Raw genomic sequence first — 288,358 nt, 5'->3', positions numbered from 1 at the left:
ACAGTTCACCACCGTGTTAGAGCACACAGGCCACAGTGTTTGTACTTTGCACTTCTTAGAATTAGCATGTGCAAATAATGAGGAAATCCTACACATGTCTTTGAAACAGCTGGTACGACGGAGATTATCTGAGACTTTACTGATTCTTCTATGAAATGATCCAGCACTGACCCTTGTGCCATGGCTTGAAGGAATTATCATTTTAGGTAATGACTGCTTATTGTTATGTTATTATTCTTATCTATTGAGCATGGAGTGTTTATTTTATTTGTATTTTTTTATTTTTTTTGTCCTGTTAAAAATTAAACGATTTTGTGTGTTTTGAAAACCAACCACTGCGTGTTTTGACTTTATTATTGAAATACAATAACCATGGTTAATAAAACGCAAAAGCCTTTACAAATTATTTCACTACAACAAAGAATGAAATGATCATAATGAATATCACGTTTGTTTGGAACGTTATAATTAGCAGGTGGACTGTTTTAAATCAAGACTGTTAACCTGGAAACTGGTCTTATTTTTTCTTTGGTTATATTTAGACTCAAAATATGTCTGATTGTAAAATTAAGGTTGCATCCAAAAAGTACACACTAATCAGAGGATGTTAAACTGTGACATCGAATGATGTTGATAAAGTTTTATTAACAAGATTTCCACTCAAAATTTTGTAGGCTGTAGCTCAGGAGCTAGCACGGTCAATTCCATAATTAGATCTACTGATTGGATGGTGGTAAATGGAACCTGGGGATTCAATTCCTGGGTGCCTCAGTCTGCATGCTAAAGTATCTTTGGGAAAGATACTGAACCCCAAGTTGTTGATGAGGCATGTTTTATAAAGTGCTTTGAGTGCTAAAGTAGAAACGGGCCATTTACCATTTACTCACTGATCAGTAACAAACTGTATAAAAAAAATAACTTGAGTGTTACAAGCTAACTAAATGTAAAATGTAGTTGACTCCAGTTATCATATAAATATATATGATGGTACGTTTTTAAAAAAAAGTTTATTTAACCATTCATTTTACGTTTTATTATTGGTGATTATTATTTATTTTGATAATTATCTCCGGCTGTTACTCTTAAATTGAGTCATATCATGTGCAGTTGCCACCAATCAAATGAAAATATAAAACACTATACCTGTATCCCACTAATCAGTGTTTTTGAAGGCCCGACACTGTGATTCCTGTTTCATTCCTTCTGTGCCACAGAATGTTGTTGTTACTGATAAATGGGTAACAGTCACACTTCATTATCTTGGACACCTACGCTGTAGTGTGTTTCCATTCATTTATGCAACAGTGTCTGAAATGGTTGATCTGATATCCTCGTGTTGGTGTTGTTCCCAGATCATCATACTAAATGTTGTTCCAGGATCAACATTGCAAGTGACCAATCAGAATGTTGTGACGTCATACTTTTGCGACTTCGGGAAAAACCGGCGTAAAACAAAAAACTGTACTTAAACTGCGTGAAACCGCCTCTGTCCGCCGATCAACAGACCCTGACCCTAACCCTAACCGTAACCCTTTAATAAACAGTAAGCAGAATTGATATTGTCCTTGCCTCATTGGAATTTCATAAATGCACGAATGGAATAACGTCACAACAATGTGATTGGTCACTTGCAATGTTGAACCTGGAACAACATTTTCATGATGGTCTGGGAACAACACCGACACGAGGATATCAGATCATCCGTCTGAAATAATCAGCTGGCACAAACAAACCAAACAATAAATAAACACCAAACTTTGGACAGGCAGAACACTTCACCTTCTACAGCTTTTTGAATGCTGTCCATATGTATTTAGGATTGGCGTGTGCTTAATGATGATGTCATGTTCAATGGGCTTCAGCTGAGTTCTGAGCAGACAGACTGCTCCTGCATTTATCTTTGTGCTTCCAGTGACACGGTCAGTGAATGGCAGCCATGCATAATCAATCCATCATTCGGTAAATTAAGTACTCTACTTCTTCCTAAGGGGAATTGGTATTGCAGCAGTGTAACAGACACTGAAGAACCCGTATGTTTGATGGATCTACTCTGTTTCTTTTTCTACCACACATTCATCTTTTTCATCAGGGGACTTTGACACAGGTAGAAATTCTTCATTACAGAACTCTAAAGGTTCAGTTTTGGAATATCACAAGACTAATTAGTGACAAATATGAGTTACTAAAGGTTGTATCTATGAAAATCTTCATCTAACCCCGCTGTTAGGTGATATGTTTGTGTTCCTCAAGCTTGAGTCCTCTACCAGGAGGTCCTGCACTGTAAGAAAATACATACATATTCAATAATCATCCAAACATCCAGAAATCCTGGACTGAAAGACAGCACAAAGGCACTAATCATGGCAGCACAGGAACAAGCTCTGAGCACAAGATCCATAGAGGCTGGGGTCTATCACACCAGGCAAGACCCCAGGTGCAGGCTGTGTAAAGATGCCCCTGAGACAATCCAGCACATAACAGCAGGGTGCAAGATGCTAGCAGGCAGGGCATACATGGAACGCCATAACCAAGTGGCCGGCATAGTGTACAGGAACATCTGTGCCGAGTATAACCTGGAAGTCCTGCGGTCAAAATGGGAGATGCCCCCAAGGGTGGTGGAGAATGACCGAGCTAAGATCCTGTGGGACTTCCAGATACAGACGGACAAAATGGTGGTGGCTAACCAACCGGACATAGTGGTGGTAGACAAACAGAAGAAGACGGCCGTAGTGATAGCGGTTCCAAATGACAGCAACATCAGGAACACCTTTTATAATTATGTATATATGTATATAATTACCCTAACCCTAATGGAAAAACAAGGTTCAAAATAAAATTGAAATATCGCAGACAGGTACAATTACACACATCTGCTGTAAACATGTCAATATTCCAGTGAGAAGAATTATAATTCGTTGTCCTTATGTCAATCAGGCAATTTGGTATTTAGGAACTGGTCCTCAAACTTCAGTGTTTCAGGTTGAGCTATCTGGGAAAACAAAAGTGAACATTTAACAAAAGCAAAGTTTAGTTGTGTGTAAAATATATATATTGTAAGGTTGTAGGCAAAGGAACAGGTCAAACCAGGACGACAGGGCCAGCCCACTGCAGTAAGCCCACTCATGACTTTCACAGTGTCAGCCTTTCAAGCTCCACCAAGTTCTGAGTGTCCTACAACATTAAGCTGTAATCAGTGTCATTATATAAACTGTATATAGTTAGCATATCACATCACTATACATGACAAAGGACATGTGGCTCCTAGCAGAGTATTAAAACCAACTAAAATAAAACCAATAGGTTTGATCATGTCACTGCTGGCATGTCTTCACAAAATAAATGAAACAAAAACACTTTGAGTATTTCTCTAATTTAGAAATTTACAGAGATATTTTGTTTTTGTGCAACCTGGACTTTATTTTTGTTTATCTGGTGATTGTGCATAATGATTCTGTATCTGACCTGTACAGACTACAAAGTGCGTCATCAGAGTCCCTCTAAGGTGATTCAAACTTTGTTTCCTCAGAGGCTGCATGAAATTCAAGGACACTGATACTGTGATGCATGTGTCTCATTTCTCTCTCTTCTGATCTGATGAGCACAATTAACAAGAGATTATGTTGAAATGGATATCCATGTGTGATTAAGCTAATAATAAAACAGCATAAATTTAATGAGACATGAAGAAAAGTATCTTCATGTAGTTACTGATAAATCATGTTAAAGTACAAGAGAAATGTAAGGAAATTATTTTAAAGTTTAAACTTTATTTTAGGCCGTGCTGCAGTGAGGTCACAGAGGGAGGATGATAGGGTGTGGCTGGACATCAGGTGATTCTCTGCTCATTTTTCTTGTGCTGCATCACTGCGGCCACAGCACCAGTCCGTCTGTCGATCTCCGGCTCCCTTCTCCCATCACTCGTGAACAAGACCCCGAGATACTTGAACTCCTCCACTTGGGGCAGGAACTCATCCCCGACCCGGAGTGGGCACTCCACCCTTTTCCGGCTGAGAACCATGGCCTCAGATTTGGAGGTGCTGGTCCTCATTCCCGCTGCTTCACACTCGGCTGCGAACCATTCCAGTGCGAGCTGGAGGCCCTCACCCGATGAAGCCAACAGAACCACATCATCCGTGAAAAGCACAGATGAGATTCTGAGGCCACCAAAGCGAAAGCCCTCCGCCACTTGGCTGCGCCTAGAAATCCTGTCCATAAAAATTATGAACAGAACCGGAGACAAAGGGCAGCCCTGGCGGAGCCCATCACCCACCAGGAATGAGTCCGACTTATTGCCGGCAATGCGAACCAAGCTCTTGCAACGGTTGTATAGGGATTGAATGGCCCGTAGCAATGGGCCAGACACCCCATACTCCTGCAGCATCTCCCACAGGACACCCCGAGGGACACGGTCGAATGCCTTCTCCAAGTCCACAAAACACATGTAGACTGGTTGGGCAAACTCCCATGCACCCTCAAGTATCCTGGAGAGGATAAAGAGCTGGTCCAGTGTTCCGCGACCAGGACGAAAACCGCATTGTTCCTCCTGTATCCGAGGTTCGACTAGCGGACGAACTCTCCTTTCCAGCACCCTGGCATAGACTTTCCCAGGGAGGCTGAGGAGTGTGATCCCCCTGTAGTTGGAACACACCCTCCGGTCTTCCTTCTTAAAGATGGGGACCACCACCCCGGTCTGCCAGTCCAGGGGTACTGCCCCTGATCTGGTAAATGGTAAATGGCCTGTATTTATATAGCGCTTTACTAGTCCCTAAGGACCCCAAAGCGCTTTACATATCCAGTCATCCACCCATTCACACACACATTCACACATGCAACATTGCAGAGGCGTGTCAACCAGGATAGCCCTACAACGTCCAGAGCCTTCAGGAACTCGGAGCGGACCTCATCAACACCAGGGGCTCTGCCACCAAGGAGTTATTTAACTGCCTCAGTGACCTCGCCCCCGGAAATTGGCGGGTCATCCCCCTCATCCCCAGACTCTGCTTCCTCCTCGGAAGACATGTCAGAGGGATTAAGGAGGTCCTCGAAGTATTCCTTCCACCGCCTGACAATTTTCTCAGTCGACGTCAGCAGCGCTCCGCCAGCACTATACACAGTGCAGGTAGAGCACCGCTTTCCCCTCCTGAGACGCCTGACGGTTTGCCAGAATCTCTTCGAGGCAGTCCGAAAGTCTTTTTCCATGGCCTCTCCGAACTCCTCCCACACCCGAGTTTTTGCTTCAGCCACTGCCCGAGCCGCATTCCGCTTGGCCTGTCGGTACCTGTCAGCTGCCTCCGAAGTCCCACAGGCTAACCAAGCCCGATAGAACTCCTTCAGCCTGGTGGCTCCCTTCACCTCTGGTGTCCACCATTTGGTTTGGGGGTTACCACCATGGCAGGCACCACCCACCTTGCGGCTGCAGCTCAATGCAGCAGCTTCGGCAATGGAGGTGCTGAACATGGTCCATTCGGACTCAATGTCCACAGTCTCCCTCGGAATGCTGTTGAAGCTCTGCCGGAGGTGTGCGTTGAAGATCTCACGGACTGGGGCCTCTGCTAGACGTTCCCAGCACACCCTCACTACGCATTTAGGTGCACCAGGTCTGTTCAGCGTCCTCCCCCGCCACCTGATCCAACTCACCACCAGGTGATGATCAGTTGACAGCTCAGCCCCTCTCTTTACCTGAGTGTCCAGAACATATAGTCGCAGGTCTGGTGATCAGGGAGGCTGTTCCTCCCAATCATGCCTCTCCAGGTCTCGCTGTCGTTACCCACGTGAGCATTGAAGTCTCCCAGTAGGACAACAGAGTCTCCAGGCGGAGCACCTTCCAACACCCCACCCAGCGACTCTAAGAAGGCTGGGTACTCTGAACTGCCACTCGGCGCATAAGCACAGATGACAGTCAGGACCCATTCCCCGACCCGAAGGCGCAGGGAACAAACCCTCTCGTCTACTGGGAAGAACCCCAACGTACAGGCAGCAAGCCGAGGGGATATTAGAATACCCACCCCAGCCCACCGCCTCTCACCAGGGGCAACTCCAGACTGAGACAGAGTCTCCTTCCCCACCAGAGAGGTGACATTCCATGTCCCAATTGCCAGTCTTGGTAGCCGGGGATCAGTCCGCCAGGGCCTCCGCTTCTGGCCGCCGCCCGGCACACAATGCACCCGACCCCTATGGTGCCTCCTGCGGGTGGTGGACCTGCGGGAGGTTGGGCCCATGTCCCCTTTTCGGGTTGTGCCCACCAGACACTCACTCTCAGGCACCCTCCCCGCGCCTGGCTCCAGGACAGGCCCCGGTAACCCATCCTGGGCAGGGTGAACTGTTCCTTTGATGGCCTTCTCATAGGGGCTTTCTGAATCGCTCTTTGTCTGGTCCGTCACCCAGGACCAATTTGCCATGGGAGACCCTACCAAGTGGCCGAAGCCCCTGGAGAACATAGCCCCTGGGGTCCCTGGGACACACAAACCCCTCCACCATGATAAGGTAGCAATTTGCGGAGACGCTGCGTAATAGCCAGTTCACAAAAAGCCAGTTCACACCTTCTTGTATTGGAAGTGCCTGGTCGAGAGCCAACAACCTTGTAAACCTTCCCTTTCACTCCTGTTGCTATCCTGCCATAAATCACCCTGACACAGCCCACACTCTGTGACACAGAGTTTATGTCACACTACTTGGGCTGGTTTTACCTGCGTTCAGTTGCTGTGGTGTTGCCAGCCACCTCCAGCTCTTCCTTTCATATTATCTCTGACTTAATCAAATGTCATATCTGTTGTCACCTTAGATCATACACATAACTAAAGGTGGAATGATTAGTTATTTGACAAGATTTGTTTTTACTGTTTTGACCACCTTTACTGTTTTTGATCCCTCCACTGCAAACATGTCATGGTCTCATTTATATACAACAGACAACTGGATATAATTGTATAAGCTGAACCATCAGCTGACGTGTCCTTGCATTCAGCTGATCTCCCAAGACTGCATGACTGAACTAATGTTATATTGTTACAAGTTACAAGCTTTAAGCTACAAATAGTATCTCTCAGAGAGATGGGAGAAAATGTGAAGAGCCCAAAACAACCTAAGATGCTTGAACATGTTGAAAATAAAAAGTCAGAGCTACTTGATACACAGTTTTCCAAAAAAATCCAGTTGGCATAATGGTGCTATATTATATGTACTATATTTAACCCTTAACCCTAATATTGGTGGTGTTTGTGATACCTGCAGAACACCACTAAGGTATATCCACACAATTTCCTCACACTTTGAATTAACATGTGCTGTAAATGGATGACCTCTCATACTCCTTCAGAGCTCTTCCACCACGGGAGGGCTCGTCTCTGCTCTCTCTCCATGAAAGAAAGAGAGAGCTGCTCTTATTAGCATTGGCATCCCTGGGTGGCTCTGTGTGATAGAGATGGATGGTCCTCCTGTGGCAAGTATACGCACGCACGCACGCACACACACACACACACACACACACACACACTATACAATATATCTAGTGCAGTCATGCTGGTCTTTATCTCTTACAGACAAACACACAAACACACTGGTCTGAGAAAACACTATAATGCTAAACCGTTGGGAGATGAGCACCTCTGCATCTTTTGTGTGATTTTGGGTGAATCTAGATTGACACATTTGGAGAAAATTTGTCCCCTGACATGTAGAGGAAATGCCAAAAAATCAACACACATTTGAATTCACCTCACAGGGCATTGCAAATGAGCACAGCCACTGGATGTTCAGTGTCTTGTCCAGAAACTGTTTCCCTTTTGACACTTTTACAGTTATGCAGTTTGGCTGGGTCAACTGCCCAGACAGACAAATTATCAGCAGACTGAGTAGTGAGTGTGTCTCTGAGACTGGCTGGTGCAGGGATTATACCCTGGGAAATGACAGGCTGATGTTCAGAGTGTGGCCTGAATTTCAGAGGAAAAGAATTTATATATATAAGTTAAAAGCCACTTGTTCCATCTTGTCTTTGTTTGGAGTCTTTAAAGAATAAAACAAACTGGTGTGATGTGCTGCATTTGCTGGTCCCTGGGGTTCCTTATCAGATTCTGGGAGGGCTGTGATGTTTGATGTCTGGCATGGTGGTGCAGTGGAAGCTTTATGTGTCAGATCTCCTGGTCGAGTGGGGACTTCCTGTGTTGAGTTTGCATGTTTTAACTGTACCTTTGTGGGTGTCTTCCAACTTCCTCCCACAGTCCAACGGATGCAAATTAAGCCAATGTGTGAATCAACGGGTATATCCCAAAAGGTGGATTCTGTTAATCTGGACGTTTTCAGTGCAAGAAATGTTTCATCACTCATCCAGGTGACTTCTTCAGTCTCACCTGACTGCAGGTTTCCAACCTTATAAACAGCACATTTGCACAATGACCGAAACTAGCACCACTGAAGGAACAATGGTTTCAGTCATTAACATTACTATAACATTATAATATATATAATATAATATATAATAATATATTATATATAATATGTATAAGACTGAGCTCATTTTAAATACTTAATATTGTGTTTAATGTCCAGCATCAGATTCTGTAATCATGCTGTAGTGGCTGTCCTGGGAGAATCACTGAAAGGTCTAGTATGTTAAAATAGTAATAGCAAAAAAATCATCTCAATTAAAAGGCTTGAGCAGTGTGTGACATGGTTAACTGCTAATATCTACATAGGAGATTAAAAATATTAATGAAAAATGAAGATGAAGTGTTGGCAAAATAGCTTAAACATATTAGATTCGCTCATTCTCATAGATGCTAATCTGAAAGTGCTGCTGAGCCTGCACCTAGTCAACCCGCCTGTTTTATTACAACAGACACAGTCTGAGCTGTAGTCCCCTCCATCACTGTCATGGATTTCCTTACTAATGTACTAAAGGACTTATTAACAACTTTTTTACACTCCATCTTCTCTACATGACACATGTTGGCCAAGATGAAACTTACCCGTTACAGTTCTGAATCACTTAAGGTCAGTTACTTGCTATTGCTAGCTCTGTTTCCATACAAGGTGAAGGTTGTAACTGATCTCAGGGCAGTGAAAGCAGCGCAGCTTGCCTCCTATGTTGCTCGCCCATCAGATTGTGGCCAGAATAGTGGTTTACCCACAATGCCCGTGCACAAACCACCAGCCTCTCAGCTTTCCCAGCTGCAGTCATTGTTAACAGGAGACAGACCCGCCCTCAGACACAGAGAGAGCTACACAATGACTATATAAAAGATGAGGCTACCCTTCCTCCCATTGTACAAACTTAGAGCCAAAACTTCCTGTTTGTTAAATTATTAGGTACATTAGTATGGCGTTATTTTTGTGCCACTATTCTGAGCACACGTAAAACAAATTTGAGCGCACGTGAAAAAAGTTTGCAGGTACAAGTGTTGTATTTTGAGGAGAAGTTTATTTTGAGCAAAGAAAAGCTGAATTTGAGTGAACAAAATTAATTCCTGTGTGCAAAAACTGTATTTCAGTGTTTGCTGTTATCCACACTCACACACAATAACAGCCCCTCTCACTCAGTTTTTGCATTTGCGCAGCTCCGAAAACGTCAGAGCACTTATGCAAATATGTGATGTCTTGATGAATCGAGCAGGTATTTGAAGTTTACACAGAAACATTCTCACATGAAAATATCTTAAAAGTTTATTTTGTGACCCAGAAAGAGTAATATTTCAAACCCCGCCACTCTGTGTTCCTCCACCACTGCCTCGTTTGAGTTTTGGACGAAATGGATTCTGGGATATTGCATTTCATCATTTTGAGCTGATTGGAGACCAGAACAGCCAATCAGAAAGAGTTGAGCGTGCACGGGCAGAAATGTTGAGAGCGCGAACAACACTTTGCGAGCGAGCGCAAGTGCAAAAACTGAGCGAGAGGGGCTGCTGTTGTGTGTGTGTGTGGATAATAGCAAACACTGAAATACATTTTTTGCACGCAGGAATGAATTTTGTTCACTCAAATTCAGCTTTTATTCGCTCAAAATACATTTCTCCTCAAAATACAACACTTGCACCTGCAAACTTTTTTTACGTGCGCTCAAATTTTTTTTTACGTGCGCTCAGAATAGTGGCACAAAAATAACGCCATACATTAGCCTCTAGCATATGCACTGTGTTAAACATAATGATGCTCTATTCAGTCCTGCAGAAAATTATACACATTTTGCATAAATATGTAGGAATGACTCTAAATAAACTCAAACAGCACACACTATTAGAAAAACACTGACACAATTCTAGATGAGTTTTTAGTTCAACATGCAAGAAAAAATGTTTGACCTTTATCAAGTTCTATTTACTGCTGTCAGAGAAATGTCATGTTTTCTTCATGCAGCGGACGACATTCAGTTACAGAAGCAGGTCTGAGATCAGAAGCCAACACTAAACTGAGCTACTGTTTATTTTCCTTTATGAATGGAACTGAACTGAATTGAACCAAACCTTTGTTCAGACCTCTTCAGTTAGTTGGACCTCATTAGATAGAGGGGTAAAGACTCCACAAGGCCCAGTATAGGTTTCAGATTTCAGTGGCTCACACTCTGGTTTCAAACACACTCTACAATAAACCTTCACTAACTAGTGGATTATGTGGTGGCCATTTCAATCCTTTCTATACAGTCTGTGGTCAAAGTAAGCTCACGTTCAACTGAACTACAGCTAAATGAATCAGTGGGTCATTATACTGTGAGTGATGTTGTGCATAAGTGAGATCATCATCTTCATCAACAAACAATGACCCAATGCACTGATAATGAATTTGGTTTCAACAAATCACATTAAGTATGAAAGAAAAAAGAATAAAACTTCTTATATCTTGACAGATCACCATCACGTGTCTGGTAGAGATTTTTTCTGGCTTCTTTAAGTCAGACTCTGTTAGGCTCTCAAGGCCACCGTAAACCCAACCCCAACTTTGTGGCTCTGGCCTGCTCTGCATCATAGGCCAAAGCAATATCATTATTCCTCTTCAGGATAATAAATAAGGTGTCACTATCCATTGGCCCACACTGTTCACAGCACAGCAGCACAGACCACACTCTGTCTCAATAGCCGCTGATGTAAAACAGGGTTACAGGGTAAGTGTTTTTTTCTTCCCTCCCATCTGTCTCCTTCTGGCTTTCTTCTGTTGAGTCACCTGACAGAAAGTTCACTCACTGAAGCCTCTTGGTAATGTCTTCTTAGTTACATCGAGGCTGATATTTTCTTCTTATTAAAAATCCAATATGCCTTTCACTGTGGTCCTCCCTCAGCATGACATATGCGATGGAGTTTGTTTGATTTGAAATTTATGGTAGAATTAATCAATGTGACGTTTCCTGTCTATTGGAGGAACCTGGCTGAATTGATTCCAGCACTGTACTTTACCTCACTTTCACTCATCCATTTAGAAAAGCTTTCATCAGTGTGCACTCGACAAAAGTAGTGGCCCACCTAGACATTTACCTGTAAGAACTACTCTCCACTGGAGACCAGTGCCATTGAGCTGTTGGTACACAGTTTCTATAATTATGTCGATGCTAGAGGAGGTTTGGAGCTCTGCAGTTATTGAGTCAGCGGAGTGTTGGAGTCTTACACACAATGCCCGGCCCACTCAGCAGCCCTGCTCTGTAACTTTACATCGGCTGCCACTTTGTGGCTGAGTTGCTGTGATTCCTAAACACTTCCACTTTGCAACAAGACCAGTTGATCAATATCAGGAAAGCAGAACATTTCTCAAACTGAATTGTTGCAAGGGTGCATCCTATGCAGCACTGCAGCTGGGGTGAGAGGGGATTTTTTAATACATATAAAATTCCCCACTTGCCCTGAGGGCGGTATTTATGCTTCAAGTTTGGGCTCTCTTTCAGAGTTCTGGGAGCTTCAGGATCCTGTGCAGTATCTTTCCTGTTCCTACGACTGCGCTCTTCTGGACAGAGATTTCTGATATTTGGCCAGGGCCTGCTGGAGCCACTTGCCCAGCTTGGGGATCACTCCCAGTGTTCCCCACAGAGGAGCTCTTCTCTGAGCCCTTGGTATGTCTCCAGCTTCTTATGTTCCTTTTTCCTGATGTTGCTGTCACTCAGTTAAGCTACACATATGACTATGGCTGTCTCCTGCTTGTCCACCACCATTTTCTCCGTCTGTATCTGGAAGTCCCACAGGATCTTAGCTCGGTCATTCTCCACCACCCTGGGGGGCGTCTCCCATTTTGACCCCGGGACTTCCAGGTTATACTCCGCACAAATGTTCCTGTACACTATGCCGGCCACTTGGTTATGGTGCTCCATGTATGCCCTGCCTGTTAGAATCTTGCACTCTGCTGTTATATGCTGGATTGTCTCAGGGGCATCTTTACACAGCCTGCATCTGGGGTCTTGCCTGGTGTGATAGACCCCAGCCTGTATGGATCTTGTGTTTCAAACTTGTTCCTGTGCTGCCATGATTAGTGCCTCTGTGCTGTCTTTCAGTCCAGCTTTTTTAAGCCATTGGTGGGATTACTGGATGTCAGCCACTGGTTTTTCTCTTTGCTCCTCTTTTTTCTTGGGTTTCTACTACCTGAGATGTTCACTATGCACATGGTCTATTATCGCCATCTTGTTAATGTACTCATGGGGATGGTCATTGTCTCATGCTGGATGGGGGTTATGGCACTCACTAGTCCCCGGCCTCCTTCTTTTTGCTTAGCATACAACCTCAGAGTGCTGGATTTACCATGCATGGCAAGGAGCTTCCTTGTCTTGATGTCAGTGGCTTCTATCTCCTATCCATCTTCATCCGCTTTATCCGAGGCTGGGTCGCGGGGGCAGAAGCCTAAGCAGAGAGGCCCAGACCTCCCTTTCCCCAGCCACCTCCTCCAGCTTATCCGGGGGAACACTTAGGCTTTCCCAGGCCAGCCGAGAGATATAATCTCTCCAGCATGTCCTGGGTCTGCTCTGGGGCCTCCTCCCGGTGGGACATGCCCAGAAAACCTCACCCAGGAGGCATCCTTGTCAGATGCCCGAACCACCTCAGCTGGCTCCTTTCGATGTGGAGCAGCAGCGGCTCTACTCTGAGCCCCTCCCGGATGGCCGAACTTCTCACCCTATCTCTAAGGGAGAGGCCAGCCACCCTTCGGGGGAAGCTCATTTCTGCCGCTTGTATCCGCGATCTCGTTCTTTCGGTCACTACCCACAGCTCGTGGCCATAGGTAGGGTAGGGACGTAGATCAACCGGTAAATTGAGACCTTCGCTTTTACACTCAGCTCCCTCTTCACCACGACGGACCGGTGCAGCGTCCGCATCACTGCAGGTGCAGCACCAGTCCGTCTGTTGATCTCCCGCTCCCTTCTCCCATCACTCGTGAACAAGACCCCGAGATACTTGAACTCCTCCACTTGGGGCAGGAACTCATCCCCGACCCGGAGTGGGCACTCCACCCTTTTCCGGCTGAGAACCATGGCCTCAGATTTGGAGGTGCTGATCCTCATTCCCGCTGCTTCACACTCGGCTGCGAACCGTTCCAGTGCGAGCTGGAGGCCATCACCCAATGAAGCCAACAGAACCACATCATCCGCAAAAAGCAGAGACGAGATTCTGAGGCCACCAAAGTGAAAGCCCCCCGCCACTTGGCTGCACCTAGAAATCCTGTCCATAAAAATTATGAACAGAATCGGTGACAAAGGGCAGCCCTGGCGGAGCCCATCACCCACCGGGAACGAGTCCGCCTTATTGCCGGCAATGCGAACCAAGCTCCTGCAACGGTTGTATAGGGATCGAATGGCCCGTAGCAGTGGGCCAGACACCCCATACTCCTGCAGCACCTCCCACAGGACATCCCGAGGGACACGGTCGAATGCCTTCTCCAAGTCCACAAAACACATGTAGACTGGTTGGGCAAACTCCCATGCATCCTCAAGTATCCTTGAGAGGATGAAGAGCTGGTCCAGTGTTCCATGACCAGGACGAAAACCGCATTGTTCCTCCTGTATCTGAGGTTCGACTAGTGGACGAACTCTCCTTTCCAGCACCCTGGCATAGACTTTCCCAGGGGTACTGCCCCTGATCTCCACGCAACATTGTAGAGACGTGTCAACCAGGATAGCCCCACAACGTCCAGAGCCTTCAGGAACTCGGAGCGGACCTCATCAACACCAGGGGCTCTGCCACCAAGGAGTTGTTTAACTGCCTCAGTGACCTCGCCCCCGGAAATTGGCGGGTCATTCCCCTCATCCCCAGACTCTGCTTCCTCCTCGGAAGACGTGTCAGTGGGATTAAGGAGGTCCTCGAAGTATTCCTTCCACCGCCTGACAATTTTCTCAGTCGATGTCAGCAGCGCACCGCCAGCGCTATACACAGTGCAGGTAGAGCACCACTTTCCCCTCCTGAGACGCCTGACGGTTTGCCAGAATCTCTTTGAGGCAGTCCGAAAGTCTTTTTCCATGGCCTCTCCGAACTCCTCCCACACCCGAGTTTTTGCTTCAGCCACTGCCCGAGCCGCATTCCGCTTGGCCTATCGATACCTGTCGGCTGCCTCCGGAGTCCCACAGGCTAACCAAGCCCGATAGGACTCCTTCTTCAGCCTGGTGGCTCCCTTCACCTCTGGTGTCCACCATTTGGTTCGTGGATTACCACCATGGCAGGCACCAACCACACTTGCGGCCGCAGCTCAATGCAGCAGCTTCGGCAATGGAGACGCTGAACATAGTCCATTCGGACTCAATGTCCCCAGCCTCCCTCGGAATGCTGTTGAAGCTCTGCCGGAGGTGTGCGTTGAAGATCTCGCGGACTGGGGCCTCTGCTAGATGTTCCCAGCACACCCTCACTACGCGTTTAGGTGCACCAGGTCTGTTCAGCGTCCTTCCCCGCCACCTGATCCAACTCACCACCAGGTGGTGATCAGTTGACAGCTCAGCCCCTCTCTTTACTCGAGTGTCCAGAACATATGGTCACAGGTCTGGTGATACGATTACAAAAACGATCATCGACCTGCGGCCTAGAGCGTCCTGGTGCCACGTGCACTTATGGACACTCTTATGTTCGAACAAGGTGTTCGTTATGGCCAAACTGTGATTTTCACAGAAGTCCAATAACAAAACACCGCTCGGGTTCAGATCAGGGAGGCCGTTCCTCCCAATCACGCCCCTCCAGGTCACGCTGTTGTTACCCACGTGAGCATTGAAGTCTCCCAGCAGGACAACAGAATCTCCAGGTGGAGCACCTTCCAGCCACCCCCCCCCAGTGACTCTAAGAAGGCTGGCTACTCTGAACTGCCACTCGGCGCATAAGCGCAGATGACAGTCAGGACCCGTTCCCCGACCCTAAGGCGCAGGGAACAAACCCTCTCATCCACCGGGAAAAACCCCAATGTACCGGCAGCAAGCCGAGGGGATATTAGAATACCCAGCCCAGCCTGCCACCTCTCACCAGGGGCAACTCCAGACTGAGACAGAGTCCAGCCCCTTTCCAGGAGACTGGTTCCAGAGCCCAAGCCATGCGTAGAGGTGAGCCCGACTATATCTAGCCAGTACCTCTCAACCTCACGCAATAACTCAGGCTCCTTCCCCACCAGAGAGGTGACATTCCATGTCCCTATTGCCAGTCTTAGCAGCTGGGGATCAGTCCGCCAGGTCCTCCGCTCCTGGCCACCACCCGGCACACAATGCACGCACGATCTGATATCGTCGTGTTGGTGTTATTCCCAGATCAACATAGTAAATGTTGTTCCAGGATCAACATTGCAAGTGACCAATCAGAATGTTGTGACGTCATACTTTTGCGACTTCGGGAAAAAACGCTGTAAAACTAAAAACTATACTTAAGCTGCGAGAAACCGCCTCTGTCCGCCGATCAACGGACCCTGACCCTGACCCTTTAATAAACGCTAAGCAGAATTAATATTGTCCTTGCAACATTGGAATTTCATAAATGCACAAATGGCTTGGCGCGTCAAAGAATAACATCACAACAATGTGATTGGTCACTTGCAATGTTGATTCTGGAACAACATTTTCATGATGGTCTGGGAACAACACCAACACGACGATATCAGATCATCCCACAATGCACCCGACCCCTGTGGCGCCTCCTGCGGGTGGTGGGCCTGCGGGAGGATGGGCCCATGTCTCCTTTTCGGGCTGTGCCCGGCCGGGCTCTATGGACTAAGGCCCGGCCACCAGACGCTCGCCCTCGGGCACCCTCTCCGGGCCTGGTTCCAGGGCGGGGCCCCGGTAACCCTATTCCGGGCAGGGTAAATTGTTCCCTTGATGTTCTCTTCATAAGGGTCTTCTGAATCACTCTTTGTCTGGTCCCTCACCCAGGACCAATTTGCCATGGGAGACCCTACCAGGCGGCAAAAGCCCCCAGACAACAAAGCCCCTGGGATCCCTGGGACACACAAACCCCTCCACAGCGATAAGGTAGCGATTCACGGAGAGGGCTTCTATCTCCACATTTGGCCAATTTATAATCCCAGCAGGGTATCTGATTATTGGCAGGGCATAGGTATTGATTGCCCCAAATCTTGTTCTTCCAAATCTTGTATCCTCCGCAGGACTTGCCTGACTCTATCCAGGTATTTGGTGGTTGCAGTTTTTCTAGCGGCCTCTTCATGATTCCCATTTGCCTGTGGGCTCACAAGGTACTTGTAGCTGTGCTTGATGTCTGCAATATTGCCTTCTGGTAGTATATTCCCCTCAGTTCTGACTACTTTCCCTCTCTTTGTTACCATCCAACTACACTTCTCCAGTCCGAATGACGTTCCAATGTTGCTGTAGATCCTAGTGGTGTGGATCGGTTAATCGATGATTCACTCTTGGCATACAGGTTGATGTCATCCATGTGGAGGAGGTTGCTGACGATTGCTCCATTCTGTCGTTGGTATCTGTAGCCAGTCTTGCCAATGATCTCACTGAGGGAGTTCAGGCCCATGCAGGACAGCAGTGGGGACAGAGCATCTCCTTGGTAGATGCTGCACTTGATGGTGACTTCTGCAATTGGCTTGAAGTTGGCCTTTAGTGTTGTTTGTGTCATGTCCATTGAATTCCTGATTAAGGGTCTTGGGGTCCCGTTAATCTTGTACAGTTCTAGACATTTCTACACAGCAGCCCTGACATCTAGCATGTATAACACGTCTCTTAGCTTTTCAGTTGCACAATTTTTGCCATTTCTTCCACACTACATTCTGCTCTACAAGCTGCGTGAGTGCACAGCAAAGGTAGGGGAGGGAACAGCTATGTTAAGAGATTTGATTGGGCAATACAGTGTCAGTAATGAAAGTAATTGAATGGACTGCTTTCAGAGATTATAGGGCTGGTGCACAGCCAGTACTTCAATTGACCCATCGACCCAAAAGTCTGTCAGCCCCCCAGTCAAATTCCTGATATGCCACATTAACAGTCTGGCTCTGGCTAAAAATAGGGATTGGAATTGAGTTTCCAGTAGGTCAATTCCTTGGAATTGTTAGTTTGCCTTTCAAAGTCACTTGTACTTGTGCTACAATCAGCTGATTTTAGATCATGTTTCAGGAAAATAGTGGCTGGTGTTTATCTTTGCTTTGTGCTGTCGCCTTTGTGTTCATACATTTTTTTTCTTCTTTTGTCTGTCCCGTTTGGTCCTTTATCCATCAAAATTGTTGTCTGAAGGCCAACAAAGATGCCCAACGGTTTTAGTTTACAAAGTGGATCATCACGGCTGTGCCATATCTGTCCATTTGATCGACCTTTGTTGTTATTATTTTATTTTATTTTATTTTATTTTATTTTATTTTATTTTATTTTATTTTATTTTATTTTATTTGTGAGGAAGATCATATATGTGCCCCTCGTGCGCATCCATCAGCCAGCATGCAGCCTGTTACAGCTGCTCCTGCTTTTTCGCTTTAGTTTAACTGTTTTCTTACTTATTTCTTTGTCCTTTTCTTTGTAATTAGAGTGCCCGTCTGTTTTAATAGCTTACCTTTCATTCATGTGGATTGAGAGAGTTTTGTTCTGCTTGTGGCCGCGGAACTGTTACTTTTATTGTGTAAAAGCCCCTACACACCGCACAGGTTGTTTACTTCAGAGATCAGCTGATTGCCCTGATGTCGGCTAGCTTATTGGTCAGATCTGGAGGAAAACACGCAGGATGCAGAGGTGGAGAACAGAAAAGGAAAAGGAAGGAGACGGTGAGACAGCAGAGCCTCAAAGAGAGAAGGAGGTACAAACCATGTCTGCTGCCTATTATAACGGGGAACGTTCGGTTGCTAGCAAACAAGATGGGTGAACTAACAGCACTAGCATGGAGTCAGAGGGAATACCGGGAGTGTAGCTTGATTGGTTCATCAAATTACGCATGCACCAGGATATTCCAGAAGACAACGCATCCGTGGAAGGCTTCCGCACTGTTCGGGCTGATAGGGACAGCGCCGCTAGCAGTAAGAAGAAAGGAGGGGGGCTTGTTGTTCTTGTTAACAACTGGTGGTGTAACCCTGCCTACATAACAATCAAAGAAAGGATTTGCTGCCCGGACATTGAACTGTATGCTGTTGGACTCAGGCTGTATTATTTACTCAGGGAGTTCACCCATGTGATCCTGGTGGCTGTTTATGTTCCTCCCTCTGCTAACCCCACAGCTGCATGTGACACTATCAGCACCCAAGTGCCTTCACTGTGATCTTGGGTGACTTTAACCATGTCACCTTGGACAATACACTACCAACATTCACACAGTATGTGGTCTATCCCACCAGGGGGGAAAGAATCCTAGACCTACTGTATGCTAATGTCCTGCGCTATGTGCCGATTGTGAGGAGGGAACCTGTGATGACGACAAGCATTAGGAGGTGGTCAGATGAGGCCTTAGCAGAACTACAGGGCTGGTTTGAGTTGACTGACTGGGAGACACACTGAGGACATCAACTGGCTTACTGAGTCAATTACTGACTACATAAATGCACTGATTCCATTGTTTCAGCTCAGACTGTTCATTGTTACCCAAATAACAAGCCGTGGGTGACTAAGGACATCAAAGCTCTCCTCAATGACAAGAAGAGGGCTTTCAGAGGGGGCAATAAAGAGGAGGTGAGAACGGTACAGGTGTTACTAAAGGACAAGATCAGAGAGGCTAAGGACAATTACAGGAGGAATCTGGAGTGGAAACTACAGCAGATCAGCATGAGAGAGGTGTGGAGTGGAACGAAGACCCCTGTTTCAATCCAGGGGGTCAACGTGGACATTGTGGAGGACTACAAATACCTTGGAGTACACATAGACAATAAACTGGACTGGGTTAAAAACACCACTACACTCTACGGGAAGGGCCAGAGTCGTCTCTATTTTCTGAGGCGCCTGAGGTCCTTCAACATCTGTCGGACAATGCTCAGGATTTTCTATGAGTCTGTTGTGGTCAGTGCTATCCTCTATGCTGTTGCATACTGGGGCAGAAGGTTAGGGTTGCAGATGCCAACAGACTCAATAAACTGATCTGTAAGGCCAGTAATGTTGTGGGGATGGAGCTGGACTCCTTAAGGTGGTGTCTGAGATAAGGACAATCCTGGATAATACTTCCCACCCACTCGATGACATGCTGGCCAGTCACAGGAGCACACTCAGTGAGAGACTGAGATTACCCAAACGCACCACAGAGGAAGTAATTCCTGCCCGTGACCATCCCCCTGTACAACTACTCCATCTAACACACTGTAAACACTGTAATAGTTACACCCATTTGCACACACTCTACAGTAAAAAAGCAAATCACAAAGTTCACAGGTTAGAGTCAAATGTTAATCATATTGTCATGGTCCTGGGTCGGTGACCCAGCGCTTTTGGTTTGTTATCATTTTCTAGATGATTGTTTAAGTTCTGTGTTATTTTCGATCTGCCTCTGAGTCTGCGTCTGTATCTGTCTGTCTATGGTGTCTCCCCATCTGTTTGTGAATCTGTCTGTTTAGTTCAATGTCTTGTCTGGTTCCATGTATCTGAGTTTCCTGTTTTATTGTGAAGGTCCGTGTCATATGTGAGTGTGATCAGTTTACGTTTCCCCTGTCCCGTCAGCCCAGATTCCTCCCAGCTGTGTTGCCCTCCTGTCTCTCATCCCCGATTACTGGTGTGTGTATTTAAGCCCTGTGTGTTCTCCTGCCTGTTGCCGGTTCGTCTGTGTTCCTCCGTGTCAGTCTGTATTACTCTGTGTCAGTCTGTGTTTCCACCGTGTCTTCTCCCTGCTGTTCATCGTCATCCTCCTCTGCTCGTTTTCATTCAGGTTTGTGCTCTGTAGTTTAGTTGTTTCCCAGTTTAGTTTAGTTCGAGCCCCGTTTGCTGTTTGTCCACATTCTTTTGTGTTCAATAAATCACCTTCACTCCTCTACGACTGCCTGCGCTTGGATCCTCATTTATTCCACACGGCTCGCCTCGGCAGCCGTGACAGTACGAACCGGCCACTATGGACCCAGCAGCAGTCAACCCGCCCGAGGAGCTCCGGGAGGACATTATTTACTCGGTGGACAGATTAATTAACTTATGGCTCGAGCATGAGGGGAGAGAATTCCGCCAAGGCATAGCTGTTCGGCTACAGCGCTTAGTTTCTGGTCTCCCCTGGTTGCTCAGCTCACTTCACCCGCTCACACAGAATTTCGTTCTGAACGAGCTTCATCTTCTCCCCCCTGCTACCACCCACTCTGCAACTCATGCTTCACTCCCTGACCCAACGGAGAGTGTCCTGCCCGGCCCGTCGGTCCAGCCTTCAAATGGGAAACGGCACTCACGCCGTCGACGCCCCTCGCCACAGTCGGACCCCAGGATATCAGAGCGGCCGACTGTGGTGAGTAAAAAGGATAATGGCTCCAATCTGAACTGTAAGACTTTTTCTTCTGGGGTTGTTCGGGGTGTGTCAGTGGGAGCTAATTCACAAAGCTTACCTACCTTCGTGATAACTGATCTCTCCCAGGTTGGCATTTTTAAGACTTCAGCGAAAGCAAAGGGCTGTTGTTCTTCTGAACCTGTTAAACCCATGTCAGCTAACCCAGGGTCTGCTAAAACTGTGGCATATATCCCAGAGACAATTAACACCAGCTCTGATTATACCTGGACTGTTTATTCTTTTGAACTGCAACCGGAAGCTCAGTTAGCCGCCCGGCCTCAAGCTCAGTTAGCCGCCCGGCCTCAAGCTCAGTTAGCCGCCCGGCCTCAAGCTCAGTTAGCCGCCCGGCCTCAAGCTCAGTTAGCCGCCCGGCCTCAAGCTCAGTTAGCCGCCCGGCCTCAAGCATTGTTTCAGTCACCCTCAGTTCAGCCTCCTGTTCAGCAGCCACTAGCCCTGCACCCTGTGTCACTTGCTACTCCGGTACAACAAGCCCAGTCAAATCAATCTAAAAGGAACTGGGTTTCATCCGTTTGTTCTAAGCAGAGCGTCAAACCTAATGATAATGTCAACATTCCTCAAAGGCTGGCCAGTTCTGAGACTGAGATGCACTCCAGGGCCTCCCCAGAGGCTGGGTTTCAGCCCCCATCAGACTCTGGACCCCTGGAGTTTAAGAAGCCAGCTGAGGACTGCACAGAGCTGTCGCTGTCTGAGCAGGGTCAATGCTCTGCGCAGCTGCAGGCCGCTATGTGTTTGCCAGAGGCCCGTGTGCCTGCTGGTCCTGTTGCGTTCCTGCCAGAGGCCCGTGTGCCTGCTGGTCCTGTTGCGTTCCTGCCAGAGGCCCGTGTGCCTGCTGGTCCTGTTGCGTTCCTGCCAGAGGTCTCCGCACCTGCTGGTTCTGTTGCGTTCCTGCCAGAGGTCTCCGCACCTGCTGGTTCTGTTCTGTGGGTGCCAGGGGCTCCAGTGCCCACTGGTTCTGAGACTGTTTTTGCTGGGGGGCCCGAGGAGCCCGTCCAGCCATCTGCCTCGTCAGCTGGGGGGCCCGAGGAGCCCATCCAGCCACCAGCTGCTCCACCAGCAGCCTCATCCACGCTTGCAGCAGCAGTTTCATCCATGCCACCACCTGCTGCAGCGCCTCCGTCTGCATCCTCCATGCCGTTGCCTGGCCCGGCCTCTGCTGCATCCTCCACGCCGTCGCCTGGTCCGGATTCAGCATCCTCAGCGTCGCCTGGTCCAGCGCATGCTTCGGCTTCATCCGCTTCACCTGGTCCAGCCACTGCTTCATCCTCGCCTGGTCCAGCCTCCGTGTCTTCATCCTCGCCTGGTCCAGCCTCCGTGTCTTCATCCTCGCCTGGTCCAGCCTCCGTGTCTTCATCAGCTGCTTTGCCTGGTCCAGCCTCAGCATCCTCATCAGCTGCTTTGCCTGGTCCAGCCTCAGCATCCTCATCAGCTGCTTTGCCTGGTCCAGCTTCTGCGTCTTCATCGTCTGGTCCAGCCTCTGCGTCTTCAGCGTCTGGTCCGGCCTCTGCGTCTTCAGCGTCTGGTCCGGCCTCTGCGTCTTCAGCGTCTGGTCCGGCCTCTGCGTCTTCAGCGTCTGGTCCGGCCTCCGCTTCACCTGGGGCTGCAGGGGCCACGCAGCCTTCAGGTCCCCTACTACCACCTCCACATCGTCGGTCATCTGCCTGGCCGCCTGTTGGGCATCTCCGCCGCCGTGGACGCCCTCCTGAACGCCGCCACTGCCTTCCACGTGGCCGGCCTCCGGACTTGTTTCCACGCCGCTGTTGCCGTCCGCACGGTCGGCCCCCAGAACTGTTTCCACGCCGCTGCCTACTGCGTGGCCGGCATCGGGACCGGCCCCGCTGCCGTTTGCATGGTCGGCCTCCTGAACTTGACCATCTGGGCCTTTTGGACTCTGTCCCTCCGTCCTGGGCCCCCTCCGCCCACCCTGGTCGGGTGTTTTTCTTTTTTGGTTTTGGTCCGTTTTTGTGTTTCTGCTGGGCTCTCTGGAGCCAGCCCTTGAGGGGGGGGTACTGTCATGGTCCTGGGTCGGTGACCCAGCGCTTTTGGTTTGTTATCATTTTCTAGATGATTGTTTAAGTTCTGTGTTATTTTCGATCTGCCTCTGAGTCTGCGTCTGTATCTGTCTGTCTATGGTGTCTCCCCATCTGTTTGTGAATCTGTCTGTTTAGTTCAATGTCTTGTCTGGTTCCATGTATCTGAGTTTCCTGTTTTATTGTGAAGGTCCGTGTCATATGTGAGTGTGATCAGTTTACGTTTCCCCTGTCCCGTCAGCCCAGATTCCTCCCAGCTGTGTTGCCCTCCTGTCTCTCATCCCCGATTACTGGTGTGTGTATTTAAGCCCTGTGTGTTCTCCTGCCTGTTGCCGGTTCGTCTGTGTTCCTCCGTGTCAGTCTGTATTACTCTGTGTCAGTCTGTGTTTCCACCGTGTCTTCTCCCTGCTGTTCATCGTCATCCTCCTCTGCTCGTTTTCATTCAGGTTTGTGCTCTGTAGTTTAGTTGTTTCCCAGTTTAGTTTAGTTCGAGCCCCGTTTGCTGTTTGTCCACATTCTTTTGTGTTCAATAAATCACCTTCACTCCTCTACGACTGCCTGCGCTTGGATCCTCATTTATTCCACACGGCTCGCCTCGGCAGCCGTGACACATATAAATTCCATATATATTGGTGTGTGGGATTGTAGCCTATAGGTTTATTACATTGAATGGTAATTAGGAGACAATGCGGTTCATTTTACAGAGGTAATTAAGTAACTACAGTATTCTCTGTAATATGAGTAATAATTAATTAATTTTTTGGAGAAATGAAGCCAGCACTGATCACAACAAAGAGGGGAAACACCTCCAACATGCACAAACCTTTGATCACACGGCATGCAATTAGTTTGAACAAATGTAATGTCTTAACAGTGGTGGTGACTCTCAAAGCAGAGCCAACGAGAACACAGTGAGAATCGATAAGTGATACTGATAATGGAATCAATATAACTAAATTCTTATCAATTCTCATCCCTAGCTATAACTATTAATGAATTGTCTTTTTTTTTTTTTTTTTTTTTTCTTTTCTTTTTTTTCTTTTTGCCTGTCCCGTTTGGCTCTTTTGCCATCAGAATTGTTGTCTAAAGGCAAAGAAAGATGCCCAACGGATTTACTTTACCAAACTGACCATCCCAGCCTTGCCGTAATGGTCCATTTGATTCACCTTTTATTGTTTATTTTATTTTCACTTACTGAATACGGGACAGACTTGACTGGGGGAAAGAAGGGGAGAAAGAAAGAGGGAAAGAGAAACAGCTGAGAAGAGGGACGGGGGAGAAGGGCAAAAGACAAAAACCAACAGAACGGGCAGAGAAAAAAAAATGCATATATCAATCACCTGGATCACCTGCTGAGAAAGAAAAAAGAAAGCAAGCAGAAGAGAACAAGAGTAATAGAATAAACAACATCACAATGATATATGGGAATATGACAGTAAATACTAAATGTTAAACATTATTGTGCAGCACATAAGATCAACAGAACACAGTGTGCTTTGAGGTAGGAGCCAAAAAGGGTGTAGTTTGTGGGTGTGATCACCCGTGTGTACACCTGTGAGCATGGACGCGCTTGTTTTTTGTTTTTTAAAAGGTTCCTTCATGTAATGATCTGCTAGAGGGTGTGGGGGGGCCACAGCCCCATCCTCCAGGGCATGAAGCAGGTATGGAGGAGATCAAAACTCCAGACATCCAGAGGCCCCCAGAACACAAGAGACCAAGGAAGACCAACAGAGGGGCAGCCGCGCCACTGTCCCAGAAAGAGCTGAGGAGAGTCCCAGATGAGGGCTCACTCAGCAGCCGCGGAGCAGAAGCCAGGGGGAGTTGCAGTGACGCGCCCGTGAGCTCCGCCAGCAGCCAGCTGCGCCTGAGTGACCGAGCCCCAGGCCGAGAGGCCGGGGGCACCCCACCTCCGAAGTGGCCCGAGCGAGCCCCAGGCTCCAGGCCCCGATAAGCGGCCACCAAGGAGTGAGCCGGTGTGTACCTGGACGCCCATCCCCGGACACAAAGAACCACCAACGCACCGATGTCTGAGGGGGTCCGCCACTGGCAGGGGAAGTGGTGGTAGGGGGAGATAGGCCTCCAAACCTTGGAGGGCCTGAGATGTCCCCAGAGAGGTGGCGCCTGACACCCAACCTGACATATAGACACAGACAGATACAAACATCCATTCCCACCCTCATGCTCTCATATGCACTTACTCCACACTCAACCAACGTGGAGACAGACATAAAGAGACGTTGTACACACGATCACACTCCCCAAGCGTACTCTACAAACCGGGTCTAGGTGCCCTTGCCCCTGGAGGGGGGAACTGCACCCAGACCCAGGTGGTGTTACCCTTTTCCCTGCGGTGGGGGGAGGCAGACCGCCCCGACTCCGCAGCAGCAGGAAGGCTCCACACTCCAGACCGCAGTCGGACGGCCAACTCCTCCTCCTAGCCCCCCCCCCCCCCCCCGCTCCAGCAGGTCGCAGAGAACGGGGGTGAGAGAAGACTCCAAACCTCCCTCCACCCGCTCATTGTAATGTTGATGCATGTGTGTTCTAAGGTGCAATTAAAACCCAGGAGGGCTTGGAGCTACCTGCCAGAGAGCAGCAGGTAAGCGCATGGTCCCTCCTGCTAGCCCTCAATGTCTACGTGTATTTAAAATTGAGAGGTGGGCAACGATGCCAGGGGTGGGGTGTACACCCTGATGGTACTTTGGACTCCGTGTATCGTGCCCACCCCCAAGATCCTATATGTATGTGTAATGAGAGTGTGAGTAATGTGAATGTCTAAGTTGTGGGATAAAATTGAGGCAGAGGCAGCCAGAAGGGGACAGAGGGGGGGTAGCCTCCTCTGCACCCTGGTGACATACCCCTACTCCAAGGCCCTGCATGTGTGGGTGGTTGTGGTGGAGCGGGAAGAGGGAGGCAGCTGGAGATGGGGAGGGAAGGAAGGGAGGGGCAAGTGACCCCTCCCTGGGGCCAGCTCCCCCGCTGACCCCAGTAGGCACCCCCATACTCCGCGACCCGCCAGGGAAAGGGGGCCCAGGCCCATCCAGACCGGGCCCAGTGCAGCAGCGCCGCCCGGCCCCACAGAGCCCGGGACAGTCCACCCAACCCCACCACAGAGAAAACTGCACCCACCCCACCATCCACTCATCTTCCAGACTACATAAGACAATAAACACCCAGGCTGAGATCTTCCTCCACCTCTCCTGTATCTCCCCCTCCTGCAGAGGGAGCTCCTGAGGAGAGGAAAGCTCCTGCAAGATGTGACAATCTCCCCCACCAGTTGAAGAGCCCCCCAGGTGGCTCGACGCACCGGCGGCACCCTGCTCCAGGGCTGGGCCCCCATGCACCCACCCGCCCACAACCCCGGCAACACACCAACCAGGACCCAAGCCCCCGAGGCCCGGTCCGGGTCCCAGCCCAGAGACGGAGCGCCCCCAGAACCTCACGCCCATCCCAGACCCACCCAGGGCCAGCCAGGCTACCAGGTCAGTAACCCACGTCCGTCAGCACAGACCCTCCCCTAGCCCCGCTGCACGCAGCTGCGAGGAAACAGTCACCGGAGAGCCAACAGAGCCCCTAACCGGACATGACCGCTACCCCGGGTTGAGCCCCCCAAGGAAGATGCCTCCGGGGAACCCCCCGACGCCCTAAGCCTGTCCCTTCCCCCACACCAATCACAACAGTGAAGGCGGGACCAAACTATGACCCCCCACCCCCACTAGGTGATGGAGCTGATCAAAGGAGCCCAGAGCAATTGATCTGATGTGGTGGCAGAGGCTGTATCAAGACTAATGTAATCTAATAGATAATTTCTATATTGGTTAGAATTAAGATTGTTTTTATTTTTCCAGTTCATGAGGACAGTTTTCTTGGCTATGCATAGGGCAGTGAAAACCATATGGGCTATATTCTTTTCTGAAGTGACATTATCTAAGCTGCCCAACAAACACACTAAGGGGGAAGTTGGAATGTTACATTTCAGACACTTCGATAAGTCTTCACATATCTCGCGCCAAAACTTCTGAACTGGTGGACAGAACCAAAGAGCATGGATATAATTGTCCGGTGAATTGGTTTGGCAGTGTGAGCAGTTGTTGGTAGACGTAAAGCCCATCTTGAACATCCGATGACCTGTATAGTGCACTCTATGTAGTATTTTGTATTGAATTAATTGAAGACTGGGATTTCTAATTAGATGAAAGGTTTTTAAGCAAATCTGAGACCAGAAGTTTAGGTCTAAGTTAACTGATAAATCCGCTTCCCATTTTGCAATAGGAAGTGATATTGATTCATCTGTTTTAGAAAGCATTCTGTATATTTTGGATAGTAATTTGGGGGGTTTAAGAGTAAGAAATTGAACCACACTTGGTGGTGTTTGTAGTTCAACTTGACCCGGTTTAAATTTCTTTTTTACTATGGATTTAATTTGTTGATATTCTAAAAATCTTTTCTTGTTGATCCCATATTGTGTAACTAGTCCGTCAAATGAAATAAATTCTGTTCCTTCTAGTATATGTTCTAAATATTTGATTCCTTTATCACTCCAATCTGAAAAGTTTATCATATTATTGTTTTGTAATATGTCAGGGTTGTTCCAGATAGGTGTACGTTTGCATGGGATTAATGAAGACGCCGTCAATTTTAGAAACTCCCACCATGCTGTCAGAGAAGAGCTGATGTTGATGCTTTTAAAGCATTCATGTCATTGGATGTTTGAGCTGATAAATGGTAGGTCTGAGATCTCTAGATTATTGCAAAGTGCTTGTTCTACATCTAGCCAAGGTTCATCTAAGAGGGTATGTTTTAGCCATCCTGAGATAAACTGAAGCCTGTTGGCTAAGAAGTAGTGCTGAAAGTTAGGCAGTTCTAGTCCTCCTTTATCCTTTATCTTTTGTAGTGTTTTTAAGCTTATACGTGGGGGTTTATCTTTCCAAAGGAATTTGGACATACATGAATCTAGAGATCTGAACCAATCTTGTGGCGGTTTAGTTGGGATCATTGAGAATAAATAATTTATTTTTGGTAAGACCATCATTTTTATAGCGGCAACCCTTCCCATGAGTGATATGGGTAGACATTTCCATCTAGCCAGATCATCTTCTACCTTCTTTAAAAGTGGGATATGGTTTAATTTAGTTAGATCTGCAAGCTTGGGAGAAACATTAATACCTAAATATTTTATATTTCCCGATTGCAGTGGTGTAGAAGAGGAATTATGGAAGGAGCAATTAATCGGTAGGACTGTAGATTTTGACCAGTTAATTGAGTAATCTGATATTCTTGCAAAAGAGTTTATCAATTCAATCACCCCAGAGATATTGGTTTGTGAATTTTGGAGAAAGAGTAACACATCATCCGCATAAAGGCTGATTTTATGTTCCACGTTCTTGCATTTTATGCCCTTAATTACTGAATTCTGTCTAATTGCTGCTGCTAGTGGTTCAATAAAAATTGCAAATAGTGAAGGGGAGAGTGGGCATCCCTGCCTGGTGCCCCTCAAGAGACAGAAGCTGGAGGATGTCTGGTCATTTGTTCTAACACAAGCTGTTGGGGAATTATATAATATTTTTAACCAGTTTATGAAAGAGGATCCAAAACCAAATTTGTGTAAAGTTGCAAATAGAAATTTCCAGTTAACTCTGTCAAATGCTTTTTCTGCGTCTAAAGAGAATATTGTAGTTTCTAGGTTTTTACTGTATGAGTAGTCTATCAAATTAAGTAATCTACGTGTATTTGTTGATGAGTGCCTACCTTTTATGAAACCAGTTTGGTCAGGATGAATTAAGAGGGGGGTTATTTTCTCCAGTCTCTTTGAGAGAGCTTTGCAGATTATTTTAAGGTCTACATTTATAAGGGATATTGGACGATAGCTTGAGGGATATACAGGGTCTTTGCCTGGTTTTAGCAGGAGATTAATGTTTGCAGAATTCATATTTGATGGAAGTCTGCCCTTTTCTTTAATTTCCAACAACATTCTGTAGAAAACTGGTGCTAGAATCGACCAGAATTCTTTGTAGAATTCTGCAGGAAAGCCATCTGGACCTGGAGCCTTATTATTGGGCATACTTATCAGGGCTTCCTGGAGTTCACCTGGTGTCAGTGGTGAATCCAGTGCCATTGCTTGAGTGTCTAATAATTTTGGAAGAGTTATGTTGTCCAAAAACTGATCAATTTCTTTTTTAGATGGGTTTATTTGTGGTGAATACAACGTTTTATAGAAATCCCTGAAAATGTTGTTTATTTGTATCGGTTCATATAATGTGTTCCCAGATGAATCTTGAACAGCACATATAGTTGTTTTTTCTTTATTTATTTTTAGCTGGTTTGCTAGAAATTGACCGGATTTATTACCATGTTCATAATTTTGTAGGCGTAGTCTTTGTACTAAGAATTTTGTTTTTTTTTATCAATTATCTCATTTAATTCTAGTTTTGTTTTGCGTATTTTGTTCAATGTTTCCTGATCTTGGTGGGACGCGTAGGCTTCTTCTAGTGATTTGATGTTTTTTTCTAATTCCTGAATATTTTTGTTTTCTTTTTTCTTTTTATGTGATGAGAAAGAAATTATTTTACCTCTCATCACAGCTTTCCCTACTATTAATGAATTGTCAAAAGCTCAAAGCTTCGACTGTGTCTCATTTTCTGCACTAAATTCTGCTGCCAATTTGTGATTTTAGCCTATAAATCATAAATTACTCATAACATAACATAATGCACTGTCACTCTATTCTGAAGTAGGTTTGGCTATATTTTGCAGTGTTTTTTCCATTTTCTTGCAGCCACTTACATGCTACCTTAAGGTGACTAAATGATACATTTCTAAAGACCCAGCAATATCAACAGTTTCACCCAATACTGCCTGGCAAAGCACCTGCAGCTGTGCCCAAAGTCATTCATACTGTGTGTGCTTGAGCTTTTGAAAAAGCAATGAGTATATGATGTAAAGAGCCATGTGATCTGTCCTTCCTCTAGCATCTGCAGAGCATTTCAGTAAACTGGCTGAGTATTAGAGTTTGTCTGATTCAGCACGTTAACTATTTAGAGGATGAAAGGGAGAAATACTGAGAAGAAATTTATCGTTTTTAAAGGGAGTGTAGATTTTAGTAATTAAAAAAAGGAAACGCCTGAAAGGGGAGAAAAAACTCACCATTAATAAGATATTTTGCCAAATGAAGATAGTGAATTAATTAAAAATATGTAAATAAACTTCTAAATTTATAAAGAAGCAGAAACTACAAAATATCCTACAAGGAGAGGCCTTTGGGGATTATAGGACATTTAAAAAGGGACAACAATGAATTTTTCACTTTTCAGAAGAGAAGGTGATGACTTTTATCAAATGCTAGCAAAAATGAGAAAATCTGGGGGCAAAAAACAGGCCATTTATAATTTGAACCAGGTGAAGGAGAACTGGCGAGGGAAATTGTGAAGCTGTATCTACCGAAAGATAACTAGTACCTAGCTCGCAGGTAGGCTAAATTCTTGTGGTCTATCCACACAGTAAATGGATCTTCGGCAACTCCTACCAATGTCTCTATTTCTCAAAAGCTAGCTTTATAGCTAGCAATAGCAAGCACACATTTCTCAGAGGCATCAAACTCAACAATGAACTGTTAATGCAGGTCTGGTTGTATCAAGAAAGGTGCTGACATAAATCTCCTTTTCAGGCCCTGAAACACTACCTTCAGTAGAAACTGGTAAAGCCAAGCGCTGGAGCAACTTCAGGGTTGTAGGGGTTAGTCAGCTGCAGCTTTTACCTTTTACATATCAGTCTTCACCTGCCGACTCTCAAACACATATCCCAGCCAGGTTACAGATTTTACATGTAACTCAAAGTTTTCCATTTGGTAGTTTTGCCAGTTTGTCGATCTGTATTTGGACGTATACTCAAACAGTGACTTGGTGTTCTTTTTGTGGTAGAGTATCCCTTCCTGTTCCTGTTCGAACACACAGTGGTGTTTTTGTGTAGCTTATCTGCGTAGCAATTTAATTAAATTAAAACTTTAATTAAAACCTTATAGATATAACTTCTTATTTCATAGTGTAGTCTTCATGTGCTTCATCCAAGCACTCTCTTGGATACTCTTGGAGGGGACACTCTCTAGCTGTCCTGAGCAGCTGGGGAAACAGGATGGCTGGGTGACGGCGAGGAGGAAGTCTTAAACAGAAGTCCCAGGTACACCACCAACCTGTTCATATATCTAACCATTTTTCCCCACTCGGCGACACACCCGCCGGGGGTCCAACTCTGGTAATTGGTGATTCTGTTCTCAGACATGTGAAGCTAGAGACACCAGCAACCATAGTCAGTTGTCTTCCAGGGTCCAGAGCAGGCGACATTGAAGGAAATTTAAAACTGCTGTCTAAGGGTAAACGTAAATTCAGTAAAATTATAATTCTTGTCGGCAGTAATGACACCCGGTTAGGCCAGTCGGAGGTCACCATAATCAATATTGAAGGAGTGACATGTTTAGCCGCATGTTCTCCTTAAATTGCTGTCTGTCTGAGTGGTCTCCAAAAAACAGTGTGGGCTTTATAGATAATTGGGAACCTTTTGGAGGAAACCTGGTCTTGTTAGGAGAGATGGCATCCATCCCACTTTGGATGGAGCAGCTCTCATTTCTAGGAATATGGACAAATTTATTAAACCCCCCAAAATATGACTATCCAGAGTTGGGACCAGGAAGCAGAGTTGCAGTCTTACACGCCTCTCTGCAGCTTCTCTCCTCCTGCTACCCCCCCAAAACTCATCTCCACAGAGACTGTGTCAGCTCCCAAACAGACAATAAACTATCAGAATCCTTGATGCGCAGGCCGACGGTGTTTCTTCTTCACTCACTATGTGTTAACAGACCTCTCTGCATTGAATCATATCTGTTATTAACCTCTGTCTCTCTTCCACAGCATGTCTTTATCCTGTCTTCCTTCTCTCACCCCAACCGGTCGCAGCAGATGGCCCCGCCCCTCCCTGAGCCTGGTTCTGCTGGAGGTTTCTTCCTGTTAAAAGGGAGTTTTTCCTTCCCACTGTCTCCAAAGTGCTTGCTCATAGGGGGTCATATGATTGTTGGGTTTTCTCTGTATCTATTAATGTAGGGTCGACCTTACAATATAACGCAGACCCTACCTTGTATCAAGGCAACTGTTGTTGTGATTTGTTGTGATTTGGTGCCGTATAAATAAAAGTGAACTGAACTGAATTGATTGCTCATTCTCTCAGGTCATTCTCAACTACTTTTGACCTTGGGACTTGGGGTCTACCACACCAGGCAAGACCCCAGGTGCAGACTGTGTAAAGATGCCCCTGAGATATTCCAGCACATAACAGCACGCTTCAAGATGCTAACAGGAATGCTATAACTAAGTGGCTGGCATAGTATACAACAACATATGTGCCAAGTATGGCCTTGAAGTCCCGCGGTCAAAATGGGATTCCACTAAGATCCTGTGGAACTTCCAGATAAACATTGACAAACTTCTGATGACTAACCAGTGGTGGGCAAGCAGAGGAAGAAGACTTAGTCACATATGTATCTATATCAACTGACAGGAACATCAGGAAGAAGGAACATTAGAAGCTTGAGAAATTCCAAGGTTTGATAAAGGAACTAGAGAAGATGCAGAGTATGAAAGCAACAGTGGCCCCTGTGGTACTCGGTGCACTCAGTGCAATGATTTCCAAACTGGGTGAATGGCTCCAGCAGATCCCAGGGATGACATCTGAGATCTTTGTCCAGAAGAGCACAGTCCTAGGAACACCAAAAATACTGTGCAGGATAAATACAGCCTATTTTTATGTCGCTGTTGTAAAGCTTGTGACTATAGGTCTTTGCGACAATGTTGCATTACAATGCCCTGGTTACTGCTAATGTACTGTTTTAATCAGGGTGCAGACCTCTTCACTGAGACACTGATTATTGGTAATAACTTACAGATTACCAATAGATCAGTGTTATAGAGTGCCACTGGTCAAATATTTGTGGTGCAACAACAAAAGTTTATCTACTACTTATTTAAGCTACAGATGTCAATAAAAGCAATCAGTTAAGTGGTCTTATGTTTTATGACGGATCTGCTTACTGGGAAACAGAGCCTTTGTAAGGATGCTTCTGCTTATTCTGAGACAGTGTGAGCATATCAAAGGCGAGTATGGGCTTACCAGAGTGAATGAATATTGCTGTTTAACACTATTATGGACCACTTCAGTCACTTGACATTGCTGGTCATTGGCATGTCAACTTTCTTTTGTCAGTATGTGCGCCACCCCCTGACAGACGTATGCAGCAAAGAACCACATATCTACACACACATACACACCTCCTCCTTGCTCCTTGTGGGCAGGCATGATTTATATACTCTGAGGTGAAGGAGATAACAAAGTAGTGTGAAGAATAGAGCTCTGTTCACAACCACTCCCTGTTCCCCATCCTTAGTATATATACTGTTAGAGGGCAGTAAAACGCTCCGTTCTCTTTCTCTTTATTTCACTTTATCTTTATCACCATCGCTATCCCTCAGTACTAGACCCTCTGCAGTTAAATGTCTTTCTTTCTGTCTGTCTGTTTTTCTTGCACTAATTTTTTTTTTGCAGAGAAGATGAATAAGTCCCCCAGAGGGATCACCTTAAAACTCACCAGAAGCCCTATATATCACTCATTTGACCTCACTGCAGGGATTTTTCTATTCAGTATTTATGTAAAATGCAGAGAAACAACTTGTTCTCACTCTATCACAGAGCTCAGACAAACACATTAATGTACTGTACTGGGTGAAACAACGTATGCTACTCTTATTTTGTTCCCATTGTAAATTCAAATCTATATACAGCCAGTGCTGTTAAAACCAAAATGTGTTGTATGTTGAAGTATGTATGTTCTTCAGGGATCATGAATATGCTCACCAAGTTAGGGGTGGCTGTAGCTCAGGAGGTAGAGCAGGTCACCTACTGATCAGAAGGTTGGTGGTTCAATCCCTGACTCCTCCAGTCTGCATGCCAGACACTAACCCAACTTGCTCTCCGATGTGTGAATGTACTTAGAAAGCAGTGCTTGTGTGACTGGGTGAATGTAGATAGAGTGCTATGAGTACTCTGGGAGAGTAGAGAAGTGCTATATAAGAATCAGTCCATTCACCAAATGGGCATGAGACTGATGGCACAAGAAAAGATCATGGAGTATCTAAATCAGAGAACCTTTAGGCCAGGTTACATACTTGTCTCTCCAAACAAGCAAACTACAATTGTAGATTGACATGGAGAGAAACACTCAAGGAGCTTACTTGGTCAGTAATTACAAAGAGAAACTATAAGAACTAAAAGGCTCAAGACACTAAGGAAAGAACCAAACATGATATGTTACAGTAAACAAAAATCTCGTCATGAAATTTGTATCATTCATCATCCCACTTAAGTGTTTAAAATGTCAATTTTATTTTGAGTGAGCTTTTGGGTGTAGACTTTGGCCATAGCGCATTTGCTTTTTTGTAGTTCAGCTGCTCTAAACAATTTCCAACAGTTTCTTCTACGATTGACTCCATCAAGAGAGAAGAGAGACTGTGGCTTTGAAGGGGGCGGGGGTGTGGTCTCTGGCTCTGCTGCAGTGAAGTGCAGTACCATTTCTGCAGAGAGTGTGGCGCAGGTGCTGTTTCAGGTCATCTGCCGAGTCGGCATCCTGAAAGAGATACTGACTGATCAGGGCACGTTGTTCATGTGTCGCACACTAAAAGAACTGTACAAATTATTCTGCATTAAATCTATTCGGACCAGCGTCTACCACCCTCGGCCGGATAAGACTTTAATGTCCATGATTCGTAAATTCATGAGGACGAACACAATGGGATGGGTATCGTTTAGGTTTTATCCGATACCGGTGCCAAATCGGTACTTTTGAAACGGTGCCGGTGCTCAAACGGTGCTCAAACCGGTGCTTAAAGAATGGAGAACACAACATTGGTCCAAAAACCTCTCATATTCAGCTGGTTTTATGTAAAAAGATAACAATGTTAGCCTTTTCTGCAGCTATGGGGCATATATGGTATCACTCTTGGCTGGAAGCAGTGCTTAAACAATGGAAAAAACACAAACTTTGTCCAAAAACCTCTCATGTTCAGCTGTTTCCCTCTTTTTCTTTGGTCATTTTAGCCTTTTTGGCCAGGGTGAAGGGAGTATCTGCCATCAAACAAGGAGACAGCCGCATGTAGCTATGATGATGTTTGCTAGTTCACCTTACCTGCATTAATGTAATAACGTGGTTAGCCTACTCAACGTAAATTACACATGAACAACATTAAGCTACTCACGCAGAGAAGAACGGCTGCTGCTGCATCATCATCCTCATCATTTCTGCTACACTGGCAGGGCTAGGGGCCAGGACTCTCCTCTTTGGGTTTTTGGGGGATGTTGCTAACTCCGGGTCTGATAACAGGCACCACATCCGCAGTAGATGTGCACGGTGTGAGGTCTCGCAGCAAGCTATCAAATACGGCGCATTTCTCGGCTTTTAAAAAAAACGCTATGCGTCGCCAGGTGTTTCATCGGATTTGAGGTGTTACCTCCTTTGACAGTATCACAGTATCAGCTTAAAGCACTTGTTGCTGCTGAGTTTGCATCTTTTGCTGTGAAGTACAGCCAGACTTTTGACCGCTTCGCCTTGGACATTTTTAATCTGTAGCTCTGCTCTAAAAGAACTACGTACCCGGCCCCGCCTACTATCCTCGGAAATGTAAAACGATTGGCTAGAAGTGTATCACAGCTCAGGAAAAAAAAGCACCGAAATAAAGCACCGAAATGTGCGCTGCTTTTCGGTCTGGTTACTACCGTTTATGTCAGAACCGGTGCCATCATGGCACCGGATACCGGTACCCATCCCTAGTCAGTACGGCATGGACCTGAGAGCAAAGCTGAAAATGCTTCTCTGGAGAGCCTGGTTTAGGAAAGAGAGTTGTGTTTGGAGGTGCCATATTCATGCCTACCCCATGCCCCGGGTCCACGAGCTCCTTGACCGGTTAGGCACCACTCAATTTTCACGACGCTGAATTTAACCAAGGACTACTGACAGATTCAGACTCCAAGAAAAAAACAGCCTTCTCTGCTCTGTACGGTTTAACCAATTCGTCACACTTCCGTTTGGCTTGTTCGGAGCTGCATATGCATGTGCATGTGCAGCGCGTGACTGACGGGGTTGGCTGTGCAGTGTCACAGCCAACCCGAAGAAGTGTGCGGTTGGATGGAGGGAGGTACAGAATCTCGGGTACCACTTGGGGGGTGGACAGGTGCGCCCACAGGTGGAGAAGACAGGAGCTGTTGCATCCTGCCCGTGTCCCAGAATAAAAAGGAGGTGAGGCTGGCTGGTTACTATCTCAAAGGGCAGTGCCAAGGTAGGGCAGCTGCTGTCATTTAGTAATCATGAGCTCCCCTTTTTCAGTGACACTGGAACCTGAGGGGAGAGAGGAGTATGGAGTGGGGAAGCAGGTGGAAGCTGACTGACCCGACATCAAAAAAAAAAAAAAAAAAAGAAAACTGTCACCTGAACACTGCGTGGGTCCCGACCACTTCACAATATGCATTACTTATTTTATACTGTGAATTATTCTAATCCAAGAATATAAATAGAGTTCAGTCCCTAAAGAGTTTGTAAAAGTAGACTTTATTTATTTTTATCTTTATATATCTTTATGAATTTTTCTGTCTTTAGTACTTTTGATTCAGACTTTTTTGATCCAAAGTTTGGACTGACTCTCAGTAAAAATGTTCACTTTGAGTCTAAATTAAAATTCAAAATTACTGTCTTTAAGCAGTTTTGAATGTATAATTTCCAACTGTTACTCTGCCCTGACACACTGATGAAAAACACAGAGCATGTACAAAGGTTATAAAACCTTTAATGCAACAGTTATTGCTTAGCTTGTTGTTCAGTGAGCTGCTGGTGCTGTTCACTCACATGTTTAAAGTGAATATAGATGTTTTACCCTTTCATGCATGAATTATAACAACCTTAATCAGGATTTTTTCTTAAGTATTTTTATTCATCTTTAGGCATGAAAAAAGACTTTTGAACTTAACATGTACTCTTCAAAGAGTTTTTACATGTCCACTTGAATTTGACAAACGAATAAATAATATACACTATGTGTTGTGTTTATGTGCAAGTAACCATCAACACTGACACAAATACAAGACAGCAGCCTTTGAAATTTGTGTGAACCCCCCACTGCTCTTGTGTGCCTTTATAGCCTTTGGAGAGAGTGGAAGGAGTCCGAAAAGATCTTCCTGCTACATACAAGCTTGAACTAAGGGGTTGCATAACGGGTCACTACAAGTAAGAAGGTTTTTGAATTCTAAATCACAAATTTTAAGTCAACAGAATGTGATGTACAGAATGATCACCCTCACAGGAAAGAATTAACAATGAATCAAATGACATTTGGAGATATTGTACCATTTGTAACACATTATTGAAATAGTAATTATATTTTAATAAAAATTGCATCATTTATTAAACTTTTTGTACATGTAATTCAGAATTTATTGCTTCATTGTTTGTGATTAAACATCGAAGGACCTTTCTTTGTAACGTGGGTGGTGAAAAGGGGCTAATAGCTGCTTCACTTCAATACAAATGCTCTCTACATGTGTACAGCCAATAAATGCAAGGGACTCCTCAGATGCAAGCAGTTTGAGTACTAAGAGGATCATTGGATTCTCTTTACTGTGCAGTGTCAGAAGAATCGTGTAAAGCAATCAAAATTCAAACGGACAGATTACGTGGAATTAAATCCTGTTACTTTAAAATACAGGTCAAGTTTGGGTACATCTGCTTATTCATGGATATTTCTGTATTTAATGTAAATATATTATAAAACACTATGAAACTAACACACAAACTGTAAAGCAATGTAATAATTGTTACATTGTTACAGTCACTGCTCAGCATTTACTTTAAGTAATACATCATAAAGCAGAAATAGAAACATTTATTTTTGAAAATAAGAGCTAAACTGTAAAATGTATTGTAAACATGTCGATAAATTATAAAAACAAATGTTCAATTCAATTCAATTTTATTTATATAGCGCCAAATCACAACAAAAGTCGCCTCAAGGCGCTTCATAGATACAGAGAAAAACCCAACAATCATATGACTAAAATAACTTACATTTGGAACCCCTGGCCTCTGAGACAGGTTTTAGAAAACATCGTTTCTCTACTCAGAACGGCACTTTTTTCAGTAAGTTTTATGTTAAGAAACTGAGGACCAGTGTTGGTCAAGTTACTTGAAAAAAGTAATCAGTAACTAATTACTGATTACTTCCCCAAAAAAGTAATCCCATTACTTAACTGATTACTTATTTTCAAAAGTAATTAATTACTTAGTTACTTAGTTACTTTTTAAAAACACGATTTACAACCTGAAGAGGTGATAAAGCGATAGATCTCTCAGCCCAATTCTACTTTTTCTGCATAATCCATCATACAAAATGTAATCAAATGGAAAAGTCTCTTTTTAAAACTTGTTTTATCAGTTTTAATCTTTTAACTTTATGCATCAAGCAAAAATTTAATTATATGCAACATTCTCTGACTGGAAGAAATTAGTTTAACATTTAAACCTATTTTCTGCAGATTACAGCACATAATTTTTTTTTTTTGTGTTTACACTCAGTCTTTCAAATAGATGCAAGTAAAACACAGCAGAAAATAAATAAAGTCAAAGACTCAGCGGTCCTGTTGGATCTATTTTCACCTGTAAAGCAGGAGTGGGGTAGGCGGAGGTTTACCCTGGTGCAGGTGTGCCGCGGTCAGTGGAAGAATCCGCGAGTTTCTGTGTGAGTTTCCCATTACGTCGTAGCTACTCGGTGCTTGTTGGAAGTTTAGGGTTTTTTCGCTGTAAAAAGAAGTTTTCTTCCCACGCACAGCGGACACTAATGTTTTTGTCACTTTTTATGGAATCAAACTCAAAGTAAGGTCAGTACTTCCACGCTTTAAACGCTGCACGCTCATACTCTCTCCCACACTCCATATGTGATCCAATGTTGATCTGCACACAGCTGTTGTCACTAACGGCGCACTCGCTTACGTCACTGTCGTGAGACATTCTCGCAAAAAACTCACGGTTTTAGTAACGCAGTAACGCAGCGTTCCTACGGGAAAGTAACGGTAATCTAATTACCGTTTTTGCAATAGTAATCCCTTACTTTACTCCCTTACTTTACAGTAACGCGTTACTGCCCATCTCTGCTGAGGACATACAGTCCACTTTCCCTCTCTGTGTCTCTTGAGCAGTCAATGGTTCCCTGCTGTTTGGCTGCATAGAAACAGAAAGATCCACCTGTTAATCCCATCAGCATGTCCGTGGGGAAAACAGGTTGTTATATGCAATAAAAGAATTTGGAGGCTCCAAGGAAGAGATGCTACACCTTTCGGAGACCTTTTTATCTTCACGTCATCGACCTGACTTGCCTTCTTTTTTGTTCCTGCAGACATGTAGATGTCAGGATTCCCTATTGTGTGTGAAACATAGCTCTGTGTGTGGTATGATGTGCATGTATTAACCTGTTAGGATGTACTTGGGAAAACAGACACTATTTTATTGAATAAAGTAGCCCTGTAACGACTGTGTTTAGTCTGTTCCTTCCCATTCCATGCAAGGCCACCAGGGTTGGCTGGAAGACTGTTTACAGGGCGAAGGACACTGCCTCAGCTGAACTCTGGACACGCACACACATACATATACACTGATATGCACACACTCATCCCCCCTCCCTTTCCAAACGCCTTCGACGCTTATTCCTTTCCGATGCTGACGGTGGATCAAGGAGACCAGCGCACAGGCTGCAGTACTGTCTAATTCGGCTGTCTCTCACCCTTTACCCCCCCTGTTACTTGTCATGTGTTTCTTTGGTGTATTAAGAGTGTTTTCATGTGCAGAGGTGTTTTTTTCTGTTCTCAAACTGATCTCCCTGTTGGAGCTCAGTCTGGGGGAGTTATTTTTTTCTCCTTATCTTTCCTCATGTGGTGCATTTTCCATTGTTATACCTCTCTGACCTGTCTTCCCCATGTGATGTTTTGTGTAATGTATGTATGGTCAGAGGGTAAGATGGCGCCGCCATTGCGTGCAATAGGTCGGCAGCCTTATGAAATTTCCTCTTGTGGGACTAATAAAGGTATATCAAGTATAACTACTGTAAGACCGCAACCAACAAACCAACCCGATGAGGTCATGTCCTGTACTGGCACAATGTCAATAAACATGCTATAAAAAATTTAACTTTAAGCACTAAATGTCATAGCAGCAGGGGTGTGGAGTTATGAGATGCAGGTACTGGCTTTTATGCGATGAGTGAGCTTTAATTACACGTAGTGAAAATACAGACAGGAGCAGAGGTGGTGAGGACAGGAACTAAGAAATAACCTAAACTGGGAAAATCTAACAAATGAATCTGAAACCTAAACTCACAGGATGACATGCAGTGAGAAACACTGGATGACTCACAGAGGAAAACAGGAAGCTATGCGGAAATACAGAAGCACCAGTGATGAGCACAAGAGACTACACACTATCAATACACACAGGAGGGAGGACGCAATCTGAATACACTGACATCAGACACGGACCTACAAAGTGTTTAAGGTGAGATAAAGGCCATCGAGTGCCACAACAATCTTATTAGCAGGCGTGTCAGCTGGCAAGATAACAGGAGAAACGAATCACTGTAAGGCTCCAGTGCAACATTACTTTTTTTACATTATTAGTCAGTTACTTTTCAAAAAATATGAATAGACATTTGTAGATGATTGGTAGCTGCTATTTTAGAAAAATTAATATGTTCTAACTTGTTCATAAGCCTTTAGTAAACCTTGAAGTTGGCCATAAAACTCTGTTAGTAAATGGTTAACAAATAACTTGAAAGTCAGTCATAAACCGAATGATTATTATTAATAATAATAATAATAATAATAATAATAATAATAATAATAATAATGATAATAATAATAATGATAATAATAATAATGGATTGCATTTATATAGCGCTTTTCAAGGCACCCAAAGCGCTTTACAATGCCACTATTCATTCACTCTCACATTCACACACTGGTGGAGGCAGCTATGGTATGTATGTAACTGTCATGTAATATGATAACATCTAGTGATCTATTAATCGCTTTCCTTATGTGCTTATTTACATTTTACCTGCTTCCCTTAAGCCATATTATTAGAAGGCATAACATATCTGTAACCCTAGTCATGACTCTTGACAGCTTGGTGAGGTTTATGATGATTTTTTTTTTTACAAAAGAGCATATTTGTCTTGCACGGTTGTAGCATCTCCGACTAGACAGCTTCCCAGCCGACATCACACAGTCACTGAAAAAGGGGGGAGATGTGATTACTCAACGAGGTGCAGCAGCCCACCAGCCTCCCTAGCACTGCCCCTCGAGCCTGGCGCACCACCCCTCCCTGAGCGTGAGGCATATTGACTGCCTTGAATTTAAAGGGCTGTAAAGTCAAATACAACCTGGTGATCGGGCATTGGCATCCTTCATGTGGTGGAGTCACTGCAGTGGGGCGTGGTCTGAGCAGAGGGTGATGAGTGTTCGAGGAGGTAATTCTGAAGGGAAATGAGCTCACGAATACCACCTGGCAGTGTTCTGCCCACTGGACTAGATCTGGGGCACCCTTTCAGGTAAAATCAGTCAAGGGGCTGGTTAGGTCCTGGCCTGGCTTTTTATAGCAGATAACCTTAAAAATATTCTGCCGTAGATCAAAAACTGAAGAAAACCATGTTGAAGTGAAGCAGAGCAAAGTTACAGAGGTTTGATTACAGACACAACTACGAGTTTTGTAATTTGGCAGAATTTAAAAAGTTTACATTTCTTCGGTATTGAACAGCAGACATTAGGCTTCCTTGTTGGAGGTCATTCTCTATTCTATTGTTTATGCACATATGTTTTCAAAGTACTTATACCACATTTAAAAGTAAGATTGTTTTGGCTTTTTATTATTAGAGTTACAGTCATACATATTTTCAGAAGCTTGTATTTAATCTGTATAAGAAACAGTCATATTAAGCAGCTTGCAAATTACACATTTATTGAGAAAATTACATATTTTTATTGTAAGATCATGAGGGAGGAAACTATATGGTTCTCCAAAAGAGAAAAATAAAGAAAAACTCCATATTATGGAGTTGACAAGGTGCTGACGGTGGTGACACAAATCTGACGGTGGTGACACACTAGTAGAAAACAAGATATTATTTCTTTCAAAATGACCATTAAACCTTAACAACCTTTGTAATATCACAAGACACATCATAACAATTCTGTTTTTGCACATGTCAAGTTCTACATCTTAATAGTTCACCAGCAAGTAGCCGCCTACTGCTCCTTGATTCCTAAAGTTCTCTGTGGTTGTGTGTTTAGACGCTGCTGGACTTTCTCTCCTTTTGTTTCTGTGCTTGTTTCCAAAACCTTTCAGATCACTGATGTTCTTTGTTTTTCCCTCTTTCACTCTATTTCTCCATCTTTCCCTTTATGAGAAACTCTTTCTTCAACTCAGGCTGGATGTTAATTGTTTCTCTCCTTCTTTTTTGATACTCCCTGTTCCTTCTCTTTCGTTCCTCTACTGACAGGTTCCTCTTTGCTATTCTAGCCTGAAATGTACCATTTTGTAATTACTATAATTTTTCTGAACCTTATGCTTTTTCACAGATTAAGGATGAATATTCACAACACAATTATGCTTTAAGGCAGCGGTCCCCAATCTTTTTTGCGCCACGGACCGGTTTATGCCCGACAATATTTTCACGGACCGGCCTTTAAGGTGTCGTGGATAAATACAACAAAATAAAACCAGTACCGGTACCGAAAAAAAGAAGATTTATTCATAACACACGTGAAAAGACCCAGGAAAACAGAGTCAACGATAAAAACGATAACAAAATAACGCTGAAAACCGATAAAAACCCTTTTTGTACTTTTAAAAATATCTGACGGTGTTGACAAAAACTCTGGACACGATTTTAATCACTTAAAAAATATTTAAAAATAAATTTTCAATTGCATATTTTGATATTATATAAAGTATTAACTTAAATACTTAATGAACAGAGCCATGATGTTTAATTTAACATTACTTTTAATTTTTTTTTCTGTATTTTAATATTATCACACCTGCTTCTGGACAATGGATTTTTAAGGTACTGGTAATGTATTGTACCACTTAAAATAAATATATATGTATAAAAAATGCTAAATCATACTTTTGTTGTATAAACATTGCCTTGGTTTGTCTTTTAGGCAGTTGGGTAACACTTGTATGCATATTTTTAACCACAAAATTGGGTTCTATCTGCCGGACATGTTTTGTCCCTTATCTCGAGAATCACTGAATAAACAGGTTTTTTTGATGTTAAACTGATAACCAAAAACTGACAATGTTTTTTAAACCCTACCATGGTTTTTTGTGTCTGTAATCAAACCATGGCAAATTGGTCCTGGGTCCTGGGTGAGGGACCAGACAAAGAGCAAATCAAACAGACAAAAAGCGATTCAGAAAGCCCCTATGAGAAGACCATCAAAGGAACAGTTCACCCTTCCCGGGATAGGGTTACTGGAGCCTGCCCTGGAGCCAGGGGAGGGTGCCTGAGAGTGAGTGTCTGGCACAACCCGAAAAAGGGACATCTTCCTGCAGGTCCACCAACCGCAGGAGGCACCGTAGGGGTCGGGTGCATTGTCATCACCAGTGTGTGAATGTGTGTGTGAATGGGTGGATGACTGGATATGTAAAGCGCTTTGGGGTCCTTAGGGACTAGTAAAGCGCTATATAAATACAGGCCATTTACCATTTACCATTGTGTGCCGGGCGGTGGCCAGGAGCGGAGGTCCTGGTGGACTGATCCCCAGCTACCAAGACTGGCAATTGGGACATGAAATGTCACCTCTCTGGTGGGGAAGGAGCCTGAGTTAGTGCGTGAGGTTGAGAGGTACCGGCTAGATATAGTTGGGCTCATCTTGATGCACGACTTGGGCTCTGGAACCAGTCTCCTGGAGAGGGACTGGAATCCGTCTCAGTCTGGAGTTGCTCCTGGTGAGAGGTGGTGGGCTGGGATGGGTATCCTGGTATCCCCTCGGCTTTCTGCCTGTATGTTGGGGTTTCTCCCAGTGGATGAGAGGGTTTCTTCCCTTCGCCTCCGGCTCGGGGAACGGGTCCTGACCGTCGTTTGTGCGTATGCGCTGTGTGGTGGTTCAGAGTACCCAGCCTTCTTGGAGTCCCTAGGTGGGGTACTGGAGGGTGCTCCGCCTGGGGACCCTGTTGTCCTACTGGGAGACTTCAATGCTCACGTGGGTAACGACAGCGAGACCTGGAGGGGCGTGATTGGGAGGAACGGCCTCCCGGATCTGAACCCCAGCGGTGTTTCGTTATTGGACTTCTATGTAAACCACAGTTTGTACATAACGAACACCGTGTTCAAACATGAGAGTGTCCACAAGTCCATGGGGCACCAGGACGCTCTAGGCCGCAGGTTGATGACTGATTTTGTAATCGTATCACCAGACCTTTGGCCATATATTCTGGTGAAGGGAGCCACCAAGCTGAAGAAGGAGTCCTATCGGCCTTGGTTAGCCTGTGGGACTCCGGGGGCAGCTGATAGGTACCGACAGGCCAAGCGGAACGTGGCTAGGGCAGTGGCTTAAGCAAAAACTCGGGTGTGGGAGGAGTTCGGAGGGGCCATCAAAAAAGACTTTCGGACTGCCTCGAAGAGATTCTGGCAAACCGTCAGGGGTCTCAGGAGGGGAAAGCGGTGCTCTACCTGCACTGTGTATAGTGCGGGTGGAATGCTGCTGACTTCAACTGAGAAAATTGTCAGCATGTGTCCACTGGCACCAGGGTGCTGGAGAGGACAGTCCGTCCGTTAGTCGGACCTCAGATACAGGAGGAACAATGCGGTTTTCGTGCTGGTCGTGGAACACTGGATCAGCTCTTTATCCTCTCCAGGATACTTGAGGGCGCATGTTTGTCCAACCAGTCTACATGTGTTTTGTGGACTTGGAGAAGGCATTCGACCGTGTCCCTTGGGGGGTCCTGTGGGGAGTTCTCTGGGAGTATGCGGTGTCTGGCCCATTGCTATGGGCCATTCGATCCCTATACAACCGTTGCAAGAGATTGGCCCACCTAGCTGGCAATAAGTCGGATTCGTTCCTGGTGGGTGATGGGCTCAGTCAGGGCTGCCCTAAAAAACTGAGCCATGAACTCAGGGCGTGGGATAAGGATCGAACTGTGACTCCTCGTTCACTTTGTGGTAGTCGACACAGAACCACATAGACCCATGCTTCTTTACCACACGAACTATGGGGCTACACCAAGCGCTGTGCGACTCTTCTACTAGACCCATTTTCAGCATTTCAGCCAATTCTCTCTGAGCAGTTTGTATCTTATGCTCAGCTAACCTGTAGGGCCATGAACCCAGCATCACACCACCCAGTGTGCTCTATGAGATTGGTATGGCTGGGCAGGGGGGGAGAACACATCTGAAAACTGCTGTTGCAATGCAGCAGCATCTGCTCTTTAGGCCTGTGTGATGGTCATCACAATGGAGGGAGGTGGGAATTGCCGATTGCACCTCCAGCACCAACTCATGTCTTTCATTAAACATGCTCACCAGAAAAACGGTTTCAGCCTCTTCCCATGCTTTAAGGAGGTTGAGGTTATATACCTGTGTGGATCCTCCCCTGTCCGACTGTACCACTTCATAGTCTACGTCCCCCACTCGCAGTGTGACCACGAAGGGACACTCGAACAAGTGAGTAACACAAGCACACTATCTCCCAGTGAAAACTGCCTAACCCCTCTGTTGTACAGGCACTGCTGACGTTCCTGGGCCTGGAACAAATTTTCTCGTGACAATCTCCCCAAAGTGTGCAGCTTTGCCCTCAGGCCCAGAACATATTGACTCTCATTTTTAGCTGGGCTTGAACATGGCCTGGAGCACCTCCCACACTGTAAACAACAGAGGGTCTAACTAGTGATCACAATTGCGTTCAGCTGGTGCCCACCAAAGCCTGGCGTATACCTCCATTGCACCTTAGTGGAATGCTGTACATCCCTTCTGGATTGGGGGAGGGTGACCTGAGACACCTGAGACACTCCTGTCCACTAAGGTGCAATGGAGGTATACGCCAGGCTTTGGTGGGCACCAGCTGAACGCAACGTTACAGTATAATGTACCTTGATGGGACGTTTGTTGTGATTGGGCACTATGGAAATAAGAATAAATTAAATAAGAATTAAACTGAAATGTTTAAGAAGTCAGCAGTAAATGATAAGTATCTGACTTGTTTGTTGATATATTTACCAATTAAGGGTACAAAATGATCAAGATCATTTTACATTTTTGAGCAAATTATATTAAATGTATAATTGATCTAAAATGTCAAAGAACATTTTTAAACTGTGCTCATCAGCCACTTGGGTTTTGTGTCAAGTGTGTGAGACGTTCCAGGAAAGCCCCTGAAATGCAAATAAATGGCAGCTAAAAACTTCATGTGTGTCCCTGAAGTTTGTAGCTGTCATTTACTTGTCTGGACTAACAAGTGCAGCAGGAAAAAGGTGCTTGTTCCTGACCTGTTATAGAATATTTATAAATGTGGAGTAAATCACTTACAAAGCGTTCTTGATTCCATAATGTAAAGAGTAAATCATTCATTCCATACAAACATGTAACTCTAGCATTCATTGATGTTCTTCCCCCGTTACAGGTCACTAAACTGAAATTGTGTTACATTCTTTACTCTTGTTTTTATGTGGAATGAACTCAAATAAACCTTTTGGTTAATCACTTGGGACAGCTAGGAAAGAATTTGTATGACATTTAGCTGTTTTTATGAACAGTAATAACACTATGGAATCACATTGTGGTCGTAAATATTTTGCACTTCAGACTGCAGGATTTTCTTCCTTTCAGCTGATTGGTTAATGTCATGTCAATCACAAATTTAACAATCCAATCAGAGAACAGATGGGTTTGGCTGCCGGAGGACACTTTGCTGAGCGTCAGGTCCTGGAAGGTTTTGGAGATGGAGGAGCGACAGCACTTCTGCGGCGCAGTGTGACTCACAGCACTGGTCCTGGGTCAGCCCTGACTTTGTGTTAAAGTAATACTAAAGTAATAATGGTATTTCTGATCACTGGTATACCACAACTAAGGCGACCTGACTATATTTCCTAATGAAGCAATAAAGTTTGGCACGAAGTGGTGCTCATGATCTTATTAAAATTGATGGAACTTTGAAAGCAAAAAAATACTGTCAGATTTTGATCAACCATATAAAACCATCTGAAAACATCTTTCCACATGGCACCGACTTTTCACTATGACAAGAATCCCAAAGAAACTGCCAATGTGTTAAAACCATAACAGGAAAAATCCACAATGGAAAACTATCGGTCGTGGATTGGCCTGTCCAGAGCCTCAACATAACTGAAGCTCTGTGGGTTCATTGTGACAGACAATAGAACAAAAGCCTGTCAACACAGTGAAACACTATCCCAGCTTACAAAGGGCAAGTCTGGTATACCCAGAAGAGTTCTCCAGTCTGTCACAGTTTACAACCAGTCACATTAAATTCATTTAGGTTAATTTAGTTAATGTTTCAAAATATATTGTGAAATATTATGAAATTATATTTGATTAATTTTGAAAGTGCAGAGCCAAACAAATGATTTAATATGATTTTGAAAAGTTTGATTGCGTGTTTTTTATCCCTCAGTTTTCATAGAATTAGCATTGTTTGTTTTTGTATTGAAAAATAAAAGGAACAAGATTGTCGGCAAATGACAAGAAATTTCAATACTTAAATGTGTTTGAGCAGATTTAGCTTTAAAGGTGTTTACAGATAGTTTGCAAATGTAAAACTTGCTTCAAGGACTTTGAAGAAAACATGTTTAATGTAAGGAAAGAAAATAGTGGAGATAAAATCACTTGTTTTGTTGACGTCTTCATCGAGGTTGTAATCAGATAGTGACATCATTCTACTTCTTCTTTGCAACCACAAGAGGTCACTTGCTCAAAAAACTGTAGTCCTGCTGTTTTCAGAGCTTGAAAAAACTGCTTTCAGGAAAGCTGTGGACGGCCCATTCAGCTCCATTTCACTGTGTTGCAGAAAGAAAAGGGAAGACCTTCAGTAGAGTTAAAAAGAACATCTGGGAACCTTTGTAGGACACAGTGTGATGAACTGAAATGTGGAACATCTAATACAAGAGCTTTGATGTCATTTAGTGTGAATGAAAAACAATAAGGTAAGCAGCATATGTTTCCCTGAGTAACTTTATCCAGGTGGAAAGCAGGTGCTTGACTGTGTGTGTGTGTGTGTGTGTGTGTGTGTGTGTGTGTGTGTGTGTGTGTGTGTGTGTGTGTGTGTGTGTGGAGGCGGTTACACAGGGAGATTGTCCATGTCATGCCTACCTCTGTTTATTCAAATCTATTCATCTAACAATAAGGCTTTTGCGGGCAGGTCTTCCCACAGTTGAAATGATTAGAACTTGCTGTTCAACTCATTTTTGGATGGTTTGCTTTTTATTTCTGATAATGTCAAAGTCATTTTATCCTTGTAGTAAGATGAAGAAAGTAAATTATAAACAGTGGGTCTGTTTGCTGCACTGACAGTGTTGGATGTCCTTCATGAGTCTTAACAGGAACACACATTTTGTTAAACGTGTGTTTTCTCTCACCAAATATATGTACTACCCAATAATCTGAAGCATGTTATTATACAGGTGATGAATTAATTTCCCTCAGTGAGCACTGCAAAAGATAATAAAGGTGAAACATTTTATGAGGTGTCCGCGGGCATTTCAGCACCTTGGATAGCAGCACTGTTAGCCTGCTGCTGACAGGCTCCTCCTCTAATAAAGCTTCTCTTTAGTGAAGATCTTCTTATCTCAGCTACAGAGAAAGGCCACAATAAAGGGAGTTATTAAAAAAAGGTAATTTAAAGAAAACTTTTTTTGTCACATATTCTTCAATTATGGTTAAAACAAAAACAATGTAATGCATAATCAGTCAGGTTATCAGTAATATCGATTACACTGTAAACACAGCACAAATCAATGGCTGAGTGCAGCTACACCTTACATCATGCTCTTCTCCACATGTGAAGCCCGAAAGATCTGGTATGCTGCTGACCCACGGTGATAAAGTGAAGCACCACACCTCCTGACAAAGCCTATTACCAGCCTAAAGCGCAAAAGACCATATTTAGAGGTGTGTGAGTGCGAAAGAGCGGGCCGTTATTAACCAGTATGCCTTTAAATGGCGTGTACTGGTGCTGAGGAGAGGGCGGACCTGGGTGGCGCGCGCGTGTGCGCCTTTCGCCTGCAGCCGCTGCAAGTGGCACCGAGCTAACAGCGGCTTTTGTGCCCATGATGCACCGTGGTCGTCGCACCTGTAAGGAAGGATAAAGCTGTCACTGTACCGTCTCTACATCAGCACCACCGGCGCCGGAAACACTGCTGCTTAAAAAAAAAAAACACAAGTCTGGACTAGAAGAGGAAAAAAGATCTCTGTGGAGTTGGATTTTAGCAGTTGGATACTCTTGGCTGTCTGTTTAACTAAGGTCAGTAACGTCGTCTGTGTAGTCTAGTCTGTCCATATCATTTATCCACGTATGACTTGAACTGAGACAGGAGCATGTTCCAGGGAAAATATGGGGAAGAGGCGGATCGAGTTTCCACTCCTGACGGACAGGTACCACGGGACTAGCCACTTTTACGGGAGTTTCCCCTTCACTCACAATTTTTACGCACCGAAACGGCGAATGTGCCGAGTCTCCTTGAAGGAAAAGTCGCGTCTGAGGGGCTGAAAATGAGAATTTCTGCCATGTTGTCTTCTAAATTGGTCTGATGGAACAGACGCACAGTGACTGGCGGGTGTAGAATTACACCCCCCTCCGCTCTCTCGGTGTTTACAACAGAAATGCTCAATTTTCGTTTCATTATATTTCACACATACACAAATAAACATGCTCGTGTTGAATATGAAAAACGGGGCTTTGAGGGAAACCTGCAGAACTCGTTTTTAAAATGATGAATAATAGATGAGGTGAACGCCAGGTGTCCAGTGTCCGCGCATTGTTCTTGTCTGCAGCTTTTATGCTGGAATGTCAAACACACTGCGACGCCCTTTAGGCCCCACAAACCCAGCCTACAATCTTTACATTTAGCTTCATGTCATTTCGTGTCATTTGAGCAGTTTGATTCATGACCTTCCGGAGATGGACAGCGCGCGGCGGCAGGCTGCACGCTTCCTCGCCATGAAATAACCACCACATTCCTCAATCATCCCCCATTTTTCTGATTTTTTTTAAGCTAAGCGCAACTCAACGGAATTCTTTAAAAGCCTTCACATTACTCTATCAAGATCAATAATAGCCGGTTCAGTTTTAGCATTTGCTTGGAAAACGAACGTGCTCCGCTGAAATGGAGCATAGCGATTATATGTGAGGAAAATTTCATTTCCGTAAAAGGAGTTTTTGGATTTTGGTTTTTCCCCTGTGGATCAAATGGCGTCCGCAGTAACAGCAGGGAGGTTTGCTGACTGCTCCTCTCAGCAAACTGCCTTTCATGGCGCACAATAAGCTTACAACTTTTTTTCATCTGCATCACTCCACATTTGCTGAAGGGGCCTGTTTTAACTGGGCCCGATTATAAGATCAACTCGAATTCATTTAACAACAACAACAAAATAAATAAATAAATAAATAAAATGTCATTTTAATTGGACAGTGTTTTCCCCCTTTTACACCATTTTTTTTACACTGCGGCAAATGCAGGATGTCTCATTTACATCAAATCTGACTGTTTTCCACAGGACAAAAACAAAAGGCCCCGCGCTTGTATAAGAATCCACCGTCTGCCGCAAAATAACAATCAAGGCCTCGATCTGACGCCGTCTAACATCAGCTCTACTTCGAACCCATGAACAAGAGTGAAAATGAGTTCAGGCGGATGGCAATTAGATATTTTTTTCTTCGCCGCTGCAGTGCATATTTCGATGTGTCGGATTTGTAGAGTTAATAGGATTAGATTTTTTTTGTGCTTTTATGCACGGGGAATTCCTAATCTGGATTTTTTAACGCTTCTGTGGATGGGCGTAACCCAAACCTAGAGAATGCGTCTGTTTCCCCTGCAAAGGGCCCAATGATGTCTCATCACCTACACTTTAAATGGCTAATATTCTCCGAGGCTGACAGTTCTAGGAAGAAAAAAAAATCTTTCGTTTGATTATTTTTAAATATTTCTCGGCAGGTTGTGTTAAATCTGATTGTAAATGTGTGTTCATTATTAACATGTGATCCAGTGTTGGGTTGATATATACTGAAAAACGCCTCAGAATACGACGCGTGTTTGATGCAGAAATATAAAACACCCCTTTAATTTTCCTTCATCCTAATTTAAGGTTAGGGTGGTGGTGGTAGTGTGGAGGGTGGGGGTGATTCGGGTAATTTGGCTGTCCCTTTTCCCCCGTGGTTGGCAGCCGATTAACTACGCTGACAAATCAAGTGTAAAAAGCCAAGGGCTCTCAAGGTACCACTAATCCCACTGGGCGGGGAGAGTCAAATAATACGCAGCATTCTGGAGAATGCTCTTTTCTTTAGTTTGGTCGTTTTCTGCATTTTTTCGTTGTGAGTGTGTCATAGTTGGGCCATAAAAAATCTCAATTTTGTGAACAACTGATCATTTAAAATTGTATGTGTCAGCCTGAAAATACAAGTTATTTCTGATGAAGGTTTTAGGCTTAATGATGGGCAATTCAATAACCGAGTTTTTGGATAACATGAGAAATATAAGGTGATTAAAATACCTTCAATCAAATGAAAAAAGTCCTCAGCTATTAGGCTGTCTGGTGTTACGTAAACGGGTGGTGGCGGTGTGTGTGTGGCTGAGAGGTGTATATCCGTGCTTTGGCTGTCGCGTGCACGTGCAGTCGTTTATTCTTTTTATTCGAACGTGCACACTCGTGATTAGACTTATGGAGTGTATGCTGTACGCGTGCGCTCGCGTGTTGCGTGTACTGCCGTTGGTAAAGTATAGGCGTCTGTGGTGTCGTTGAGCACACGTGCACGAGGCTGTGGGAGTTTGTGGGGTGCTGGGTGCTCTCTGACTGGGTGATGTAATGCCGTGAAGGGTGCTGCAGCAGAAATCACGGAGCCCAGGGAAGGCGTGTCCTGCCTGCTGAGAAGCTGGATAACAACACGGTGCCCACGCGCAACCGCTGCCAAATACACCCCCCTCCCGCTCTCTCCCTTCCTTTGCTCCACAAACACACACACACACCGTCCCTCAGCTTAGCTTTCTTTTATGTTGCTGTTATTTAATTTAATGAACTTGTAGTTTATTTAAAAACGAACAATCTGCAGTAATAAAATATGGAAGCTTTTAACAGGTCAGCAAAGAAAATGAGACTGAACGTTGACTCATTTCATGCTGAAGGTTTTAGGGTCAGAATTTAATAATGAATATATTTGGTTTCCACGACGTTTCTCTGTTGATACGTTGAATTGTTTGATAATTGTATGAATAAAAATATAAAACAAAAAACAAATAAACAAACAAACAAACAAACAAAAAAACCCCAAAACCCAACAATGTTTTCAGTCAAACAAATTACAATTTCCACCTTAAAAAGATGAAATGATTTATTTTAGTCGACTTCTAATAGAGATTCTGCACATTTTGCCAGTACCTTGGTACATATGATGGATTGTTAGGTTGTCGTCATATGAGATTTTCATGGCATGATTTTCATGTCTGTTAGAATTATCAAAAAACATTATTACTGTCTAAAAAAGCTGAACAATGATCATTTGACCATCTCTTAATCTCATCTGTAATTTCATGTTTCATTTCATGCCAAAGGAATAAACACACGAGTACAGAGAAGCAAAGAGACGTTCTATTGAGGAACAAATACACGCTATCTCAGCGGCTTGTCCAGAGGTTTCAGGACATCACAGCACATCGTCACATCCAGTCTGTGTAGAAGAACTGAGCCCAAATGCATTTGCCTAAAATGGTGGATCAGTGCTGCTCTGTGTACCAGGAAAGGTCTGTTACAGACTTGGAGTATGTGTTTGCAGTGTGATGAAGAATAGTGTTAGGGTGTTTTGTGAAATGCATGAGTGGGAATGGATGAGGTGGAACATCCCTCCCTCCTCCATCTCTGTTTCCACTCATCTTTCCTTCTGCTGTCTCTCCTCCTCCTCCTCGCCACTGTCAGCATGCATGTGCTGCTCAAATGATTTTGTACCACTGCAGCAATAAAGCCAGCAAAGAAAATGGCACTTCTTTGAATCCGCTGTGAGAGGCAAAATGGCCAGTGTCTCTGTACGTATCTGGAGGCTTTACTCTCAGTGAGATAAGCGCGTCCCAAAAATCTGTAGCCTGAGATATTATCGTTAAGCTATGGAGGACATTTTGTCTCTGCATCTGGACAGCATTACCGCATGCGTGTGTGTTTTTGTGCAACGGGTTACGCTTGTGATCAGGGCACCTGCTGTAAAATTACTGGCAAGTAGCATCAATTTAAACACAAGAGGCCAGCCGATTGGTCGCTTTCATCTGCATTTGCACACACACACACACACACACACACACACACACACACACACACACACACGCTTCACTCCAGTCCGTGTGGCTCTTAATAGGATTCAGTGTGCTGCTGCCTTTTGTCAGTGAGTGTATGTGGACTCGTCCCTGTGGGGTTCGTCAAAGGAGCCTTTTACCGAGAACAATGATCCATGCCGTTTAGCCTTTTAACCCCCAACACTTCTCACACAGCAACAAAAGACACACACGTGTGCACACGCGTCGTGCAGAGTGTACACATCCTGAAACCAAAACTGCAGACTTGCATCCTCAATTTCTTACTGCCTAATACTGCGATGCCCATGTGGGGCTGATAATGCAAATTACGACTACAACCACAGAACATTTAAAAATCAAGATTTTACTCATTTGAACATTCATAGAAGATTTCAAAGGATTTGAACTATACCTGCAGCCTGTGCTGCTAGCTGGAAGTTCCTGTTTTCAGTAAATCAGCTAAACATTATGTTCTCACCATCCTGCAGGTCTTTTAAAAAATGTAATTAATTTTTTGGGATGCGTATTAAAGTGATGCAAAATGTTTTGTAGATGATGGCTGCTACTCGAGTAATATAAAATGCACATTCTTAACATCCTTAATATCCGAGTAAATGAAATGATAAAGTTTGCTTCTAAATGCAACATTTAATAATCATCTTTGGCATTAATGAAGAAGAGAAGTGTTTCCAAGAGTGGAGCAGCTGATAATTGAGGGGTTCAGCATAGCACAGTGAGATAGTGCAGGTGTACTAATTGAAAGGCTGGTATTTTAAATCCTGGCTGCCCTAGTCGGCATGCTGAAGTACCCTTGGGCAATTTACTGAACCCTGAACTGATCCCGACGGATTCGTTGGAGTATGAATGCACGCTGTGTGCATTCACTTAGATGTGTGAATGAAACATGTTCTATAAAGTGGTCTGAGTGAAAGGTGCTCTAAAAGAACCAGCCCACTGTAGACATTGTGTGTGCTGATAGAGTCATATGACACAATCATCACACAACACGTAAAAGTCTTACGAGGATCGTTTTGGAGGTTCAGTGATATGATGATGCAAACATCCGTGGCTGTCTCTGCTCTGGTTTCGTTTTGAATTCTGTTATTTCTGCTAAACAGACACTGCAGAGACTCTCTCCGTCAAAAATGGCTTAATTTATGTCAGTAATGCCAGTTTGGCCTTTTTTGGCTGCTTTACTTTACTGGGTTACATCAAGTTGTATTACCATGGTAACCCAAGCAAACAACCAAGTAATGATCAACAACATAAAACAAAATGTTATGTGTGTCCGTGTAAAACAATATATTAAAATATTTCTTGATTTCACTTCTCAGTTTATACTTGAAAAGTGTCCAGCGATATTAACACGACTGCACTGCATGTTTATACTGGTGTGTTCACAGAGGTGAGCATTCCTGTGCAAATGGTTTGCATAACTCGTACCACTGGGCACATACTGAGGCTGTATGAGTAGTTGACACAGTTTAGCCCAGAAAACAATTTGCAGTGACATCTGGTTAAGACTTCATAATTAATCATGATCCACAGTATAACGAGCCCACATTTCAAAAGAGCTGAAAAATGAGTGGTGAAGATTTTTCACCCAAACAGTTGTCACATGACATCTCGCCAGAGCTCCCACCCCGAGACACAGCAAAGGATTCGGGTGGTGTTTCAATAAACTCACCGAGAGTGTAAATATTCAAAGGGCTGATCTACGGTTTCATTTTTAAAAAGATGATTTATTCTTATTGTAGACCGTGTACAGAAGAAGCTTTGTGAAATACTCTGGTCGGCCGATCTTCATACATTTAATAATAATTATCACATACAACAACAAAATACATCAGTACTGTGTGTTCAAATAAAAAACCCACATCATTGCTGTAAGTGTCACTATTACATTTATGTTAGAAGACTGTTTTAGATCAAAGTCATGAAGGTAACATTTTTGTATAATTTTTGTCAGTTTGTGACACCAAATTAAAAGTCTTTAAACGTAAAGTTGTCATGTGAAAATGTATCAAAGTCCTTCATCATGATCAACTATGAAGTTTAACTGATCCTAATGCTGTGCATGAAAAAAAAGAGCTTAATTTTAGTTATGTCTTATTTATAATGGGGTTTTACACACACACACACACACACACACACACACACACACACACACACACACACACACACACACACACACACGCTGAGAGAGAAAATGCAGCAGTAATAATTCTACGTAGTAATATTGTACACAAATATATATTAGAAACATTGTATGCACGACAGAATATGTATTGGAAACATTGCCAGTTCCAACACTAATATTAATTTCTAATATTAATGACTTTTCGGTGCAGGCCTGTAACAATGCCTGCTAAATATTACCCTGATTATTATATAACAGGGAGCAGTGCGCATGAACAGAACAGAAAAAGTCGAACTTCATGTTGATCATTCAAAGATATTGTTTTCAGTTATCACTCAGGAGTGGAGGACGTACTTGTTGCAGTGGAGATATGGATTATTATTATGTTTACATGCCTCCTCCACGCTCAGGTTGGCCTGCGTTCTTTGATTTTATAATTTCGCTGTAATTTATCCGCCCTTACCCGTGTTCACAATTTCATGGCTCCATGTCGGAATATGTCGGGAAACTTTGAATTCTAGAAAGATTTATTTTACTGCGATGGTGAGAAAAACTGGTTGCTGTAGATCACAGTGGGACATGACCTGCTGGTGAATTAAATGTACAGCTGTATACATTTCCTCGTCTGATTCATTATGTGCACAAAAACTACTCAGATTACTTTAGTAAGGCACCAATTTTTTTTAAAATTTTTTTTTACACATTTTAGTATTTAGTAAATTTTAGGGAAATTTCACTGATCCAAACAGTTAAAGGAACCCTGTTTATTCAGAGTGTAGCATTAAGTCAACTAAACTTCTGTGATCTTGCTCCGATCAGTTACAGTGCATCCAGAAAGTATTCCAAAATGGATTCAATTCATTTTCACCTTAAATTCTACACACAATGACCCATAATTACAAAGTGAAAAATGTTTGAATGAAATTCTTGCAAATGTATTAAAAATTAAAAGGAATAAAAATGTACATAAATATTCAGTCTCTGTCCTGACACTCAGAATTGGAAGTGGAGGATGAAAGTAAGAAGCAGGGTCTTGAAATTGACAAAGGACTCCCAGACCACGAGAAACAAAATTCTCTATCCTACTATTGCTGTTTCCCTACTAGGGTGAAACCTCCTCAAAAAACCCAGGTGAGTAGTAGAAGTTTAGGCCCAGCAGGAACTGTGAGACTAGTCAGGGTCAAGAGAAAGATGAATGCAGGAATTTACAGAGACATCCTTAATGTTAACCACTCTGTTAATGTCCTTAAGATGCAAGACCAGAGCCCAGACTTGAACCTGATTGAACATCTCTGGAGAGATATGAAAATGGCTGTGCACCGGTGCTCACCATGCAACCTGGTGGAGCAATCGAGCTTCTGCAAAGATGAGTGGGACAAACTTCCCAAGCTTCTAGCATCACACTCATGAAGGCTGGAATTGCTGTCAGAGGTGGTTCAACATAATATTTAGCAAAAGCTGTGAATACTTATGTACGTGTTACATTTTTGTTCTTTATTTTTAATACATTTACAGGAATTTAAGCTGTTTTTTCATCTTCTCATTAAGGGCTATAATGCAAAGAATTATGAGGTGAAAACAAATTGAATCCACTTTGGAATAAGGCTGTGACGGGACAAAATGTGAATACTTTCCAGATGCACTGCAGGTAACAGGTGTTGCTAATCACTTTGAGGTGCCTTGGTGTTAATGAGACAACAGAGGAGCAACAAAGAGACAGCCACAAAACAAGAATGGTTTTACAGGCGGGGGCCTCTTACAACAGGATTAAGATCGGTAGAGCCGTATATATCAGTGCCATATATATCAGAATCAGCAGGTCTACCACAGGTTCACCTTAAGCACATGTGACAGACACGGAGAAAGAAGGTTGTGCTGCCTGTAACTTTTTTTAGCATGACCGGTTTGGTGGCCATATGATGGTCTGAGCGATATAACCATAGAGGGACGCTCAGACCTCTTCAGGTTACACAGAGGCACCTGATCGGTATCGGGATGATAGACAGATCGTCAGACTTGACACATTGTCGGGGTTCTTCTTTATGCAGTGGCTGGTCTCATGTGGACTTCCTAGAGGATCAAGGACTCCATTGCCTGACCTGAAGCCAAAAAACATCTCTGGTTCATTATGTTTCGGTCCATCTGGCCCTGCCAGGTTGCATCTCAGACTGTCCAGGAGCTCAGTAAAGCCCTGGTCCAGATCTGGGAGGAGTTCCCCAGGACACCATCCTGCTCAATGTTGTCAGGCATGCATAAAAGCACATGAGGACCATACAAATTACTGGGTACTATTTTGAGTTGCTGCAATGACATTTCAGACTAGCCTCCTGTGTTTCTTTTCCACTTTTCATTTCCATCCCTGCCCTGATGTGGCATCTTTTAGTTGCTACCCAGTCCATATCAGTACAGATAGCCAGTTTTTCCCCAAGTGTTCCTTTATTATTTTTTATTTTTAGCAGTGTGGTGTAGAAAATATAACTCCACCAATTTTGAACACTTCCTCTGCAGCACTGGCTGAAATGAAGCCCCGAACCATAACAGAGCCTCCACCGGGGCTTACACATTGCTGTACACACTCACTTTTGTGCTGCTTTTCTGACAGTTTCACCTACAAATTTCAATACTTGTGTTCATCATACTGTAAGTCCAGTTGCCACAGATGTTTGTAGACGAGTGCTTGTGTAATTTGGCATAGATCACTTTTTTTCTTCCTTAAGATCGGCTCCATGACAGCTACGTGAGACCTTTCTAACGGCGCTCCAGTGAACACAAGCCGGATGAACTGAGGGTCCAGGAGCAAGTCTTAGCCTCTGTGTCTTTAAATGTTTCGCTGTTTCTTAAAGACATGGTTTTCAGATATTATCTGCTGTGTGTAGTTTTTTAGGCCTGACACTTCTTCTTTTGTCCTCCAGGTGTCCAGTTTCCTTCAATTCTTAAAGGTCAGATGTGTTCTGAGATATGTCAAGTTATTGGTGCAAAAAGACCATTCGATGCTTATCTTTGTGTTGTGTTTGTTATTTGTTTTTTATAGATTAGACTAAAGACGATGTAGTTTAAAATGAGTTCTTTTCTATGCTGTCCTCTCTTGAGTTTGGTGCTTTTTGATGCTTGAGTGCTTCATAGGTTAGTGTTGGGAAGCTTAACTAAAAACAAAAGCAAACAGCTCTGAAAATGGACCGGATTGAAAATGAGTGAAAAGCAGCTATGATGAAAAACTATTGAACCTCAGGCTCACTGTAAGCTCGTTGTTCTTTGTCCTTGGACGTGAATAAATCAAGAAATAAGTAAAGCAACGAGAGGTGTCTCAAGATGTTTGGATAGTACTGTGGAAGGACTTGACAGTTCATACAGAAAGCATAAATATAATTTTTTGGAATATAAAAGACCGAGTGTACAACTTGTCTGTATTAAAAAATATATAAACTGAGATTTTATTAAATAAAATAGTATTTAGCTAGTGGATCCGTGCCTGCTTGTGTTTTTTCTGTGCTTCTTTTTATTCAGCTGAAAGCTGAAGCTGAAAGCTGTCTCTCCAGGCTGGTCATCAGATAAAGGCAGTGCGCCTGGCTGACTGATAGTCATGCACTGCCATGAGAATAATGAGACTAATTTCCCTAGCAGATGACCGATAACTCCCAACAACCTTTGTGGAGGAGGGAAAAATGCAGTGATTTCACAGGCACTGTTATTCAGGATTGTTTTCTGCAGCGTGCAGGTTAGAAAGAAAAGGTTGAATGTATTTAATTCAATTCAATTCAATTTTATTTATATAGCGCCAAATCACAACAAAAGTCGCCTCAAGGCGCTTCATAGATACAGAGAAAAACCCAACAATCATATGACCCCTATGAGCAGCACTTTGGCGACAGTGGGAAGGAAAAACTCCCTTTTAACAGGAAGAAACCTCTGGCAGAACCAGGCTCAGGGAGGGGCGGGGCCATCTGCTGCGACCGGTTGGGGTGAGAGAAGGAAGACAGGATAAAGACATGCTGTGGAAGAGAGACAGAGGTTAATAACAGATATGATTCAATGCAGAGAGGTCTGTTAATACATAGTGAGTGAGAAAGGTGACTGGAAAGGAAAAACTCAATGCATCATGGGAATCCCCCGGCAGCCTACATCTATTGCAGCATAACAAAGGGAGGATTCAGGGTCACCTGGTCCAGCCCTAACTATATGCTTTAGAAAAAAGGAAAGTTTTAAGCCTAATCTTAAAAGTAGAGATAGTGTCTGTCTCCTGAATCCAAACTGGAAGCTGGTTCCACAGAAGAGGGGCCTGAAAACTGAAGGCTCTCCCTCCCATTCTACTTTTAAATACTCTAGGAACAACAAGTAGGCCTGCAGAGCGAGAGCGGAGCGCTCTAATAGGGTGATATGGTACTACAAGGTCATTAAGATAAGATGGGGCCTGATTATTTAAGACCTTAAGACCTTAAGATTTAGTGGACCATTCACAGCTGAGTGTGTAACCTGGTTTTTCCCTCTGATTATCTCTGCACATCTCTGAATATGAAATAAAGATGATGAAATTCTAATAAACAAAACTGCATTTTTTACAACAAGTGTTTTCCTAGCTGCTATGTGCACAGATGCATTTTAGTGCTCCACTTTGTGTCTGTGTCTGCCACTGAAACTGCATCCATGTGAACAGCCTGGAACAGAGCTGCAGTGGTCTAGCATGTGTGCTGCATAGTGGACTCATTGTAACCATGTGCCTTCTGTTTTGTGACAGGGATGTAACTGCAAAAGGCCAGCGGCTCCCCTGCCAGCTCCACATCCCAGCAGACAAAATGAAGGAGGAAATTCCACTCACATGACCTCGCACCACAAGTCTCCATCTTCGTCCGGTCTGAAGAGCAGGGCGACGTCTTAAAGGTCTCCTCCTTCTGTCAGCTTGCTCGGTAACATTTAAAAGGACAACAATCACTGCCCTGCAACACCTGGACAATTTACCTTACGACTGTTAACTACAACGACTGTTCTCCTGCTATTGCCCTTTCCCTCTTTTAAAGACATATTTTTTTATAATAAATGTTTATCCAAATATATCTATATTGAAGATTGAACTGTGGAACCCTGAAACTGAGTCCAGTCCCTGAGATTTGAATCTAACCGAATTCTCGTCAGACATTTTTTTGGATTAAGAAATTATTTACAGCTATGGATCTTGTAGGTTTTTCTATCAGGCTGCATGTGTTCCTCAGCACATGCCTGGGACTGGAGTTTTTAGGTACACCAGGTCAGTGGGCACGCTACCTCCGCTGGGATGCCAGCACCCGCGGTGACCTCAGCTTCCAGTTTAAGACAGAGGCCTCAGACGCACTGTTGCTGTACTTTGACGATGGAGGTTACTGTGACTTTCTACAGCTCTCAGTGGCGGAGGGACTACTGCGGCTGCGCTTCAGCATCGACTGTGCTGAGACCACTGTTGTGTCAGACAGACGGGTAGATGACAGCAGCTGGCACTTTGCCACCCTGAGCAGGTACAACCTGCGCACAGTGCTCGTGCTGGACGGCCAAGCCAAAGCAGGCGAGGTAAAGCCTCAGCGTCAGTTCATGAAAATAGTCAGCGACCTGTTCCTAGGTGGAGTGCCTCAGGATATCCGCAGCGGTGCACTTACACTGCCTACAGTGCGAAACATGCAGCCCTTCAGTGGCACAATCGCAGACCTCAAATACGGCATCTCACAGCCCCTGTTCCTAGGAAGCCTTAACGTGCCGCTGGAGTCGGAAGGATGGTGCACCGTGAACCCGTGTGAGAATGGTGGGATGTGCACAGTGGTGGACGGAGAACCGGTTTGTGACTGCTCCAAAACAGAATACAAGGGCCGCTTCTGCAGCGAAGGTAAAACACCTAGAAATCCTGCTGCTATTGATCCTGAAGGATTTAGACAGGACTAAAACTGCTAAAAAGTTTAAACTTGGCGTGTCAGCCTCTCAGTATCCTGGCGGTTGGTAGCGACGTCTTCCAGGGTATAGTTATGTTCCCCTTTTCTACTGTAATGAGACTTTATTTGAAAGATCTTCTGACATCTTCTGTTTCTGAAACAGCGTTTGTGTTAGCATGTGGCTAATAAGCAGTGTAACCCCGCCTATATTCTTACTCCTACGTGGTTTCGCTCTAAGAGGCAAAGCTGAACTAGCTCAAATAAGAATGGGCTTTAGCTGGGACAGTATATAGCCGACTTTAGTGAAAATAACTTCATAATAAGAATGTTAAAACATTGTCCTTTTGCACATAACTTGGCTTTTTTCCCTCCGCTGTCACAGCAGGAATCTGGGCGAGCGTGTGGATGTGTTTTTGTATGATTACACCATAAAATCAGAATCTAATCCAGCCACAGTTAGTGAAGTCCAGGTTAATGACATCGGCCCTGCAGGCAGTGATAAGGATGCCTTTCCAGAGAACGGGCCCCCCCGAGTCCCTTTTCTTTACCCAATCACACGATGGCAGGTGCTTTATATCACATCCTTTTGTGCTGACAATTTTGCTGGAGCTGTGTTTCAATTGCTTTACAGATGTGTGTAGCCAGGGTGAAATTGATTTCTATTTAAAGAAACCTCCTTTACTTATTTCCTCCCTACAGGCCAAATAAAAGGCACGTTGATTGACTTTACATAGAAACTTCTTGTCATTTGATAAATCCTGAGCTCCGAAAATTCGCTTCTTTCTCTGTGAACAGTACCACTGGTACATGAAATAGATCCCAGCACCTCTCCTTTTATGTGCGCTGAAAACTCTTTCCATGAATTTAATTATTCACAATCAATACACATTTGTCCAAACCACCATCCTTCAGCTACTAAGTAGACACAATAATCTGACTCCTTATAAGATAATCAATACCACTTAGATGAAAAAGTCCCTGGACTCTTTTTTTGTTTAATTAATTTAGATCAGATGTCATTTAAATACATTTATTCTTCTCTTTTCCTCCGTGTTTCGTAGACTTTGGCGTGCTTCTCTTAACCTTTCACAAATATAGAATTTCCATCCCATTTGGGCTGATGCCACATCCCCAGCACACAGACAAAGGCCAGGGAATCTGGAGTTTAAAGATTAGACTCTTTTAATCTGTCTTCGAGGTAGGAGGAGGTATGAGGGCTTTCCTTTTTCTCTCTGTCTTGGTGGTAGCTCAGCTGCTTTGCCTTTGTACAGCTGATTGAAGGAAGGCATTTAACTCACATGGAGGGAAGAAGTGTTTGTGCATTGATTCGTGTCTTTTGGTTGCTTTTGAGAACTGGAGAAGACTGCCTAACGTTTAACATCATGTGCAGAGTGGAGGACTGTCTGCTTGAGAGGGGAAGCCACACTTTCTGTATACTGACCTGTCTGCTCCCAGAGCCAGTCCAATATATAAGAACATTTTGTTATCCTGCTATCAGACCTGTTATTTGCCTTCATCCTTTACTATTTAGAAGATTTATAACAATTCTAAATGGGACATTTGGGCAGGGATCTTTCAGAATTTAGTTTAGTTTCCATTTAGTTTCTTGTTTTTTGTCTTAAAGCCTGATTCTTTGGGATGCGTTTGCTGACGTTTCCTACAATATGGTTTTTACATGAATAGAATGAAACCTATAAAGACATGTCTGTAGTCTCAGCTCAGGGAAGCATTTGTCCAAGTTTGTTCTGTCTTTAGACTGATGGATTAAAAAAATGATGGTAACTTAAGATAATGAATATGATAAAGGTGACGTCAGAAGATTATATTGCTGTAAGAGAGAGAGCCCACTTTTGAATCTGTTACCATCTAACCATCTGTCAAAACTGGCACAGTTTCAGGAAACAGAAGCAGATAAACACAGGTACAAGTTTCTCTAGTTTTTTTTTACTCAGAATATTTTTATTGAACAATTGTGGATAAAGTTAACAAAACAAGAGAGAAAAAGACGAAGGGAAACATAAAAACAGGCTACACTGAATACAAAACAGAACTTCTCACGTTGGAACATAAAAAACATACAATTAACAAAGTGTTTCTCTAGTTTTTAAAACACATGAAGGTGGTGTAATAGGTGGTGTAATAGGTGAAGTAGTAGGTGGTGTAATATGTGGTGTTATAGGTGGTGTAATAGGTGGTGTAATAGGTGGTGTAATATGTCGTGTTATAGGTGGTGTAATAGGTGAAGTAGTAGGTGGTGTAATATGTCGTGTTATAGGTGGTGTAATAGGTGAAGTAGTAGGTGGTGTAATATGTGGTGTTATAGGTGGTGTAATAGGTGGTGTAATAGGTGAAGTAGTAGGTGGTGTAATATGTCGTGTTATAGGTGGTGTAATAGGTGAAGTAGTAGGTGGTGTAATATGTGGTGTTATAGGTGGTGTAATAGGTGGTGTAATAGGTGAAGTAGTAGGTGGTGTAATATGTGGTGTTATAGGTGGTGTAATAGGTGAAGTAGTAGGTGGTGTAATATGTGGTGTTATAGGTGGTGTAATAGGTGAAGTAGTAGGTGGTGTAATAGGTGAATTAATAGGTGAAGTAATAGGTGGTGTAATAGGTGAAGTAATAGGTGGTGTAATAGGTGGTGTTATAGGTGAAGTAGTAGGTGGTGTAGTAGGTGAATTAATAGGGGAAGTAATAGGGGAAGTAATAGGTGAAGTAATAGGTGGTGTAATATGTGGTGTAATAGGTGGTATAATAGGTGAAGTAATAGGTGGTGTAATAGGTGGTGTAATATGTGGTGTAATAGGTGGTGTAATATGTGGTGTAATAGGTGGTGTAATAGGTGGTGTAATAGGTGGTGTAATAGGTGGTGTAATAGTGGGCAGGCAGGTGGGTTTACTTCTAGATGGGCCCAACATAACTGTTACTCTCTTTGTTAAGCCTGTTATTGTTGCATTATTATACGCAGACCACTTGTGTATTGGTGGCTTGCATCTCCTTTATAAATAAACTGAGGACTTTGCTATTTGGGAGAGTAGAGCTGCTACTCCTCCACATATTCTCTGTATGTATTGAATGTAATATTAACATGCTCAGCACTTTTATGGATTTGTATTCTCAGAAGTATGATGAATGGACTATAGAATAAATCCTTGGGACTAGTAGTCACCCATTATCAGTCATGTGGTGTGTGTACTGGTTAAAGTGGACTGTTTATGTATATCTTTGAGTGCGCAGAGTAGAAAAGCGCTTTATAAATACAGGTCCATTTACTGTTTACCTCAGCCTTATGTAATATATTCTGATGCAGTGTTTCCGAAATAATGACACCGATGTCTGAACAGCTAATGTGAAGCCAAAAGCTCAGGCTGCTCTGACACATAATGTGCAATGCAAGCAAACAGAAATAATAATAATTAAAAAATGTACGTTAAAAGATTATCATTAATTTAAAGATAAACGACACACACACACACACACACACACACACACACACACACACCTAACAACCTTTTATCTATTGACCCTTGTAGTTTGATAGGCTGCTTTCTCCCGACCTTGATTTGGAGCCTCCATGCTGGGACCCATTCCCATTGTTGATTTATGTCTGGCTCTCCCTCCTTTGCCGATCCGCCTGGCTGCCTTCTGCAGAGCAGTGATAGGTGAGGGATGCAGGGGCCTCTTCCAAACCAGAGAGAATTTAGATTAATTTTTGTTAAGGCATAAATGACATGCTTAATGAGGCTGGCTGGTATGGATTGGTCGATTGGCTGCTTTCTGAATACATTATGGAGAGAAACTGATATCTTACTGAAAGTAAACAAATACAGCTTTTAGCATATATTCTAAATTTATTCTTCTAAAACACGTGTAAATTATTTAGAGATAATGACCAATGTGATTAAAAAATGCAACTAAAAAGAATCTTACAATATAAATATCAGAAACCAATCTTTGTCAAGTTTCTTGTTTTTTTTTGGCCTTTTCCAGCTTTTATCAGACAGATCAGTGAAGCAACAACAGGAAAGCAGGGCAGATATGTGGCAAAGGGTCACAGGTCAGACTTGAACTCAGGCCGGCCGCTTTCAGCCATATGGCATGTAGGCGCCGGCTCAATGCACTGAGCTAACCCGCTCCCCCCGCTCCTCTTCACTTTCATTTGTGCTTTAGCCTTTCATTCTCACTCTACTCTGTCTTTGTGAATTATGCATCATCTCAAGCAGAAGGAGACTCAAAGCAGGAGAGATGTACTGTAGTAGTTAGCAGCCAGTTTACTCACAAACAATAAAGTGAATATCTATGAACAAGTGCCATGTGCAAAACATACAAGCCATCAGGTATGCAAGGAATACCACTTTGCACTTCGGAAGGTAATATAATTGTGACAAACATGTCTGTGGTCACATTTGCTAGTTTTAGCAGCTGACAGAGCAGGTGATCTGCTGTCTCCACTTCTGCCAGTGAGGTTTAAGAGCTGGATATGCCTACTTATCAACTTTACTAGCTCTTTCCACTTTTTCCAGCATATTGGGAACAGTAAGCTAATAGGATACATTAGATAGATACATGGTCGTTGTTTAAGTCTTCAATAAAAATTCTTAAAATTCAATATTAGTTTTTCGGCATGTCTGTTTAGGTTTGGCAGAAGATAAGCTGATTCTTTGCTGTGACAAAAAACCGACATCTGATCGATGGTACTTTATTTAGAAGCATGTGCACTTGGTTTTAAACTCATTAAAACAAAGATGCACCTTTGTGTGTTAAAAGTATCTGAGGAATGTGCGATGCAGTAAAACAGCGCTAATTGTTTAACCACTTTAAGTCAACCAGGTTACTGAGAAACCAGTAACTCAGAGGTCGTGCCACATTTTAGCCACATACCAAACAAGCGTTGTTTGAGAAACTAAAAGAAGCAGGTAACAGTGATTTCATTATACTGAGCTACCAGCTGTACTGAACCTGGACATGAGCAGGTAGCTTCTGCTGCACGGCTCAGCTGTGTGTTCATATGAACATGAACCATGGCGGCTGGTGGAAACTTAGTTCTTTAGGTCCCTGAATGGTGAATGTGTGTGTAGATAAGTGGTCAGTGTATTGGTTTACCTTTTGTGTTTCTAATTTGCAGAAAAAAAAATCAGTTAGCCAACAATGATGATAGAAAGTAGGTTTTGAATGCCTCATTAATCACTGCGCTCTCACACTTTTTCCTGTACATCATGAATCATCCCTTTAAGTAATCCACTTTCAGCTCTAATCCTCTCCTATCCTCACGTCACCTTTCGGGTACTGAATTAAAAGCAGCACAACCTTACTGGTAGCTGTGTATCCACTGATGAATAAACAGATTTGTCAAAGTCCTCGTGAATCACCTCAAAGTGTTTAGTAAGTAATTTGTAAAAAGCAATTTCTGAGGTGAGCTGGAGAAAACAGAGTGTTCAAAGGTTCCTGATTCGGTAGTTGTATTGAATTAAATGCTACGAGGCTCCCAGTGGACATCTGTGAGTGTTTGACTGGTTTGTTGACTGGAACCTTCATCAAAAATGTATGTGTTCACATCTTTCTCTGTGTCTCTCCTTTGCTGCAGACACACACACACACACACATGCACATACACACACACATACACACACACACATGCACACACACACACACATGCACACATACACACACACACACACAGGTGCACACACATGCACACACACACACACACACACACACATGCGCGCGCACACACACACATACACACACATACATGCACACACACACACACACACACACACAGGTGCACACACATGCACACACACACACACACACACACACACACAGTTGTTGAATTTTACTTGAAATAGTCTTTCGGCACTTGGAAAGTTGGATCACCTGATGCTACTGTAGCACATTTTCTAACCCCCTATCTTGTACCACTGATAGTGGTCTACAGTCCAGAACAATCTACTTTGTGAGAGAATTTGTATGTTTGTCTGATGTTAAACTAACAAATTGTGCTCCTGAAGCCAGTTATTTCATCAAGTTTGGGCTGCTGACACCTTTTTTGGTACGCTAACTGCTAGCGCTAACAGCTCCCACAGTTTGTGCTCGCTGCAACATGTTTTGCATTTAGATGGTAACGTAATGTTAAAGTGCTTCGTGGTATGCAGTGGTATTGAAATGAAGTTTGCCTCCGATCGGTCCTGGCAAAGCGACCGTGGCTCAGGGGGTTGGGAATCGCATCTGTAACCGGAAGGTCGCCGGTTCGATCCCTGGGCTCTCTGTCCTGGTCGTTGTGTCCCTGGGCAAGACACTTTACCCTACTTGCCTACTGGTGTTGGCCAGAGGGGCCGATGGCGCGATATGGCAGCCTCGCTTCTGTCAGTCTGCCCCAGGGCAGCTGTGGCTACGACTGTAGCTGCCTCCACCAGTGTATGAATGTGAGAGTGAATGAATAGTGGTATTGTAACGCGCTTTGGGTGCCTTGAAAAGCGCTATATAAATCCAATCTATTATTATAAAGTGCTTTCTTCTGATTCTTTGTAGCTCTGATGTGTAATCGGTATACCAGGAAATCGTATATACACTATACACTACCATTTTAGAACACCCCAATTATCCAGTTTTTTATTGAAAACATTTTATTTTTTATTTTTTATTTTAATATCTCATTCACTTACAATGAAAGCATAGTACAAATAACCTATAGACCTTCTAAACTTTTGACTCATCAAAGTAGCCCCTTTGGCAGATATAACAGCTGAACACACCTGTGGCTTCTGTCTACAACAGAAATCAGATATTCTCCCATATCTGTAGCAGAAGTTCCCATAAATGTGGACCTTGTAGGTTGCTTTGGTTTCACTCTTCTGTCCAGTTCATCCCAAACCAGCTCGATGGGGTTTACGTCTGGAGACTGTGCTGGACACTCCATGTTTTCAAGCTCACCATCTTTATTCCTGAGGTAGTTCTGGCACAGCTTCAACTTATGTTTGGGGTCATTATCTTGCTTCATCATGAGGCAAGATAATGGTCGGGTTCATGCCCCGACCTAGTTGGCACCATACCAGAGGGTGCTGCATGAATGCTGTGGTAGCTGTTTTGGTTCATGGTGCCTCCCACTCTACAAGTCGCCGACCCTGGATCCAGCAAACAGCCCCAGACCATCACACTTCCTCCTCCATGTTTGACAGGTGATGACACACACTGTGGAACCATCCTTTCACCTACTCGACGACAAAGATCCTGTGTGATGAACTGAAGATTTCACATTTGATCCATCGGTCCATAATACCTTCTTCCAGTCTTCAGCAGTCCAGTGTCGGTGTTTCATGGCACAGACAAGCCTCTTTGTCTTGCCTGGCTTTCTCGCTGCAACTCATCCTGTCAAACCTGCAGCTTGAAGTCTTCTCTTCACAGCTGAAACAGACTTTCTTACTACGAGCACAGTTAAGCTGCTTGAAGCTGTTGTCCTGTGAGCCGCCATCACATGACCTGATTCAGTCGTGTCTCTGGGTCTGTCAGACTCTTCCTGTCACAGTTTGTTTCATAGTGCAGAAGGAAACTGGACTCACTGACACCTTGACTTTCTTTGCAGTCTCTCTGTAGGACAGACCTACATTTATAAGAGTTATGATGGTCCGTCTCTTCCATTGTTAATTGCCTTTTTCTCACCCTGTTTGTACCAACACACTGCTTTCTGCAGCACAGTACTGTTCAGCTGATGCTGACGAGGGTACCACAGTGTGTCCAACACTGCTTTATGCAGACAGACGGGGCTGTAAGTAATCCAGAAAGGTTGGAACACCTGTAGGAATTAGTAGCACCAGCTTCCAAGGCTTGAAAGCTGGTGATACCTGGTGATCCTTCTCCCAGGTGAGGGAGCCAATGAAGCATGTGGATGGCAGGATGTTTTCTGGTTCGGCCGTTTCATCCTCTGAGGCAAAGTCAAAATATCCAAAAAGCAGTGACCATGGAGCCTGATGAGAATTCAATCATTTAGATCATAGGTGTCAAACTCTGGCCCGCGGGCCAAATTTGGCCCGCAGCCTAATTACATTTGGCCCGCGAAGCCATACCAAATTACTATTAGAGCTGGCCTACTGGTATTATACAGCTAATATATATATTGTTTAGTATTAAGCTTTGCTTGTTCCATATTCAGTTTTTCAGCAAAACTTGTTTGAGTCCATAAGAAAAGATTCATTCTTATATCTGGAGGAAGATTTTTTTTTTTCAATAAATATTAACGTTAGCCCACGACTTTGTTCCAGTTTTGAATTTTGGCCCACTGTGTATTTGAGTTTGACACCCCTGATTTAGATATTTCTGAACAGACTAAACGACAAATGGGTGTTTGGGTGTTGCCACAAACAATGTTGCTACTCCTCTAATGCTAACTTTACAGCTTGCGGCTCCCATTTTCTGACATTACAATGGCACTCATCAACAGTTAGATGACAGGAAAAAAAGAGCAAGGCTATAGTTTACTTTCTAGAGTGGACCGTTGGGAGAGGGGTGTACCAACACCAGAGGTAGAGGCGTCAACTTCAGTAATAAAATTTGCAAATCCTAGGAAGCGCTGAAACTGCTTCTGAGTCGTGAGGGTGTGCCAGTTCACGGCTGCTTTGACTTACTCCAGATTGGTCTTCATTTGCCCACCCTCAAATACAAAACCAAGTAAGGTGACCCATGGGACTCACATTTCTCTGCTTTAACATATAACGAGTTCTCCAGTAGACTCTGTAGCACATGCCACAAATGGACATGGTGTTTCTTCAGACTTCTGGAAAAGTTTAGGATATTGTAGAGATATACAAACATTAAGAGATAAGGGAAATCACAGCATTAGTGGCTAAAACACTGCAGGGTGCTTGTGAGTCCAAAGGGCATAGAAACTTAAAATACTTACAATTTGTAAGGTTTGTGAAAACAGTGGCCCTTTGAAGTTATTAGAAAGCTGAACTTTCAGAGGGAGTTGATTTTTTTTTTTATTGTAATTTGGTCCGAAATGTGGTAATTGATGCATGGCCTGAGACTGTTGTCTTTCTAAGCGACAAAGAAGAATCCTGCAACCACAGGAGAAGAGGATGGTATGTACTCAAGGTGATAGAAGTTACATAATCTGCTGTAGGCAACAGAGTACAAGAAGGAGATCTATGGAAGAATCCTAGGTGGTGGGAGAGAGTGTTTTATCTTTACTGAAGACTGTTGGAGAACATGATATGCTTGTGATACCAAGGATAGGTGGGCTGCTCTGGATTCTGACTAGCAGGTGGAACAGCAGACTGGAGACAATGTGATGAACAAAACAGGCTGCAAAATCTAAAAGATTGCATGCTCATGGTGATTGCTGGAAATAACATGGAGGAGTCTGGTGGTTACTGTAGCGATAATGTGACCATCTATTGAAGATGCTGTAATGGGAGTGTATGGGTGTGTGTTCTTCTGTGGGTACCCTCCATGTCTGAGTGGATGTGTGCTGTATGTTGATATATGTCTGTCTTGTATGGGTGTGTCTGTGTTTGAATTGGGAACAGGACCATGCGTTTCTGCAGAATTTCCTGAGGAAGCTGGTCATTGAAACTGAAGTCTGTCCTGTCAGTTTCTGGTCATGTCTCTTAACCAGTTCTCTTCATCTAAGTTTAGCTGTGTACACATTACAATGCTACTTTCAAAAGAACGTTATTTGGATTTCAGTATATTACAAGACTTTTACAGTTGAGCTTTAGTCATTAAACATGAGGCAAAGGATCAAATGTGACAATCAGAACTTTCAAAAGTAAGTTAAAGAACTATTAATACTACTAATGTAATATAGTAGATAAGAGGAGAAATACACACAAGGTTATTTTGGTCTCCTAACCACATGGAGACAGTCCACCAAATCATCAAGCAACTAAAGCAGTTATTCAGTACAGATGCAATCAGACTGCTGCTCCACACACCTGGACAAGAAGCAAACTGTTAAGAGAGCTGGTTTTCAAATTTGTGCAAACCCTCTCTTTATTGTGCAGGTTCAACACAGGTCATCAGTTCCAAGACTACGGTGCACCTGGAAAATATCCACAGCACTTCACTTGCTCCACATTTTGTCATGTTACAACTTTATTCCAAAATGGACTTTGGGGTGGCTGTGGCTCAGGTGGTCGAGCAGATCAGCTGCTGATCGGAAGGTTGGTGGTTCGATCCTTGGCTTCCCCAGTCTGCATGCCGAATATCCTTGGGCAAGATACTAACCCTGAGTTGCCCTCCGATGCGTTCATCGTGTGAATGTAGTTCAGTTTGCACTTGTGTTTAGAAGTGCTTGTGTGAATGAGGCATGTTGTATAGAGTGCTTTGAGTACTCCAGGAGAGTAGCAAAGCACTATATAAGAATCAGTCCATTTACCATTAAATTAAAAAAGTTAAACAAACAGTTTTTAAACATAATAAACCAAAAATTATAACATGTACATAATTATTCACAGCCTTTGCTTAGTACTTTGTTGAAGCACCTTTAGAGATTTACAATTGCAGCCTGAAGTCTTTATGAGTATGATGCTACAAGCCAGGCACACCTATTGTCTCAAAATATTCTTTGCTGAACCTCTCAGGCTCCACCAGGTATGATGTGGAGCATCTGTGTCATTTTCAGATCTCTCCAGTGTTCAACTGGGTTCAAGTCTGGGCTCCAGCTGGGCCATGCAGAAACACTCAGTGAGGTCCCAAACCCATTTCTTTCTTATCTTGGCTGTGTGCTTGGGGTTGTGGTCCTGTGGGAAGATAAACCTTTGCCCCGCCAGAGCGCTCAGACCAGGTCATCATCAAGGATGCCTCTGTACGCTGCTGCATTGAACCTTTGACTCTGAATAGTCTCTCAGATCCTGCTCCTGAAAGTCTTCCCCACAGCATGATACTGCCACCCTCATGCTTTACTTCTGAAGGCTGTTAACTGTTACCATTCATATTAAAGAATATGTTTTATTTAAAATGTCCCACAGTATTTTAAGTGTGGTACAAAGTATCCATGAAACGCATCTTGGTTTTCTTTTTCTTTCTTCTTTGTTCAGCAGTTATTGCTTTCTACCCAACTTCATTATCAGTCTATTTTCTCACCTGGTTCTCACTGCATATGCACATTTGATAACAGCATAACACACTGCTTAGTTATGTGAAATAACCAGTAATAACCAATAATCAGTGAACATACTCAAACAGGGGCTACAGGGGCTGTCAAAGTACGGAGGCATCCGTGATGATGACCTGGTCTGACCACTACCACTACAAGTCCATCGCTGCTTGTTTCTTTTCCTTCTCTCCTTCACTATCGTCCTCTGTCACTCAAAAGGTAAAATGAACAGGGAAACAGATTTACAGTCCAATAAGGTTTATAGCAATATTCTAATATTGAATAAGGGCTGTTGGACAATAGCTAATGTCCATCTAACTTAGAGCTGGGCGATATGAGATTTTTTCATATCACGACATGTTTTTTTCATTTCAGGCGATAACGATATCTATCACGATATGAGCCAAATAACTATATTTGTAAGATTTAAATGTGCCGTTGCTCACAAGTAAAATGTGAAATAATCAGCAGCTTGTTTATATTTAAATATTTATTTCCCATAATAAGTTCAACAGGGTAGATGTACTTAAGGAACATGAGACTTTTTCAGATAAATAAAGGCAAATATTGCAAACTACACAAAAGGCAGCCGCTAAAGCGTTTAAGTTTCAAAATAGAACAAACGAAACAGACTAAACTGTCAATTCCACTTAGAAACAAAATATTAATTCTAAAAATAAATCTTATTTTGTTTTACAGAAGAACAGACAAAACTGACTAACTTTTGTCAATATCAAATAAACTGAGAACTAAAAGGAAATTCTCAATCTCTCCTTGTTGTATAGCTGAGCTTTTCAAACACTTTTAACAGTTACTTTAGTCTGACAAAAGCCGAATGACGAATTAGCGCTTCCAGTCAGAGACTGAGGCTACGTCCACACGTACACGGGTATTTTTGAAAACGGAGATTTTCCGTTTTCGTTTTAAAAAATAATCCCGTCCACACATAAAGGCAGAAATGAAGGAAAACGCTGCTATGAACATGCCAAAGCAGCAGGTGGCGCTAGATTCCTAACCGTGCAGAAATGTTGGCCAATCAGAAGTCTAGAAGCCTCGGTGGGAAAAAGTAAACAAAGCTGGGGCATAGAAGCAGAACCGAGTCGTATGTGTGGAGGGACAGTAACTGTGTGTATATGTAAGCATTTAAACACTGCAGAGAGTAGAATTAACAGTATTGTAGAAATTCATTTCACCGAAACAATAACGTGGCGCACAGTGTGACGCATGCACCAGTTTATTGTATTTCCAGACTTGCTTTCGGCACAATTTACAGTGCACGCTACTCTGTTTTTTGTCAGACTTGAAATAGCCGAAATACCTTCACACTACGGAGCTTCTATGGCTCTTCCGTTCGACAATCTCTCCGGCATTGGAACCATCATCTGTTTTCTCTCCGGTCACGCTCGGTTGATTTTTCTAGTCGGCACACTCATTTCCTCCATTACCCGCTGGCTGCTTCCCAAACAAACACACGTGCGGCTTGGCACTTGTGCTGTATGTAACAAGTCACGCGACGTGACGCTGCGGCTGTGATTGGTTCGGCTCTGCGCTACTTAATTTGGATTGGCTGACCTTTTTTTTTTTTTTTTTTTTTAAGAGGACAAGAGCGGCGAGGTCTATCGCGATAGCTTAATTTCTCTATCGAGTAAAAGTTATATCGCGATACATATCGTTATCGTTCTATCGCCCAGCTCTAATCTAACTGTACTGTAAACAATCACCTAAGCCCAGTTTGACCACATTAAGAAACTGTAACAAACGAAGACAATAAAGTACATCAGTTCCTTGGCCAGCAGACTGAAGGTTAAAGTTACAGTTAAAGTTGGCTAATGTTAGCTAACGTTTTAACACTGTTTAGAGAGCAAGTCTACATAAACAGACACTTCTAAGTCATATGAATGACTCTGCGTTTTTGCACTTTTGCTTGCTAGTGTTTCAGGTAATGTTTGTTTTCAATCTGCATCACTGATTTCTGTCATGAAATGAACCTTTGACTTTCTTTCTACTGCACCAACACATCTTATTTACTAATGATAAGCCTGCACACAATGCCTCTTAGTGAGTGATTTTATTTATATAGTGCCAAATCACAACAACAGTCACCTCAAGGCACTTTATATCAAGACATTAAAACTTTGTTTTATTCTAACTTTTACTGTCTTCAGTAGACAAGCTGTCAAAATGTAACATTAGAAAACAATGTCAGAAAATGATACTGAAATTCATTGCTATTGCCATTGTTAGCTGGAGCACTTCATAAAGGGGTTTAAAACCTACCAATGGTTCCTCCGACTTTCTTTGTCTTCTTCTGAGAGTCACGTCATTCCCTCTGTGAATGATTCTGCCAGTTCTCCGAAGGCTGTGCTCTGCTTCACTGAATTACAGAAAGCTTGAAACTCTTTGTGGAGAATTTCAAGTAGTGACAGACATGCATCAAAACTGGATCGTTTTTTTATCTATCGACTCCAGAACGTCCACCATAACGTTGGAAATGAAAACTAACCAGTCAAATGTTGGTAATCACTGGTGTGCCATCATATTCAATACTGCCGAGACTTTCATTGAAATATGTCGTTATTACAGCTTGTTGTGTACACACACACACACACACACACACACACACACACACACACACACACACACACACACACACACACACTTCCTCCCCCTGATTACCACTGGATCAGCTTGTTTGTCATTTGAGCACAGTTGACAGTCTTCACTTTAAACTGAATTAATATGTAATGTATATCAGATTGACTTCCATCTGCCTGCGTTCGTGTTAACTCCCTAACATGCCCAATTTGTCCATGCTAAGAGGATTTAATGGATCGCAAGTCAGTCACACCATTGCTTCATTTCTGTGAGTGGCCCAAACGAATACAGGAAGATATTCTTCACTGATCTAAGAGCAGAATTGGTTTTTAACCAAGAACATTGTATCTTTTGCTGCTAACTAAACCTATGAGCTGCTCCAGAATAAACTCACTAGTCTGTTTTTGCAAAATATCTTTGCATTCGTGACAGCTAGAATTTGTCATAACTCACTTGCATGACTTTTTTCTTTCTCTTTTTTTGTTTTTACCATTTTACCTTTTTAATATATTTTATATATTGTATTTGATAAATAAGAATTGACTCATCTGTCAGTAATAATGGATAAGAGCTAAAGTTTGGGTCAAATATTTAATTAAATGTAACCTAATTGAGTGTATTTAATTAGGTTAACATAACAACACTGCTTTACTTGTCTATAGTCTTTTACTTTTTCAAAATGCAGATAATAAAAAAATCAATCAAACTAGTTTATATATCTGTGATTAGGGCTGGGCCATATTATACCGTTCACGGTAATACCGGTATAATGTTAGGCAACGATAGGAAAATGAAATATCGCGATAGAATGGGAGTAAAACGCGCATGCGCAGTGCCTTTGTTTTCATACGCACATGGCCGATTGTTGAGTGAAACAGATGAACCAGAATTGGTTTGTAAAAATGGTGCAACTTCCGTGATGTGGAACTGGTTTGGTGTTTGTCCGTCAGATACACAACAAAGCACATTTTTTTGCAGAACATGCAAGCAGCCGTTGTCATTGTCATATTTGTCGGACTAAGATGCTCTTAAATCTGGGAGTAATCTGGGTCCTAAACTCCGTATGCTTCAGGTCAAACAACACTGCAGCATCACTTAGAGTTAAAAACTGTCTAAATTCTTTCATCTTTAATAAAACGATCAGCATTGCTGCTTTACCAGGTGTAACTATAAAGTTTAACTTCCAGGCATCCATGAAAACAAAAGTTATTACATTTAACGGAGTTAGAAGTTAGCAGGAAGCTAGCGGAAGTTAGCTCGCTAGTTTCGCTAGTTACCTAAGCATGATATAGCATGTTCTGACTGAGAGATTTCTGAAAAAAATCAAACGTACAGCTCTGCTATCACTTCCAACATAAATGAAGACAGGAAACTAAACAGCAGTGACGTTTGTAGGGTTACTGAAGTTGGGCTAGCTGGTATATAATGATGTGCTACGTGATCGCTAGCGACACAGCTATGTTAGCATAACATAAACAGGGAAGCTGGAGGACGAACACTAACACTTTTCCACTTATAAAAGTTAACGTGAAGGTTCCTGATGGTTAGAGACAAATGCAATCGCATGGCAGGATGCTGTAAACGGACCAAACTTCAGTCAGGAGAACAACTGAGATAATCCATCCACAATACGAGGTTAGTCATTAATATACTGCAACAACATGGGAATAGAACAGCTGCCAGAGAATTCAACATTAATGAATCAATGGTACAGAAGTGGAGGAAGCAAGAAGAATGAGTTTAATAAAGTTTGATTTATCTGACTGCTTTGTTTCGCTTAATGTGCCTTATAATCCCGTGCACCTTATGGTCCAAAAAATGCGTACTGCACACTGCAGTTTAATGTTGCAAAGCACCTCTTTTTAACTTCAGTGGATATTATACATGGTTATGCTCAGGATATGTCAGCACATTTCTACTGGAAATGCCTTTTGGTTAAACTTTCAGCAAGGAATTTGCATTTGCACTGTTAAATTTTTATAAAGCTTTAATGTACATAAAAACCAGCTTCTTGTTTAAGTGAAAATAAATGGAAGGTTGTCTTTTTGCGCTAGTAATGTTGTGGAGTTGTATTTTGTCTCGCATCAATTATATCGTCGGTTATATCGTTATCGCAAATTTTCAAATATATATCGTGATAAATATTTTTGGCCATATCGCCCTGCTCTATCTGTGATTGGTTCAGAAAATGTTTTTGATTAAATTGGGCCTGTTAGAAAACCTGATTAAAAAACATAAAGTGAATTAACACTAATTCAAATATCATCCCATTTTGCTTTTGAGACTACCATATTTCTCAAGACAATGGTGTGGCAGATCACATTTCAATATTTCCCTAGTTACCTGTAAATCACCGGTGTCAACAAAAGTTAGATAGCTGTTCTGTTCAGTCTTATAATGCCAGTTTACAACAACAGCTGTCTCAAAGCAAGCCTTACTATATTAGAAAAGCCCAATGATCAGATGATCTCTTATGAGCAAGCACTTGGGAGAATTGATAAGTTAATAGAAGAATTTCAGTTTAACAGGAAGAGACCAAACATAGCTGCAGTAGAGACAAAAGGGAATGACTTGCAATAGTAACAAAGAGCAACAGCTACCTAAATTGTACTTTATGTACAGAAGTCCGTTATCTTGCAGCAGTATTAATTCATGACTGCATACAAATCTGGATACTGTGGCTCTTCTGAAAAAGAAAGCAACCAGTCAGAGACATTTGACTCCCTGGTACAACCCACAAATATGAGCCTTCAAGTAAAGAACTCATAAGTTGGAGAGGAAATGACACCTTGCTAATTTAGAAGATCTTCATTTGGCCTGGATAAATAATTGCTCTATAAGAAAAAAAAAGGGTCTTTGTAAAGCTAGGACATCTTACCATATGTAAGAAAGAGGAAAATGGGAACCTGCCAGGTTGTCAGCCTTGTACCCAGGCTAACAGAGAGTTTGAGCTCTGTTGAGCTATTGCTTTAGCTTTGACTAGTGATGACTTCACTCATTTCTTTAAAAGTCGCCTGTAGTGGTCGCTGATGTTTGCTAGTACTGTTACCCTCCTATCCTTATTTACTTATTTTCATTCATTTTCTCCTTTAAATCATCAATAAGTCTAATTCCTACAATTCATTAATGTTTCAGTTTTAAATATGATCAGTTTATCTTTATTAAAACAGACCTGTTTTACGATTGCGGCAATTAATTATTTACTTAAAAAAGCTTTTACTGTCATAGCAAATTATTGTATAGACCAATTTCTATGCTTCATTTTATTAACAAAATATTGTAAGAATAGTTCAAAAATAGCTGGACAAGTGTATGCAAAGAACTTGTTTATTTGCGGAGTTTCAGTCAGGATTCAGACTATAGTGCAGAAACAGCACGAGTGAATGTTACCAATTATCTTTACATTGCCTCAGAAAGTGGACTTATTCGATTCAGTTTAATTCAATTCAGTGTTATTTTATATAGTGCCTTGAGGCAACTTATTGTGCTACACCTCAGTGCATCATTTGATATTCTTGACAATAATATTTTATTATATAGATTAGAGCACACAATTGGTATCAAAGGAACTGTGCTGTAATGGTGTGACTCGACTCTATCTGACAGACTTCCATTTGTTGTTAATGTAAATGAGGAATCTTCTTAGTTATGGGGTTCCGTTACTTACACTACACCAATGCCAAGTAGCTGGTGGACCTAATATCAGACCACAGCAACCTTTCTGAACAGGCAGACATCCAAGACTGGCTTTCCAGTATGAGGAGTTGGACACCACCAAGCCCTGACATGATTCACGCCTACTGGCTGAAGAAGCTGACTGCACTCCATCGTACATATGAACCAGCTAATAACCAGCCAGTCAATGAGAGATACCCAGAATGGCTAACCGAAGGCTGGGCAGTCCTGACACCCAAGGACCCCCAGAAGGGACCGGTCCCCTCCAACTACCGACCAATAACCCGCCTCAGCACCACGTGGAAGCTCCTGTCAGGCATCATAGCGGCTAAGATGAACATGGCTCAATAGATGAGAAAGGAATTTGCAAGAATACCAGAGGCAGAAAACACCAGCTACTGGTAGATGGAGCAGTCACCCGAGACTGCAAGACTAGGCTGACCAACCTGTGCACCACCTGGATTGACTACAAGAAGGCCTATGACTCAATGCCCCACACCTGGATCCTGGAAGGCCTAGACCTATGCAACATCAACAGGACTTCATCAGGAACTCAGTGGGGGTGTTTCTCTTCTCTTCTCTTCTTTTTTTTTTTTTTTTTTTTTTTTTTTTTTTAAATGACATCAGAAACAGCAGTATGCGACATTACGTGATGGCAGAGCTTCAGTTCATCCTTTGTCATTTTTTTTTTTTTTTTTTTTTAATAAATAGGACAGGGGGAATGAATGAGAGAGAGAGGGGGAGAGAAAGAAAGAAAACCCAAGGGGAGAAGAGACGGTGAGAAGGGGGGGGAAGAGAGACAAAAAAAAAAAAAAACTCCTGGGTCACCTGTATGGAGAAAAAAACAAACAAACAAACAAACAAACAAACAAACAAACAAACAAACAGAGGAGACAGCAAACAACAAAGAGCAACATAATAATAGAGAAAGCAAAGCACCATCACAATAAACTAGCTAGTCATAGATATCAGTATTTACTAAGTAATAAACGATATTGTGCAGCACGCAAGATAGACAGCGCACAGTGTGCTTTGAGGCAGCAGCCAAGAAAGCTTTAGTCCGCGTCTGTGAATACCCATGTGTGCATACCTGTGTGGATCAGCATGCTTGCATTCCAAAGGTTTTTCCATGTAATGATCTGCTAGGGAGTGTGGGGGGGCCACAGCCCCGTCCTCCAGGGTGTGAAGCGGGTATGGAGGAGATCAAAACTCCAGACATCCAGAGGCCCCCAGAACACAAGAGACCATGGAAGACCAACAGAGGGGCAGCCGCGCCACTGTCCCAGTAAGATCTGAGGAGAGTCCCAGATGAGGGCTCACTCAGCAGCCGCGGAGCAGAAGCCAGGGGGGGTTGCAGTGACGCGCCCGTGAGCTCCGCCGGCCCCCAGCTGCGCCTGAGTGACCGAGCCCTAGGCCGAGAGGCCGGGGGCACCCCACCTCCAAAGGGGCCCGAGCGAGCCCCAGGCCCCAGGCCCCGACAAGCGGCCGCCAAGGAGTGAGCCGGTGTGTACCCGGACGCCCACCCCCAGACACAAAGAACCACCAACACACCGACACCTGAGGGAGTCCGCCACCGGCAGGGGAAGTGGTGGTGGGTGGAGATAGGCCTCCAAACCTTGGAGGGCCTGAGGTGTCCCCAGAGAGGTGGCGTCTGATACCCAACCTGACATATAGACACAGACATACAGGCACACACAGACACAAACATCCATTCCCACCCTCATGCTCTCATATGCACTCACTCCACACTCAACCAACGTGGAGACAGACATAAAGAGACGCTGTACACACAATCACACTCCCCAAGCGTACTCTACAAACCGGGTCTAGGTACCCTTGCCCCTGGAGGGGGGAATTGCACCCAGACCCAGGTGGTGTTACCCTTTTCCCTGCGGTGGGGAGAGGCAGACCACCCCGACTCCGCAGCAGCAGGGAGGCCCCACACCCCAGACCGCAGTCGGACGGCCAACTCCTCCTACTAGCCCCCCCGCTCCAGCAGGCCGCAGAGAATGGGGGTGGGAGAAGACTCCAAACCTCCCTCCACCCGCTCATTGTAGTGTTGATGCATATGTGTTCTAAGGTGCAATTAAAACCCAGGAGGGCATGGAGCTACCTGCCAAGGAGCAGCAGGTAAGCGCATGGTCCCTCCTGCTAGCCCTCAATGACTAAGTGTATTTAAAATTGAGAGGTGGGCAACGACGTCAGGGGTGAGGTATACACCCTGATGGTGATTTGGACTCCGTGATTGTGCCCACCCCCAAGATCCTATATGTATGTGTAATGAGAGTGTGAATAATGTGAATGTCTAAGTTGTGGGATAAAATTGAGGCAGAGGCAGCCAGAAGGGGACGGGGGGGGGGGGGGGGGTAGCCTCCTCCGCACCCTGGTGACATACCCCCACTCCAAGGCCCTGCATGTGTGGGTGGTTGTGGAGGAGCGGGAAGAGGGAGGCAGCTGGAGATGGGGAGGGAAGGAAGGGAGGGGCAGGTAACCCCTCCCTGGGGCCAGCTCCCCCGCTGACCCCAGTAGGCACTCCCACCCTCCGCGACCCGCCAGGGAAGGGGGGCCCAGGCCCATCAGACCGGGGCCCAGTGCAGTAGCGCCCCCCGGCTCCACAGAGCCCTGGACAGTCCACCCAACCCCACCACAGAGAAAACTGCACCCACCCCACCAACCACACATCTTCCAGACTACATAAGACGGTAAACGCCCAGGCTGAGATCTTCCTCCACCTCTCCTGTATCTCCCCCTCCTGCAGAGAGTTCCTGAGAGAAGAAAGCTCCTGCCAGATGTGACCATCCCCCCCACCAGTTGAAGAGCCCCCCAGGCGGCTCGATGCACCGGCGGCACCCTGCTCCAGGGCCGGGCCCCCATGCACCCACCCGCCCACAACCCCGGCAACACACCAACCAGGACCCGAGCCCCCGAGGCCCGGCCCGGGCCCCCGCCCAGAGACGGAGCACCCCCAGAACCTCACGCCCATCCCGGACCCACCCAGGGGCAGCCAGGTTGCCAGGTCAGTAACCCACGTCCGTCAGCACAGACCCTCCCCTAGCCCCGCTGCACGCAGCCGCGAGGAAACAGTCACCTGAGAGCCAACAGAGCCCTCAACCGGACGTGACCGCTACCCCGGGTTGAGCCCCCCAAGGAAGATGCCTCCGGGGAACCCCCCGACGCCCTAAGCCTGTCCCTACCCCCTCACCAATCACAACAGTGAAGGCGGGACCAAACTATGACCCCCCACCCCCACTAGGTGATGGAGCTGATAAAAGGGGCCCAGAGCAATTGATCTGATGTGGTGGCAGAGGCTGTGTCAAGACTAATGTAATCTAATAGATAATTTCTATATTGGTTAGAATTAAGATTATTTTTATTTTTCCAGTTCATGAGGACTGTTTTCTTGGCTATGCATAGGGCAGTGAAGATCATATGGGCTATATTCTTTTCTGAAGTGACATTATCTAAGCTGCCCAACAAACACACTAAGGGGGAGGTTGGAATGTTACATTTCAGACATTTTGATAAGTCTTCACATATCTCGCGCCAAAACTTTTGCACTGGTGGACAGAACCAAAGAGCGTGGATGTAATTGTCTGGTGTATTGCCTTGACAGTGTGAGCAGTTGTTGGAAGATGTAAAGCCCATCTTAAACATCCGATGACCTGTATAGTGCACTCTATGAAGTATTTTGTATTGTATTAATTGCAGACTGGGATTTTTAATTAATTTAAAAGTTTTTAAGCAAATCTGAGACCAGAAGTTTTGGTCTAGGTTGACTGATAAATCTGCTTCCCACTTTGCAGTAGGAAGGGATATTGATTCATCTAATTTAGAAAGTGTTCTGTATATTTTAGATAATTTGGGGGATTTAAGAGTAAGAAAATGTGCCGCACTTAGTGGTGTTTGTAATTCAACTTGACTGAGGTTAAATTTCTTTTTTACTATGGATTTAATTTGTTGATATTCTAAAAACCTTGTCTTGTTGATCCCATATTGTTCAACTAGTCTGTCAAATGGAATAAATTCTGTTCCCTCTAATATATGTTCTAAGTATTTAATTCCTTTACAACTCCATTCTGGGAAATTAATCATATTATTGTTTTGTAATATGTCAGGGTTATTCCAGATAGGTGTACGTTTGCATGGGATTAATGAAGACTCCGTTATTTTTAGAAACTCCCACCATGCTGTTAGAGAAAAGCTGATGTTGATACTTTTAAAGCATTCATGTCTTTTGATGTTTGAGCTAATAAATGGTAGGTCTGAAATCTCTAGATCCTTGCATAGTGCCTGTTCAACATCTAGCCAGGGCTCAACTAAGAAGGTATGTTTTAACCATTCTGAGATGAACTGAAGCCTGTTGGCTAAGAAGTATTGGTGAAAATTAGGCAGATCTAATCCTCCTCTATCCTTGGTTCTTTGTAGCGTTTTTAAGCTGATACGCGGGGGTTTATCTTTCCAAAGGAATTTGGAAATATATGAATCCAGAGATCTGAACCAATCTTGTGATGGTTTGTTAGGGATCATCAAAAATAAGTAATTTATTTTTGGCAAGATCATCATTTTTATAGTGGCGACCCTTCCCATGAGTGATATGGGTAAAGATTTCCATCTAGTCAGATCGCCTTCTACTTTCTTTAGAAGTGGGATGTGGTTTAGTTTAGTTAAGTCTGAAAGCTTAGGAGAGATATTAATACCTAAATATTTAATATTTCCGGATTGCAGTGGGGCAGAGGAAGAATTATGGAAGGAGCAGTTAATGGGGAGAACTGTAGATTTTGGCCAGTTAATTGAATAATCTGAAACTCTTGAAAACCAGTTTATTAAAGTAATTACCTCAGAGAGGTTGGTTTGTGTGTTTTGCAGAAAAAGCAACACATCATCCGCATAGAGACTGATTTTATGTTCTATGTTCTTACATTTTATGCCCTTAATTGTTGTAGCCTGTCTAAATGCTGCTGCTAGAGGTTCGATAAAAATTGCAAAAAGTGAGGGGGAGAGTGGGCATCCCTGTCTGGTGCCCCTCAGGAGACAGAAGCTGGAGGATGTCTGGTCATTTGTTCTGATACGAGCTGTTGGGGAATTGTATAATATTCTTATCCAGTTTATGAAAGAGTTTCCAAAACCAAATTTGTGTAAAGTTGCGAATAAAAATTTCCAATTAACTCTGTCAAATGCTTTTTCTGCATCTAGAGATAATATTATGGCTTCGATGTTTTTATCGTATGAGTAGTCTATTAAATTAAGTAATCTACGAGTGTTTGTTGAGGAGTGCCGACCTTTTATGAAACCAGTTTGGTCAGGATGAATTAGGAGGGGGGTCATTTTCTCTAATCTCTTTGAGAGAGCTTTGCAGATTATTTTAAGTGAATGTTACCAATTATCTTTACATTGCCTCAGAAAGTGGACTTATTCGATTCAGTTTAATTCAATTCAGTGTTATTTTATATAGTGCCTTGAGGCAACTTATTGTGCTACACCTCAGTGCATCATTTGATATTCTTGACAATAATATTTTATTATATAGATTAGAGCACACAATTGGTATCAAAGGAACTGTGCTGTAATGGTGTGACTCGACTCTATCTGACAGACTTCCATTTGTTGTTAATGTAAATGAGGAATCTTCTTAGTTATGGGGTTCCGTTACTTACACTACACCAATGCCAAGTAGCTGGTGGACCTAATATCAGACCACAGCAACCTTTCTGAACAGGCAGACATCCAAGACTGGCTTTCCAGTATGAGGAGTTGGACACCACCAAGCCCTGACATGATTCACGCCTACTGGCTGAAGAAGCTGACTGCACTCCATCGTACATATGAACCAGCTAATAACCAGCCAGTCAATGAGAGATACCCAGAATGGCTAACCGAAGGCTGGGCAGTCCTGACACCCAAGGACCCCCAGAAGGGACCGGTCCCCTCCAACTACCGACCAATAACCCGCCTCAGCACCACGTGGAAGCTCCTGTCAGGCATCATAGCGGCTAAGATGAACATGGCTCAATAGATGAGAAAGGAATTTGCAAGAATACCAGAGGCAGAAAACACCAGCTACTGGTAGATGGAGCAGTCACCCGAGACTGCAAGACTAGGCTGACCAACCTGTGCACCACCTGGATTGACTACAAGAAGGCCTATGACTCAATGCCCCACACCTGGATCCTGGAAGGCCTAGACCTATGCAACATCAACAGGACTTCATCAGGAACTCAGTGGGGGTGTTTCTCTTCTCTTCTTGTCCTTAGCGGGTGACCAGCGGTGGTGGTCTGCCGCGCAACCAGTACGCTGCTGTAGGTGCCGCAGGTTCTCTTGCTTGACCAACGATTATCTTCCACGCTTTTCGATCTAGGGCGATGGTTCTTGCCTGCTCGAGGTCAAGTCGAAGGGCCTTCAAATCATCCGGGATTTGTTTCATCCATGTCTTCTTTGGTGCATTTCGATGCACCCTCCAATCGGTGGGGCGGGTCAACCAGAGTAGGCCATGGGGGTAGCGGCTCGGGTCCATTCGACAAATGTGGCCAAACCAACGAAATCGGCGGCGCTGGATTAGGTGGCCGATCGTTGGTTGGTGAGGTAGATGTCATTCGAATGACGGTCGCGAAGGGAAACGCCGAGAATGCATCTAAGGCAATGCATTTGGAAAACTTCGAGCTTGCTCAGGTTGTGTTTGAGCATTGTCCACGTCTCTGCGGCGTAAAGTAGAATGGGCATGATCAGGGTTCGGTAAAGGCGGATCTTTGTCGCCAATGAGATGTTGTTCTTCTTCCAGATGCACCAGAGCAGGGAAGCGAATGCTGCCGCCACCTGCCCAATTCTGGAGCGTCTCTCCACTGATGATGCCACTTTCTTCTCCTCGACGAGGGACCCCAGATATTGAAATTGTTGGACTTGTTTGATCTGCACACCGTCGAGATGGATGATCGTTGGTAAGCCGTCGGTGGTCAGGACTTTGGTCTTCTCGGCATTAACCTTGAAGCCGTACAGTTTGGAGTGCACTCCAGTGGGGGTGTGGCGTACAACACTAGAGGCCAACCTCAAGCCCATAGCACAAGTCACCATCAAGTGAGGGATCTACCAAGGAGACGCTCTGTCCCCACTGCTGTTCTGCATAGGCCTGAATCCCCTCAGTGAGATCATTGACAAGACTGGCTACGGATACCAACTACAGAATGGATCAGTTGTCAGCAGTGTTGGGACTAACTAAACTAAACTAAATTATGATAGGACCCTAAAAAAATTACTATGTACAATAATGGATTTCTATACATTTTACATCAGATGAAAACATTTGTTGCAAGATTCAGATAATTATTTGTTAAAAGTGAGACATTTTAAATGAGAATAAGAATGAAAAGTATTTCTTTGTGCCCCCCTTTCCCTTTTAATGCCCTACCTGCCCCCTGGCAAAACTTTCCTAGACCCGCCCCTGCACAGTTACCAGCTGTCAGCTACATTAAAAAAAAGGATCCTGGTGTTATTTGTCTCTCAGAAACAGTTCATAACTTCAACCCATTCATGTCACCTAAAAGGTAAACCTGTTTCTCCATCACCTGTTCAGCTCTGATGATTCAGTAAGGACATCTCCTGGTTTCATCTTCATGTTTCCCTCTCACCACATATCCAAACCGACATCATGACCAGCAGCTTTACAGCTGTGGCTCCAGCAAACATCAGCTGATACTAGAAATTAATATTAAATAAATTCTAACAACAGCTGATCAAGCTTAAACGTGCTGCTGTTGTTTAGCGCGACATCCGCTGGTTTCCTCTTTCTGGCGCAAAGTGGACGATAAATAAACAAGAGAGAAAAGCCGATCAGCTGATCACTGATCAGTTTCATGATTGAAGTAGAAACAGGAGAGGGAGGGGGAGAGGATGAGAAAAGAAGAGGCAGCTGTGCAGCAAAGACAATAATTCCAGCTTTGTGTCTTTTTCATTGTAGCTGAAGTCCGGGACAAACTGTTCCTTTTCACCTCAACACGAAACGCGTAATATTTTCTTTTCGATTCTGTTTTTTACTGGACGGTTGGAAACTCTACTAACTAACCTTATAAATAAAATAAGACAAAACAAGTTCAACATCATTAACATCATAGCACCCGCCCAGCTGTATATAAACTCCGTCATGCTAGCTAGTACGCAGTACGAGTTATTGTAACTGACTGTAAAAACTCAGCATAACGAGAATAAACTCCACCTAAACTTGGTTTATATCTGACCCAGAGAGACTGCAGGTCATAACTTCTTACCTGAAGTTCAGTTCACCGCCTCGGGTCTCTGCTCCTCCTGCATTTCATCCACCTGCCAGCGTGTTGCACCTGCTGCCCTCCACCACTTGCTAATGTTACTGAATCTGTGGAAGCCCCGCCATAGCCACCACCAAACAACTGAGTTATTTTTACACATCTCCCAGCATCTGGCCAATCCACCACCTTTCATTGTTTATACCGTTACGGGAAAAAAACGAAAAAAAGAAAAATTGCCGATGGCCAGTCCAGCTATGCCTATTTGGGATTAATGACATACTGAAAAATGAAGCAGTACATGTGATGCTTTTGAGATGCTATAGCATGGAGGATCACAATCTGCTGGTACTTTTCTGCGTTTATCATTTTGACAAGATCCTCAGCACCACTGGTTGAAATGTAGTCCCAGTCTATGTGTGAAGTTTGCATTTTCAAAGTTTCAACTGAACACATGGAAAGATATTTCATGCTGTTGTGACAGGCTCCCAGGAACAACAATAGCAGAGAAATACAATCTAAAATTTGTTCTTTGCTAACTTGTTCTTTATAGATTCCACAATTATTCATTTCTTGAATTAAGTGATTTACAGGTTAACTGGATTAAGAAGCAAGCAAACAAACAATGTTCCACCTAAAATTGGTTTCCAGTGGCTTTAAATCACTGATTTTGTTGGGTTTCTCTCCAAGCCTGTGTTCAAGGTAAATAAATATTAGTTGCAATGATAATTTGTACTGCTTTTAACAGCATACAGTATGAGTTCTGTGTAGCAAACTAAGTTATACAGAGATCTATTTTTTTGTTGCCATCATTGTCTTAGTGGATTATTTTGCTAATGTAAGTAAATTTGTATGTAAAAAATAGATTGAAACTCATATAGAAGCTCAGTTTTCTTGCATCTGTGACAAAAGCTCAAATAGCTCCATATTTCCACATTTGTATCTGTGGATATGCAAACATGCAGTTGTGATCACAAGTTCACATCCAATCATCATCATCTAACCCACGCAGGGTCAAAGGTGCATATACAGGCTCAAATAAATAAAGTGTGTAAAATCTCACTGCAGTCAGCTGAATTCTGCATTATTATTTTATACTCGGATAAAGCGGATGAGGATGGATGGATGGATGGATGTTTTATAACATGACAAGGCCAAGGCCTGTTAAACGTTTTGTTAGTGATCATGATTGACTTCTTTCTGTCAGCATAATTTGTTTGGCAGCACTCTTCTGATTGGCCTGAAGATCCAAGAGCTAAGAAAGAGAACTGTGGTCAGTTATCCAACCAGAGTTTTGTCACAAGCTTGTTGATACAAACGTATCCTGTTAAGGTTCAACTTGCTAAGGGACATTTCACCAAATATTCATGGGGATTAATGTAGACATGTAGATCCTGTATTTATACTGAGGTTGGGGATTGCACCTAATACTTAAATAAAGATCTGTTCTGTACAGTTACTCCACCCTGAAAGATGCCCATAATGAGTCTCAGACCACAACCGTAGATCTTTGACATTAGGGCCTTTCTGGCTTTAACATTTGACATTTTTATTTTTTCTTTGCATGTCTTCGTGCTGTAGTAACAGTATACTATTACAGAATAAATGAGGTAATGTGACTTCAATGCAGGATAAGGGGAAATGCACACATGCGTGAGAACAAATGCCTTTTTGTGCTGAACATTTCTCTTTGTATTTCCTGTCGTGATTGTGGTTCAAAGTGCTGCTGCTTTAAGTGCTACTTGCTGAAACATTCTGCATTGTAAAGAACATGCAAAAGGCTGAGTGTACTGCCAGCCCTCTGTATGAACTATGTGTGTAATTATTTGCATGATAGTCAGCATGCAAGAAACAAGTGTGTTTCTAATACTACCTTTGCTTGTTTTCTTTGTCTCCTTTTTTTTGCTCTAGAAATCAACAGCAACAACATGCCAGGTGAGTGTTTTTAGTGAATAATGTCAGATGGAAGCAGATATTCAGACAAGTGCAAACAGACTTGGTGATGACAATGTGAAGCTACTGTTCCAGCTTAATGAAATGTTCCTGTCTGTGCTTTAACATAATTCACATTGCATTCCCTGAAATGGGATATTTCTTTTACAAAGGAGGGACAAATGACTAAGACTATTACTATGACACTATGTGTTAATTATTCAACCATGTGCAGATATTAGGTTTATCTTTCAGTTACAAATGTCCATAATATTTCTGTTTATTCCTTCAGAAATCTGATTTTCAACACAGATTATAGGATCCTGCCTCTTGGGCTGTCTCATCATACCAGTAGTTACAGATTACTTACCTCTAACAAGTTCTATAGAGATATTTAAGTATCTGATTGAAAACAAAGAATTTATTAAACTAGAGCATTGCATTAATTCTCATTATTTTACTGTCTTTGCACAAAAGTGATGAAATTCAGTTCTTGTGGACTAAAACTTCACAGGACATTCATGGTGTGTCAAATGCTTGGACAGCTCACGAGCTGGCCTTCAGGAAATCATATTTAAAATATTATATATTCTGTCACAATTCATTTTAAAGCAGCTATAATACTAAAAAAAGACTAAACCAAAAAATAGAACTGGACAATAACCAGAAACAGAAAAACAGACATGTCACTCCCATCAACTGGATGTTTAAATAAGCAGCTGTGTGTTAGCGTGACAGGGACATAAACTAATAAACTGAAGACATTTCAATAATGTGTTTATAATTTGTGTTTGCTGCCTCAAACAGCCAAAGAGCAAAGAGCAGAAATCGCATTTTTATGTCTGTACAGCAGGTCAGTTGAGTTCTGCTACACAAACGTAAAAAGCACACATGAGCTTTTTATGTGTTATACTCGTTACGAGGAAGCCTCCTGCTCAGGCACAGGAAGCTTTGTGGCACCTGTGTGATCTGATGTTATGCTTTCACTATGAGTAAAAGCATGAATCATCACAATACCAGAGGGTATTGAAACTAAGTGTTCTCTTTGCTGAAATATTCTCTCTCTTTCCTCTCTTTTATACCTTTCCTATTTTCTTAAGGCCTTGCACATATGATGGCAGAGCAAGGTATGCCTCTCTTTATGTCTTTGCTACAAGTCTATCTTTGGTTGTGACTCTGTTGTGCTGTGCTGTGGTTGTTTTTGATGGTGTTGTTCAATACACGATGTTATTTTATTTCCCCTCTCTCCTTCTTTTTACTGTCCTAAGAAAACTGTAACAAACAAAGCTTGTTTTTTTCCTGAAATGTGTTGTCCTGGAGAGACTGTAGCTACAGTGGGCAGCATCAGACGTAGTCTGTAGAGTGTTTCTGGAAATCGGGCAGAGCCAAGCGTTACAGGGTGGAAGTTGAAGGAGGAAGTTCAGAGATGAAGTGAGACAGAAACAGCCAAGGAGGTGTATGATTTATACTGTGGACAGAGGAAAGAAGACAAGGACAATTGTCTTTTGGTGGAATGAGGATGCACAGGACAGAAAAGGCATTTCCCAAAGGAAGGAGTGGGAAAGGCAAAGAAAAAGGCTTTTATTGGTTTGTATGTAAAACGTGACACTAAGGAGAAAGATGGATTGGCAGTGATTGAGCTAGAAACAATGTGAAACAGGGCAGGGTGATTAGTGATAGAGATGGACACGGGTGTTCACTGCGCACACTAAAAAAAAAGGAATAGAGATGGAAATGTAGTAACAAGTTACAGGTGTGGTACGAAGATGGGAGGAGTACTCTGAGAAGCAGATAAATGAAGAAAGATGAGAGAGAGATTAGGATGGATGGAGGAAAGTTAGTGATTCAGAAAGTGCAGAGAATTAATAAGGAGGAAGTGAGCAGCTTTAAAAAGGGATTGAGAGTGAAAGGCACTTGGTCCACATCACACACTGGTGCAGGTGTGTAGATGTCTAGGAGAGAGGAGCTGTGCCGGTACTGATGGCTACAGAGGGAGTGGAACCATACCATGAAGCTATGAGAAAGAGTTTTTAAAGTGACCCGATGATCAGTGAGCAGCAGAACGAGAATTACAAATGTGATGCTTGCTCTGAGAATGTTGATGGAGAAGTATAGAGAAGGTCAGAAGGGCTGCACTATTTCTATCTGGAGAAAACGTGTCGTAATGTCAAGAGAGACACACTGAGATGTCTAGTGAGAGTAGGAAGACCGGAGAGGTGAAAGTATGCAGTGGAAAGAAGAGGAATGAATGTCAGTAGAAACGGGACAAAATGCATGAGTATGAATGAAAGGGTAAATTAGTGAAACAGCTCTGCATGGTCATGTAATATATATTGTAAGTTTATTTTCATGCATGCATCTCTACTTTTAGATATTATACAAATTTCCTCATTTTCCTGATGAGTGTTCTATCCGCCCCTTTTCCCAGAAGTCCTCTATTTGAGTAGTTACTGCTCGTGGCTTTCATGTGTTTGAGATGTACAGTTACATCAAAGATGGTGCTGTGCATTATTGAATTCTATGACATGATATGGTTGGTGTCTGCTATAATTTGGACTAAATTTCCCTCTTCTTCTTCTCCCCTCTCTGGGCACTCTTGGCTGTGGATTCTGTGCTGTCTCCGCCTCCCCTGCTCTTCTAGCTAAAAGCAAAGGTACAGCTTTTTCAAAATCTTTCCTTTTCCACCTCTATGAAAAGCGACGGTTGCTCTGTGAGTGTTTAAGAGCAGTGCAGTGTTATGTGTTTGATGTTTTAAAGGTGTGTATTTGTCTGTATTCACTTCTCTTGTGTAATGGCTTTTCACAGAGAGTGCTTGGAGTAAGCAAGTAATTAAGCCAACTTTAATTGAAGAAGGAAAAAAACACACTGTGTTGCTTTCTGCTTGTTTATAAAAGCGTGCATGTGTTTTATAATTTGATCTGAGTTGTATACAGTACACCTGTGCAGAAGCTGCACATGTTAAAAGAACAAGCGTCACTGTGGGGCAGTTTACAGAACAACCAGGAGAAAATAAAGGATCTTCTCCTGGCTGATGGAACCAGTGACAGAGCAGGTTGTCCTTAAACAATGCTCAAAATGTAACCAGTGTGTTGTGGTCTGAGAACAATGTAGGTGCATTTAGTTTATTTATGTTACTGATAATTCATCTTATCAAGCAAAATCATGCAAACAGACCACTGATACAGAACAGCAGATCATTTAAGCTTTCCAGTAATTTAGTTTTTAGATAGATGCTGTTGATGTTCAATACCCGATTCTGCATCTCTTAATATAAACGTGCTCCAGAGAAGGGAAACTGCTGTTGGTGACCTTTTGGGCAGATTTCTGCAGCGCCGTCTTGTCAGCCTCAGAGCAGTTGCCATAACAGACAATTATAGAAGAAGTCAGAACACTCTCCACCAGAACACGGTACCCCAAGATCAGCTACTTCAGCCTCCTCATGAAAAACAGTCATTGATCAGCTTCCTTCATAATACTGGCTGAATTCGTGGCCCATGTGAGGTTGCTCTTCCACCTCTTTCCTGTACGTAGAGATCAGAGATCAGACCAACAACAGCCATCTACAAACTTCAGAATATGATTGCCTGGATACTTTGCTGAGTAATCACGTGAGAAGTGTACACAGTAGAGGCCACCATACACACCGTTGTGGAGAGCTGGCTTTAAGTTTGATGGTGGAGGATGGCCTGCATGTCAAGACGTCCAGCACCCAGTTACACACAGTAACAGCTTATTGGTTAGTGTCTGTGGAATGATGGTATTAAATACAGAGTCAGAGTTCAGAAAGAGCAGGCTGACACATGCATGAGAGCAGAGTGGATGACAGACTGGTTCTTCCTGTATGCATGCTGCTGTGGACCCACACTGATGTCAACTGACTCCTGAATGGGGCCAAAAGCAGCCATTCCAGCCACTTCATGATAAGTGGGGTGAAAGCCACCAGGCAATAGTTACTCATGGCTTTCTCAGCTGGGTCTTTGGGCACTGGGAAAACAATGGACCAAAGCCAGAGAGAGAGAGATGTTAAAATTGTCAACACCATGGTGAGTTCCTGAGCACACAGTCTTAAAACCCAGTGATGCTCTTTATTTCCTTCCACATGCTTCAAGGGCCACTGGTGAAAAAATGACCATGTATATTTTGGGCATAGGTTGCCTTTCCCAGTTTAATATCTGCATCCAATTCCCTCCCTGCTCTTCTCAGTGCCACTGGATCTTCAGATGCAAATGCTGAGCCCTGTATCCTTCAGAGATCTCACCTCCACATTTAGCCAGGGTTTCTGATTAGGAGAGATGATTATAACCTTTGTGTTACACATTGCACTTGCTGATGTATCCACAATCTGAGCAAGCAAAAGACTTTAAAGTCCACCCCGCCATCCAGTGGCGTGTCTAGAAAATTTTTGTTGGGGGGGCCAGGTAGGGGCACAGATTTGGAGAAGGGTGGCAGATGTAATTGGCAGATAATGTTTTAAAAAAAAATTCTACCAACCGTTAACCATAATTCAATAATCCTATAAACCTAATAACCGAATGCGCTTTTAACTCTTATTAGAATGAGATTTTAACCACTACGGTGCAAAGTTTTTAGATACTGCGTTGATAAAGTACAAGAGATACAATCAGTCAGTGTTTATTCAGCATTCAAGGACATCAATATTTGCATAGTATTTTTACTGACATGTAGTGCACATATGTTTTGGGCAAAAACATTTTTGAATAATAAAATACAAACATTTGTAACAAACAATTGACAAATTAGCCAATGCAAAACTTTATCTGCCTGTTAAAAAAAGAAGATAATCTTCTCACAATCTGGTGTTTGATTTTGAAACAGGAAAAAAGTGGAGAAACAACTGAAAAGACTAAGATTTGAATAAAACCTGAAAGCAAGTAAATACTTTCTATGCTGCCTTATGGTCAACTTTGGTAATATTGATCAAGAACAACACTGGCTGATGATGAAATACAGTCAGCTGGCATGGTGACACTGCCAGTATTAACCTGCAGGGCTGGACTGGGACAGAAAATCGGGCATTTTGACTAGAGACCGGCCCACCAGGTATTAAAACCATAAAGACTTTGAATGAAAACAAACCCTGTGGTGACAGTGATGCACAGTCTTGTTGGTATATGTATGATTTCTATACATTTTACGTCAGATAAAAACTTTGGTTGTAAGATTCAGATAATTATTTTTTAAAAGCGAAACATTTTAAATGAGAATAAGAAAGAAAAGTATTTCTTTGTGCCCCCCTCTCCCTGTTAATGCCCTACCTGGCCCCCTGGCAACACTTTGCTAGACCCGCCCCTGCACAGTTACCAGCTGTCAGCTACTTAGAAAAGGATCCTGGTGTTATTTATCTCTCAGAAACAGTTCATAACTTCAACTCATCCATGTCACCTAAAAGGTAAACCTGTTTCTCCATCACCTGTTCAGCTCTGATGATTCAGTAAGGACATCTCCTGGTTTCATCTTCATGTTTCCCTCTCACCACATATCCAAACCGACATCATGACCAGCAGCTTTACAGCTGTGGCTCCAGCAAACATCAGCTGATACTAGAAATTAATATGAAATAAATTCTAACAGCAGCTGATCAAGCTTAAACGTGCTGCTGTTGTTTAACGCGACATCCGCTGGTTTCCTCTTTCTGGCCCAAAGTGGGCGATAAATAAACAAGAGAGAAAAGCCGATCAGCTGATCATTGATCAGTTTCATGATTGAAGTAGCAACAGGAGAGGCAGGGGGAGAGAATGAAAGAAGAAGAGGCAGCTGTGCAGCGTAACGACAGAATAAATCCAGCTTTGTGTCTTTTTTTCATTATAGCGAAAGTCCGGGACAAACTGCGTCTCTTCTCAGCTCAATACGAAACGTGTAATATTTTCTCTGAATGAGGGACCATTCCATTTTTTTAAGGAGCCGTTGGCAACTCTACTAACTAACCTTATGAATAAAATAAAGTTCACTATCAGTAACATCATAGCACCCACCCAGCTGTATAAAAACTCCGTCAAGCTGGCTAGAACACAGTACGAGTTATTGCAACTGAGGGTAAAAAGTCAGCACGACGAAAATAAACTCCACCTAAACTTAGTTTATATCTGACCCAGATAGACTGCAGCTCATAACTTCTTACCTGAAGTTCAGTTCACCTGACACTCGGACTGGTGGCTGCCTCGGGGCTCTCCTCCTGCCTCCCCTTCCCTCATCCACCTGCTGGCCTCTGTGGATGCCCCGCCATAGCCACCACCAAACAACGGAGTTATTTTTACACATCGACCTGCATCTGGCCAATCCACCACCTCTCATTGTTCATGCCATTACAAAAAAAATAAAAAATAAGTCAAATAAGCCCGATGGCCAGTCCAGCTATGTTAACCTGCAACCAAATCTGCAGCTCCATACAGCAATGTTACGACTTAGATTATATCTTATAACGCATAACTCTTATGTTAGCTGCCCTCAGTAGCATACTGTCTGAAATATTCCAATAATTCTTTTAAGTGTTATTTTAAGTGTTATTTTTTCCTTGGTATTCTAATTTCACCGAAGTTTACTAAACTCAACAAACTTAATATTACTTACCGGGACATTTATTCTGTCCTCATTTTCTTTCACCGAAAAATTGTTTCCTGCAGTGCCGTCTTTCGCGCTTGGCTCTCCTACCTTTGCTAACGTGATGCACATAGCGCAGAAGCCGGTGCTGCATTCACTTACACTCGGATATCTGAGCTTCACCGTGAAAACATAATCAGACATTTGATATTTGATTGAATTTTATTGTTTTGCCTTTGGGGTGGCACCTGGGGTGGCCAGTCTGGTTGGGGGGGTGGCCTGTGCCCCCCCAGGCCACCCCGCTGGACACGCCACTGCCGCCATCATGAATTGCTGCCTCTCTGAAAACCTGCCAATTGGTCTACTCAGAATAGTCCTGGAAGCATCCTTCTAAGCTCATCACGTGAGCTAGGATAATTTTCAAGCCCTCCAAGTAATGGCCCATGGTGCTGAAGGAAGGGAAGTTGAATTGGCTGATTTTAGGGACGGTCATCTCATCCATCATTGAGCAACCAGTCAAGAGTTTGGGTAAGCCTGAAAGAATCCAGAAGCTAAATCAAGAACTTGGAAAGTGGCTTACCAAGGTCAACAAATCTGGCCTGTCTGGTAGATTTAAAACTCGGATCCACCAGCATTCCATCCTGTCCAGAGTCCAGCAATCACTGCTGGACTTTGCAGTCCCAATAAAACCTGTTGAGTCTTTGGAAAGAAATACTTCCCAGGGCGATCGTGGCTCAAGAGTTGGGAGGTCGCCTTGTAATCGGAAGGTTGCCGGTTTGATCCCCGGCTTGGACACTCTCGGTCGTTGTGTCCTTGGGCAAGACACTTCACCCATTGCCTACTGGTGGTGGTCAGAGGGCCCGGTGGCGCCAGTGTCCGGCAGCCTCGCCTCTGTCAGTGCGACAAAGGGTGGCTGTGGCTACAATGTAGCTGCCATCACCAGTGTGTGAATATGGGTGGATGGCTGGATATGTAAAGCGCTTTGGGGTCCTTAGGGACTAGTAAAGCGCTATATAAATACAGGCCATTTACCATAAGGGCTAGCAGTTTTTTTCTTTTAACATTGGACTGTTAAAATACATTTTCTACTTTCAGCTTCATCACATCTTTAATATGTGTGATTGTAAATGTGCTACTGAAATTCTAGATAGTATAGAGTGTACTGGATTTATAAAGCAGAAAGCCTCCCGTCTGTTATAATTTTATAAAGTATTAATTGAACTTAAAAAGACTTGTTCCACTGCATGTACAGTTGGTGCCACTCTATGTTTGATGATCACATAATACTTCAGCATGCCAATTCATTTGGAAATTTAAGAGCTGCAGTAGGTGTTGGTACAAAGTCTTCAGTGCAAAAAGATTGTCGGGTGTTTGTCCTGAGAAGCTGTGATTGGCTGGATCTCGCTGTGTACACCTGTGATGGCTTCCCCCATTCACAGAAAAAGCTTGTGTAAGCTCCTGGAGATTCCTCTTCCCTCACCACCTGTGCGGTTTTTCTTGTTACTGTGTCTAATCCTTGAGCAAGATGTAGACATTATTAGGTATCACACACATACACAGGCTCCCTGTTGTCTCGTGTTAGGCAGACAAGAGGCTCCGTTCTGGCTCCATTTGCATGGCAGCTCACTGGTGGCAGAATAGCAGAGCAAGAAAGGAATAATAAAATTTGGTGCGTCTGCAGTTGTGGAGTCACATTTCTTGATGTTTTGGGCTGACATAAAGCGATTCTGTCCTCATCTTGTTCAGATATCTGGTCAGACTCTTTTTGTCTTTTTATTATTTCCATGGTCAGTCACCCTCTCTGCTCTACTTATCTGTCTTTGCTTTCTTACTCTGCATCTTTTTACTCCTCTTTTATTGTCTTTCCTTCACTGCCTGCCCCTCTTTCTTTGGCTCATCAGTTTTTGTTAGCTTCGTTCTCTGTTTGTATTTTTTCTTTTATTGCATTTTTGTATACCTTCTGCTCATTTACATAAGCCTATGCGTTGTGATGAAGCAGTTAAGAGAGTGTGTGCAAAAATGCACACTGGCAATAAAGCTGTCGCAATCGTAGCTGAAACTAGTTTGTAATGTGAACAGTTCTGAGTTGTAAAGTCTTTCCTGAGATAAAACCGTATTCAGTTTTGTTGCCTGTGAGGATGCACTTTTCTGTTTTCACTGGTGTTTATGACGATGAGTGAACAATATCACTACCATGCATGTTATCTTGCTGTTGCTTCAGACATCACTTGATTCATACAAACAGTAAAAAATCTCTCTGATAGATACTACATGAGCCTATAGCTTGTTTGTAAAGATACTGCAATATCAACCTAAAGTATCCAAAGTATCAACCTAATATACAATTAAACCGAAATGTTAAAGCAGTTTCGATAGAGTGCAGTTTGTGAAAACAATACTGAGACATATCCATAATATTGTCTTTCTCTAATAAGTAGTTCAGCTGCTCTGCTGTTACTCTTTTTCCAAAACCTTTGACACAGAATTCTAGACTGGTCTGTAACTATTCGACAGAGGTGCGTCTACTGTGGTTTCTTTGGCCCAACAGCAGCTTGTTTGAGCTGGAAACTGAGCAATAATCCTTTCCATGATACAGTGGCCAACACAGTCAAACACAGTCAAACACAGTCAAACACACTAATTAAAAACAAAAGTAGGAAGGACATCGAGGGGGCTTGAATTTGGGGGACATTATTGAGACAGTGATGGAGAAATACTAATGTCAGTGACCTAATTTACAAATTGTTCAAAAACTCATTGTACTCAGACCTGGTGCATGTGGAATATTGGAAGAGACAATATTGTTGCATCAGGTGAGGAGGCCACCCATAAATGTTCTAACTTGTGACAATATCTCATAAAATGACAAATATTTATCCAAGGACAAACATGTTACCATTGGACAATATTTTGTTTCAGAGTTGCTCCTGTACCTGAATAGATTGAAAGTCAAAGGATGAAAGAAAAGTGTCATGAAATGTGGGGATTATTATATGTGCAGGGCCAGAAACATGTTGCTGAAAGTTAAAATACTCTGTGATAATGATGAGATCAGCAGCTGTCCTACAAGAGTCCATCAATCAAGAGTTCGTCAATATGAAGGTTAAAATCTCCCAGTGTTACATCCATCTAATGATAAATGACAAAGGTCATTAAATTCAGTTAAAAAAGAGTCCAGCAATGCCAGCAGGTAATAGATTAAAATAAAAGGTTTTCGGAGAACCGACCTTAATCGTCTGTAACTCAAATGAAGAAAACCGGTTTGAGTTCATCAGGCAGCAAGTCCTCTGCTATGACTCAAAAGACACGACGTTCCATTGACGGAGCAGCCAGAGAAGTGAATATAATCTATATGTTGCTGCCACGTCTGAGTCAGCAACATCAACTCTACAGAGTCCTTAATAAAGAGATTATTTAGAATAAATAATGTAAACCTTAAACAGGGCAAACTGGATTGGTGACCATTGATTGGGACATTCAGCAGCTCACTGGAATTCAACACCTGTACACATCTGCGAACCTGCATTGACTCCTAAAACAGATAAAACGATCACTGATGAGAGGACATCGCTGCCACCAGTGAAACAGACCCAGATGACCATTCTGCCATCGAGCCGTGGACCCAGAGCCACAGACAGCAGGGCAGTGTGCCTGCCAAGTGACAGGAGAGGAACTGGCCACAGGCGCTGGGAGTCTCCCCACAGCCAAGAAGCTAGCCTCCAATGCTGCCTGTTTCACCTCGATAATAACTCTGTGTGTTGTGTACAGTATCAAACACTCCACTAAGGAACACAGAACGGAGGAAAGGCTTTGCTGTAGTTGCTCCAGCTGTCACATTAGCTGTCCAATGAATCCGTAATGTACGTCGATCATGAATTCAAACAGCATACAAAAGAAAAACATAACGCTGCAAATGGCGATGGCCGGCAATAAAAAACTACACCAGCAGCGGCAACCAAACATGGGTGCCACCTTGAAGAAAGCCCATCAATACAGATATTCAAGTACACACATTGATCCAGTGCTGAGTAAAATTGGCCTCTAAAATAAATCTGAAAATCCTGTGAAGCTGTTAGATCAGGTCATGGACACAGCGATGTGGGAGTGGGGGATGCTTGGACATTTGGGTTTTCTGTGCTTGACTGAGTTCTGGTAAGTGTGCCAGACTCTGAGGCTAGCCAATAATATCAATGCATCAATGACAGCAGGTAGATGATGAGTAGGCCTATGAGTGTATCCAGGAATCAGGGTGAAATATGCTGTTAGTTCACCCTGGAAAGCAGTTATTTTATTGGCTTAGTTAAAGTCGTAACAACAAAGCAGCAATATTACAGCTTGCACTTCTAAAACATTTATATCAGTTACTTGGTGTTGGATCAGTGTTAGTCCCAGTTTTATTTATTTTATCCATGTCAGTATTCATTTCAAAATTCAGCACTGTGAGATGTATTTTTGTACTGATGTTCTGTAACACTGGTAGCACTGCAGACCTGCTTTTAACAACTCGCAGAATCATCTGCTGAAACCAAAAAAATGATCCCTCGCATATTTTGATTATAGATTATAGATTTATTACTGCAGATAACACGATAACCCTCATCTCTGTGAATTTAAGAAAAAGCGTCTTTGTTTGTTTTTAAATGAATTTGAAAAGAATACACAAAAGCATTTTGGGAGACTAATCACTGCAGCGATGTACAGAGACATCTTTGATCTAAACCTGCTTCAGAGCGCTCTGGACCTTCGACAGGTTTGTCTTTAAAGAGGACAATGACCCGAAGCACGCGGTGAAGATAACAAATGATTAACTTCAGGATCATGTGAACATCCTTGAGTGGTCAGAGCCCAGACCTGAACCCAATGGAACTCCTCTGAAGAGATCTGAAAATGGCTGTGCACTGACGTTTTCCATCCAAGCTGATGGAGCTTCTGAGGTTCTGCAAAGAAGAAACTTTGTCTAGTGTCATACTCAAAAAGACTGTAACTGCTGCCAAAGGGGCTTCAACAAAGTATTGAGCAAAAGCTGTGAATACACATGTACATGTTACAATTCATTTTATTTTTTTCCACTCTTACTTTGGTGTTTCGTTTGTACCTGGGTTGATGCAGATACAGGCAGAACATTCAAACTTCATACAGAAAGTTTCCATCAGGCTGGTGAGTTCAAACCCAGGCCGTCTTTGGAGGAAGGTGGAGAACGATGTTTACATGTTCCATGTTCTCCCCTTGCCTTCGTGGGTTCTTTCCAGGTTATTCCGAAAGGTTTAAAATGACCAAAATGTGTGAATGGTTGACTGTTATCTTTGTGACAGACTGGCAGCAGATGTGACAGGCTCTAGGACCCAGAGATCTTATGTGCCATTCTACTTATTTGCTATTTGTTATATGTTTGTTGTTTTTAATGTAATTTTTAAATGATGTAACAAATAATTTCCCAAATCAAATCACTTTTATTGTCACATCACATGTGCAGGTACATTGGTACAGTACATGCGAGTGAAATTTTTGTGTGCGAGCTTCACAAGCAACAGAGTTGTGCAAAAATACAATAACGTAAAACAAGCAAAATATAAGAATGGCTACATCTGAAAGTAATAAATATATGTACAATATATAATAGTATATGCATTACTGCATGTGTATACTAAATATTTTTCTACGTGTGTGTGTACACATATTTTACAAATTAAATAGAGTAAACAATAAATAAAATATATAAAATATACAGAGTGAGACATGTGCAAAACAGTGGCGTTACTGTACAGTATGGAGTGCATAATGTTAAAGTTCCAGTAGTGAAGCTGAGGTGTCTATGACGTGTTCAGCAGTCTGATGGCCTGGTGGAAGAAGCTGTCTCTCAGTCTGCTGGTACGGGACCGGATGCTGCAGAACCTCCTTCCTGATGGAAGCAGTCTGAACAGTTTATGGCTGGGGTGACTGGAGTCCTTGATGATCCTCCCCGCTTTCCTCAGGCAGCGCTTCCTGTAGATGTCTTGGAGGGAGGGAAGCTCACCTCCAATTATCCGTTCAGAGCACCGCACTACTCGCTGGAGAGCTTTGCAGTTGTAGGCGGTGCTGTTGCCATACCAGGTGGTGATGCATCCAGTGAGGATGCTCTCAATGGCACAGTGATAGAAGGTCCTGAGGATGCGGGGGCTCATGCCAAATCTTTTCAGTCTCCTGAGAAAGAAGAGGCGCTGCTGCGCCTTCTTCACTGTTTTGTTTGTGTGTACTGACCACGTAAGATCCTCAGCCAGATGTACACCAAGGAACCGGAAGCTGCTCACTCTCTCCACAGCAGCGCCGTTGATGGTGATGGGGGTGTGTACTTCTCTGCACCTCCGGAAGTCCACTATCAACTCCTTTGTCTTTGCGACGTTGAGGGTGAGATGGTTGTCTTGACACCAGTGGGTCAGGGCGCTGACCTCCTCCCTGTAAGCTGTCTCATCACTGTTGGTGATAAGACCCACCACTGTAGTGTCGTCCGCAAACTTCACAATGATGTTGGAGTTGTTAGTGGCTGTGCAGTCGTAGGTGTAGAGTGAGTACAGGAGAGGGCTCAGTACACACCCCTGTGGAGCACCAGTGTTCAGTGTGACGGGGGATGAGGTGATGCTGCCCAGTCTGACCACTTGGCGTCTGTCAGACAGGAAGCTAAGGATCCAGCTGCAGAGGGAGCTGCTCGGTCCTAGATCCTGCAGTTTCCTGTCCAGCTTCGAGGGAACGATGGTATTGAATGCTGAGCTGTAATCTACAAACAGCATTCTCACATACGTGTCTCTCTTCTCCAGGTGTGACAGGGCAGTATGTAGTGTCAGGGCTATGGCATCATCAGTGGACCTGTTGTGGCAGTATGCAAACTGTAGAGGGTCCAGTGAGTCGGGTAGTGCAGAGCAGATGAAGTCCCTGACCAGCTTCTCGAAGCATTTGCTTACGATGGGGGTCAGGGCTACAGGTCGCCAGTCGTTCAATGAGGAGATGGTGGAGGATTTGGGTACAGGGACGATGGTGGCCATTTTGAAGCAGGCTGGGACTACAGACAGAGAGAGGGAAAGGTTGAAGATGTGCGTGAACACTCCAGCCAGCTGAGCCGCGCATGACTTGAGGACGCGGCCGGGAATCCCGTCCGGACCAGTAGCTTTGCGTGCGTTCACCTTCCTGAAGCACCTCCGCACATCCTCCTCAGACACAGTGTGCGCACTGACGTCATCCGCGGTGCGCACACTGTCCGGTCTCGTGGTGTTCGCTGTGTCGAATCTAGCGTAGAATACGTTTAGATCCTCACACAGAGAGGCCGTGGTCTGCGGTGTGCTGAGATGAAAAAGCGCATCTCATCTTATTACCCTGTGATCTTATATGTTACCACATTTTGAAAAGTCACACGCACCATACAATGAATAATACGTTTTCTAGGAACTGCACGACTTGCCGTGTGATTCATACTGGCGAGCTACTCACAGCCAAGCTGTTCATGCAGGGCCATACTGTGCCATGTACCTTACTGGCACAGGTCACGTGTCAACAAACAGCAGTGGCAACAAAAATAGAGGCAAAACACACACTGAGAGAGAGAGAACACAAACACTGACAAAGCTTAATTCTCTTGGGTTCTCTGGTACCAGCCCACACAATTTACCTGCAAAACTAAGGCAAAATGCAGAAGCAGCGTATGAAAGTGCACCCCATCATTCAACAGTTTAACTTTAGTGCTCTCTTGTTGTGCAGTTTTGGTCATATAATTGTTACAGTGTTGCTTCAGTGTTCCATTGAGGTTTGTGGACATTTGTTTATGAGCAGTTCTTTCATTTCCTGTCAGAACGGCTGATATCTTCACTGTTATCACTGTGAAATTGCAACACTTGTTGTTCTTGTTTTGTTGTAAATTTGCTGATGTGCTTGGGATTATTGTCCTGTTGCATTTCCCTGTTTGGAGCACACTTTAGTGTTTAGACAGATAGCCTTACATATTAATCTAAAATACTTTGGCATGCAGAAGAGATCATGGATTCAATGACTGCAGCACGCCTGGGCCTGTGGCTGCAAAACAAAGCCAAACATTATCCTTCCACCACTGACAGTCGGTATGAGGTATTTATGCTGACATGCTGTCGTTGTGTGGCGCTGTGCATCGTTGCCAAACATCTCCACTTTGTTTGTTAAGTCATTTCAGATGCGATGAACTATGCATAACTTTGTATTAAGATGTGCTAAGTGTTGGGGTGTGTATTAAGATATTTATTGAGACCCTAACGGCCTGACCTTTTGGTGAATGTGATGGGACATGCGTTCCTGGGAATAATGGTAATTGTCTTAAATGTTTTCCACTTTGAATAATTATTCTCACTGTAGACTTCAGATTGTTTACAAATGACCTCGTAAACATTCACAGACTGAAGGGCAGCTTGCTGATGTCATCCTTTCTTGGCACTGATTAGCTGATCATCAGTTAATCAGGTGCATTTTGGCTTATTTTGGCTAAATAAACAATGACACAGTGCAATATGTCCAGGCTGACTAAAACCTTATTTTTACCGTGTCAAATGTGTGTGTGTGTGTGTGTGTGTGTGTGTGTGTGTGTGTGTGTGTGTGTGTGCGTGTGTGTGTGTGTGTGTGAGAGAGAGAGAAATATTTGAAACATTGGTTCACGAAGGCTTCATTTAATAAACATATTACCCTTCGTGGTTTTGTGCCTGCCGCCCTCTGGAAGGTGCTACTGAGCAATAAGCACCTAGAACAGCTTTTAACTAAACACCATTAAATCTGTCTCATAACTTTGTGCCCTGCTGGGACACTGCCTTGTAATCCCTGTGTGCTTATATAGTAACTAATACTCGTTCTCTCTTACTTTATCCAACTAAAAAATATATAAATGTAAGAATATAAAAATACAAAGGGTCTTTAGCCTTTAATAAAGCAGCTTGTAATGACTGTTGTGAATGGGAACTATACAGGTAAAGTTGAACTGAAGTTTTTTTTTCATTGGTGAAGAAAAGGTAAGATTATTTTTCAAATCAAAATCACTTTCAGTTGATGAAGGTGTTCTCTGAAAGCTCTTCAAGGCTCTGCACTGACTGCAAACTGCAAACACTTGAAGCTGGTGTCAACCATACAACATCAAGGTCTCTTTTGTTTTTGCATATGATGAATTTGAAATAATGCAAACAAATGCAGATGTTTTTTTTAAATTGAATATTTCAACCTAATTGTTTCAGTGTATTTGAGACAAGACGCTGCCATATGAGTTCTAAAGCAGTCTATAACTTACAGCTTGCTATTGTTCTGATAACACTATTAAGAGTAGAGTATGAAAATCAGGAATTGTCTAACAGTTTTTTATTTAGCTGCAGAATGCATCTGCAAACAGTGAAGCAGAACACTGACACTGTCCCACAGACCACACAGTGGATTGCAACCCATTAAGATTTCAGTCCCAGTAGTCCATTTGCCGTAAAGCAAACATTTTTCTGCTGCAGAGCACAACCTAGACAACATTTCAAAGAGGAGGTTATGGGGGTGGGTGAATGAAACATGCTTCAGGGGAAGAAAAACATAGTGTCGATCTGGGAAACGATTAAATCCAGATTCCTACCAACAACATTTCTCACCCCCCCAGAGGGGACTGACACGAGCAGCAGCTCAGGAAGAGAAATTGAGTGAGAGAAAGATGGAGGAGGAAAGAGAGAGATTATGAACGAGAATGTGCTAGTTATCGTAATTAAATGCAAGTGGATTTTATGCTCCTCCTATTGATTTCTGCCAGGGGCTTTGTGTGTATTTCAAAGGGAAAGTCTGCTCTGTAATGCTGGTTCAGAAGCATTTTCCTTTTTTTTGCTTTTTGCTCATGGCTGATGAGACTATTGCACTCAACAAACTAGCGAGACATTAATTAAAAAGTGCAACCAAGGTAAGCTCTAAGAAACAATGTGCAGATGTCAGACTCAATTTGGCTTATACTTTAGGTACAGAGTTTGATAGAACAAAAAAACATGTGATATGCATGGAAAGATAGAATAGTGCACATTTGGAAAGATATCTGTTTGCATGGATGCTTTTTATTGTGTGTGTGCACCCACCGCAGTTTGCCAGTAGAGATACCACCCCAGTTTCAGGAGTCAGGCCGCAGGTTGCAGATAAAAGCTGATATATTCTTCCCGGCTTCCCTTTCCTTCCATGTGTCATCCCTCCAGTTTTGATTTTGGAAGGTTAATGTTAACATATTTGTCAAGCTCACTGTGCCCCAGGCAGCACTGCTTAAGTACTTCTTTTGCAGTTTAAGTGACCTGCTTTCTGGCATCGCCTTTTTCCCATTACTGGGAATAGCATTTCATTTAGATGGCATCAATCATCTTTCTCACCCCCCCGGTCCCCCTTTCTTTGCCTTTTTTTTTTCATCTGTTTTAAAAAAATATATTTACTGCACTCTCTTTTTGCTTTCATAACCTGGCAATTATGGTTTATGCCTCTTATTTTAATATATAGGGGGGGAAATAACACTTGAATTCACTAGGCGCTATTAACATGAAGTTCTAGCCAGACGTTGGTAAAAACCCGTTCAATCCACACATGTGAAGAAATTAAACCCTAGATGTTAATAAACTAAGTTTTGTGTAATAATAATGTAGTAATAAATTACAGGGAAAACTTATTGAACACACTTACTGAAATTTAATGCTTCATATAAAAGCCTTTGATGATTATGACGCCTCCTCCACAGAAACAGTTTCAGCTGGATTCAGGTCAGGTGATTGGTTGGGCCATTCTAGGAGTTTATTTTCTTGTTTCCTTGGCCGTGTGTTTAGGACGATTTACTTGTGACCTGTAGGGTGTCCTGGTGCCACGTGCACCTTTATGTTTGAAGTTGGTGTTTGTTAGGGACGGACTGTGGTTGACACTGAAGTCCAATCACACTGGGACACCACTGGGTTCAGATTGTGCAGGCTTTTCCTCTGAGTCACACATTTCTAGGTTTAATGAGCATTGACTGGGTCCTGCCCACCGAGCTTGGGTAGGGTGAAGTGGTTCCTCATCTTTCCTTACTTCATAGGGTCACCTGACTCATTCTTCCTTATCCAGGATCAATTTTCCTTGAGGGACCAAACCAGCATACCTCCTTAGATCACTGGGAGACACAAATCCCTCCTTTGCAATAAGTTGGTGATATATATATATATATATATATATATATATATATATATATATATATATATATATATATATATATATATATATATATATATATAGACCCAGTGTAGACCCTCTAAACTAAGTTTGAGGGATGTGATCTTTCAAGAAATGCAGACCAAACTGTTGTTGTTTGTTTACTTACACAGCATGTCTTGTAGAATTAACTGGAGTCACCAGCAACAGCATAGTGCAGTCATATCTCAAGTCTAATAACAGAAGACAGGAAATGATCAGTAAAGAAACAACTTCCCCAAACCAAAGCACAAATAAAACAATAAGTAAAACAGGCTGGTCTAAAGAATGATTAAAGTTCAGCCTGATTAATATAAATGTCACTGACAGTTGTTAATATATTGGAAAACCAAAATACTTACCACTGAGTTGATGTCTTTCTGTCCAACAGCAGGAGTGCTCCCGAGCAGAGGGAGAAAAAACAGAACATTTTTCAGAAACTGATTTGATCCTTAATGGCTGTGCAATCATTGTAACATGGAGTTTGCTTATGTTGTTAAATAAAGGCTAGATTTGACATTAATAGATGCCACAGATGTTCAAAAGCTGCCACAAAGCATGAAAAAAATGGACGTCTCCGAAAACGTCTGAGCATTTTTGCAAATATGTGATGTCTTGATAAATCGAGCAGATATTTGAACTTTACACAGCTACATTCTCGCCTGAAAATATCTTAAAAGTTTATTTTGTGACCCAGAAAAAGTAATACGTTTTTTAGCCGCGCTCCTCCGCCATTGCCGCGCTTACAAGTACACACAGGCTCCGACAACCGGTGACAAATGCGATCCTCCTTTTCCCCAGACTACCCTTTCTGGGTCACAAAATAACCTTTTAAGATATTTTCAGGCGAGAATAGCTGTGTAATGCTCAAATATCTACTTAATTTATCAAAATATCACATATTTGCAAAAGTGCTTCCACGTTTTCGGAGAGCTCTGTTATCCACCAGCGCGATAGCTGACCGGGAGGTCAAGGCTTGATAGAGTCCAGGAGCACAGCTAACTCCTGGCTTATTGTATTCAACCCCCCTGCACTCTTTTGCTACTCAGGTCAAACACGATATATATAATTAGTTAGTTAGTTAGTTAGTTATGGCTATGGATTGAAAATACCCCCCACACCCCACCACACCCCTAACGGCTGCACCTCCCGAAGAATTTTGTCTGGGCTCTTATCTCACTTTTTTATTTCAAACAATCAACAGAAAATTTCACAGACATAGTTTTATGTAAGGTTTAAATCTAACTATGAAACAAATGACACTCCATAAAGACCCCGGGCTTCTGACAAAATGACCCGGGCTTAAGCCCAGTAAGCCCCCCCCCCCCCCCCCCCCCCCCCGCTCTGCCGATGGTTGACTCCAAATCTCCCGAACACTATGTCGATCTGAGAAAGCAAGACCGAGACAGCGAGACCAAGACGAGACTGAGGGATCCGAGACCAAGACCAAGTATAAGTGGTCTCGAGACATCCAACTCTACTAAGTCCCCTACTGTACACTGTGTACACACATGACTGTGTTAGTACCCACCCAGACAACGTAGTCAGATAAGTCAAACTTTACTCTTTTAAGTAAAGTTTGACTTTACTTTGAGGTGGTTTGGGCATCAGATTAGAATAAGCTAATTATATGAGATGATGCTCATAATATGTTAACTGTTGTTGTATTTATATAGAGCTTCTAATACTTCTAATACTTTTTCAGTACAAGCCACATTCATATAGATTCTGTGCACTTTTATGCATTTATTTATGCATTGAGGTAATTTGGGGTTCAGTGATTTGCCAAGCAACCCTGTGACATGCAGACAACAGCAACTAAGCCAGCAAGCAGCAGTGTTCTGATTTTACAGCCCATTTTACATCTTTAGGTGCACCACTCGAAGAATCACTCTAATCTGCTCACGTGACATTAACAGCAAAAATCTTAAAAGTCATCACTCTTGTGGTCAGCCTCAGTAAGAGCTCTGGTCATGAGGTCATGAGTTTTTAAAATATACCAAGAAAAATAATATGAAAGTTTCAGATTTTAACAAGGCTCAGTAGTGAAAGTTGAACACTGAACTGGTGCAGCTCAGGAAGTAGTGCTGCTCAGCTACCACTGGAAGTCTGTCAGTCGGTACCTACTCTACTTTACACGTTGAACTATTCTTGGGCAAGAAATGGAACACCAAATTTATGTGTCCACACACTAAGTGCATATATGTGAGGTATACAGCTGTGTTTTAAACATAATGTAATGTTCTCTGTTTTCTGAAAAATTACCACTGAGTCACACTGGCCATTTGTTCTATTCTATTCTATTTTGGATCTTTTTATTTAATCCTACAATGGCCCAATGTTTAAATGCAACTTAAGAAAACACCAGTAAATAGAAAAAGACTGCAGAAAGAAACAAAACATAATGTAAGGTGAATAAAACACAAGGGGAGTAAAAATTTCTTAAAACAGCTGTAAAAGTGACAGAAACCAAAACAGTCAAAGTATTTCGAGGTGCAAAGTCACATGTGTTTTGATTGCATGATTCATGTAACGCTGCCGATGTTTGCTTTTAGCCATTTACCGTTAGCTTGTCACTTCCACACTGTTCTGTCACATTATTGAAAATACTCTGTTTTTTGTGAGGTTTTTGTGAACGTTTGCTGTGTTTTTTTCTGTTTCCTGTTCAACTTCTGTCGTTGTTGGTTTTTGTTTGTCTAATACCCATTGTCTTTATTCAGCTTCCATTGTGTTTTGTGTGTTTTTGGAGCATTTTTCTATTTGCTGGTGTTTTCCTAAGTTGCAGTGCATTTGAACTCTCTGGGCCGCTGTGTGATCCAGACTACTACATGACATCCTATTTGGGAAAACCAAGCAGATGTAGTTTTACTATCTCAATTTCTTTACACTGACATTTCCACTGTTTTGTTGAGTGTCTGTGAAGGTTCTCAGTCATCCAGGTCATCGTAGTCAAAGGAGCTTGCAAATAAAAGCGTCTGGACTTCTTTAAGTTGCTTGAAGACGTTTCACCTCTCATCCGAGAAGCTTCTTCAGTTCTAAGGTCAAATGGTGGGGAGTCCCAGATGCCCACAGTGGACCTCATCACAGCCACAGAATCCGCCATACGGATTAATAAATGATCACAGACAGAAGCAGAGCAAATCAGGATGAAAGTCTCAGCCACCCTCTCCAGTGCCAAAGTCCCTCCGTCCAACCTCACAATACAAGAAAAGAAGGCCGTCGCTTCCCTGAGCAAAGACCACAACATCACTGTTTTACCAGCTGATAAGGGAAGATGCACCGTGGTCCTAAACACTACAGATAACCATACAAAGATCACTACTCTCCTCAGTGACAACAATACCTACGAAGCCTTAAAGCAAGACCCCACAAGCAGCTACAAAAAGAAAGTTATAGCTTGCCTTCAAGACTTTGAAAAGGACAAAATCACTGACCGCCTTACATATCACCGCCTTTACCCAGGGGATGCCATACCCTGCATCTATGGACTTCCTAAAATCCACAAGGAAGCTGTCCCACTCAGACCCATAGTCAGCAGCATAAACTCAGCTACTTATAACATTGCAAAACACCTTGCTACCATCCTTGCTCCTCTCGTGGGGAGCACCCCACACCACATCAAGAACTCCACCGACTTCACTGACAAGGTCCAGAAACTTCCCCTGGATCCAGATGAAACCATGGTGTCCTTTGATGTAGTCTCTCTCTTCACTTGCATACCCACCACGGAGGCCGTGGAGACGGTCAGAAAACGACTACAAGAAGACAGCTCCTTGGAGGACAGGACCAACTTCACACCCGATCAGATCTGCACACTGTTAGACCTCTGCCTCACCACTACATATTTCAAGTACAACGAAGGCTTCTACAGACAAAAACATGGCTGTGCCATGGGCTCCCCGTGTCACCTATTGTAGCCAACCTTTACATGGAGGAAGTGGAAAGGAAGGCTCTTGGCTCTTTCAAAGGAAGAGTACCCAGCCACTGGTACAGATATGTGGACGACACCTGGGTCAAAATCAAGACACAAGAAGTGGAATCCTTCACTGCGCACATTAACGCTGTGGATAAAAACATCAAGTTCACCAGGAAGACACAAAGGACAACTGTTTGCCTTTCCTGGACTGTGCTGTGCACATCGAAGAGAACGGCAAACTCAACATCGAAGTTTATCGGAAGCCCACACACACGGACCAGTACCTCCTCTTTGCTTTGACTCCCATCACCCTTTGGAACACAAACTTGGAGTAATTAGGACCCTACACCACCGGGCAGAACATGTTCCCTCTAAGCCTGAAGGGAAAAAGAAGGAACACACACATGTAAAGGAAGCACTCAAAACTAAATGGGCGTTCTTAAAGTCAGCAAAGAGGCACAGAAAAGAAGACCAGACACCAGCGAGGGAGGATAAGAAGGACAGACGCAACAACATTGTCATCCCCTATGTAGCCGGTGTATCAGAGAAACTCAGGAGAGTTTTCTCCAAGCACAACATCCCAGTGTATTTCAGACCCAGCAACACGCTCAGACAGAAACTGGTTCACCTGAAAGACAAAACGCCAAAACACAGACTTAACAATGTGGTGTATGCTGTACAGTGCAGCGAGGAATGCCCAGACCTCTACATTGGAGAGACCAAACAGCCACTTCACAAGCGCATGGCACAACACAGAAGAGCCACCTCCACAGGACAAGACTCAGCAGTCCATCTGCATCTTAAGGACAAAGGTCACTCTTTCGAGGATGCCAATGTTCACATTTTGGACAGAGAGGACAGATGGTTTGAAAGAGGAGTGAAAGAAGCATCTATGTCCACTGTGAGCGACCATCTTTGAACAGAGGCGGTGGTTTACGACACCAACTCTCTGCCATCTATAATCCAGTTTTGAGATCCCTCCCCAGACGCCTTAACGCCCACTCACATCCTGGGCCATCTGACCTCAGGAATTCGCATGATAAGGTGGGGCCAGGTTTCACAATGAACACACCCAAAACTCTGGCTGATTGGGACCCACACCCAGTTTCACACCTTGGCTCAGGCGGTTAGAGGATCATCAAGGGGTCCTTTTGTCCCTCTGTGGGGGGTCACTCCCACTAGGTTTATATCTGGGACTCTCCACCATTTGACCTTAGAACTGAGGAAGCTTCTCGGATGAGAGGTGAAACGTCTTCAAGTAACTTAAAGAAGTCCAGACGCTTTTCTTTGCAAGCTCCTTTGACTGTTTTATTGAGTGTACTACACTTGAAGTGTGTGTTTGTGTGTGTTTACTCTGACACACGTCATATTATGTATGCTGACGGTATGCCCTCAGGCTGCATGTAGCTGTCCAACCTGATTCTTTGATTCCAGTCAAATCTAAAAAAATGTTGGTCTGATAGTACAGTTTACCAAGAAATAAACATCCAGTAGTTTCTGAATGTGGACATTATTATTTATTTATCTTAAATGTAATTGTTTAAACTGAATGTTTATTTTTTTAAGTGTATTTATTGTGTGTTCTACAGAAATGTTAACCGTTGGGAGATTTGGACTTTGGTTTAACCATCAGATATAGGTCATGGATCTCAGAGACAAAAGCTGAGCATATTTTTGTCAGGACCGCATTAAAAAGACTTTAAATTTGGTGGTATTGTTTGTTTACACATAGATTTGCCATCCATTTTTGTTTAACCAATTCAGAATGAAAATATTGCTGTTAACTTTAAAGTTGTTGAGTCATTCAGTGCAATGTCACCCAAGCTAATCCAAGGGTTGGCAGCTGACAGTCATGGTAGATTTTGGACCTAATGCCAAGACTGCCCTGACAACCGAAGACGCAAGTATCCAGTATCTGTTTTACCTGCAATATTATTTCTCTTACTTCCCCCCCAACAAAAGCCATGAAAAAGGTCTGGCCTGGTCTTCATGTTCCATTTAATACAAGATACTTTACAGGTTTTAGTGAAGTTGTGTTGCCTTTTTTAAGACAGAGAGATAAATAGGCAGATGGAGAGCGAGAAAGAGGAAACTTTACATATTACATATGAGTACATAAATCTAGGCAGGTTGATACACTGAATATTCGTTTTTTCATCATTGCCCCATCATTGATGCATTCAAGGTTCAAGGTTCAGATGTGAAGCTGTCTTTGTGCTACAGAGGAGGAAGAAATATTAAAGATAAACCGAGTTTAATCTTCTGGCTGTTAGTTTAAATACAACTTTTCAACACGCAAACACTTTCTGTAAAGTTTGGCAGTCAGTCTTTCTGCTACAGGTCCAATGACAGTCATTTACAGGAAAGTAAAAAGTGTGTAACAATTTTACTCTGGAGATAAAAAGTGTAAGAAAGAGAGGACAGAAGAGGAACATGAGAGCTTCTTTTCTAAAGTAAAGGCTACTCAAAGTGGCATTACGTAATCTAGAAATTTAACGCTTACGTGTAAATCCTTACTCATTTTATATTTTTTATATGATGTTGGATTTGATGTGATAATTCATAATAATCCCGTAATACATTAATAATAATCCCATCATAATAATGTTATAAGTTTATACTGGACTGGGTGGGTTTAAACGGGAGTAAACTGGGTAGCTTACAATGATTCATTTAACAGTGATAAACTACCGTATATTCCACACTATAAGGCGCACTTAAAATTCTGAAGTTTTCTCAGAAATCGACAGTGCGCCTTATGTATGAATTCCGGTTGTGCTTACTGACCTGGAACCGATTTTACGTGCTACACGGCGCGCAGAAATCTGTCAAAAATGTTGTAGTACGACTTTGGTAAGCTATGAAGTCGCACCGCTTGATGGATTGTTGGAGCATTACGGCTACCGTAGTCAGGAGCCTCATGCTGTCCACACAGACAATATTAACTTGTAAATGATTCACTAACAATGTTGTCAACACAAAGTTCTTTATTTAGAGCACATTTCTAAGGAAAGATAAGTTACTGAAAAAGTGCTTGTGCTTAAAGTGCGTTGGCACTCTTTGGCAGTATTGTAGACAATGTTAAACTTAATCATCACATCGGCTCCTCTGACGACCTGCTTGCCGCTGAAAGGCAGTGTTAGAGGGGACACTTGGGCAGTTATCGCAGCATATAATGTGTTTCCTGGATACACTGTGCTTTTTCAGCATTCAGAGGTTGATGGCTCCGTGTCAGAGCTGGCTATGAATTTCAGACAGATCAGGCCTTAACTTAACAAAAAATGTATCAATAGTTCTTTTCATCTTTTCTTATTACCCACAGCTACATCCCCTCTGTCAGGCCTAGGCTGCTCATGAGGGCTGGGCATCATCACTGATTTCTATAATCCATTCGTCTCCGATTCACAAGGTCCTGATTCGATTCAGTTTTGCCTGAGACAGTCAGAAATATTATAATTCTGATCATTTATCAGAACTGATACATGTGAGACTTTAACAGAGGTGTGAGCATCACAGTAGAGGCCTTTGTGTCAAAGTAACTGAGGATAAAACAGAAAAACATGAAGGAGATTTTCCTGGCCTGGATTTTTATAGCAGAGAAACTTAAAAATATTCTGCAATATTGCATAATTTGAAAAAGTTTAAATTTCTTCAGTATTGAACAGCAGAAATAAGTCTTTCTTGTCTGAGGTCATTTAAGTAAAGTAAAAAAAAAGACAGCGGTCGACAGCGCTGTAAACAACGGTAGACTGATGGGTAATGGTCAGAGGGCCCGGTGGCGCCTGTGTCCGGCAACCTCGCCTCTGTCAGTGCGCCCCAGGGCGGCTGTGGCTACAATGTAGCTTGCCATCGCCAGTGTGTGAATGTGTGTGTGGATGGGTGAATGACTGAATGTAGTGTAAAGCGCTTTGGGGTCCTATGGACTAGAAAAGCGCTATACAAATGCAGGCCATTTAATAAGTGAATGAGTAATGCAGAAAACAGAGATTTGAGATGGGAAGCTGAGAGACAGCTGTGCATGAAGTGTGATTTTATTGTGGTGGAAGCAAAACAGCAAAAGTAAGAGTGAATTAATGACGACATTTAACAAATGTGAATCGTAGTTTGGATCTTCTTTTGCTGCTGGTTCAGGCAATTTTGGTTGGAGAGAGATAAAACCTGCAGCTCAGAATCTAGCATAAAAAAGACACAAACGCAAAGCACGGACCCGCCGTCGCATTAGTGAGCTGTCGGCTTTCAGCCCCAACGGTGTGTCCGTGTACGGGCCGTCGGGTGAGAAAGCAGAGACAGAGAAATTTGAGACCAAATTGGTCTCTCTCTAGAGCCCTGTACTAATAAGTATACACTAATATATAATATTTATTAGTGTTGTCAAACAATTCAAATGTTTAATCAGATTCACCACAGGGTTACTGTAGATTAATTTTGATTAATCACGATTAAATATTCATTTTTATTCTATATTAATCGCATTATATTGCATGAGTAAACAGACTTGAGAAAACAGTTAAAATATGTGTATTGAACATCTTGCACATTCATGTTAACAAAAAACTCTGTAAACATTTATCCACTCTGTCTGTCACTCTGGGGAGGCACTTCAAGTCCTTGAAACGAGGAACCAAAGCTGTGTAAAGTGCATGTTTTCAACAATATTAACAGGTCTGCAGTTTGTTGCAATCCCTTTGGCAACTGTGTCAGTCAATATGTCCAAGCTAGACTTACTGCGTCCCCGATGCTCCGTGAGTGGTTTGTCCAAGCTGTGTGAGACGTTAGCCAAAGTGTTAGCAGCCTAACGTGTGCTTCACGTCAATGTGATATTTTTAGCTGGTTGTGCTTCAGTGAAAAGAAAATTCCTTGTTGCACAATGTGCATAATACTTTTATTTGTTTGTTTATTTGTTATTTTTTAATACTCAAATTTCCCATCGAGAGAGCCAAAGTGCGTTTATCATTTTCCATATTGAGTTGATTGATTCAGCCATTAGCACACGTGCGAAGGTAACTCTACTTGGACAAACTGCCCGAAATGTGTTGACAGAAACATTTCGGGGATTTTGAATCATTCTGCACTCCAGATGCGTTAATTGCATTAAAGATTTTAATCACGTGACCGTGATGGCGGATTCATTTGCGTTAACGTGTTAATTTTGACAGCACTAATGAAAACAGACCTTATGGTCCAAAAAATACAGTGTATTGCAGTAGTCCTATTAGGCTGTAGTATTTAGTGTTTTTTCTTAGTTTAGGTAATAGATAACAGTGCAGACGATAAAAGAGAGAGGGTTCCCCCACCCGTCAATTCCTACTTTAACTAATTGTCAGCCTTGTGATAGAGGAGGATGCTGGGGAAACTGGAGACCAACTTTGGCAACTTTCTGTAAAAGGTTAATGATATGCTGGTGTATCTCTGAAGATACAATAAAGTAAAAGTGTATCAATTTGGCCAAAAAGCCAAGCAACAATATTACAAACCTGAATGTGGCCATTCTGCTCTGTGCAAGAACTATATGGTCTCACAGCGGATGTCCAAATTATGATGTTAAAACAAGTCATCTGAGAACCAGTTTTAGGTTGTGTAAAAAGATAAGAAAACACTGTCTGTGTGTGTTTCTTTCACACACTGTTTCTTTCTCTTCTTTCAATGTAATTGCTTTCTAATGTTTCCATGTGTCCCATTAAAGTCCAATTAGTATATTTTGTTCAACTTCATATTTATTGTAGACGCTACACAACTTACCAAGATGCAACGAAACTCGTCTCCTCATTACCATCGTCCCACTGTGCATGACGGTGTCAGCCATTGTCACTACCACACAACCCCACTTTATTGTCCTGTCATTATTCAGTCCTCAGTGAGCCTCTGTGGACTCTATCAGTGGCTTCATCTTGTGTTAAAGGCTGCAGTGAGGGAGCAGTGACAGGATCCAGTGTTCTATAGATATTATCTTCATGTCACAATGCTTGCAAGCATAACTTGACATTTGTGTGTTTGCGTGTGGCAAAAGTGTCTGGGGTTTGCTTCCTGTGTTGACTTTGTTGTTCCAAGTGTGTACATACACAAAAATATTATGAAACAGAGTGTTAACTGATTGGAGCAAGCTTTGACTAAGTTTGTACGTGTTGAGCTATTCCCACATGTACAGCAGTGTTAGTGTCATGTTTAAAAAAGTCCATTGATTCTAGTCTGAGTTCATTATTGTTGTATCTCACTGTAGTTAACCACAAAACAACAGCTGTCTGCTGTCAATACTGCTGCCTGTTATTTCCACTTCAGTAGCACACCATCCAACAGTGATTGAAGAGGTTGAGATCATTTACAGTTATGACTCTATACACTGAACTACTATTGATTCTCAAACCTATTAAAATCCTTATTCTATTTTTGAAAACACTATCATATGTATGACAGCATAGTAACACACATGATAGTAGAGTAATAATTTGATGCATACAAGGTCTTGAATAATCAGGCCCCATCTTATCTTAATGACCTTATAGTACCATATCACCCCACTGAATCATACCTGTTATTAACCTCTGTCTCCCACAGCATGTCTTTATCCTGTCTTCCTTCTCTCACCCCAACCAATCACAGCAGATGGCCCCGCCCCTCCCTGAGCCCGGTTCTGCTGGAGGTTTCTTCCTGTTAAAAGGGAGTTTTTCCTTCCCACTGTCACCAAAGTGCTGCTGATAAGGGCTCATCTGATTGTTGGGTTTTTCTCTGTATGTAATATTGTAGGATCTACCTTACAATATAAAGCACCTATAAATGATAATAACAATAATAATAATATAAATAGGTAATAATCACATAGTAAATTAATATAACCAATGGTATAGATAAGTAATAATAGCAAGGAATTTATTTTGCACGGTTACAAGAAAAGTGACTGAATATAAATATTTTGAGAGCATTTTACAAATAAGTAAATGCAGTTAATAGAAAAAGCAGTGCTTGTATGCTCAGGTATAGTTAATAAAGTACATAAGAACCAATCCATTTACCACATTATTACTCTGTTGCCTCACACTTCCTGGTTCCAACTCATTCTGTAGAAAATGATGTCTCATTGGTTTTTCCGTCATATTACCCAAAAGTTTATTTTGGTTGTTGGTCTTTCCTGCAGGCGTCGTCATTATGTGAAGAAGCGACAACAACAAAACAAACAAATACTGTTGGAAAGAATCATTGATGGTGATTTGTTGTGGTAATGGTGTACGTTTACTGAGTGTACAGGTTTTGATGAACACTTTACTGGACAACATTTAATCATGATAAAGTGTGTTTTCATGGATTCGCGTGCGATGTGTGCAGAGTAGATTACTGCAGTGGACCCTGCTATCTTTATCAACCAGATGCTCGCTGTGACACACTATTCACATGACAATTCAAAGAGAGAGAGCGCTGTTATCTCTTTCTGTCCAGATCCTACACTCTCACCTCCCCCACCCCACTCCCTCCACTCCTGGTGCCCCTTCACATTTATTCCTTTCTGTCCCCACCCCCCACCCTCGTTAATGCATGATTGCTTTCCTATTCATCTTTAGGCTTGAAACCCTTTGCCTGTTAAAACTGCTCCTTTTATTTAATTTTAAACAAGTTAAAAAAAAAGGCCACTGAGACAAGTGTAAAGTATTTATAACAAAGGTAACCGTTAGTCCAGCAAGTTTTAAAAATGGCAAAACTAATACTAGATTTCTTTCTTTGAAATATTATCTATTTTATCCTGTTAAAGCTAAACAAACCCCACTCTGAACTGTAAGCTTGCAGATAGCAGGACAATGATGGAAACGAGAGTAAAACAAAGTCAAAAAATGATCAAACAATGATGTGAAAGGACCACATGGAGCACAGGTAATGAAACTGTCAGATGAGTGACATTAAGCTCAGCAGTCAAAGAACTGAGGAAGCAGAAGAACAGATCGGCGAGGTGGAAAACGGTGTGCAAACAACTTGGTTCACATTTAAAAAATGCTTAATGGTCCAAATGCAGCACACGCTGACCAAAGAGGAAGGTCAAAGAGAGATTTTCTTCTTTTTTCTATTAGAATATACAACATGCTGTAAAACGAGGAGGGAGACTTAGTGAACACGCTGAGAGAGAGTATGTTTAATTCTGATTGGCTCACAGAGCAAATATCATACTGACCAAAGTTACGCACCAACACAGACAGGATGATAAGATAAATGTCAAAAGCCGAGTTTTCTTTTGGGGAGCCTGTCTTCTGGAAAGATTTGTGGTTTGGATCAGGTGAGACATGAAGTGACTGACAGACAGGATCAGACAGACAGGAGGACCACTGAGGAGGAGGAGGCCTGTTCCAAGGCCAGCAGTCTGGGACTTTACCTGGTCTTAGAAAACAACAGATACGTCATGTCTTCTTTTTTATTTGTCCTTGTGATGAACAGAAAATAGAAAATTGTTTTACAAAATAGATATTGTATAATCCTATACATACAGCACAAACAAACAGTTAAAAATAGAGCATGTGATCTTTTGTGTGCTCACTGGCCTGCTTATTCTACTCTGGGGATTTGGACATGATGTTTTCTTGGATATCTTGATAATGTTCATCCATTTCTTTGTTTATCCAGTTCAAGGTTGTGATCTGAGACTTTTCAGCTGTCACAGGGTGAGAGAGAGGGCACACTCAGGTTCCCAGTCTATCACAGGGACACATAGGAGCAGACAACAGTTCACACTTACATTCACACATTTGGCCAATTTAGAATCACCCATTAAACTATATTGCACGGACTATGGTAGTAAGAGAGAATATCTGGACTAAACCCATGCAGGCACAGGGAGAACATACTGCACAGTGCTGTGGTGGTTAGCACTGCTGCCTCACAGCAAGCAAGTTATGGGTTTGAACCAACTGGTTGTGTGTGGCCTTTCAGGCTTTATTTTCTTGCATTTTTAAAGATCCTGTGTTTCTGTGCTCATTACCCACAAGCTGAAAATTGCTTCCAAGCTACTTATGTGTGCTTTCTTTTTCATGGTTCTTTGGCCAATGAATCCCATAATCACTTCCCTTTGCAGTAAGAGCAGGTGTTGGCATACCCTGCAATAATGTCCTTTTGGACACAAAGTGAAATGCACTTTACAGAAACTCAGCTGTTTGCCCAGCTTTTCTGCATTCAGATGATTTACCTCCTGCTGGCTATTAAAAAGAATGAAGGCTTAAGGCAGAAATGCCGCATCACTGTGGATGCTGCCCCAGTCCATCTGTCAGTCTCATGCAGAAGCTCCCCTCACTTCTGTACGGGACACCGAGATAGTTAAACTCCTCCACTTGGGGCAATAACTACTCCAAGACTTGGAGTGAGCACTTCATCATTGTCTCAGACTCATACTGCTTCACACGTGGGTGTGATCTGGGCCAGACCAAGCTGAAGGTGAAGCCAACAGAACCAAATTATCTACAAAAAGGTAACCACCTGGCTATGCCTACAAGTTCTGTTCATAGAATTGGTGATGAAGGGCAGTCCTGGCAGAGTCCAGCACCCACCAGAAACAAGTCTAACTTAGCTAACATAGCCTAACTTCTACCCAGGGGCCAAATGACCCATAACATCGGTTAACCTTCCACAGGGTACCCTGAGGGTTGAATGCCTTTTTCAAGTCCACAAAATACATGTACACTGGTTTGGCTACCTCCTATGCACCCTCAAATATCCTGGTGAGGATAAAGGGCTGGTTTGGTGTTCTGCGGAGAGTCACATTGTTCCTCCAGTATCTGAGGGTTTTCTCTGTGTTCTCTGTATTGTTGTAGGCTCTTTACCTTACAATATAAAGCACCTTGAGGAAACTGTGATTTGACCCTATATAAATCAAATTGAATTAATTATCATTTAATTATAAATGTATGATAGTAACACACTGACATTTTTTTCAAACCAGTATTTAACAAAACTGCTTGGTTTTGTTCTGCATTTCAGTTTTGTGTTGAAATTTACTTTTCGGTGGCGTGAAGCTCCGACGTGAGGCGAGCTGTTGTGTTGTAGGGGGAGGAGGAGGGGCAGATAGCGATGTGATTATTAGCCTTCCTTGGGGGCTTTTGTCTGGGCCCCATGAGAGAAAGAGGTTAATGCCACTTAGCCTCAGGAAGGCTTGCAGAGGCCCATTGTGGGTGTTTGTGTGAGTGCACATGAGTGTGTGTGTGTGTGTGTGTGTGTGTGTGTGTGTGTGTGTGTGTGTGTGTGTGTGTGTGTGTGTGTGTGTGTATGGCTCTGAGAGTGATAATGCGATATGCTTCTCTGTGGCGAGCCAAAATCACTTACTGTTTTTGTCAAGTCGCACACACACACACACACACACACACACACACACACACACACACACACACACAGGCCTGCATGTGTGTTTTAAATAACAGCGTAAAATAGAGAAGGTTTGTGTTTATCAAACATCCTTGAAAGAGTAGTTGTCAAACAGCTAACAGATCATCTGCAGAGGTTTATTTGAAGAGTTTCAGTCAGGTTTCAGAGCTCATCACAGCACAGAAACAGCTTTAGTGAAGGTTACAAATGATCTTCTTATGGCCTCTGACAGTGGACTTCAGTGCAGCGCAATATCTCATTATCTATATCATTCTTCTTCTTCTTCTTCTTCTTCTTATTATTATTTAATCATATGTAATGATGAGAGGGCCTAAGTCAACAGTGAGGTGCACTATATAGTATAGAAACAGCTATTTTATTTGTACATTTAAAGTTACCAAAATGTGTTTTTCTCAGTGTGGTCTTTTTGTTCTGGGTGTTGCCGTGTATGGAAGAGATTACACATAAGCCTTTAGACAACTCGGGTTTGGGTTAATAGATACAGATAGTATAGCATATCTATTAAATCTGTTACTGAAACTCCATAATTCCCAGAAGTTCCACATGCCTGAGGATCTTTTTATTGAATTCAACACCGCAGTCCAGTCTGCAGTCTGCTCATCCAACTCTGCATGGTGTGAACCACCAAAGAAGAGCAGACTCGAAAGGACAGCGAGCTCTACAGAAAAACAAACATTGGTGCCCACTTGCCCATGATTCAGGATTTGTAAAAACTGAGCGTCAGGAATCGAGCAGGCAACATCGCTGCGGACCCATCACAGACGTCACGGCGATGAACACTTCAGATCTTCACATGCAGACATTCACAGAGTGTCTGTAGTGCTGTATCAGAGCATATATACATGAACTTATATTACTAAAAGGTGAACCAGCGTTTATTTATTATAAATCAATAAATTTGTCACACAATCTAAAACATTCAGTTAAAAATTGCAAGTATTGACATATTGCTGTAGTGAGATGATACAATATTTCTAATTATTTATTCTTTTAATTCAGAATAATCGTGACATTAGTTTACAAATTACTTTATTTAAAAGTCTGATTCATCCATCACGACCCAGACAGGCTGCCTGTTGCTGTTCACAGAGGCTGCAGTCCTCAGCTGAAGCTCGCAGGCATCTCATAATCCTGACTGGACTGTCTTTTCATTAGGTCAGAGTGAGCATGGAGTATTAGACCTGCCACATCTCATTGTTGCAGATTGCCTGGAGACAGTGTGTGGAATTGCCACCTTACAAGTGTCCTTCAGGAATGAGTTTAGGTTTTTGATTAATCTGGCCCTTGTGTCATCCGTCCCTCTCAAAATGCAATTATGTCTTTTAGTTAAAGGACAAACTGTCCATCAGCCGAGCATGATAACAAATATGAGAAAAATGATGAGTGGCAGTGGAAGAGGAGCGAGTGTATTGGGAAGATATGTTCGTTGTATTTAGGAGACAGAAAGGAATTCAGAAACAAGACTAAAGAAGAAGCGACCCAAAAAAGAAAACGAGGAGGCCGAATAAACTGTTTCAGTTTCAGTGTTCAGGGTTTTCAAATCTAAACCAGTGTTGCTACTGTAATGTTCACATCACCCAGCATCGAGAGAATTCCAGAACATGTGTGTTTTTAGAATATATACATCGGCTTCCTTCTGCCTTGCACCTCTGATCATTTGTCAATTTGAAATCTGACACAATTGGAAATAAAAGCTAGTGCTCAATGCTGTTTTAAGCACCTTGGACAGATCGGCTGACACAGGGTGACATCTCGAATCACCAGTTAACCTGACCCCACTAACTGCACTGGGGTCAGGAAAAGAAAGGGCTTTTCAGTAAATATGAAACATGTTCAACAATGACTTTTGTTCTTTCTGGTGTGGACGAAAATGGTTTGTTTGTGTTCCAGAACAATGACCAAAAACAACTAAATCAAATCTGATTCTGCATTGAACTAGCTCTTGTTCTCGTCCTTTATTCCTTACTCCCTGTAATAATCCCCCAACAAAACCACCCTCACCAGTGCCCCCTTTCCCCCCAACACTCCTGTTACCTTGGTGACCATCAGCTGAAAAATGGCAACCGTGGCCCTTCATTAGGTATCAACACAGGCTCCGACAGCCCAGATAATAGCCAATAAGAAGCTGTGCGTGATTGTGTGTTTGGGCGGGGGTGGGGGTGGGTAGGGATGCGGCATTATGCTGGGCAGTAAATGAAAAGCCTGCAGGGACGAAGTCAACCTTGTTGTCATGCTTCAGTAAATTGTGTGTGTGTGTCTGCGTGTGTGTGTTTGTAAGCGTGGCTGGAGTCATCCTTCACTTCACTTATGTGGGAAGATATGCACATGCAGTTTTACACACGTGTATGCCTCATCTACACACCGACACTGTGAGGAAGGACTCACAGAGACAAAGGCCCATGAAGACTAGTCACAAGTCAAAGCTTTGTTTGTCAAACATGCTCAACCTCGCTGTCAGCAGTTGTTAACATCACCAGTTACTACAATAATATATTAAAAAAAATACAGAAAGAAAGGTTAAAATTTGGCAAAATAAATATAAAAAGAGCAAAATCAAAATGTAGACTAATGATAAAAGAAATAAAATGAGAGAAGTTGAAAATATGAAAATCTGTTTTAGTGTCGTTTTAGTTATAATGAATATATAGCAATGCTATTATAAATTTACTGTGGAATTAATAGATCACTGCACTTTAATAAATAGTTACTTTAAACAATAATAAAGTCATCATTAATAATATTTAATCCCACATATTAATATTTTAGCCTACAGAAAGTAGATGGCGAATAAAGTCGAATGGCATAACCTGCCACTTCAGTGTTGTTTCTGCTGATCTCTGGAGTTCTGTAATCTTACACTGGTTCACTTTTTTAAACTTGGTACTGTTAAACTAAGGCACCAGCGCCTGCCCTTGGAACCTTCAACCATCATGCATGCACATTTTAGTTTATTTTATTTTATTTTACTCAATTGAATTCTCTTAAAATCTTAAAGAGCCCACTATAATCACTCTTTAGATCTTGAAATACATCATGGAAACTAAACAGTCATTAGCATTCCTTCTTTTTCTAATCACTTTATAATAACATTGAAATCTGCAGGAATGAAATACACAGCAGTGAGAGTACATTTCATTACAGTAGATGTCTTTTGTTATGTGCTGTAACTACATTTAAAGACATAATTCCTCCACTGTTGCTCTCTTCATTACCACGTACCAACACAGTGCAGAGCAGCTACCTAAACTCTTGTGAGTTGATCATCTCAGTAATAGTGTTACATCCTCACTGAAACAATCTTGGATACTGTGGCTCCTCCTCCTCTGAAGAAAGCCTCAAACTGAAGTACTTGAATCCTTGGTATAACTTTTAAACACTCACCTTAAAGCAGATCATCTGTAGGCTTGAAAGAAAATTGCATCTCACTAATTTATTTAGGAAAAAGAGTTTGCTTTATAAAAAACCTAAAAGGCTGTACAGACATGACTCAGTGTTCTGCTTAGATAAATAGGCTTTTTTTTAAAATTTTGTGCAAGGTTGATGAGCTATGTGCAAGTCATTTTCCACATTTTAATATTTTTAATAATAATGTTATGACGTTTGTTCCCTTTACATTAACCTGAAACTAAATACAAATAAAACAAATGTTAACTTTTGGAAATAAATTTAAACTTGCATTTTTTTTTACTGCTTAAACATTTTTATTTTTAATATTAATTATTGGCAGTGTTGGCAAATATAACTTAGACTTAGTCATTATTCAAACAAAGTGTAGCCGACTGAAATACGTCTCTATGCTGAGAGTACTGAAATCTGTCAGCACCTGCAACAGTCATAGGGACTGTGCAAAATGCATGCAGAGGAACATGTTTCTGTTTATGTGGGTTATACTGAGCGTGCATTATTATTACAAAATAAATAGTGTGTAGAAAAACAAATACATTTCCCAGGGAGCCTCTTGCACATTTTTTTGACATAAAAGACTCATCAGTGGCGCTGGTTCAGTGTCAGGAGTGTGGGTACAGGGAGATGGGAGTGAGCTGGAGGTTTGGTCTGTTTGGATTGGCACCAGGTCGGCAGATACATACACTACCTGTCAAAGGTTTGGACTCAGCTTCTCATTTAATGGTTTTTCTTTATTTTTACTACTTTCAACACTGTAGATACTTATGACATCAAATATATGAAGCAAGATATATGGAACTATGTAGCAAAGAAAAAAATGATAAATAACTCTAAATACGTTTTATATTTTAGATTCCCTCCTTGCTTTGTGGACACTGCTGCAAACCCTTGGCCTTCTCTCAGTGTGCTTCATGATATGGTCACCTGACATGGTTCCCAGAGTATTTAAAAGTAGAATGGGAGGCAGAGCCTTCAGTTTTCAGGCCCCTCTTCTGTGGAACCAGCTTCCAGTTTGGATTCACTATCTCTACTTTCAAGATTAGGCTTCAAACTTTCCTTTTTGCTAAAGCATATAGTTAGGGCTGGACCAGGTGACCCTGAATCCTCCCTTAGTTATGCTGCAATAGTCTGCTACCTTATGGCACTGAGTATTTCTTCTTCACTATATGGTGTTTATATATAATCAGTTATTATCAATCCCTTTTATCCTGTGTTCCTTCCATCAGCCTCCAACCAGTCGCAGCAGATGGCCCCGCCCCTCCCTAAGCCTGGTTCTGCTGGAGGCTTCTTCCTTTTCAAAATGAATTTTCTTTCCCACTGTCACCAAGTGCTTGCTCGTAGGGACTCATTTGATTTGGTTTGAATTTAGTTTTCCTTCCCCCCCCAAAAATTGTTATAACTGTTATAATATTTGTCATTAAGGTTTGTTTGTTTTTATTATCACGTTTCCTTCTAGATAGAAAAACAAAATTAACAAAGCTTTGAGTCTGGTGGAAGCTCCCTTTTTCCCATTACATATCATTCCGTCCCCAAAAAGCATCCCTTTAAAGGTTGGAGTTTGTACTGTGGACTTCTTAGAATAAGTATGCCATAGTAATTTTGGATATAAGCAAAAACAATTTTTTCTTTTATTTTTTTATTATTATTTTTTTTATTTTAAAACAGCTTTTGGAGAAAGGTGATTTCTGAGACTTGGCTGATTTATATGTGAAAGGACCCAAAGGTGAATTGCTCCTTGGGACTAAAAAACAAGAAAAAAGTCCAAAACTTAAAGGAGCAGACTGACGCAGGAGGAACAGTCAGAGGGCAGGCTGAAGAGGGAAAGCAGAAGAAGAGAAGAAGACAAACCTTGACCCTGCAGAGGCTTCGCTGGAGGCTGGCGACCATGACAGGACATCTTGGGATGAACTTCATACATGGCATTTTGATGCCATGTATGAATTAAGTTTGCCCTTAATCTCACAGTATATAGAGAAACCATCCAACCAGTGTAAAGCCAACACAGATGTGCTTCTGGGTACGATGGCAATTTTGTAACAAGGGCACTTATCCGGTCTTTAAGTCTGACCGAGAGAAGCAGACAGTGATCACTGCCTGTTTTTAGGGGCTTGTTGAGATTAAATAGAACAAGATACAAAGCATTAAAACATGCTAAAAACACATCAGCCTTATTAAATGCAGAGTAGTTTGGGCCCGGAAGCAGGTTTCATCACGTCATCACTTAAAGACCGGATAGTAAATAAACTGATTCTTATATAGAGCATTCAAAGTGCTTTATACAATATATGTCATTGACATATTCACACCCACTCACACTTTTGTTTTCTACCTAACATTCACACATAACTTGGAGTTTCTTGCCTAAAAATATTAGGCATGCAGGCTGGAGGAGCCAGGGAACCAGGAAACGTCCGATTCCCTTCAGCCCATCTGAGCCAGCACCACCCCTCTGCGTTTATGAAGGAGTCCCAGGGGAGTGCCAGGAGCTTTGATGTACTACAATATGGTTATTATTAGGGCTGAATGAGTGGGAAATATGCTCCACAATTAGTGGTCTATTTCCAGTAGGCTGCTTGCCCTTCCGGGTCATTCTGCATATTATTTTATAGAATATTATCACCATTTCCTGTTGTCGCATAATGCAGGCCATATGTTTGCCACTCAGCTTCTTATTATAATATTAATCTCTTCGATTTTTGCCATACAGTCGCTCTAATTTTCTCTCTTTTTTAAGTGAACATCAGTTACAAAGTGATGTTTAATCTTTAGCCACATGTGTTTTCTGTGTGTGTAAATATTGAAGACCCTATTGTCTGAGCAGCTCAGCCTCCACTCTCTGGACACCACCAAAATGGCAGTACTGACTTCTTTTTGTTGTTGAGCTAATGCCTGACAGGCTCCATCCCCCCTTCCTGTCGCTTCGGTGTTTCAGTCCCACAATGCTGTTTGGTTCAGACATCCCAACGCACCACTGGTCAAGCTAACAAACAAATGGAAACCCACCAGCATGCTGAAATTACTGATGGTTATCTCCAAACCCTTCCCCCTTCATCGTCACAAACTCCCCTTCAGTCTATTCTGTTTTGCCTCCTTCAGCCATCCTGCACCAATCAGCCTCCCCTCAGATAAGCTTTTTCAGCTCAGAGGGATGAGGATTTTCTCGCCTATTTTTTTTATTTATTTATTCCCACCCCTATTGCTATTATTCTGTCATTCACATCCACTGTTGGTGATCCTGCTCCAGTTAGTGAAGAAGTCAGCAGTAAAAGTCATATAGCAGTTATTGTATAATATGTTGTGATATAATTAATGCCTATCTGGTGTGTTTTTAGCTTGTTTGTCAAAGAAAATGCACAAACAACTAAAAATCTAAAATTAGACTTATAACACTTTCCTTTCTGTCTAACCAAGTGTCTTCTATGCTCTTTGGCCTTACTGTTATTCTGCCATTCCACTTGGGTTACCAAATATGTGAAATTTTCTTTGTGTGAAAGTTGACAGCACAGATACACACAACATAAAACATACAGAGAGGATTTAGCCACCTACTGGCTTTGGACTCCATGTCAGACTGCATTATAAAGTCTCAACATCTGGGTCACCACAAGTCAGAGATCACAGTGCTGACTTTTCCAATTAGTAGGCAACCCTTTGGAGATACATTTGCTATGAAATGCGATACTATCCATACAATCCAAACACTTTTTTTAAACTATGCTTTAAACACATCTCCAATTGCAAAAAAAGCTGCAACACTGGGTAAAAACTAAATAAAAACAGAATGCAATGATTGGCAAATCTCTAAACTGTCATGTATGGTGCTGTGTGGCAGGCAGGACGAGGACCCAAATGCAGGACTCATAAACAATAGAGGAAGCAGCCTTAATGTGCTAGAGCCGAACTCAAATACAGGATATAAGAACACAACACCTAAAAACTAGGAACCAAGAAACTATGAACTAATAAACTAGAAAACTAGAAGCTAGGAGTTGTGATGGACACGAGGTACAGTGAAAAATCAAACAGCAAATGGGACAACACAACAACAGACAGAGGGAAACACAGCTGGGACTAATCAGACACAATGAGTCAGGGAGCAAAACCAAAGCAAACAAGGAGAGAAAGGCTGACTAAATATAGAAGATAAACACTGAGGGAGGGAGAACCAAGATCACTATGAACCAAATCACAATAGTTATTCAAAAACAAGCAAACGCATTCAAAAACTGAGGTCTAGCAGGACAAGCACAGAGATGAGTCCACTGTCAGAGGCCATAAGAAGATCATTTGTAACCTTCACTAAAGCTGTTTCTGTGCTGTGCTGAGCTCTGAAACCTGACTGAAACTCTTCAAATAAGCCTCTGCAGATATTTATCCTTAGCCAGCAGCTTTAAATTTGCCTCAGTGTTACCTGCTCTTGCCGTTAGACGACAATTGACTATGGTTGCTGGTGTCTCTAGCTTCACATGTCTCAGAACAGAATTGCCAGTTACCAGAGTTTGATCCACAGTGGGTATGTCACCGCGTGGGGCGAGACAGTTAGGCACTTGAATGGGTTGGTGGTGAACTGGAGGCATCTTTTTAGGCCTGCGCTTACTCCTCACTGTCAAGTATCATTACTGCTAAAGGAGGCAGAGGAATAACTAAACACCTGACACAAAGAGCAGGAAAATGCAGGGTGGACAGGTGAAGAGGCCATGCTGCTAGTTTTGATCACATTAGTCCGGAGAGAATGTCTGCCTCTTTATAAAACCAACTGGATGAATTTGTCTCTCTCTGGTCCCCATTGATCAATTCCATTACTTAGTGAGAGGAGTCAGCTGTAGTCTTGTTTCCCTATTTGCCTTACAGGTGGGTGGGGATGGTCTCTGGGACTACTGGTATATGGCGGCCCCCTGGGGGCTGGAGAGCTGTGGTTGCTGTTTTGGAGTGTCTGTATATCTGCCTTGGTTGGTCACCGTGGAGGATGTGGGGTCTGGGGTTTTTGTGGTGGCAGGTGGCCTCATCCTGGTGGAGGCAGGTGCTGGGCCTGGTCTCTGACTGAGTCCCTCCTTGTGCGACCCCCCTGACCACCTTGGCATGTCGGGTGGGTCGACCCATGTTAGGATGTCTGTGCCTCCAGGGCTTGTTGGGTGGGGTGGGGCATTCAGGTGAGCGAGCAACCATTTTTTGGTGCAGCTTGTCTGACACACAAAACAGTTTATATCATCCCTTTACTGTATGTGTCTGTTATAGCTGAGTGGTGTTGTGATGCAGTGTGCAGATCAGGCCCCTCTTCTGTGGAACCAGCTTCCAGTTTGGATTCAGGAGACAGACACTATCTCTACTTTCAAGATTAGGCTTCAAACTTTCCTTTTTGCTAAAGCATATAGTTAGGGCTGGACCAGGTGACCCTGAATCCTCCCTTAGTTATGCTGCAATAGACGTAGGCTGCCGGGGGATTCCCATGATGCATTGGGTTTTTCCTTTCCAGTCGCCTTTCTCACTCACTATGTGTTAACAGACCTCTCTGCATTGAATCATATCTGTTATTAACCTCTGTCTCTCTTCCACAGCATGTCTTTATCCTGTCTTCCTTCTCTCACCCCAACCAATCACAGCAGATGGCCCCGCCCCTCCCTGAGCCTGGTTCTGCTGGAGGTTTCTTCCTGTTAAAAGGGAGTTTTTCCTTCCCACTGTCGCCAAAGTGCTTGCTCATAGGGGGTCATATGATTGTTGGGGTTTTCTCTGCATGATTTATTGTAGGGTCTACCTAAATTGAATTGAATTGCAGATGAGTCTTTGGACTCATTTGCACACTCCAGTATCCTCTATGTGGTGGGGGTGGTGGGTGCTGCTGCAGACTTGGTGGCATTCCAGGGCATTGCCATTGTAGGCCCTAGACTTCCTATCCTGGTTCAGGTTCAAGGTTCAAGGTTCTTTATTTGTCACATGCATAGTTATACAAGTATAACACACAGTGAAATGTAGCCTGACACGCTCCTCGACATGTGCAAAAATTGGGGGGGGGGGGGGGGGGGGGTGTAGAGGAAGAACATTATATATATATATATATATATATATATATATATATATATATATATATATATATATATATATATATATATATATATATACATACATATAGTATATACACTGGGTGAATGTGCAGTAGTAGCAGCAAGCAGGTGAATTCTGTACATTAATATGAATAGATATCTGACTATTTTACAGGATAGACAATATAAACATATTTAAAATTAAAGGAATTGAAATGTACATTGTGCCTTGGTTTAGTGTCTGGAAGAGTCCTGTCTCAGTCAATTATAGATGATGTGAGAGGGCGGGTGTGTGTGTTTAGGGCACGGATGGCTTGGGGATAGAAGCTCCTCTTGAGTCTCTCTGTCCTTGCCCGGAAGATGCGGAACCTTCTACCAGATTGCAGAAGTTGGAACAGTTTGTTGCCAGGATGGGACGGGTCCTTCGGTATCTGCGCTGCTCTAGTCCGGCATCTCCTGGTGTAGGTGTCCTGAAGCGGGGGGAGAGCAATCCTGCAGCAGCGTTCTGCTGTACGGATCACTCTCTGGAGAGCTTTTTAGTCCTTCACACAGCTGTTCCCAAACCACGATGTCATGTTCTGTGTGAGGATGCTCTCCACAGTGCCTGTATAGAAAATCCTGAGGATCTTTGGAGAGACCCTGAACTTCCTCAGTTGTCGTAGGTGATACAGGCGCTGCCTAGCCTTTTTGGTCTGGACCTGAATGTGGGCAGCCCATGTCAGGTCTGAGGAGATGTGGACACCAAGATACTTGAAGGACTGCACCCTCTCCACTGGAGCTCCATTGATGATGATGGGCTTGTAGTCTCTGTGCTGACCCCTTCTGAAGTCCACCACCAGCTCCTTGGTCTTGCTGACGTTCAGCTGGAGGTGGTTGTCCTGGCACCACGATGCCAGATTCTTCACTTCATCCATGTAGGCCGCCTCATCGTTGTTGGAGATGGCACCCAACACCACTGTGTCGTCAGCAAACTTCACAATGGTGTTGGAGCCGTGGGTGGCCACACAGTCTGAAGTGTAGAGGGAATAGAGCAGTGGTGAGAGGACACATCCCTGAGGTGCTCCTGTGTTGATGGTGATGCTGTTGGAGAAGCACCTGCCCACCCTCACCACCTGAGTTCTGCCAGTGAGGAAGTCCAACACCCATGCACACAGACGGCTGTTAAGTCCCAGATCCCTCAGCTTTGTGAACAGTCTGCAGGGCACTATTGTGTTAAACGCTGAACTGTAATCAACAAACAGCATTCGCACATAGTTACCCTGTTTCTTGTCCACGTGGCTGAGAGTGGTGTGTAGGACGTGGGCGATGGCATCCTCTGTGGATCTGTTGGATCTGTAGGCGAACTGCAGCGGATCTGTGGTGTCTGGGATGGAGGAGGAGATGATGTTCTTCAGCAGCCTCTCAAACACCTTCATTACTACCGAGGTCAGTGCAACTGGCCGGTAATCGTTCAGGGATGAGGGTTTGCTGTTCTTGGGCACAGGGATGATGGTGGATCTTTTGAAGCATGTGGGGACCACAGACTTCGCCAGGGACTCGTTGAAGATGTAAGTGAACACACCTGCTAGCTGGTCAGCACAGCAGCGCAGCAGACGGCCGGTGATGCCGTCTGGCCCCGCCGCTTTCCTTGTGTTCACTCTCCTCAGTGCCGCTCGGACGTCATGCTCCGCAATGCTGGTCACCGGTCTCTCGCTGATGACGTCACTGTCCTCGGTAGTCAGGCGGTAGATAGCATTAGCCGCCTGGCTAACCTCGAAACGGGCGTAGAACCGATTCAGCTCGTTGGTGAATGCAGAGTCGGCGTTGATCGGCGCAGTGTCCCTGGCTTTGTAGTCCGTAATGGTGCGTAGTCCTGTGGCCTGGTGTAGGGAATGGGGGTGCCTACTGAGCCAGTTGTTTGCTAGCTCGCTCCTTCCGGAAGTAGACCTGTACGTCCCGGTCTTACACGTTATATTGTGTAAGGCCATTCGTGTGCCGGGTGGTTCTTGGGCCCCTGGGACCCTGTTCTTGACTTGTACCAGTTTTTAGATGTGTCCTTGATCCAACACAGCTGATTTAAATGGCTAAATTACCTAACAACATGTTTTATAGTTCTCCAGAGGCCTGGGAATGAACTAATCATGTGATTCAGGTGTGTAGACCCAGGGTGAGATCTAAAACCTGCAGGACACCGGCCCTCGAGGCCTGGAGTTGGAGACCCCTGATTTACAGCTTTGTGGTAACTGACTTCTTTAACTGATCTTAATGGAGAACTTTATTGTCATGTATGTGCTCAGTGTTTGAAGGGAGAGTCCATGAACAGTCTGAATGCCTTTTTAGTTATCGTTGTGAGATTGTGCCTTTGGCTCACCATGTGAGGCAGTTTGCAGGCTAAGCTGGTAGCCAATTTGGCAGTAAAAAAATCTGAGTGATGAGGTCTATCTTCTAAATGTAAATGTTAGTGAAAGTCACCACTATGAGATCTCTCACCTCTGACAGAGCTTCAACAGCATTCAGAGGAAGACTGGGGACACTGGGTCTGAATGGACCATGTTCAGCTGCAACTAAAGATTATTTTTGTAGTAGAATAATCTTCTTGTTTTTAATTAGTCGATTAGTCAACAGTTACTTTAATAACTCTTATCTCCACCATCTGTGTGCAAACCTGCTGTTCTAGGGTCCAGTACCCAACCGGCTCTAAGTTCTAATAGTATTTAAACAAAAAAACTACCTAAACTAAAAATGCCTTCTGTCCAGAAGTTTAAATAAAGCTTGAAACTAAAATAAAAGTTTTTATATTTCCAGTCAGTTTACATATGATTTAGTTCATGAATTTATGTAGTGGACATGCTCCGGAGTGAGAGGTTTACTGTTCAGAATAAACAGTAATATTAATGTGAGAAACAAAACTAGGAGACAGTGTAGCCCCTCCTGTTCACTGGTTTACTATGTATTTCACTCATTAGCTAACAAAGATGAAAGTGTTAGCTTAGCAAGCATCATCCATGAGAAGTTTCTGACAGCTAAGCTAACATAAACATTACCGTACAAACATTGACATAAACGAGGTACCAACACGACACACTAACTTAAATTAAAACCTACCCATTCAGCGTTGATATCACAGCATCCACACTAGTGGCAGGTGGGCAGCATTTACACATGAATGTGATAACTTGAGAATGAGGCAATGTGGGATTTTGAAATCAATACCATAGGGGGATCTACTAAAAGTCTTGTAAGAGTTGAAGGGCTCATTGGAGGTGGTCATCAGGGGTGGTCATCAGGAGTGTCTCGTTGCCCTCGCCCTCACCACCTAAGGGGTACCTTCCTCTGCCACTCCGCCTCCAGCCATGCCACCTGAGTGTCTTCACTGCCATCTTTGACCTCCTGTCAAAAGTGTCTTCCTCTCTATTAACGTTGACCCTCGCAGTTGCCACCTGAGTTGCACCATTGTCTCTGTCAACATTTGCCTTGGCTCCATGGTTGACCCCGAGAACTGTTTTTCCCCGTCAGTCCCCTTAATCGCTACGTGGCCTCAATTTTGCCCCTTGGCCAGGCCAACCCTCTGGACTGGTTTTCTGTTCTATTTGGACTCTGTTTCTTTGGTTCTGTTGATGTTAATCTGAAAATGTTGGTTGAGCTTATACCTCTGTATGAAACTGGAGATCCTGTCACAGATCGCTGTGTGACAGGCAGAGGCAGGAGTTGGACTCAAATGGAGGACTCACAGACAAGGGGAGTAAACTGAAAGAGGCAGCTTTATTGGCAGTTCAAAACTCAAGTACTAGATACAAAAAAACATAACCTAAAATGGGAAAACTACAAGCTAGAAGCTGGGAGTTATGAGGAAACTGAGGAGCACAGTGAAACTACATAGCAACGAGGGACGACGTGACAACAAGCAGAGGAAGACAGAGGACTAAACACACAGAGGATAACCAGAGAATGGGAAACGGAGGAAACACAGCTGGAACTAATCAGACTAACGGGACAGGAAAATAACTGAACATAATGCACACAGGATATGAGACTATCAAAATAAAACAGGAAACAAACAGAAACACACTAAGACATGGACTGAATGAATGCAGGGAACAGACAGAAGGAGAGATACGTGTGGGAAACAGATGAATAAACATAGAGACAGAACCTGGTAACTACATGGTAACTACACAGGGAGGCATGAATGACTAAAATGAACAATAACCTAAGAACTAGAAACTAAACTCAAGCTAAATGCCACATGAGAGCACAAGAAACAGAAACACTGGGTCATAGACTCAGTACCACAACAGTATCATCAATACTTTCCTTGTGCTGAATTAGTTATTAAAAGAAAAAACTTTAAAAAAACGTATCGGTTAAGACGATAAATCACAGAGTAAATTGCTTGTACTGTGTACTGCATGTTTACAATAAATGTAAGTGATATCAAAGCAGTGGAAGCAGAGCTATTGGCAACGTTTCTAGCACGCCGATCTCCTGTCAGTCTCCCATTGAAAACTAGAAGACTGTCCACAATGCACTTAAGCAAGCATTCTGAAAAAGCTGCTCTCCTCCGCGCCAAAGTTTGTTAATGGTTCATGGACACGCTCATGAAACTGACTGAGCACATCCTGGACATTGAGTGCATCAGCACTGAAGCCCCTCAGCACTGTGCACGTTCTCCTCTCCTCTGTATTCAAGCATTGTTTTCAATGAACTGCATGCTTAGAAAAATGCTTTGTCTCACTCCCATTTCTTCTTGTTGCATGTTGAAGCTCAACTTGGAACCTTAAGGTCCAACGATGCAAAATATGATGTTTTGCCATTTTTTCAAGTGTTCTTAAACTTTTGATCGGGACTGTATCACCAGTATTTTTTTGTTTTACACCAAGCCAATTTTGTGGTGACACAACACATTAGTAAATCTATCCCAAAATGCTTTTAAAAAAATTCCTTATTAACAGATTACAGGTGGCTCATACTTCCTTTGTCATGTTTGCATGTTTCACTGTCTAACCTATTATTATTATTGTTGTTGTTGTTATTTTGATGATGATGATGATGAAATCAGTGTGCATATGGTTTCTAAACAACACCCCCAATGAAATAGATGAAACCTGTACTCGTGCAGCTCCTTGCATTGGAGTCCTGTGGTTATATTGTTTGATCAAAGTGTCCAGCATTCTTGCTTTAGAGACAGAAAGTTAATTGCAGATAACACCTTACATGTGTTATCCCTCAGCTGTCCAGTTCCTTTTCTTCGGTTCCTCTCAGCACCTGGTTTTGCAGGTTTTGCTTTTTGCTCTGTCATGTCCGATATTTTTGAAGGGTCATATTTATACAGTTATCACATTGATATTCCTTTTATTCACCTAAGAGTATCTCTTGGTTTAACTGACCTATCTTAATTTATTCAACCTGTTTTTTTCTTTCTTTTCTTTTATATTCACCCAATTGCTCAGTAAGCAAAAAAGAAAGAAAGAAAAAAAATCCTGTAAATACAAATATGATATGATAAAGTGTAAAGATATTATTATATTATATCTTTATTATATAATACAGTGGGGCAAAAAAGTATTTAGTCAGCCACCGATTGTGCAAGTTCCCCCACCTAAAATGATGACAGAGGTCAGTAATTTGCACCAGAGGTACACTTCAACTGTGAGAGACAGAATGTGAAAGAAAAATCCATGAATCCACATGGTAGGATTTGTAAAGAATTTATTCGTAAATCAGGGTGGAAAATAAGTATTTGGTCAATAACAAAAATACAACTCAATACTTTGTAACATAACCTTTGTTGGCAATAACAGAGGTCAAACGTTTACTATAGGTCTTTACCAGGTTTGCACACACAGTAGCTGGTATTTTGGCCCATTCCTCCATGCAGATCTTCGAGAGCAGTGATGTTTTGGGGCTGTCGCCGAGCAACACGGACTTTCAACTCCCGCCACAGATTTTCTATGGGGTTGAGGTCTGGAGACTGGCTAGGCCACTCCAGGACTTTCAAATGCTTCTTACGGAGCCACTCCTTTGTTGCCCGGGCGGTGTGTTTTGGATCATTGTCATGTTGGAAGACCCAGCCTCGTTTCATCTTCAAAGTTCTCACTGATGGAAGGAGGTTTTGGCTCAAAATCTCACGATACATGGCCCCATTCATTCTGTCCTTAACACGGATCAGTCGTCCTGTCCCCTTGGCAGAAAAACAGCCCCATAGCATGATGTTTCCACCCCCATGCTTCACAGTAGGTATGGTGTTCTTGGGATGCAACTCAGTATTCTTCTTCCTCCAAACACGACGAGTTGAGTTTATACCAAAAAGTTCTACTTTGGTTTCATCTGACCACATGACATTCTCCCAATCCTCTGCTGTATCATCCATGTGCTCTCTGGCAAACTTCAGACGGGCCTGGACATGCACTGGCTTCAGCAGCGGAACACGTCTGGCACTGCGGGATTTGATTCCCTGCCGTTGTAGTGTGTTACTGATGGTGACCTTTGTTACTTTGGTCCCAGCTCTCTGCAGGTCATTCACCAGGTCCCCCCGTGTGGTTCTGGGATCTTTGCTCACCGTTCTCATGATCATTTTGACCCCACGGGATGAGATCTTGCGTGGAGCCCCAGATCGAGGGAGATTATCAGTGGTCTTGTATGTCTTCCATTTTCTGATGATTGCTCCCACAGTTGATTTTCTCACACCAAGCTGCTTGCCTATTGTAGATTCACTCTTCCCAGTCTGGTGCAGGTCTACAATACTTTTCCTGGTGTCCTTCGAAAGCTCTTTGGTCTTGGCCATGGCGGAGTTTGGAGTCTGACTGTTTGAGGCTGTGGACAGGTGTCTTTGATACAGATGATGAGTTCAAACAGGTGCCATTCATACAGGTAACGAGTGGGGGACAGAAAAGCTTCTTACAGAAGACGTTACAGGTCTGTGAGAGCCAGAGATTTTCCTTGTTTGAGGTGACCAAATACTTATTTTCCACCCTGATTTACCAATAAATTCTTTACAAATCCTACCATGTGGATTCATGGATTGTTTTTTCACATTCTGTCTCTCACAGTTGAAGTGTACCTCTGGTGCAAATTACTGACCTCTGTCATCATTTTAAGTGGGGGAACTTGCACAATCGGTGGCTGACTAAATACTTTTTTGCCCCACTGTATATATATTCATTATATTATATGTTATATAATGTAAAAAAGATTAAGATGTTAACCTTTATTGAAACATATTCTTCACTACAATCTTTTTTTCTTACTATAGCAAGAGAAGAGAATGTGGCGACTTTCCGTGGCTCAGAGTACTTCTGCTACGATCTCTCCCAGAACCCAATCCAGAGCAGTAGCGATGAAATTACACTCTCCTTTAAGACGTGGCAGCGGAATGGCCTTATTCTTCACACCGGCAAGTCAGCTGACTATGTCAATCTGGCGCTAAAGGACGGAGCTGTCTCCCTCGTTATCAACTTGGGCTCTGGAGCCTTTGAAGCCATTGTGGAGCCGGTCAATGGGAAGTTTAATGACAACTCGTGGCACGATGTCAAAGTGACCCGCAACCTCCGGCAGGTAAGGCATACAGGTGTACTTTAAGATATGAACATGTCAGTGTTTTGGTCAGGATTATTCAACAGCAGCTGAATATACCTTGTAGAACATAAGGACGACAGCACACTGACAGCTGCAAACGGGCTGTTAGTTATCCTGCTGACTGCCACTAGGAAGCAACAAAGCTACTTATGAGTTTAAGTCATGAATGCATCTGTGGGTAGTTTTTACACTCATCCCTGATTCTGTCCTTTGCCACTTTTATCAACGGATATACTTTGTATGAACAAAGCCTCTGTTCAGTCATATAAACTTGTCTTACCCACCCCATCTTTCTGCAAAGCAAACAGGCATTGGATATGGTGTGATAAACAAACTCCATTGTATGGTAGATATCATTCTTATTATCGTCTTTTTGGTTTGCTGTGTACTTCGATCTTTCCTCTTTTCTGCCTTTTGTACCCTTAGATAGCACTCCTCTAAAAACAAGGGAGCAGGTTCATTTTGCTCTTCTGATCTAGGCTTTCTTTGGCTCCTTTGCTCACTTCTTCATTTTCCTTTTAGTCTCTTCTTCCTTTTGTTTTAAATTAACTTGTTTTTCATTTTTGAATTTCTTGTTAACCTCTTAACATCAACCTGATTAAGACTAGGCTGACATCGACCCGTTTATGTTGAATGTTCACCTATGTGGTATAATAACCAAATGGCAAATCTTGTAACAGAAAAACTGTAAGGAAAGATATAAGCTGAAACAGAGACTAATCCACATTACAACTCAGATAATAGTTTACTGTATACTGTTTATATCCCGTAAAATTATATGGAAAATATGAAATAGAGCAGGATGCAGGAGCATAATAGATAAGTACCCGTTGCAGTAAGAGTACTGGCTTTGAGGTAATTACACACTGATTGTACAGACTTGTAAATACGAGAAAATGAGTCTTCAAAGAAAATATATCTCTCTGGAAACAACACTACCTGAGCTGGACGTGAGCTTTAGCATGCTAAAGAAGCAGCTGGAGGGTTGCCTAATCTAATACTATTTTCTTCAACTTCGGCACAAATGTTCTCCTTTGATGGTCGAAGATCAACGTGACCTTTGAAAACACATTTTTGATCATATCTTAAGAATTCTTCTGCTAATTATGAAATAAGCTCAAAAAGAATCACAGATGATGATATTTTGGATTTACAAAGTCAAACTCCAGGTTCATTGGTTTTCCTTTCATATATTACATGCTTTGGCAGTTGAGTTATTGGCATGCAAGACATGCAGCTGGAAGATTTAAGTGTAGAGTTCTCTGGTAACATCTTTTTAAACCATAAATCTTACCAGTAGAACCAGAGGTCCTCACAGCAATATTACTTTATTCCTTATTATTACAATATTACTACATTTTCCCATGTCCTGCGATGTGGCCTGCACTCTTTGATTCTGTGCGCTCAGCATTTCTTTCCTGTTGGTTGGTTGGTTTCATCTGCTCTTGGTTGCCACAATATCCTCATTATTTTCTTTTCTATATTTATTATATATATTTACATGCAACAGAAAATCAAATCATCTGCTTGCTTGATTACTAGTTACATATGAATATTAATGCATGTTTTTGTTGCTTGAAGCTAAATCCAGTCAGTTAACATATTGTTTTACTATTTTACACAGACAGCAAACTTAGCACAAAAAGTGATTGATCAATTATTTCTTTGTTGTAACAGTGCTTCTTGGCAAACCTTAAACTGTTGATAAGCCTGTTTAAATGGTGCCACATTTGTAGGGAAATTTGATTTGTGGGTTGAGCAGCAGAGTTGAGTATCTGAGCTGCACCCGAGAAAATCTTCTCTGCCAATGCCAAGCAGCTTTGTGCTATTGACTCTTGGTTGGTGTCATCGGATGATTGAAGTCTGAAGAAACAAGACATGTTGGGAATTTAACAGTCGATCCATTTGACAAACAGGGCCGCAGTATCATGTGGAAGAACCATACATAGCCACTGGTTACAGATGTTATCTCGCTATCTCCCTGCATTGAAGTTGCCTCCCCTCCAATGATGACAAGCCTTTATTATCAGTGAGGGAGATGACGTCCGACACATCACACTGCCTCCGCTAAAAGCAGTTATCTATTATCAGTGCAACAATCACCATATGATCCAACTGCTGTAGACAGAATCTGGACTCATTGCTGCACATAATGTTCCTCCACATGTGCAGGTTCCATAGTACATCCATATGTACATAGTACACAGTAAAGGACAGTCATGGCTGCTCTAGAGTCTGGAGATTGACTGTTCAGTCTCTCACAAATTTTAATGGGTAGAGAGCCACCAGCCATATCATCCTGCAAACCTCGGCTCAAACCACTTTCTTCCTGTGTTATCATTTTGGCACACCTCTGACATCCTCTGCTATATGAATCTTGGCTTTCGATACACTAGCTTGATGATGCCCTGTGGCACTGGCCCTCAGTCAGATGTGAGCAGATATCAACTGATCACTAGGTCCATGCTCATAGGTGCTCCTAATCGAGTGCCCATCAGGCATTGGATTGTCAGCTCTGCACCTGGGGTAACAGAAGCTCAGCACAAGAGTCAGTCACAGAATAAGCTGTTTGGCCTTGGCAGAGAAGATTTGGCAAGTTTGTCTTGTGCTAATCCACATTCTCAACTCTGATGCTCAATCCACAAATGAATCCACAAATCTAGTGATATAAGAAACATCGTTTCAACAAAGAAATATTCAATCAAACAGAAATTTACTAACTGAAAAAAAGAGAGAAATCAAATGGTCTGGCACAATTTTCTCATCATCTGTCTCATGTCATCAGTAACACAGATAAACCAGGTCTGGCATTTATAATTAAACACCTGAGTGTGCTCTCAAATAGCAGCAACCGCTCTATCTTACACTCAAAACAAAACAATTCTGCCTCACCTTGCTTTTACTCCTTTTTGCCAGGTGACAATATCAGTGGATGGGATTCTGACAACTACAGGCTACACCCAGGAAGATTACACCATGCTGGGCTCCGATGACTTCTTCTATGTGGGTGGGAGCCCCAGCACAGCTGACCTGCCTGGTTCTCCAGTTAGCAACAACTTCATGGGCTGTCTCAAGGAGGTAAATACCTCGCTTACAGTTCAGTTTGATTACTATGCAAATACATTATTTAAAGCTGGACATCAGAAGAATGCAATTTTTAAAGACCTTAAACCTCAGTTTTGGCTTTTTGGACTGTTTATTGGATTCCATGTTCACATAATAATTAATTTCTATTTTGTTTTTTAGACTAAAGATTAGATTTCAGGGATCATTGAGTTTCATGACAAAAGAGACCAACAACATGTAGTCGTAGTTCTTAAATCTGAATGCTGTTGGAAGAAGCAGACGTAGTTTTGAAGCTTTACTTTCATGTTATTTACATTTAGTTAAAGTCAGTTAGTTACAGATTGGATATATTTGACCTACAGAGAGCAGAGCACTGAAGTTCTGTCACTAAATGAAATAGCAGTAGCACTTTTAAGGAGCACACTTAATTGACTGCTATATTAGCCATAATTCTGATGACATCATTTCCTGCTTTTAATTAAGTCCAGTCTTCTTAAATGTGTTTGCATTGCAAGACCAGTGTGTACAAAATGCACTTTAACACATATTTCTTTTTAATTTTTTTTACATTTAGGAATTTTTGTATTAAGAGTCTTTTTAAAGGTTGTAATAAATCAAAATCTTGCTTCCAGTTTGCTTTCATTTCACCAGGGGGACGAACATCTACATCTACTCCTGTTTCCCTCTGTGTAAGCAACAAATCTTGTTTATAAACAGGATAACTGCTTTTATTTCAAATATAAAGTTCAAGACAGAGAGAGCATCACCGCTACTTTTAGAAGGTGTTTTCTTGCATTTGCACAACATCTCTAAGTGAGAAATATCCTGCCTGAGAGTGATGCTGAAAAACTAGTTTATGCAAGTGTTACTCCTTGGCTGGAGTATCGTCATTCATTATTATCAGCTTAACTAAAAGCTCCCCCCAACCCCCTTTTTCGTTTAACAGTTAGTTTCGCAGACCTTCAGCTGGTTCCTCGGCTTTTAAAAGTAGAATGGGAGGCAGAGCCTTCAGCTTTCAGGTCCTTCTTCTATCTCTACTTTTAAGATTAAATTTGAAACTTTCCTTTTTGGTAAAGCATAGTTAGGGCTGGATCAGTTCTGGTAAGCCGAGGCTGCCTGGAGTTCCCGTGATGCACTGAGTGTTTTTTTTTCTTCAGTCATCTCAATTCACATTCTCTCACTTCCACAGCGTGTCTTTTGTACTGTCTCCCTCCCTCACCCTGCAGCCCCTGCCTGAGTCTGACTGTGCTGTGGTAAAAAGGAGTTTTTCCTTCTCACTGTTGCCAAATTCTTGCACAAAGGCAGTTGTCTGATTGTTGCCGTGTTCTCTGTGTTACTGTGGGGTCTTCACCTTACAACAAGGTTTCTCGAGGGAAACGTTGTTGTGATTTGGTACTATATAAAAAATGATTAAATTGTAGATTACTGGTACATTTTGCAGAATAGACAGAAAAACTGACACAAGAGCTTTGAATGGATGAACCAGTTTCAGTGATTTTAAACCAATTTTAAGGATGTAAATGCTGATTCGTTGATTTAATCAATACAGAAAAAAATACAGTGGACATGTGCTACACACACACACACACACACACACACACACACACACACACACACACACACACACACGTATTTGTCACATACACTTGCAAATATTGTTTGCTTAAGGTGATGTCATACCACAGCACTAACTGGAGGAAGAGTAATATGGCAGTGGGGGCTTGGCTTTCTCTGTCAGTGTTCACCAACTACACACAAACCATACACACACACACACACACACACACACACACACAGAATACACATATGTCTGCAAGGAGAAGGGGGTGGGGGATGGGGGGGCACAGTAGTTATTTAATCCCCTTCTGGCCTACTTCCTGCTCTGTGTCACGCTGGTCATGTTTGCAGTTCTCTGTACTAACCACTCTCGACAAGTACACACAGGGACAGACAGACACACACATTCACAAATAAACCAAATCATCAAAACCTTTATTCTCCATCAGAAAACACAGGATCAAAGCATAAGGTAACAACAGCAGAACACAGCCCGCAGGATTACAGTGTAAAGGACGTCCTCAGGTCGTCACATCAAACTGCCTCAGACATCGGGTCACAGACACAAAGATGATGCTTCAGTGGCCATCACTGTAATGGTTTGGCTCACTGGCCACTAACATGGAACAGGATGCACTCGATATGTAGGTATGAAGCCTCATGTTACACTAATAATAATAATAAATACCTTGGAAAGTCATAATTCAGCTCTACCTCCTTGAGCAGTCTGTCTGTGCTGACTGTTGGTGTGATACCAACTGATTATACAGTAATGGAAATATAATTATGAATGATTAATTAATGATTATGAAATTAATTATGAATACTACAGTAAATTTCTGCTATTATGTCTACTTATATTTTGCATACTAGTTCTTTTAAATTATTTTGAAGCCTTATGTTGTCTGCTGTGATTGTGATTGCAGCCCAACTCTCTGTGAATGGTTCTCATGGCCACTGATCAGTGGTCTTACTAGCTTTACAAGGCTTTACTAGCAATATAGATCAGTGCTTTTTGTGTGTGTTTGAAGTCAGTGCTGAGACATGTACACAGATGTGTCAGTGCTTTTTTATTGAGTGGCAGGAGAGCTTAAACATTTAACCACTGTTTATGTTCACTGTTGCCATCTTGAATTGTTAACTCAGTGTGGCTGCATATAGCTTTATAAATCAAGTTTTACATGTAAACGATGTGGGATGCACAAGGAGCAAATAGTTTTAACTACAGTACGTTTCTGTATTAGGGATGTAGGCAATTTCTGTTAACTCACTTAACTGCGAGTTAACAGAAATTGGATGCACACACAATATAAGGTATATATGTTGCAGCCATAAGTGCATTTTGTGTGTGTGTATTTTATAGGGTTAGTCAGAAAGAAAAATAACATTACATACCTTAGACAATAATACGGCTTTTCAGTGTAACCATACGTCGACCACAGTGTACAGACATCAGTATAAGAGTGGAGTGGATAAGCATCAGTTATGTCTTCAGTGCAAACTAAAGCAACCTCTTTATTAGGATATATGGTCGACTCTTAAGTCATAAAGTGCTCATGATACTAAGCACACAATACTCTGAACACAAAGCTGAAGCTGTTTTTAACATGATTTGAAGAATTTTATGAAACAGGCAGATCAGCAGTTTAACCAAAAGCAGTTAGCACTGTGTGGTTGATTTATCTTTGAGCATCTCTGCCTGAGGTTTGCTACTATTTCCCTTTTCTGTACATCCACAGGACGTGCAGGAACATTAACTACTTCCAGTTTTGATTTAGGGTGGGAAACACTGGTACGGTCCACAATCATTTGGTGGAGTTTCTTTGCTAATGTGAGCGTTGTATTGGTCAACAGCAAGTTTCTTTTGTAAGCTGTAGTCAGGGGCCATGTTTTGCAAAGGCTTTAGCTGAAGGACCAGATTTGCGCACCACTTGAACCGACTCTAAACATGAACACTATGGCTTTTGAGAAGAATAGCTGTTAAAGGTGATCAGAACAAATGGAATGGTCAACAAATAGTGTAACTCCTGCAGTAACGGATCAAGAGCTGTAACTGGCACAACTAAAATATACTCCAAGCTATGTTTTGCTCTATAACCTTTGCTGGTAGAATCATTTTACATTGTCTCTTCATATATTTCTTTACATTTCCGTGTGTACTCCCACACGGAAATGCAAGGTCCCACAGACCCATAGGTCCATTCACTACCTAGAGAGACAAGAAAACGTTGTTCCTGTGATATTATACATGAGAGTAACGGACAAATATCACAGTCTTAGTTTCCAAGAACATAAGAAGTGTCCAGTTGCAGACAGGGATATGTACCTGCATGTGCACAAAAGAAACATCTGAGCACATGCAACTACCTTTTTACCTCATCTTTCCCTTATATTTAAAATATTTAAATATTACTTGAAAGCAGCCACTCTGCACATTGTTCAGCTTTCCCACTGTACGAAGAACCGAAAACTTAGAAGTGGAGCCTGAGGAGTCGGTGCTGGCCGTTTAAGCTGATGGTGCCAAAAAGTGATCATCTGCCTAAAAATGATTTCTGGTTTTTGCCAAAAAGTTTTTGCCTTTATTTTATTAGTGATGTGTCGGTCGCGAAACGAAATGGCTTTTAGAGCCGACTCTTTGAAGTGAACGACGTGAGCCGGATCCTTATTGGGAGCCGTGTTTTTTTTTCTTCTTTCTCTCACCCTCTCTCACTTTTTTCCCACTTCACTCCGCACGCAAGCCTTGTGCTTTGCGCTACACTCGCAGTAGTACAGGAACAGACCGGGGGGGGAGAGAAAGAGAGCCAGGGATTAGAAAGGTATAGTAATCATCCACAAGTATTTTTAGTTGCAGATGATAAAGGATTCAGAAAGTTTATTCATGCAGGTCCATATGACAGAGAATGTGCATCTTCTGTTTGTTTTCATATTTTTTCATATTCATATTTAATTGTGTTGTGGTTTGCAGCATTTTGTGTTGTTTCACTTTAAATTTGTGTAAAAGGAAAGAAACTGAAAATTTAAATAGTTAAAAGTTGAAATGTAAACAGTTGTTTTTTGTATTATATGATTTATTTATTACATTTTATGTGGAGTGAATAAATAAAAGTATATTTACGGTGGCCCCTAGAGACAAAGCACGTACAAGCTCCGAAGAAGTGCTCCAGGGTGCTAGGGGGCAGTGTTGAGCTTTTGTTACCTAGTGGCTACACAAGCCAGCAAGTACCAACGACCGGATTTGGTGTGTGGTAGTAACAGGTAAATGAACATTTTTTTTTTAATTATTTCAATATATGTGAGTGTTTGTGTATAAATACACGAACAATACACATATGCTTTCAATTGTGTAATTTAAGTGATCTAGGTAGCTCTGTTTTGAAAGTTCAATCAATCAATCAATCAATCAATCAATCAATCAATCAAAGCTTTATTTGTCACATGCAGGTTGGGACCCCCCACCCGACCTTACACACATAACACAGACATCACATGGGATTACAAGTCGGAGATCGGTAGCGTTGCAGAAAAACACTGAAAGGTACATAACAACGGGAAGGTACAAGAGGAAAAAAAAAGAGACCTCCACTCATGCTGTGCTTCCATGGCAGGACAGCACGAGAACAGGAAACAAAAAAACTCATCTGCACAAAAAAAGCACACACCATAGCACAATAAACACAGACAAGCAACAAGGGAAAGTGTTCCAGTGTGTACATCTGATCTGGGACCGCTGCAATCTTTTGACTGCGCATCCAACTGACCCGATGTCCACATCATGGGGGAGGTAAGCGTTGGAGGTGGCGTTGGATCCGGGGTAGGGAGGGTGATGCGTCAGTGAGTGCTTATCAGTATCAGTAGTGTGTGTGTGCGTGTCCATAGTTCAGCTGAGACAGTGTCCTTCGCCCTGCCAGGCTAAGTAAACAGTCTTCCAGCCAACCCAGGTGGCCTTGCATGGAATGGGAAGAACAGACTCAACACAGTCGTTATCAGTTCAGTTCATGCTAGAAATGTGTTTTGGAGTTTGTACGTGTTTTGTCTCTAGGGGCCATCGCATATATTTATATATAAACATATATAAATAAAAACACTTTTTTTTTACATTAGTAATTCATTTTGTGCATAATTTTATATTGTTGTTAATAATAAATTAATTAAAGCAACAAAACAACCTTTAGAGCTGGTTGGGGGCCAAAAGAGCCGGCTCTCTAAAATGAGCTGGAAATCCCATCACTATATTTTATTTAAATGACTTGTTGTCTTACAACCTGTGAAACACTTGTCAAACATATCTTTCGTGAAAGCCTCTGTAGCATTTTAAGTTATTTTAAGCCAGAAACATCATTCCTGCTATAATGCAGAAGCTGTAAATACTTTGTTGGCGAAAAGGCTTTTATATAGCTTTTATTTATATCGGTAACAAAGTGTAATTAAAAATGTCTTTTCCAAGAGAGATCTGGCCAAGAGGACAGCAGAAATTACAACAAACAACGCATTACATTTCTATAAAAATACTTTAAGTAGCTAAAAAGAACTGGATTGAGTGTAATGTAGGTAAAACAACAAAAACACTTTCAAAACAGGTCATTTCTTTATTATATATATATATAATCATTTCATACATCCTGTTGACTACAGTTTATCAGAATCAGAATGCTTAGTTAATCCCAGAAGAAATGATGTGGTCACAGTTGCTCCCAGACAGCAACAACAGACCCTAAACTAAATTGAATATTACAATATATAAAAATGTTACAAATGATAACAAAATAGCTCTAATAAATCCAAATGGCTCTAATTATAAATATCCCAGTATATTACACAAAATTAAATAGATAAGATTGACAATGAGGTGTCCTTTTTATCACATTAACTGTAATTTTCTCTGTAGAGGATGTGCAGATATTAACAGTGTAACCATTGTAGCGTGTACTTGTACTTTAACTGGATGAATTGTACAGAGAGAAGGTCACAGGCAGGAATCATTTCCTGTGTCGTTCAGTGGTACATTCCTCAATGAATGTGCCCTGTACCAACACAGAGCAGAGCAGCTATCTGAACGCTGCTCCAACAGAGGTCGATTATCTTGTTAATAATTTCTCCTCCTCACTACGTACGACTCTGGATACTGTAGCTCCTGTGAAAACTAAGGTCTCTAATCAGAAGTACCTGACTCCGTGGTATAATTCTCCATCACGTAGCCTAAAGCAGACGACTCGTAATCTGGAGAGGAAATGGCGTGTCACAAATTTAGAGGATCATCATTTAGCCTGGAGAAATAGTTTGCTGCTTTATAAGAAAGCCCTCCACTAAGCCAGAACATCTTACTGTTCATCACTGATTGAAGTAAATAAGAACAACCCCAGGTTTCTCTTCAGCTCTGTAGCCATGCTGACAAACAGTCAGAGCTCTGTTGAGCCAACAATCCCTTTAACGTTAACTAGTAATGACTTCATGAACTTCTTCACAAATAAAATTCTTATCATTAGAGGAAAAATTACCAATAATCATCCCACAGATGTAATATTATCTACAGCTACTCTTAGTACCATTGATGTTAAGTTAGACTCTTTTTCTCCAATTGATCTTTCTGAGTTAACTTCAATAATTACTTCCTCCAAACCATCAACGTGTCTTTTAGACCCCATTCCTACAAAACTGCTCAAAGAAGTCCTGCCATTAATTAATTCTTCGATCTTAAATATGATCAACCTATCTCTAATGATCGGCTATGTACCACAGGCCTTCAAGCTGGCTGTAGTTAAACCTTTACTCAAAAAGCATCTCTAGACCCAGCAGTCTTAGCTAATTATAGGCCAATCTCCAACCTTCCTTTCATATCAAAAATCCTTGAAAGAGTAGTTGTCAAACAGCTAACAGATCATCTGCAGAGGAATGGCTTATTGAAGAGTTTCAGTCAGGTTTCAGAGCTCATCACAGCACAGAAACAGCTTTAGTGAAGGTTACAAATGATCTTCTTATGGCCTCTGACAGTGGACTCATCTCTGTGCTTGTCCTGCTAGACCTCAGTGCAGCGTTCGATACTGTCGACCATAATATCCTATTAGAGCGATTAGAACATGCTGTAGGTATTACAGGTACTGTGCTGCAGTGGTTTGTATCATATCTATCTAATAGACTCCAGTTTGTGCATGTAAATGGAGAGTCCTCTTCACACACTGAGGTTAATTATGGAGTTCCACAGGGTTCAGTGCTAGGACCAATTCTGTTTACATTATACATGCTTCCCTTAGGCAGCATCATTAGAAGACATAGCATACATTTACACTGCTATGCTGATGACACCCAGCTCTATCTGTCCATGAAGCCAGATAACACACACCAATGAGTTAAACTGCAGGAATGTCTTAAAGACATAAAGACCTGGATGGCCGCTAACTTTCTGCTTCTTAATTCAGATCAAACTGAGGTTATTGTACTCGGCCCTGAAAAGCTTAGAAATATGGTATCTAACCAGATTCTTACTCTGGATGGCATTACCTTGGCCTCCAGTAACGCTGTGAGGAACCTTGGAGTCATGTTTGACCAGGACATGTCCTTCAATGCACATATTAAACAAATATGTAAGACTGCGTTCTTCCATTTGTGCAACATCTCTAAAGTTAGAAATATCCTGTCTCAGAGTGACGCTGAAAAACTAGTTCATGCATTTATTACTTCCAGGCTGGACGACTGTAATTCATTATTATCAGGAAGTCCAAAAAACTCACTGAAAAGCCTTCAGCTGATCCAAAATGCTGCAGCAAGAGTCCTGACAGGGACTAGAAAGAGAGAGCAGATTTCTCCTGTTTTGGCTTCCCTTCATTGGCTTCCTGTTAAATCCAGGATTGAATTCAAAATCCTGCTCCTCACATACAAGGTCTTAAATAATCAGGCCCCATCTTATCTTAATGACCTTGTAGTACCATATCACCCTATTAGAGCACTTCACTCTCGCTCTGCAGGCCTACTTGTTGTTCCTAGAGTATTTAAAAGTAGAATGGGAGGCAGAGCCTTCAGTTTTCAGGCCCCTCTTCTGTGGAACCAGCTTCCAGTTTGGATTCAGGAGACAGACACTATCTCTACTTTCAAGATTAGGCTTCAAACTTTCCTTTTTGCTAAAGCATATAGTTAGGGCTGGACCAGGTGACCCTGAATCCTCCCTTAGTTATGCTGCAATAGACGTAGGCTGCCGGGGGATTCCCATGATGCATTGAGTTTTTCCTTTCCAGTCACCTTTCTCACTCACTATGTGTTAACAGACCTCTCTGCATTGAATCATATCTGTTATTAACCTCTGTCTCTCTTCCACAGCGTGTCTTTATCCAGTCTTCCTTCTCTCACCCCAACCAATCACGGCAGATGGCCCCGCCCCTCCCTCAGCCTGGTTCTGCTGGAGGTTTCTTCCTGTTAAAAGGGAGTTTTTCCTTCCCACTGTCGCCAAAGTGCTGCTCATAGGGGGTCATATGATTGTTGGGTTTTTCTCTGTATCTATGAAGCGCCTTGAGGCGACTTTTGTTGTGATTTGGCGCTATATAAATTAAATTGAATTGAATTGAACTACAGGAAAGACATAAAGTCACATGCATTCTGTATTCTGCCCACCTCTTAATCACAGACCCACCCACATATCTGTAGTACCCACCAGCTCTCCCTCTGTCTGCTGTCCAGCACCTTCTTGTCCTCCACTCCTTGCCATTAATGCTAATTTGCCTGTTCCCGATGCTCTTGTCCTCGCCATCCACTGAGCAGCATTATGGATAAATGCTTTGTTACCATGGCACCAGGTACTGGTTGCCTGTGGTAGCTCCTGCAACTGGGGGGACTATTATTTTTATGCCTTTTATAAGCCAGCAATTACAAAGAAAGCCTACATCTCAAAACCTACAAAATACATAATGGCCTACAATAACACATAATTGCTATAATTGTCGTTGTCATTACACCTCCTCAACCACTCACACGGAGGCTTCTGGCTTTCCCGTGTACTGTAGCCAAGAAAGAAACACAAAGGATGAGCTCACAGACTGAGCACTGAATGGGATCAGCAATGACAGTATTTTCCAGTGGAAATATGTCTTTGTTACTCTAATTAATCACGTTATAACAGCTATATTACACATTGATATTATATTTATTATATTCTTTCTGAACTTAAGTTTTTTTCCCTAATTTTATGTAGTTTAAAATAATAATTTTGTCTTTAATAATTGTAGACAATTCTCTACTGTGAGTGAGAGCAAGCCAGATAATGCAGTAAATTAATCTGGTGTTGTCATCGAGTGTGGATGGAGCGGACTTGAACGCAGATCTCCTTTGCAATGAGACAGTAAATTTATTTACAGTGCAAAAACAATGACAGTTCAGTGTGAAATCCTTAGGCCGTGGCTCCCCGTGGTCATTTCTCCCGACTCCCGATAGTGCTGTATGGCGATGTGAAAAAAGGCGACACTCTGCACTTGTGCATTAATTCCCCGCTCGTGGTTCAGCTCCTGTGTTTTCCTCTCCACCTCCAGGTGCAAAAGACAACAAAGGAGAGAGAAGGTAACCAAAAGGGCATCTGAAAGAGCACACGATCTTCTTACCTGTACTAACGAGCTTAGTCTAATGATCCAGCGCTGACTGAAGCCTGGTCACGGCGTTAAATACATAGATGTCAAAGGTTCCAAAGCTAACCAGAGATGGATAACACTGGTTGCAACTTTTTGAACAATTCGTGGGTCGTCTTTGGTCGAATTCATTGCAGATTATTTCAGGAGGAAATGTTGGATATCAGAATCAAAAATACTTTATCAATCCTGAAGGAAATTGTGGGTTACAGCAGGCAGCATGCTGGTTGGTGCATGTGCAGTAACAAAGGAAAAGGATATCTTAATCATATGAACTGCAGTGGTAGAATTTATAAAAGGGAAGTTATTACAAACTTTTCAGGATGTACTACAGTTGGTGATGTGCATGATTCATGGATCCAAATCGCCCTTATTTACCTTCTTGGTGCAGCCCTTCAGTTCATCCTCTGCCTGGAGGATGCCACTTTGATTTGCTGCCCCTCACAAATGTTAGAATATCAGGGGTTTCGAGTTTCAAGGGAAGTTTAAATTCACCTCTCCCTGAATTCTTACAGAAAAAAGTCTAATCTTTTGGAGACGATACCCAAAAAGCAGCCCAATCGCCGATCTAGCACTTTTTTAGCAGCACTTGGAATACCATGAGGGATGTCCTGTGGTGTGTGCCATCTGTTGGCATCTTGGGTCATGTGGGTTGCAGAGCGAGGCCTCCATATACTGATATTGTTCCAGTGTACCCCACTGATGCTCTATTAAATTGAGTCCTGGGTGATTTGTACTATTTTTGATTTTTTCTCAGCTCTTCTGGCTTTTGTATCGGCATTGTAGTTCTTAGGGATATGGGAGGATGTTCTTGGTTTGGAACCAAGGTTAGTTATACACACCAAGAACATGTTTACTTAAATCCACCGTACTTTCTTATATTTACGTGCTGTGATGCAGTGGGACTCCTTCTCTCCCTCCTGTTTAAGATTTCTGTGACTGCAGTAAAAATGATCCCAGCTGAACTGGACTGAAATAAAACTTTTTTTTTCATTAATTCACCAAGTAGTGCATACAAAACAAAACAAAACAAAACAAAACAAAACAAAACAAAACAAAACAAAACAAAACAAAACAAAACAAAACAAAACAAAACAAAACAAAAGCAGTACAGACAGGCAGAGCTGCTGATTTACTAAATAACCAGCAAAAGCAAAAAACATATGGGTTACACATGTGGCTTATATGTTAGGTTACATTGTTTTCAACTCTTGGCAGTTATTTCCTGGTTTGTTTGTTTGTTTGTTTGTCTGTTTGTTTGGGGGGTTTTTTTAGGCCGGGGTGGGGTGGGGGGTCCCAATATTCCTTGTTTTAGTTAAACCCTGTTTCCCTAATGCTGTGGCATCAGCTCAGTTGTAGAGTTGTAGAATATATTTGAATGAAATGTTCAAATTGTTTTCTTATGTATTGATGATTGTTGTGTGAGGTCTAGCCATTGTGATGTGCTGATCTTTGTCCTGTTTTTCCAGTTGGGCAGTATTGTTCTTGGTGATAGTCAGGGACACAAGCAGGGCTGTTTTGATCTGCATTATGTTTAGTTCTTCCAGATTGCGAGGTAAACAGACAGAGGGGTATATCAGGTCTTTTTCCCATTTGTTGATTGGCGTGTGAGATGCATTATCATTAGAGAATATTAGTTTATTTAGCTTCGAGAGTGTGTTTGTGTCTGCGCTGTTTTGTTGATGCTGTCCAGTAGTGGTAGTTGTCTTAGCTGAGTGTCATTGATACTCATTTTTGCTTTGATGGAGTGTTTTAGTAGGTTATACTGAAGAAACTGTTTCCTGTCAATGAGCTGTTGAAGTGTTAAGAAATGATTCTAATCACAAATGTGGCAGAGGTGTGTGATGCCTTTTTCTTTCCATTTAATGCCTGCCAGGGGTCATTCATTTGCACTGAAGGGTTGTTCCATATGGGTGTTTGAGTTCTTTTTGATTTTGCTCGTCTTCCACCAGGCTGTCAGAGTTGTGGCTATTGGCGGGCTTTTAAAGCAGTTGTAATGTCTAATTGTATTGTTGATGAATGGTAGATTTTGGATTAATATGTCTTTACAATCAGATTGTTCGATGTCCAGCCATGGATGAAGGTGATGGGTTGAATGCATCCATTTGATGAGGTGTTGTAGTTGGTTGACTAAGTAGTGGTGGAGATTTGGTGCATCTAGGGCTCCTTAGAGTTTTGACTGGTGTAATGTTAGTTTTATTATTTATTATTTATTTATTTTAGTTTTTTTGTTTTTTGTTTTTTCTTTCTTTTTTTTTTTGCCTGTCCCGTTTGGCTCTTTTGCATCAGAATTATTGTCTAAAGGTGACGAAAGATGCCCAACGGATTTACTTTACCAAATGGACCATCCCAGCCTTGCCGTAATGGTCTATTTGATTCACCTTTTATTGTTTATTTTATTTTCACTTGCTAAATACGGGTAAAGACTTGACTGGGGAAAAGAAAGGGGAGAAAGAAAGAGGGAAAGAGAAACAGTGGGGAAGAGGGACGGGGATAAAGGGCAAAAAACAAAAAAACAAACAAAACAAACAGACAAAAAATACATCTATCAATCACCTGGATCACGTGTTGAGAAAGAAAAAGCAAGCCCCAGGCTCCAGGCCCCGATAAGCGGCCGCCAAGGAGTGAGCCGGTGTGTACCTGGACGCCCATCCCTGGACACAAAGAACCACCAACGCACCGATGTCTGAGGGGGTCCGCCACTGGCAGGGGAAGTGGTGGTGGGGGGAGATAGGCCTCCAAACCTTAGAGGCCCTGAGATGTCCCCAGAGAGGTGGCGTCTGATACCCAACCTGGCATATAGACACAGACATACAGGCACACACAGACACAAACATCCATTCCCACCCTCATGCTCTCATATGCAATTACTCCACACTCAACCAACGTGGAGACAGACATAAAGAGACGCTGTACACACGATCACACTCCCCAAGCGTACTCTACAAACCGGGTCTAGGTACCCTTGCCCCTGGAGGGGGGAATTGCACCCAGACCCAGGTGGTGTTACCCTTTTCCCTGCGGTGGGGAGAAGCAGACCGCCCCGACTCCGCAGCAGCAGGGAGGCCCCACACTCCAGACCGCAGTCGGACGGCCAACTCCTCCTCCCAGCCCCCCGCTCCAGCAGGCCGCAGAGAACGGGGGTGAGAGAAGACTCCATTGGATAAATGAGTGTTTCTTGCTTCTTCTGCATTCTGAGAAGATCGTTGTTTTATGGTTACTTTGGTGAGAGAGATGTACGAGGTTGAAAAGTCTAAGTGTATTATTTAAAGAATGTCTGTTCGGTCTGGGTGAATGGGAGAGGAGATAACTGATTCAATGCGGGTTGTTAGAGCTTTGCTGATTATTGTGACGTCCGTGTTAATTAAGGAAATAGCTCTGTAACTGGAGCAGTGAATAGGGTCTGAAATTAGTGCTGTATTCACATGATATGGAATGAACTGGTTATTTTTAATTTCATCTGGCATTTTAACAAAAAGCGGAGACAGAAATTTCAGGGGGACATCCATCAGGAGCTTTATTGTTTGACAATTTTTGCTCTCTCATCTTCTGTGGATGTCAGTGGGGAGTCTCAGATGTCTGCCTCTTCCTTTGACAGTGACAGTAATGTGATGTTATTGATAAACTTGTCTGTTTATTTGAAATCATATATATCATCATATCTTTATATATTTCATAATGAAATTGTCTGAAGGTGTTATTTATGATGTAAGAGTCGTTGGTGATGTTTCCTGTCCAGTCTTTAATTGCTGTAATGAGAAATGAGAAACTTGTACTGTTTAAGACTCGTCATTGTGTTTAGATTGCAGTCTCTGTAAGATAAATTGTGTATTTTTTTTTTTATTAATGATGCTGTCGAGTTGAAGTTCTGTAATTTCTTTCAGTGTTTGTTTTGTGGGATTTGTGGCATATAAATTGTGTAGTTTTTTCTTCTTCTGTGGCACAAATATAACGGTGTAGAGAAAGAGTTGAGCGCGCACGGGCAGAAATGTTGAGAGCGCGAGCAACACATTGCGAGCGAGCGCAAATGCAAAAACTGAGCAAGAGGGGCTGCTGTTGTGTGTGTGTGTGTGGATAATAGCAAACACTGAAATACATTTTTTGCACGCAGCAACGAGTTTTTAGTTTTTTAATTTCAAATTTAGCTTTTCTTTGCTCAAAATAAATTTCTCCTCAAAATGCAACACTTGCACCTGCAAATTGTTTTTACATGCGCTCAGAATAGTGGCACAAAAATAACGCCATAGGTATCTCACTTTTTCTTTGAGTACTGTCCTGTACTTCATCACTATTCCACAGAGTCTCCTTGTGGAAATGCCAAACATCTGTTTCATCCTAGATGCAATCTAGTGAGGCAGTTACCCTCACCAGATTATATCAAGTACAAATTAAGATGTCATGTCACACACAATTGTGAATTTATTGGATGTAAACCTAAAAAAAGTTTAGATGATTCAGTTTGTTTGAAGGTGTACTTACAGTCTATTTGACAGGAGTTTCATGTATTTAAAAAATAGTGTAAAACTTACTGTAAGATTACAGGGTTTTATTTACAGTGAGTCTGTCATTATTGCAGCGGTCACTTCCCAAGGTTAGCACAAAGCTTGTGCTCCTACCAAAAAGATTTAAGCAGCTGGGCCTTTCCAACCTTTCCAGTATACCTTTGCATCATTGCTGCTTTGTTGTAAGCTTCTGAAAGCATACATAATGTTTTACTGTGAATTGTTTTCTTTTTTCTTGGAGAAAATTGTGTTACTTCCAATCTTGTGGTATTTCTTAGTGAATGATACCAGAAAATTGTGGTAGCTATATTAGCGGGCAATCTAAAAGGTAAATTAAATATTGTGTTATGTTGTTTTTTCTCAGACACTGATAAGTGTGTGTGTGCATACATGTGTAATGATGTGCACGGTGGAAGTCTGGTGGAGGGGATACTGCATTGATGGTTTCCTTTCATCTAACCATTGTCTAACATTTTTCATTATTTTCTCTCTGTCAAACTAAAACATACTCAAGCATTTTTATATATGCTTGTGTGTATATTATGTATTTATCACATGTCTGATATGATTAGGTATTCCTCGGTCTGCTATCAGTGTCTGCTTATGCTTCATTCTCGCGTTAACCTGCAGCCTGCATCTGCAGTGTTGATAAAGCTCTCTTTATATTTTCAAATGCCTTTTTGGTATTATTGTTCAGAGGTGGCAGGACCTGAAAGTAATTTGTCAAATCCTCAGCTACGCCTTCCATCCTTATCCCCTTCTCCCCGTTACACCCCCCTTCTCCTCTACCTACATGATCACATTTTTCACCAGCAAGGGTGCAACAGGAGAGGAAACATTAACCACATTAAGAACTTGTTCACATATATGTGTGTGCAAGATACCTTTTTGGATGCGCTGAGAGGCATCATCAGTGATGTAACCTGGGCTCAATGGGGTGTGTTGGGTCTTTCAACATAAGACAGTCTCGCCCAGACAACCCAGCTAAGGTTGATCAGACCCCAGCCTGCGTCCCAGCAGCAGCCACCCATGGACCAGCCCTCTTTATCCACAATCACCTTGTGGCTTTCTCTGCGCCTTCACATACAGACCAGATGGCCCTCTTCCTAGCCACTCCTGTTAGGTCCAGTTGGTTTAGGACTTTGCAGAGTGAGCATCATGCAAAGGCTCTGCAGCCCACCTGTATTCGCTCATATTACGCCTTCCAGCCCCTTCCCAGAACTTCTCTACCAGCTCCTGGTACTTGGCGCATTTCCTTTCATTTGACTCTTCCATATGCTCCTTCCAGGACATGGTGAGTTTGAGGACAATAAGCTGTTTTGTTGCCTCTGAGACAATAATTATGTCTGGCCAAAGTGATGTTTCAGTGATGTGCTGAGGGAACTTCAACTGCTTCCTTAGGTCAGCTTGCAGCTGGCAGTCTGAGGCTGTATAGAGCAGACCTGACCGTATTCTTTGCTGCTGACAGGTCTCCTCTCCAGCTTTAACAAATGCAATTCTTGTCTTTTGGCCAATATGGTGTTTGCCAGGAGTGATGGTGTTGCTTATGCTTTCTGAAACCGCCTTCAGCACCTGGTCACGGTGCCAGCGGTAGCGACTTTCTGCAGGGACTTTGTACTTTCAGCTACTCGTGTTGCAAGGATCCCGTTCCAGAGCATGGCTGACATGCTGGTGTTTCACTATTGACACAGACATGGAGGTTGACTGGGATTGGTAAGGCATCATATGCAGCCTGAACAAGGAAATGGACAGAGGTCTGCCTCAGTGATGTTTGTCCAGGTTACCTTTTGCTGTAAGATGTTCTCCCACTTTGCCTCAGCCCCACTGTCTTACTTAATCGGACCTCTTCCTGAATTAGCTGGTGTCTCTCCTTCCCTCGGGCCTTCCCCATTTGGGTCTTTGGGAAAATACCCAAGCCAGCTGTCCCGGTGGCCAGCGTCCCCACCAGCTCCTTCTGCCTGAGGTATGACTCTGCCACCTCCACTCCTCTCTCTCCTCTCCACTTCCTCTCTGTTCTCACCTCAATACCCGCTGCTGACACTTTCTGGTCCCTGGAGTCCCAATACTGAAGGACTTCTCTAGTGCATGCCACCTTAAATTCTTCTGTGAGACTACTAAATGGGAGCTGCAAGGTGTTACTGGTTCCATAAAGCGCTGCACTGCAGTGGGGGAAGCCCAACCATTTGTGCAGAAAGCTATTAATTCTCCTCCCGAGGGACTCCACAGTTGACACTGGAACTGAGTAAACAAGCAGAGGCCACAGGACATGCGGTCGGATAGAGTGCTGGTAAAGCCAGGCCTTGAATCTACTGGCAGGCCTGACTTGTCAACCTTAGTGAGCCAGCTATCCAGTTCTTTGGTGGACTTCTGGATGGTGGTGGAGTTGTTCAGAGATGTGTCGAAAAGCTTCCCCAAACTCTTCACTGGAAGACATGATTGTGAGGTGCAACCAGTTATTCTCCCTTTTTCCAGCCGATGGCAGTTGGATGTTACTTCCCCAGAAGTGACCCTCAGTCTGAAATTGTCACAATAATCCAGGGCGAGGTCTTGATTTTACCAGGGACATGGTGGCGGTGTAGTGCAAGATCAACCAACCTGTGTGGAATTGATCCATATGCGTTGGCCAAATCCAGCCACAGTCATCCCTGTTCTCCCGGGTTTCTCTAATGAGCTGTGTGCTCTAAGCAGCCAGGTACTCCAGGAATGTCACCTGTCTGCACTGAGGGATCGATGTAATTGCTCTTGTGGAGAAACTCCGTGAGCCTCCGGGAAACAATGCTAAAAAAAACTCCAATATGTGCTCAAAACATGTGGCATATACTGGTTTTCTTACCAATACTGAACAAACACTTTTTTAAAGGTTTGTTCATCTTTAAACTCAGTGATCATGAATACAGACGTATATATTAATTCAATTCAATTCAATTTTATTTATATAGCACCAAATCACAACAACAGTCTCCTTAAGGTGCTTTACATTGTACAGTAGATCCTACAATAATAGATACAGAGAAAAACCCAACAATCATATGACCCCCTATGAGCAGCACTTTGGCGACAGTGGGAAGGAAAAACTCCCTTTTAACAGGAAGAAACCTCCAGCAGAACCAGGCTCAGGGAGGGGCGGGGCCATCTGCTGCGGCCATATTATACCTGCTAACTAGAGCTAAGAAATTAGTTTGTGAAATGCAATCAGTTTCATTCACCAAAACTGGAGCATAGATGTCCTGGATGGGCTGCAAAATGTTTGTGAGAATATTTGTATTTATTTTGTTTAAAGGTGTCTATTTAGGTATTCAAGATGAACGAAAATGTAATGTCAAGGGAAGAAGGCCTAACTATGAATTTAACCTTAGACAAGTAATCTGGTGGATGGAAAAACAGTCCTATAAATAACAGTAACTTTGCTGTCTTTCTTTTCATTAGAAAATGATGCACAGTTTTGATACATTTTCAGGTTTCATAAACAATGTAACACAATTTAAATGCTTTGTATTGGTTTAAAAAAAACAAACAGTCTCTTTTCTGTTAGTGGGCTACAATAATAAAGTGCTTCAAAGCTTTTTTCGTAATAATAAAAAGAGTAAAGATGAAACACCATCACAACAGTAAGGCACTGACGCAGCAATGCAGGTTTTGTTCGTATTTATGTGAAAATGCTGCAAGTTTTCTTAGTCTCAGGGGACAAATTTTCACTTGGCCTTTTCTTTCATGTTGTCAGTGAGCTTGAAGGGACTACTATTTTTATTGAAGCTTTTATTTTGGAGTGAATGATCGACCTGTTCAGCGGCTCTAGGTATTTATGCTCAGTCTGAGTGGGAGAAGAAATGGCTGCTTCTTGCTGAGAGATGGGGGGATGAGGTAGCTCGGGTGAGTAAGGGGAGGATGGATATAACAAAAAGAGGAGGAAAGGCAACAAATGAAAAGAGAGACAGACTGTTTTCTATCTAGTCCCTCTGCACCTTAAGGGACAACTTGATATACTCTAATGTCTGTTTATGGATTAATGATAATCTCAGCCAGTCCCCCCAATCCACCCACTCCAACTCCATTTCTACAATCCAACAGAAGCCGAACAACCAGCAAGAGCAGAAGCATTAATATAGGAGAATGAAATGGAGGAGAGGGTGTGTTTGTTTAGTGTATGTATGTGGCCAAAATATAGACAGACAGAGGGTGTTTTTTTCTGCCCAGAGAATTAGAAGGAGAAAAAAGGCCTTCAATTTTCCACTTGAGCAGATTTCAATTTACTCACACACACCCCTCCGTGACGCCGTCCTCCCATTGTTATTGACAGCATTTAGACTGGCCCATGGCAGAAACAGTGTATGTCGCACACACGCCTTATGGAGAAAGATGTACACTGTATATCTGGTGGGTTGTTTTATTTTCTGTCTGTGGGACTGATAAAGTGAACTGCAGCTGTGGACCATACATCATTAAATGATGTGGGTCCAACACATCACTTCTTTTTTGTTTTTTAAACAAAATGCACAGAGAAATAGTACCATTACATGTTTAAACAACAGAATTTCAGTACTTTGACAACAAACTCAACAGATACTAAATATCCTGTACTGCTGTTAAACTTGTTAATACAAACTTCATTCACTGATTTAGTCTATCAGCAGAGGAAAATCATATATATCTTTCCATCACATATATCAAACATTCATGAGTTCCATCGTTTAAAATGTGATGATTTTGTGCATTCTTCTATTTCAGGACATTTTCAATTACGTGCAGCAAACTCTCAGTCTATTTTCTGATGCATTTCAAAGGTTAAAATCTCTGTTAGCATTTGTGTTTTTACCTTTTTGTTGATTTTTTGCTCTATTTGCACTGTTATTCAAACAAATAGAGATCGGAAGATGAGTAGCAAAAGCAAAGGTTGGATTTGTGCTTGTAAATGATCGATTGTGTCACGTCAGACATGTTACAGTGAACGATGTGATCTGCAGTCAGGATATTGAACTGCTGTTGTTCTTAGACTGCACTATGCACCAAGGGAATTTTCACACATCATCACCAGAGGCCAACAAGTCTTTCAGGGTTTGTTTTGAGTGCACAGACTGGACTGTGCTGGTTGTGACACCTTCACAACCTACATCAGCTTCTGTAGGGACACTTTGATTCTAGTAAGGACTGTTTGCTGTTTTCCCAAGAATAAGCCCTGGACATTAAAGAAATCCTTCACCAGAAACGCAGACATTCAAGTCAGCGATAAAGAAGGTATTTTCAACACCAACTGAAAGGGCGATAGATGCGGCCAAAGGTGGAGTATAAAAGAGAAGCAGAGAGTAAATCGGGAGCATCAAGGGTCACTCACAGAAGAGCAGCCATCAATGAGTGCAAATCCAGTCAATTCAACCTGTTTTATAGCTGGTTTGATGGGTTGCCACACAGGAATGCCTGCTGTGCTTTAATATCTGTCCTCCCTCGGACTACTTCAACTGATGCTCCTGTTTCAATGACACCTCTATGCCTCCACCTCTTGAGAGGCTGCTCCAGCACCACTATCTTCTGTCTCCTGCACACAACAACCCCAACACCACTGCAACTGCAACATCCACTACATCTGACCATCTGCCCCCATCCTTCTCAGCTAACAAAGCAAGGGCACAGCTCAGAGACTGCGTCCAGGGAAAGGAGCAGGCCCAGATGGTGAGTGACAAGACTCCTGAAGGATTGTGCAGCCCATCCAGCTGAAACCGTTCAATGGGTTTTCGGCTTGAATCGATGATAAGGCAACGTCCATGTGCAGTGTGCAGTGTACAGCTCAAAATCCTGTACATGCAAATATAGTTCTCCACCTCAACACTGCTAAAATAAAGGGGATTTCAGAAGATCTAGGCCATCCCACTTCTATGCTCATGATACAGTTATTTACAGCTGTGGTTCAACTCTTGTCCAAGCCACTGACTCCTTGCAGAAAGCCTCTTTTGCTGTCCAGCACTCATTACTTCAGCTTAAACTTGTTCTCAACGCAGACAAAACAAAGCTCATGTTGTTTTCTAAATCAAGGAGACGAGCCCAAACAATCCCATCAGTAACCACTCTTGAAGAGTTGGTTCACACCTATAAATATCTGGGAATCTTAATTGATGACTCGCTCACCTTCAAACCACATGTAGAGAATCTTGTGAAAAACCTGAAGTTAAAACTGAGATTTTATTTTCAAAATAAGTTGTGTTTCTCTTTTAATACAAAGAAGCAGCTTGTTGCTGCAACATTCTTGCCTGTGCTGGATTATGGTGATATTCTATATATGAATGCTTCTGCTCAATGTCTTCGAATGGTTGATTCTGTGTATCGTGCTTCTCTGAGGTTCATCACTAACTGTAAATTTCAGACTCACCACTGTGAGTTATACTCTCAGGTAGGACGGCCTGCTTTGGTAAGTCGGAGGAACTCTCATTTATACAGTTTTATATATAAGGCGATACTTGGGTTGCTGCCTGTTTGTAATGAAACGTGCTGGTCGGTATTCTCTTCGTCCGCATGGTTACTTGTTGCTTTCTGTTCCATTTGCCCGAACTGAACTTGGTAAAAGAGCTTTTGTCCATTTAGCACCCTCGGCTTGGAACTGCAGAAGGAAAATTACTGAATTCATTTCATTAAGTGCTTTTAAATCTAAACTACGAATCCTTGAGGCCAAGTCCATAACATGCAACTGATTGATTGTCATTTTAACTGACTTTTTTTTTTTTTTTTAATTTTATTTTTTATTTTATTTGTATTCTTTCACTTAGGATTTCTCTAGCCTGCCAATCAAACAGAGGTCTCTCCAAAATGTATGTTAAATGAAGGTGGGAAAAAGAAGGTTAAATATGTGAAAAACACAGTTCATCACCATAGCTCTGTTTTTGAGAGAATTCTCCTGGAAAAACACTTTTTTAATAACTTTGCAGTTCTAGTGTAAAATACCTGAATCTGTGGTGTATCCTTACTGGTTGGATGTGGTAACAGAGATAAATAATCATTCCACAGATTTAGATTTTAGTGTTGTTTATTTTGAGAATTCATTAATTGAAATTAAAAGAAAAATACAACTTGTTGAATAAAGAATTGCCAGCAAACTATGAGTGGATAAAAATCGTTAAGGAAATCCGTTAAATGGAACAGTTGACCTGGTCTCTGAGACTTGAGAGTGTAAAGTATGAAACGCACTGGGAACATGGAGATGATCTCAGTCTGTGAAACGAAATATCTGACAAACTGAATGATCAGTATTTTTGGTTCCTGTATTTTATGTGAACTCAATAACATTTTCCTTTATACTTTGTTTTTAAATAACAACATGCCAAATAGGAATGTGTGTATGGTATATAGTAACTCTGTATTCTGCAATTTATCACACTAAGCTTTACTGAGATATGTAAAGCCAATAATGTCCTTCCTGACACAACATTGATGATTTTCTTATTTTACAGTCTTTATTTTACTGAATTAATTTTATTAATTTAGTAATTGTTGGAAGTTATTAAATGTGTATCTCATGTTAATCCTAAATAAAAGAGTCATTAATCCTGCTCTTGCCTTATTGCAGGTAGTGTATAAGAATAATGACATCCGTCTTGAGTTGTCCCGTCTGGCTCGAATTGTGGACCCCAAGATGAAAATCCAGGGTGAGGTATCCTACAAGTGTGAAAATGTGGCCACCCTTGACCCAATTTCTTTTGAAACCCCTGAGGCCTATATCAGTCTCCCCAAGTGGAACACCAAGCGGATGGGATCCATCTCTTTCGATTTCCGTACGACTGAGCCCAATGGACTCATCCTCTTTACCCATGGCAAACCCCAAGAGCGCAAAGATGCTGCACGGAGCCAAAAGAACACCAAGGTCAGTTCATAATCTCCTCAGTCACTTGATAATTTCTGTTTTAAAAAATGCTTGACTGAAAACAGTTTGAAAGGACTGATGTGTCTTTACATCAAGGTCACCACCTGGTGAGAATGGCAAACCAACAAATTCACCTGTGTTTGCGAGGCTGTTGTAGACAAGTCGTTCCCAAAGTGTGTTTGCTAGGGCCCTCCTTGTTTTACAAGAAAAATCCCCACTTCGGGAACCACTGTTGTAGACAATAAAATTTTCTAGCTTTGTGACCATTTGTTTAAGAGGAGTAGTTCATTTAAAATTAGATTTGCTGTTTATCTTAATAACACATTGCATATTAGATTATCACAGATCACTTTAACCATAGAAGGGTTCACTGGAGACAAAATGCCTCTTTTGTCAAAGGCTTCTCCTCCTTTGAAACATAGAAGTTGAAGTTCTCTTTCTCCAAATTCCAAATTAGACCTAGATTCCTCTGAAGAGGTAGTGATTGCATTCCTAAATATAGATCTTTCAAATCCTTTCAGTCCTACAAGTCTTTGGGTGGGAATGCTTGCATAACACTGTTGCTGTTCAGTGCAATCTCGTGTAGCTTAATGTTTGATTTTAGCTAGCATTGCTTGGGAAGTGCGCAGGACACCAATGGCCTTCGCTTCATTAGGAAAAGATGCAAGTCCATCGTGCACATAAAAATTGCATGTGATGAACTTCCATGCACTGGTAGTGGAGTCATCTGCTTCCTGAGCAGCTGGTCTGAGGCAGTAAATGGCAACTGCTGGTAAAGGACTGTTGCCAAATGCATGTACTGTCATTTGAAACTCTTTCACTGTTTTTGCAGATCATTGTTTTCATACCATAAGAACCTCAGAAAGTTTAGATGCTTGTTGCACACTTTGAGGCAGTAGAACATCTGCTGCTTATCTGCTGTAGCTGCTATTGGTTCCCCACAGAAGCAGATCAGAACTCCAGTGAGAGTGTTGTTCAAGTCAGGTCCACTCAGGAGTAGGGATGGGTATCGTTTAGGTTTTATCCGATACCGGTGCCAAGTCGGTACTTTTGAAACGGTGCCGGTGCTCAAACGGTGCTCAAACCGGTGCTTAAAGAATGGAGAACACAAAATTGGTCCAAAAACCTCTCATGTTCAGCTGTTTTTTGTAAAAAGATAACAATGTTAGCCTTTTCTGCAGCTATGGGGCATATATGGTATCACTCTTGGCTGGAAGCAGTGCTTAATCAATGGGAAAAAACACAAACTTTGTCCAAAAACCTCTCATGTTTAACTGTTTTCCACTTTTTCTTTGGTCATTTTAGCCTTTTTGGCCAGGGTGAAGGGAGTACCTGCCATCAAACAAGAAGACAGCCGCATGTAGCTATGATGATGTTTGCTAGTTCACCTTACATGCATTAATGTAATAACGTGGTTAGCCTACTCAACGTAAATTACACTCGAACAACATTAAGCTACTCACGCAGAGAAGAACGGCTGCTGCTGCATCATCATCCTCATCATTTCTGCTACACTGGCAGGGCTAGGGGCCAGGACTCTCCTCTTCGTGTTTTTGGAGGATGTTGCATAACAGCCAACCCACCCGCAGTAGATGCGCTCGGTGTGAGGTCTCGCAGCAAGCTATCAAATACGGTGCATTTCTCGACTTTTAAGAAAACGCTATGCGTCGCCAGGTGTTTCATCGGATTTGAGGTGTTACCTCCTTTGCACAGTATCACAGTATCAGCTTAAAGCACTTGTTGCTGCTGAGTTTGCATCTTTTGCTGTGAAGTACAGCCAGACTTTTGACCGCTTCGCCTTGGACATTTTTAATCTGTAGCTCTGCTCTAAAAGAACGTACGTACCTGGACCCGCCTACTATTCTCGGAAACGTAAAATGATTGGCTAGAAGTGTATCACAGCTCAGGAAAAAAAGCACCGAAATAAAGCACCGAAATGTGCGCTGCTTTTTGGTCTGGTTACTACCGTTTATGTCAGAACCGGTGCCATCATGGCACCGGACACCGGTACCCATCCCTACTCAGGAGTATATCATCTAGAGAAAATCCTTCATGTTTGGGACTTGAATTGAACACAAATATTTCCTTTCCTCACCTTCTTGTAGTCTGCAAATGAGCTCTTCAGTTAAAGGCTTCCAGGCAACAAAAATCCTCCAGAAGGTCACAGCACCAGCGGCTTAATGGATGGGTGAGGCAAACAAATTTTACCATCAACGTGCTAAAATCTCAAGAGGAGCTGATCCAACAGAGACTTACGATTAGATGAGAGTACTCTTAAAAAGGTGTTTGACATCACTGAGAAGGCTCATCTAGCACAGCACAAAAAGTCTAAGACCAGGCAACAAAGGAAGTTTGACCTACTTGTTGTATGTCGGAAACCACAGCAAAATACGGAGAGTGTCCTCAGTGGCCAGAAAAGAGAAGGATGTGACACCGAGGATGTGGACAAGTGGACAAGAATTTGTCTGACAGACAGCTCACCCAAACAGAGAAAAACATCCTTGCTAAAGGGTTGAATTTTGCTGTCACGCCAAGACAAATCCCGCTAGTGGAGCTAATCACAGCCACAGAAACAGCAATTTGAAACAACAATATTGCAGACATGGAAGCAGAGCAACTACGGACGAAAGTTTTGGCCTGTCTCCAGCAATGCAAAGCCCCCAGCATCCAACATCACCATGGAGGAGAGGAAGGCACTCACATCACTTAGTGATGACAACAACATTATCATCCTTCCGGCAGACAAGGGTAGGTGCACAGTATTGCTAAACCAGAAAAACTGTCATGAGAAGATTTTGTCACTGCTCAGTGACAGAAATACTTATGAGCCCCTGAAACGAGACCCAGGAAGTGGTTACGGGAAGTGGGTGATAGACTGTCTGAAGTGGTTAGAACAAGACAAGGCTATTGACCGGACCTCATACCACAGGCTGTACCCAGGGGAGTTTACACCAAGTCTGTATGGTTTACTGAAGATACATAATCAGGGTGCACCTTTAAGACCAATTGTCTGTATGATCAACTTGGTCACCTATAACAGCGGTCCCCAACCTTTTTTGCGCCACGGACCGGTTTATGCCCAACAATATTTTCATAGTATCGGAGCAGTTGAGAAGCATTTTTTCTAAACACCGGGTCTCTGTGGCTTTTAAACCCCAAAACACACTGCACCAAACACTGGTCCACCCCAAGGATCGGGTCCCCCGACACAAACAGAGTAACATAGTTGTTAAGTGCCAGGAGGATTGCCAGGATTCATACATCGGGGAAACCAAACAACCTCTGGCTAAGAGGATGGCACAACACAGAAGAGCCACCTCGTCAGGCCAGGACTCTGCAGTCTATTCACACCTACAGGCCAGTGGACACTCTTTCAGTGATGAGGATGTAACATCCTGGACAGGGAGGAACGCTGGTTTGAGGGCGGAGTCAAGGAGGCCATTTACGTGAAAAGGGAAAGACCATCTCTGAATCGAGGAGGGGGCCTAAGGGTACATCTGTCACCATCTTACAATGCTGTGACTGCAGCCATTCCCCAACTCTCTGTGATTGGGACTCATGGCCATTGATCTTTGATCAGTGGTTGTTGATCAATGGTCATGAGAATTTGTATAATCATGATGATGGAAGTGACCTCCCAGCCCATTGTTCCTTCAGTGGGCTGGTTTCAGTCATTATGCAAATGTACTGTTTATAAGATTTGGGGAAACCTGCAGTCAGCTGAGACTGAAGAAGTCACCTGGATGAGTGATGAAACGTTTCTCCCACTGAAAACGCTACGTCCAGATGAACAGAATCAACTTTTGGAGACCTGACTGCCAAGATCGCTTCTCTTACTTTCCAGGTGTTGTGCAGAGCTTTGAAGACTTAGGTTTGAGGTGTGAAAACCTTTGACTTGCATATTGTTTGGACATGCACTCAAGAGTGAAGCTCATCCATTTGGTAGAATGTTGGTTTTGCATACACTAGTGTTGGCTGCCTTGTGCACCTCTCCCAGACACACTTCTCCCACGATCACCCAACCAAGGTTGAGTCGCTGATGATGTGGCTCATTATGGACACAATTATGCTGTTCTCTGACTTTGTACGCATGCAGAATGTCTCTGCCAATGAGAAGGAGGAAATTGGCCTCTGAATCAATTTCTGGGATTTTGTCAGGTATCATGTCACACTCAGTAAGAGTAGGCAGGGGAAGCTGAGTGGTACCATCAAAGGACTATAAAATGAAATAGATGGGCTCGCCTCCCTGCTATCTCCACAGCACCTGAGGATGTTTTCAGTGAACACGGTTCAAGCTGTCCTTCAGTGTTGAAAATGTCAAAAAAGTATGGTTTTGCCAAGGAGCGGTTGCTTTGTTCATCTAGAACAGCAGACATCTCGACTCCTTTCTCTGGTTGTACAGCAGGATACAGCAGTCGGGTTAAGGACCATGAACTTGAACTGATCGAGTCTCCTCATATTTCTGTGCATTTTGGTGAAACATCAGCCACACTTGACTCTCTTTCCTCCCCGACATGCCCTTCACTAGCCCATGGCTCTCTGCTTTTTGAGGATGAGGATTGGGGTTTAGTGCTGTGGCGTCTTTCACTACCACACTCTGGAAAGCAGATCTAGCTCTTCTTGTGACGTTACATCCAGTCTCTTGTTCTTAAATGATTGTGAAGCACTTTGGTTAACTCTGTTGTTTTTAAATGTGCTATACAAATACATTTTGAATTGAATTGAATGACTACCACTTACAGGTGTGGGTGTCCATACCTTGGACTGAGAATGGTGAAATTGATCATTATTTGCTGGCTGTCCTCTGTAACTCCAGTTGCAAGACTCTTTCTTTGGGCTCAAAGCACAGAAGACTGGCAAAGGTGTGGCAGCGCAGTTGGATGCTCAGCGCAGACGCTTCCCAAGCTTGAGCCTCAGCTAATGCTGCTGCAGCTGCTTTATGCTTTTGCTCATGCTCTGTCGACAGCAGTAGATGATGATGTAAGCTGGCTGGAGCATAAAGAACTGGACATTTCCAGTGTTTCGTCCATCTTTTCTTTTACAGAACTCACTACGATTCATGAGAATGAAGCGTTTTACTATTCTGCCCTTCCTGTACGTCGATGCCCAGTTTGACAGATAGATAAAGAGTTCTTCAAAAGGAGAGGCAAAAGTTTCCAGTTGTCATTGCAGGGTTTATTTGTCTCCCTAATGAAGGCGCTGTAAGACTACAAACATAACAAAAAAGTATATTACAACATATATTTCGAACATAATATATTTCTCATCTTACACAGTATAGACTGACGCTAGTAACTGAAATTACAGCTGGTATAACCAAGAGAAATAAGTGAAAAAAGATTTAGCGTTCATCCCGCTAGCATAATGCTAACATATAATGGAATTTCCCTTTGACCTGCTAACATAATTAGTACTGACAGAGCAATTACATACTAGTTTCAAATATGAGCGTCTACAGAAGCGTTTGGTATCACTTTTTTGACATAAACTCAGAATATACTCATACTTAGAGGCATAATATCTCATGCTCCAGTATAACCAACTTTGAGACTACAATGTGTGCGCTGATAGATGCTCCAAGTGGTTTAGATAAGTTGGGTTCAAACATTTGCACTAGGTATACCAAATACCCAACTAAATTTTCAGGATACTTTAGACAAGTCAAGAGGGATGCTTTGTTTCCAAAGGAAGATGTCAATATATCAGGACGCTTGCTGCATCATTTTGGATCAACTGAAGGCCTTTCAAGGCGTTTTTAAGGACAGGATGACAGGACACAGAATTGGCCTTAGCGTGGAACATTGTGTAACTCCATGATTAACCTTAGCTTCAATTTTCTGCTTGGAAGTTTTAAGTTAATTTCACCTGTCACTAAACATAACCTGGGTGTGGTAGAGTGTGGTTTAAAATGTACTGACCAAACTAAACAGTGATGCCACATTGTACTGACTGCAACAGGGTAAGAAAGAAAAACTACTGTAGGAAATCTGATTTACGTAACGTTGCTTCTTGGTATCACAAACTGAATTATGGTTTAATTATAGGTCAAACTTGGGAAGTTGCTTCATGTTTTATCCATGCTTACCTGAGTGTACCAAAACTGAGTGTTTTGTGTATTTGTCAGATTATTTGACACACAGATTTTAGATTTTAGGAAAATGAAAAAGAAGCACCCAAAGAAAAAAGTAACTGTCTTAATTTTTTCAGATAAGGAGCTTCTTTTTCTCTTGCTCAGGTGGATTTCTTTGCTGTGGAGCTGTTGGATGGCAGCCTGTACCTGCTGCTGGATATGGGCTCTGGGACTATCAAGGTTAAGGCCACCCAAACAAAGGTGAATGATGGGGTCTGGTATCATGTCGACATCCAGAGGGATGGACGCTCAGGTCAGTGAGGCTAGATGTATGGGGTATACAGTCTACTGGACTACAAATACAAAAAATCTTTTTTGAAGTAATGTAAAATTCAAATATCAGAATCGGAAAGAATTTGTTACTCCAGTAGTATGTCAGTGAGGGAACCTTTATAATGAAAGGCAAAATCAATAAAAATTGGTGGCACATCTCATAAGATCAAAGAGTAGGAGCACTATGATGAAATTTGCAAATTTCTCTTCAGGCACCATCTCTGTAAACAGCAGAAGGACTCCGTTCACAGCCAGTGGTGAGAGTGAGATTCTGGACCTGGAGGGTGACATGTATTTGGGGGGGCTTCCAACTGACCGCACCAACCTCATCCTGCCCACGGAGCTCTGGACAGCAATGCTCAACTATGGCTATGTGGGCTGTATTCGTGACCTTTTCATTGATGGTCGAAGCAAGGACATCCGTCAGATTGCTGAGGCACAAAATGGGGCTGGCATTAAACCATCATGCAATAAACAACCTGGCAAGCAGTGCGAGAGCTACCCATGCAAGAACCGAGGAGTCTGCAAAGAAGGCTGGAATCGATTCATCTGTGACTGCACTGGTACTGGCTACTGGTCACGCACCTGTGAGAGAGGTAAGTGTGGATGTGTAGATGTGCACACGGTCGGTCCTCTTCCAAAAGCCTTACATACTCATACTATCTGTAACACTGCGATCTGAACAGATGGAGCTAGCTGGAGCAGGACAATCGTTGTGACAGCTATAAAGGAAGTTCTGATTGCAAGATTTGCAAGCTGGTAGATTGGTAGATTCACACCATTCCATTTGATAAATCAGTTACGTTAATAGATGTCTTACTAGGCTGGACCTGAACCAAGGCATAGCTTCACTTTCAACAACATAAGCAGGACTGAGTCCAGCTGAGTTTGACTTGAGTATTTCCATCTTTTGTCTCATCTGTACTGTATGACACATGTTTTAGTATCTTATATTAAATAGATGAGAAAATAAACTGACAGTCAATGTAGAGTAGATCACATAAAACCAGAAAGAGCAAACAAGAGAGATTTATTTTAATATTTCCAGCAGAATTAGCCTTATTGATATACCATCAACAAAAATGTTGTTGATTTTACCCGTAAAGAGGACAACAGTCAGATGAACTTTGTTACATCTAAACTGAATATAGCCCAAAGATATTTGCAGCATTAGCAGGATTCCTGCATTTAGTAGCTTTGAGCCTAGCATAAAAGAACAACATGCTCACTGAATTCCAAGAGGAACCTTTAATATCCATAATTACTGTATGTTTAATTATTTAAACCGAATTAGTTACCATTTGATGCAGGGTGTTCAACTAACTTGGGGCTTTCCCCTTCTCCTTATCTCCTGTCTTGCTTCTTTTTGTGTGTGACAGACTGTCAAAATTCTTGTGACAGAAAAATCAATTAACAATATTCAACTTTTATTCAGACAATATTAAAACTATTGCCCTTCTGACCAGTTTCCATCATGGTGTTCAGACAGGTTAATAAAGACTAATTGGAGATGAAAACTAATTTCCACATCCCTAGCCAAACTGCTAGCTTGAACTGATTTTTAGCATATCAGTGAACAGTGTTCTGATTATATCTTTAGTTATAGAAGTGCTTGCAGGACATCAGTGTGGAGTGTATATGCACTGAGTTATGATTCAAATGATGATTGCTGTGAAATTTTAGCTTCATATATTAAATACTTTTCTAGATATTTTCAAGGGCCACTCAAATATAACATACACAAAGTTTTTCAGCTCTTCAGCTCGTTTTATTTATATAACACCAAATCAAAAGATCATTTTATATGCTTCATCAAAAACGGAAGTATTAAGCCTAATGTTGAAAGTAAAGAGGGTGTCTGTCTCACAAATACAAACTAGAAGCTGGTTCTATAGAAGAGGGGCCTCAAAGCTTAAAGCTCTGCATCCCATTTTACTTTTAAATCTCACAGGAACCACCAGTTAGCCAGAAGTCTGAGAGCAACCTACTCTATTGGGGTGATATGGTACTGTGACATCTTTAACATAAGTTGGGCATGGCTCTCCCAAAGCTTGCCACCTTTGCCACAAAACTCAAAGTTGAACTCAGGTTCATCCTGATCACTGATCATCTGTCACATGTTTTTAAAACTCGATTGGAGTCCATCTGTGGAAAATTCAGTTGAATGGACATGGTTATGAAAATTTCACACCTGTCTATAAGGCCCCATAGCTGCATAGTTGCAACAAACCAAGCCATGAAGCCCAAGGAATTGTGTGTAAACATCTGAGAAGGGCAGAGATCTTGGAAAGTGTACAGAAAACTTTCTGCAGCATTGAAGTCTCAGTGAGTCCCCATCGTCTGTACATAAAAGACATTTAAAACCATTAGTGGTATTCCTAGTGTCATCGGGGTGCTGTGTGGCAGACAGGATAAGAACCCAAACACAGGAGTCAAAACACAACAGGATAAACTCAAAGAGGCAGCTTTATTGCTGTGAAAGAAACATACAACGGAAACAAAAGCCTAAAAGCCTAAAACAAACTTAAACAGGAAACATGAGACACACACTAAGTGACAGAGGGAGAGACACGACTGGGAGACAGAACTTAACATACATCATAGATATGTCAGACTAACAGGGACCCACAAAAGGAAACAAACCAAAACGAACAAGAACCTAAGAACTAGAAAGTAAAATGAAACTAAGGAGAAGGCCTACAGCAGCGAGCAGCGAGGACTGGGCCCCGTACAAGCAGGCCAGAAACAAACAGAGCAAGAAGATCAGGGTAGGAAAAAGGAGCTACAGCGAAGAGCTAAAAAACTGCTTTTCAACAAATGACCCTGAGTGATGACCTAAGCACTTTTTACTGCAGATTTGAAAGACAACCATTCACACCTCCCATCTGCTTGCCCTCACCTCACCAGTGGCATGTCTTGAAATTTTTTGTTGGGGGGCCAGGTAGGGACACAGAAGGGCGGCAGATGTAATTGGCAGATAATGTTAAAAAAAAATCTACCAACCGTTAACCGTAATTCAATAACCCCATAAACCGAATGCGCTTTTAACTCTTATTAGAATGAGATTTTAACCACTACGGTGCAAAGTTTTTAGATACTGCGTTGATAAAGTACAAGAGATACAATCAGTGCTTTGTCAGTGTTTACTCAGCATTCAAGGACAGCAATATTTGCATAGTATTTTTACTGACATATAGTGCACCTACGTTTTGGGCAAAAACATTTTTGAATATTAAAATACGAACATCTTTAACAAACAATTGACAAATTAGCCAATGCAAAACTTTCTCTGCCTGTTAAAAAAAGAAGATAATCTTCTCACAAACTGGTGTTTGATTTTGAAACAGGAAAAAAGTGGGGAAACAACTGAAAAGACTAATATTTGAATGAAAGTGGGCGACAAACAAACAAGAGAGAAAAGCTGATCAGCTGATCATTGATCAGTTTCATGATAAGTAGCAACAGGAGAGGCAGGGGGAGAGAATGAGAGAAGAGGCAGCTGTGCAGCGTAACGACAGAATAAATCCAGCTTTGTGTCTTTTTTTCATTATAGCGAAAGTCCGGGACAAACTGCGTCTCTTCTCAGCTCAATACGAAACGTGTAATATTTTCTCTGAATGAGGGACCATTCCATTTTTAAGGAGCTGTTGGCAACTCTACTAACTAACCTTATGAATAAAATAAAGTTCACTATCAGTAACATCATAGCACCCACCCAGCTGTATAGAAACTCCGTCAAGCTGGCTAGAACGCAGTATGAGTTATTGCAACTCAGGGTAAAAAGTCAGCATAACGAAAATAAACTCCACCTAAACTTCGTTTATATCTGACCCAGATAGACTGCAGGTCATAACTTCTTACCTGAAGTTCAGTTCACCTGACACTCGGACTGGCGGCTGCCTCGGGTCTCTGCTTCTCCTGCCTCCCCTTTCCCTCATCCACCTGCTGGCCTCTGTGGAAGCTCCGCCATAGCCACCACCAAACAACTGAGTTATTTTTACATTTTACACATCTGCCAGCATCTGGCCAATCCACCACCTCTCATTGTTCATGCCGTTACAAAAAAATAAATAAAAAAGTCATCAGCCCACCGGGCAAATGCCCGGTATGCCCGATGGCCAGTCCAGCTATGTTAACCTGCAACCAAATCTGCAGCTCCATACAGCAATGTTACGACTTAGATTATATCTTATAACTCATAACTCTTATGCTAGTTCCCCCCAGCAGCCTACTGTCGGAAATATTCGACGGTTGCAATAATTCTTTAAGTGTTATTTTTTCCTTGGTATTCTAATTTAAAGTTTACTAAACTCAACAAACTTAATATTACTTACCGGGACATTTATTCTCTCCTCATTTTCTTTCGCAGAAAAATTGTTTTCTGCCTCTTTCGTGCTTGGCTCTCCTACCTTTGCTAACGTGATGCTCATAGTGCAGAAGCCGATGCTGCATTCACTTACACTCGGATATCTGAGCTTCACCGTGAAAACAAAATCGTACATTTGATATTTGATTGAATTTTATTGTTTTAGCTTCGGGGTGGCACCTGGGGTGGCCAGTCTGGTCCAGGCCACCCCCGCTGGTCACGCCACTGCACCTCACTCTTAGGCAAAAATACCTGCAGCCTTCACCTCCTTCTCCTCTGACCCCATGCCTACACTAAAGATTTGTGAGGAAGATGTGTGCAAGCTCTTCCAAAGACAGAAGACCAGGAAAGCTCTGGGATCTGACAGTATGTCCCCTTCCTGTCTGAAAGGCTGGAGCTGTTTGAAGTGCCCTCCTGCTTCAAATGCACCATCATCCTGCTCCCAAAAAAGTCCGCCATCACAGGATTAAATGACTACAGACCTGTCACCCTGACGTCTGTGGTCATAAAGTGAAAGACTGGTGTTAAGCTACTTGTAGAACATCGCAGACCCCCGCAGAACCCCCTGCAATTTGCATTCTGGGCCTACAGACCATCCAAGGATGCAGCCAATATCGAATTGCACTACCTCCAGCATCAATTTATCAATCTGGGACATACACAAGGATACTCGTGGACTTCAGCTTGGCCTTCAACACCATAATCCCAGACATCCTCCACCAGAAGCTCACACAACGTACTGTGCCCGGCTCCACCTATCAGTGGATCACCAGGTTCCTGATGGACAGGAAGAAGCAGGCAAGGCTGAGGAGCATCACATCCCACACACGGACAATCTGCACTGGCATCCCTCTCTCCCCACTGCTGTATGTAATGATACGATTACAATTACATCAAAATGTCATTCTGACTAGAGAAGTGTACTCTGATATTAACAAAGAGAAGATAATCAGAACTGAGAGGACTGTGGTACATGGAGCCAATATTGCAGACACTGAGGACAGCTACAATTGCCTTGGAATCGCAAATTGCAAATGGAAATCATGAGGCCACTAGAAAGTTGCAACCACAGAGAATAAGGCAGGTTCTTAGGAGTCAGCTGAATTGGAAGAACAACATCCAGGCAATCAACACCTACGCCCTGTCTGTCATCAGTTACCCTGGTGGGGTAATAAGCTAGCCAAAGGAGGAGAGAGAAGCCACTGACATAAAGACAAGAAAGTGCCTTACCCTGTATAGAGGGATTCAACCCAAATCCTGAAACTGTATGTCAAATGTAGGGAAGGAGGCAGAGGACGAGTGAGTGTCAGAACCACTATCCAAGATGAAACAGCAAAGATCCATGAGTAAATCATCAAGCTGGCAGCAACTGATAGTGTGCTTAGTGAATATCTCAGGCAGCAAAAACCTGAGAAAGAAGAGGAACCATTATAGAAGGACGGGTCCCTGCACAGGATGAACCAACGGCAGATAGAAGCGGCTAATATAGAGAAATCCTACCAGTTGCTGTACAATGCTGGACTAAAAGATAGCACAGAGCCACTTATCATGGCAGCACCGGAACAAGCTCTAAGCACAAGAGCCACAAAGGCTAAGGTCTACCACACCATCCAAGACCCAGGTCAGATCCTTGATCATTAATCTTCAAATTGTCACGCAATGGCCATTGATGACTGGTCATGAGTACCATTCAAATGATCATAAGTCTGAATGATCAACTCGGTTACCTATAACATCTCACAGTGTCTGGCTTCAATCATCAGCCAGTAGGTAGGTTACTCTGAACACCACATCCCATTTTTTTCCACTTTATCCGGGGCCGGGTCGCAGGGGCAGCAGCCCAAGCAGAGAGGCCCAGACCTCCCTCTCCCCAGCCTTCTCCTCCAGCTTATCCAGGTGAACACCAAGGCGTTCCCAGGCCAGCCGAGAGATATAATCTCTCCAGTGTGTCCTGGGTCTGCCCCGGGGCCTCCTCCTGGTGGGACATGCCCAGAACACCTCACCCAGGAGGCGCTCAGCGGAACCACCTCAACTGGCTCCTTTCGAAAGGAACATCCCAAAAACCTTCCACCTATTTCACATATAAGGGTCAGTACTACAGGCAGAAACATGGGTGTGCCATGGGCTCCCCAGTTTCATCCATTGTGGCCAATTTGTACATGGAAGAAGTGGAAAAGAGGGCTTTGCTACCCTATCCAGGTATCAGGATGACACCTGGGTGAAAATCAAATCTCAGGACGTACCAAATTTCACTGATCACATTAACTTGGTGGACCAAGACATCAAAGGGAGGATATGAAAAGTGGCAGGTTAGCCTTCTTAGACTGTCAGATTTCCATCAGTAATGGGGGACATCTAAAGCTGGCGTGTACCGTAAACCTACACATACAGATCAGTATTTAAGGTTTGACTCTCATCATCCACTGGAGCACAAACTGGGAGTCATCAGGACGCTACAACACAGAGCGAACACCATCCCCACTGACACAACAGCCAGGGAGGCAGAAGAACATCAAGAAGGCCCTGAGTAAATGTGGTTATCCCAGCTGGACTTTTGTCAAAGCTGGGAAGGCTCCTAAAGAAAGCTCCAGCCGATCCAGGAGAGAAGGACAACCGCTGCCCAAGAGAAAACCTGTAGTGATCCCGTACGTGTCAGGAGTAACAGTTGAGACACATTTTCTATAAACACTGCATCTCTTTGGCTTTTAAACCCCAAAACACACTGCGCCAAAAATTGGTTGCCCCGACACAAACAGAGTTTTGTAGTGTATGCTGTTAAGTGCCAGGAGGATTGCCATGATTTATACATCGGGGAAACACAACGCAGAAGAGCTACTTGTAGGCCAGTGGACACTGTTTCATTACGTGAAAAGGGAAAGGATGCAAAACTGAACATAACTCATAAACACAGATGGAGAGTAAAACACACAAACATGGAGAAATAAAGAACTATATACAGGGGAGCTTGAAAGGACACTATATAAACAGTGCTAAGAACAAGAACAAGGCCAAAAAGGGAACCACCTAAGAAAAGAGTCTAAGAACTAGAAACATGAATTACTAAACTAGGAAATACTGGAAACTACACAAGGACCAAGAAAGAAATCATAATAAGAACTCAGATAATAAGAACTGGATAAAGAACACAGAAACTCAGAATATAGGACAAAACCTAGGAACAAAAAATATGATGCTGGAATTAATCCAGCATCATTGTCTGACCTTACAAATGTGCTTCTGAAAGAGGAACCTATAAACACACTCCTAAACCTCGTGGAAAGCCTTCCCAGAAGAGTTCAAGCTGTTATATCTGCATAGGGTTGGTTGACCTCATATGTAACCCTATGAATTAATAAGGATGTCACTCAAGTTCACGTGAAGGTTGACGAGCAAATACTTCCGGCAATAAAATGTATAAATGTGGGCTAGCATATCAGAAGAAAACTGGCTTCAGAGAAGGCACGAGTTAAAACAACTCATTTCACATAATTGATGAACTTGTGGGTGTGCTCGGCAAGACATTTTTAAAACTGTGAATAATGTAAAGCAACTCATCTAGAGTCCAGTGTCAAAAAGAAAAAGGAAAAGAGGATGATTTCAGTTCTTCTTCTGGGTCTGCACTAGTATGTCTATCACTCCTTTATTATGCATATTTTTTCTTCCCACTCACGCCACTGTGCTTGCTCATAGGGGGTCATGTGATTGTTGGGATTTTCTCTGTTTTCTTTGTATTATTGTAGGGCTTTACTGTACACTTTAAAGCGCCTTGAGGCAACTTTTGTTCTGATTTGGTGCCATAGAAATAAACTTAAATTGAACTTTATGTGGAACAACACAGGAAATGTTTTAGGCTTTAGAGACTCAACATTCTAACACAAACATAAAATAAGCATATGGGGGAATGTAGCTGTTATTTCACTTGGTTACCCTGACCTACAGTGGGGCAAAAAAGTATTTAGTCAGCCACCGATTGTGCAAGTTCCCCCACCTAAAATGATGACAGAGGTCAGTAATTTGCACCAGAGGTACACTTCAACTGTGAGAGACAGAATGTGAAAAAAAAATCCATGAATCCACATGGTAGGATTTGTAAAGAATTTATTCGTAAATCAGGGTGGAAAATAAGTATTTGGTCAATAACAAAAATACAACTCAATACTTTGTAACATAACCTTTGTTGGCAATAACAGAGGTCAAACGTTTACTATAGGTCTTTACCAGGTTTGCACACACAGTAGCTGGTATTTTGGCCCATTCCTCCATGCAGATCTTCTCGAGAGCAGTGATGTTTTGGGGCTGTCGCCGAGCAACACGGACTTTCAACTCCCGCCACAGATTTTCTATGGGGTTGAGGTCTGGAGACTGGCTAGGCCACTCCAGGACTTTCAAATGCTTCTTACGGAGCCACTCCTTTGTTGCCCGGGCGGTGTGTTTTGGATCATTGTCATGTTGGAAGACCCAGCCTCGTTTCATCTTCAAAGTTCTCACTGATGGAAGGAGGTTTTGGCTCAAAATCTCACGATACATGGCCCCATTCATTCTGTCCTTAACACGGATCAGTCGTCCTGTCCCCTTGGCAGAAAAACAGCCCCATAGCATGATGTTTCCACCCCCATGCTTCACAGTAGGTATGGTGTTCTTGGGATGCAACTCAGTATTCTTCTTCCTCCAAACACGACAAGTTGAGTTTATACCAAAAAGTTCTACTTTGGTTTCATCTGACCACATGACATTCTCCCAATCCTCTGCTGTATCATCCATGTGCTCTCTGGCAAACTTCAGACGGGCCTGGACATGCACTGGCTTCAGCAGCGGAACACGTCTGGCACTGCGGGATTTGATTCCCTGCCGTTGTAGTGTGTTACTGATGGTGACCTTTGTTACTTTGGTCCCAGCTCTCTGCAGGTCATTCACCAGGTCCCCCCGTGTGGTTCTGGGATCTTTGCTCACCGTTCTCATGATCATTTTGACCCCACGGGATGAGATCTTGCGTGGAGCCCCAGATCGAGGGAGATTATCAGTGGTCTTGTATGTCTTCCATTTTCTGATGATTGCTCCCACAGTTGATTTTTTCACACCAAGCTGCTTGCCTATTGTAGATTCACTCTTCCCAGTCTGGTGCAGGTCTACAATACTTTTCCTGGTGTCCTTCGAAAGCTCTTTGGTCTTGGCCATGGCGGAGTTTGGAGTCTGACTGTTTGAGGCTGTGGACAGGTGTCTTTTATACAGATGATGAGTTCAAACAGGTGCCATTCATACAGGTAACGAGTGGGGGACAGAAAAGCTTCTTACAGAAGACGTTACAGGTCTGTGAGAGCCAGAGATTTTCCTTGTTTGAGGTGACCAAATACTTATTTTCCACCCTAATTTACGAATAAATTCTTTACAAATCCTACCATGTGGATTCATGGATTGTTTTTTCACATTCTGTCTCTCACAGTTGAAGTGTACCTCTGGTGCAAATTACTGACCTCTGTCATCATTTTAAGTGGGGGAACTTGCACAATCGGTGGCTGACTAAATACTTTTTTGCCCCACTGTATCTGCAAAAAGTAAGGTGGTGCATGAGACTATTGGAGATGAGAAAGTAATTGATTTTATCAGATCTTAGTAAGTGATATGCAGATTTATTCAGACTCCATCAGTGTGGACGCACATGCCTTTTACCTACTCAAGCTTTACTTTTCCTCAGCTTAGCTTTATCCAATCATTATCCATATTTTAATTTACACATTTGTTTCTCAGTGAGCCACACCCACCCTAATTTACCTACAGGACTTTCCAACAGATAGATGGACTGTGTCTCCACCTTGTGGCCATGTGATAGAACTACAGCATCCCAGTCACGCAGATAAACTGAACAAAGGGCATTTAGAGGACATGAAATGCTTCAGCATATTATCAGATCATTTATCAAATTAAGCTACTGTGACAGGACAAATAATCACCGTAATCTGATTGATGCAATGAGAATGCAAGAAAATGGCAATCAGCCTTAGAGGGTTTAGGAAAGAGAGGTTTGACTACAGAAAGCAAGAGTGTAAAGTGAGCTCAATGAAATGGATTTTTCTTTAGGTAGAGAAATAAAGAATGATATCACTGGTGGCCCATTTAGATTAGGTTTAGAGTTGTGTGAAACTAGGCAATTTAAATTCTTTTTTTTTAGCTTTACAGTTTTTCTATTTGGTTGTTTCAAACACTTTGACTCTGAAGTTAAATGTAATCTGACTGTGCAGTGACAAATTACTACAAATATTCAGTAATATTACTAATAAAGCAATCAAAGGGAATGCATGTACACAAAATGTTAGATATTTCAGTTGATTTTTGTAAAAAGGATATATCTGTTATCTATACGTAGAGGCAAACCATAAAGTACAACACTGGACTTTGATAAACAACTGTGGCCTACAGCTTGATATCATCCATGAAGAGGAGGTGGCCAACTATTGCTCCATTCCATAATTGGTATCCATATCCAGTCTTGTTAATGATCTCACTGAGGGAGTTCAGGCCTGTGCAAGACAGCAGTGGGGACAGAGTATCTCCTTTTGCGTCCTGCAGTTGATGGTGACTTGTGTTATTGGTTTGGAGCTGGCTTGTCAACACATCCCCATCAAATTCCTCATTTCTTGTAAAGTTACTGGTATTCCTAGAACTTTTTTGTATCAATCCAGGTGGTGCACAGGTTGGTCAGTCTGGTCTCACAGTTTTGAGTCACCAGTATATCTGCCAGTAGCTGTGTTTTGCCCCTCTAGTGTCTTGAATGAATGAATGAATTGAACCATGTGCCTGTTCGTCTTAGCCTCGATGATGCCTGATAGGAGCTTCCATATGGTACTGAGGCAGGTTACTGGCCGATAGGTCAATGGGACCATTCCCTTCTGGGGATGCATCGGTTAGCCTTCAGTTAGCCTTCGGTTAGCCTTTGGTTAGCCATTTCAGGTGTGTCTCGTCCATTAGGAACTGGTTTATTTGTGCTGCTAGATGCTCATGGAGTGGAATTAGCTTCTTTAGCCAGTAGGTGTGAATCATGTCAGGGCCTGGTGCAGTCCAGCTCTGGACATGTCTACCAATGTGATAGTTGCTGGACCTTGTGTGCTCTTAGCTCCACAAGCATGGTTGTCATGGGTTGCATTTGTCCCATATGGTCTTCCAGTATTGTTCCGTCTCCAGCCTTGGTGGGATTGTTCTCATATTGGTCCCCTGCCACTGAGAATACGCCTTGGACGATTCGGTGGAGTACAGCTGGTGTATACTGGTGGTCTCTATCTGTCTGGTACAAATCTTCAAGCGGCTGGTCAACACTGAATCCCCCCCACTACATTAGGCAGCTCTCTCTCACTCATCAGTAATGTATATATAATTTTAATTACCTATGGCCTTCCTTCACTTTGCATGCCAACCATTTGATTCAGTCTTTTAGAAAGTATTTTTATTTTATTTCCAGTCTGTATGTGAATGTGTCAATAACCAGGATCTCCTCAACCACAGTTACCTATTCTCTATAGCTCTGTGTTTCATAGTTTCATAGTTTCTTAATTAGTTTTCTTTGCCGCTACCAGGAGAATCTTAAACAGGTATTCGTCCTTTGGATGCACATTTCCTTTAAGATGACCCAAGTATAGGATCTGAAATGACCGTGGAAATTGTATATTCAAATATGTTAACAAGAGCTGAATGAATACCAATTTGGAGATGAGTTCATCCCATTTTTGTAATTTAATTTTTGGTGCTTCTATTGGCACTGATGAAAATAGGTTTAGTAATTGTGGCAGTATATTCATCTTTATCACCCTTATTCTATCATTTAATCTGAATTGGTAGGAAAACCATCTGTCAATGTCAAAGTTACCATCATTATAGTCATAGTTGGTTTGATATAGTTTTGTCTGGTTTTCGTTTATAGCTACACCCAAATATTTAAGTTATTTAGCTCCCCAATTTACTTTATATTAAAGTTCCTGATCTGGTAAGCGGTTGAACATGAAAATGTGGGTTTTCTGAATATTTATCTTACAGCCAGAGTACTCGCTAAATATATCTAATACTTGGACCAACCGAGTAAAGGAGTTTGTTGGGTTTGACAGATAAATCATAACATCATCTGAAAATAGGCTTATGGTATTTATCTGATTGGTCATTTCTTTTTCCTGTAATCAAGTCACTTTGCCTGATCATTTGGGCCAGTGGTTCAATATACAGAGTGAAAAGCATAGGAGTCAGGTGACATCCCTGTCTGGTTCCCCTGTGCAGCTCAAATTCCTGTTAAAGCCAGGAGAGGGACTAACCTGTGCTCCCAAAGTTGTGCACCACTCACTCCAAACACGAGTGGTGAATTGAGGCGCACAATCCAAAACAATGTCGAAGGGGATTCCATGAAGCCAGAGGATGTGGTCAGTAAGCAGCGAGGCAATTTCTAGAGCTAAAGGAAGCTTGGGGAGAGCAACAAAATGGACAGCTTTGGAGAAGCGATTGATGATGGTTAAGATGACAGTGTTACCAGATGGGCTCAGTGTGTTACCTGGGGATAAACCTTAAAGGGATGTGGAGACAGCTGGGTGGCCCATTTCTGGTGTCAGGCTTATCCAGCTGAGCATCCCAGAGCAGGGACTCAATCTCCCAACTCAGGGAACCAATGATGCAGTCCAGTGAAAGGGGACCAGACTTTCTGGGACAGCACATCAGGTTTGATGTTACAGGACCTTGGTCGATAGCTAATGTTGAGGTTAAATCTGGTAGAGGTGGATAATATCCACCTGGCCCGATGAGCATTGTAATACTTTGCAGTCCGGGGATATGCAAGGTTTTGGGATCTGTCTGTACTACAAAGGCATGCTCCTTCCAGCCAGTGCCTTTCTCTTGTAGGACCAGTTTGATGGCGAGGACTTATCATACTTCCTTTCTGTGGGAGAACAATAGTAAGAGAAAAAAAAACACATAAATGTATTTTACTTCTGTTCCTGACTTTCTCTTCCAGAGGCTTCAATCCTCTCCTATGATGGCAGCATGTATATGAAGGTTGTGATGCCGACCATCATGCATACTGAAGCTGAGGATGTGTCTTTGCGGTTTCGCTCCCAGCGGGCTTATGGTCTCCTCATGGCCACTACCTCCCGAGACTCAGCCGACACGCTACGGCTGGAGTTGGACGGGAGTCGCGTCAAACTCACGGTCAATCTAGGTATCGTATGCCCCACCCAGCCATCTGCCACTACACCTCCACCTTCACTGTGAGATGGTTTACCGTCGAGCGGTAACTTCTCCTTTTCTATTCTCTTTTTTTTCGTCTTTTCATTGGTTACTCATCACAGTGATCCCTCAAAGATTTCAACCATCTTTAGAACAGCAATCAGTTCTCTTTTGCATGGCTGTTAATGTGTGCATAAATCACCAGACAGCAATTACTGGAAACATTTAACAATACATACATTTTACTTCACTATTAAATATGTTTGGAAACCTTTGAACCAGAAACGTGTACTCACTTTTGTTTATAGAACCTTTGAGACAGTAAAAGCAAAATAAGTAGAATACACATCATAAACAGGTTCTATATCTGGTTTCATTTTGTTGTTTTTATTTTATCTATTTTTTTAAAGAACAGACTGTGCTGAGATTTTCTCAGATGTAATCCGTAGTAAGAATAACCACTGATCCATCATTCAGCAGGATAGGATATAAAAGGAACAAGTTTTCTTTCTACGACCTTCATTTTTGTGTCTGACATCAGGTAATTTCTGTGTCACCCTGCTGTTGTTCTGGGTGTCTTTTTGTTTTTTGTTGCTCATGATAGTTTCTTTTTGTTATTAAATTTTGTGGTTTTTCAGCGTCTTCCTTTTGCTTGTTTTCCCATCAACTCCATTTCCCATCATGCTTTGTCAAAAGATGGTATTCACACCTTCAAAGGCCTTAAGCCTGCGGCCCGTCAGGCGAACAGCCCGAGAACAGAGCCCAGCAAAACCTACAGGTAGCTGCAACCCCAATGTTAAAAAGAAAAGACAAGAAGAAGAAATGGCAAAGAAACACGAGTCACAAACTGCATTTTGTCTGTTCTATATCGTACATACAGTTTGTCTTGTTTGATTAACGGTGGAAGTTGTATACCATTTAGATGAATTTTATGAGGCATACTCTTGTTTTTAATTTCAAAAATGAAGCGCCAATTGGTCAGTACTTTATATGACTTTCTATCCCATATTAATCCATGTAGTTTTGTACTAAGTGTTAATGTTAGTAGCCTGACCCTTTGATGGAGCGTAGCGACATGCAGGAACAGTATAGCAGGAGTTTTGATGCTTGGGGTTCCTGTGCTTCTGCACGGTGCTGGTGCTGACTGGATCGTGGCTGTTTGCTCCCACTTTTCTGTTGCGGTTGACGACACATGAAACCACCAGCCACATGGTGACCAACCCTCGCTGTCGCAGTGTGCGGCAGTTATTCTGGCCTTAGTTCAGATAATGAACTTGCTTTTTCTCAGTTACAAACATTTATTTAAAAAAAAAATCTGTTTGAATATCAGATCCATTTATAATTATTGTTTGTTTTTATTAAGTAACTGAGGCAATTTCACTGGTGCGGAGGCTTTGATTTAAATGCAAAGTCAAATAGTGTTGGGTCGGAAAACCCATGTAGCTGGTATTACAAGTGGCCATTTTTATGTAAATATAGCACAATTATTAATTACAGCACTGTTGATTAACAAAAGAGCAGAAATTAATGTATTGAGTAATGACATGTTATATTTATTACATGATTGTTTGACTTAGAGATCATTCTAAAGATAGACCAATGGGATGAAATGGCTGCCTTACTGCATGTGTACGTCCCCGGAAGGGTGGATTTTTTGTTTTTGGATGTCTGCAGCAGTAACCTTGAAGGATGCAATTTCATCTGTCATTTATTCTTCCCCATCTAGACTGTATCAGGATAAACTGTAACTCCAGTAAGTTAACACTCAAGTTTCATTTTGTTTTGTTTGTTAATGATATCGATGTTTTTTGTTTTTTAAAGAAGAAAGAAATGTAATTTTTCAAAATCCAACATCTTCTTATTTGAAGGGTGAGTTTGAGCAACATAAAGCAGTAGAAACAGACTCAGTGAAATTAAATGGTGATGACATAATTCCTCATTTTATATATGCCAGAGGATCACAGATAAAATCAGTCTTCTGTTTCCTCTATACTCTACATAACCAATATTTAAAGAAGCTTTTATGAGATTAAATTACTCTTACCTTCCTTAGGAGAAAAAACGTGAATATACAGTAAATACAGTATATTTCACTATAGTTGCCACCTTCTTTGGTACAGAGTGGGAAATAATAATTGAGAGCCAATACTAGCAGAGTACTACTGACACTTGTCGTCCAGTTTGGCGCTATGGCACCATATTGCCTCAGTAATGGAGACACTGGTACGGTAGATGAACAACCTTTTGGTGTTACCTCACAAGATGGAAATTAAAATTAGATGAAGATAAATATGAAATTTGGTAAGAATGTATGAAAAGGATGAGTAACTGTTATGTTCTGTGGTAGCAAACCAATAGAAATTGCTGGTGTAGAGCTTGTGCTTTAGCTGTAAGTTAGTACATATTGTTCTCTAAAGAGTGCAGTAATAGCCTGAAGTTAACACTGATGTAGGTAAATGACACTGAACAAGGTAAGTTATTATTAAACGATTATTATTAATCTGTCATTATTGGTTAGCACCAAAATGATGAACTTGACTAAATCATACAAGCCTCTGTCTTCAGTGGAACACGACTGAAAGCACTCAGATTTAAACTAAAGGGACTAAAGTAATTATGTGTGTAAGCGTTCATGCCCAGCACATGAGTGCTCATGAACTACCTTTGATTTTATGTGAGGAATTTATAAACACCAAATATTAAAGCCTTATTTCAGGGGAAAACTTGACAAGCTAAACGATGTAACCATAAAAACTGAATTTTGTGAATCATTTTGAATTTGAGTGTTTGTTAAAACATTGATAATATCCATAATAATGCTATGATAAAACCCATGTAGAACTAGGAGCTATCACTCCTTATTTTTCAAAGCACACTAATAGAGAAATATAAATCCAAGGAAAAATTCACATGTTGTTTCATCAGGTGGACATTTTCAGTCCATTACTTTTTCTGTACAACGAGACAGTTTTTTAAACTGAAATTTGTGTTTCCATAAGTAATATGCATGCTAATGACAACTAGCTGAGTACTGACTGACAACGGGTGTACTTTACACTCCTAACACAAACCCAGATTCAAAAGACTGAAAACAGTCTTTTAATTAAATGTAATATTTGACTATTTATTGAAGAAAGCGTGTTTTTCAGAGGAAACTAGTTCGCAGGATAGTTTGTCATGTTAGGGAACTTTCTAAGCATTTTTCAGGCTAGCTGTGATGAATCATTAAGCTCTTTCTACTTATAGTGTGTCTGTTGCTGTTTTACAGTCATTTCCAAGATCACTACGATTGCTTTTACTCATAATGGGGTAATGGAGATTCGATCAGCTTAAAGATGTAATCAAAATGATTTAACCCAATTTAGATTTTAATTTAAATACTCAAAGAATGTACATATTAAAAACGAATATTAATATTGATAATATTACACGTTATTGAGAATATGCATTATCCTTTGAGCTTTTTGATATGAATAATTATAAATGAGAAAAACTTTTAAAATTGTTTCCCACGTTTCAGACAGCTTCTTGAAAATTGATGATGATCAATCTCATCAACTTCTCGCCAACTTGCCTACATAATCTGTCTTTATAGGTTCACAGTGTTGGCATCTGTATTACTTGTGTATTTACTTGGTATTGGATCGATACCAAAAGTTGTAGCACCATGCATTAAACACATTGATGGGATGTTAGCTATCCACTTCCAGTCACTCAAATAAACAATTAAATATATGAGGTCCACCAAATTCTTGGAGCTGCTTGAGCAAAGGATAGGTTGGTCCAGCAACCATGGAAAAATATAATTACGTTTCTCGTCTACGGTTGTGAAAGATTAAGACTGAAGACTCAAACTAAGTTAAACTTTTCTTTAATTTTCTTTTTTACATTTCAGTGCACCGCCTCGACTGCCACAAAATACTGCAAATAGTTCTATAATTACAGACTTTGACATATGCTGGTGACATAAATGCCACCATGTCTCACATGCATACAAAATATTAATTTTAGTTTTGGATTGTTATGATGCAACACATCTTTTTATAAAATCTGCCTGTGATTGCTAAAATACAGGTGGTGCATCAATTGACCCTTACCCCACTTTCCTCTGCATTTCCATGTGTGGCATCGCTGATGTAAATGATGTAAATGTAAAGAAGAAAATGCTTAAATTAATTTAAAGATAAATGAATAAAACTGTATGACCAACCTGTTTTCCACATCAGTGCTAATTTCTTTTAAATCTCATGACTGTTTTCTAACCTGAAGTAGTTTCATACTTTTCTAAAAGGAAAGAATAGTTCTCCTCCTGCCCTGAGATCAGGTGTGGCTGAAGAAATGGTTTCCAATAATATAAAGCAGCCGTCCTCATCCTTTTTTGTGCCAGGGATCGGTTTATGCCCGACAATATTTTCACGGACCGGCCTTTAAGGTTTTGCGTATAAATACAACAAAATAAAACCAGTACTGTTACCAAAAAAAAAAAAAAAAATTGATTCACACGGGAAAAAACCCTGTTAACACTGAAAACGATAAAAAACGATAAAAACCCTGAAAAGCATGAATTTCGCACCTGAGCCTCGACTCTGGCAGCCCGGTACCAAACGACTCCGGTCCGTGGCCCGGGGCTTGGGCACCACTGATATAAAGCCCTAATGTTTGCTGAACACAAACATATAACACTGGTCATGTTAATAGCATTTTGTTATTGGAGCAGGAGATTAAGAAATGAAGATAAAAAAGCAGTGCAGAACATGGAAGGAATGACAGGAAGATTTCTTTAACTCTATGATGAGTAAAAGCAATTATTTCTACTGCTTAGCAGTCAGGTAAATGATATGAGCACAGATGTTTGACATCTGTGCTCATATCATTTACCCTGTGTAAATAAATGAATGACTATATCAAACCTTTGTTTCCCATCAGATCTAATTTCAATCCAATTTTTCCCTCATTTTTAAACCACTAACCACGTTGTGGAAGACCTGTAAATGTTCCTATTGTCACTGGTGGGAAGCAAAGGTTTGGTTTTAGGCTCTCAGGATGTCCTTAACTTTGTGACTGACCATTGTTCTCAGGCAAGGGACCGGAGACCCTGTATGCTGGGCAAAAGCTCAATGATAATGAATGGCATACAGTGCGTGTGGTGCGTCGTGGCAAAACCTACAAGCTAACGGTTGACGATGATGTAGCAGAAGGTACTTGCCTCCATCAACTGGAAATATTCTTAGTATGTCTTTGTCAGTGTTATTCCACCATGCTACAGCATCTCGCCATAAACACTAAAGTCAGTGTGTAATTCTGCTCCAAAAAAGCAAGTACACATGTACCCATTAGTGTCAGTTTGCATTCATCTAATACTGTGTAATGTAATTTTCTCCTTAAATCAGCCCTTTTGTGTTAGTGTCAGACGGTGTTCTCTTTTCTTTTCGTTTTTTGTCTTTCTTTCAACCCTTCCCCTCCACCCTCCCCGTCTCCAGGCCAAATGGTGGGTGACCACACTCGTCTGGAGTTCCATAACATCGAAACAGGCATAATGACAGAGCGCCGATTTGTTTCTAGCATCCCATCCAGCTTTATTGGTCACCTCCAGAGCCTAAGGTATTTCTACTTCTAAGATGAATATTCTGTAGATTTTTAAAAATGTTTCCTTATTTTTGCCCACATGTTCTTTTCTTTTTCTCAGATTTAACGGCATGCTATACATTGACTTATGCAAGAATGGTGACATTGATTACTGTGAGCTCAATGCCCGCTTTGGGATTCGCTCCATTATCGCTGACCCTGTCACCTTCAAATCCAAGAGCAGCTATCTCAGCCTGGCCACGTTACAGGCCTACACGTCCATGCACCTCTTCTTTCAGTTCAAGACCACTTCACCAGATGGCTTCATACTCTTCAACTCTGGAGACGGCAATGATTTCATTGCTGTGGAACTAGTTAAAGGGTAAACTTTCCTTTAGAGGATACCTGTTAAACTTTTGTTAATGGTTGGTTGATTTTATTGTGTTCCAATAAGAATAACGAACAAACACATTTTTGTCAAAAGTCTGATATCCTGATCATGGCCGAACCTTCATTATAGGATAAAATTCATCTTTCTGTTATATTTTTACTAATTTGCAAATAGCAGATGTTTGTATTGCTATTTCACACTTGTTTTTGTTGTTAAACCCATATAACTAGTGATTTTTCTCTTGTAGGTACATACACTATGTTTTTGACCTTGGAAATGGGCCCAACCTCATCAAGGGAAAAAGTGAAAGGGCACTAAATGACAATCAGTGGCACAATGTGGCTATTACCCGAGACAACAGCAACACCCATACGCTGAAAGTAGATGCTACAGCCACTAGTCAGAGTATCAATGGTGCCAAGAATCTGGACCTTAAAGGTACACTCAAGATATGACTCAGTTTTTCATTTAGATATAGTGGTTGTTTGCTGCACTGATAAGAAACGAGTGTTTCGCTCTGTGGTATAGTGGTTAAGACATTTTACCTGACATGCAAAAGCTTCCTGGTTTCATTTTGGCAGGAGACACACAAACCATACCTCAAGCCCTTTGAGGGTTTTAAAAGATGCCTATAAATAAATGTATTATTATTATTATCATTATTATGAATAAACTTTATTACGATCTACTCAAGCTGCTTCGATTTCAGGACTATAGATGCACAATCCTCTTAGCTGTGTGTGCAGCGCGCCTTCAAGCCCAGTTTTTGACACTTTGTGGAACATGCTGTAACCTTGGGGATATAAATCCAATAATTTCACAATTCAGAACGATGACGATGATCACTGTTGACTTAGTTAAATTTGAAGTTAAAGTTTAGGACTGCCAAATATTAATGACTAATTGTGTGGAGGATGGGCTCATGGCGTACATCCTTTGATGCCAACTGGTCAGCCAGCTTACTACTTACTTCCAACTTACCTTTAATCTTTTCATGGATGCTAGGCGTGACGTTGTCAGCAGGAAGTGTGGGTCAATATACTGACACTGAAATACTTCAGGACTATTCCCCAGTCGTGCCTTGATGCCGGTTTGCATTTGTGAAATGAAGGAGTTGGTTTTTGAAGAGAACAACTACCACGGCTGGGTATCGATTTTGATTTCTATAACTGACTCGACGGTCCCGATTCGATTCGATTCAGTTTTGACTCAGACAGTCAGAAATATTAGAATTCTGATGATTTATCAGCACATGTCCATATTTTTATATCTATGTATAAAAACAAAGCTGAGACTTCATCAGAGGTGTGAGCATCACAGCAGAGGCCTTTGTGTCAAAGTAACTGAGCATAAAACAGAAAAACAAGCAGATTTTTCTGGCCTATAACCTTAAAAATATTCTGCAGTAGAACAAAACCTAAAGAAAACTATGATACAACATGTGAACATTACCTGAGGCTATTTTTGAGGAAAAAAAAAACAGCGGCCGGCAGCACTGTACACACTAGCAGACTGGTGCGTAATAAGCAAGCGAATGATGGAGACAACAGAGACGTTTGATGGTAAACTGGTCTGTGAGTACACTGAAAGAAAGCTGAAGTGCAATTTTATCGTGGTGGAAGCAAAACAGCAAAAGTACGAGGAAATGCATGAAGCGTAGTTTTGATCATTTTGTTTTGCTGATGGTTCAGCGAGTTTTGGTCAGAGAGTGACGAAACCTGCAGCTTCAGAATCTGTGAGATGTCGGTGTACGTGGCGTCGGGTGAACGATCCACGCTTTGTGTTTTACGTCTTTGTGTGGAATCTGTTTACCTGCTCTCATTTACTGTTTAGCTGTTTGGTGGTTGTTGAAATAGTTTTGTGAGCTTTAACCTGAGATTCTGACAAAATACTTTTATATTGAAATATTGATTCAGGATTTAGTGAATCGATCTCACTTTATTTAAACTAAAATCGATTTGGATAGAGGAAATGTATTTTTTAAAACCTCCCCCAATAACTGCATCAGACTTAACAAGACAGTGCAGACGGATCTTTCTGGTGTTCCCAGTAATGCAACAGTAAAATAGTTTGTGTGCTCAAGCAATAAGAAGGTGAATAATTAGCATACATTTGCAAATCAGCCAGCGTTGTATTCAGACAACAACAACAATAAAAATCCACGTACGTGTACAGCTGTCAAGAGGAAAAGCCTGTGTGATATGTGCGCTCTCTTTAGTTCGGTTTCGTGATTAATTAAAAGTTCTGTTTTGTTTGTCCTGATGTCGTTTAGATCTGAAAAGATTTCAACACAAATCTTTCTATAAATATCCATAATATTTTTAAAGATAATGTTCTCCTGCACTTTTACATTTTTTCTGTGCCCCAGGTGATCTGTTCATTGCTGGACTGGGTCCAGGCATGTATGGCAACCTGCCTAAACTGGTGGCTTCCAGAGACGGCTTCCAGGGCTGTTTGGCGTCAGTGGACCTCAATGGTCGTCTTCCGGATCTCCTCAACGATGCATTGTTTCGCAGCGGGCAGATTGAACGTGGATGTGAAGGTACACCGTCCCTCAAATCTCAGCCTGATTTAGACTACTACAACACAAACTTCAACTCCAACTCCAGCAGCCCTTTCTTCCTGCTCAATGCAAACAGTAGCTCTGCATCCATGAGACCGTATGGAAGGCGCTTCGTCTTATTAACTGTATTTGTTGCCTCACTTATTCACTGTTAGAATTCTGATCAAATCAGCTCCTCGTACAAAACCAAGTTATCGGCCACATCGGTCGCCTCCTTACAGAGCCTTCATCATCACTATTTATGCAGCCTTTGCTAATGCAAAGATTACCTCTCTTATTTTTTTAATCGATGATGCTTTTGTAAAGTTTTTTTTCTGAATGATATGAATATTAAGTTTTATAACTGATTCAAAACAAAAACAGATTCTAATGGGTGCTGGCTCAGGTATGTCAGTAAAAGGACAAAAGACAGAGAGAGTCACTACATTTACATTTCCTTCAACATACTCACGTTATTCTTCACTTACACTAACTCTGAGAGTTGGCTACAATGCTTCTGACTACATATGCTGAACACTGTCCTGTGTCACGATGCCAATGATGTGTCAGTCCTGAGTGGATCATTGTTTACATCCATTTCAACCTTTAAAGCCCACAGAGTAATGGATTCAGATGAGACAATGCTACACAGTAAATAAAGTTCTCTCTGGTCTCAGAGCACTGTCATAAATGGTGACAAAATGACAACTATTTCTTTGTGTACATCATTGTTGAGGTCATTAACTATCATCATTTCTATTACTTTATTCATTTTTTGTACTCTCTATAGATGATTCATTACAGTAACCATAACTATCATTACTTTTGTGTTTGCCCTGGTTATTGTTACATCTGCAAAAATCTTTATCCTCACTGGGGCCACCAAACAAGATAGGACAACAGAAAGTAATGTATCCCATTACTGCACTGAAATGAGTATGTTACAAGGAAATGTTATATTTGGAATAGCATTAGGCGAAACATTGGACATGGACCCAAGTAGATTTTTTTATATGACAGTCGACATGCCTTTGAAACTTAAGCAACAAGAAAACATATTTTATGTCTGCACTGTGTATGTTCTGCCATGAACATGTAAATAGACCATATGAAGAAAAGTACAGGGGCGGCTACACATTACAAGTACAGGAGGTACTTGGTCATGGAAACCTATGCCATGAAGCGCCTTTGTTTCTGTGCCGATGTTGATGGGCAAGGCTGAAACTGTTAGTCAGTCAGCAGAGACTCTTACACACTTACGACGCAGCAATGCATGGCACCTTTACATGATCTGCCACTCTGTGGCTGACTTGTTAGGATTCCTAAATGATTCCACTTTGGAATAATACCATCACAACACCACAGTTCATTATGGAATATCCAGGAGGGAAGAAATTTCACAAACTGACTTCAAATGCTCGTATCCGATTGCATTTCCATGCTTGAACTCGGTGAGCTGTCAGAATGACCCATTCTTTCACTGCCGTTTGTAAATACAGATCTGATGGTTGGTGCTTGATTAGATACACCTGTGGCAACTGGACTGAAAATATCTTGGCTGTGGTTGCGTAGTAACAATGTCCTGATTTTGGTTAAAACATTCTCATTAAGTTGTTTTTTCATGACTCTCACACTTTACCAAGAGATCAAGCTGTTATATATCTATTATAAAAATCAAAGCTCAAAATTTATGTGACTCTTTTGAATAATATTTGGCACTTTCGATGGGAATCACTGTTTTTATTACATTTATTTTGTTAGACTACTGCTGTTTGAGGTAGCCGGGGTTTACAAATGGTCAGCTGCAGAAGTACAAAGCAAATAACAATGTAACTACTTCAAAAAATAGTTTATATCTTTATTTGTAGGATGTGCAGTTTTACATCTTGCCATTATTTCTGCATCAGGCTATATTTGGTATTCAGTTCACACAGACCTTTGTTCACAAAGACAAACTTGCCAAAGGTTTTAACATGTTCTGTGTAGCTACACCAAAATGGGCCGTTGAAACATTTTGCACAAGAAAACAAATGTCATTGTGGACAAAATGTTTCCATCTTCCTGTAAAAGTTGTGCATTTTTATTATTCACTTATTTATTTGTTGCTGTTTTATGGGCCATCTTCCACAATCTGTTTGCATGGACATCATTTTCTATACAGCAGTTTTTCTTATGCCTGCCATATCATTGAGTTGGAAATGTATGTATTGTACGTTTTGTTTTTCATGGAACATTTATTTAAAGAGCCCCATGTTAAACCAATAAATGTGCTAGCTGACATTTCATTTTAGTAGAAAAGAAACGGTATATGTCCTTGGTATAACAATCTGAATCAGAATGAAAACAATGTTATTTCATTGTACTGTATGCAGCGCAAGAAAGTATCGGTTGATTAATTTATTTTTCCAAATAAAATTTCATCAATCGCAGTTTGTTGGTCTTGTCCATGGCATTTTTGTGTGTTTGTATGATTTTTGTATGGTTTTCTTTTTCTTTTGCAATACACCACGATCAGCTCAACAGTCTTTTAAACTGTTTGAAATTTCATTGTTTGTAATTTCATTACAAGCTTTCATCACATTAAAAGTTTTTCTTGTTTGTTTGTTTGTAAGTTTGTTGCCTATATCGAAGCCCATCTGTAATTAGGGAGTTCAGACTGCAGCAATACATTTTGCCGTCACTAGAGGGCGATGCTGCACTGCTAACAAACAGCAAATAAGCATCAAAACTGAGCTTTAGGATTTTCTTATAAGCTAACGTTTAAAACAATCCCCCCTCGACGGTCAACATGACTTTGTCCCGAATACCTCCTTTAACTGAGCATCTTTGACGAGGTAAGTCTCCGGACCATCACATGATTTGAGGTCGAATAACAATAAGTTTTTGTTCAGTATCATTGCAAACCAACCATTCAAGTTATAAAAAATAAACAATAATTTCCCAAACAAATGAATGTGTGTGAGTAACCAAAGTATACAAACAACAGCACACAAAGCAGTTTAACAAAACGTCTCGTTGCTCTTTATTTGTCATTATCATCCTAACATTCACAGAGTTATCGATGACACATTGTTATAGTGGCACAGTCGCGTTCTGACAGCACAAAGGTCTGGCTGGGCCTCTCCTCCTGCTCTGTGTACTCCACCTTCCTCTCAGTCCAAAGACATGCATGCCTGTTTAATTAATGATTCTAAATTGGCTGTCAGTGTGAATGTGAGCATGAATGATTGTTTGTCTCTCCACGTTAGTCCAGTAGACTAATGGCCTGTCCACACGCGTCTACCATGGCAGCTGGAATGGGCTTCAGCTCTCCTGTAAACATGAACTAGCTCAGCCGTTAAAACTGATGCATAGAGAACAGCCAAACAGAAAGTCTGAACAGAAATAACTGAAATGTACTATGCTTCATTTCAAATATAAAATAGTGTAGTTTATTTAAAGAATAACTACATTTTGCCACATTCCAATGAGAAAAAGATTTTTAGGGATAACTGTAGCAGTTGAATGATCTTTTACCAATTCAGTCCAATCAAAATTCAGTATTGAGTTTTATTCAATTTTATTTATATAATGCCAAATACAACAACAGTCACCACATGGACTTTAACAGCCATAAGACATTACATTATGATGACTGACAGGTAACGTGAATAACACTGATGATCACGTTATTCTGGCACCTATTATTGAGTGAGAGATATATAGATAATATTTTAAGGAGCAAGTGCAAGGACCAGATTGTGATGGTTAGATGATATGGTCAGAGCATCTCCTAAACTGCAGCTCTTGTAGTTTGTTCTCACTCTGCAGTGGTATCTATCAAAAGTTTTTCCAAGGAAGGAACAGCAGTGACAGACAGGTTGTTCATGGGCAGCCAAGACTTCAGTGATGCGCATTCAATTTCCATTCAATTTTATTTATACAGCACCAAATCACAACAACAGTCGCCTCAAGGCGCTTTACATTGTAAGGTAGACCCTAATACATACAGAGAAAACCCCAACAATCATATGACCCCCTATGAGCAAGCACTTTGGCGACAGTGGGAAGGAAAAACTCCCTTTCAACAGGAAGAAACCTCCGGCAGAACCAGGCTCAGGGAGGGGCGGGGCCATCTGCTGTGATTGGTTGGGGTGAGAGAAGGAAGACAGGATAAAGACATGCTGTGGAAGAGAGACAGAGATTAATAACAGATATGATTCAATGCAGAGAGGTCTGTTAACACATAGTGAGTGAAGAAGAAACACCCAGTGCATCATGGGAATCCCCCAGGAGCCTAATGCAGCATAACTAAGGGGTCATTCAGGGTCACCTGGTCCAGCCCTAACTATATGCTTTAGCAAAAAGGAAAGTTTGAAGCCTAATCTTAAAAGTAGAGATAGTGTCTGTCTCCCGAATCCAAACTGGAAGCTGGTTCCACAGAAGAGGGGCCTGAAAACTGAAGGCTCTGCCTCCCATTCTACTTTTAAATACTCTAGGAACAACAAGTAGGCCTGCAGAGCGAGAGCGAAGTGCTCTAATAGGGTGATATGGTACTACAAGGTCATTAAGATAAGATGGGGCCTGATTATTTAAGACCTTGTATGTGAGGAGCAGCATTTAGATCTGGGGCCAATGAATGGAAGCCAATACAGGATAAATTACATTAGTCCAGCCAAGAAGTAATAAATGCATGAACTAGTTTTTCAGCGTAACTCTGAGACAGGATATTTCTAATGTGCATGAAAAATGAAGGGTGGCCTATGTTTTCCAGTCCAACCGATCAACTACTGTAGCTCAAATTGCTGAGAAATGACACTGATTATTATAGAAAGGTGTCAGAATACACAGTCCATTGCAGTTTGCTGTGTTTGGGGCTGCATAGTTGCAGACCCATGCCCATGCTGACCCCTGTCCACTAACAATGTTCACACGAGCATCAGAACTGTACCCCTAACTAATGGAAGAAGGTAGCCTGGTGTGATTAATCATGTTTCCTTTTACATTGCATGGATGGCCGGGTGCGTGTGTTGCTTACCTGGGGAACACCTGACAGCTGAAGAAGACAAGCCAGCAGTGGCAGTGTGATACTCTGGGCAATGTTTGGGGAGACCTTGGGTCCTGCTAAGCATTGTTGCAGACCATGCACACCATTTCATTGGACTGGGACCTAGACAATATTAGGCAGGTGATCATAATGGTATGCCTGATCACTGTATATTTTAAGATAAAGACCCAGCAATAATAGAGTGAAACCTAATGCCAAGTATGTATCTGTTTAAAAACCACATTTCTAAGATTTGTAGGGATTTTTAGGAAGGCTTATGAACTAGATAAGTATGGAGAGAGAACAGGGAGAGACCAGAGAGACATGGGGACACAAATCACTTCCACAGGAGACACCGGTGATGAGACAAAGACAAGAATGGGACAGACTGGGCACGGAAGAGAATCAAGAACTTAAAATATAAATGAAAAAACTATGGACTACTAAACTCAAAACTAACTGATACATAGCTTTAATGTAAGTATTTCTTAAATTACCCAGGACCAAAACACTGAGTAGCTCCGTAATTACCCTGAGTGTGTGAAGACTTCCCATTTACATGTACAAAATGTAAACTATTCAATAGATTTGCTTCAAATCTCTGTACTAAAGTATTGTGGTCAGTGGTAATGAATGCTGCATTGAGGCAGCACACGCACAGAGGTGAGTCCTCTGTCAGTGGCCATAAGAAGATGAGTCCTCTTCAGTACCACTGTTTCTGTACCCTGATCATAAACCGTTCCTCTCATTCTTTAGTATAGGAGAATCATATACATATTTTGAGCTGCAACACTGAACTGAAGCCAGTTTTGCCAGTTTTGTGTTTGCTTCTTTTGTCTGATCCCCAGGACCCAGCACTACCTGCCAAGAGGATTCCTGTGCCAACATGGGCATTTGCATTCAACAGTGGGAGAACTACACCTGCGACTGCTCCATGACTTCATACACCGGCACACAATGCAATGACCGTGAGTAATATCTAATGTCACATTCATACAATATCACTTTTTTGTGACCAGTGAGTGACAAATGTGAGATTCAAGAAAAAAATTAAAATGGAGAACATTCAATGTGTTGACTGCATATTAATACACATGTTGCAAGTCAGCTTTATATTCTTAGAAATATGTAGCCTATACACTAAATATTAATTTAGCTGAACCTTAGTGGTGGTGAGTGGCACTGATGTATGCTTAGTATTAAGTCTTCTATGGATTCCAATTACAAAGAAAAATCATGGACAAAAATGAAGGATTTAACATTGTGTGGACATGTTTCTTTGTTTACCGGCTTGCGTGTGTGCTTGATGTGCAGCAAGATATTAAGCAAAATTATTTGGGAAGACATTTCCACAACAAGCTCTGTGAAATTGCTGAACAGTGTCTGTGTGGATGTGAGACACAAAGAACAATTTCCAAGCTGCTGGGAAAAGCTGAGTAGAGCAAACTCCTAGTCTTGTAGTTGTGTTCACAAGTGGTGAATAGATGAAAGAGTCGGTTGTAAAAAAAAACTCATTCAGTCTCTGAAGAGGATGTTCTTTCCCAATACATTCATCCGTGGTGCTAAACCAAAATAATGTAACTCCAGTGCTGCTAGGGTACAGAACAAAACTGTCAAACACACTAGTGCATCTGACCGTGCCAGCAAACACGCTAACATATCAGTATGAAACCAAATAGTCTGCTGCTAATTCTCTTATTAATCTTAAAACAGATTAGTGGGGGGGTCACGTGACGTCAATGGCGGAGTAGCTGTGTTTCTCGCCCGCTCCCGCAGCTTGACATTTGTTTAGGCCTTTATATGTCTTATTTGGTTAAAGTCTCTGTTTATTTCGACTTTTAAACTTCGTACGATGCCAAGCACCCAGAAGAAGCTCAACCTTGGGTCGAAACCGGGCAAATCCGGAGGAAATCACCCTCCGCTCAGCGATCATGCCGTAGCGGTTATGGCGGAGGCCCAGTCGCTCCCACTTCTCGACCGAATGGACGTCGACAAATTGGTGGAGAGGATATCGGCGGAGGTGCTGAGGGCGCTGGAGGCCTCCTTTGAGAAGAAGATTGATCCAGTTCTGAAAAGACTGGAAACATGCGCAGCTAACATTTCTGCATTGGATGTTAAAATGAAGGAGGCAGAGGCACGTATATCAACGCAGGAAGATGTTACAGCGGGATATGGCGCCAAGATTTCTGAAGTGGAGCTCAAGCTGGAGGCCGCTTTGGATAAGATTGATGACTTGGAGAACAGGAGCTGACGGTGTAACATACGTGTTATTGGGCTACCCGAAGGCAGTGAAGGTACCAACCCTGTGTCTTTTTTCAAAACGTGGTTACCGGAGTTGGTGGCTGTGAGTTTCAAGGGCGGCGCTGTTAAAATCGATCGCTGCCACCGGGTGCTTGCACGCCTCCCTTCCAGTGCCCAGCGACCCCGCGCGGTCATCATAAAGCTCCACAACTTCCAGGATAAAGCACGGATCATGCAAGCGGCTACGAGGAAGCAGTCCTTATTTCATAATGGCATTCCTATTATGATATTCGAGGACTTCTCCGCCGCTGTTCTGAAGAAACGCCAGGGATTCTACCACATCAAACAACGCCTCAGGGAGATGGGTGTCCCCTTCGCTATGATGTACCCGGCTGTCCTTAGGATCAAGATCGATGGCCAGGAGAAATCTTTTAGATCTCCAGAAGCAGTCTCAGCTTACCTGGATAACGTACCTCAAGGGGCGGGGCCGCGCTCATCCTCGGTGGCTCCAGTGGACTGTTGATCTGTGCTCCTGTCCCATACGTGAGGCATTCGCCAATCCCTCGTCTCCTCCTCCTTTTTTTTTTTTTTTTTTTCCTTCCTTCCCTGTTTATTATTATTGTTATTTTTTCTGTTTGGTTTCTTTTTTTCTTTTCGGGTCTGTGCGGAGATAATAACCCCATACACATAGACTATTTTATTTAGCCATTTATAATCCGAATCCTTGTTTTAGCTGCGGGCGGGCAACTGTTTCACGTTACTGATTAAGAAAAGACTCGTACTCTGGTCCAGCATCTTTCTATGTCCAAGTTGGAAAGTTTGCTTGCGCCCCCTGCTGGGCGTTGGAGACCTTTGTCTGACCTCCATACTCACTGGTTTCTTGACGGTTCTGTTTCTTGTAAATAGTTTTTTGTTAATTGTTAGCAAAGCAGGACGTTTGTTTTTCTATGTGTATTTTACTTGCCACTGGTGTTGTAGAGCAGTGTTTGGGAGCCCTACATATCAGCTATGCTTTGGTCACCTGAGCGTGGTTCCATGCTTATTTAAAATGTTGTATGATAAGTGATAATTCAATGTTAAATGTTTGTTCCTGGAATGTAGGAGGTATACATAACCCTGTTAAACGGAAAAAAAATATTGAGCTTTCTTAAGAGGGAGAATGTACATGTTGCCTTGTTGCAAGAAACTCACCTGTCTCCTCAGGAGCATCTAAAACTGAAACGTGATTGGGTCGGTCAAGTTTTTAGTTCCTCCTTTACGAGTAAGAGCCGCGGTGTAGCCGTTTTAATACATAAACACCTACCACTGACAGTTGACCAAACAATTTGTGATAAGTCTGGTAGATATGTTTCCTTAAAAGGCACCCTAGGTGGTCAGGCGGTGTCATTTCTGAATATTTACTTTCCACCAGTACAGTCTAACGACTTTATTGCTCATACTTTCTCTTCCTTTTCTGATTGGGTTTGTGATAATTCTGTGATAGCCGGTGATTTTAACTGTTATTTTTCTACAACTAAGGACAGATCCCCTCCTAAACAAATTCAAATGTCTACAAGGGCCAAAGCACTTTTAGATACTTGTAACGAACTTGATCTGGTTGATACCTGGCGGACTCTTCATCCTAACGATAAAGAATTTACTTTTTTTTCCGGTGTTCATAGAACAAGTAGTAGAATCGATCGTTTTCACCCCCAAGCGATCACTGGGAAACATTTTGAGATGTACAATAGGCGATATTATTATATCAGATCATGCGCCGGTTTTTGTTCAGCTAAGCGATATAAATCCTGTCCCTCGGTCTCATACCTGGAGATTTGACAATTTTTTGATTCACGACCCAAAATTCGAAACATTTTTAAATGATCAGCTTGAACATTTTTTAAAGGTTAATGCAACCCCTGAAGTTTCTCCAGGCCTGCTTTGGGACACCCTGAAGGCTTACACCCGTGGACTGATTATATCATATTCAGCAGGCCTGAAGCGGAAAAATCAGATGGAACAACGGAAATTGGAACTGGATTTGCACGAACTGCAAGCTAAACATAATGAATCACCTTCAGAGCAATTAAGGAATGAAATTCAGGTGGTTAAAACAGCTTTGGAGGCACTATTAACAAGAAAGGCTGAGAAATCTCTTTTCTTCATGGCAGAGGTTGTATGAGTTTGCTAATAAACCTAACCGCTATCTGGCCAATCTTCTTCATAATAAGGGTGCTGGTTGTAATATCCCATGTGTTAGAGACTCATCTGGTTTACCTAAATATGACAATTTAATTATTAATGATACTTTTAAAACTTTTTATAAGCAGTTATATACCTCCCAGTTTAAATCAACATTGGAACAAGGTATGCATCACTTCTTCTTAGGACTAAATTTACCTAAAGTTACTGAAATCCAAAGGGATGATTTATGTAAACCTATAACGCAAAGTGAAATTTTGAAAGTTATTCAGATGCTTCCAAATAACAAAGCCCCGGGTCCAGACGGGTTCACGGGGGAATTCTTTAAGAAATTTAGTAAGATTCTGACTTCCCCACTGTATAAGATGCTTCTGTCCTCTTTTGAGGCAGGCACTCTCCCCCCCTCCTTAATGGAGGCTAATATTTCGCTAATTCTGAAGAAGGGGAAACCTCCAGAAGAATGCGCCTCCTATAGGCCTATATCTGTTTTAAATCTTGATTTGAAGATACTTGCTAAAGTCCTGGCTGTACGTCTTGAGCCAATACTACCTTCGATCGTTGAGAATGATCAAACTGGTTTTATACGGGGGCGGTATTCCACACATAGCGTGAGGCGCCTACTTAACATTATTCAGCACTCATCTTTGTTCAACCCTGAGGCTCTAGTCATCTCACTTGACGCTGAAAAGGCCTTTGACCGTCTGGAATGGCCGTTTCTTCTTTTCACACTTCAAGAATTTGGTTTAGGTGACAACTTCGTTAAATGGATCCAGATCCTTTATACTTCCCCTCTTTCGGCAGTGATTACCAATGGTTATAGGTCAGACAATTTCAGTATTGAACGTGGCAGTCGACGGGGCTGTCCGCTGAGCCCTTTGTTATTCTCCTGCTCACTCAATTCCTAGATTAGTTGCGTTAATTTCCCAATACAGCTCCTTCTCAGGCTACAAGATCAATTTTTCTAAAAGTGAGGCTATGCCCCTCTCTGTTCTAAATGAGGTTGATCCAAACATTTCTCAGCCTTTTCGTTGGTCTCCCTCCGGTTTCACTTATTTAGGGGTAAAGATTTCACCGAATCTAAAAGAAATGTATAGTCTGAACTACACCCCTTTAATTCAGACCATCAATCGCGATTTGGGTAGGTGGTGCAGCCTCCCTCTGTCTCTCTTAGGTCGTATTCATCTGGTCAAGATGAATATCCTCCCTCGCCTCTTGTATTTATTCCAGATGTTACCGCTTGCTCTGTCAAAAAGGTTTTGTCAAAATTAAATGGTTCAATTATTTCTTTTATATGGCGTAAGAAAAGACCTAGGCTGAGATACAGTTTTCTGTGTTTGCCTGTTCAGAAAGGTGGTCTTGCCGCTCCCTCCTTCCCACAATACCTCTTGGCTGCACAGTTTAAATTTCTTACAGAATGGTTTATGGACGATCCGGATTCCATTTACCTCAGCGCTGAGTCCACTTCTTTAAAGGGTATCCGTTGCGGAACCTGCTATATATTTCCTCAGGTAAAGCCACAGTTCTAACACAAGATAATATGGTGCTAAAGAATATGCTCGTTATTTGGCGCAAAGTCAGGCGCCTGGAAGGATATTTTAATTGTTTCTCCCTTCTTACTCCTATTCATGAAAACCCTGACTTCTTACCTGGTCTTCGGGCTGGTTTTGAGGAATGGTCTCAAAAAGGGATTAATACAGTGGGTGATCTTGTTCATGAGAACTCTCTTCTTACTTTTAATCAACTGAAAAGCAAGTTTGGTCTGACCAATAAGGATTTTTTGAAGTACTTTCAGGTAAAGCACTATATTACTTCTAAATCGAAGGATTTTAATGGAGGGTTTGGTCTTTCCCCTATAGAATCACTCATGGTAAAAACTACCCAACTAAAATGTATCACTAAAAAGATTTATAACATTCTGTCTGATCTTAGAATGGATGACTCTAACAAAATCAAGGGCCAATGGGAATCAGACGTAGGCGCTATAGATGCTGAAGCTTGGGATGAGTTGTGTTGTCGTCCTTTTAAAGCCTTGGCATCTAATTCTATTTGGGAAAGGCAGTTTAAACTTATAAATAGGCTTTATATTACACCCGAGAAGAGACACATAATGTTTCCAGCTTTGCCTAATCTCTGTAACAAATGTCAGTCTGCTGTTGGTTCCTTTTTTCATTGTCTGTGGAGCTGCCCTGTTATTCTACAGTTTTGGAGATCACTCATAGATAAGCTATGTACTATATTTAATTGCCGACTGCATCTGGGTCCAAGGACTTGCCTGTTAGGACTGAACGATGAGCTACCTGCAAAGATCTCCTTCACATACTGCTACACTACGCTCGAAAGTGCATTATGGTACTGTGGATTTCTGATAAGGCCCCATCTGTCAACCAGTGGCTACAGTCTGTGATATGTATCATGCCAATGGAAGCCTTCTCTACAGCACTTAAGGACAAACCTTTCCTTTTCTATCGCATATGGGACCCTTTTTTGGCCCACTTGAACACTCCTTCTGCTCAGAGGTTGAAATCGGGCTTACGGGATTTAACCTGGCAACAAAGGGACGATTGTTAACCTTTTTCATTGTTTATGAATATTGCTGTTGGCTTTCTCTTTCTGCCTCCCACGTCCTGCTATACATGTAGATGCATCTTTGTCCTGTGTGTGTATATGCTGGTCACTGCTGTTTCCCTGCTTTGCAATTAAAAGTTCAAAAAAAACAAAACAGAAAAAAAACAGATTAGTGTGTTTACAATTGAAGTGTTCTCTCAAGTTTTATCATAAACATTTTGTATTTTTGTATGTCTCATATAAGCTTGTTCACAAAAATGCATTTTACAAGAAAAACCTCACTCAGGCCAGCAGGAGTCACTGTATGGAGCACTGAAATCCAAAGCATCTCTCCATGAGAGATCAAATTAGATGAACTGAGTTGCATTGAGTTAAAAAACGATAAAATTCAGAGTGGCAAAAGAACCATAGTTAGCTTCACGATAGTGTTTGGCTGTCACATACACTTTTTTGTCTTCTCAAAGAGGTTGTTTAGGTGCTCTCTTTATTTGTCCAATATAACCTTGAGCACAGGGGCATTTGAGCTTGTCGACTGTGATGTTGTGCTGCAGTTTATGAACTGTCTAACAGGAAACTTCTTACCACTGTGTGGAAAAGTAAAAAAACACATAGTAATAGTAGTAAATATACAGTTTTGTTATGTGCATGCATTTGTCACATCTGTAGTTTTGCTTCAGATGATTCAGCCATTAGAATCTGCCATTGTCTTTTAACTATATCCTTAAGTTGCTGATCATTATGGTTAAATTCAGTGATGAAGGTTATTCTTTTTGTTTTTTGAATTGAGTTTCTTTTTTCAGTACTTCAGCTCTTGATTATATTAAAGTGTAGTTGTAAGTTTTGTCAGTTGTGTAAGAGTGGCACTTTCCTTTTTAAATCTTGAATATCCTTAACCTGGTTTTAAATTCCTCTTCCAGAAGTTTGAGCAATTTCTCCTAAGGTGGAAGAACTTCCCCATCTTGGATGCTTGCTTGTCAGGAAAAGTATTGCATAGTTTTTTTATAGGTTTGTGCTAAGTTAAAGTAGTGCTGAGTCATTACTACTATTCTATGCCTTTTCAAGGTGGTAACATTGTATAAAATCCCACGATTTTATCATTTCATCTGAAACAGGGCTCGTTGAACTATTCAAAAATGTACTGGTTAAGGGAGGGCAATGAGTATACAATAACTTTGTTTTATAATTTTTTTACTACAACATTCTGATGTCAGCTTTTGCTTTTATTACAATATGTTCTCATAATCAGTTTTTAAAGATCATTTATGCTCTTCTCTGAGCCCTTGGTATTTCTCCAGCTTCTCGTGTTCCTTCTTCCTGATATTGCTGTCATTCGGAACCGCTACATCGATCACTACGGCCGTCTTCTTCTGTTTGTCTACCACCACTATGTCCGGTTGGTTAGCCACCACCATTTTGTCCGTCTGTATCTGGAAGTCCCACAGGATCTTAGCTCGGTCATTCTCCACCACCCTTTGGGGCATCTCCCATTTTGACCTCGGGACTTCCAGGTTATACTCGGCACAGATGTTCCTGTACACTATGCCGGCCACTTGGTTATGGCGTTCCATGTATGCCTTGCCTGCTAGCATCTTGCACCCTGCTGTTATGTGCTGGATTGTCTCTGGGGCATCTTTACACAGCCTGCACCTGGGGTCTTGCCTGGTGTGATAGACCCCAGCCTCTATGGATCTTGTACTCAGAGCTTGTTCTTGTGCTGCCATGATTAGTGCCTCTGTGCTGTCTTTCAGTCCAGCTTTGTCCAGCCACTGGTAGGATTTCTGGATATCAGCCACCTCCTCTATCTGCCGGTGGTACATACCGTGCAGGGGCCTGTCCTTCCATGATGGTTCCTCGTCTCCCTCCTCTTTCTTGGGTTTCTGCTGCCTGAGGTATTCACTGAGCACTCGGTCAGTTGGGGCCATGTTCCCAATGTATTCTTGGATGTTCGTTGTCTCATCCTGGACTGTGGTGCTGACACTCACCAGTCCCCGGCCCCCTTCCTTCCGCTTAGCGTACAGCCTCAGGGTGCTGGACTTGGGGTGAAACCCTCCATGCATGGTAAGGAGCTTTCTTGTCTTTATGTCAGTGGTTTCTATCTCCTCCTTTGGCCAGCTTATTACCCCAGCAGGGTACCTGATCACGGGCAGGGCGTACGTGTTGATGGCCCGGATCTTGTTCTTACCATTCAGCTGACTCCTCAGGACTTGCCTGACCCTCTGCAGGTACTTGGTGGTTGCAGCTTTTCTAGCGGCCTCTTCATGGTTCCCATTCGCCTGCGGGATCCCCAAGTACTTGTAACTGTCCTCTATGTCTGCAATGTTGCCTTCTGGTAGTTCAATCCCCTCAGTTCTGACTACCTTCCCTCTCTTTGTTATCATCTAACTACATTTATCCAGTCCAAACAACATTTTGATGTCATTGCTGTATATCCTGGTGGTGTGGATCAGTGAATCGATGTCTTGTTCACTCTTGGCATACAGCTTGAGGTGGCTGACAACAATTTCATTCCTCAGTCGGTTTCCGTAGCCAGTCTTGTCAATGATCTCACTGAGAGGATTCAGGCCAGTGCAGGCCTATGCAGAACAGCAGTGGCGACCAGTGTTCCCTCTAATGTTTCATGTGTCTGAGCGAACACACAAACTCCCTGAGCGTCCCTTGGACCACTGTGAGCGACAGCAGACGTGTGCACTGTGGTCACGCCAGCATCAAATCCATCCAAGTTACATGTTTATTAAAATAATCAAATTACAGCATTTACATTTCTGTTAGACTACTTTTAATTAACTGCTTTAGCCCACTTACAATGAAAATTAAAAACAATCTTGTTCATCACCTGTGTAGCATGTTAACACTATTGGAAGTAAAAATAACTTGAACTCCAATTTTGAAAACACAACTTTCTTTTTTCTTTTCATAAAGCTCTGACTTGTATTGTGAGTCTGTGGTCTGGGAGAGAGTCTGTAACTCTGTCTGCAAAATACAGTAAATAATGACCAATGTTGGGCAGTTAATGATATAGTTACGTCTTCAAAAAAGTAACTGAGTTATGCATACAAAGTGTTTTGCAGCTGTTTACCTAAAAATGCAGCCAAGGCGTTTTTTAAATAAACAAACTATTTACAGAACAATCAGCTGTTCTGCATCAAATCTGATGCCACACAAATTATTTGTGACACTCCAAAAAATAATTTCTGTCCACTATGAGATGAAGGAGAACAACAGCCTGATACCTGCAGGCCTGACAGCAGCAGATGTGTCACTGCTGTAACACCTGTAACACTCAGCAGGCGCCTCAACAGTCGACACACACAACAAAACTGTTGACTAGACTACACACTAACTACACACTAACTACACAAGATTTGTGCGAAACGTCTGAAATCTCTCACAATATCTCAAAACACCGCCGTCACTCCTAAAACTTCCCCCTCCCTTAACAACTAAATGCCATGTTGCCATATCATGTTTTGATTGGTCGACATGGTACATTTTTCCACCAATAGGAAAGGCTGAGGGAGGGGGGCTGTTTTTGCTCACAGGCTTTCGAGCGTTTTCCTTATAAAACGCCGTTTTTACCGTTTCTTCCTGCAGTAACTATAAACAACGACAGTATTCAGGAAGAAAAACAAACATTGCAGATATTTTATCATAACTCTGGTTTTACGTGGCCGATCAACACAATTTAAAAACTGGTATAAAGTCCACACTTTTCCCGTCAGTTGTTCCGTCTGTCCTGCTCACATCTCCAATGGTTGTACACGTTGTCATTAACGTGGCTTCACTCCACATCAGCACCGGTGTCGGCACATATTTACTTTAATTTCAATTCAGGTTAGAATTTTTTTGTGTGCAGATTTTCTCTGCGCAGAGACCGTGCCATCAGGGCGCAATTGTGCACGTGCGCAGCTTAGACGGAACATTGGTGGGGACAGAGCATCTGTTTGGTAGATCCCGCACTTGATGGTCACTTGTGCTATTGGCTTGAAGTTGGCCTCTAGTGTGGTCTAGTCACCCCCACCCGAGATTGGGTACCTAACCCCAAGTGCAATAGAAGAAGGATCATTGAATGCGGGAGGAACTGACCTGAAAGACAGAATCATGGCAAAGCTTGAAACCTGGATCCTCCGCTGCCTCCTTATCCTCCAGTTACCATGACTACGTGAAGTACCCTCAGAAGATCTACTAGATGATGTGAATGCAGCACTACGGACGCCGCCACCATTACCGAGATTAACAAGCTGATCTACACCACGGCAGCAGTGATCAGATCAAGGTCAGGGATCAGAGCTGCAGAAAGGTGCAACAAAGAAGGTGCCTAAGAACTACAGCAAACTGTCCATACCTGAGGCCTTGAGAACTGCCAAGCAAAGACTCACAGCCTTGGCCAGCTGCTTGAAGAGGTACACGAGAGCGATAAAAGGCAGGAGAATAAACTAGCTGTTCTCCACAGAACCGGCCAAAATGTACTCTCAGTGGCAGGGGAACAATGTGAGAACGGCACCGCCAAGGCTGGAGATGGTGCAATACTGGAAGACCATAACAGCAATTCTCAGTGGGGAAGGTAACAGTGGTCCCAGTGGTAATTGGAGCACTACGTGCAGAGACTCCCAAGCTAGGCGAGTGGCTCCAGCAGATCCCAGGAACAACGTCAGAGATCTCTGTCCAGAACAGCGCAGAACTAGGAACAGCTAAGATACTGTGCAGGACCCTCAAGCTCTATATGAACCGGACCATTTAAGCATAGAATCCCAGACCTCCCCTGCTATCTCCTCCAGCTTATCCGAGGCTTAGGGTCAGGGTTAACGACCCAGAGACCCTCTACTCACCCATCAGGTACTTTTTTTTTGCAATTTATATAATTACTATGCACTTAGTACTCTAAGTTGTTTTATTATGTATGTTGTATTCTTGTACAGCACTTTGGTCAACGCTCCTGTTGTAATTAAATGTGCTATATAAATAATTTAACTATTAAACTATTAAACTTAATGCAGACATATTATTAAAATCTGGGCTATAATGGTTGGATTGATGTATAGCAACTTGAAATGCTCCCAAAAACGGCACTACAGCATGTAAAAATATAAAGTAAGCTCTGGCGGACTTGGTTCTATGGTAGGTCTTAAAGGGTTAAATGGCTAAATTAGCTCCTCAACATGTCCTGAAGTTCTCCAGAGGCCTGGTAACAAACTAATCATGTGATTCAGGTGTGTTGACCCAAGGTGAGATCTAAAACCTGCAGGGACACCGGCCCTCGTGGACTGAGATTGCCCACCCCTGGGTTAGGGGATGAAGACAGGATAATTCTACCAACATACCAACTAACTATACCAATAAATATCTCGTTAGCAGGGCCACTGCCTACTTACAGCATTATCGTATTTTATTTAGGTTCATTATTGCCACACGAAGAATAATAGAAAACATTAATGCAAGGACTTGTTGCTATCTTTCTGTTTGCTGAGTGACTTGCTGAGCCACCACAGCCTCCTGGAGTTAGCTGTGTATCCTGCACCCCATGTGTATCCTGTGTCACTTGAGCCCAAGCATGAGCCTGTGCCACCTGAGTGGCTGGTGGACCAAGTCAGTGTGCCTGTTGTTTCTTGAGCGTGAGGGTACCGTGCTGTCTGAGCCTGAGGGTATCCACATCTTTTGCTCTAACCAGCCCCGAGCTACGTCACTGGAGGATCCTAGTCACTGTCATCGGCCCTCAGCCAAGAAATCTGAGGTGTCCTGTCATCTCCACCACCTCCAGAGGAGTCTGCTGATGTGTGCCTTCAGGAGAATCTTATCTCTAAGAGAGGAGAGGTCAGGAGAATTAACCAGCTGTTCTCCACTGAACTGTCCAAGGTGTACTCTCAGTGGCAGGGGAACAATATGAGAACAGCATCACCAAGGCTGGAGACGGTGCAATACTGGAAGAGCATATGGAAGAAGGATGCAACCCATAACAGCCATGCTCAGTGGCTAGTGGATCTAAGAGCAGACCAACTTCATTGGACAGGCTCCAGTAACCATCAAAGTGACAGACATCCAAGAAAGAGTCTCAAGCATGAGAAATTGAACAGCACCAGGCCCTGACATGATTCATGTACTCTATGAGCAGCTCAAATGAACCAGCTGCTAATGGATGAGACACACCCAGAATGGATTATGGAAGGATCCAGAGGGGGGGGCCTGTCCCAACCAACTGCTGGCCAGCAACCTGCCTCATACCACAACATGGAAGCTGCTTTCAGGAATCATAGTGGCTAAGGTGAACAGAAAAAGGGCTCAGCACATGAGTGGGGGACATAAAGGAATGGGCAGGAACACCAGAGGGGCAAAATACAACCACTTCTTTGCACGCTTTGAGGTGAAGGGGCCAGAGGCAGCCGTGGCTAAGCTTCATGGTGCAGGAATATGAGGTGAGGCGCACACTGAGGGGATGGAACCCCAGGAAGGCTGCCAGTCCAGATGGGGTGAAGGGAAGGGTCCTAAAAAATGTGCAGACCAGCTGGCTGGGGTCTTCACTAAGATGCTTCACTGTCCCAGTCCTGCATCCCGCCGTGCCTAAAGCCGGCCACAATCGTCCCACTGCCTAAGCAGACAAACATTAGCAGCCTCAACGACCAGCTGCTCTAAGACCCGTTATAATGAAGCGTTTCGAGAAACTGGTCCGGCGTCACATCATGTCCTGCCTGCCACCAACACTCGACCCGCTCAAGTTCGCATACAGAGCTAACAGATCAGCTGACGACGCCATTGTTACAACGCTCCACACCACCATCTCTCACCTGGAACAACAGGGCGTTACGCCAAGCTGCTCTTTGCTGACTTTGCTGACTGCCTTCAATACGATGCTCCTGGACAGACTAATAGTAAAACCGCTGGATATCGGACTTCCTTCTACCACCTGCAGCTGGAGCAGAGACTTCCTGTCAGATCGTGTACAGAGAGTTAGAGTGGGCCCTCATCTTTCCTCAGTGTTTCCTTAACACCGGCTCTCCACAAGGCTGTGTAGTGAGTCCCCTACTGTACACTCTGTACACACATGACTGTGTCAGTACCCACTGGTGGGGCTCATCTCTGGGGGAGATGAGACGCCATACAGAGCTGAGGTTAAAAGGCTGACAGATTGGTGTGCAGTCAACAAGCTGGACCTCAATACCAACAAGACAAAAGAGCTGGTAGTCGACTTCAGAAGGAGGAAGTCTGAGCTGCAGCCCGTCAGCATTAACAGGGAGTGTGCGGAAAGGGTGTCCAGTTCCAGGTTCCTTGGTGTGCACATAGACACAGACCTCCAATGGAGCTCAAACACCTCGGCTGTTTTAAAGAAGGCCCAGCAGAGTCTCCATGTTGTATTCTCTCTCAAGGTATCCTACAAATTACTTTCTCTGGGACTGCTTGACACCGCTTTTAGTCTGTATTTTTTCTGCAATGCGTCGGAATGATTCAGAGTCTACAGTGGAAATCGGCAACATTTCCTTGGTGATATAGCCAGCAAAGAGCTTCCTCAGTTCAGCAACACTAAGACCTGTTGCTCTTTAGTCTGTTTTCACCTGTTTAGCATGTTTGTCCAGTATAAGTGGATGTGGTAGCCGCAGTGGTTATGTCAGTGGGTTTCTCTGTGAATTTCACATTCCCGTGGCAGTGTGCTCAGATTTGAAGTGGAATTTTTCACTGTAGAAAGAACTTTTCTTCCCACAAGGAGTGAACAGCGGACGCTAATGTTTTTGTCACTTTTTCCACAATGAAACACAAATTAATGTCAGCACTTCCCAGCTTTAAATGCTGCATGGCCGTACTCTCTCCCACACTCCATATTATCAGTTGTTGATATTACACACATGTCTGTTGCTACCACAGATGTCACATGCTGCTACGTCATTGTCATGAGACACTCTCACAAACAAAATCATGGTTTAATAATGCAGTAACAGCGTGCTTATGGGAAAGTAGTAATCTAATTACAGTAATCTAATTACTTTTTTGCAATAGTAATCCCTTGCTTTACTCGTTACTTGAAAAAAGTAATCAGATTACAGTAACATGTTACTTAACACGTTACTGCCCATCTCTGGTGCCAAGTATGGCCTGGAAGTCTTGAGGTCAAAATGGGAGACGCCCCTAGGGTGGTCGAGACTGACAGAGCTAAGACCCTGTGGGACTTTCAGATACAGACGGACAAATTCGTGACGGCTACCCAACCAGACTTAGTAGTGAATGTGGCACTACAGTAGAATAATTTATTACTTTGCATAGAGAAATGGAGCAGAATAAAGTCAAAATTTCAAGAATAAACTTGAAATACTATTTTGAGGAAAATTCAAGACTAAAGTTGAAATAATATTTTAAGAATAAAGTTGAACGGTGGAGATTAAAGCTGTTGTTTCACATTAAACAATAGTGTAGATAAGTTGTTGAAGACATGGTGCCTCTGCTCAGAAGTAAAAACTTGGAACTTGGAAGAGTTGTGCAAAATGAAATAGTTATCAATGGATTCAAGGATATTGATGGTTACACGCTTAAAGAGGGTATATGCTGCATCACAAGACACAATAAGGCAGCTGATCAAGTTGTTTCACTAACTCATCAACACCAAGCATTCTGTAAAGTTGGTATGAGGCAGTTGGTTGACTTAAAACCAAAACTGTAATCTTGACATTTATTCTCAAAATTGTTTTGTTTTTTTTTTTTAACTTTTTTTCTCAGAATAGTATAGTTTAATCTTGAAGTTTCAACTTTATTCTCAACATGATCAAAACTTATTTTTCTTGATGTGACCCTATATTCTATCATAACTTTCAGATTAGCATCTACGGTATGAAAATATCTGAATGTAAAATGTTTAATCAGCTGTTTTGCCAAGTCTCTGCATTCATTTTTCATATTTTAATCCTGCCGTAGATATCGACAGCTAACCATGTAATACAGTTCAAGCCTTTAATTCAACTGTTTTTTTTTTTAATTTTATTTTAATATCATTTTTGAAAAATCATGTGTGTGGCTTGAACCGTTGTTTGATTTATACAGTAGATGTGTGGTTCTCTGCTGGTGCAAACATATGCTTTATTGAATGCTGGACAATGCAGGACATTAAACCGTATTCAATGCATTTAAAATGAGCTCAGTCTTAAACATATGCAGCAGTTATATTAATCCATTTGAAACTCATGGGGAACGTTTTTCTAATGAATACCTGTTTTTATTTTAATATGTTTTTTGCAGTACTTTTGCGATTTTCCAATAATGCAGTTTCATGTGTAGTGAGGTACATTCATTGTGTTTTGGTTTTGAGACATTCCTCCACCATTTGTCATTTTGGGCTAATAGTAAATAATTTTTGGTGACACCCTGGTTTGTAATATATAGCATATAGAAGTACAATGCCTCTGTAATTTTTTAACCTATGTTACTTTTTATGGTAGGTTGTAAGTATTTCTGACATTATTTGCAGAATTAATCAATACAATGTAACTTCCATTTCATAATCATTCTTTTCCTTATGGAACTTTTTTTTGTGTAGGGGAGCAGGGCGTCAGGAGATGTGTTGAGGATGAAAGTAAATAAGTCAATTAACTGTATTACAAGTACAACTGGAAAATCAAATACTAATGGGAAATCTTAGAATAGGGCCCTTTCAGGCGGGCTGTAACCTCGGCTAATTATCATGGATGTTTTGTAGTCTTTGCTTTTTAGTTATTTAGTATTAAGTCAGCAAATATAATCAGGTAGATATAAACAAACGTTAAAGAATGATGGCATGAATGATACTGATACTGAGTATCCACTCAGTATGCCATCAAACTGAAAATAGTGTTACTTCAAGTTTCAACGTGTACACAGTTGCTCTGCAATCCATCCATGCTTTTTTTGCCCCCCTCTGCTCTTTCTGGTCTTTAGCTTCCCGTATATGCACATGGAAGGGCGGGGAGGTCCCAAGACATAGTGCTATTGAACCAAATATGAATTATTGCAGATGGAATATATATATATATATATTTTCTTAACTAACATGACTCAGAAATCCAGCTTTTGGAGAAATTCTGTCCACCCAAAGCTGTAATTTGGCAGGACAAAGATTTGGAATATATTGGTCAATGAATGAGAAACATAGCCTGTATATCTTTGGGGCAGATCCACTGGGGAAGGTTTCACAGGTGATCACTCTGCATGTATTTGCCAGCTGGTCACAACTGAGCAATCTGGCAGCAAATCAGAGAGGTTGAGAGAGACTCTATTTTTCCCTTCAGTAATCTTTATATCTATCTTGCTATGTGCTAGATCATTCCCATTGATCCCCTAATAATCAGGTCCATGTGCATGCCATAAAGTTGCCCAGTAGCCCCAGCCTACATCCTGGAACAGCTCTTCATCCATTCCTGCTGTTTCTGATAGGATGGGTTTCAGAGTGTCAGTAGTTTGAAAAACTGCAGAAAATAAGAGTTAATGTCATTATATTGGTGTCAGCTTTTTGCTTCCTCCCTTGCTGGTGCTGATAGGTGAGGCTGGCCTAGTTTGTTTCAGTATAATGCAGTAGGGGGAAAGCTGTGTTATTAGACCCTTGATAAGCGGAGGATGTGTTTGTTGACCTTCATCTTACTGGTCTTGTATGAGTGTTGTTTGTGTCATCTATGTCCTTCACTGCTCTCCCTTGCATGTGTTCTGTGCAAGAAGAGTGAGACAGAAATAAAGAATGTGGAGACGTGTGTGGTGGTGGAGCTGGCGTGGAAAAAAACAACCGTGCATCACAGTGGACAGGTCGTTTGAACAGTGCAATGCTGTGTCTGAGTGTTCCTGAAATTAGGGAGGCTTATAATTTCTCAGGACCATGCTTTATGTTAATGGGACAGGGTATGCTGTATAGTCCTGCTGAGGCATGATCTTTGTGGCTCTTCATTTTTCTTTAATGGAACTTTCCTGTTTGTATCAACAGCCACCTCTGATATTTTAACCACGCTGAATTAGAAGTACAGGACGTCCTTGGATTTTTTTTTGATCACAGACATAATCATGGACATCCCTATCACACAGACTTCCCCAAAAACAAACACTATAATTTCATGACATTGTTCCATTATCAGGTGTAATTAGCAACATGGACTTCTGATTCTTAGTTCATAATCTTTATCACTCATTTTAGGTGTAATGGAATAAAAAAATGAAAAATGCAAGCAACATCTACAAATTATGCCAGGTGACAGTAATAGTGAAGAGACGAAGCACGTTTTATAAGGCGCACTATCGATTTTTGAGAAAATTAAAGGATTTTAAGTGCGCCTTATAGTGCGGAAAATACAGTATACCAAAGAAAAGACTATATCGCGATATATAACATTACCGCACATGCTTCAAATTATACAGCGATATGGATTTTAGGCCATTTCGCCCAGCCCTACCTCCAAGCTATACAAAATGCAGCAGCCAAGCAAGTTTACATTACTCCTATTTTATATTCTTTACATTGGCTCCCAATAGATTTTAGAATTAATTTTAAAATTCTTGTTTTAACATACAAAGTTTTAACATACTAAAACTTTATTTATCCAATTTTCTTTTTATTTATCTTAAACTTTTATTTACATTTAACCTTTTGTATTGTTTATATTGTCTGTTTATTTTAGCCTTCGTGTACGGCACTTTGTGACTGCCTGTCTATGAAAAGCGCTTAATAAATAAATGTTACTTACTTAACAACTTGTGACCGAAAAGTGAAATGCTGAACATAACATTGTTGGACTCTGATGCTTACTGAATAAACTCTTATATTTTGTGAGAATATGATCTACCAGCCACATAGCAGACAGGTCTGACCCAGATCTGGTGTCAAGCCGGCACTGCTGGCTGACTTCTGGCATGGTAAGTGGTATGTCTTCCAGATATGGGCCAGGCCTGGCATAGATGGCACTGTCTATGTGATGGCATGCCACATCTGGCCTGATTGTGGTTTGGTTTATGTGGCCCAGGCCCATAGAAAACAGGTCTGGCCCTGGTCTGGCATCAAGCTGGCACTTCTGACTGACTGGTGTCATTGCAGGGTGTATGCCAATGATGGCACTATTTGTGTTCCTATTGTATTCCTATTAGTTAGAAGACCCAAATGCCATGTTGCAATACTATACTGCTATGGTAGCCAACGTTTCAAATGCAGGTTTGACAGGGTTGTGAGTATATGCTTTATCCAAAATCTAGTGAAGTTTCCCACCCAGTTTTGCACTATTATGTTGCGGCACATGTTGTTACTACATGGCTTGATTAAGGTACACATTAGGCTGACATCTGGGGCCAGAACTTAAACTGTTCTGGGCCAGCAGCATGTCTGCAACTGGCCCGTGGCTGCGCACAACTTACACATGGCCCACATACCGCAAAGAATGATGGCCCTTTGGTGGCCCAGATCAGGTTTGCCAGAGGTGGCCCACACATGGGCCAGCACATGGCCAGTTGCAGACACACTGGTGGTCCTATGCTGGCCCATGTGTTACACCCCGGCCTAGGCAACCGGAGTGCAACACGAAAAAAGTAAAAATAAAGAAAAAAAAAAAACACACAAAAAAACCCCCACTAAAGCTCACCACCAAAATCCCAAAACGAAAGTATCGACAAATCTATTTACAGCTATTTACAACAAACTATTTATTTACAACAAAACACCAAACTATTTACAACACGGGGGAGATCGCGACCATGACCAACTGACACACAGGGCTTAAATACATAGAAGGAGCAATCAGGGAATGGACCACAGGAGGGAAACACAGCTGGGGCAAATTAGACCTGACGAGACAAGGAAACGTAAACTGAACACACTAAGATAACAACAGACCTTCAAAGTAAAACAGGAAACACATGACAGTCACGCAAAAACAAAACACTGACAACACCGAAACGTAACACATGTGTGATCCTCTCTGGAAAACCAGATCTGGGCCACCAAAGGGCTATCATTCTTTGCGGTATGTGGGCCATATGTAAGCACATTATGTGGGCCAGATCTGGGCCATACCAATTTTGCTATGTAGACACATAGAATGCTGGGCAAAAATGCCACTGATACAGTCAGGGATACACACCAAGGGCAGAGACACGCCTGGTGGTGGTCAGGTGCTTAGCTGGCTTAAGGTAAGTGAGGTTCTTATGATCGGTGACTATGGTGAATGGATGTTCAGCCCTGTCTTCGAGATGACACCTCTCCTCTTAGGCTAGTTTTATAGCTATCAGTCCTCTGTCTCCTACATCATAATTATTTTCCACAGCAGACAGACGGCGTGAAAAGAGTGCACAGGGTTGTAGCGCAGCACGGGGTCCAGAGTATTGTGAAAGCACCGCTCCAACCCCAACATCAGGCACATCAGCCTCCACAATAAACGGTTTAGTGGTATCAGGATAAACCAAAACAGGAGCTGAGGTGAACATATTGAAAGCTGACTCAGGTTCAGGTGTCCAGTGAGAGTGTCTCTTGGTGGAGGTGAGTGTGGTGAGTGGAACAGCTACCTGGCTGTAGTTTCGTATGAAATGGTGATTAAAATTGGTGAAGCCAAGGAAGCGTTGGAGCTGTTTGCAGGATGAGGGTATTGGCCATTCCTTGACAGCTAGAACCTTACCTGGGTAGGTCTTCACCTGCCCACCTAAAGTTACAGAAGCAGAGTGGAACTCACATTTTTCAGCCTATACATAAAGCCGGTATTCCATGAGACATTTCAGGTTATATGTCAAGGTTGGCTGAAGGAGAACCCAAATGCTGGACTTTTAGAATGGAGAAAGTGTGTTTATTTACAGAGAAAACTGTGCCAACAGTCCACAGTTTGTGCTTTCCCAATTCCCCGTGCCGTGATTCCTTTCCATGATGCGTGCTAGTGTTTCGTCGTCCTCGGTGCCTGTGTTCAACAGTGTACTGCTCCCTCCACATGTTTCCGTAATCACCATGGAAACAAGGGATGCCTCAATGCGTACCGTCCCATCCACCGGCCGACAAAACACATTAACCATTCCAACAAGAGAGTAATTGAAAACACGACCATACGAGCTGAGCACTAACTCTATTTCTAGTTTAACAATCCCGCGCCAACTGCTGCTCCACTGCTCTCTTAAGTAGAGCTCCTTGATTAGACAGATCGGAAACAGGTGAGTGATTATCACAGGTGTGGCTGGCTCAAAGGCAGGGACTCTCCAGGCCTGGTGGGGCAGCAAAACTGACACAACAACACACACAGGGAAATGAGGAACCCGGAGCAGATCTGTTTTCCATTCACCCCTCTCCCTTATGTCGACCAGGTGATAGGCATTATGGAGGTCGAGCTTCGTCAAAACGGTGGTGCCATGGAGGGGTTCGAAAGCGGAGTTGATTAATTGAAGTGGGTACTTGTTTTTAACTGTTATTTAATTTAGTCCCCTGTAGTCCAGGGTTTTGTCTTTCTTAGCCACATAAAAAAAATCTAGCACCCACGGGGGAGAGGGACAGCCGGATGATTCCAGCGGCCAGTGATTCTGATATATTTTTCCATAGCCTCTGTTACAGGCTTAGAGATGTTGAACAGCAGACAAGAACAAAGGGGCACCAGGGAGGAAATCAATAGCACAGTCATAAGGAATATGGGGTGGAAGTGATAGTGCTATGTGCTTACTAAATACTTCTTGCAGGTCGTGATATTCTTGAGGAACAGTCGTGAGATCAGGAAGAACTGGTTCGGTGATCTTAGTTTCAATGGGTTCAGATGGAAGAGCTGAGTTGAAGTAGTTAGCTAGGCAAAATAGACTCCAACTGGCAACCAGAGAATCATTATGGGGGGTATGTTTCTTTAGCCAGGGGAAACCTAGAATTAGGGGTGAGTCTAGAGATGTGAGGGAGATGATTTCATGGTGGTTACCTGACGTGACGAGAGTTATGGGGCCAGTTTGGTAAGAAATAAGTGAAGACACTTGGTTATTTCATGTGGTGACAGGGATGGGAGGATTGAGTGGTTCTAAAATGGTCCGGAAAACGTCAGAGAATGGGCGAACATGAGTGAACATTTTAATATAAAGGTCCCCCACTGACCCTGCGCACCGGAATACGGTTCAGGATCCAGGAACGCAGCGTCATGAAACACCGACCCTACCGGAACAGACAGAACCTGGAACGACGGCAGGGAAACTGTCGCAGTTGTCGGGGTCACATATTTGGAGTATGAAGGGAGCGTACATGCGTGGGAGGTAAGCTAGCCTGAATAGCCTGAATGGACAAGAAGATGTCAGACTGGGTGTCACTGATGGCTTTGCACTGAACGCCTAAAGCCTGCAACTCCTATTCGTGACTCCCCAGGACTGCTACCTGCTTGGCGATTGCCGCCCGCACAGAATCCGCTGAGTCCATCTTGCACTTGGCCTGTACCAAAACATGGCTCAAGTGCTGGAAAAGGTGCGGAGACAGTTAACTTTACGCAATCTTTGTGCCAAAGCACAAAGTATCAACTTGGCACGGGAACGTGACACAATGTTTAGGATGACACAAAATACAATTTTGCTCAGCATGAGATTCATGCCTAGGGACTCTAGCATGGAGGTCTAAGGGCAAGCACAAAGCATGGCTGGATACAAGAGTGGTTGCGCTGAGGAGAGAGGACAAACAAGGGGTTGGCGTATTCCAGAACTCCTCCAGGTGTACATGGATTTAACAGAGGGGTATGGCTTATGTTGCAGGTGGAGTCAGAGGGTGCATTGAGAGGAGAAGGTGAAGGTCCGAGTGAGATGAGTAGAGATATGACCTGAGTTCCAAGGCAGGGTGGCACCACTGTGTGCAGTGGTGGCAAGAGGGCAGGCAGGTGTATGGTTGGAATCCTTCCCAGGAGATGGAGCATGAACAGTAGTGAGTGTAGTCAGTAGTGAGTATAGCTCAGTGTCCGAGGGGCGAGCTGACCAGAGAACTGTAACACGAGAAAACGAGGTAAATACAAAGGTTTGGGATAATAACATGAAGCATGAAAGCCTGTTACTAACGTGGGTAAGTTGATGAACTGGTGGTGAAGAGACTGCAGCGGTGGTCTGAAATAAATATATTATATATATATATATATATATTTGTCTCACCTTTCTGCAACTCCGTTAGTTGGCTAACCTCCCTCCGTGCTACTTTGATCTTGCCCTCTAGCCTCCTTCTCCATGGAGGGTACTGCCCCTTGTGGCTGTTCAACTTGTAGCCAAGCATCTCACTGATCACTGCTGCCGTATTGTAGATCAGCTTGTACAGCTGAACAGGGTCCAGTAACCATCACAGTGGCAGATATCCAAGAAAGGGTCTCCAGTATGAAGAGTTGGACAGCACCAGGGCCCGACATGGTTCACGCCTACTGGCTGAAGAAGCTGACTGCACTCCACGAGCGTCTGGCAGCACAAATGAACCAGCTGCTAGTTAACGAAAGACACCCGGAATGGCTAACTGAAGGCCGGACGGTCCTGATCCCCAAGGACCCCAAGAAGGGACCGGTCCCCTCCAACTACCGACCAATAACCTGCCTCAGTACTACATGGAAGCTCCTGTCAGGCATCATATCGGCTAAGATGAACAGGCACATGGGTCAATACATGAGCGGGACACAGAAAGGAATTGGCAAGAATACCAGAGGTGCAAAACACCAGCTACTGGTAGACAGAACAATCAGCCGAGACTGCAAGACCAGACTGACCAACCTGTGCACTGCCTGGATTGATTACAAGAAGGCCTATGACTCAATGCCCCACAGCTGGATACTGGAATGCCTAGAATTGTACAAGATCAATGGGACCCTAAGAGCCTTCATCAGGAACTCAATGGGGATGTGGCGTACAACACTAGAGGCCAACTCCAAGCCCATAGCACAAGTTACCATCAAGTGCGGGATCTACCAAGGAGATGCTCTGTCCCCACTGCTGTTCTGCATAGGCCTGAACCCCCTCAGTGAGATCATTAACAAGACTGGCTACGGATACCGACTACGGAACGGAGCAGTTGTCAGCCACCTCCTGTACATGGATGACATCAAGCTGTATGCAAAGAGTGAACGAGACATCGATTCACTGATCCACACTACCAGGCTATACAGCAATGACATTGGAATGTCGTTCGGACTGGAGAAGTGTAGTCGGATGGTAACAAAGAGAGGGAAGGTAGTCAGAACTGAGGGGATTGAACTACCAGAAGGCAACATTGCAGACATAGAGGACAGTTACAAGTACTTGGGGATCCCGCAGGCAAATGGGAACCATGAAGAGGCCGCTAGAAAGGCTGCAACCACCAAGTACCTGCAGAGGGTCAGGCAAGTCCTGAGGAGTCAGCTGAATGGTAAGAACAAGATCCGGGCCATCAACACATACGCCCTGCCCGTGATCAGGTACCCTGCTGGGGTAATAAGCTGGCCAAAGGAGGAGATAGAAGCCACTGACATAAAGACAAGAAAGCTCCTGACCATGCATGGAGGGTTTCACCCCAAGTCCAGCACCCTGAGGCTGTACGCTAAGCGGAAGGAAGGGGGCCGGGGACTGGTGAGTGTCAGCACCACAGTCCAGGATGAGACAAGGAACATCCAAGAATACATTGGGAAGATGGCCCCAACTGACCGAGTGCTCAGTGAATACCTCAGGCAGCAGAAACCCAAGAAAGAGGAGGGAGACGAGGAACCATCATGGAAGGACAGGCCCCTGCACGGTATGTACCACCGGCAGATAGAGGAGGTGGCTGATATCCAGAAATCCTACCAGTGGCTGGACAAAGCTGGACTGAAAGACAGCACAGAGGCACTAATCATGGCAGCACAAGAACAAGCTCTGAGTACAAGATCCATAGAGGCTGGGATCTATCACACCAGGCAAGACCCCAGGTGCAGGCTGTGTAAAGATGCCCCAGAGACTATCCAGCACATAACAGCAGGGTGCAAGATGCTAGCAGGCAAGGCATACATGGAACGCCATAACCAAGTGGCCGGCATAGTGTACAGGAACATCTGTGCCGAGTATAACCTAGAAGTCCCGAGGTCAAAATGGGAGATGCCCCCAAGGGTGGTGGAGAATGACCAAGCTAAGATCCTGTGGGACTTCCAGATACAGACGGACAAAATGGTGGTGGCTAACCAACCGGACATAGTGGTGGTAGACAAACAGAAGAAGACGGCCGTAGTGATCGATGTAGCGGTTCCCAATGACAGTAATATCAGGAAGAAGGAACACGAGAAGCTGGAGAAATACCAAGGGCTCAGAGAAGAGCTCGAGAGGATGTGGAGGGTGAAGGTAACGGTGGTCCCCGTGGTAATCGGAGCACTAGGTGCGGTGACTCCCAAGCTAGGCGAGTGGCTCCAGCAGATCCCGGGAAAAACATCGGAGATCTCTGTCCAGAAGAGCGCAGTCCTGGGAACAGCTAAGATACTGCGCAGGACCCTCAAGCTCCCAGGCCTCTGGTAGAGGACCCGAGCTTGAAGGATAAACCGCCCGCAGGGGCGTGCTGGGTGTTATATTAGGGGTGCAACGATATTCATATCGATATTGAACCGTTCGATACAGTGCTTTCGGTTCGGTACGCATATGTATCGAACAATACAAAATTTTTATTTTATCAACTTTCCTTCTGACGATGCTGTCTGTGTTGAGCGCTCAGTGGATCTGCGTTCGACTACTCCACCTAGGCTGCACTGTCGAGCGCAGATCCACTGAGCGCTCAACACAGACAGCATCGTCAGAAGGAAGAGTGCAGGGCAAGCTAGCGAGACAGAAGTTAAGCTCTCCTTGCAACATGGCAAATTGAACCTCCCCCACCCTCATTCAGATCTGGCGTTTGGAATTATTTTGGTTTTCATGTGACGTATGACCCTGAAGGTAAGCGCGTCATGGACTAAAGTAAAACAGTATGTTGGATGTGCCACGCAATGCTCAATTACATGGGTGGGAACTAGTGTGTTAGCGCAGTTAGCTCGTTAACGTGTTGGCCGTCTAGCCCCATGCACAGGGCGATCAGGGGTAGCTCGTTAACGGAGATTTGCCGTGTTGTGGCGTTAAGGTCATTTCTAAACTTCCTACAATAGCCCGAAGGAAAAATATATGTCAATGCTTTTGCATTCTTTCAGAAATGTAGCTGGGTAATTATGTCATTGGCATCGGTGAGCCACTGTCATTATGTGACATATTGAAATCGCGTTTGAATTTGCGCTTTTTTGCTTTCACTTTGCAATCGCACGAACTGTGTATAGAGAGCGACAGCACTGATTGGTGAGTGATGATAATTTGTGCACCAATTCCTCTGACATCGTCTTATTAATCGTTAGCTTACTATGCAAACATGACAAGTGAAATCTCCCGCAGCTTAAACATGTGAGAGGTTGATCGAGCAGAGAATCGCTGATTCTCTGCTTACCACAGAGCTTACCACAAAACGGAAAAGTTATGACAAATCAGACAAAAAGAAAGTGCAGCTTTATGGTTTCATGGTAAATGGCCTGTATTTATATAGCGCTTTACTAGTCCCTAAGGACCCCAAAGTGCTTTACATATCCAGTCATCCACCCATTCACACTGGTGATGGCAGCTACATTGTAGCCACAGCCACCCTGGGGCGCACTGACAGAGGCGAGGCTGCCGGACACTGGCGCCACCGGGCCCTCTGAACACCACCAGTAGGCAACGGGTAAAGTGTCTTGCCCAAGGACACAACGACCGAGACTGTCCAAGCCGGGGCTCGAACCGGCAACCTTCCGATTACAAGGCGAACTCCCAACTCTTGAGCCACGATCGCCACGACATTATTTTGTTTCATGGACTGCAATATGACGAGCTAAATAACCAGGGCTGCACATAAGTGGTCCGCAGGTGCGCATTCGCTGTCAAAATAAAAAACGCGCACAAGGGTTAGGGTTAAATTTAAAAACTGTACTTTTGAGTTAAAATATATATTTATAATTTTAATAAATGACAAATTAAAAAGGCATGAACATTTTTTTTGTATCGAAAAAATATCGAACCGTGACACCAAAGTATCGAACCGAACCGTGAATTTTGTGTATCGTTGCACCCCTAATATATATATGTCAGTACTTGCTAATGGTGGTAAAAGTGACTCATAAATTTAAAGGTGAATGGGTTTCTTAGAATCTCGACAGTCTCTCTTATTTTACCCTGTCTATGTTTCTTCTGCCACGTCTGTCTTTCTTGCCTTCCTGCCATTCTTTTATTTACATTCTGCCTCACTATAAACACTCCCTGCCTTTTGCTGTTGTGTTTTTACCATTCCAACTCAACCCTCTATCTCTTTTTACGGCCTTTGTCAATATTTACAACAGGCTGTTCACTTCTATATTTGCATTTGCTTCCACATGCTCTTGTCCTGACATCACTCTTTTACCTCTCTTTTAATTTTGCTATCTCTCTCAGCACCTCTAAAACACCCACCCCTCCAACACCTCCACCCCATTTCCTCTTTATCTCTTTCACTCACTCTCTCGCTCTCTCACTCTGGGATGCTCTGGCACCTAGATTACAGATCATTGCTGCCGCCTTCACTGAAAGGCAAATATCAATGAAGGGTCCACACTAAGATGGACAATGGTAAACAGCAGAAAGGATTTTCTTCTTTAAATTGTAATTTATTGGACACAAAATCTTTGAGGAAAGGAAACTGAAACAAAATCAAGAGGACCACACATGACCAAATCTCTCTGCAAACTGGAGAAGATCAAGAGGCAGGGAACAGTTCTCTTTCTCTCTGTGACTTTGAAATTCCTTTCCGAGAGAAAAAGCAGAGATGAAGGGATAGTCAGAGAGATGGGCAGTGACTAAAGTGTAGCACATGAGGAGCAGGTGCTGAGTTGGAAAAGGGCTGCACAAGCTAATCTGCAAGTTGCGTTCAGAAGAGGCTGCAAAAGATATTCATTTGCATTTCGTCACTCACTTGGATGAGTAACGAAACATTTCTCCCACTGAAAACGCTACGTCCAGATCAGCAGAATCAACTTATCTGCATTCGTTTGAGTCCTTATTTGCTGCATTTGAGGATTAAAACTGTTTCTCTGTGACTGTTTTTCTCAGGTCAACCAATTGCATCTCTCAGATGTCTTTTGAAAGATCTGAGAGTGAGGTATCGTCTTTTAGTTTTTTAAATTTTCTCAGTCATGACAGTTTTGCTGTCTAGAGCCGTGTTTCAGTTTATGTCTACGTGAACTGTTTGGAATCATGTGCCCCACTGACCTGTTACCTTCGCGGGGTCCCATTAAAAGGTTTCCATCCCAAGCCTCTGGACTAATTGCTCTCTATAAGAGTGCCTGGATAGGATGGCTCATTCTGGGATGTATTGCTGGACCTTCCAAACACAGTTCATCCCCATCAGGGAGGTTAGAGAACTCCAGGAGCGCCACCAGACCTCGGGTGGAAAAAGGCTTGATTGCTTACCCCGAGGAGCTACACTTAGAGGTGGCAAGGCACCACTCCACTTCACCCGTCTCCATATATAGATCTCCACTATTGCTAAAGGGTGGTCACAGTGAGTATCAAAAAACAGCACAATAACATTCAAAGAACAGGGAATTCAATTTCAAATGTATTAGTAAAAATGTGAAACTCTAGTATGAACGGCTGCCATCAGTTAGCAGTATAGTGAATAGTTCTTGTTCTCCTTCCTGTTATCATGGACACTCAGGTTTCCAGCCTACATGAATAAAACTTCCTCAAGCCTCACAATTAAAAATGTGTAAATACAATTCAAAGATCTATAACAAGCTGCACATTAGGTTGTTGCTTAGCTACTTTTTTGCACAAATGTTATAAATAAATCTCTATCCACAAATACATACCAAGGTCATGTACATCATACAGAATATACTGTTAGGTCCAAGACTTCAGCATCCCCTGTCACAGAAGTCAGACATCACAGAAAACACGGCCAAATGCAAAACGAAGAAAGAGATAGACAAAGGTGTTTCCACTTTATCGTCATCGCTATTTTTCTGAGCAATATGTGATTTAGGAATTTGTCTTCAATAAGTAAAAGTACTTGTTTTCTTCCTGTAGAATACCATGGTCAAATCACATTGTATAATTAACATCAGCATGAGCAGTGTGTTTTTGTGCAGAGGCATTTTTCTGTACTGTCATCAAACTGGTCTCCCAGTCAGGAGTCGAAAAGAGTTCTTTTTTCTCCTCTTGTCCCTGACGTGTCTCCCTGTTCTTTTTGGCGCACATGCAGCCTGACAGGAGCTTCCATGTGGTACTGAGGCAGGTTACTGACTGGTATTTGTTGGGACTGGTCCCTTCTGGGGGTCTTTGGGAATCAGAATTATCCAGCCTTCAGTTAGCCATTCTGGGTGTCTCTCATTGACTAGCAGCTGGTTCATGTGTACTGCCAGACAGTCATGGAGTGCAGTCACCTTCTTCAGCCAGTAGACGTGAACCATGTCAGGGCCTGGTGCTGTCCAATTCTTGGACAATTGGATGTCTGCCACTGAGCATTGCCTTCGCTACTCTGTTTAATGATCACAGCAAGTCTGAATCAGACCACACTGTCTTAGATTTAATCTGGTATGACTGAAGCACAACAGATGGACAAGCAAATACTGTACTTTCAAATAGACTATGAAATTCAAGCCGAGATGATGAAATTGTGGTTCACTAAGCCAAAGCGCAAGTTCAGTACACGCTACACAATTAAACTACCAGCCTGACATGACAGTGTTTTTATGTACAAATGTGTCATGGTCCTGGGTCTTTTGACCCAGCGTTTTAAGTTTGAGTTTATTTTGTTCATTAGGTTATCTAAGTTCATTTGGTTATTAGACTCCTTGTGTTTTCTTCCCCTGTATTTAAGCTTCCCCTCACCCTTCGTGTTTCATGCTGCGTGTCTTATGTTATCAAGTTTGTATTATCATGCCTAAGTGTTTCTAGTTCTTATTATTTCCCCCTCCGTTTCCAACCATGTTAAATCTCCCCTGCTCTTCATGCGTTTCATGTCTGTGTCTTACGTTGTCAAGTTCTGGTTGTCGTGTCTAAGTCTGCATGTTTCCTGTTTTATTTTGAAAAGGGGTCTTGTGTTCTGTGCTCATGCGGTTAGTTTTACTCTTGCCTGTGCATCATTATGTTTATCCTAGTCAGCTGTTTCCTCATGTGTCTCCACTTCCCCTAATCACCTCCTGTGTATTTAAGTCCTCTGTTTTCAGTGTGTGATTGTCAGGTTGTCTGTTGTCCACGCCATGTTTCCTATGCCATGCTTCCAAGTTTCTTGTCTAGGTTTTTCTTATTGTTTGTTTAGATTCCCCAGTTTAGGTTTGTGTTAATTTTGCTTCAGTTTGCCTTGCCCTTTGTTTGTACCTTTTCTACCAGCCATATTAAACGGCTCGCCTTTTGTTAACATTTCAAGTTCTGTTCCCTGTTCCTTGGAGTCTGCGTTTTGGGTCCTTTTCTCAATTCATACAGTCTGCTCTCGCCAGACTGTGACAGAACGACCTGACAATCACAAAACTAGCTTTACTTTGTTGTCTGGGTCAACTTTGCTAGTGAGAGACAGAGAGAGGCGTTGAAAGGCTGCTCCAACGGAGCTTATTGTTTTCGGAGGAAAACAGGAACACGGTGTACAGTCGAGTCTTAATAGCTTACTTACAACTGGGCTCGTCAGGCACTCTTCTTGGCTGCAGTGGTTATTATTATATTTACATGCTTCCAGCTCCCGTTTTTGCTCGGTGACAGCTCGTACTTTTCCTTTTCCTCCCTCGCTCACAGACACATAACGGGTACAGCAGTCCATTCTCCCTGCAGCACGGACTACACTGCCCATCAGGCTGCATGCTTTAGGGCGATGCCTGTAACACTCTGCTATTGCCTTCATATTAAATCAGTTTTGTGAATAATTTTTTAAAATATTTCTTCAAGTCATTATGCGAACCGCAAGTAGAGACATGGGCCGCGAGATTGAGACACAGACATCAGAGCCTCTTAATGCGTTTTCTATTTGGGTTTCCAGCGGCGTGGAATTACCAAAAACAGAGAGGGCATAGCTGAACATATGAAACAGGAAAAGACCACCGTGTAATCCATTTATTTATACCATTATACCACCTTTTTAACCGGTAACTGTAACGGAATACAGTTACTCATATTTTGTATTTTAAATACGTAACGGCGGTACATGTACTCCGTTACTGCCCAACACTGCTGATCATGTTGTACTTAACTGATCCAAGCTCAGTACATTTGTCAGAATTAAATTTTATGCTGAAAAAAATGTGGTTTTCCATCTCCTAATACTACAAGGTTTAGTTAACGTTTCACAAAAATAGCTGGTAGAAATGTCCTCCAAAGAGCTACTTACTTACGTTCAGTACATTTAAAATATTTCACTTTTACTTGAGTAAAGAAGTTGAATCAGTACTTAAACTTTTACTGGAGTATTTTTAACAGTAGTACTTGTACTTCTACTTGAGTACAGAATGTCTGTACCACCTCTGCTATTTTTCGCCAGTACGTGTGTCAAGTTCACGTATCTAAGTCTGGTCTCATGTGTACAACTTCCTCTTTTATTTTGATAGTCCTCTGTCTGTTGCTTGAGTCTTCCTGACCCCAATGGAATTAGCATAAACTATGATCCTTTAAAAAAACTGGTGGTAAAAGCAGCCCAAGCACAGAACCTGTGGGCACTCTTTGTACATTAGTAAGCACGTTGAAGCTGAGCTTCTATTTAGTGTAAACATGTCATTAAGTTACCTCAACTTCTTGTTCAAAGCTACCACGATACAATTTACAACACTTAGTGAAAAGATGCAGATCTACAGTTAGCAGGTCTTTATTTTCTAATTCATGATTTCTCCTTGTTTTGCTCAGCGGGGACAACATACATCTTTGGCAAAGGTGGGGGCCTCATTACATTCAATTGGCCAGCCAATGAGAGACCAAGCACCAGGACGGACAGGTTGACTGTCGGCTTCAGCACCTCCCTGAAAGATGGCATCTTAGTCAGAATTGACAGTGCACCTGGTCTAGGGGACTATCTCATGCTGCATATAGTAAGTTCAACTCAAAATATTGTCCTTGAATAATTTGTGATTTTTTTGTCCTTTTATTGAGTTTTTGGTTCCTTTTTTTACAGTAAAGTAGATTCATAGTTTTATCCCCCAGCATGTTCCACAGGCTTCAGCTGTCACAATATGTGGATTTTAGAGAGAAGGACACAGGACTATGTATACAAGAACTCATTACTTGTGAAAAAGAGAGGGACACAGAGGACAATGAAACACTAAATATTTAAACTGATAGAAATTAACATCACTGAGCCCTGCTCTCAAAAACTGACATAGATGTAAGACTGTCTGTGAAGCTGGACCGGGAATCCCATCAGCAGTATGTCAGCAGGGAAAATAGGTCAATGTGTGCAATGGCCCAAAAACACAAGCCAAAAAAAAGAGAAGGCTCAAAGGAAGAGATGCCGCACTTTCCTCCCTCACGTCATCTCACTGACTGGATTACTTCTCATTACAATTTAAGAAATCCGAAGCCCGACTGTAACAAGGAGACTTTTTCCCCTGCAGACATGTTGATGGAATGTTAGGATTTCCAGTCGTCTTTGGTAAGACGCAGCTTTGGTGTGATATGCATGTAGTAACCTGTTATGTAGTACTGTTTGGCTCAAACAGGCTCTCCTCCACACAGTCCTCATTCATAAAGTGCTTTACAAACCCAAACATTATGGCTAACAGGCGGATTTTACCGTTGGAGTGCAGCTAGCCAAACAGTCAGATTTTGAGAGCAGGGGTCCGTGATGTAAATTAGCCTTTATATGTGTAGTGTTTCACGTCCTGTTTAATAACTCTTTACTCTCATTTCAGCAACAAGGCAAAATTGGAGTGACCTTCAACATCGGCACAGTGGATATCAGCGTGCAGGAAAGCAGCACCCCAGTGAATGATGGGAAGTATCACGTTGTCCGTTTCACCAGAAATGGTGGCAATGCTACACTGCAGGTGGATAACTGGTCTATCAATGAACATTTCCCACCAGGTACAGTATTAATAAATCTGTCAGCTGTTAAAGAAAAACAACTGGTATTAACTGGTAATAATGATGCAGTGGGGTTGTGTCATTATGATACGAGATCACTGGGCAGCATGTGCTTCAGTAACATCAGATTTTAATTTCTAGCATAAAACGGTGTCTAACATAGTGGGATTTATCTGTGAGGAGCGAAACACATTACGTACTACCATACTGCATTAGGGATGTAACTCTGTAGACTTTGGATGGACATGTTAGACGCGTTGTCCTAAAAGTAAAGACAAAAAGAATGATGTTCCAAGCCTCCATCAGGATTTCTGACGATTGCTGTATTAGTGCTAAAGTTCAGGGCCCCTGCTGCTGTGATGGTTTACAAAAATCTCCTTTCATTTGTAACCCTTTTACATGAGTGAAGAGCAGAACTCTGTTAGCAGTAGTGTTTTTTATTCCTGTGTTTGCTCCAACTGTCTGAGATAATTTGATATCCCAGATCGCACTTTGAAAAAGCACAGATTGGCAAATGATGATTGCTGTGATTCGTGCAGCCTGTCGAAACCCAGTACACACCCACATACCATGGGGTGGTATAATGGAACTATGGTGACTTTATCATACTGACACAATGAGGATCAAGTGTTTGTGGAAATACTGAGAGGAAGGAGAAAGCTGTAAGAGTCAACATAAAGTCTTCTGACCAGTGACCTGTTATGGATAGATTGAGGATAGCATGTTCTAGTTTCTGAAACTGTGCTTGTTTAGGATGTGGCAGAAATGCAACCTAACATTAATTGTACACCTATGTGGCTCACTAGTGACCTGGTGGAAGTTAAGGGGTTAAGTCTGTCAGCTGAAGTATTTTCAGTGTCTCTTCTATCCTGTAGTCAAAGTAGTTTGAACAGTAAGGAAGGTATATTATCAGTTGTGTTTTGAAAATCTGATACTTATTGAATCAATAAATAGTCTTTGCATGAACCACATCCACACCTCATATGCCAGAGATATGAGGTAAATTCCATCTATGTCCATACAGAATCTCACAGCTGAAAAGACTTGGGAGAAATTTAAATAATGACAAAAATAATTGCCCTCATCCCCTGGGTGTTGGTATTTGTTCCTCTAGCTTGGGTCCTCTGAGAGTTTGAGGGCTCTGCTGTATCTTAGCTGTTCCTCTGATGTGCCTGGAATCTGCTGGAGCCATTCTTCCAGTTACGGGGTCACAACTCCTACTGGTCCTATTACCACTTGGCCACTTTAGACTTTACCTTCCATATTTGCTCCAGTTATTCCTTCGGGCCCTGGTACTTATGTATTTTTTGTACTCCTTCTTCCTGAAGTTACGATCCACTGGGATTTCCACATCACAGCTGTGGTATACCTTCTGTAGTTGAGGTCAGTCTGTAACTTCCTGTCAACTGTGGCAGACTTCAGCTGGAGTCTCAGTACCTGGCCTACCTTCTGGAGATATGTCCGGTATATCTGCCTGTCTGACACACATGATTATGTTAGGGCTATCAGTGATGAGAACTTAGACATCACAGGGTTAACCTAAACGAAATGAAAGCACACAGCTAGAAAAGCCAGAAAGTTCTGGGTTTGAATCTTAGTGGTGCCTGGCTCATTGCTCTGGTTTCCTCCCATAGTCAGAAGGTTAGGTTAACCCTGGAGCACAGTTTCACGTGGGAACTAAATGAACACATGTAAAAGCATACAGTTATGTTTAGGGTCATCATTGACGATGACTTTGACTTCACAGGGTTAACTGGTGATAAGTGGTGGTAAGGTGGAAACAGATATAGATATAATACAGAGCTTTCATGTGGAGCTTTGAACATCACGTTTAAAACGTGTTATAGAAATGCCCATTAATTGTGTGTAACCATGTTTGGACCTTGTTCTGTGAGGTCTAAGTCACATAGGGCTAGGTTTGTCAGCTGGATGATGACTGTTTTTGTGTGACATTATATTAACATACAAAATTGTCACTATTACCCCAGAAACTACAGACAAATTAAATCCAGACTCTAGAGAGCGTCTGGCTGCAGGGCCTTGTGCAGACTGCAGAACAATTTCCATCACGTTCATGTCCAAGACAAAATCCCTTAAGTCAAATAGAATCCACTCTGGCACCCTCCTCTACTAGCCTGCGCCATCATTTGCTTCAGTGCTTTCGATCATTGATTCAGTTTCCCATGGGTAACCAGCACCCTGGAGTCTTGGTAACAGTGTGTTTGAGGCAAGTGTAACGGACAAATTGTTCTGCTGTTCTGGCCAACAACATTTCTGCCTCCAGGAAGGGTCTTTGAGTATAATGTTTTGTGATTCAGTGTGGCACTCTTTGTTAGACAAGCTTTCAAGTACTGAACTATTTGGCAGCGCTTCCTGGCACTTGCCCTGGATGGATACATGATGTACACAAGCCTTCCACAGTCTTTTCACAAGGCTGCAGTAGTGGAGCAGTGAGGTGTTCAAAGAATGGTGCAGTGCTGAGGGATGGGCCTTCAGTTTGTCCTGTAAACCTGTGCCTGTTCCTATAAACTCATCTCTTCAAATTGTAATATTTTAAACTGTTAAATTTTTTTATTCTATTAGATATAAGAATAAGATTTATGTAAGACAGTTTATATGAAGGGTAATATCTTATAATCTATAAACTCTGCTGGAGGGTAATCTATGTGTAACCAGTGTCTGCAATGTTTCTCTGAGCTTATCAGGAGACCTATTCGGTCATTTGTCCTCACACACATATGAACTTGAGGAACATTCCATGCTTAATCCATAGGGCCCACTATTTGAAGCTATAACAGTTTCAGCTCTTCTGGAAAGGCTCTTCGCAAAATTTAGAAGTGTGTTAATGGGAATTCTTCACCCTAGAAACACATTTGTGGGATCAGATACTGATGTTGGAGGAGAAGCCCTGCTTTGCAGTCTCTGCTGTTTGTGATGATGCTCTTATCACAAGGGTGTTGTATTGAGTTGATGCCAAGACTCTGTGCAGGCAGATTCTTCCACACCAGACTTCAGACACCAGCTCTTCCATGTCTTTATGCTTTGAGCACTAGTGTCTGACAGTACAGTCTTTTCCCGTGTGTTTTGAATAAACCGCGACATCTTAAAGGCCGGTCCATAAAAATGTTGTCTTGAATTGAATACTTCTGGCAATATAATGCATGTCAAAGGGAAAGCCAGGCATCCTCACCAGTAAACCTATTGTTGCTGGTTGTGTCTTCTTTCTCTTTCTTTCAGTCTCAAGACAGAGTCCATGGCCATAAGTGAAAGTAGACACAGAGCAATAGCTTTGCTTAACAGAAGCTGTACCCATCCATCTGTCCATGATCCACGTTGTTCTTCCCCCGATCATGGATAAGACCCATGATTTGATGTCCTCATCCAGAATCTAATTCCCACCCCACAGTGGCCAATTCACCCTTCACTTTTGAGAATGATAGCTTGTTTGTAAATGAACAAGATAGATTTGACATACTGCAAATCTCTCGTTAACAGTCCTCATTTTAAACCGTCATTTACATAATCCTGTGTAGTTTTAAAATATGATGTCCATAATTACACATGCTGCCCAGTCGTGGTGCAACGGATCAAAAATCTCACGGTTCGGATCAGCAAAAAAAGAAAAAAGACAAAAATGTAACATTTACTTATTTACTTATTGAAGTTTTTTTGCCTGTTAAAAACATTCAACTCAAGACTCATTCCATACAATTATTAAAAAAATATAATAGGGCAGTACAGTCTTTGTATCTACCACTCAACTCAATTCAATTTTATTTATAAAGCGTCAAATCACAACAACAGTCGCCTCAAGGCGCTTTATATTGTAAGGTAGACCCTACAATAATACACACCGCTCATTACATCGCACTCCGCTGTGATATAACGAGCGGTCACGGTCACGTAGCTTTCCGTTGCCCTGGAGCTCCGCCCGTTTGTAGCAGTTAGGGCAACAGAAGATGCCTGGGACAGTTCAGCCATAACTTAAATCTTTTCCTGCTCATACATGCTTGGAACGATCTTGCCACTGAAGTGGATGCGAACGGGATATCATAGCGTGGCTCAAGCACGTTCATCATAGTTTAAACCTCTTGTTTTGCACAACGTCTGCAGCTAAACACCCCAGTAGCTTCTGTAATAGCTTTAGCCCGGTCGGACTGGGCAGCAAAGGGCTGCTTAAATACCGAAAACTCCTCCGCTCCTCCACTTGGACCGCTAGCGCTGACCATAACTATCGCTTGACAGACTGACCGCGCGCACCGAACCGTGGAGTGGGATCGGATTACGGATCAACCGTGATCCGCTGCACCTCTACTGCCCAGTGAACTACACATTGTGTTTGGATCGGCCCTTTTTTGTGGTTTATGCTGTTTTACTTTGTTGTTTTACATTAATGACAGCCCAGAAGTCTTTTGAAAAATTTTCATTTTACTCGGGCTCATCCTCTTTGGTATTGGCTGAAATATATGTTACCTTATACGGTGAAGATATATCTAATCATTTTGATTGTCACTAAAATTTAATTTTAGCATGATTGAATGAAAGCACTGTTCATATCAGTTAAATAAGCTTGGTCTAGCCACAGAGAGTGTGCATTTGATGAATCATACAATTTAGGGGTTAAAATTGAGTCAAGTCAAACTGAGATGTTGAAGATTTGTAACAGACAGGTGAAGGTGAAAAAATAGAAGCAATATTATTAAAGATAATTTCCAAAAGTCTGTTAAGTTTATTTTTTCAGAAAGATCCAACTTCACAATTGTAATATGGCACCACCTTTTGTGCTTTGGGTGCTGGGTTACTTTTAGATAACAGGACTATTTATACCTGTACAAGAGGAAAACGTTTACAAATCCTAGTGAAAATGTATAGAAAGTGATGAAAAGATCGAAACATTTTATTTTAAAAAGTCTTCTGGTATCACAGCAACAAATACATGTGGAGAAAGTTGGAATAAACACAAACATGCACATCAGCTACTGAAGTGGGAAGGCAGTTTGAGGATTTCTCTGTGTAAACATCATATGTGCTGTATATTTAATGAAGATTTGGGGCAAGCTAATATTGTCAGAGAAGAGCGTGATCATTTTAAGAACTTTGAATGAGCTCTGCATAACCTAAGGGAACTCGTTTTCAATGATGACACACGGCTGCTGAGTGACGTAGTTTTTCAAAGCACAGAAATCAGTCCAACTCATCTATGGTCATTCAATAAATGTAGCCTTTTTAACCTTGGATCGTACACTTGACTGAGTCAAAGCCTGAAAATGTCAGTCAAGATAAACACAATCTGTTAGCAATCTGCCAGGTATGCCATCAGGCTCACTGGCTTTCTGAACACTGACTCTTGATTGTTTAAGATGAGACACTGCTTGCTGTCACCTGCAAGAAGCAGTGGAAGAGAAAGGCCAGCAGCACTAAGTCTTGTTCACATTTCCACACAGCTTGTTGTAATCTTAAATGTGCCTGAGTTTGCATGGGCCTAAATAGTGTTGAGACTTTCATAAAATCCCACTTTACTGTATATCTGAGTATCAGTCATGACAACAGAGCAAACAGATACTGTACATGCTGTGTAACTAAATGGCTAGTTATTACATAACAGCTATCAGGTTCATCTCAACTTGCTTGCTTAACAACATTTTGACTTGCAAAATAACCAGTTTTTCCCCATTTAGTCTTTCATGTCTACAGATGATCATTTGTTGAATTTTAGTGATTGATTATTATCAATTTCTAATGTAATGTTTGGTAGTGTTACTTACTGTTGATGTTGTAAGTGCAAAAGGAGTAAGGCAAGTTGCTCTGGAGCAAGCATCTATTACATCCTTTGTAGGAAATTTTTACCTGAGTTCTTCACGTCACAGGCTGTTAAAAGAAATCTAGCGAGTCTTGAAAGATCTTATTTTTTAAGGTATGTGAAGATACATCCAGTGACAAAAAGTGATAATGAATGAATTTCATTGCATGAAAAAGTTACCCCTAAGACATTACCTACCAGGTAGGCAAACCTGACTGGTAGGAGGGATTGTACAGTTTCATTAGAATATAACTTGGTATTCGGAACACATAGGATTAGGCAAGTTTTTAAAGTGTTTGTGATGATTTCCATAGTAAGAAAACTAATCTTGCATTAAATGTGACATCAGTGCATACGCTACACCAGGAGTCTCCAACTCCAGTCCTCAAGAGCTACTGTCCTGCAGCTTTTAGATGCATCCCTACTCCAACGCAGCTGGATCAAATGGTTGGATGACCTCTTTTTTTTTTTTTTTTTTTTAAAACATTATGTTTATTGACTTTTATATTACAGAACAAGCAAAGAATAACAGTACAGTTAACATGAGATTTATATTAAAGAACATAGTCCCCAAAATAAACAAATATAAATTAAAAGAAACAACAATAATAATAATAAAAATAAATAAATAATAAAATAAAACAAAACCGATGCACAGCATGGGTAAAACAAACGAAAAATAAAAACAACAAAAACAAAGAAACAGATAACAAAGAAAACAACAAAAACAACAAAAAAACCAAAAAAAAACCCCCACACACAAAGAAACCCAAAACTCAGCACCAAGTATCACTTTCTAAATTAATTCCCTTCATAATGTCTCAGAAACTCAGTTAAAGGTAACCATATTTCTTCAAAATCTACTCCCTTTCCTCTGACAATATAAGTAAGTCGTTCCAATACAATACATGATGCCATCTCCTTCACCCACATATGACTTGAGAGTACATCCACTTTCTTCCAATACAAAGATATTAAGCGCCTAGCTTGCAGGAGGCCAAAGTCAATTAATTTTAGCTGTCTGGTCTAAAGTCACAGTTCTTTGGATATATACCAGACACACACATTTTTGCTTCAACAGGTATATTTAGATGACCTCTTTAGCATCCCATCAAGTTGGGCAAAGGCCTGATAACAAGCCAATCATTTGATTCAGGTGTGTTGGAACAAGGATGCATCTAAAAGCTGCAGGACAGCAGTTCTGAAGGACTGGAGTCGGAGACACTGCTCTACACAATGTGAAGAAGAAAAAAGTCAGGATTGTAAACAAAATGTTTGGTAACAGCCAAAGAGCCAAAGATGATGAGCCCTGTGCATCCTCTAACCAACAACCGTTTCAACCAAAATGAATGTTTCTGCTAAATTCAGATTTATTTTGTAAATGTAGCTAGAAATTGATATTTCCTTCATGATGTGACTCCGGTCATCGATCTGTGTTTAATACATGTGTTTTTAAACTTTAAAGGGAACAGCGACATTGAACGCTATCAGATGGCCAATAAGAAAATTCCTTTTAAATTTGCCAGACCAGTAGAAGAATGGCTACAAGAGAAAGGTAATTTCAAATCAACCTGATGTATCTGATTGTGCTAATGTAAAGTTAACTGTAACCTCTAGAATAGCATGAAAACCTCTGAACATGAATGTGAACCCACACACCGCTTAAAAATGAGAACTCACCAAAGAACTAGATAAGTGAATGAATTTGTACAAAAGCAATGTCACTGAAAGTTATAGAAACAGAGCAGCAATAACTGTGAAGGTTGTGTTTTTAATTTAGCGAGTGTGTACACAAACTTCGTCCACAGAGGAGATGTCATCTCCCTACAACCGCTGCACTTATGCAGCTCACATCTGCCTTTCAGCGTCTCCACTACGCAGTAGTGAGATCAAGCACATCTGATTCATTCCTTACTAATTTATTTTCACCAAATGATGTGCTGTTAATGGTTCTTTTTATGTTCTGTTGGTAAAATTCATCATGCAGTTTTATGCCACTGTGTGAGAAATCTATGTTTCAGTTTAGTACATATAATATCATTCAGTTTTAATAAAGGAATACATTATGTATTGTAAATGAATTACTTTTGTCATTGTAAGGTGGAATCAACAGCTAAATATGTGTAGTGTAATGTTTGAGGTTGGCTACTGTGCGCACTGTTGCAGTTTGCTTAGTATTGGGTTTTAGTGGCACCTGGGTGTTTGCATTTTTGTTTTATTCAAAGGTCCTTTCTTTGTTGACAATATCTTACTCTGGATGTCTTCTCTAGGGCGGCAGTTAACAATTTTCAACACACAAGCAACAGTGGCAATTGGTGGTAGTGATCGTGGCCGGCCCTTTCAAGGTCAGCTCTCGGGCCTTTATTACAATGGCCTAAAGGTGTTGAACATGGCAGCTGAAGGCAACCCAAACATCAAGATTAATGGCAGTGTAAGGCTGGTAGGCGATGTACCTAGTGTGCCAGGTTCAGCCAGGACCACAGCCATGTCTCCAGAGATGACAACGTCCTTCATTGAGACTACTACCATGATGTCCACTACGACCACACGGAAACACAGATCTTCCTCAACTGTACAGGTATGTATGTTCTTATGACTATACATACAGGAAGCAAGAGTCATATTTGTTGTTCTTCAACCTTCATGATTTGATGCATTAACATTTGGTTGCACTTTCTATCACAGCTCGGTAATAAAGTGGTAATAGTAGGGTAACAAAGCGGAAACAAGAACGTAATAATGTGGTAATTTCTAAGTTTTTACCATGCAATTGCCAAAGTAATAACCACTTAGTATCCAAGTAATATTAGTCTGGTAGCAACAGTGTTCACACTGAGTAATATTACATGCAAATTTATGTAATTGGATGATAAGAGCCCAAAAGCTGAGGGTAATAATGTGGAAATACAGCTCGGTAATAAAGTGGTAATAGTAAGGTATCAGGGAAGAAACAAGAATGCAATTGTGTGGTTATTAACACTCAATTACCCATGGTCGTTTCTGTGTAATATGCACGAAACAGCTGCAAAATGCAAATTACCTGTTTCCAATTAATTACATATGAATAACCCATTAAGGCTAACTTAAAGAAGTGTGATTATTACCTGGAAATATTGCTATTAGTTTCTGTGTAATAAGCAGGAAACAGCGCTGCAAAATGCATAACTGCCTGTTTCCATTTAATAATATATTAATAACCATGTAATAACCTTTTAAAGCAAACTTAAAGAATAGTAATGACTACCAGGAAACACCTGTGGAAGCTTTTGTGTAACAAGCAGGAGTTTAATACCATGGTCATGATCGTAAATTAAAACAAGCATCAGGAAATAAGTAATGAACCGGAAACACTTGTGCAAAATGCAAATAATTCAGTTTAAAAGAATAACACATATGATTACATTAGACTCGTATTGGAGTTTAGATAACGCTCTTTCACATGGATGACAACACATAATACGGTCAATCTATTTCAGGAAAGAAGGAAAGAAAGTGGAGCACATTTTTAAAATGTCCTGTATACAAAAATAAGATGCCATCCATCTTCCCCTGCTTGTACAATTCAGGGTGGGGGGGGGGGGCGCAACACCATCGCCCTGCACTGCCATCCATAGATCTAGCTGGGGGTGGATAGCTATATTCTGAGTACACTAAACCTCCACCCTAAACTGTTGAAAACTGGAGTGCTTTATTTTTTGGTGACTATGTCTTATTTGAAAGTATAACTAACCACATCTAGTTGTCTGTCCATATTTACAATATTAATGATCAGCTTATTTCATGACAGCATCACTTTTATGCAACCTTAGTTTTTAGAACTACTCTAAGTATTATTAGCTAAGCTAACATTAGCTACTAACTTGCTGTTAGCTACTCTGTTAGTGGTGTAAGTTGACAGTATGTAACATAGATTAATAACTACAAGTCACATGGTGCTAAATATAACTTAAGGAATAAAAAAGGTTTTACATACCTTGCAGTCCTGCAGCAGTTGCTGTAATATGGGTTTGACTCCAAATGTATTGGTATAATCCGTTGGTTTATGCAAGCATGGCTCTATGAGGCCAAAAAGGATGCAAATGGTGGCTAAAGTTAGCAGTTAGAGTAGAATGTAGGCAGCAGTCTGCCACGTACCGCCAGCCAACTCTTTGCAAGCTGCTTCTATTTATGCTTATTAAAAAAAATCAAATGCTTATTGACGAGCGACTATAGCAGTGTAGTCGTGTCTAACTCCAATAATGACCATAATTTTTAAAAAGGTAGATTCAATATAACTATGAAACAGGCAGGTGAACACATGATCCACTGTGGCAACCACTAAAAGGTGCAGCTGGAAGAAGAAAACTTAACATAAGGAAAATATTAACTGAGGCCACAGAGCAAAAAAGTCAAAAGCCCACCTCCCATAGATATCATACAACTATTAATGTTTTTGAAACCAGAAGAGTCAGCGCCTACTGGTCATTGCATTTCCACCGGCTTTACTTTACAGACTCGAATCTATATTCATGCTTTATGTGCAGCTTATAGTCTGGATACAATTTCAAAGGTTTTACACGTTATCTGAACCTAATACAAAGTAGTAGCAGCTGAAAGTGAATGTCTCATTGCTGTGTTGTAGTATCAGATTATCTCGCTTGTGTATCTGCTGTTCCCGTTTTAGGGAGAGAAGGGAAAGACCGACTGGAGTATCTTGACAGATTTTAGAATATGAAATATTTTTAAATATTGAATATTTTTAAAGGATTTTTCTTCTGATGAAAAAGAATTAATGATTTAATATGATTCAGAGCAACTGCTGTGAAGATGACTTGTGATGATTTAGCACTATAGAAATAAAAGTAAAAACTGCATTAATGCAAAGAGCTCATCTGTCAGTTAACCTATGTTAAAAGTATCTGTTTACCGTTACACAATATTAAAGACGTGGGCATTCACAGCTTGGCATGGTTTGGTAGATTCCAGAGTCTTTTGTGCCAAATTTAGGTGTAAAAGATTAAAAAGAAACTGGGGCAAGGATAACAGCCGAACTACTCTTTGCTTGTTGCTCTTACTGCCCTGCTTGGGTTTATGTCAGCTGATGCAAATGGAATAGCTGCTCTTTGATATTAAATGTAAAACCATCTGAATGTATTTAATGTTAGGAACCCTTAGATAATATTGGTAGAACTACTATTTTTCAAATGTTTATATGAGTTTTGTTTATTAGTAAAAAAACAAAAACAAAAACAAACCAAAAAAAACTCAACTCAAGGTTCTATTGCAGAGCCTTTCAGTTGAACTCAGATCATCTGTACATTACAACATCTATTCAATTCAATTCAATTCAATTTTATTTATATAGCGCCAAATCACAACAACAGTCGCCTCAAGGCGCTTCATAGATACAGAGAAAAACCCAACAATCATATGACCTCCTATGAGCAGCACTTTGGCGACAGTGGGAAGGAAAAACTCCATTTTAACAGGAAGAAACCTCCAGCAGAACCAGGCTCAGGGAGGGGCGGGGCCATCTGCTGTGACCGGTTGGGGTGAGAGAAGGAAGACAGGATAAAGACATGCTGTGGAAGAGAGACAGAGGTTAATAACAGATATGATTCAATGCAGAGAGGTCTGTTAACACATAGTGAGTGAGAAAGGTCACTGGAAAGGAAAAACTCAATGCATCATGGGAATCCCCCGGCAGCCTACGTCTATTGCAGCATAACTAAGGGAGGATTCAGGGTCACCTGGTCCAGCACTAACTATATGCTTTAGCAAAAAGGAAAGTTTGAAGCCTAATCTTGAAAGTAGAGATAGTGTCTGTCTCCTGAATCCAAACTGGAAGCTGGTTCCACAGAAGAGGGGCCTGAAAACTGAAGGCTCTGCCTCCCATTCTACTTTTAAATACTCTAGGAACAACAAGTAAGCCTGCAGTGCGAGAGCGAAGTGCTCTAATAGGGTGATATGGTACTACAAGGTCATTAAGATAAGATGGGGCCTGATTATTTAAGACCTTGTATGTGAGGAGCAGGATTTTGAATTCTGGATTTAACAGGAAGCCAAAACAGGAGAAATCTGCTCTCTCTTTCTAGTCCCTGTCAGGACTCTTGCTGCAGCATTTTGGATTAGCTGAAGGCTTTTCAGTGAGTTTTTAGGACATCCTGATAATAATGAATTACAGTCGTCCAGCCTGGAAGTAATAAATGCATGAACTAGTTTTTCAGCGTCACTCTGAGACAGGATATTTCTAACTTTAGAGATGTTGCACAAATGGAAGAACGCAGTCTAACATATTTGTTTAATATGTGCGTTGAAGGACATGTCCTGGTCAAAAATGACTCCAAGGTTCCTCACAGCGTTACTGGAGGCCAAGGTAATGCCATCCAGAGGAAGAATCTGATTAGATACCATATTTCTAAGATTTTCAGGGCCGAGTACAATAACCTCAGTTTTATCTGAATTAAGAAGCAGAAAGTTAGCGGCCATCCAGGTCTTTATGTCTTTAAGACATTCCTGCAGTTTAACTAATTGGTGTGTGTTATCTGGCTTCATGGACAGATAGAGCTGGGTGTCATCTGCATAGCAGTGTAAATGTATGCTATGTCTTCTAATGATGCTGCCTAAGGGAAGCATGTATAATGTAAACAGAATTGGTCCTAGCACTGAACCAGTTCCGAAGTTATATTACCCGGCAAGCAGGCAACAGAAGAAAGGTTCAAGTGTGGAACCACCAGCTGAGGTCATTCTGTGTATATGTCAGGTATATAACACCCAGAGCCTACAGAAAGTAAATAACATTTAGCAACTTTGCCTGACCTAATAGCAGAGGACTTTGCGCCCAGTGTAGACTTAGCATAACTCCAAAGCATTCAATAGACGGGGCAGACCCTAAAGTCATCAAAAGTCCAAATAAATTTGGGAGACAGTAGATGTTTGGAGAAGTATGAAAGAGGGTATTTGCGTTCGACACCAAAGACCATCTTAATTAGAACGCCACCAACAAAATAGTGTAAATAACAGCTGAGCCATGGAAAAAACTATAACAAACTGAAAGCTCTGAAAAACGATGAACCTTGACTTAAGATCTTTTGCTCGTTGTTGTGCTCCTGTGATTGGCATTCACTTTCTAACTTGTCTTAAATATTCTTCTCCTCTCTTTATGCGCTACTTTGTGTCTTCTGGTGGCTCTTTGCTGTTTTGGTATATTTGCTATGGATATTGTGTCTCTGATGACCAACATTCTGGCCCTGAAGCACCAAGAGGACATTGGGTCATCTGCCGAGTGTTCGAGTGATGATGAAGATGAGGAGGAGTGTGAAACTAGCCGTACAGGTGGGCTAGGTTAGTTTGCATTTGCTTGCTTTCTATGTGCTGTCACTCATCTGCAATAGAGGATCGAGGTATCCTTAAAGCATCACGCCCCCATGGTCAGTCAAAGTGTATCTTAATAAATGGCCAAGGTGGTAACAGTAAGCTAAGCCCAATTCCTCAGCAATACTTAATGTAAGAAAACTGGGTATTCAAATGTATTTGTGCATTCAGAATCTTAATTTAGCACAGTGCTAATGTATCAAGGTCATGAGCTACACTTGCACATGGGGTTATACAAAGTAGTCAACATGGTCACCAATGTACATTCAATTGTTGTCTGCTAAGGGGGAAAATGAGGGTTAGTCCATGTCATCACCAGTATGCCGAGTTTGTATGATGGTGAACCATGTTCTCTGTACTGATGCTGAACTTATAACATCATGTTTGAGTCCATTGCTTCTGCCATTCATTGCTCTGTTGATTTTAAGTTTCAAACAGTACATTTGAACAGTTTTTGGTTTTAGATTTTGTGTTCAGCTAAAGTGTTGTCTAGTTTACATCAATGTATTTTAATTTTGGTTTCTATTTGTGCTTTCCCAGATTTAGAGGCTTGCATTGGTACATGTGCTAGAGAACAGATATCATTGAATTTCTGTGTACAGGTTTTTCTTTTTTTGGGTTACACTTTTGCTTTTAGGTGTACTTGTTATTCTGTCTTTTTTGTACCTAAATATTTAAAATAAACGACTAAATAAATAAAATGTTGCGATAACTTAACACTCAAATTGAAAGAGTTTGGGAATTTCCATATTTCAGTTTTTGTAGTGGACAGTTAACAGATATATTTTTGCTATGGCACAAAAGCATAGACACGTATTTCTTAGGTAGATAAAAAGTTGAAAGTTGTTAGTTTTAATATGATCACAGGAACATCCACCAGGTCACTCAGGAGTTGGGGTAAGCTACATCTTAGCCACACACCAAAAAGTATTTTCAGAAATGGAAAAGACGTTGCTTTTCAAGTAAAGTGTTTCTGTGATAAGATTTATTGTAACACTAAACCTGACTCTACCTTTAACACCCAAACAGGTCATCTGGTGGATGTAAATAGGTGGAGGTTCTGTGTCTCATTTACAGCACAATCGTCGATGCGAAGGTTGATTTTCACCCAAATAGTAAACGTAATGCCACCAAAGTGGAGCTATGGGTGTGAACTGCATGTTAAAACAGTCGAGATATCTATAAAATCACAAATGTTGGAGGTGATAGTGTGATAAAGAAACATTTACGCCGTTTCTTAAGTTCCCTTTAGGGAAATGGATATAGTGTGATTCCTAATCCGGAAAGATGATGTTCATCACAACATATGCCCTTACTGAAGGTCATTCCCAAATTTTTTCAGAGTATGTGAAATATTGTTGTTAAATGGGTTTAAAACGGTCAGGTCCAGGGTGAGATCCATGGGGATTTGTGAAGAAAGACAAAGACAGGGCCCCAGTCATCCAATCATATGTTTACACAGAAATTCACATCATTCTAACCCGGACATCACGTTGACGTTGACAGCTGCATGCTTTGATTTTACTTTTCTTTTGCTCCTTTTTCTAAGTCGATGCTTTTTTCTGGTTGTTTTGCATTTTTTAAAGTTTTGTTGCCAAGACTTCATTCCCGCCTTTTCGCCAGTTGTCTAAAAATGCATTTTTGTATTTTGGCCTCATCATGTGTGGCATGACGTTTTGGTGGGTGACAACTGTTTCCAGCTGTTAAAAAAAAAAGAAAAAAGAAAACACACACACATCACCTTATTATTTCAAAGCAGCTACAAAGGCAGAAAAAAGAAACTTTTCTTGCCATCAACGTTTTAATCCTGAACATACCGAGGTCCACACGAGACTGACGGCAGAACCAGTCTGCCGTCCTGCTTTGACTTCCTTTCTAAAGCTGCTTTACATTTGAACATGTTTTGGTGCTGATGGCAAAAAAGGACTTTTTGCCACAAATTCTGCTTTCTTCATTTTCTTTTCTTAAGCGATCATTGTTATCATGGTATGATAAACTCTAAAAATCATTGACTTCAGGAAGATCGTTTCTTGCATGTGTTTTGACTGATACCATGCGCCTGCAATTACACAAACTTGGTTGTTTTGTTTGCATTTCTGTTTACGTTGGAAGCCATTTTTTGTGGTTGCATCATCATCAATGGTCATCTTTCTCACTCAACGCAGTGTTTTTCTTCTTTTTCTTTCCTTTTCTTTTCTTCGTGTGGCTGTTGTCTGTCTGGTTTGTTTAGAGAATTTATCAAGTGATTCTGTTCTCTGTTGTAAATTTTCCGTTTTCCTTTTTTTCTTTCAGTTGATTTCATAAGATGGCAACTAAAAGGGCTTCTTAAATGGTTTTACTGCAAACTATTAAAAACCTTCAGTGTGCAAATAAGCAGGTTACATTTTTTCCATGAAAAAGGCCAACAACCAGTAACAAATATTGTGCTAATCCTTCATTTAAATCCTGTAAGATGCTAGCATCACTCACTGATGAGACTGCACTAGAGACAAACATAAACTTCTGACTCAACATGTCTAACTAGATCAAATCTGAGAAGCATTTTCAGTTAATTGTCCAGTTGTTCTTATGAAAAATGCCAAAAATGTTGCAACAATAATTGTTTTATCAAACAGGGTAGAGAAAAAATAACTTGGATCATATAATATTAGTTTGTGATTGCAGGGTTTGGCTAAAGATGCATTTACATTCTGTCATAGGGTTCCTTATTCTTCTCTAGTTTTTACTGAACTATACAGAATAAAATCTCTTTGACTCTTAAGTATTATTTAATAATATTAAATAAAATGTTAAATAGTGTTTTTGTACATACAACACATTTAGGAAAGTTTGGCTCAAAAATAGGTTGTACTTTAAGACCGTACATCCCAGCAAGTCTCGATGGGTTTTACCTTTGGAGACAGTATTTATCAATTTAAGCATTTCATTTTCTTCTGATGTTTTGATTATCTGGGGGATCTTGGCTGCATCAAACTTGCTTTTGGATATTTAGGCTCCTTCTTCTCTTTAATTTGATTATCACAAAGGTTTGTCAGTTATTACCAGGATGAAGTCGTCTTTGGCCTATGAACAGAAAAATATCTTTCCTTAGGGTAGTTGTTGCAGTATAATGTAGGATCTTTGGGAAATTCTCGTGGTCTTCAGATAACTGCTATTCTAGTGACTTTACTTTCTTATCCTGTGGCTCCACATGCAATGGATTTCACCCATAATCAACCAGTGTGATAAAAATGAAAGTAACAGATAAAAGCAAAGCCATAAATTTAACAATAATAATGATAATTTCCTTTTTTTAAAGGGTTCATTTTAAAGTAAATTATTATATAAGGGAGGGGTTTAGAGACTATATGCTGGATGTGGACTCAAACACAAATCACACACAGAAAGGTGTTGACCATTTTCTGAAGCGTGACTCATGATAATATTTTTTTTTTTGACTTCCTACAACCTCTGACATTGTTTATTTAGTTCAGGCTAATCAGAGATTTGCCATCTTATGGAATTCATGTCGAATTCAATTTTGACCTACATGGAAAAACATGTAGTTATAATACTGACTCATATATCAGATGACACTACAGGTTTAAAGCTGATATCCTTATTTTTTGTATCATCAAATGATAATCATTTCTATTTATGAGAATTGTAGAATAAGTTACAATTATATATGTTTAAATGCTGCAATTATTCAATGACAATAGGATGTTTCTGAACGTAAAACGATATGTAGAAGTGAAAGACATAAATGTCATCAGATGACATATTACACTATATCATTGTTTATTTTGTGCAAATTGAGCTAAAATGCAGAAGCAGCGTGTGAAAATGAAGTATTCCTTCAACAGAAGATGGGAACAAAGGTCTCGAATCGGCCCAGCGTAACGCCACAACTCCTCACTGAAAGGCTGTGCCAAGAGATTTATAATAATAACAATAATAATGGATTGCTTTTACAAAGCGCTTTTCGGGGCCCTCAAAGCGCTTCACAATTGCAGTATTTATTCACTCTCACATTCACACACTATTTATGTATAAACTAATGTTTAAAAACTTCAATGGGCCAGAATTCCTCCATCACAATATGAGAGACTGATAAAGCTGCACAGGAAGTTGTTACTGAAGGTGTATTGAATCACTGGGTGTACTTTTTTCACACACTGCTTCTGCACTTTGCTTAGTTTTTGATAACTAATAGCACAGTATAATATGTCACGTTTTGTTGTGCATCTGACTTTAAATAATTTTAGAATCTACTGAGGACCGTATGATGATATATGGGGATAATTCAGAACAGACCTACGATATTAATGTCTTGATATATCAAACCTTAAAACGGAAACATATTGTACTTTCTGTTTCACTGTAGTTATATTGATACAGGACAACAAACATTCTGACACTACAAAAACTATATCCCAATTAAAACAAGTGGTTTCGTTCATTAAATAAATAAAGTTTTAAACCAAGATTGCAGTCATAAAACTGTAAATGTTACTATTCTCAATAGTAACATTTACAGTTTTATGCTTTATTAAGGTTTAAAGTAACAGTTTCTAGGATTTTTGTTTCAAGTCTCTAGAAGTAACACAACTGTAACTAAACCTTAAGCTCACTGATGAAACGATTGCTTTTATATTTGCGGCAGTACAATCTGTCTGTCAAAAGCAACACAACTAGAAAGAAGCAAATAAGTTACTGCTGACGCTAATGTAAACCAAAGAGTTCCTACTGCTGCGTCTTCATCTTGAAAACATTAAAGCAGGGAAACATGAGCTGACTTTTCATAGAAAAGAGAACACAGTTGACCTCCGCTAAGAACGAGCTCCTGGCCACAGGAAGGAGAATCTCCCTTTTAACAGGAAGAAACCTCCGGCAGAACCAGGCTCACAGAGGGGCGGGGCCATCTGCCCCAACTGATTTTGGGTGAGGGGAGGAAGACGGGAAAGAACACATCCTGTGGAAGAGAGACAGAGATTAATAATAACAAATGAATAAAGTCTTGTATAAACCCACAGTGAATAAGAAAGAGTGACTAACCCTAACAGTGAAGTGTCTGTCTCCTGGATCCAAACTGGAAGCTGGTTCCACAGAAGAGGGGCCTGAAAACTGAAGGCTCTGCCTCCCATTCTACTTTTAAATACTCTAGGAACAACAAGTCAACTTTCATTATGCTCTACAGTTTAAACTCACAGTGAGTGCAGCAAAAAGTCGTGATGGAAGAAGACAAGTTATGCATAGTGTTTTGTTCATATATTGATTTACCATCCTCATCAGGTCTGGGTCACAGAGGCACCAGTCTAATCAGAGATTCCCAGACCTTACATTCTTGGCCCAAGCCAGCTGTCAGACATAATCTCACCACCCTATCGTCTCAATAGAAAATGAATGAAACAGCTCAACAAGGAGTAGGAAGCATGCTAGTCAGATGCCTGGACCACGTCAACCGGCTCTTGCTTTAGTGAAAAGGAGCTGTGTTTGCTTGAATGACCACACCTTTCAACATGCTTCTCGCGCTTCTATAAAAGGCCAGATTCCCTTTGGAAGAAATCCTTTTCTGCCACATGTGCCCACAGTTGCATTCTTTCAGTCACAGCTGGTGGACATAGGTGCGAGTGTAACATGAATCTGTTCTAAATCAAAAACCGTGCAAAAGCCTGGCTCTCTCTGCACAGCTGTCTGCTACAGTGTCCACGTAAGCACAGATGCTCTTTCTTCCCCCCCTCATGAAGCTAACCAAGACATATTTGAAGTCCTCCACTCGAGGCAGAATTCCTAAACTAGACTGAGGAATTCACCTGTTTTCTCACGAGAACATTTGGAGTGCTGACCCAGCATGGACCAAAGTTGTCCAAGTTGCTACTTTAAGATCCTTGTTTGATCTAATAAGATAAGTTTTGGCTTGGCAGCAATTTATCCCAAACTCCCCCTCTGGAGAACACCTTTGCAACATGCACAGTCTAATGGATATCAGCTTTATACTTGTCTTTTAAATTCTAATGAAATGCATTCCACATTTAATAAAACATTATTAATGTATGTTTTATGTTACTTGTTTCTGTTTCTCACACACTGCTGTTAGTTCAACGTGAGCTGTGTCCCAATTGCATACTCTATACAACTATTTTCTTTGGTGATTGGAGGGGTGGGGCTATTGGGATTGTTTAAAGTGACAAACTCGTCATGTGAGTTTGCGTCCTGGATACATTGGACGTTGAATGAACAGACATCGGGGAACTGCTAATGGCTTTCCAAAGTTGCAGCTTGGCTGTGTGCAACCTTGCAGCACACGTTTCTTTTCAGTGTAAACTCCTGTTTAAACTTCACTGGTTATGAGATTGGGACACAGCATCTGTCTCCTGTTCTTCTAACATCGGTCAGTCCTACCTGCGCCCAGTTTGCTGTGTCGTTTCTTTTCTACTTTCCCTAAATGCAACTTACTTTAAGCATGCATCAACATCCTGCAGTACAACTAAAACGAAACCAAAGGAGAGTTCTAATAACAACCCATTTTCAGCCAGTACCATCGCTCTCCGATGTACACCCAGACTGCACGGCCGGTTCATGTTTAAAAACTAACATTACAAATAGATTTGTCATCAAGAAACACACGAGAGAGGAGCCCGTCGTCCAGTCGAGCACCTTTCTCAGCAGTGTCTGTTTTCTATTGTGTGCATCTGGTTGTAGTGTGTGCAAAATTTTAAATGGCTTCGTTCTTCCATCTTAACATTTTTCATTTGATAGTTTTTAACTGGTCATATTTTTGGTAGTTTATCCAATTGGTTTTGAATATGTTTTTGGCTTTACAAGTCTGTTTTCTATTCTTTTATGGTTTTTCTTTTTGAAATCAGATAATACATAAATTACTATTTTGTGAACAATTTCCATATAATTTAACTTTTTGGGCTTTGGAACTCCTTCACAGCGACTAGCTTGTGTGTTTTACTTTCAGCACTAAGCTCTCCTAAGTCACAATGAAAGCAACATTCAAAAGATGGCAAAAAAGTCCGACTTGTTTGAACCTGTTCAGAAACTCACAAATTAGTAGGTGAAGCAGTTCCACATCCACTTGTCACATTTCTTCCATTTTTCAGATTTTTTACAATCTTTTTTCACAAAAAAGAGGGAAAAAAAAGAAAGAAAGAATATTTTGACTGTAATGAAACAAACAAACAAACAAACGAATGAATTGCATGGCTAAGAAGTTGCAGTTTAGGGTTTGTGAGACATGTCAGTGTTAGAGTTTTTCTGTTCTTTTCTGTAGATGGGCATGTATATTGCTCATTGTTTGTATATCCCCATCCCTTCCTTACAGCCCAAAGCTCTAATGCCGCCCGACCGCTTCGTACTGCCTTTACATGGACATGGCAACTGACTTACACTGTCACCCTCATCATCCTCATTTCCTATGTAATATGTTCGTAGGTCCCAATCCCTCTTCACCCTTTCCCTTGTCTTTAGAGATTTTACAATATAAAGTCATCCATCCATTCTAAAGAACATATGTCAAATTAAGCAAAAACTATAACATGAATAGATTTTAGGTGTCACTGAAGTCTCTTGCAATGAAAAAAAGATACACAGATTTTTTTGTACAAAACAACTTATTTACCAGGAAAAAACAAAAGATAAAAAACAGTATTATGGTGTTTATTTTTTATGTTATGTGGTGTGGTTGTATGTGTTGTTGCCTCCCTGTACCGTCACGTTTTAAGATAGAACACAATCTACAATGGATAAAAATGACCTTTAACAGTGGCTATCCAACAGTCTTACCCAACTTTTCCTTTGTAAATTCTTTTCCTCATGCCTAACTCACGTGGGCAATTTGTTGATGTAAGTTGACGATATCCAGTCTGTACGTTTTCTCCTTGCACTGATTTTCAAAGATGCAGTTTGTAAAATGTGAGGCTTTTCCCAATGTTTCATTTTAGGTGTGTCAGACTACTGGCAAGGTGACATTTTACATTAATATACTCGGAATTAGCTGCTTTCTTCCATCCGTATTAGTAGCTTACTGGCTCTTTCAAATTTCCCACGTGTGGCATTAATAAAGGTTATCCTATCTTAGTCATTTTAAAGAGTTTATTCGTTTCTTATTCTGCATTACAGTATCGATCAGCTGTTATGCCGGCACTTGCTCTCAGAAACCTTTCGATATATATCCTTTAGGGATATAAGTAAATTAAACTATGACAACAGCCTTTTATATGTAGCCATATTGGATTGTTATTTTGATGCCCCGTAAAAGCCACTTATACTTGTTAACATGCAACACACACACACACACACACACACACACACACACGCACACACACTTAGTCTAACTGACATAACATGACGTGACATGAAAGACTGCCTTTCATTAACGGTTTAGGCTCACACCAGTTTGTTTGATGAAGTAAAACCCTTCAGATATCTTAAACAAAAAGTAACAAGCCTGTTTTGAAAATGTGGAAAGTGTTCAGAAATGTTTCAGAGGAATAAATACTCAAGTACAGTAACAAAATGGTATACTTTATTACTTCTCACGTCTGGATAGAGTCAAAGCATTAGGTTCACATTAGTGTAAATTTCCCTTTTTGGTTAATATCCTCGCGGTTGTAGAATACTTTCATGCAGAATAAGCGTTAATAAATTTAAAATGACTTTTAAAATGCAGGTATTGTACTACTACTCATCCAAAGAAATAACTGATTAGTGGTGAATATGTGTATGTAATATATATACAGTAGTAACACTTTTTAGAAGCTAATGATCTTAAGGACAGGTTTTGGTTTTAAAATCTTGCAAACTGCATCTCTTAACCCTGGATATGTTTTATAGAAATGATCATCTTAAATTTTGTGCTTGTGGATGTTGTGTTTGTGATTATTTGTGAGTTGCATACTTGCTGCTTTTAGTTGACATCTAATTTGGTATGTGCATCAACAACTGTATACAGGTGCTCTACTGCATGGAGACTTTTTATGTCAGTGTAACAGTCGCATTTTCGATGTTTACTCCGACTGTTGCCAGCTTTAGATTACAGACTATGATAAGTACATCAAACCCTTTTATACAAAGTGTAAAATATTATCAGTCCTATTTTTGTACAAATTCAATTCTGCAAATGTTGGGATGCTGTATGAAATGTAACTACAAACAGAATGCAATGATTTGCAACAACAACAATGAAAAACAAACAAACAAACAGTTTAAACTGGCATTTTCCTTCTTCTTTCTAATACTAACACCTCAGGTTAGTTTAAATACCTCAGGTCTGCTCACTGATCCTCACCCCACTTTGTAGCCGAGCTTCATCAGCTCGTTCTTGAAAATTGGTACACCATGTCAAAACGTGCAAGGTGTGTGGTCACTGACTTGTTGAAATAAGCAAGACTTCCTGTAATAAATATTGCCTGGTTGATGCCATACCTTGTAAACATGTTTACAGTGCGAGTAACCAATGCCAATGCCTGCACAATCACAAATGCTGGCTTTTAGCTGTGCTTGATAACAAGCTAGATGGCCTCTCTCTCCAAAAAGAACTGTTAAGCAGTCAGGCCAGAGCACAGTTTTCCACTTTGCATTTATTTCAAATGAGTGTGGGCCCAAGACAGTCATTTACATACACAGTCATATGTTACTTGATAACCTGATTAGGTGTTTTTGTTTCGTTTTTTGTTGTTGTTCAACAACTTTTCCAATCTTGAAGTGCATGAAATTCAAAGTGAATATTTTAATATACTATAAATAATTTGCAAATCATTGTACTGTGTTTTTATTTAGATTTTTCAGCCTTTCCCAATGTTTTCAGGAGGAAATATAGTGGCATCATCTGTTTTATCAAAATTATTTTTATTGCATGTGCGATAAAATGATTTTGGCTTGATATATCAGTTTACCTTACTTTCTTTAGGAAAAAACTGTATCTTATAAAACGACTCAACTAAATATGATTTAAGTAATTTGCATTTAGCACAATTTAGCATGACAAAATGTAATGGATTACATCTGAGGACCGGAGAGTTTGTTAAATGTGGTTAGTAAGTAGGGATGGGTATCGTTTAGGTTTTATCCGATACCGGTGCTTAAACAGTGCTCGAATCGGTGCTTAAACAATGGAAAAAACACAAACTTTGTCCAAAAACCTCTCATGTTTAACTGTTTCCCTCTTTTTCTTTGGTCATTTTAGCCTTTTTGGCCAGGGTGAAGGGAGTATCTGCCATCAAACAAGAAGACAGCCGCATGTAGCTATGATGATGTTTGCTAGTTCACCTTACATGCATTAATGTAATAACGTGGTTAGCCTACTCAACGTAAATTACACACCAACAACATTAAGCTACTCACGCAGAGAAGAACGGCTGCTGCTGCATCATCATCCTCATCATTTCTGCTACACTGGCAGGGCTAGGGGCCAGGACTCTCCTCTTCGGGGTTTTTGGGGGATATTGCTAACTCCGGGTCCGATAACAGGCACCACACCCGCACTCAAGCTATCAAATACGGCGCATTTCTCGGCTTTTAACAAAACGCTATACATCGCTAGGTGTTTCATCAGATTCGAGGTGTTACCTCCTTTGCACAGTATCACCTTAAAGCACTTGTTGCAGGCTGCTGAGTCTGCATCGTTTGCTGTGAAGTACAGCCAGACTTTGACCGCTTCGCCTTGGGCATTTTTAATCTGTAGCTCTGCTCTAAAAGAACGTACGTACCTGGGCCTGCCTACTACGCTTGCAAAGGTAAAATGATTGGCTAGAATCTAAAGTGTGTGACGTCTCAGGGAAAAAAAAGCACCGAAATAAAGCACCGAAATGTGCGCTGCTTTTTGGTCTGGTTACTACCGTTTATGTCAGAACCGGTGCCATCATGGCACCGGATACCGGTACCCATCCCTATTAGTAAGTGGATCATTTCTCTCCATTGACAGAAATCACCTTTGAGGACACATTATTAACGGTATCTTCTATGTATATGCGTCAAACAGCACCTACCTGCTCTTGTTGCAGAAATAACTTGTTCTTCAGTTTGTTAAACAAAGATAGATAAGTCATGCATTTTTACTTCCTTTGGAACTTAGAGCAGGATTCAAAGATAAATGTGCATCACTTTTGACTGATTTATTAGAAACCGATATGCCAAGTCATGATCATTGATTTGAGATGAGGTGTTGTGAGTCCAGGTGTGTCAAATGCATTGCACTGTCTTAATAAAACGTTGCCCTCTAACGTGTCTACATGTGTGTCTCTAACCCCAGGAGATGAGTTAGTCGTCAAAATACTTGAGGATCCATTAGTGCACCCCTCTGTAGCTCCTTGTACACCCTTCATTCCCACTCCCTCAACCCACCACCCACTCCTCACCATTTTGAGACCACCAAAGAGTCCCTGTCCAAGGCCACTGAGGCGGGGCTACCTTGCTTGTCGGACCGAGGCAGCGATGATTGTGATGATGATGGCTTGGTGATATCGGGGTATGGCTCTGGGAAAGCGTTCAAGTCTAAGCTGCCACCCTACTGATGATGAAGATTTTTACTCAACCTTCTTCTTGGTAACAGATAAGACCTTGTCCACGTCAGGCTTTCAAGGTGACTACAAAGCAAATGCAACCAAGACTTTTATACGTAACAAACCTTCCATCTCCAGACGCAGTAGGACTACCACTATCGCCATAGCACGAACCGCCGACCAGAGCCGCACCACCACCACCTCTGCCTCCACCGCAACCCTCCAAACAGCCAGCTGGCAAAACGAATAACCGCGAGCTAAAACCCCGGCCCGACCTAGCGTTGCTTCCATTGCCCACATCCTTTGAGGTAGACAGCACCAAGCTGAGGGGCCCATTAATAACCTCCCCAATGTTCCGTAATATACCCACAGCACTTCCCACAGAGCCAGGCGTCAGGCGAGTTCCAGGGCCCTCGGAAGTGGTCCGCGAATCTAGCAGCACCACCGGGATGGTCATCGGAATAGTGGCGGCCGCTGCCCTGTGCATCCTCATCCTTCTATATGCCATGTATAAGTACAGGAACAGGGATGAAGGCTCCTACCAGGTGGACGAGAGCAGGAACTACATAACCAACTCGGCTGTGCAGAGCAATGGCGCTGTCATGAAGGACAAACAGCAAAGCTTGAAAGGCAGCAACAAGAGACAGAAAAACAAGGATAAGGAGTATTATGTGTGACTGTGAGACTTTCGTGTACACGAGAGAGCGAAGAAAGAGAGCACTAAGAGAACTTTTACTTATCAGTTTCCTCGTGAGGAGCTATGACAAATGATGGTATAATATGGAACTTGAAAATTCTTATACTGTGCTGAGTAGTTGAACTGATGATATGTACTGTAACATAAAGCACACTTACTATTAAGCAAAAGCTTAATGACAAGGTTAAATAGCAACTTTAGAGACCTTACTCTTCTATCTGGTCAGAGACATTATTGGTAGAGAAATACTTCACAGCATCATTCTCCTAAGTGACTTTTAGAGCTACGTGATCCTTGGCATTAAACAATTTTTTGTGAAATTGTTAATTACAAAAGGCTCATAAAATTACACCTTTTCAGCATGTAAACAACATAGTGCTTAACAAGAGGGGGTCAGGCACACAATGGTTGTAAAAATAAAGGACTCTTGTATCAAAATATTACCAATTTTTATGGTTTATAAATAAGTGCTGTGTCTTAACTATTTTTGCTCCAGGCTAATGAGAAACCAACAAAAGAACAGCAAGAAAAGAAAATGATTTCTGTGTATAAACTAATGGAGAGGGCATACCTCAGAACACAATTATTCTCATTGTCTGGCTGACACAGTGAAGCTTTGTGGAGAGAGCTTGCCAGTTCTCTCGGTAAGAAACACGTGATTGTAAAATGCATGCCATCCTGATTCATATGGTATAGCACAAGTCCAGTATGCAGTGTTCGACTTGGACCACGTTCTCTTTAATGCACAAGCCAAAACGTCATCATTAGATTGGGACTTGCCCTGAGCCCCTGAAAACTGCTGAAAAATCTGCAAAAGAAAAAGGTCTAATATCGACGCATAGCTAGTGGTGGTCTTCTCTCTTTGCAAAATTGTGTGTTGGTTCATTGCGTATCATTCTCTTTTTTATGGAGGTGTCAGGAAGAAGACAAATGCAGTACTACAACACTGTTAACAAATGTGTATACAGAAATAAATCTAATGTTGAAAGTGTGAATTCTATCTGCTATCGCAGTCAACTGTGTCAAAAAAGAAGAAATTTGTTTACATATTTTATTACATGCTATCTGTTGTACTTTGTAGGTAGTAAATTGTACATATACCATGACAGTTGTAATTTTTAGTACCACTATTGTACAGACTAAACACATGGTTTATCAACAGATTTCATGAGAAATTTATTAACTGTTATTAATTTACATGGAGAAAGACTCTAACGAGAATGTGAAGAATCATATTGCTATTCATAAAGAATAAAATGTATTGTTAGCCTAGAAATCTAAAAAGAGATGTTTCTAAAGTTGCATGAATATTTAATTACTGTCCGACAAATACAACGTGCCCTTTCTTCTGTACCATGACTTTCTTGTTCTGGGTGACAGTACTGATTTGTTTAGTTTCATTTTAAGTTTTTTGGAGAGAACAACATCAGATTTATGACAAAGAGACAACAAAAGAATGGGCCTTCAAAGTTTGGAAAGACAAATTCTGTGGGACCATAAATCATTGCTCAATTGTCCTTTTATGTTTCCATTACCTGTCATTGTCATTAAGTCACCAGGTGCAGTCTTTTTCTTAGAAATCACATTTTTGTCACAATTGTTACTTTTCATAACCTTTTTCCATCAGTTTGATAACAAATAAAACTTTTTTTCTTCAGACGTTATACTGTACTCGTTGGGTAAATATGGTTAGTCTTCACTGTCGTTAGTCTTCACTAAAATACTGTACCGTTTTGACATTTACCACAAATCTCATCACAGAATCAGGCATACTATTTCTTAGAGGAAAACAGTTTAAAAACTATAAAAACTTTTAGCTTTTCTCCTCAAATGAAAGCTGAAGGCTCTGCCTCTACTTTCAAATGTCTTACGAACCACAAGTAAACTGTTCTGTGGGGCTAATACAGCACTATTCCTCTTAGACAAGGCCTTGTATGGGTGATGTACACGCTCTCTTTCTAGTCCCTGTCAGGACTCTTGCTGCAGCATTTTGGATCAGCTGAAGGCTTTTCAGGGAGTTTTTAGGACTTCCTGATAATAATGAATTACAGTCGTCCAGCCTGGAAGTAATAAATGCATGAACTAGTTTTTCAGCGTCACTCTGAGACAGGATATTTCTAACTTTAGAGATGTTGTGCAAATGGAAGAAAGCAGTCTTACATATTTGTTTAATATGTGCGTTGAAGGACATGTCCTGGTCAAACATGACTCCAAGGTTCCTCACCGCGTTACTGGAGGCCAAGGTAATGCCATCCAGAGTAAGAATCTGGTTAGATACCATATTTCTAAGATTTTCAGGGCCGAGTACAATAACCTCAGTTTGATCTGAATTAAGAAGCAGAAAGTTAGCGGCCATCCAGGTCTTTATGTCTTTAAGACATTCCTGCAGTTTAACTCATTGGTGTGTGTTATCTGGCTTCATGGACAGATAGAGTTGGGTGTCATCAGCATAGCAGTGTAAATGTATGCTATGTCTTCTAATGATGCTGCCTAAGGGAAGCATGTATAATGTAAACAGAATTGGTCCTAGCACTGAACCCTGTGGAACTCCATAATTAACCTCAGTGTGTGAAGAGGACTCTCCATTTACATGCACAAACTGGAGTCTATTAGATAGATATGATACAAACCACTGCAGTGCAGTACCTGTAATACCTACAGCATGTTCTAATCGCTCTAATAGGATATTATGGTCGACAGTATCGAACGCTGCACTGAGGTCTAGCAGGACAAGCACAGAGATGAGTCCACTGTCAATAAGCATTTAACATTCTTCTGACGAATAGGAAATTAGAACTGAGACTGAGGTTGTGAAAGTGCCTGGCAAAATAAGGAGACAACGCATTTTGAGCATTCTATGTGAATCATCATCTATGTTGTATATTTGTTTTGGTTTTTTGTTTGTTTCATTTCTTTGACACTGAAATTGTCATGACAACAATGCTGAAAGAAGTTACTGGCATCGAAAAACTTTTTTATTCATGTCATTTTTGTCTGTAATTTTCTTTTTTTGACAAGGAATCTATCTTTAATTTTTCTGTTAGCTAAAATTAACACCTTCTGGTTACCTCTAAAAAACCCACAGTTTAACTGATCATTAGTGATGACACTAAACCTTTAACTGTATGCTTACCAAATCATTTTTGCAGTTCTCCTCTGAAAAACTTATAATTATCAGTACAGGCCCCAGGAGACCGTGAGACAGGTACACAGTACAATATCCACATGTTGTAGACATATGAGCCTTTGGAAAATTACAACCCAGTAAGTCTCAAGGCGGGCCCGCTAAAGGTGATCAGCCCTCGATGTGCTGACAGATACTCAACTGTGGCTTTAGGTCGAATCATATTCAACTCACAGAAAACTCCATATTTATTATTTCATGGTGTCTTCAGTGTTGCAGGTTAATCACTGTTTTGAGGGTGAAACTTCTTGGAGATATCGTTGGAGAATAGGTCGCTTGTTTTTAACATTTTACCTGTTTAACCTTAACATTGGGTATGCAGTGCAGCATGGGGGCAAAACCCGTCACATTTATTAAGTCCTAACAACTTCTTTGTGAGATTAAGCAGAGTTTTGTGTTCACGCTGTGATCAGTTTTCTGTTACTCCCGTCTCACTGCTCTTTGTGGATTCAAGCAAGTGAATTGAACAAGATGTAACCACATGTTACATGAGTTTATGACTGATTTCCGAGAGCATAAAGGTACTACCAGAGGTAACATTTGGATCATCTTGGTCTTTACCTTAAGTATAAATTGATTTCTGTTATCCGTGATGTAACTTAATATTGACCATGAACGCCACAGCCTGCTCCTGCTCCAGTCCCATCACAGTACATCGCTGTGCATTTCACCACAGTAATGCAAACTAACCACTTTAGCTTGCAGTAAATGTCCTGTCCTGTCTTTCTTCATCTCTCACTGTTGCACTTTTTTTTCGAGCAGCATTAAACATTGGCTAACAGATACTTTTTGTGCCAAACTGGCTGCATTTGTTGAGATGTTTGAAAAGTTACATTTGAAATTACCTGACGCTCTAAAAAAATGTTACTCTGCTTATGTTTGCTCTTATTTTGTAGTACTAGCTAAATGCTGAAATACTCCGACTTCAAATTTATTTATATCTGCACCCCAGGGGGAAGAACAAAGGGTGCATTGGACGTGTAAGCTAGCTGTGGGATGTCATTACTTTCTTATTTACAGAGGATGTATCTCAGTGCTATCACTGGAAGGGCTGCTAAGCTGCAGCACATGAAAAATTAATTCAATAGTAGTATGCATTCACCTGCCTATCAGATTTAATTGCTCATTACCTGAATGTGTTGGAAGGCTGTTCCAGATTGTGCCGGTCCACTTTAACCTCTGCTTTTATGGAAATACAACATGCTAACAGTCATATTTTTAAGAAATGCATTCTTCATTATAAGAGAAAGCTAAGGTATTTCTAAATCATTGCTATACTTGAGGCCTTCATCAGCTTCCGTTACTATAAATGAAGAGTCTGAGGTTGAGGTCCAGGGAGGGTACTTGAGAGGGAGAGGACTGTCAGTGCTCACTCTCTACTGCTTATCCAAAGCGTAGTATCTACTGGAGTGAGGTGGATAGCTGCAAGAACAACAAGGACTGGGTCTAGCAGTGAACAGAACTGCCATGGGACAAGGCAGGTAAGTTCTATAGTCAACCAGAGACCAGATGAAAACCAAGCAGAACATATGAAGGCAAACATCAAACAAGAGGAGGCAATTTACCACCATGCTGGAGGAAACAATCCACGGAGAATCACTGCCAGAGCCAGTCCTTAAGACTTGATCGAGCTACAAAGAGTTGGTACAACAAACGTTATCTATCCTCTTTGGCTGAACCAGGACATCATTTTTCAACCAAAATCGCTTCTGATAAAAACTTGGTGGATTTGATGGATTGTACAAAACCACAGTAGGCCACAGTAGGTTGAGATGCTTCTAACGTGCCTGTCAAAGATGGCTTTGTGTCGTGTTCAATAGAATACCAATAGAAATAGCTGCCACAATGACCCAATGAGGAGCAGGTGAGTTAATCAGCTGATTTTTGACAGGTGGGTAACTAATAAGGATGTGGGAACGTTTGTAAACAAACACGTGTGCAACAACACAGACATGAGGGAGAAAAAGCAAGAAAACAAGAGAAGACCCGGGACCATGAAAGCCTGAATCTTAATCTAAAACTATGAGTCGTATACAACCACATTCTTTTAGCAGTGTGCCCATAAATGTGTCCAATATATAAACACAATATGTCCTGTATATAATCAGTATATATTCATTTGGACTTCTATGACATTATATGTAAGCTTCGTCAGAATATTTGGGTCACTATAGATACAATGAAATGAGAAAAGAAAATAAGGAGATGCTACTAAATAATACTGAATAAGTGAAGCTGAACAAACAGGATCATTAATATTTGATTCAACCAGGATGTGCTTTAATAGATGTGAGTGTACACACAGAAGCTCACTGTAAGCAGTTAGTCTTGACTGCAGCTTTTGTCACACGCTGTTCCAACAGCTGTTACAAACTGTTCCAACTTCTGCAATCTGGTAGAAGGTTCCACATCTTCCGGGCAAGGACAGAGAGACTCAAGAGGAGCTTCTATCCCCAAGCCATCCGTGCCCTAAACACACACACCCGCCCTCTCACATCATCTATAATTGACTGAGACAGGACTCTTCCAGACACTAAACCAAGGAACAATGTACATTTCAATTCCTTTAATTTTAAATATCTTTATATTGTCTATCCTGTAAAATAGTCAGATATCTATTCATATTAATGTACAGAATTCACCTGCTTGCTGCTACTACTGCACATTCACCCAACGTATATACTATATATATATATATATATATATATATATATATATATATATATATATATATATATATATATATATATATATATATAATGTTTTTCCTCTACACCCCCCCAATTTTTTTGCACATGTCGAGGAGCGTGTCAGGCTACATTTCACTGTGTGTTATACTTGTATAACTATGCATGTGACAAATAAAGAACCTTGACCTTGACCTTGACGCCTAGAGCCCGGTCTTTGAAGTCTTTGACATTTATCCAAACATGCTAACAACATTCTTAAAAGGCCCAAACAATGTGTGCTTGTCAGGTTTGTATGTTCACCACACAAGCTTTAAGTGAATCAAGAGCAGAAACAACCAAACTCCTAATTCTTGACACCTGGCTGTGCTCATCTATAGGTGTAAAACATCCTTTATAAGAAATAAACTTCTGTCAGATGGTGAAATGACAAAGATTAAGAAAATGTTCTTATCAAACAAAAATAAAACAACCAGGTTTGTACATGACCCCACTTGACCTCATGGTGTCAGTGTTGTACCTGACCTACAAAACCAGAACTGCAGTATGTGGTGGAGCAGCTGTTATATGAAAGCATTTCTTATAATTATTACTTTAGGCTGCTGACGACAGCTGTACAAATGAAGCTGTACTTTTGATGTTGAGAGGGACTCATTATCATCAGAAGAGAATATTAGAGGTTGATTTGCACACAGTGTTTTGAAGAACGTGGATCAATGACTTCTCAAGATTGTGCTTTAGTAGATCAGGTGAGTGTCCGCAAGATTTCACCTCATTTTGCAAACCTGCTGCATGTTACCAACATATCACACATCTACTTTTTAGTTTTAGTTAATACGTTTGCTAAGATTCCTCAATAAATTAGGAAATAGAAGTTTGAAAAAAATCCCCTCTGTCTAACAACTTTCTTGGTGTGTGGACTTTTTAAATGGCTCCTGCAGTTATTTATCTGCATGGCCAGCTTCACAGTACGAGTTCATAATTCATATTTATTTTTGGAGAGTAAAAAAAAGTCCCACTGAAAGTAAATAAAACATTATAAAATGTCCTTTCTGGATTTCTGGAAAAGGAGAATTTCGATCCACCCCTGGGACAGGCTGGCGACCCGTCCAGGGTGTAGCCTGCCTGGGACATGCTCCCCACCCCCCGACCCTGACGAGGATAAGAGGAAAGTGATGGATGCATCTTCGATCCCTGGATGTAAACTACTCTATTTTTTGAAGTTTTGCAGTAAACACATTATACTGTTTATTTGAAATGCTGAAGCAAAGGACTTTTTTGTGCACTGGGTGCAGAGACAACATATAAAAGAATTCCACACAAACACATTCATGTTTATTTTCCACTTATTTTTCCTTCGACATATAAAAATATACATTACGCTTCAAATAATGGCAAAGTACAGTAAAGAGAATGGAAAATAGAGCTATCGATATCAGTCATTGAGACATTAGCAAAGTGACAATGAAAACAGATGCTTTGGATCTGCGTCACGTTGACCAGGTGCTGCTCTCTATCCAACCAGAGACTGAGCTGTGGACTCTTTCGTCAAAGGTTTTCATTTGCACACCTTTGTCACTGTGACCAGAACAAAGCATCTGTTCGAAGGAGCTTTCATTTGAAAAGAATCACCCGAACAGCTACTGAACTTCCACTGTTCATATTTTGAGAAATATGAATTTAAATCTGAAATTACATCTACATTTAGCTGTTAAATATGCATTTACAAATGAAATCTTCATGAAATGAATTCTTCACAAGACATGAGAGAGAGAGCTGTATGCAGGAGAGATCTGACTCTAAAACAAAACATTTGTGCTAATGTGAAGAAATTGTATTTTATCAATGAATATTTGAAAAGATATTAATTAAAAAACAAAAACAGAGCTCTTCTGTTAGTTAGGGGGTGTACTTTTGACCGAAGGTGCGGATCACTTGATAGTTCATGAACAAAGCTTAGGTGACTGATTTGTTTATAGGCACACACAGCTAAAGGCTCCCAGTGCATCTCCCCTGTTGTCAGAGTAATAGCTGGATAACAGTCATTTTATCCACGTTTGTAATGTGCTCAAAGTCTGATGCATTTCCATTAATACTGCCAGTTATTTATTTAACTTCAAATGAAATGCTCAACCAAAAGTTGATCACCCTTTTAAGCCTTTTCTCAGAGTGTTTAAAGGAAGTGACATAGATGCAACAGCAGGTCTATTAACATCCACAGAGCCACCAATGAGAAGTATGGGGCTAGGGTTAGGTTTACTAGTACCGCTTTATTGAACTGTTCATCTTTATTACATATCTAAATGGATATCTTATAACAAAGAGCCAAAAGCAAAGACTTGGTTTGAAAGGTAATGACTTCCAGTTACATGTGAAATTGTGAATGTTGAGCATGTAGCTAGATGCAACCTAACCTTAACCCACAGCAGTTTACTCGTGGCATAAGAGTTTAACCAAACCATCACTTTACAAGACTTGGCCAAACCATCGAACATTCAGTACACAACATTCGGAAAGATACACGCTTCACTTACTGACAATAAATTTTGCACTTGGTAATACCCATCATCCCCCTGAGCGTCTGCCTAGAGTTTTCCATGCAGTCCAGCCCACGGAACCTCCTGGAAAAAGATCTGGTCATAAAGTCAACAAAAGTGCTTCTTCCTTTGCAAACCATGCAAATCAACTTTAAATGTGATTTTTACAAGGCTCACTTCAGTCTGTGTCTACATGCAAAGTACATGTGCAGTCGTGATCCGATGCTTTGAACAATAATCTGTGTATGTACTTATTCACTGTGCCTACACGTCATATTTTGGATTGCGTTCAGTGCTCATTATCAAATTAGATTTACTAGATTTAATGTGGCTGTTATCTCAAGGTTTTCAAAGCAGTTGACTCACAGTCTTCTAGAGATTCAGTCTCAATAACACATTCATCAGGTGAGATGTAATAACATTTTTACCAAACTAAGAAATACTAAAACTCAGCATCTTTCCTCTCTGTGTGTAGCTGGAATAACGTCATCCCAGCTACGGCTGTTGTTGTTTCACTGCTCTTGTCAGCTGTCTGGGGACGGGAGGGTCGCATGTCTGATCTGCTGACAGTAAGTAATTCGGACAAAATCTGAAATAAATACGCACGTTTATGCACAATATTTGTATGGAAAAGACTTGACTTTAGTTCAGGAGGTAAGGCTTGAGGTGAGGAGGGTGAGGTTGACTTGATTAAGATGCTGGTTGAGTTGTCTCTTGCCTTTGCCCTTTCCCCCCCTTTTTTGGTAAAAGGGACCCTTCGTTACAGCTTTATGGTAAAGAATACCATCACAACACATTCTTACAAAACCAAATAATCTCTGTTTTCAAAATTTTAAAAAGGCACTTTTAATCCTCCTACCGTCTACCATAACTCTGTTCCAGCCACTGGCGCACATCCTTCAGATTGTAAAAAAATGGCCCTTTGCCCCCCAGGTAAGCAATCTTTTTTTGTTGCACTATACACACCCGTTCGTTGGACACACCGTAAGCCACATTAGCATTATTGTCCATGCAGTCAGCAACTAGTTGACACTGCGGCGGCAAAGAAAAGTGCTCAGTGAGTTGACGTGCCGCTCCCATCCTTTCCTCCAGGTTCTGGTGTTTCCGGAAACTGAAGGAGCAAGAACCCATGGGAGGGGCCACCCAGCCATCAGATGGATGAGCCTCATCAATGTACACTAACAGGAAATCAGCCACATCGCTGAAGTCTTCCACTAACTGCCGGAAAGCCGGCAGGTGGCTGATGAAGGGGGGTCAGGTGGCTGAGCCAAAGTTGACCACCAGGGGGCGATCTGATGACTCAAAATCCAGAAGTCTGCACTCACCCCCATTTTGGATTCTGATGGTGCTGCTCCACCGAGGGCCATCAGGTACCTTCACCACTTTGGAATTGGGTGCCTCACAGCCAAGTTTCACCTAAAGAGGTAAAATAGAGACAAACACTTAATGTAGACTGTGTGCACATGAAGAAGAAGGAGAACTGGGATTTGCATTTCTGCTGTTTTGGCATATTGGGCCTGGTGTAGTTTAACTGTTGCTATTGCAAAGCATCTGGCATTGTGCTGGAATTTCAGTATGGGGTTGATTTAGATTTGACAGTATGTTATAATTATGTCTACAACACACACACACACACACACCCACATACATATACATATATATATATATATATATATATATATATATATATATATCTGCCTATGATTAGGCATTTCTGCATTGGTATTGAAAATAGGAGGCTGTGATTTAAAACAAGTCAAAGAGTCGACTTTGCACCCACTGGCCTGTAAGAAAGAAAATTACAGAAGTAATTTTGAGTAAATACAACTAAATAAGCTAATATACACAAATAAAGAAAAATGCGGAGTGCCCGGTACGAGTTCCCGGCCCAAGTGGAGGAGTTTAAGTATCTCGGGGTCTTGTTCGCGAGTGATGGGAGAAGGGAGCCGGAGATTGACAGACGGATTGGTGCAGCGGCTGCAGTGATGTGGACGCTGCACCTCTACTGTGGTGAAGAGAGAGCTGAGTGTAAAAGTGAAGCTCTCAATTTACCGGTCGACCCTCACCTATGGCCACGAGCTGTGGGTAGTGACCGAAAGAATGAGATCGCAAATACAAGCAGCAGAAATGAGCTTCCTCCGAAGGGTGGCTGGCCTCTCCCTTAGAGAGAAGTTCGGCCATCCGGGAGGGGCTCAGAGTAGAGCCGCTGCTGCTCCACATAGAAAGGAGCCAGCTGAGGTGTTCCAGGCATGTCCCACTGGGAGGAGGCCCCGGGGCAGACCCAGGACACGCTGGAGAGATTATATCTCTCGCCTTGGTGTTCCCCCGGATAAGCTGGAGGAGGTGGCTGGGGAGAGGGAGGTCTGGGCCTCTTTGCTTAGGCTGCTGCCCCCGTGACCCGGCCCCAGGTAAGCGGATGAAGATGGATGGATGGATAAAGAAAGATGAATAAATAAACACTTTAAAACTGCTGAGTAAGTGAACAAAGAAAATTAAAATAGGAATTTGGTGATTCCAATTCCATTATTGATATTGCTTATTGATTCTCATTGGCTTTGCTTTGAGAGTTCCTCCCATCTGTCAGTAGCAAATCAACATTCGTGCAGATTAATCGCCTGCTGTGAGCTCATTTCCCCACTTTGTTGTGACCAGTGTTGGGGTTGTAACTCAAAAAAAGTAATGTATTACACAGAACACTTTTCTCAAAATGAATCCAGTATGTCCAGTGTTAAAATTAGTAACTTAGTTACATTACTAGTTACTTCTATCAAAAGTAACTCAGTTACTTCAAGTTACTCGTTACTTTCAAAGTAACTAGTTACTAGGGAAAGGAAAAGATAATGTGCATATTTCCACGAGAGAAGTCCCACGCCTGGACCGTCGTTGACCGCTGCCATGATTCTAGCCTACGTCACAGCGTCATGTGCGCTTTTTACATCCAACACAGTCGTGGTGCTTTGATCAATCTATCAATCGTTTGTTATAAGATTCAGATAATTATTTATTAAAAGTGAGACATTTTAAATGAGAATAAGAAAGAAAAGTATTTCTTTGTGCCCCCCTCTCCCTGTTAATGCCCTACCTGCCCCCCTGGCAAAACTTTGCTAGACCCGCCCCTGCACAGTTACCAGCTGTCAGCTACTTAGAAAAGGATCCTGGTGTTATTTGTCTCTCAGAAACAGTTCATAACTTCAACTCATCCATGTGACCTAAAAGGTAAACCTGTTTCTCCATCACCTGTTCAGCTCTGATGATCCAGTAAGGACGCCTCGGGTCTCTCCTCCTTCTGCCTCCCCTTTCCCTCATCCACCTGCTGCCTCCACCACTTGCTAATGTTACTGAATCTGTGGAAGCTCCGTGATGCCACCACACGAAGTAACGAGTAACGAGCCTATCTAAATCCCAGTAACAAGTAACGCGTTCCTGATTTTGGCATAATAACTAGTTACTGTGCTCGTTACCACAATAATAACGTAGTTAAGGTAACGCGTTACTTAATAATTAAAAGTGACGATTGTAGCGCATTTTGATCCGGGACGTAATCTGCATGAAAACAAGCGCTCACTCTTCCTGCTCAACAAATGACAAGGGCGGAGCCTTATACCACGTGATACAGAAGCCAGCTGGCTGCTAAAATTAGCAGGAAAAAAACAACGGAGAGCACGTGAGAGATGACGAAGCTGTAAAGGCCAAGAAAGTGACAGGAGAAAATCCGTCCCGGTCAACCACCCAAACATCAATAACGGGAACCTTATACAGCGCTTCCCTATACCCGTCGACCTCCCGCAGGCACAAAGAAATCACGGAGGCTATCACTTATAACCTGACCAAAGATATGGCTCCATCAACACTGTGCAAAACGAGGGATTTAGGAAAATGATCAACACCCTAGACAAACGCTACACAGTGCCGTCCCGCAACTACTTTTCTATTGTTGCACCACCTGCTCTGTACACGCAGCGTCGAGCAACGGTGGAGACGGGATTGTTTTTATGTTCAGTCTCAACTGTTACGAAGTTGATGTGCAGTTAATAAGCGCAATAAATATTTATACTGGAAAAGAAAATCGTGATCTCAATTCTAAGCCAAAAAATCGTGATTCTCATTTTATGCAAAATCGTGCAGCCCAGTTTGTTATACTGTCATCAAGCTAAAATACATATGTGGACTTTTTTAAGTTGCTTGAAGACGTTTCACCTCTCATCCGAGGAAGCTTCTCTGAAGAGCTCCTTGGACCACGTGCACTATGCCGACCCCGATCCCTGCGTGCTGCACACCACATTCTCTCCAAGTTTGGCCTGTCAGTTTTTACGTAATAACATTGAAAGAAACATGTAGGCAGACAGATAGACAGACTGTGATGTTTACGTACTGGGTTCTTGCTTTGGCACAGGAAAAGTACTTTTTTTGTCTTTACTGCAGGAACGAACCATGCGGCATATCTGCCAAGAACTGCTTGGAGGTAAAACAGGCTTCGAGGTCTTATAGTGGGCCTTTGGCAGTTACAAGATGGAAAATGTGGGTACGGAGACAGACCCAAAGTTAATCTCTTGTGACATATTTCCCAGAATGAATACTGCCAATAGGAACTCCTCAATCATGACGTTCAGGCTGGAGCTGTCGTGCTGTGCAGTATCCACATGTACGTTTTATTAATTCCTTATTCGTAAGATTTAAAGGAGATTCCTGAACATTTTACAGTTCACAGAAACGCTGACAGATGCCAGTCAGGCGTAGACTGCGTAATCGTAAACGAAGGCCTGAAAGGAAAACTGCACACAGCCGTGGTACCTGGATGTGCCACAGCTGTGCGGAGGCTTAACAGAACATGTTAATCCCCAGAGATTTGTCAGTGGCTTCTTTTTTAACTAATAGCACAGTGGACGCATAGAGGAACCTGGGTCCTCGCTAAGCCTCTGTCATACTTTACATTACAATAGCACAATAAGTTGTACACTTTGAAAAGTGCACAGTTCATTTCAGATACAACGTTTTTTTGATGTGTGCTAACATGAGAAGGGGCCCCTACATACCCACAGGCCCAGGCTGTTGTGCTAAAAGAGTGGGTCCAAGGCACAAAGCCAAGGGACACACACTATAGTCCGGCTATCACACACACACACACTTGTGTATAGACATATAGACATATACGAATAGTTAATACAGTAACTAATGATTTTCCAGCAGAACTTTTTTGCTAAACCAGTTTTAGACAAGAGCTGTTGTTATAGTGTGAGCTTATTAATAACTGTAATATAAATTAATATGCAGAGAACTTCTTATATAATCAAAGACTCCCACTCTGCGGTTTCTCGTTCCACAGGAGGCACTGGTGAGACACTGGGCACTATGGAGTCCCCCCCAAAAAACAAACAAACAACAAAACAAAACAAAAACACAATTTGTGGGTAAAATATTTGTCTTCTGGTAATTTTGTCTGATCAGAGCAGCTGAACGACAGATGTTGTTTCATTTTGCAGGTTGTGATGTATCCACATATCTCTGTAGTATAAACGCCACAGTATCACCAGGACGTAACAAAATCAGCTTTTTGAAACATTAGCAGCGAATTTGTAGCAGCAGCCTCCTGACAGCAGAAAGTTACACAGCTGTGAGGACGGGGGCCATCTGCTGCACCTCCACATGAACTGCAACCAGTTTCTATCCAACGCGATTAACGTGATAACCTGTATTTGCTCTGATAATACTCGTGTTACACAGTATTGTAGTGATAAAACATTAACTATTTGGTCACGCGATTCTGTAACGCTTCTCGTTCTGGCCAGCCCTTTGTGTAAACTGTATTGTTCCGCGCGCACGCACACACACGCACAGCTCCAAACGCGAAAAACAAGTTCTGCTCCATCTGCGCGAAGACAATGAAAAACCAAGTTTTCCGAGGGCGTGCCGCAAACGTTCGTGCACACGGCCGTGTAGGCAGGTGAGCGAGCAGACGCTAAGAAACACTTCCTGTCTTTTACACCACTTTGGAGTGCACTTGAATGACGTCACTGCATCGAGGCACTCGAAGCACTTAGACCCTACCCAAATAAAAAGTTTACCTGCTTGTAGGCGTCCAGGAGGAAGCTGTTCCAGATGGAGCGCAGTCCCGCCGAGGTCAGCATGCGGCGCCACTCTCCGCAGCCGGCGGACCGAGAGCTGAGCAGCGAAACGACGCGCTTCAGCAGAACCACCGAGTCGTACAGGGCAAGGAAGAGGCAGTTGGAAAAGAAACCGGGTAGTATCTGGAGTGTCACGAGCAGATCCTCGCCCGCCGTTCCCATCTTCCGTTTGTGCGTTTACACGACCGCTGGCCAATTCCTCCACCACAGCTCTTATCTGCTCAGCTCATAGTTTGGGCTCTGTTTCGTGCACTGCGCCAGAGTCGGTGCGCAGAACGAGAAAAGTGTTTGGAATGCGTCTCGCAAAGCGTCTCTGTTCATCAGCTCGACAATCCCTTGGCGCGCTGTCGCTCTTTTTGAAAGAAGGAACATTGTAGTTAATATTAAGCCTCGCGGCTTATCTCTGCGGCAAGATTCTGACGTCAGAAATAGAGCAATCGCTGTCTCCTCCTCCTCCTTCCTCTCCCCCGCAGCTTCGTGCGTAGCGGCTGCACTAAGCTGCAGATCGACGCTTTCACTGTTTTTACCATGTTACATCGACTAAATATGAAATGTTTATACTTTCCATACTCTTCCAGAGTATTCCAGTGATCCGGTTGTGACTATGCTTTAAAGAAGTGGGAACTTTTTTTACTCAATATGTGGGTACTCTGCATTTACTCATTACTTATTATTAATCTCTCTTCTTAATCTGCTGCTCTCTTTTTTGTCTCGTCTTCCTCCAGCCAGTCTGGTTCTGCCAGAGATTTCTTCCTGTCAAAAGGGAGTTTTCCTTCCCACTGTTGCCAAGGGCTTGCTGTCTGTCTGTATTATTGTGGGGTCTTTACCTTACAGCAGAAAGTGCCCTGTTGATATGATTTGGTGCTATATAAATACAACTTAAATAACGTTCTAATGTCTGTGTGCCCATTCACAATCACACTGTTGCATTTCATAAGCTGGTTTCTGAAAACATAAAGACGTTTTTGCATTAGCGATGCAGCCTCTAACCATGCAACAGTTTGATGTGTGCCAGAAGCGTAACGGTCAGGATCACACTGTCATAGTTCATAAACTGTTTAAAAAAGAAACAAACAAACACATCTAAATATTTTCTGTCGTTCTATCTATGCTGCCACAAGCTACAGTCAAGATAACGCCCACATCTAAGCTCTGTAACACAGCAACACCCATATAACATGTAACCTTGACGGTTAAATCTGCTGTAATGGTGGCATACCAGTAAAACCGCTGCGGTCACACAACAGATTTTTCAAAATGTGATTGAAAGTGATGTTTTTGCTTCTTCCTCTAACTTTTATCCAAGACATGCATTGTTGGCTGCACAATCTCATCTCCTTGTTGCTGCTTCCAAGCTGGAAAGGACAAAAATCTCACCACATTCCCAAAGGGGCTTTTCTCCAGTTTTATGCATGACTGTTTCATTTTAGAACTGAGCAACTCACCATTGTTCATTTCAAACCGCAAAGTAACCTCTATGTCTGTTTCTTTATAAATGTGGGCTTGCATTGCAATCGTGACTCCACAATCCTGAGCTCTTATGGAAAAAACTTCCTCCCTCTTGTTTGAGACATTGTTTCAGTTTATTATGGTTTTTGAGCATTTCAGTCAGGCTGAGTCATTGCCTTTGACAGGGCATTGCAACACCTTAATTCTTTTGAATAACTCGCATGTCTGCTTTCAATCCTACTGTTTGATCCAGTTTCAGCCAAGTTTTATCAAACTTACCCTGTGAAAAAATTAGTTTGCAAAACCACAGTCAGATTTATGAAACGTGTGTACGGCCTATCTTGTTCACCACCACACGCAAGTTAGTAATAATGTTAGTAAATCGGAGTTATTCTGAGGCAACAGTCTTGTGCAAACAGTTTCCATATTATCTGCATACTGCCCGACCCCAGTTTCTCTGTATAAGGAGATACATTTACCTCCCGGTGGAGACAGAAAAAGACAGAAGCCTGCACCTCGACAGCAAAAGATAATGTTAAAGTCTGACTGTAGTCTGTGTCTGAGGCCCAAGGAGGAAGCCAGAAGAGGCACAGCTTTCCAAAAATGACAGTCTAAATAAATAAATACAAAGTGATGTGGACGTGAATATCATTTCAACACGTGTCAGTTTGGAATCAAAGTTGATAAAGTGAAAAATACTAACAGACTACAAGAAAAAGAAGAATACAGGTGGAGGACAAGGCACACGTGATCTGTCAACCTTGGATGAGAAACTCACTACAAAAAACATCCAGACTCTCCAGCATCCACAGGAGAGTGCCAAGACGTTACACTGTGAGTGATAACACAAGTATTTTGTAAACAACGATAACGTTTCAGATGTACCATGTTCACCTATTGTCACGAGCTTTGGTTGGTGATGGAAAGCAGGAGATCGCAGATACAAACAGCGGATTTGAGCTTCCTCTGTAGGGTGGCTGTGTTCTCCCTTAGCGGTACCATTTTGCTTTATTTGCATGAAAAGTGCAAAAAGAGAAAACTTGATTTACTGATTAGGCCGATTTACTCACCTTGCTCATGTGTAATCTATGAATTCTTTAGTCTGCTTAAGGCTGAAGGTTTTCCTCAGTTGCCACCAGGTCATTGCTTCACCTGTGGAAACATCTCAGGTTCAGTAGCTTTGCTGTCAATTTCATGTTTGGTCTTTCCTGGATTATTTCTTTGTGCTTCTGTGCAGGCTGCTTAGCGTAAAGGAGGCCTTCCAAGCTACTGTGTGTGTGTAGTGAGTCCCTGTGATCCAGCCTGCCTCAGCCCTGCTCGCTAGCCTCCATTCAATCTACTCATTTTTTTCTACCTTGATTCCAAACTTGTTTAATAAACTCTGTAAACTCTGATTGGTCTGCGTCCTGCCAGTGAGTCATCGCAAACTTGGTGTCATGACAGTTAACAGTCAAAAATCCTTGAATGTGGTCAAATTAACCAAAAAGACAAAACAATAAGAGTGGGTCAAATTTTCTCCACAGCCATGTAAAAAAACAAAACTCATTGCCAGTTATTACCAATGCTTCGTTGGCATTCTCGCCATTCGTTACCAAAGGGTGCGCAACAAATTACCATTTTTACAGGGCAATTACTTTCATACATTGGGCCAGGTAGGTTTGGATAGCCATTTTCCCTTAATAATGCAATCATGCTCGAAAACAGCTAATTTATTTATTTCTTGTCTAATATTAAAAATAATTTGATAATGTTAAAAGTATAGAAAATTTGCAAAAACATAGCAAAAATAAGGAAAAAATCTAAGTAGATAGATCCGAGCAAGGAGTATAGCCCTGCACACTTGAGAATTTCCCCTGCTAATTAAATATTGTTATGGTTTGGTTCTGGCAGGACCCAAAGAATAGATTTGGAGCAAAGTTCTACTGAAAAATTAAGAATTCTCAGCAAACAGGTAACTGGGAGTTACAATTTACCTCAGCTCAGAAGGAATCACAATGGCTCTGCCTGAGAAGAGAGTTTAATTTAGCAAACATCCAACAGGTAGGTATTGTAGTGTTTAGTTGTAGATTAACCTGATTTTGTCTTACTTAATGAGAGGTCAGCTGAGCATGGAGAAAGTACACAGTCAGCAAGAGAGTTCCAGACAGCTGACAGGTGGAGAGTGGGTAGGCAGGTTATGAACAGGCAAGTGAATGTTCTTGCTGCAGCAGGTAGCTGAGTTAAAGGAGGCATCCAAAGGCTACATGTAAGTGACGTTCCAAACAGACATGTTCCAAGTGAGGTTTTCAAGTGAAAAACTGCAAGAGCAATACAAGAATGCAAGAAGAAACACAAGGTGAGTATCAAGGGAGACCAGAAGCACAGCAAAAGGAGCCAGCATGTCACTACTTCACATGCAGGTTTGGATTTTTTTCCCCCTTTAATAATAAATACCTTCATTTAGAAACTGCATTTTGTGTTTACTCGTGTTATCTTTGTCTAATATTTAAATTGATTTTATCAAAAACATTTAGTGCGATAAACATACAAAAAAGGGGGAAATCAAAAAGGGGGCAAACACTTTTTCACACCACTATATTTAACATGGAAGCTTCTCACGTAGTGGTAGTAAGACAGACATTCTTAGGTGGTGGAGAACAGGGTTGCAATGACAGGAAGTGGCAAGACAGAATCAAATGAGAAATTAGTTTTTTTCTGGAATGTAAAAACAAATTTGAATTGCTACCTTAACGTGGTGGAGGGGTTTGTGTGTCCGGGGTCTTTTGGTCATGGGTGAGAGACCAGACAAAAAAATCCCTATGAGCAGAAGATCGAGGGAATAGTTCACCCTGCCTGAGGTTGAGAGATACCGGCTAAATATAGTCTCACCTCACCTCAACGCATGGGTTGGACACTGGAACCAGTCTCCTGGAGAGTTGGCCTTGGTGAGAGGCAGCGGACCGGGGTGGGTATCTTAGTATCTCCTCAGCTTGCTGTCTGTACGTTGGGGTTTCACCCGGTAGGCGAGAGGGTCTTTTCCCTGCTCGGGACGTGGAATGGGCTCTGACTGTCATCTGCGCTTATGCGCCGAATGACAGTTCACAGTACCCAGCCTTCTTGGAGTCCCTGGGTGGGGTGCTTGAGGTTGCTCAACCTGGGGACTCTGTTGTCCTACTGGGAGATTTCAATGGTCATGTGGGTAATGACAGTGAGACTTGCAGGGGCGTGACTGGGAGGAATGGCCTGGTAGATCTAAACCTCTTCTCTTACTGGACTTCTATGCAAACCACAGTTTTTCCATAACAAACACCATGTTCGAACATAAGGGTATCCATAAGTTCGGGTGGCACCAGTGTGTGTAATTGTATCATCACATCTGCAGCCATATGTTCTGAACACTCGGGTGAAGAGGGGCGCTGAGCTGTCAACTGATTACCACCTCAGTTGACAGCACAGTCCATCACCATCCTGCCACCTGACGTGGTGGCGGGGGAGGATGTTGGACAGACGTAGCACAATGTGGTTGGTGCCTGAGGTGGTGGTAAACCCTGAACCATATGGTGGACACCAGAGGTAGTTGGTGCCTGGGGTTGGTGTCACCCCTGAACCAAATGGTGGACACCAGAGGTGAAGGAATCCTATTGAGCTTGGTTAGCCTATGGGACCTTGGAGGCAGCCAATAGGTACCAACCGGCCAAGCGGAGCACAGCTGAGGTTGAATCAAAAACTCAGGTGTGGCAGGAGTTCAGAGAGGCCATGGAAAAAGACTGCCTCAAAGAGATACACCCGACATTGTTGGCTGTGAAAGGAATAGTTTAAAGACCTTAATTGCACTGGTATGTCCTCCATGGAGCAAGCAGGGGATTGGGGGAGAACTCATCTATCTCCAGGGGTGAGGCCACTGAGGCAGTTCAACAACTCCTTGGTGGTAGGGGCCTAAGGCCCTAAGGTGGATGAAGTTCGCCCTGAGTTCCTGAAGGCTCTCTGTGTTATAGTTGCATGGAGATCAGGGGCGATACCTCTGGATTGGCAGACCGGGGTAAGGGTTCCTATCTTTAAGAAGGGGGACTGGAGTGTGTGTTCCAACTACAGGGGAATCACACTCCTCAGCCTCCCTGGGAAAGTCTATGCCAGGGTGCTGGAAAGGAGAGTCCGTCCGATAGTTGGACTTTGGATACAGGAGGAACAATGCAGTTTCCTGGTTTCGTTCTAGGCGTGGCCAAGCGGTGGAAGGCTTCCACTTGGGTAGTCTCAGAATCTTATCTATGCTTTTCACAGATGATGTGGTTGTGTTGGCTTCATCAGGCAATGGCCTCCAGCCTCACTGGAATGGCTTACAGTTGAGTGTGAAGCAGTGGGAATGAAAATCAGCACCTCCAAATCTGAGGCCATGGTTCTCAGCTGAAAAAGTGTGGAGTGCCCACTCTGAGTCAGGGACGAGTTCCTGGCCCAAGTGGAGGTGTTTAAGTACCTCTGGGTCATGTTCAAGTGAGAAGGGAGCGGGAGATCGACAGACGGATTGGTGCTGTGGCTGCAGTGATGTGGATGCTGTACCGGTCTATCGTGGTGAAGAGAGAGCTGAGTGTAAAGGCGAAGCTCTCTATTTACAGAGCGATCTATGTCCTTACCCTCACCTATGGTCACGAGCTGTGGGTAGTGACCAAAAGAACGAGATCGCAGATACAAGTGGCAGAAATTTCCATCCTAATTTCCACCCTTCGGAGGAAATTAGCTTCCTCCGAAGGGTGGCTGGCCTCTCCCTTAGAGATAGGATGCGAAGTTCAGGTACTCTGAGGGGCTCAGAGTAAAGCCGCTGCTCCTCTACATTGAAAGAGGCCAGTTTAGGTAGTTCGGGCATCTGATAAGGATGCCTCCTGGGCACCTCCTAGGCAAGGTGTTCCGGGCATGTCCCACCAGGAGGAGGCCGCGGGGCAGACCCAGTACACGCTGGAGGGATTATATCTCTCAACTGGCCCTTGAATTTTCCTCTTTTTCAGAACTTTATACCATCCTTAACATGAACCTTTTATACAAGCTACTCTATGTCAAGGTTGACACCTGGTGTTTCCTGGTTGGGTGGGCTGGCAATAAGGCATTCAAGAAATTTTGAAAGAGAATATATTCTCTCATCTGCAGGCATAACATGTGTCATAAGAGTCTCACTTGCTAGAGTGAGTCATATACCAATTGGAAGGTCAGTGGTTTGCTTCCTGGCTACTCCGTTCTGCATGTTAAAGTATACTTGGGCAAGATGTCTGTCATGGTCCCATGTCCCAGCATGTTCAGTTTTGTTTTGCTTTTGTAAGCTGATTTTCATCGCCAAAAGCCTCCCTACTTAACTGTGCGGCTAAGCTTCAGTCGACACTGGATCGTTGAGTTTATTCGTTAGTACAACCCTGGTTGAGTTTGTGTGTGTGAGAGTCGAGCGGGACAGAGCAGGATGAGAATTCAGCATCCTGGCAGCCTGGTGGATGAAGCTGTCTCTCAGTCTGCTGGTTCTAGCCTGGAGGCTCTTCAGTCTCCTTCCCGATGGCAGCAAACTGAAAAAGCTGTTGGATGGATGAGTGGAGTCACCTGTAATGCAGAGAGCTTTTTTGGGTGAGGCAGGTGCAGTAGATGTCCTGGAGTAAGGGGAAAAGAAACACCCACGATCCTCTCCGCTGCTCTCACTACTCGTAGCTTTTTCTGGCAGGACCCAGTGCAGGGTCCTGTGTGGTATGACTCTCACCACAGCTGGTGAGGATCCTCTCAACAGTGCCTCTGTAGAAGGTGCTCATAATGGGGATTGAGGCTCAGTTTACTGAGAAAGTAGAGTCGCTGTTGAAATTTCCTGACCAGTGAAGCTGTGTTCTTTGACCAGGAGAGATCTTCTGAGATGTGCACACCCAGGAACGTGGTGCTGCTTACCCTCTCCACAGCAGCACCATTGATGGTTAGTGGGGTGTGCAGGGTGCGAGTTCTATGATGTCTATGATGATCTCCTTAGTCTTCTCCATATTCAGGGAAAGGTTGTTGTTGCTGCACCACTAGGCCAGATGGTTAACTTCACTGTAGTAGGTCTCATTATTGTTGCTGATGTGACCAACCACAGTTGTGTCATCTGCAAACTTGATGAAAAGGTTGGAGCTGTGTGATGGTGTGCAGTCGTGGGTCAGCAGAGTGAAAAGAAGGGGCCTCAACACACATCCTTGGGGGCCCCGTATTCAGTTTTCTTGTGATGATGGTGTTGCTGCCGACCCGTACTGTCTGCTGTTTTCCTGACAGGAAATCCAGCAGCCAGTTACACAACGAGGTGCTGATTCCCAGCAGATCCAGTTTGTTAATGAGTTGCTGGGGAATGGTGACGTATGAGTCTGTAGTGTCCAGATGTGTGAGGGCTGACTGAAGGGCAGTTGAAATTGCATCATTGGTTAAGCAGTTGAACCAGTATGCGAACTGAAATGGATCCAGGTTGGAGGGAAGAGATGAAGGTGGAGTCTTCTGTGTGGGGGTGTAGTTCTGTGCCTAAAAGGTAGCTAAGAATTTGTTTAGCTCATCTGGTAGAGAGATGGGACTGATGGTGGTCTGCAGTGTGGGCTTGTAGTCTGTGATGGTTTGTATTCCTTACCACACCCTCCGAGTATCTCTGCTGTCGCTAAAGCTTTGCAAAATCCTCCTGGAGTATTGCCTTTTTGCCTCTCTGATGCCACGTGACAGCTTTGCCCATGCTGTTCTTAGGCTCACCTCATAATGTGTTTGTGCAGTTTGGGAAGCACAGTCATTGGGTCTGCATGATTGAAATCACCCGCTAGGATGAGAAAAGCATCTGGGTGGGCCGTCTGCTGCTCACTGACATGCTGATATAGTTCATTCAGTGCCTCACTCCCATTGTTGTTATTGGAGCAACAAGCAGTAATGCTGAAAATTCCCTCGGTAGGTAGAACGGTCTGCACTCGATCATAAGCTCCAGCAGAGGTGAACAGTGTTTGCAAGCCAGAACAGCATCATGACACCAGGCACCTGCAAGTCCTACACCCTTCAGTGAGAGCTCTGTCTGCTCGAATGACGCTGTCAGGAATGCTATTATTAAGCCATGTTTCTACAAACACGAAGACACAATACTCCCTCGCTGACTTCAAAGTGGACCAAAGTAACCATACATGATCCAGATTGTTGTCCAGGGAGCGCATGTTGGACAGTAGGTTGGTGGGAATAGCAGGTTTGTGTGGATTAGCCGCTAGCCTGCTCTGGATGCCTCCACATTTACCCCTCTTCTGTTTCCTCTTGCACCGCCTGAGACATTTCCACTGTGGTAAATGTCTCTGAAGCAGTTCGCAGTTCCTTAGTGTAATTTGTAGCTCGTCCACGTATGAAAAGTTGGTGGATTTGCTTTTGTTGATTTTGAGCAGGAGCTCACAACTGTATGAGTGTTTTTGTGAAAAAGAACAAGAAAAAGCGCATAACAAGGACGGGAACACTGTTTTGTCGGGACAGAGAGAAGCTGCTCCGTGTGTCCACCATGTATCCCAAGTATTAATGTGCGTGAATGTTAGAAAGCACACAGAGCGAAGAAAAAACTATTAAAAAAGTAATGGAGCAAGTTGTGTAAAGTGCTTTGGATGCTCAGAGGAGAAAGGTGCTATATAAGAACCAGTCTAGTTACCATTTAAAGGCACGATATAACATGGACCTCCAAGATACATTGTTGTATCTCTCAGGAACAAATGAACCTTACTAGTCAATGCACTGTTCTACTATCTGCTGGATTCAGACTCACAGGAGTTCTGGCGTCAGCTGACTGTGGTAAATGTCAGCTTAAATTTGTAGTCTGTAATGTGTAACTTAGCTGAGCAGCTGTGTGGTTAACATTTCTTCTATAAGCACATTAATACACACACTTCAAATCCACTTAATACAACTCAAAGGCTCAGATGCTTCTCTGTCTCTTGCTCCTACACTCACTCTAGTTATCTTTGGTGTAATACTTATTGGCCTCTTTAATGTTTAATTTTGTGTATGGTCCCATTGTTTTTATTTTTTAAATAGTGAATAGAGCAATTCTTGCTCAGTTTGTAATAGCATATTAGAAATCCAGATGTGCTCAAAACTTCATTTTTAATTTGAACCTGGTGCTGCCTAAAATTCAATTCAATTCAATTCAATTTTATTTATATAGCGCCAAATCACAACAAAAGTCGCCTCAAGGCGCTTCATAGATACAGAGAAAAACCCAACAATCATATGACCCCCTATGAGCAAGCACTTTGGCGACAGTGGGAAGGAAAAACTCCCTTTTAACAGGAAGAAACCTCCGGCAGAACCAGGCTCAGGGAGGGGCGGCCATCTGCTGCGACCGGTTGGGGTGAGAGAAGGAAGACAGGATAAAGACATGCTGTGGAAGAGCGACAGAGGTTAATAACAGATATGATTCAATGCAGAGAGGTCTGTTAATACATAGTGAGTGAGAAAGGTGACTGGAAAGGAAAAACTCAATGCATCATGGGAATCCCCCGGCAGCCTACATCTATTGCAGCATAACAAAGGGAGGATTCAGGGTCACCTGGTCCAGCCCTAACTATATGCTTTAGCAAAAAGGAAAGTTTTAAGCCTAATCTTAAAAGTAGAGATAGTGTCTGTCTCCCGAATCCAAACTGGAAGCTGGTTCCACAGAAGAGGGGCCTGAAAACTGAAGGCTCTCCCTCCCATTCTACTTTTAAATACTCTAGGAACAACAAGTAGGCCTGCAGAGCGAGAGCGGAGCGCTCTAATAGGGTGATATGGTACTACAAGGTCATTAAGATAAGATGGGGCCTGATTATTTAAGACCTTGTATGTGAGGAGTAGGATTTTGAATTCAATTCTGGATTTAACAGGAAGCCAATGAAGGGAAGCCAAAACAGGAGAAATATGCTCTCTCTTTCTAGTCCCTGTCAGGACTCTTGCTGCAGCATTTTGGATTAGCTGAAGGCTTTTCAGTGAGTTTTTTGGACATCCTGATAATAATGAATTACAGTCGTCCAGCCTGGAAGTAATAAATGCATGAACTAGTTTTTCAGCGTCACTCTGAGACAGGATATTTCTAATTTTAGAGATGTTGCGCAAATGGAAGAAAGCAGTCTTACATATTTGTTTAATATGTGCGTTGAAGGACATGTCCTGGTCAAAAATGACTCCAAGGTTCCTCACCGCGTTACTGGAGGCCAAGGTAATGCCATCCAGAGTAAGAATCTGATTAGATACCATATTTCTAAGCTTTTCAGGGCCGAGTACAATAACCTCAGTTTGATCTGAATTAAGAAGCAGAAAGTTAGCGGCCATCCAGGTCTTTATGTCTTTAAGACATTCCTGCAGTTTAACTAATTGGTGTGTGTTATCTGGCTTCATGGACAGATAGAGCTGGGTGTCATCTGCATAGCAGTGAAAATGTATGCTATGTCTTCTAATGATACTGCCTAAGGGAAGCATGTATAATGTAAACAGAATTGGTCCTAGCACTGAGCCCTGTGGAACTCCATAATTAACCTCAGTGTGTGAAGAGGACTCTCCATTTACATGCACGAATTGGAGTCTATTAGATAGATATGATACAAACCACTGCAGTGCAGTACCTGTAATACCTACAGCATGTTCTAATCGCTCTAATAGGATATTATGATCAACAGTATCGAACGCTGCACTGAGGTCTAGCAGGACAAGCACAGAGATGAGTCCACTGTCAGAGGCCATAAGAAGATCATTTGTAACCTTCACTAAAGCTGTTTCTGTGCTGTGCTGAGCTCTGAAACCTGACTGAAACTCTTCAAATAAACCTCTGCAGATGATCTGTTAGCTGTTTGACAACTACTCTTTCAAGGATTTTTGATATGAAAGGAAGGTTGGAGATTGGCCTATAATTAGCTAAGACTGCTGGGTCTAGAGATGCTTTTTGAGTAAAGGTTTAACTACAGCCAGCTTGAAGGCCTGTGGTACATAGCCGATTATTAGAGATAGGTTGATCATATTTAAGATCGAAGAATTAATTAATGGCAGGACTTCTTTGAGCAGTTTTGTAGGAATGGGGTCTAAAAGACACGTTGATGGTTTGGAGGAAGTAATTATTGAAGTTAACTCAGAAAGATCAATTGGAGAAAAAGAGTCTAACTTAATATCAATGGTACTAAGAGTAGCTGTAGATAATATTACATCTGTGGGATGATTATTGGTAATTTTTTCTCTAATGATAAAAATTTTATTTGTGAAGAAGTTCATGAAGTCATTACTAGTTAACGTTAAAGGGATGGTTGGCTCAAAAGAGCTCTGACTTTTTGTCAGCCTGGCTACAGTGCTGAAGAGAAACCTAGGGTTGTTCTTATTTTCTTCAATCAGTGATGAATAGTAAGATGTTCTGGCTTTGCGGAGGGCTTTCTTATAAAGCAGCAAACTATTTCTCCAGGCTAAATGATGATCCTCTAGATTTGTGACACGCCATTTCCTCTCCAGATTACGAGTCATCTGCTTTAGGGTACGTGTTTCAGAATTATACCACGGAGTCAGGTACTTCTGATTTGAGACCTTAGTTTTCACAGGAGCTACAGTATCCAGAGTCGTACGTAGTGAGGAGGTGAAATTATTAACAAGATAATCGACCTCTGTTGGGGTAGCGTTCAGATAGCTGCTTTGCTCTGTGTTGGTACAGGACATTGAAGATGATAACAGTGGGTGGATTATATTCTTAAACTTAGTTACAGTGCTTTCAGAAAGACATCTACTTTGATAAAGTCTACTCTTCACCGCTGTGTAATCAATTATTGTAAACGTAAATGTTATCAGGAAATGATCAGACAGGAGAGGGTTTTCAGGAAACACTGTTAAATGTTCAGGTTCGATGCCATATGTTAAAACAAGATCTAGAGTGTGATTAAAGTGGTGGGTGGGTTCTTTTACATTTTGAGAGAAACCAATTGAGTCTAATAACAGATTAAATGCCATGTTGAGGCTGTCATTTTTAGCATCTACATGGATGTTAAAATCACCCACAATAATTATTTTATCTGAGCTCAGAACTAAATTAGATATAAAGTCTGAGAAATCAGAGAGAAACTCTGTGTAAGGCCCAGGTGGACGATAGATGATAACAAGTAAGACTGGTTTCTGAGTTTCACAGCTAGGGTGGACGAGGCTAAGCATCAGGCTTTCAAATGAATTAAAAGTCTGTCTTGGTCTTTCATTAATTAATAGGCTGGTGTGAAAAATTGCTGCCACACCGCCCCCTCGGCCTGTGCTTCGAGATTTCTGGTAGTTAGAATGGCTCGGGGGTGTTGATTCATTTAAACTAACATAATCATCCTGCTGCAACCAGGTTTCTGTAAGGCAGAGTAAATCAATTTGTTGATCAATTATTAAGTCATGTACTAACAGAGACTTGGAGGAGAGAGACCTAATATTTAATAGTCCACATTTCACTGTTTTACTCTTTGGTTCAGATGTGGATACTTTATTGTTCTTTCTTTGTAATTGTTTATGTTTAAGTTGTTTGTTGCTGGTTTTTAGTTTGTTTTTTGTCTGTTTGGGAGCTGACACAGTCTCTATGGAGATGGGTTTTTGGGGGGGTAGCAGAAGGAGAGAAGCTGCAGAGAGGCGTGTAAGACTGCAACTCTGCTTCCTGGTCCCAACTCTGGATAGTCATATTTTGGGGGGTTTAATAAATTTGTCCATATTTCTAGAAATGAGAGCTGCTCCATCCAAAGTGGGATGGATGCCGTCTCTCCTAACAAGACCAGGTTTCCTCCAGAAGGTTTGCCAATTATCTATGAAGCCCACATCGTTTCTGGGACACCACTCAGACAGCCAGCAATTTAAGGAGAACATGCGGCTAAACATGTCACTCCTGGTCTGATTGGGGAGGGGACCAGAGAAAACTACAGAGTCCGACATTGTTTTGGCAAAGTTGCACACCGATTCAATATTGATTTTAGTGACCTCCGATTGGCGTAACCGGGTGTCATTACTGCCGACGTGAATTATGATTTTACTGAATTTACGTTTACCCTTAGCCAGCAGTTTTAAATTTCCTTCAATGTCGCCTGCTCTGGCCCCTGGAAGACAATTGACTATGGTTGCCGGTGTCTCTAGCTTCACATGTCTGAGAACAGAATCGCCAATTACCAGAGTTTGACCCCCGGCGGGTGTGTCGCCGAGTGGGGAAAAACGGTTAGACACATGAACGGGTTGGTGGTGTACCTGGGGCTTCTGTTTAGGACTATGCTTCCTCCTCACCGTGACCCAGCCGCCCTGATTCCCCAGCTGCTTGGGACCTGCCGGGGAACAGCTAGCGGGGCCTACGCTATTTTCGGCTGCACCAGCTACAGGGGCCTGGCTAGCTGCGGGTGAATGAAGGGTGCGAAGCCGAGTCTCCAATTCAGTAATCCTGGCCTCCAGCGCTGCAAATATGCTACATTTGTTACAGATATCATTACTGCTAAAGGAGGCCGAGGAGTAACTAAACATCTGACACAATGAGCAAGAAAGTGCAGGAGGGACAGGTGAAGTAGTCATGGTGCTAATGAGTCGGCTACGAGCTAAGCTAGGCTAGCGAGACAGTACAGAGACAGTGAGTGAATACTTTGGCTATAAATTAGGTAGTGAGTACACAGAAAGTGTGCTTCGGAGGAAGCACGTGAAGATTATACTATGAAAGAAGAATGTATTTAAAAGTTGTTAATTAAATCGCTAAGCAAATAAGCTACTCAGAAACACCACTGTGTTTGAGCAGGAACAGGAAGTGATACTCTACCACAGAGCGAGCGAACACCAAGTGACAGCGCCACAAAGTTTGTGTCTGTTTGTGTCTTTCGAGTGTCTCAAAACAAATGACTTCAGTCTTTTACTTCCAGTGAGGAACACAGCTTGGATCAGTACTTGGTATAAGCATGTTTTTCAACCACCAGATTTGAAAGGCACAGATTCCAATCATTATATCCCTTTTGACCATCAAGATGAAAATTATTGTTGTGTCAACTTCCCATTCCTTGTATGGCTCAGGTTCCCAGTAGTCTGTGAATGCATTAACTAGAATGTTCTAGAGCACAACCCTCCATATCAAAGCCAGATGTTTACTCAGTAAACAGGTCATAGGCCACTATTAGGGTAAAAACAGACATTGACTGACTGTGCTGGTATATCAAGTACTCACCAAAATGTCGACCGTTGCATGCAAAATGTTGTTTTTTCAGAATACACCACCAGGTACGATAATAATGTGAAAAATACACTCATCCCCATATTAAGCACTGGGCCTTAGTGTTAGTCATAATACTGAGAAACATAAAGGCAATGCTGCATGAGTAGAATCCAAAAAAAACAGTTTACTCAGCTGTTATTAGTTAATGTTTGACTGTCTTCCAAAAATATATTTAAAGCCAGACAAGAGCAACCAACCACAACATCTCACTCTGTTTGTTTAACCCCTCAACATCATGTGTAGGATTAGGTTCACTTCTACCCCTTTAAATGGAATTTACAGACGGACAGAACTGGGTTAGCATTTTAATATACTCGGCTACAAGTCAGACAGATATACTGAATGTGTGTGAGTTGTGGCAAACAATGTCTCCCCCCAAAAAAGTCCTAATTGTTTAAAGGTAGTATTAATTATTAAATGAGGACCATGAAGTTTCACATGAAGACCAAAGTTATCGGATTAAAACTTCCAAAGAAGAAGGTCATTGCTATTCAGTGTCACTTCTACATTCCCGAGTCAGGTACAACTGACTGGTCTTTGCTATTGGGAGGAGAAATATGCAGGATTTGTTTAGACAGTGTGGTTATGCAATGTTGAATAAAGAGAAACATGTGTTATGTGAACCCAGTGGTATATTTACAGGCTTTATTGGTGGGCTCCACTAAAATTAAGGTAAGGTTCAACCAGTTCAACCGTTAATCTCATGTGAAATAAGGCTAATTAAAAAGGTTAATTACAAACAGCATATACTAACAAACCAGTGTATATTTAAAAAAGAAAAATTGGTCAGGTCACTTTATTTCATACTGAATCAGTGTGTTATGTATGTTTCTCTTTTTTCCACTGCCCAGATGGAAACTATGAAGTCTTGTGCACACATAGAGAATGTGCGTGGAGGAGAAGAGATCAATAGATGTGGCACAGTGTGCTGAACTCTATTACCAGAAACAGGATTTCAAGCCTCAACTGGGCAAATATGTAACAATGTGTAAGTCTGGGCAAGTGGCGTAATCTTATATAATTTTACGAAAGACTGAGTTGGAGTTCATTCACATGTTTGCTTGTTTGGCTATTTTGTGACCTTGTCAATGATTCTTATCAATGTCATTTAACCCCTTTGCATCCACTCACTGGTGAAACACTTAGAGGTAGGGTTAGGGTTTTGTTGTCTTTTAGTCACATGCTAAATAGGCTTCATTTTAAAAAATATGAGTTACCTTTCAAATCTTTTCTTTTTTTGGTTGTCCTGTCTGGCACTGCAGCAATCATAACTATTATCTGAAGGCCAAGAAAAATGATCAACAGATTTATTTTTCCAAGTGGATCATTACAGCGTTTGTCCACTTGATTGTCATAGTTTATTCGATTTTTATTTAATTTTTAAAATTTTTAAGTTATAACAATCAGGATGGATTGTAAAAGGAAACAGAAGTTTGAAAGAGAGTGAACAGATGGAGAGAGAAAGAAAAATAGAGAAGAAGAGGGGCATTGAAAATCTGCTTCAACACCTGCTTCAACCAAGCAAAAAGAAACCTTTCAAATATTTTTGAAGTGGTATTTGCTTTCGATTCAGCCTGCTGACTTTATTTCTGTCAGACAACGGTGAACATGTTATAAATACTGAGAGTTAGAATAGATTAGAATGCCTTATTTGTCATTGCACAGGTGTTCAATACAGTGTATTCTCCCCAGAGCTGAAAAAGGATGTTAAAAATAAACAATAATGAAAATAAAAAATGAAATATAATTTTAAAAAAAGGCAAAAAGAATCCCCCAGTTTCCCGTTCTTAATGGTAAATGGACTGGTTCTTATTAAAGTGCTTTTCTACTTTATTAGAGCAAAAACTGCTTTATACAAAATGCCTTATTCACCAGTTCACACCAAACAATGTCATGATTCGGCTGTGTGCAGGCAGGAAGAGGACCCAAAACGCAGCTTTATTGCTGACACACAGAAATGATACAGGACTAAACTAAACTGAAAAATATAAACTAAACTTCACTAAGAGGCACACAAGGAAATACACAGCATGAGGGAGGATGCGACACTGACACAGAGAAACACAGGGCTTAAATACACTGGGGAGTACTGAGGGGAATGAGACAGAAGAAAAGCACAGCTGGGAGAAATCAGACAGGACGAGACCAAAGGGAAGAAAAACTCAATATATTCACTCAGGACACAGACCTTCAAAGTAAAACAGGAAATGTAACACTGAGATACGAACTTGACTAGGGGATACAGCTGACAGGGGAGACCGAGCAACTAAGAAACACAGAGACCAAACATAAGGGAGGCACAGAGAACACTAAACGCTGGGTTCATGACCTAGGACTGTGACAAATAATGCAAGCTCGTTTTCCTCCTTTTTGTCTAACATCACATGCATTCATTCACCAATGAAAACCCTGGAGGGCAACTTGGGATTCAGTATCTTTGGATATATTGAATATACTCATTTGACACTTAGTTGCTTGTTGTTTTTGCTGTCTTTGGTGGCTGAAGAAATTACTTATATGAGCTTTGGCTGAGATTCTGAGGTTTCTGTGGATACCACACACATTTTTACATAAAAAAAACTTGACTTCACTGAGGCCTAAACTGCAGTTTTGCCCCCTGGTACCTGTGGCAAAGACATATCGCAATATATATATTGTATCGTGATATAGCCAAAAAATATAGTGATATTAGATGTTCCTCATATTTCCCAGCCCTAGTATTAACTTGCTCTGTCCTTTCTTTTTTTCTAGTGAAAAGAAAAAAGTTGTGGGGGGATGGGAGTTACAGAGAGTGTTGTTGGTGTGTCTGGGGAAAAGGGGGCGTGAGCTGGCGAATAGAGAGAGTGGGGGTTTGTTTAGATTCTAGAGAGAGTGTTTCCCTGTTGTTTTGGCGTGGGCTTAAGCAAACAGCCAGAAGGGGTGAACCTGGGAGGATGAGACCACCGTGGGCAGCCAGGAAAGACTAAAGAAAACCCGAGCTCCGGCAGTTGAGAGGTGCTGCTAGAGGGAAAACCAGAGTCCATTAATCCTGTGGAAGGAGGCCGGCCGCGGCGGGGGACCTGGGCCGGTGCTACTTGATTGTCCACAAGAACATGGGCCGGTTTAAGTCTGTCCACATGCAGTCTCCCTACACCCGCTGAAGTCCAAAACAAAGTGTTTCTGGCCCGATCCAAGGACCCAAAATGGGCCGTCATACAGTGGACGCAGTGGTGTCCTATGTGCATCGTGCCGGACAAAAACAAACTTAAAAGTCTCTAAAGTCTTCAGGACAAAGGTGTCAGGCAGGCACTGGTGCACCGGACCCAGAACACAAAATGAGTCCACTTGAGGGTGAGGAGACAACACCAGTGAACGGGAGCACGGTGAGGGGCTCCTGGGCAAGAATTCCACAGAGACACGGAAAGGCTGACCGAGGACCCGGCCAAACAAGTTTGGAGTTGAGCAGTTTAACAGAGGCCCAGACCCTTGGATGTGATCATGTGTGCACAGAGTCAAAAACGCAACGATGCCATGAAACAGGAACCACGGGGGTGGGCAGTCAGTGGAAACGTCATAGACCAGGGGAGGACCGCCATCCTACACCAGTCTGTCCTCCAGCATGAGGCCCATCAGTGCAGACTTAAGTGAAGGATGTCCGATTCACCACGCTGGTCAGCAGCCATAGCAGAATGGTCTGTGCTGACATAAACAGGTGAAACCAGTGCGCGGGACAAATAGTCAGCCATGGTTGGATGTCCATCGTGAAGTCAGAAATAGCTGCCAAATGGCGTTGCTGGCGTGCACTCCAAGGGTCAGAAAC

General features: G+C 42.1%; 3 protein-coding genes and 1 pseudogene across 6 annotated transcripts in view; 3 read left to right on the top strand and 1 right to left on the bottom strand.

Moving 5' to 3' along the window:
- adck1 (aarF domain containing kinase 1) overlaps positions 1-328 on the top strand; it is a 90,525-nt gene extending 90,197 nt beyond the window's left edge. For all 3 annotated transcript variants that reach the window (XM_085257348.1, XM_085257350.1, XM_085257349.1), the window contains one exon: positions 1-328. This exon is cut by the window's left edge and continues 5,087 nt beyond it. The gene's annotated coding sequence lies outside the window, so the exon portion shown is untranslated.
- Positions 329-49,153: 48,825 nt separating this feature from the next.
- LOC146551414 (neurexin-3a pseudogene) lies at positions 49,154-90,228 on the top strand (annotated as a pseudogene). Its single transcript, XR_014890057.1, has 4 exons — positions 49,154-49,453; positions 60,356-61,468; positions 89,034-89,057; positions 90,155-90,228. The product of XR_014890057.1 is annotated as a neurexin-3a pseudogene (transcript).
- Positions 90,229-91,628: 1,400 nt separating this feature from the next.
- Positions 91,629-257,553, top strand: nrxn3a (neurexin 3a; the record flags this gene model as incomplete). The annotated part of the gene is made up of 20 exons (XM_085258204.1): positions 91,629-91,707; positions 137,746-138,047; positions 140,985-141,146; positions 163,346-163,639; positions 169,875-170,022; positions 170,255-170,638; positions 183,389-183,592; positions 185,327-185,353; positions 188,679-188,798; positions 189,081-189,201; positions 189,287-189,547; positions 189,804-189,994; positions 191,925-192,098; positions 197,973-198,092; positions 228,892-229,073; positions 229,893-230,064; positions 237,330-237,419; positions 238,135-238,442; positions 243,100-243,187; positions 255,079-257,553. Coding segments are annotated over 20 exons (3,732 nt in total), but the record flags the coding sequence as incomplete, so codon positions are not given.
- A 5,034-nt stretch (positions 257,554-262,587) lies between these two features.
- dio2 (iodothyronine deiodinase 2) lies at positions 262,588-270,361 on the bottom strand. Its single transcript, XM_085256149.1, has 2 exons — positions 269,874-270,361; positions 262,588-265,227 (listed from the first exon to the last, which is right to left on the bottom strand). The coding sequence occupies exons 1-2, from the start codon at positions 270,093-270,095 to the stop codon at positions 264,667-264,669; spliced, it is 783 nt and encodes a 260-aa protein (XP_085112275.1). The 5' UTR covers positions 270,096-270,361; the 3' UTR covers positions 262,588-264,666.
- Between the last annotated feature and the right edge of the window lie 17,997 nt (positions 270,362-288,358).

This window comes from Mchenga conophoros, linkage group LG19 (genome assembly GCF_057382185.1).
Source record: "Mchenga conophoros isolate Kocher_MC1m ecotype Shallow Benthic linkage group LG19, M_conophoros_male_GT1.1, whole genome shotgun sequence".
In the NCBI taxonomy this organism is placed as follows: domain Eukaryota; kingdom Metazoa; phylum Chordata; class Actinopteri; order Cichliformes; family Cichlidae; genus Mchenga; species Mchenga conophoros.
This window is presented reverse-complemented; position numbering and strand designations above follow the sequence as displayed.